Source organism: Manis javanica, chromosome 16 (assembly GCF_040802235.1).
Source record: "Manis javanica isolate MJ-LG chromosome 16, MJ_LKY, whole genome shotgun sequence".
Taxonomy (NCBI): domain Eukaryota; kingdom Metazoa; phylum Chordata; class Mammalia; order Pholidota; family Manidae; genus Manis; species Manis javanica.
In genome coordinates, this window is record NC_133171.1 from 41769762 (window position 1) to 42031330 (window position 261569).

At 37.3% G+C, this 261569-nt stretch overlaps 1 protein-coding gene across 5 annotated transcripts; it reads right to left on the reverse strand.

Moving 5' to 3' along the window:
• Nucleotides 1-11690: 11690 nt before the first annotated feature.
• On the reverse strand, nt 11691-174068 carry CD2AP (CD2 associated protein). Of its 5 annotated transcripts, none has more exons than XM_073224610.1 (18): nt 173556-174068; nt 138230-138390; nt 111257-111410; nt 97305-97405; nt 94221-94341; nt 56822-57009; nt 54927-54993; nt 54427-54521; nt 53265-53369; nt 45656-45692; nt 44556-44618; nt 32969-33134; nt 32475-32617; nt 24134-24246; nt 23325-23423; nt 22055-22236; nt 18605-18668; nt 11691-14384 (listed from the first exon to the last, which is right to left on the reverse strand). In XM_073224610.1, the coding sequence occupies exons 1-18, from the start codon at nt 173557-173559 to the stop codon at nt 14343-14345; spliced, it is 1905 nt and encodes a 634-aa protein (XP_073080711.1). In that variant the 5' UTR covers nt 173560-174068; the 3' UTR covers nt 11691-14342. The 5 variants fall into 5 exon arrangements, with proteins under 5 accessions (XP_073080711.1, XP_073080710.1, XP_073080713.1 ...); XM_073224609.1 differs by having other exon boundaries at nt 54915-54993; XM_073224612.1 differs by having other exon boundaries at nt 54915-54993; nt 173976-174043.
• Between the last annotated feature and the right edge of the window lie 87501 nt (nt 174069-261569).

Sequence of the window (261569 nt, forward strand, 5' to 3'; positions counted from 1 at the left end):
TGGACTTTAGCTCCATCTCATTTGACATTTGGTATTCTCATTTATATTACATATATATTTGAAAATAATTATTCATAACTTACATATTTGAAAATAATTATTCATAACTTACATATGTGGAAGAGTCATGAATAATTATTTTCTAATATAAAGAGAAAGAGGAAAATGAAAACAAGGAGCCATCTAACTCCCACACCTAAAAGGATATTTCTTTCCTGTCCAGTTTTTATATATGGGAAAAAAAGACCTTTCCTCTTTTGGTTTATATGTCACATTCCTTCTTGTGTTGCATGACTTTTCTGTAAATTCACTTTATGTCATTCTGGGATGTACCTTTTCGAACTGATGGTATTGAAGGTCTCTGAGTGGTAAACTCTCTTAATCTTCTAATGTCTAAACTACTATTTTACTCTCATAGTGAATGATTCAGTAATCGAGAAAATGGTCAAGGCATCAGTGTTTGTCTTTAAAGGACAATTTGTTTACAATTTGGTCCTTGGGCAGGAAGAGACTTCTGCTCCAAATAACTTTGGAAATGGGATTTAGGGGTTGAGATCCAGAAGGGGAACAGCAGCCGGAGAGCGAAGAGAGGGGTCAGGGGCAAGAGGCCACGCGGCTCAGACACACCGTCAGCATTTTGGAAGGAAGCATGGCCTTCTGATGAATCAACTGAGGAGAAACTGGGACTTACGGTCTATATTTAGGACAAGTACACAAAGACCACGGTGATACGTGTGGCAGTACACATTTAGCAGTAATGAAAGTAGGTAGGCACGAGTGTAACTGGTGTTTGAACTGTAGAATTTAATTAGCATTGGAGCACTTACTTGAGCCACTGATGTAAGATTGTTCCATAGAAGGTAAGCTCATTGACTTGCCATTAAAACTAGGTCCCTTTTGACCAATTCAGTATTTTCTTCTTCTTCTCATCTTCCTTTGCCCTCAGGGACAAGGAGAGAGGCATGAGAGTGTGTGGGTCTCTAACCATGCTCGCGGCTGCTGAAACGTACAGTCACTGCTGGCCTCTGGGCCTCAGTGTTCAGCCCCATGTTGTCCACACTGGAACATATGTCCCACACATGAGGTCCACAGAGGTCACACTGATTATTGTCTCAGTGGCCACAGAGTGTCCAGATCACACCCAGGTTCTGCACTTGCCAGGAGCACGGAAAGTGCTCTGCGTCCTTCCGTGTCCTTCCTCCTCTCTCTTCCTGCTCTGATTCCTTCAGAAATCACAGTCTTTCTCTCTCCTAAAGTCCAGTTCTTGCTACAGGAGGCCAGTTCTCTTTTTGGAACTAGCAGGGAACATGTCACCATTCAGCCATCACGCATCCCCTCACCAACACAGTCCCCCCAGTACACAGCGGCTGCCTGGTCATCAAGAGCACCACATGCCTGGAGGTGACAGGACCTCCTGTGGGTGACTCAGGGTGCAAAGAACACTGAAATCTGAGGTCCACAGCACCGGACCATCATAAAAGTTGTCCATGCCTGAGCTTCCACAGAAATGGCAGTGCCATTCTCTTCCAGCAACATAGCAATCTGAGATGCTTATGATTTGGAATTCTTGACAGACCCTTGGCAAGAGGCAGCCCTGTCAAAACCCAGAAACCAGACAGAGAATCAATTTCCTGCAAGACAATTGTGGGGGGAGGTATGACTCAGAACCTACTAACTGATTTAGAGAATTCCTTTATGGAAATGTGAAATTTTAAAGACCAGTTGTATTATGGAGTAAAACATATACGTGCTATAATGGGAACGTTACGCCTAGAAGGGACCTTCACAAATGGTATTTCTTAATACACATTATTTAAGGAATAGCAACTTGTAAGGCCTGCTTTGATATGGACAGAGTTTTTTATTGTTAGACATATTTAATTTATATTTTGCCATATAAAGTTTTCAAACTAACAAAGAATAATTCTCCATCATTCCATTCTTTAAAAACAAAGACATAATTTGAAAAATAGCTGTAGTAAGAAATAACGGCTTTGGCTTCTCAACAACCAGATATTCTCAAACTTAGCAGTTCAGGACTCAATTTGCATTTCTGCCAGAGGAATACAATGGACACTTATGACTATTTTTATTATTATTGATTTTTTTGCCTAGTGGAACTCTCACCCTACCCATGCTTGCCTGGAATTGGCTCACATCTTCCACCACGCATGCAGCTATTTTGAAAGATGTGCCTGGCTGGGGCTGATTGGGTTAAGGGTTGGCAGCGGACCCAGAAGCTGAGCTGACCAGGCTTCCCCACAGGAATTTTCAAGCTTTAATAGGAGGAAAGAACTGGGACTCACTCTCTCCTAGAGAAGCTGACAAAGGCAGCAGCCCATAACAGGAACTTCCTACTCTGGTGCATTAGAAATCCCAGAGGGGCTTTAAAAAAGAAAATTACCAATGTCTGGATCCTACTCCAGACCTACTGAATCAGGATTCCTGTCTGTAAGGCTCAGACACTATTTTCCCCAAAACTTTTTGTTTTGAATAATTTCATTGGTACCTAAGGGTTGAAAGGATAGCACAGTGAATGCCTATGCACTCCTTCACCTAGACTGCACTCACAGTTTAGTTGGGAAGAGAAGAAACGTAAATGTGAACAATACACAAGACCTTCCCTGGTAGGAGCTGAAGTAGTGAATTGGAAGCAGGGAAGGGTGGGTGGAGGCTGGTGGTCTGCAGCCACTTCACGGAGCATGCAGGGCTGCGCCCGCACGTACCCAGTTTATACTGATGAGCAAAGTTTTGGCAGCAGGAAAGACTGTGGCTCATTCATAGTTAGTTTGTTCAGTAAACTTACCAGACATCTACTAAAGACCAGGAATGTAAAAATATCGAAGTGTTCTTGAAGTTTATCTGAGCCCAACACCACAATGCACAAAGGAGAAAACCAACTCTGATATTATTACCTGGGCCTCTCACCTTTTTATAAAGCAAGCACCGGCCTGACCTAAATAGAGCAGAGCCTCTGAGCATGGCTCCAGCCTCCTCACCAGTAGCTCCCGGACTCATGCATCAAATGCAATTAATGCCTCACTGAGCGTTTGCATCGTGCTGGTTCATGTCTCCAAGCCTCTGTGGGTACCGTGCCCTATGCCCAGACAGCCTTGCAAGGTCTGTTTGCTGGCTGACTCCTTGTCCTCAGTCATGATTCAACCCAGCTGTCTCTTTCTCAAGGAAGTCTTTTCAAAGCTTGTGAAGTTGAAACCGAGGCCCCCTCCTTCCCCTGCATTATCTTGTCACTACCTTTGTAATGTTGGAATCCGAGTCTCCGCCTCTGAAGTCATCTTCAGCAGGGCGGTGACCTCCCTGTCTTGTTCATCTTGCTCCAGTTGACAAATGTATTCCCAGACCTTTCCCTTCCCACGTCCTCTTTTGCAGCCCCCTAGGCCCCTGCCCACCTCCACCCACAGCCTCACCTGGCTGACTCATTCTTGTCCTCGAGTCCCTCCTCCACTTGTCGACCTTCCATGACAAACTACCCCGGCCCATTTTTCCCCTTCTTTTCAGTATGGTACGTGGTACCCAACACTGACATCGCCTCATCATTCAGATTTCAGAATCCCCTTTAGGGCCTGTCCATCTATTAACTGCCCCAAGTCCTTCTTCCTAGCTAACCACCTCCTGAGAACTGTCCACACGGGCTGTGTGTGGCCCCTTTCTAGCCTCACAAATATATTTTTTTAAACGAGTTAAAATGTAGTTTTTTTCTCCTCTCTGGTTGCAGTAAGTTTTCATACTCATGTTTTCCAAGGTTTTACAATGAAAATAGTTTTTAAATTTTAAAAAAAAGTGCAAAATGAAACAAAAACCTTCAGTTAGGATTCAGTTCATTAAACAGAAGAAACTCTTTGTACTCCAGGTATTCAGGGTTTTAAGCACGGGAAGAGAGGCTGCCGAGGCCCGGGGTGCACCACTAGGACTGTCACCCAGAATCTCAGCCTGTGTCTCCCAAGCATGTGGAAGGCACAGGAAGCCCAGGCCAACCCCAACAGGCCATGGAGAGGAAAGGGCAGGAGGGACAGACCTCGGGGCCCGAGGGCCTCCGAGGACGGGGAAGCAGGGGAGGCCCAAGAAGCTGCTCTGGTGGGCGGCCACAGCTCCCAGGCACAAGTCCCCCAGCTCCCCGCCGGCGCTGCCACCTCCCTGTCCGCAGTCTGCACACACACCCCACCACCCCTGACTGAGCTGCAGCTGCCACGGAGGCGGTGCCACGGCAGTAAAGTTAAAAACAAATGTACACAATAAACCAACACAGCAAGAAGACAGTTTTATAAGTGGTATTATGAGTTCCTACTTAGCTAGAATGTTGCACTTGGAGCTCCTCCGGGGGTCTCCAGAAAGAGGGTGCCCAGCCAGTCAAGCTGTCTACTATGCATGAAACAGTATGTCAGCCGTTCTTTGTTTGGTTCTGTTTGCTTTTGTTCTTCCATCAGGGTATTATGAAGGTTACGAAGGACCTGTGTAGCACAGCACAGTCCCAACTCAGACACGAGCGTCTCGTGAGTAAGTTACTGTGCATACTGAGGATGGTATTTTGAAACACATCCCATGAACAGAGTACTTTCACTCATGAGGTGACTTGTTTCTCTGAGGCCTTTTCAATACGACTCTAGAAAGAAGGGAAGTGTGAACAGCTTAACTTGGGGAAAGGAGACTAAGATGCATGACTAGCTCAGCCTGACAGGAAGCAGAGAGCTCATGTCTGCAAAATAATTACCTCCCTCCCCACACCATAGATGTCCATATAGATGCCCTAATCCCTGGGCCCTGCGCATATGTTTGCTTGCAAGACAAACGACGTGATTATGTTAGGACCTTGCTGTGGGGCGACTAGCCTGGATTATCTGGGTGAGTTCAATGTAGTCATGAGGGTTCTTAACAGCAGAAGGAGGAGGCAGAGGAGGGGAAGCAATGTGGCTACACAAGAAGGTGGCAAGATGTGAGAAGGATTCAACCAGCCACTGCTGGCTTTGATGATAGAGAAAGAGTGCCATGAGCCAAGAAAAGTGGGCAGCCTCTAGAAATTGGTAAAGGCAAGGAAGCAAATTCTCCCCTATCATCTCCAGAGAGGAACTCAGCCCCACGGACCCCTTCATTAGCCCAGTGAGACCCATGTAGGCTTCCGATCTCTAGCAACTAAGGTATTGTTTCACTTGACTAACTCTGTGGCGCTGACAGCAGCGATAAGAAAAGAAGTACTGAGCTCTCCTGTGCTGGGACAGGAGGGGGTCCCAGAGAGGAAGGGCAAGAGCAGGGCCTGAGATGAAATGGGAGCCTCTTCTCCAATCGGGGCTCAACTGGGAGGTAAGGGACTCAGGGGCACAGCTGTGCCCCAGGAGACCAAGAACAAGGGGCTAATGCTCCATTTCCCCAGACAGAAAACGCCATGGAAATGTGGGCAGCGTTCAAATTTCCCAGAGAAGCTTCACGAAGGGCCAGGTACGTAACTGGAAGTTGAGCAAGGCAATGCTGAGTGAAAACAAAGGAAAGCATGATCCGACAGGAGTTAGGTAGCAATGTCTCTCCTCTTGGTTGGCATTACTTGACCCAGAAATCTGTGGCTGCCTTAGTTATAGAAGCTTTGAGAACCACTGAGAGCACCAGATGGGGTGAGGAGGCTCTGCATTCAGAGACATGTTACCGGAGGGTTGGTGGGAGCCACGTGCGTCATCGGTGTGATGCCATCAGGAACCAGTCAGGAGCTGCCGCGCCTCTTGACACAGGAGGCCCACAGCTGATGGGTGGAGACACTCCCCTGGGCAGTGAAGCCAAAGGGCAGCGCAGACCTGAGGTCCAGCCGCCTCCCGCCGCCAAGAGGATGCACCCAATCCCCACCAGCCCCCACAGACACCACACTAAGGACAAAGGCCCTTGAGTGGGAGAAACTGCCCAAGAACTTATACATATATGTATAAGTTCTTGGGCAGTTATATATATATTATATACATATAATTTACACCAGATGAGATAGAATGACAATGACAAATTTTAATTCATCAAAGTTTTTGAATGGCAAATGTCTTTTTTTCTGCCATCAGTGGGATCAAGGGCTTTAGATCAAGATGAAATCAATAAGCATAAAGCATTTCTGCATTACACATACATTGGTGTATACAATAGGCTAAAAAGAATATACATTACTTGATTTCATTATTCATTTCCTTCCCTCTTCCCATGGGATAGGTGATAACCTTGGTGGGATTAAGCAAAGAGTCCTTTTTACATGTGCATACTTTTCTGTGTCCCACATTGTCTTTCTTACTTGAACCTTTATCATTAAAAAGAATCAGAGATATTCATTAGTTCTGTCACTTGTTCGATATAACCATCTATGCCCTGGGCCTTTGCTAACCGATACCCATGGAAGGTTTGCCTCTCCCGAAGAACCCTGCAGAGGGCTGGCTGTTACACTGCTTGGTGGCAGGAGCTTTGCTAGGTTGTCCCTCTCTGTCCTCCTATACCATGTGTACCACCTCGGAGTCTTTCAGATGACCATGTCCTTTCAGAGGTAGCATTGTTCTCTGCTTCTGCGACCCTGCAGTTATGCCATGACCATGATGTAAACATTTTAAACCCCTTTTGGAAAGAAGGTTATTTTCTGCTTAGAATTTGAGCTGAAAAGGGATTTGCTTCTTCAGGCATGTTCATGACCCTGTGGACTCTGCACTGACCACCTGCTCTGGGCTGCGGGGTGAGACTCCAACTCTATGTGAATTATAGGCCCTCGGGGAGAAGACAAAAGTGGCAAACTGAGAAATGCTTTACCAGAATCTCTTTAAGCCCACAGCACAAGCTCACTTGTTACATAAGTGACCACGGGGGATTTGCTCTCTTTGGCCTGAATGATGGTAGGAACATATCATAAACAAAATGGAGAAACAGGAGCAGCTCCCGGAGAACCGAGGGCAGGCTATGGCAAATCCACCTGTGAGGAAGGGCCAAGCACCCACTGCAGCAGCCTGAGGTCAAAAGTGCCTTCATGGCATCAAGATCCAACAGGAATGACAAGAGCAAGATGGTTTTGTTGTTACTGTTGTGACACGGCTGTTCTCCCACAGGGAAGACAAGTATGAAGCAGTCAGGGTGCCGCTTCTCTTTCTTCTCTTACTTAGTACATGATAAGAGGGAAAAACTTTAAACTACAGCAATAAATCTTTAAGATCTCTTAGGGATAAGGAAAGTGACAAGATTTGAGTGATTTTCCAAGTTCACACACCTACAGGTCTTTAAGCCAGTTTTGAAGCCAGATCATTCAGATTCCAAGACCGCAACTCTTTCACCCTACCACGTGGAACTTAGTGGAGAAGTGGCCAGGATAGAAGACAATGGTTGTGTCCCAGTTCTGGGTGAATTCAACCGGATGGAACTTCGTATTTGCAACTTCTCTCGGTGTTCGTGGTTTACTCATACACACAGCCACGAAGAAGCTGAGCTTTATTTGACTGCCATCTAGTGGTCACTTAATTTATGGACGCTAAATAGGATTTTTGTTTTTCATGTTGGAAAAACCACAAAAATCAAGTTTGTAAAGATGTACTCTAAGAAACAAAGAATGCTCCCTAAACCTTACGTGCAACCATGCCACACAAGGAAATATAAATAGATTATGGGGTCACTGAAAATGGACTCGGTAAATTAGCCTAACTCCTTTATTGATGGAAAAACAGTGGCACTGAAATAATCTTAAGGATTACCAAGAACAAAAGAATTAAGACTAGAGTTTCCCAATTCAGGTTCCTTCTTTCCTATATGGGACATTATCTACATAGGGATAGCACATGACCAATAGCACAGGCTTCAAAGCTAGCCTGTGCATTTAGCTCCAGCCCTTGTTAACCAAGCAGCCTTGGCCAAGTTTCTTAACCTCTCTGAGCCTGTTTAACTCTGGGGAGAGGAAATCCCAGGACAAAATACCTCTAAATATGAAATCAGTCAAGGGGAGAAATAAAGTTTAAAACTCGTTTATTGCTTACAAACTGCAGTCCAGAGCCATCTCTTTACTACTGGGAAGAAGCAAGACCTACCCCTAACCTCTTAGGTTCAGATAAGCCCTCAGTTGCCCAGTAATTTACCCATTGATATGGACATGAACAACTCTCCACCCCCTGAGGAATGCCCATTGATATGCAGATGTACCAAAGCCAGGCAAGATATTCTGGAAATATTATAATTTTACCTACAGCCTGTTCCCTCATAGTGAATAACAGTACCTTTACATAGAATTGTTGAGACAGATGATAGATTACTTGCAACAGGGCTTGGTACAGGGTAAACACAATACAGCTTTTAGTTGACATAATGCCTATTTTTAGAGTAGAGGAACCTTAGGGTAATTAAACTGACCATTTAAAGTCCAGTATAACAAATGTGTTAAAAGGATTTTAAAAGTCTAACACAGAGCCCCTGGAAATGTCTATTTTCTAACAGTTGGCACCATAGGGTTAGCCCTGGGAAGCTAATGCAACCTGAATCTTCCAAAAGCTGAAGAAAAGGTAGGAGGAAAGACAAGGGGCAAAAAAGAGGGACCACATCCTCTTTGTCATTTAATAGATTTATTCATTAAACATTTACTGGTTATTTCCTATATGCTAGGGACCAGCAGTTCTCCAAGTGAGGTCCATGAGGTCAGAACTATTTTCATGATGATACCAAGATACTAGTTGCTTTTTTCACTGCTGCCATTTGCACTAAAGGCATAAATGCAACAGTGGGTAGAACTGTCTGTCGGTGTGATTCCACATATTAAGGCGGTGGTACTAAACTGTCATTATATTCTCCATCACCACACGAAAAGGCTGTGCTCAACCCTATCCTGTCAGGCCTCAATCAGCATGCTTCCTTTCCTTCTATTTCATAGTGTCTAGACCTCCTTTATAAGTGAGACTAGTCTGTAGTGATCATTTTTAGATACTGAAGGTATGCTGGACCTACAAAACAAATTGGATAATTTTCCACCTTTTTCTAAAGCTTTGAGTAAGTAGTTTAAAAAAAGCAAGTTTTAACAGCTACAACCCCCTCTGGCCTTGCTGCCTTTTTTAGGGGCATAACTTTAATTGCACTTCCTGTTACCTTATGGTGTGATTAGTTAAGCTGTTCATTTTCTTTCTGGGTCAGTATTTTCTTAATCCTGAAGTTCTGTAACTTAACAAAAATGTGTCTTGATCTTGTTAAATTTTCCTCCTTGGGACATAGGGATCTCTATTTACAGAATCCTGTTTCTAGACAATTTTAAATATGTGTTTGAATGTAACACATGCATCTGTAGCCTAATTACTCTTTGGAATAGGGTCAGGTACTTGCTGATTTAGCACAGGGAGAGGCAGGAGGGGCGGACTACAGGTTTAGTTCAGTACTTTACCTAACACACCCTCTTATCAAAGATGTTCTTTCTGAAGAGCTCATCTCCCTCCCTCCCACTTTGAGTCTTCAAATCACTAGACCATACAAGTAGTGTGGCTTTTCTTTTTCAGTTGCACAGCCCCTGCCATTCTGCTATGCTGGATTTGGGCCTAAAATGATTTCGGACGGATGTTTCAGAGAAATCTGCATCTGGCACAAGGTCTCGGGAGGCTTATGTCAGACTTGGGGGGGGGGGGGCTGTCCCTCATTTTGTTCTAAATCTCAAAGCATTTGGGAGGTATTTTTATTATGTTTCCTTATGTGAGAGGGATGCATTTAAGTCTCTTTTTTCAATCTATTAACTACTTTTCATTCTATTTATCGTTTTTAGTCCATTTCAAGGAAAAGGAATAAAAATGTCATTACATTGTAATTTCAGATTTCAAGTATTTGAATTCAGTTAATGTTCACTATATTTCTAATACACTATGCCATGAAACATTAACAAGTGTTTTCCTTTATTAAAGAATTAAGCTACTCGGTGCACTTACAAGTCTTATCTTTAATAAGTTTATTCACACAATTTTCTAGAAACTGACATGTAGCTAATAAAAAAAGCTTGTAACCTGGTAGGAAAGAATACCACCCAATAGTTGCAAAATGAAAACCAGAACACCTTCTGTGGTAAAAAAAAATTACTGGCTCTGTACAAAAAAATACTGATACCTATTTTTAAATTTATGTCCCTTGTATTTAACAAGCATGTTCACAATAAATAAAAGTGGTAAGTAAAAAAAAACAGCAATGTAGGATTGAGAAAAACTTTTAATATCTAGACCCAGCCTAGTTTCTTGAATCTTAATTGGCAATAAAATGAAACAGAACCATTTGAGTTAAACTGCCATCTGCCTTTATTTCACAGAATGGGACTATGCACAAATTTTATCTTCTTACAAAACCACCTGTACAGGGACTGGACTAGACAATCTCTAATGTCCCTTAAAACACTAAAATTCTATATTCCCAAACTTCATCATGTGCCAGTATGGCTTAATTTATACGCAGTGTTTATAATTTTTCAACCTAAATGACTTCTCACTTATTTTCCATACTACTTCATAATGGTGCCTTCCTTGTCATTCCAGTGGATTTCTAGAAAGCCCAGAGTCACATGTGTGGCATCTTTCAGCAAGAGTACCCGGGTTTTTGAGATCTTCCTGGCTCTACTTTCTATGCTTATTAGGACTTCCAGCTGTGAGTTCAGAAACCCACAAGGTTTATGAGGAAGTTTATGGGTAAAGAACCAAGCAACACATGAGTAGCTGGGGCTAAGGAATGACTGTAATAAGTTTTAAAATCCTTCCGGTCTGTTTCCATCTCTTTGCATTCTATTTAAAGTTTTGTTCTTTCAAATCAGCTTCCTCCAGATGATAGGAAAATATAACTGTGGTGAGATCCCATGCTGAGACTAGTTCTTTTTGTTTCAAAATCTTAAAACCTCAGTTTCAGAATCATTAACTCAATCTGGGCAAAGTACTCTCCCTTGGGCCAATCACCAAGTGGTCGGGGGAAAGACTCTGTAAAATGTTGCGGCTCCATTTGAATTTAATAGTTCAAATGAACAGATTATCACCCCAAAGAAAGAGATGCTGTATGCAAAAAGGGAAGGAGTACCACGCCTTTCTCTTCATCTTGTCCATCTAATTTACATCAGGTCCACCACTGCAAAATGCTTTCCAGAAGAGTAAAACAGCAGTTTCCATTTTTAAAAAAACTCTGCTCTATGCCACTCTGTAAGGTACTTTATATAAATCACTTCAAATTCTCCAATAATCCTGTGAGGTAGGAATTATTATCTCATAGTTACAAGTGAAAGAACAGACTCTCACAAATGTTCAGTAAATGTCACAAGGTCTAAAATTTTTAATGCTTTCATTTTACATTTACATCATTTCTTTTATTCAGGAAACTCTAAAGTTATATATATAAAATAATTTTCATTATACTCTGCAATAAGCATATACTGAAGCTGATGAAAAATAACCAATAAAGACTGACACAATTGGCAATACTATTCTTTATTATTAATTTTTCTTCTTGAGGAAGCATGCTTTTACAGCACTGTAAACAAGTCAGTGAATTATACTGTTTCGAATTGCTACATATATATATACACACACACATGTGTATATATATATGTATATGTATGCAGGGGTTTTTTTGGTATATTTTTTTGGAATGTTAGAATACCACAACACTAACTGCATTACATAATAGTTACTGAAGACAAGTCAGGCTAAAAACAAGGGTAAAATTTTATGGCTACAAATATTCATAGCAGCAACTTTTAAAAGATGATTTTATTAAATCAAGTCATTGCACTTGGTCATCTTATTGCTACAGCAAAACAAAGCCATTACATTTTTAACACTTCTCATTTCTGATTTTAACTGATTGTCTCACTTTGTTCATACATTTCAAGTTTAAATGCAAGCATAAAATGTTCTTCAACAAATGTAGAAAGCACTTGGGTTTTTTTCCTGTGATCACATTAAGAAGCTTAAAAAAGAATCCTCTGTTACACCAGGCCCATTCTTTCTTCCTGTCTTCAGACTTAAATTTTGTAAAGAGGTAAACAGCTTTATAGTAAGACCAAACTACTGAAAGCTTAGTGGTCACATGCACACACACAATCCTCCTAATGCTGAAATACAATCAGGAAAATTAGTAACATTATGTGTTTTCAAATAGCAAACCTGAAAAATACACTCACTAATAATTTGGCAATGACAGCTCGATTCCATGCTGTTCACCTCCAGCCTTTCGTTTGCACTTACAGAAGAAAATGATTTACCGCTCCAGGAACAAACAGCTATTATTACTACATACCATTTTGTAATATGAACATTATGAAGAGGAATTAAATTGTCGTATCAAGAGCAAATACAAGCAAATTGCTAGACTAATTATTTTTCCCTTTGAGGTTGAGTTTGGTTTTCTTTTCTTTACTATTTGGTCAAAGGAAAAAAAAACAAGAGACCAGTACTTCAATTATTTTTCTATTCTGAATAAGGAGTATACAAGCAAATAACTTTAAATCTATTTCAGTACTCATGACCATCTTGATTCTCTGCTCTAGTGAGAAAATGAGCAATGAAAATTTTAAGAATAGCCTGAATCTGCTGGAAATATTCCCCACCCCATTACAAAGTGTCTGTTTTGACGGAGAGAATTGCTTAATAGATTTTCCATTTAGAAAGCTGGAGGATGATTTCTGAAATACACTGTTTTATTTTTAAGGACGTCCATTAAAATATAGTCATTTCTAATTTATTTAATGAGAAGGTAATCATTTGACAAATCATTTAAAAACATTAGAACAGAATAAACAACTTTGTTCAGTAGTGACCTCAGCAGAAGCGCACCAGGACTTTAGAGATAAAATGTACACAATCAATGCACAATCACGTTTCTCCAAAAGCACTAATGTAGGTTGTGAATTTAACATTAAGTAATTACGTACTGGAATTTCTAAAATTTTCTACTCCAGTTCTCTTGTACTTGAAACATGATGAAATTCATTAACATAAGATTTCAGTATTATAACTCATTAAAACTTAGAAGAAAAAATAAAGGTTTGGTGGTTTAAAGTACAATAAAATGGAAGCATGAAAGACAGTACTCAAAATCTGAATGTCATTTGCTAAAGCTTAAAAATCTATTTTTTGCAATAAGAAAGTTCAAATTTTCTACTTTTAATATAAACCCACATTTTGAGACATATTAACATTTTAAAACATTCAACTGTTCCTAAGTGACTCTGAAGAAACTGTGAATTCATCTATTTTGTGAAAATATGTTTTGAATACGGTCAACTATACTTGGTTTTAAATATTTGTAGTATTAGTTTGTGATATACTAACACTTTATAAAGTTGGCAGCCCAAAACTGCTCTCCCAGTTAGTTGGGTCTATTAGGTAAATTACAAATTGTAAAACCTGAGTATACATACGATAACCTGTCAAAGTATGAAACCTCTCACATGGAAGTGTGAAAGCTTTGAGTTTTGTTTTCCTAAAATTATCATTATTAAAAATCAGAGGGAGGGACACGAATAATTAAGTCGCAAGATCATAAAATGAGTATTATTGGGGCCTATAAAAAAAGCAGAAAAGTACAGCAATAGGGCTGGTGTTTGCTTATTGTGTGTGCTATAGTTTCTAGGCACAAGGGTTATGTTGACATTTTCAGTTTTCTAAACCTAATCAATTTAAAATGCAGCTCGTATTTTCCCAAATAAACTTAGCAACCCAATACACGTTAACTAAATTCCTTTTATGAATCCTATAGTGCAAGCAATATAAAATATTCTAAAGGCTGAAGAAATTACTTGGATCACTTCATTAGTTATTACTATATGCCTGGGTGAATAATCTGGTTTAAAGCTAGGAAACTCCTATTTCATCCCCAAAGTATACAGCACTGCAAAGAGGCACCACAGTGTCATCCTGGATAAAAAGCTAATAGTAAAAAAATATATATACAAAGTTTATATCTCTTATGTATTATGGGAAAAGTAGTGAGTATAGTTACTATAAAGCTAATCTGTCCCTCTCAAATAGTACATTTTACAGATTATTTGTGAAGATATCACCATATTTATAGTATAGATCTCTTTAAAAATAATACATGTCTCAATAAAAAAAACTATTGTGAACTTTCCTTTTTATACAGATTCAGTAGTATTTTCAAGCAAACAAAAAAAAGAGAAAGTTTGCAATTCCAGCACATAAGGAATAAGGCCTCATTTTCTTCATATTGGCAAAATAAAATATATAAAGAACATTCACCCTCCACTTTTCTATAGGTATTATAATTCATACACTCATTTCTTTATCATGACATCAGCATTTGTTATTTTAAGTAACAAGTCAGTTGAAGTTCATAGTGTTGCTTGAGTCCCTCGAACGTTAAAAACACTGGTTCTATGATCTTCAAGAATACAGAACTACTTTTTTCAGCCTTTCTATTTCCACCTAAAATACAAAATATAAATTAAGAACAGATAAAATACCTTTAATTGAGCAGTTTCTCTATTTAATCCTATGTCATTAAAATGTGATACTTTCAAACCTCTAGATTTTTATTTTCATCTAAAATCTAATTTCCAAGGGTGTAATAAATATAGAAAAAGTTCACCAGAAGGAAACATCACAATGCAGGTTCCTAAATGGCAGGTAACAACAAAAAGAGTAACTACAGTTTCAGCCAGAAAAATGTTAAGCAATATTAGTATCTGAGAGAACTGTAAGAAAATCAGTTCTACAAGTGAACAAAAGAACACTTGACACAAAATTTAAAAAATGATAGCATACCTGTAATTAAAGGGAGCAGGGCAGTTAAAAAAAGTAGTACCAGTTTAATTCTGTTTTTCACTTACTACCTATGTGATACTGGTAAATCACTTAATCTTCCTTGGTCTCAATTTCCTTATCTGTAAACAGTATGTTCTAGATTAAATTATCTGTAAAGCCCAGGAATATATCTAAGACTGATTCAGTCAGTGTGTTGAAAATATTTCCACCTTTAGAAGGTATCCTTCGATTAACAGAAATTCACAATTTAAGAAACTTAAAATTAGAAAAATTCATTAAATTTTCAGAATACAGTTATTTGACAGATTGCAAATAACTAAGACTTAAAGAGATTAAATACCATGTCAATGGTTCCATGCTAGGAATTGTACATAATTTGTATTGGTAAGGTCTAAGGTGCTAAAGCCCAGTTTTCATATGCTCTTCCCCATTATACAGTATTCTGACCATCCCTGACCTTTCACTGTGTGTATAAGTATTTAGCCTTACCTTCTCCTGAAAGCACCACCCCTCTCCCCAGTGAATGCAAACAGTGTATGTTACGGCTAACCTCTGACAAATAGTTCATTATTAAATCATGAGCACTTCACGGTAGTCCAAAAGTTTAATTTCAATATGCTCACAATCTCCTAAGGAATTCCAATCATTCAAAAAGGGTTTGTTAATTCCAGGTTCTTTCCTGATGTTGTTCTTTGACTAATATGATTATTAACTAAACATTTTACTAGCAGCATTAGATTGGGACAAGTCTGTCTTCAGCCAAGATTGAGACAAAAACAACTTCAAACTTCAGGCTGACATGCTTATCAGCATCTTTATTCCAAACACACATTAACCAGCTATATCAACTTAAACCAACTAACCAGCTGTTACCACTAACTAGTCTTGGTGGTGGAAGAGGGAGTAGGGGATTAGAAAAATAACCTGCATCTAGTCAGAAATACTCCCTAAAGACTGCTATCTGTCCCATAAATTTAGGTATCAGGCAAATATTTATGTTGCCAGAGTTTCTCTTCAAGAATTTTCATGTTCATTTGTAGTTCTTTTTATTACTCCTCAGTATAATTTAAGACTAGATAATGTTAACTTCATAGTAGTTCAAAGAACTATTAACTTTTGGGAAAATTTAATTTCTCCTTTAAACATATGATCCTAAAACTCCAATGCCTTATTAAGTGTGCTTTTACAAATACAAAGGTCTAACTTTCCCCATTAGGAAAAAAAATTTGTAATACAAGTCAGTGAGAGGCTATATAACAGCTCATTTTGCTGGAAAAACTCAATCAAATGAAATTCTTCAAAAAAGAAACAATTCACTAGACCCTTGTCATGATTTTTATGACAAATTAAATCATATACACAAATTTAACACTCTTAGTGCCTCTTACTTACCTTATCACTTTATTTTCATATATGAATATACACATGTATGTGTGAAATATAAGAATGACAGTTAAGCATTTAAAACATTTTTCTGAATTTCTACCTTGCTACACACTGGGAATTTAAGACATTTTAAAACATGTATCCTCTAACATTTATTAATTTAACAAAAAATTATTAGCTATCTAGTATGTATACAGCACTGTGCTATGGGCTATGGACAAAGATGAAACAAATGTAGGTCACACCTTCAACAGTCTTACAGTCTAGAAGACAGGCAAATTAAGTACATAATGTAACAGTGATATGATAGGAAATTATTACTTATTCATCTCTAACAAAACTAAAGGACATGAATCTGGAAGACAAAATCACTTTCAATCAGAAGACTGGTATCAACTTAAGAAGCTGATTCTTTGAGCTGTGCCTTGAGAATCTGTAGAACTTGGGCACAACAAGATGAGACAAAAGAAAAATCCAGGAAAAGGCAGTAAGAGTAAAAATTCAGATGCATTAGTTGTAAGGGACAACTGAGGATTAGCAAGTGAAGAAAGAAAAATACACTAGGCCCAGGACATGTAAGACCTCACATTCTAAGGTGAGAGCTTTGAACTTTATTCAGCAAGTAACAGTTTGTGAAAATACTGAGCAAGAAAAGATTAATTTGAGATAAGAATAAGAGAAACTTAAACAGGCTAAATAGAAGGAGCATTAGAAAAGGAAAGAAATAATGGAAAAAAGCGATAAAGTTAGGAAGCAAAGCTAATAGGCCTGAAAATGAACAGCACTAGAAAAGAACAGAAGTAGCACACAGAGCTGCATGACTAGAATGGCACTGAAACCATCAACAGAAAAAAAATATCAATGAATGGGAAAGGAAGCCAAATAAACTTAATAGGAGACATGCTAAGTCTAAGTTCACAGTGGAACATCCAAGGAGACTAATAGCTAGAAACACAGGAGAGAAGCTGGGAAAAGGAGAATGACACTTAAATGGGAGATGCTCTAGAGCTAATCACAGATGCATGGGCACAGATTTAAAAAAAGAGTGTACACTCAGGAGGGCCAAGGTGAGTACTGAAGGTGGAAGAAAGGAGGAGGAGATAGAGAAGTTACAGACAGAAGAATACAGGATCACATAAGGCACAACAAACCTTTGAAAAGATAGCTATGCATTTAAAAATGTGAAATGCAGTGGAAACTGAAAAGACACTGGAGTTGCCATTAGTAAACCTAAAACGGAAAGGGCTAAAGACCGACTTAAAGCTAAAGAATTGGAGACCACAAATGCATACTCTTTTTTGGTTGTTTTTGCTTTGCAACAAATGAACCTTAAATGAAAGTGGAAACTACAGTAAATCAAGAGGGCAGCTGGACCTGAAAGGGTGCTTTTCTGTTTTCTCTTTTTTTTGAATAGAGGGCAAAGTTGAGTATTTTCATACAAAGAAGGGGAAGTGCAAATAAAGGGGATATAAGAGTAAGAATGGAGTTTTGATAACTTACCAAATACCTTCACATATATTATCTCAACAACTAAAGCTAAAGGAGGTTGAGTGACTTCCACAAGTTCAAACAGTATAACAATGCCTAAAAGCAAAGGTTCTGAGGTCTGGCTGCTTCTGTTCAAAATTTCAGCTCCACTGCTCATTTAATCATTCTAAACCCTAGTTTCCCAATCTTAAAACAAGCTATTGTGTGTCCAGTGAGATAATGTACAGAAAGTGCTTAGCCTAACTGACACAGTTAGAGCTGAAAGTCACAAGTGTGAGTCAGAAGAGGAGCTCAGTGTTTTTAACAGCAGGTCACATGTTCCCCTGTTCCACAACACTAACAGAAGAAATAAGTAATGATGCAGGGTAAAACTAGGGATGAGTATGAAATACTTAAAAACAGAATTGGAGAGACTCTGAGAAACACTTTTCGCTGACACATGGAAGAGAAGAATACCAATGAAGACCAAAGTCAAGGAGGATGCAAAAAAAGTTAAGGAAGATGAGAACAAAGTGAAATTGTTAGTCATCAACAGAGAGTGAAGATGATGACATTATAAAGTAAGCTCTCAGTGAGAAATCAAATTATATTATTAGTCAGCAAATATATAGCCATACCACAACGACCACCACCTTCTGCCCTGCCCCAGACAAAGCAAAAGTTTAACTGTGAAGAAAAGAGGATTGTAGCTCAAGAAAGCAGCAGTGCTGAGGGCAAAATATAGAGAACGAGACATTCTTAATAGGCAAGAACCATGTTTGTTTTATTCATCAGCGCATACCCTATGCCTCATGCCAACTGTCCATGAAGGTTAATGCTGCCAAGTGCATGAATGGAATATGACAGGAGTCAACTAAAGACTAATTAAATGGCCATCAAGCAGCAGGGAGTATCCAACTGAAGTAGGAGGGTATAATTTGTAATAGATCCAATCACCCATCTAGGTTGGAAAAAAACAGGAATAATTCATGTTTACTACAATCTCAATGCTGGGAGAAATGAATTACCTCTAGATTGCTTCTCATTGCCTTTTCTTCTTCCAAATCTTTTCGTAGTTTTTCCAGTTCTCTCCTAAAAACAATTTATTACTATAATGTTAAGTCTTTCAATTAATAATATACATGACTAATGTTAACAGGATCTTTGTTGCCCGACATACCAAGGAAACTTTTTAAAGGAAATAGCTATGTTGACTTAGAAAAATTTCAAATTATCTAGTTGGAGTGGGCCAATATAACACATTGAAATACATGTGTGTGTATATATATATACACACACATGTATTTCAATATATATTTTTATAATTAAAATATCAGAAATACCATAAAAACCTGAGATAAAGACATTTTTAAGTGAATACAGAGCAGCTCATGATAAAGAAATAACAACTGGCAAGGAATTCTCCATATTCAGTTATTTCCCAGGTTGGATATTTTAGAGTTCCAACAATTTGGTAAAATGAACGTCAAAACCCATCACAGCACAAGGGAAATTATAGTTTATGTAATAGGATAACTTGGAATTTACATTTCTATTTCTTTTTAAATTATTATATCAAAATTACCAAACCAATAAACAAAAACTTAATCAACTATCTCCCCTCTTCCTTAATTCATGTTTCTATTTTTCTGTGTTCAGTTATATCTTTAGTCACTTTTTCCTCCACAGTCAAAAGTATATATTCTATGTGGTGTCTTTTCACAAAATATTTAAGAACATTTCCATACTGTTAAAATTTTCTTATTTTAAATAACTGTTGCTTGGTATTTGAATATCCAGGGTTTTTGTTTAGTTGGTTTTTCGGGGGATGAAAGGAATGGAAACAACAGGAATTCTACTTAACATCACAACTACATCAGTATATTAAACTTGTAAATCAAAAAGGAAATTTTCAGCCTCTCGACATAGGAAAATTCTCTTGATTCAAGAGTATTGTAGAAATAATAGCATGAGAAACTTGCGAAAACTCTCAGGAAAAATGAATTATATGAGTAATGAAGTTTTAAGTTGTAGAGTTTAAAAATTAATTTCTCCTCTGGTTTTAATGATTATAAATCTATTTTCTATATTGGGAGTAAATTTTCTACTGTTTTTTACTGACTATAATTTTTAAAATAATATTACTGTAACTCAGATCTAGAGTTTATTTTGGTGAGTGGTATGTGTTTCTAAGTGAGTTAACTTCATACTTTTATAAGGCTGTCACTAAATTAAATAATGCTTTCTTTTTTCAAATTATTCTAAGATTATTAAGCACTTAATATACATCTAAATTAGGTTCTGCTTTCTAGAATATTTATCCTGATATATTTATCTATAATAGGTTACATTATTCTAATTATTTGTTTTTTAATCTGATAACTTAGCACAACATTTTTACTGTTCCTTTAAAAAACATTTACAAATATAAAATTTTTATGTAGCATTGTTCTTTTTACAAGAACAGGATCAAATGGTACATCTTGTTCTATAATTTTCCTACTGAAGAAATAGATTACTGGTATAGTTCTCTATAGATTTTTCCATGTCAATCTCCTTCAATTTTTTAATGACCTTTTCCATGCACTTTGGATTTTAATATTGAATGCAAGACTATTCCAAACCCAAAAACTTGAAGTCAGTGTAAGAAATAAAATACGATTACTAGTACCTATGAAAGCCAAAGCAACCCCTCCCCTCCTCCTTAATAATATTCTCCCCCTCTCCTTCACACAGGAAAAGTTTTATAATCTTTATTATTCCTTTACTTTTCTTTCTAGTTTTATCACATATACAAATATATCTTGAAACAATATCTTTCACATGCATTTCAAACTTTACATAAATGACACGCTATATGCATGTCTCTTTCCCTTTCTGAACATATTTTAGATTAATTCATGTTGACACATGCAGCTGCAATTAATTTATTTTTATTGTTGTACAGTGTCTAGTGTTTTGTTGTATCAATATACCAGTATATATTTATCCATTCTCCTGTGAGGCTCTTCTTTTTCAGATTAAAAAAACTGCCATTGATTTGATTTCACTTTCCTGGAGGAACCCAAGACTTTGAAAATACCTTTTGGAAAAGGCTTCTAAAATATATGACCTATATGTTTTAAAATATATATTAAATTATAAATACTTAATTCATCCTACAGCTAATTTAGGAGCACCTGCAGACAATTTATATATGTACTTATAAGGTCATTAAAAATAGCATACTTGGTATCAACAAAAGTGTATAATATCAAAATCAACAAACCAGGGGAGTTCCCTACATGGCACATGGATGGTAGTCAATACTTATTAGATGAACAAACTTTATTAATATTTAAACGTGTATATTACAGAATCTGTAAAAAAATATGCCACTCGTGACAGATAAGGATTCAAGACCTATCATGTATCAATTTACAAACATTATCTATGAGATATATACATATATTTTTTAATGTATGTGTATAATATATACATATAAGTAGCCATTCAAGATAAAACGTTTTTGTTTCTACCTAAGAGGTGTTTGTAAAATTACTCCATAAATGGCAAATTGTACTGTTAATCTCAATGTTGTTTTTAATAGATAATCCAATGCCAAAAGTCTCTGGCAGTGACGTTTTTTTACCAGATTCTGTATTTCAAAACCTAACTTTTAGAAGCTACAGGGGAAACTAAGATAGGGGAAGGGAACCTAAACTCTAAGCCTCAGTTCAGTTAAATTAGCCAATCTTTTACCTGTTTTACTTACTGGACTTTTGCAGAATTATGTTTAAGATGTTAGTTACTGTTTTAAAATTCAAAGAGTAATGACTATAAAAAAGATCTCTAAACCACTAGAAGACATGGGTTTGAGTTCTAGTTCTGCCATTATAAGAGCTGTGTGATCATAGGCACACAAGCTTTAACTCTCCAAACCTTTATTTCTCCATTTAAAAGAAGGGAGGGAAGGGCTAAAACTGGGTGATCTTTTACATCTATTTTAGCTCTAAAAAGTCCTTAACTTTTACTTAGCCTCACCATATACTATTATCAAAAACTTTCAAAGTTTAGAGAAGGGCCTTAGAGATTACCTATCCCAGCCCATTTGTTTTATAAGTATCCAACTCAATTCTAGAATAAATAGTGATCAAAGCTCTCTGAGAAGTAAATATACAGACATACCCTGGATCCAAAATACAGTATGATTTTTCCTAGTATTAAGACTAATTAACCCCTGTGTTTGACCAGAAGATTTCTAGCCTTTAATTGTTGGTACATATGTACCTTTTCTATTATCAGGCTACTAGAGCAAGTATTTTTATTTCAAGTTTTTTGACAAGAGGAGAGAAGCAATATTAATGAAAATATCTTTAAAAACATACTTCTCATAATACCAGAAACTTGGCAGATTACATCTTTACTTGATATGATTTGGAAGAATTCTTTACACATGTGTTAAATAATACTCAAAGAAGAAAACAAGGGCTACTTACCCATGATCCTTTTTCAGTGCTTCTACGATGCACAGCAATTCAGCAACCTGAGCTCTAAGTTCATCCAGGGAATTTTTTTTCCCATCATCTGTTTCTACCTTAGCTTTGATGTCTAATGGAGTTACCAAAGCAGCCACATTTGGTTTAGAAGCACTTGAAGGTGTTGAAAGGTATGAAGATGACTGAAAACATAATAAACAGAAAATTTTCTGATTTTATTTGTATTTATATTTAATAATACATTGAAGTTCAAAAGATTTTTTAAGGCAAGGAGATGAGTAATTAAAGGAGCATTTCAAGATAAATGGTAAATTTGGTAATTCAAAAACCATTGTGATGTTTTCACAACTTGAAAAACCACGAGACCACCATAGGATAGAGATGCAATCACTAAGACTTTGTGAGAAATGCTAAAGGTTTTATTTTTAAAAAATGGAGGAGGAGTTGGAGAAGGAAAGGCAAGACAAATAAGGAAAGACAAGATTTATCTTATAAATGGTTTGCCTAGTGGAGCATCTAAAATCAAGAATGTATCAGGCATTATTAAACAGTTATTTTTTGGAATATCCAAAAAGCTTCATTTAAAAAGTAATTTTAAAGAACTTAAGTCCATAGAAAAGGCATTAAAATGAATGCCTGACACCCTTTAACAATTTCACTAAAGTAACAGCAAGTAAAATTTCAACACACAACTGACAGCTGAGAAAATCAGATTAAATATCTAATACACTGGAATAGCAGCCAAATGCCCTGGAATGACTTTGAGGACAAAACAGAACTTAAAATACAGATGTGTGTCAGTTGTGGTAATACCATCTTAAATAAAAACAGCAAGAGTGTAGAGGAGTCTTAGCACCATGTAATAGATGGAAGAATCCATATATTCTGCCACTCATCCCAATATATATTTCATTGCTTATGAAGGTGCTATGCACCAAGCTTGCTATGCACTGGAGTAAACCAGTGATTGTTTCTGACCTAAAGAGGGTATGTTTAATGGGAAAATGAAAACAGGTGGATGTATCTACACCTTAAAAAATACAAAACATATAACATTTATATTGCTCATTTACAGTAACATTAATAGTACTCTTCTAAAACAAACTTACAGAAAACAGTGTGACTTAAGTTTAACAACTCAGTTTTTCAGCAGGGATTATTTGATTTCTTAGTGTAAGAAACACTTTTTGGACACTTTAAATTCCACAAGTTTGATGTTCACAAGGAACCCGACAACATAACACAAATCTTACATCGCATTGCACCTCACCTTTGCAGGGTAGGAATCCTTTTTATACTCTGATGGCTTTAAGTTGGCACTGTCGTCTTCTTTTGGTAACTTCAATATTTTTTCTGGGCTTTGAGTTGGCTAAATGATTTTTTTAAAAATCAAGAAATAGACACACCAAAAAAGTAAAAGGTAGTGAGTATTTGGATAATAAAATAAGTAACTTTTACTATTGGTTTCAATAGCTAACATTCAGATATTCACTACTGTTAACAGGACATTTCAAACTGGGTAACATCACTTGCATTCTTGAAAGCAAAAATTCTCTACCTCTTAGCAACAAAAGCTTTCTGTACTTATGTAATTTAAAATCACTATAGTGCTTAAGAGATAATATGTTAACATTAAAATACTACCAGTATCCTGGGCAATGTACAGAAGGCATAAAAGGAAGTCACACATTTAAGTACCTGGATTAGTGCTACAAAAAACACTGAAAAAAAAAAAAAAGTTCTCATTGCTTCCGAAAGTGAGTATGTACCACTCAATTCTAATTATTGTTGTTCGATGGGTACATTAAAGATACCCTTTCCCCTTCTGACCCTATGCTCTGCAGTTACGGTCTCAGGACAGCTTTTTATTTCTGATTCTATAACCTTTCATTCCTCACCCTACTGAAATGAATTGACTTAACCTGTTCTCTCATTAAATACAACGATTTGCCACTTGAGTATAACACCTATTTTCCTGGTTTTTAAACTTCAGTGAAGCTATAAATCCTCCCTCATTATCTTTAGAAGGACTCTGTATTTCCTAAATTATCTGTTTTACAACATTAAGTGTTAACTCACAGACTGTCCACCATTGAAGCGGCCAGGCAACCTTCTTCCTGGCATCTTCGGTCTATTTGCAGTGAGATGTAACAAGTTTTCTGAGGAAGCTATGTCATCAAAATTTACAAGATCTGTAGAATAAAATTAAACATATCTACTAAGAGACAACTGTACACTTTAAAAGGTAAAAGCTAATACTTCTGGAGTTTTAACAAATAATAAATTAAAAAAGAGTACCACTAAGACTCACAAGTTCACCTGTGCTTTTTATATGCATTTGGAAAACAATACTCACCCTAGAAATAAACATCCTCTTTACCTTAACATTTTATAGCACAAGACTTTATAAACAGTATAAAGTTCATGTCTCTAACAGAGACTTAGACTTCAACAAAAAGTTACTATTGAAAGATACAAATCTGTACCATAAGTTGTAGTAGTTGTCATCTTAAGTTGTTGCTTATAAAAAAAGTGTGATCTACTTCTCTCTTAATTATATCAGAAAAGTAACACACAATTTGTTTTGAAATTCAAGTAGTATACTAATATTCAAATTTTAAGGACTCAGCTATACTTGGGACCCTGCTGCTTTCCAAATGCATTTCTCAATGTAAAGTGGAAGTATAATTTAATGTGCCTTTATATGTATGCATGTATGTGAAGAGTATTTCATAGCTAGGATTCAAACTTTTTATAGTTCACCACATTTTTCCGAGACATTACCAGGTTTAGGAATTGTAAGATATATAACTAAGGAAATTTGGGTATCAGAGGAAAATACATCATTTTTATTTCCCTACCACCAAAGGCTTGCTGACCTTTAATCATATAACTTGGGCTTAAGGACAAATGATGGTAACGTGTTATCTCTGAAACAATGGTATATAATACCTTCCCATTTGCTAGACTATCCAGAAAATCTTGCTAAAGGAGTTATCTTTAATTTAGAAACCTAGATACCTGAAAGGGATGCATGCACCTAACGATAACCTCAGACACTTTCAGTATCAATATATAATCTCCCCTTAGCTCAGATTCCAAACTAGGACTATTAAATACAGTTAAGATACTCAAGATGGCAGCAGGTATCTTCAGCCTAGTCTTCCAGGTGTTGACTCATTCTTCACATTACCACTGCCCTGGATGCTTATGATACTTCCTGTCAAATACTTAGATGTCCCAACTCAGTGACCTGTCCCTTCTTAAAAGAAATCTAAAAATACTTATCATTACTGCTCTCAGAGCTTATTCATCCAGTTTCATATTCAAAGTAATTTGTTTAGAGAAATGTTTTTAGAAAGACGGAGGACAAAAAGGTAAGGCAGAGGAAGAGGTATCACTGTTTGGCAATGTGTGTTTTATAACAACTTTGTGTATTAGTTGGCCTCTGTTAATTTGTTTATCTCTTTACATGTGGGCTCTATCTTGGATCTAGTCAAAAGGCTAATGCACCACAAGAAGCAATCTAATGTGCTTAGTTTAATTTTTGTCTTGAGTTGTTTCATTATATTAATATAACAAATCATGCATTATATAATGTGTAAGACCTTGAAAGACCATTATTAAATACCTCAATCCACTTGTAAATTTCATAAACAAAACCATCAATATTTTAAAAGATGTTAAGAAATATGCTGTAGCTCAAAGGGTTAAAAATTGCTTTTTATGATAAGTAATGTATATTAATAAACTACACAAAAAGACTTGAAAAGTACAATCCAGTAATTTTGACCAGTGGAGATTATTTTCAAATGCATATTTAAGCAACTTCCAGAAAGAGAAAAAACAAACATAGGAAGGGATGAAGACGAATGAAACTGAAAGGGTAAATAAAAGGTAGATTTATGAAATTATGTACCATGCTCATGTAAAAATGCCTTTCATATGTCCAGTTTTGGGCCACAACACCAAGACAAATAATTTTACTATTCTGAAACTCTCTCAGGTCCTCCATTTAAGCCATTATATTAGTAAAATGAAATAGTGCACATTCTGGACTCATAATATATTTGAATACTTTTGAAATTATTTAATATTAATAACAATGGATTTACACTTTATCCATGGCATAAAAGGCATGACCATCACTTAACTCTTATAATCACATTGTCACTCTGCCAGCCATTTGCATTCCTACATACTGTCTAAGACATGAAATTTTTAGAAATCAAAATGAAATATCAAATTTGGAATAAACTGACTTTTATGGTTGTCAATGAAAAAAGAACTTTTATCTTACACTAATCAGGAAAGTTTTTTCCAACACAAATTTCATTTTATTTTAAAATGGAAAACCAAAAGGGTTAGAATAGACAGACAAACAAGTAAACTTTTAGTAAAATTACAAAGAAAAATCAATGTGCACTACCTATTTATATTGAAAATACTATTGTGATTTCTTTCACAAATTGTCATCTTACCAAAATGGAGAAAGGTAGGATAATTTCCTGACACGTAAGAAGGGAAACATGGCAAACAGGCTAGGAAACAAAATCTGGAAAGAAAAGTCAAGGATAGGAATGTCTAGAAAAAAAGACTAAACCAAAAAAATTATTTTACAAAGCAGGAAAAAAAGACACTTGCAAAATGAATAGAACCATTTCAATGTTTAACATATACCAACTGCAGTTTACCTAAACTTATATAAGATGTGTATTAGATTTTAGATTTGTTCTTTTCTTTCTAAAGGAAAAATTAATATCAATATAAACCTAACTAGAAAGAAGCCATTATTTATTTAAACACACTGAACACCAAGATAACTTCCAAGAGGATGTTTTACTACTAATTAGAGGTCAGGGTAATAAATCGATATATTAACAACTCATTAATATAGTTACACCTAAAATTAGAAACCTTTTTTTTTTGAGAGGGCATCTCTCATATTTATTGATCAAATGGTTGTTAACAATAAAATTCTGTATAGGGGACTCAATGCACAATCATTAATCAACCCCAAGCCTAATTCTCAACAGTCTCCAATCTTCTGAAGCATAACGAACAGGTTCTTACATGGTGAACAAATTTAAAATTAGAAACCTTTTAATCAAGTTTTAGTCTTCAGCACATCAAATATGTACAATAAAAGAGGTGATCTAAGTTCTATTGTATAGTAAGAAAAATACGACAAATATTTTTAAATATCTCCCTATAAAAATATAACACAACACTTAAAATCTTATACATGTATGTATAAATGAAAATTCAGTAACACCTTATATGATACTCTCTGTAATGACAATTATCAAGGAAAAATTTTACTTTCTGCTCTTGTTCTCCAAGTAAATTCAACATTGTTGAGTGTAGTGCTTGCTCTGCTTTGTTTTGTATCCTAGTTTAGATACAAATTTTTTTATCGTGTCTACTATTCAACAGATAGGTATTTCATCGGAAAAACCCCACCATAAATTCTTTCTGGAAGAAATACATGAATAAATATTGGGCAAGTAATCCAAAGGAAAACAGATGAATTATCAAATAGAACTGAAGCGAAAGAATGTTTCCCCATTTAACAATGAAGTGTTTTGAATCAAATGTTATATATATCTCTAAAATTTTTTGTCAGCCTGGAGAATTTATCACAGAAAAACAATCAAATAGGTAAGAATGTTTCATCAGGTGTGTTTTCTCAAATTAATAGCTATATTACTATTTAATTATATACAATCTAATTTTCTATCTTGTCCTTTAAAAAAACTAATTGTAAACCAATTCTACTTCCTGGAAAATTTACCATTTTGGAAATACTGAGACCATGTGGACTTTACAATTAACCAGTAGTAGCACTGAGTTTATCCTAAAACCAATTTTTAATTAAATATTTGAAAAGAAAAGAAAAAAAATTAAAACATGGTTCTAACAGCTCTGCAATTTGTAGTACTATCTTATATGTGAGAATATATAGAGAGACTCATTAAAAAAAGGAAAAAGAAAACCAAATTGGAATATCTAGGAATGTTTTTCTCATATGTACAAAAACCAGAGTCTGTATTTATACACAAAGATATATATTTATGTATGTCTTTATCATATCCAGGAAAATTATATATGAAAATAAGAGTAAAAAATTTATATCCTTTATAGATAATAGCATAAACAGGAGATGGGATTAACAATGGAGGATGGGGAGAAGAAGGGAAATAACATTTTATAACAACTTCCCATATCAGGTATTCTAATAGGTATCATCGATATACTGGGTCATTCAATTCTTAGTTAAGCAAGAAAATAGATTAAGAGAAGAAACTTGCCAATGATCAATCAGTAATTTAAAACTCACATTTTTTAAACAGCGAAGTCAGTATACTTTCACCTATTATATTTTACATATAAAACTCCTTAAAATGCCAAAGAGATTTTCACACTTTAAACTTTCTAAAACTTACGTTAAAGAGCTAGCTGCATATGCTATTTAAATTTTTTTATTTATGAGCTGAGGTTTGAGACAAGCAATTTGCTGTCAGCAGCTATGCCTTTTATCTTAAACTACCTGTGCCTAAAACTATATTTGTTCAGTAAATAATTGCTACTTAATATGAACTCAATTTTCAGAATTTACAGGCATACCTTGTTTTATGTTTTTTTATTGACTTCACAGATACTGTGTTTCTTAAAAATTGAAGATTTGTAGTAACTCTACATCAAGCAAGTCTATTGGTACCACTCTCCCAATAGTATTTGCTCACTTTGTGTCTTTGTGTCACATTTCGGTGATTCTTGCAATATTTCAAACTTTTTGATTATTATTATATTTGTTATGATGATTTGTGATCAGTGATCTTTGATGTTACTATTGTAATTATTTTGGGGTGCCACAAAATGCATCCATGTATAAAGGCATACTTAATTAATTAATGCTGTGGGTATTTTGATGGCTCCACCAACCCACCATCCCCCATCTCCCTCCCCCTCCTTGGGTGTCCCTATTCCCTGAGACACAACAATATGGAAATCAGGCCAATTAACAACCCTCTAAGCCTTCCAGTGAAAGGAAGAGTAACAAGTCTCCCACTTCCAATAAAAAGCTAGAAATGATTAAGCTTTACGTGGAAGGCACGTCAAAAGCTGAGATAGCAGAAAGCTAGGCCTATCACTTTAGTTAGCCAAGTTGCAAACACAAGGAAAAGTTCTTGAAGTAAATTAGAAGTGCTGCTCCAGTAAACGCACCAATGATAAGAAAGAAAAACAGCCTTCTTGCTGATATGAAGAAAGTTTTAGTGCTCTGGAAAGAGTATCAAGCCAGCCACAACATTCTCTTAGGCCAAAACCCAACCCAGCATAAGGTCCTCTCTTTACTTCTGTGAAGGCTGAAAGAGGTGAGGAAGCTGCAGAAGAAACTAGTAGAGGTTGGCTCTAGAGGTTTAAGGCAAGAAGCCAATTCTATGACAGGAAACTGCCAGGTGAAGCAGCAAGTGCTGATGTAGAAGCTGCAGCAGGTTATCCAGAATTATCTAGCTAAGATCGTTAACGAAAGGGGCCACACTAAACAACAGATTTTCAATGGAGATGAAACAACCTTCTATTGGAAAAAAGATGCCCCTAGGACTTTCATGACTAGAGAGAAGTCAATTTCTGGCTTCAAAGTTCCGAAGGACAGACTGACTCTCTTGTTACGACCAATGCAGCTGGTAACTTTTAGTTGAAGCCAATGATAGTTTACCATTCTGAAAATCCTTGGGCCCTTTAGATCCTGTGCTCTACAAATGGAATAAAGCCTGGATGACAGCACATCTGTTTATAACATGGTTCATAATTTACTGAATATTTTAAGCCTACTGTTGAGACCTATTGCTCAGTAAAAAAAGTCCTTTCAAAATATTACTGCTCACGGACAATGCACCCAGCCACCCACGAGATGTACAATGAGATGTTTTTTTCATGCCTGCTAACATCCATTCTGTAGCCAACGCATCAAAGAGTAATTTTTACTTTCAAGTCTTATTATCTAAGGAAACAAATTTCATAAGGCTTTAGCTGCTGCCATAGGAAGTGATTCTTCTGATGGATACAGGCAAAAGTAAACTAAAAACCTTCTGGAAAGGATTCACCATTCTCTATCCCAGTGAGAACATTTGTGATTCATGGCAAGTCAAAATATCATCACTCACAAGACTTTGGAAAAAGTTGATTCAATGGATGACTTTGAGCAGTAAACTTCACTGCTGTCTCATTTTAAGAAATTGGCACAACCACCCCAACCTTCAGCAGCCATGCCCTCATCAGTCGGCAGCCATCAACACCAAGGCAACACTCTCAACCAGTAAACTGTTACATTTTGCTGAAAGTGCCTATGATGGTTAGCACACAGTATGTGCCTACATATTTTCTGAACTTTACAGGGTGTAAGTATAATAAACCAAAGGCAGCCTGATAGTAGAAGGAATAAAGGACAGCAGGTTGGAAGTCAGCTGTTATTTTTTTGACCTTACCTAAGTCTCAGCATCTCTAAATTACTTCCCCATTCATTTGAAGAAAAAATTTACCAGAAATTAGAAATTTTCAAACTTCATTCCACAAAGCCTCTATTTTTTAAAGAAAGTAAATAAAGGTCAGGATATAAGACAAGATTTGAGAATGAAGCAAAGTAAAAAATAGAACTTTTCAACTGCCAACAGTCTGACATTATTGCAATGTGTTATTTCTACTAGTAATGTAACAAAGGAAACAAAGCTTGCTGGTCATTATATATGGAAAAAGTTCTGAAGAAAGAGAAAACTTCATTTACTTAAATTTTTTTTTAGGATTTCCACAACCTTGAGACAACTAAGTAAAGCAAATGTTGAAGAATGATACAGAAATGTTGAAGAAAGTAACAGAAAAAACAGAGGCTTTCAATATTATTCTTTTAGCTAAGAGACTCATTAAAATTTAAGACTTTTCTGACAAAGATCACAGAAAATCATAGAAATTCAAGAGCTAACACCAGTGAATTTTTGATTTCTAAATTTAAAAGTACACTTAGTCTTTTTTCTCCAACTATTACTTTGAAAACACATTTCTAGCTTTATTTTAAATAAAAAATTGTAAGAACTGATGGAATTATCACTAACCTCAGTAAAAAAACAGAGATTTTTTAAAAATATTAAAAAGATGTTTTTGTTTTTATTTTTTCAGTAAGAAAAGTTTTCACCAGATAATGGTGAAACATACTGAATACATTTTAGTGAATGATTCTATATACAATCAAAAACTCAATTCTAGAAATTATTAATGACTATGTGGCTTCATCTAGAGTATGTAGGATCCAAATATATTTAAGGATCTATAAAACATTCAAATTTAAAAACTAAAGGAGGTCATGCTGAGATCAGAGCTTTTGTATTGGCAAATGGAAAAGAGAGCTCTAAGAAAAAAAAAAAAAAAAATGACCTAAAATTTTTTGAAATGTAGGTAAGCAGCACATTTTACAATATAGTGACAAAAAGACCTTAGTATAACTGGCCTTCAGGTTTAAATGTAAACATGAAATCTTAACACTGAAACTAAAAAAATATGTTAAGACATTGCAAGTTTTTAAATATAATATTATAGAGCACTTTATACAAAGGGGCTTTAAAAAGTTATCTTCTGATTTATGTGATCTTGAAGATTTGATTTGTCTGTATCTTACTTTTAGATATGAAGAGGGAAAAATAGTATCAGCCTCTTAGTTACTATAATAAGATAAAATAAGAACAATATGAGGTGTTTTGAAAATGCATAAAATCCAAATACAAGTGTGAAGTACCATGCAATAATTTACTACAAGTAATGACTGTGCAATGCTTTTAATAGTGAAACCTTTATCAAGACTTGTTTCAAGTTTTACATTTTATAACTAAGAGATATAAAAGACCAGAATAGAAATAAAGATAATTAATGGACTGAAAAATCAGTCCTAAAACTTAAGGAATAATAGTTATTAGCTAAAGAAGCAAAACCTGCTGACTAGAAAGTTATAAAAAGCCTATTTTTCTGAACTGGACATAAAAGTACCTTGAGATTATGTGGAGAGATAAAAATAGTCTTCTTCAGTATAATCTAGTACTGGCATTGAAAGTCTGTATGTCACTTCTTTAATTTTTTTAAACTAAAAAGTTAGATGGTATGGTTATTCTGTTACAGGTAGACAGAATGATAAACGGATGATCTTTTAATTTCCATCACAGCCCACTAACCAGTAAGAAAGCTTATGTAGATCATAAATGTTTTGCCCACTTATCTTCTTTTGGTTTTATTTTGGCTTTACAGATTTTAAACAAATTTCACTTTCCACCTTATCTATCCACATTGTATATATAAATTGCTTATTTTAAATAGTTTCTGAAAACTATACTGGCAAGTTTTTTTAAAAGTACCACCTTTCCACATGTTAACTTACCTGTCTCTTTGGTGCTCCTAATTGTCAGTGAATCTAGGTCTACTGATTTTGGTCTAAGTGGTAACTGTTCAGAATCTAGCTTTGGTTTTGATAGTGATTCAGTTTCAAATTTTGATGAAATAGTAGAAACTTCCCCATTAATCCTAAAATGACAAAAATCAAACATATGCAAAAATCACTTATATGAAACATGACCATTTTTTAATACTGTGATTTATTAACACTAAAGATATTTCAGCATAATACTGATTTTTCTTTTTGTTCTATAAAATTATTTCCATAAGAATTAAGGAAACCTCTACCCAAAGACTAATCACAATAAAATCTGAAATATAAAAACAGCTTAATAACATTTAACAGAAAATTTATAGTCTATAGAAAAAATACGGGAAACAAATATTTTAAAAATTATTTTAAGATTTAGGGAGAAGTTGAGGCATTTATGTCAAACGCAAGTAAATCAATAAACTAACTTAAAATTAGGTAAAACTTACTTGGCTACAGGAGGTGGTGGAGGAACTGGCTTTTCAGGTCGCTTTGGGTACACTGTTCCGGGAGATCTCAATAAATTATTGGCTTTGGTGGGTGGAGTAGGCTTCTTGGGTGGGACTTGTGGAGCAGCTGGCTTAAAAGGTTTTTGTTCCAGCACTGATTTTTCATCTGATTATTTAAAAATATTTAATACATTATTAACAATCAGAACTATTTAGGTTCTCTGTTTCTTAAAGCTAATGTCAGGATGGAAAAGTGTGAAACAGGAAAAGGGGGACATTATTTGTGTATGTGTGCATTTTTTTATAGCAGTGTGACTACAATGAATGTATGGGGTAGTCTTTTTGATCATATCCAGTCCAGGTTCCATAGTACTTCTTGATTCTGTGGATTTTTACTTTCTACTCCCCATCTTGGTCTTCACTTAAATGCATTAGACCTTATTCTGTATATCTCTTAATGTCTTTTTCTATATTTGCTATCTTCTCATCCCCCCTAAGCTTCAATTCAGAAATTTCTCATTTAAAATTATGCATACATACATGTATGTGTATATATTCATAAACCATATACATATCATGTATATTTATATTTACACAAATTCATTTATGCTTACAGCGACTTATGCTTCATTTATATGGCTTCTTGTTTGCCCAAATTAATCACATCTTTCATTATTTTGAACTTATATTAAGCACAGATACTTTACATGTGTCTGCTATCTCCAGTATCTGTAGACCAGGTTCTATTTGCTATTGTTGGTTTCTAGTCATGTGTCAGATCTCCAAGTATGTCCAGTTATTTCTGAATGAGTACAGGACATAAGACATTCAGGTGGAAAGAAAGATAATTTAAAGCTCTAGATGGTACTATTTTCTTCGAGGAACAAAATTTACTTTTGCTTCAGGCAGCTAGGCTAAGGGGCAGTCTCAGATGACTCTCTTCTAATCAAGGATTGAGACAACCAGCAGTTGGGTTTCAGTGCTTTTGAGAGCTAGCTCTACTATGTATATATTTCACACAACCCAACCCTTCTAGTTGTTCTCAGCAGGAGATTTGGTCCTCATTTGTCATTGCCAGAAGAAACTTCTGCTTCCACTGTCTTGGCTTTTATGATATACTCTCAGATCATTCTCTGCTAATCTCTATTTCTACTCCCTATTATTTTTTTTTTCAAGAATCCAGTTCACCTAATAATTTCTTAAATATACATATTCTAGGACTAAGCTCTCTTTCCATTCTCACACTAAGCATCTTTTGGACAACCTTATCCATACTCATAAATTTAACAGCTAACTTTCAGGAAGGCACCTTCCAATTAAATGCTTAATATAAACTCTCAGCAAAGGCTCATCCCATATTTCATATATTCAAATCAAATTTCATGTCAAAAGCTGAAGTCAAGCATATTTTCCCCCAGAAACAGTTGTTATTTCACATTTCCTATCTTATTTCCCCATTCTCACAACCCTTGGGATCCAATTAGTCAATAAAATGTGTTGATGTAAAACCTAAACCACCTTCTTTATGGTAGAGCATAAATATATCTCAACATCTTTAGCAAATAATGTAGTTAATTCACTCAAATCCATCCTACCTTCTATGATTATACCAAGCCAGTAAGTGCACAGCATTCTTTTTACAAGACTTACTGACCTAGAAGGGAACATGTGCCAAGAGTTGGTCCGAGAAAAAAGGACTGACATTCCATGGTTGTAGAAATGTTCTCTTCTCTTGCCTATCAAAGGCACAAGAAATCATGTTGCCCTGATTGTCACTGTTAGCATTCTTGTGACCACACAGGGAACCAATCTAAATATAAAATAGACACTAAGGATGACAGAATGGAGAGAGATAATCCAGACCCATAAAGAAATTACTGAGTTGGGTGTCATACGACTACTACTGCTGGCGTTCCAATTATGTGAGGCTGTCTTCCTATTGTTTAAATCAGTTTGAGTAAGGATTTTTGTCCTTTGCCCTTAAATTATTTGTTTCCTTTTAACCGTACCACTACCACATCTATCCAAGTAACACTAAAACAAAGTTTCAGAAAAACATATTTCAAGCTGTTATATCGGTGTTTATAAGCACTCAAATTATGCAATATTGTATTGGGATCCTCTATGCATTATATAACTACTGTGCAATCAACTAGAGAACTAATGTCAAGTAAGATTCAGATACAAACACATACACACACACCCTAAACCTCTGTCCTCACAGAATTGAGTCAAGTGTAGGAAAAAAGACATTATACACAAAATAAATATCCTACCTAATATGTGACATACAATATGAAAAGTATATACCTTTAGATAGAGTAATAAAGACTAATGTTATTGAGGTGACATTAAGCTCAATATTTTAAGTTGGAACTTGATAAAAAGAGAAGGAATTAGCCATGATGTTTATGAAAGGAGTGCAAGAAAAAAATGGATTTCAGGGAAAGTGTACTAGGCCATGTAACTGGGAGGAAAAAAACCTGGTGTTCTATGAGGTCTTTCATGAACCACACAAGTAGTTCTCGACTGTCTTCAAATTAGAATCATGGGAAGAGCTTTAAAAATACTAGAGAGGAAAAAAGAGAACCAAGATGGCGGCATGAGTAGAACAGCGGAAATCTCCTCCCAAAACCATATATATTTTTGAAAATACAACAAATACAACTAATCCTAAAAGAGAGACCAGAAGACACAGGACAACAGCCAGACCACATCCACACCCAAGAAAACCCAGCGCCTTGAGAAGGGGGTCAGATACAGGCCGCAGCCTGGCAGGACCCAAGCGCCCCTCACCCCAGCTCCCGGTGGGAGGAGAGGAGTCAGAGCAGGGAGGGTGAGGGAGCCCAGGACTGCTGAACACCCAGCCCCAGCCATCTGCACCAGAGTGCAGACACACAGTGCGTGCATGGGGTGCTGGAAACTAGGGAAACAGGGCAGCAAGACCTGTGAGCGGGTCCCCGCAGCCGGCGCACCCAGGACAAAGAAAAGCAAGTGCTTTTTAAAAGTCTTAAAGGGACAGGGACCCCACAGCTGGACGGAAGCGCCCTGGATACTTAGCCCAGCAGCTGCAAATTCCGGGGAACTCTGGGTGCCCAAACCCCTGCAACGCAGCGTGGAGGCCCCTCACCGCGATAAACAGCCTCCCACCCATTCCCCCTCCTAAGCGGCTCCGCCATATTGGAGAAGCAGCCTGAGGCAGGTCACGCCCACAGCAACTGCAGAGCTAAATAAACTCCATAGCGGCCAGGCAAGATCAGAAGCCCCGTCTGCACACAGCTGCCCAGCATAAGCCGCTAGAGGTCGCTGTTCTCCCAGGAGAGGAAGGCCACAAACTGGCAAGAACGGACTTTCTCTTACCCAACACACGTGCCAGCTCCCCACAAATATATTTATCGCCATGAAAAGGCAGAAGAAATTGATACAGACCAAGATCACAGAGGCAAACCCTGAGAAGGAGATAGACCTAACCAGTCTTCCAGAAAAAGAATTAAAAATAAAGCTCATAACCATTCTGATGGAGCTGCAGAGAAATATGCAAGAGCTAAGGGATGAAGTCCAGAGGGAGACTACAGACGTCCGGAGGGAGATTACAGAAATGAAACAATCTCTGGAAGGATTTATAAACAGAATGGATAAGATGCAAGAGGCCATTGATGGAATAGAAACTGGAGAACAGGAACACATAGAAGCTGATGCAGAGAGAGATAAAAGGATCTCCAGGAATGAAACAATATTAAGAGAATTGTGTGACCAATCCAAAAGGAACAATATCTGCATTATAGGGGTACCAGAAGAAGAGAAAAAAAAAGAATAGAAAGAGTATTTAAAGAAATAATTGCTGAAAACTTCCCCAAACTGGGGGACGAAATAATCGATCAGACCATGGAAGTATACAGAATTCCCAACAGAAAGGACCCAAGGAGGACAACACCAAGACACATAATAATTAAAATGGCAAAGATCAAGGACAAGGACAGAGTTTTAAAGGCAGCTAGAGAGAGGAAAAAGGTCACCTACAAAGGAAAACCCATCAGGCTAGCATCAGACTTCTCAACAGAAACCTTACAGGCCAGAAGAGAATGGCATGATATATTTAATGCAATGAAACAGAAGGGCCTTGAACCAAGAATACTGTATCCAGCACGTCTATCATTTAAATATGAAGGAGGGATTAAACAATTCCCAGACAAGCAAAAACTGAGGGACTTTGCCTCCCACAAACCACCTCTACAGGGTATTTTAGAGGGACTGCTCTAGATGGGAGCACTCCTAAGACTAAATAGATGTCACCAGAGAAAATAAAATCACAGCAAAGAGAGCAGACCAACCAAATACTAACTAAATGCAAAAAATAAAATCAACTACCCACAAAAGCAGTTAAAGGAAGCACAAAAGAACACAGAATAAAACAACCAACATATAAAGAACAGAGGAGGAGGAATAAGAAGGGAGAAAAATAAAGAATGATCAGACAGTGTTTAAAATAGCTCAGTAAGTGAGTTAAGTTAGACACTAAGATACTAAAGAAGCTAACCTTGAACATTTGGCAACCACGAATCTAAAGCCTGCAATGGCAATAAGTACATATCTTTCAATAATCACCCTAAATGCAAATGGACTGAATGCACCAATCAAAAGACACAGAATAAGAGAATGGATAAAAAAGCAAGACCCATCTCTATGCTGCCTACAAGAAACTCACCTCAAACCCAAAGACTATAAGAACAAAGAAAGACTGAAGGGACAAAACAGCAGCAGAATCATAGAACCTAAGAATGGACAAGTTACCAAAGGGAAAGGGACTGGGGAGAAAGGGAGGGAAGGAAGGGATCAGGGTGGGGAAAAAGAAAGGGGACATTACTATTAGCATGTATAATGTGGGGGGGAGGGCACGGGGAGGGCTTTGCAACACAGAGAAGACAAGTAGTGATTGTACAGCATCTTACTACGCTGATGGACAGTACTGTAATGGGGTTTGTGGGGGGGATTTGGTGAAGGGGGGACCCTAGTAAACATAATATTCTTCATGTAATTGTAGATTAATGACAACAAAATTAATTAATTAAACTGGGAAAAGGAAAAAAAAATACTGGAGAGGATCCTAAGCATCTACATAATTTTTTAAAGACATCCAGGTAATTAGAATATATTGCCAGGATTGAGAACAACTGTATAAGTATACCTGCCTAGCTTAGTTTCTCACAACTCCTCCTGGTACCTATTGGCCATTTCCTAATTAAACTATGATCTCTCTCATTCTTTTCATATTCTCACTCTGTGGTCTGCGGAATCATCTTCACTTTTCCAGACAATACAGTTACTCATTTTCTAAGTCTCTGCATAATTACGACCCCCAATTATTACGCATATTAGCTATTCAACTAGCATTTGCCAAAGTATCACTTAAAAAATGAAAAAGAAAACATTAAAAAAAAATCTTCCTACTAACCAGAAGCAGCCAGATGCCTCATACAAACATATGGATTAATTTTATGTTATTGCATGTTTAACATGTTGTTACAAGTCTGTTTCATGTTAGTAAGCAGAATAAAGAATATTGCTTGCTACTTCTTAAGAGCTCAGGATTATTTTTAGGTTCAAACTGGAGTGACATATTACACATATCAAAATGTTCTTTGCAGAACATTAGGTATAAGTATTATTTCCTTTTAGGTAAGCACACTAAATATAAAACACAATAGAGTACTGCTACAGCTTTCAACTCAAGTGTCTATGTACTACAGACTATATTACAGATGAAAAGGCATTTGCGTTCAGTACTTCCAGTATTAAGTGACTCTAAATGGGTCTGAAACACACAGATCTTGATTTTAATCCCATGCTAATAGTTTACCAAGGTTCCAGAGAACATAACAATTTAAAGACGTAGTTTGAATACTAATCTTCAAATCACTCTGCAATATGAAGAATGCTTAAGAATACATGTCAACCATATAAATTGGAAAATCCACACCTTTTTATTACACTTCAATTTTCATAAAGTTTTTACTCTTCATCAATTTAACATTCCTTTCCTTGGCTCACAGAAAGAGAATGCTCCTAAGTAAAGGCATAAAGTATCAAGACTTCCATGTCAGGCAGTATGCTGAATTATGTACTAAGACCTACTATTCTGCCAACTTAGAATTCAATGTAAGGCAAAATATCTTTTCCACCATTAAGTCCTTCATAAAGGAAATTATATATACATATCAGAAAGTATAAATTGCAACAAATGGGAGTACAAAGAAAGCAATGGATGTGAATAAATCCAAGCAAACACTGACTGGGAGACTGCACCATACACACGGTGGTTGAAGCTGTGAGCCTTTACTGCCCAAAAATTTGAGAGTAAGACAACAAAGATTCAAGATCTGATAGTCCTTATTCATTTTTAGTTCAGCCAATGAGTGAATAAGTTAATGATGCTACTGAAGAGCTGCGACCACAAAACCTTCTGTAAGAGATAAAGTCTTACACAATGAGTAGCACCTCACACCTTTTTCAAGGAGATAAGATTCACAATTCAGTTTACTGGGAAACTGAAGTCCCAGAAACCAGCCAACTAGATCCTCAGTATCTGCAGTCTCATGCATCAATAGTGAATTCCTAGCACAGAATACATCTTCCCAGCAACAGTAACTTGCTGTTCCCTTTAATGCAAAGGTAAAATCTCGCCAAGATGCAAAGAAAAGAAAACTTTGTGAAGGAGTATCCACCAGCTTAACTGTCCCTTCCCATTCTAATTTGGAAACCAGATTGCCATTATTAATGTATTGGTGCGTTAGTTCCTGCTTGTAGGAGTTTATTATCTGGGTATGTTGTACTTATCAATCAACTGACAAATAAGAAGGTAGACCCTGACTTCTACAACTGTAGTTGTAGAAACTCTAAAGAAATACTCCTCAAACAGAAGTGAGCACAGATTCAGCTGTCTCCTCGTAGATGTGTGGAACCAGGCTTCAGCAGACTGCTATGCCCTTTCTATGGATGTGACTGGGGCTGTGAGGGAGGACACGTAAATAAGGTTACCACTTAAGGGATTTTTCAAGCCTAATAGAGCTTTTGTTACATTTTCTCCTACATATTTATATATGCCTCTCTGACTGGCACTCTGAAATAAATACCAGTTGCTCCTTTCCAATCATACATATTTAATACCAAGAATACAATAGGGCACCAAGAATGAAATGGGCTTCTGAAAGGTGTATTCAAGAAAGCCTTCCCAAAAAGCAAGAGAAAAACTTGTGCTCCAAAGTGCTGATACTACTTTCTTGAGGTACCTCTGAGAAAATTTGGGGCAGGAAAGTGCTAAGCATATTTGATAAAATCCACATGGTGGCTTGTGTCAGACAGGAGAAAAGATTTAAACTCCATTCTTAAGATTTGGAGAGGAGCCTATAAAATCACAGCGAGTCACTTAATGCCAAGGGTAGCAGGGTGGTCAGTTTCGTGTTTTCTAGTAGATCTTTTTTCCCCTCCCCCAACACAGCACAGCTACTCAAAGGGTATCTTCTGTGGAACAGAGATTGAAAGAGAAAAGTCATGAACTTATATATTGTATTTCCTGTTAAAAGGCTTAAGGCTCTTCAAACTGGCCTAGCCAGTTTGAAAAAGCTCTCTGTGTTGACTGTAAAACAAGAGTAGAACTCTGATTTATATTAGTTTTTATTTAAAAATAAATAATCTATGCTGATATTTAATATTCATATTGGCACTGGCTATACACATTCCAGTGCATGTGTCCAAAGGTAACCAGACAAAAAACTGACATTTTTCCTATTCCTTGCACCAGATCTATTAAAACCATGTCAGGTTAATGAGGACATTGTGGAAATTTTTTAAATTATTTCCTTCATTATACATCTGTCTTGTTTCACTTATTTAAAAATTCTTATAATTGCATACAGAATTTGAAACCAACACTTTACAATATAGTTTTAAAGTGTTTCCATTGAAGACTTTTGGTGTTATTGGTAAGACTTGAAAGTAACAAAAAACTTCCTTTTACATGTATTCACATATTTACCATTTCCAGCATTCTTCATTACTTTGTGTACATCTAACTGACAATATAGCATCATTTTCTCTCTGTCAAAATGAATGTCTTCTAACAATTTCTGTGTAGTACACACAAGTCTGTGGCAATGAGTTCTCTCAGATTGTGTCTGGAAGTTTTTATTTTGCTTCCACTTCTGTAAGGTATTTTTCGCTAGGTGGAGAACTCAGGGAAGCCTTTAGTTATTTTCTTCAGACTTTATGATTTTCTCTTTATCATTGCTTTTCACAGAATTTATTATAGTGTGCCCTAAGGTGGTTACCTTTATGTTTCTTCTGCATGGAGTTCACTGAGCTTCTTGGATCTATGGGCTTATAGTTTTCACCAAATCTGAAATTTTGTCAACCATTATTTCCTACAAGTATTTTTTCTGGCCCATCCTCCATCATTTCAGGGACTTCAATTACACATCAGTAAAACCATCTGATATTGTCATTCAGATCACTGATGCTCTCTGTATATTTTTTCCTATATATTTTAGATAGTTTCTATTGCTATGTCTTCCACTTCACTAGTATTTTCTTTGGTAGTTTACAATTTATAATCTGCTATAATTCCATCCAGCATCTTTCATTTTACCTATCATATTCCTCATGCACAGAAGTTCAATTTGGGTCTTTCTCGTATTTCCATTTCTCTCTGCATGTTTGTGTCTTCTGCTTTCTTAAACACATGGGATAGATTTATAATGGATGTTTGGACACTTATAACGTCCTTGCTGCTATTTCTAACATCTCATCATTTCTGGTTTTGTTTAAATTGGCTGGGTTTTCTGGTTATTTTCCTGCTTTTTTTTCCATGCCTTTGGTAAGTCTTTATCAGATAATGGACACTGTAAAGTTTTATAATCTTAGGTACTAGGCTTTTTATATCCTTTTAAATTACATTGAATTTTGTTCTGAAATTAGTTCAATCTGCTTCCAAGGGAGTGCAGAGAAGCCTTTAGTCTAAGGTGATAAATACCATTTTATGGACTCTATCCAATATCATATAAGGTCTTTTTCTACTGTGGTTTTGGGGAACATGAAATAAATCTGTTGACTTATAGAAATTGCTTCACCAAAATGCTTTCCAGCCATTATTTCTCCAGATATGGAAGTTTCCTTTCATGTGTGTGTATTTCAGTATTCAGCCAGTATCTCAGCGTAAGCCCTACAGGAACCTCCAGTGCTCTGCTCTGTGTGCTTTCTGCCTCATAAAGTATAGCTGCCTTGGCTTCTCTAAATTCCTCCTATTTCTTCAACTTTATAAAAACTGGGCTGTTTGTCTTTCTTCTTTCTGCTGCCTATAAACTGCTTCTAGACAATAAGCTGGTGTATTTTTAGGGCTTGCCTCACCAGCTTCATTGATAACTTCTCTCAATAACAACAGTCTTATGCCACCTGCTGCCCAATGTCTAAAACCATTGTTTCATTTACTTTGCACATATTCTAGTAGTCTTACTTAAGAGGGCAAATTCAGCCCCTGCTATTTCATCATGGCCAAGATTCTACGCAGGTAAATGAAACAAAAATACATCACCTTCTATTTTATTTATAAGATCTACTGACTAGTTCCAGGGACTATGCGAAGTCACTATCTGAATTTTTAACAAAACACCTACCTACTGGATGAAGGGGTCTATAAAAGGAGTATCATAATGTAGATAATGAAGCCAGCAACTACTTCTTACATTTGGCTCTACATATATTTCTAGATGAGTTCTTCATATAGGACAGATATTAAAATCAAGTACCAAAATAAACTGACTCGAATAAGACCTAAGAATAGCTATATCACAAAGGACTAATGTGAGATTAAGAAATACTTTTAAGTATAAACTGTATTTGCATCATAAATTCTCAAATGTAAAAAAATGAAATAAAATAATACAAAAATTTTCCATGCTAAGCAGAAATCATGAGAAAAAGAAAGCTATGAAGGTGTATGATATATTCAAGGAGGAGAGAGTGGTTACTACATTTAGGGAATGAAAAGGGTTGAAGATGCCACCAAAATGTTCCTGACACCAAATGTTGTCCAGGATGTGAAACAACAGTAACTTTCATTCATTTTTCATGGGAGTGAAAAATGGTACAGACACTTTGGAAGACAGTTTGGTGGCTTTTTATAAAACTAACCGTACTCATACCATATGAACCAGCAATCACATCCCTTGGTATTTACCCAGGTAAACTGAAAACTTTTGTCTACACAAAAACCTGCAAGAGGATGTTCACAGCAGCTTTATTCATAAAAGCCATAGTTTAGAAGCAACATATTTTTTTGAAGCAAGTTCTTCAGTAGGCAAATGGATAAACAGGTGGTATATCCAGAAAATGAAATATTAATCAGCACTAAAAAGAAATGAATTATTAACCATGAAAAGACAATGACAAACCTTAAGCGCATATTACAAAGTGAAAAAAGTCAATACACAAAAGCTAATTACTGTATGATTCTAAAAAATACAACCTTCTGAAAAAAGGCAAAACTACAGAAACAATAAAAAGGTCAGTGGTTTCCAAGGGTTGTGGGGAGCAGAGGGATGAAAGACAAAGCACAAAGGATTTTTAGGGCAATAAGACTATTCTGCGTGATAATTTTACAACTGTCAAATTACACATCTGTTCAAACTAATAAGATGTACACCAGAAGTGAACCCTAAATGTAGACCATGGGCTTTGGGTGATAATGATGCATCAATGGAGGTGCAATAATGGTAACCAGATACACCACTCTGGTGCAGGATGTTTATGTAGTGGAGGCTGCACATGTGTGGCAGCAAGGAATATAAGGGAAGTCAGTACTTCTGCTCAATTTTGCTGTGAATCTAAAAATTACTCTAATCAGAAAAATGAAACTGGCAACAATACAAAATATGAAGTGAGGAAAATCAGTTAAGAGAGTGCAGGAACACTTTAGGCAAGAGACAAGGACAGGCAGTAGAAACAATACTGCCAGTAGCAACAAAACCATTACATAACCTAATCCACTAGATAGAACTACTGCAGATCTTTCTGAAACAAGAGGAGGAGGTATTTTTCTCCAAACTAACAATAACAAAACAGAATAATATTTTCAACAAAATACATATAATACTTGGGAGTCACTTTCCAAGTTTAAATGACCAATATATGCAGAAAAATACACAATAAATCACTTCTATGTTTTAAGTAGGAACTCACAATTATATCAAAGAAATTTTTAATGTATTTCAACTGAGACACTATAAAAATAAAAATTAAACTTTTTAATGCTTCATTTTCCTATACATACTTTGAAATAACTATGATTAAATATTAGATTCTTACTGAAGTACGGTTTAAATTAATGAACATAAACTGGTATCAGTTTGAGTAAAATCATAATTTTCTATCAATTTGACAAACTATTTCCTCCCAGAAAACGCCAAGTACTGTGAAATAAATAATGAACACCTGTTAAAAATCAGTAAAAACAATTCAGTGTGGAGAGGTTTTTTTAATTTACAATGACAATGAAATGAAGAATTAAGTCTTCCCAAAATGGAAGAATTAGCCTTACCTTTTTCTTCAGGCTTCATAGGTAAATATTTCTTCTCTGAAGCTATTGGCTCAGGCTTTGGAGCTGAGGGGAAAAAAAAGTTAACACTTCAAAAAAAAAAAAATAGTTTTAGAGAACAAAGACAATTATACAGATAAAAAAGAAGACAGTTTAAATACAACGTAAGATGAAAATATGGTTTAGCAGAAAGAACAATGTACCAGAATTAGTAAACCCAATATCTGATTCTGTACCTGTCAATATTCTCATAAGTAAGTAATAGCTGTGCAGTCTCAGTTTCTTCTTTGTCTAGTTAAGGTATTACTGAGATTTGAAATGTTGGCTACTATGACTGTGGAACTAAACTTTTTATTTTATTAATTTTAATTATTTAAAAATCCCATACGGCTAGTAGCTAAAAGCCTCCAGCATTAAATTCTATAAAAATTACTTCTGACTTTTGCTCTCATTACCCTGGGAGTAGATCAGCAAATATAAACCACGGAGGAGGAAAGGAGTTGCATTATTGTAAGAAAAAAAAAAAAAGCAAATCCCTCAAGAAAAAAAAATATTGTACTGCACTTACAAAAATCAGAAATTGGGGCTGGAACTTAAACAAATAAACAAAGAGCTGGATTGTAAAATGTTAACTCTGGAAAACTCTTTTAGGTACACCGTAATATTCAACTGTTTAAAAAACTAAAAATAAACTGTTCTAGTTTGCTTAACCCTTAGCACACTCTCTGAAGGAAGAATACATAATTTGTATTTGCCTGAAACATTAACAAACAGATTTCATCTGAAAAGGCACAGTAACTAATTGGTCACATCAATATATTATGTTTTCTAAACAGATTTAAACATTAAGTACATTTTTTTAACTCACAATGACATATAGAGTATTTAAATTATTTAAGATTGTTATTTTATACAGTTTAAACATTAAAAAAATACTGCCTATATCAGTGCATGTGAACATTCAATTTTTATAAGTTTCTAAAAATCTGTACATACCACAATGTTTTCGCTAATAAAAATAAGGTTTATATAAGACCCAATTTCACCATTTTAGAATTCAAAAATATGAAAACAGCAAACTGAACAATGTGTTTCTTACATACCTGGACCCTTAGCAGGAGGTGGTGGTTTCTTTGGTTTCTATTAAAATAGTAATGGTGAAAATAGTTGAACACTTACTTACATATTAAATACTTATACTTAAAAGAAATTGTGATAATTAATAATCTAAATTTTATGAACATCTATCTTCATTCTCATCCCTGTCAAAAATTATAAAATGATTAAGATCCTAAAAATTTCCAAAAAGGTCACTGAGAAATTTATTCTGTCAGAAAAAATACCTTTCTGATCAAAACTGAAATATTGCAAAATTTATTGTGAGTTGTTTAAACCTAAAACATCTTAATGAGGAGCAAAAATGTTCTGTCTTGTCTCCCCTAGGTTCAAGGTCTCTATACATTATTTTACCCCTCTTTACCAGGTGGGTTTTGTAGGGAAGGAGGGGTAGCAAGGAAAAGGACAGAAAGAAACTTCGTTAAAAAAAAAAAAGTAGTTAATAAATTATCTAGCTTACATACTCGATTCTTCAGAACTCTCAAAGAGAAGATTAAAGGCAAAACTCTTTTTTTCCTCCATTTATTCAAATTTTCTTAGATTTATAAGCATTCATTCACTCATTTTGAAGACTTAATTTAATGCCCTAAAGAACATGAAACACACTTCTAAGTATGTGAATTTGGTTTTCCCAAATTAAAAACAATTGATATTCAGTGCTGTGTAAACACCTAATAAAAGCCAACAAAATAATGTGTTCATTAAGGAAAGTATAAAAATAAAGCATACTGAGGGTTGAATCAAATACTGAATGAAATCTAGCAAAGGAAGGGACTCTGAAGCGTAAGCTTCTGGAGAGCAACCTATAGTAATTTCCCTAACTAAATGAAAGACCGTAAAGGGACAGATTCCTGGCACTGGCTTAAATAAAATATGGCAGCCTGTCATGATAAGTCTGCTGTCTGTCTAACTCTCTTTCCCTGTTTTAAACACAAAATTGGAGAAGTAACAAGGAGGCAGTAATCCAAAATGGCTACATAGAAAGATACTGAGCTTACCTACTGTTACACACACACTACGTTTACATCTAAATATAGAATTCCTACTGAAGAACTGAGGGCGAACGAACAGCTTCGGCAGAGCAAATAACAGAGGGGCCACATAGAGAAGGGAAGGAGACAAACATAACAACAATGGGAATTCCACCACTGACTTGGCGACCTGCAGTAGGGAACAATTATCACTAGAGGGACCAAGTGCAGACTTGTGCACCCTGAGGCAGAGCAAAACACAGCAATTTAAAAGACAACTAAGCTATAAATGAAGGAAATTCACCTACTAGCCCTAGAGGATCCGCCAAGTGGTGGGGTAACTGCTGAAATTCTCTCCAGAGTCAGAGACACCAGCAAGCACCATTGTTATGTTCCCCTTCCACCTTGAGAGTGGAGACAAAAGCAGAGTCCAGGCACACAGCCAGCCTGCCAGAATTGCCCCAGTAGCCCTAGGCACCTCGCCAAAACAGTTCCAGCCACACTCCCATGGGGCACCCTGCTTGTGCCCAACCCAGCTCCAGCAATCCCAACAAGGTGGCCCCAGCACAGCATACTCTGAGACCCTACAAGTCCATGCCCACCCTATCTCCAGCCTTCTGGCCAGGGCAACTTGTAGCCACTCTTAATTCCAGCTGTGTTATCAGGGCAGCCCCAGCACAGAGGACCCCTGATTCCCAGAGCACATGCCTATTTTAGGTCCAGAGAGCCAGCCAAAGCAACAAGGCACATGCAGTCTATACAGGGGAGATTACTACACAAGGACACTCCATTAAGCACAGGAGAGGTAGTTGTTCTGCCTAATTTATAGAAAGCACAGAAAGTTAAACAAAATGAGGATATAGGAATACTTTACAAACAAAAGAACAAGATAAAGCCCCAGAAAAACACCTGACTGAAGCAGAGAAAAGTAATTTTACCTGATGAACAGTTCAAAGTAATGGTCACAAAGATGTTCACTGAACTTCAGGTAAGAATGGAGGAATACAGAAGTTCAACAGTTACAATAAATACCAGGAAGTACCAAACAAATTACAGAACTAAAAAAAAAATGCATTAACTGAACTGAAAAATACAATAAAGGGACTCAAAAGCAAATCAGATAATACAGAAGAACAGAGCAGTGATCTGGAAGATAGAGTGGTAAATCACCAATCAGAACAAGAAGAAGAATAAACAAGTTTAAAAAATGAGAATAGTTTAAGGATCTCTGAAGTCAACAATAAGCAACTAACATTCGCATTACAGGGATCCCAGGAGGGGAAAAGAGAAAGAAAGGGGCAGAAAATTAGAAGAAATAATGTCTGAAAAGTTCCCAAACCTGAAAAAGGAAACAAAAATCCAGGTCCAGGAGAGCCCCAAACAAGATGAAACCAAGGAGATCCACACCAAGACATATAATAATTGAAATGCCAAAGATCAAAGACAAAGAATCTTAAAAGCAGTGAGAAGAGAAAGTTATCTCCAAGGGAAATCCCATTAGACTATGAGCTGATTTTCTGCAGAAACTACAAGCAAACAGAGAGTGACAGGATGTATTTAAAATACTGAATCAGAAAAATTTACAACCAAGAACATTCTACCAGACAAGATTATCATTCAGAACTGAAGGAGAAATATAGTTTCCCAGACAAATAAAAGCTAAAGGAGTTCATCACCACTAAACAGATCTTACAAGAAATGTTAAAGGATCTTCTTTAAGTGGAAAAGAAAAGGTGTTAATATAAGAAAGAAAAAAAATCATACTGGTAAAGGTAAACATATAGTAAAAGCTGTAAACCAGCCACTTAAATAGTATGAACATTAAAAGGTAAAAACAGTAAAATGAGGTATACAATGAGTAGTTAAGGAATACACAAAATAAAAAGATGTAAAATGCAACATCAAAAACATAAAATATGGAGGTGGCAGAGTTTTGAATAAAAATGTACTGCTTATAGGATGTTCAAACTTAGGCACCAATCAGCCTAAAATAGGCTGTTTTATACCTATAGGTCAACATACATGAACCTCATAGTACCACAAACCAAAAGCTCACAAGGTAAAGTAACAAAGACATAAAACTAAAGAAAACAATTACACTTCAAGGGAATAGACCAAAAGAAGAAAGGAGCAGGGAAGAATTACAAAAATAAGAAAACTGACAAAATGAGAATACATACATACTTATTACATAAAACATAAATGGACTAAATGCTAAATCAAAAGACATGGGGTGGCTGAATGGATAAAAAAATATAAGACCCATATACATGCTGTCAATAAAGGACTCCCTTCAGATCTAAAGACACACACTGAAAGTGAAAGGGATGGAAAAATATTCTTCACATAAATGGAAGTGAAAAGAAAGCTGATGTAGCAATACTCATATCGGACAAAATGAACTTCAAAACAAAAACTGTAACAAAAGACAATGAAGACATTAAACAACGATATCAACATTCGTTAGATATCAACATTCATAGTTAGAGGATATCAACATTCATAAGTATTTATGCATTCAAAATAGGAGTACTTAAATATGTAAAGTAAATATCAACAGAAATAAAGGGAGAAAACAGCAATACAGTTAACAGTAGGGGACTTTAATACCCCCCATTTACATGAATGGATAGATCATCCAGACAGAGAATCAATTATGGAAACACTGGCCTTAAGTGACACAATAGACTAAATGAACTAAATATATACATTATGAATATTTCATCCAAACATGACAGAATACTTTCTTTTCATGGGTACATGAAACATTCTCCAGGACAGATCACAATTTTAAGCCACAAAACAAATTTCAATAAATTCAAGAAGGCTGAAATCATATCATGCATCTTCTCTCATCACACAGCATCAAACTAGAAATAAATTACAAGAAACTGAAAAAAAACGTGAACAAGTAAAAACTAAATGTTATTAAATAACAATGGGTCAACAAAGGAATCAAAGAAGGGATTAAAGAAATACCTTGAAAAAATGAATTCAAACAGCAACAGCCCTTCTAACAAGTTCAAAGCAAAGCAGACCTGCTTGCACAGATAATAAGAAACAACAAAGATCCAGAATTAAAAAATCTAACTTCATGCCTAAAGGAACTCCAAAAACAACAAAGAAATCCCGAAGTGAGTGTAAGAAAATAATAAAAATCAGAGAGAAATAAATAAAACAAAGATTTTAAAAAGAATAGGGGAAAAAAATCAATGAAACTAAAAGCTGTTACTTGAAAAGATAAACAAAATTGATAAACTTCTACCAGACTCATCAAGAGGAAGAGAGGGACCACATCAATAAAATAGGAAATAAAAGTCAGAAATAACATCACAGAAATACAAAACATCATAAGATTTTTTATGAACAATTATATGTCAACAAATTGGAAAACATAGAAAAAATGGGTAATTACTAGAAACATACAACCTTCTAAGACTGAATCACAAATAGAAAATCTGAATAGACTGATAATGAGCAACAAATATTAATAACATTAAAAACTCCCCTGCAAGGTAACTCCAGGACCAGGTGGCTTCATGGTGAATTCTACCAAACATTTGAAGAAGAGTTAATACTATCCTTCTCAAGTATTCCAAAATACTAAACAGGGAGGAATGCTTCAAACTCATTTTATAAGGCCAGCATTACCCTGATACCGATACCAAAACCAGACAAAGACACCACAAAAAAGAAAACTATAGGCCAATATTCCTGATGAAAATAGGTGCAAAAATCTTCAACAAAATATCAGCAAACCAAATTAACAAGAGAACAAAAGGATCATATACCATGATCAAGTGACATTTATTCCAGGGATTCAAGGATGGTTCAACATGCACAAATCAATCAATATGATTCACTACATTGTCAAAACAAGAAAAAATATCAACTCAATAGATGCAGAAAATGCATTTGAAGAAATTCAATGTTCACTTATGCTAAAATCTCTCAACAAAATGAGTATAGAAGGAGTGTACTTAAACATAATAAAGGCCACATAGGACAAACCCACAGCTAACATTGAAATAAACAGTGAAAAACTAAAAGTTTTTCCTCTAAGATCATGAACAAGATAAGGATGCTAACTCTCACCACTTTTATTCAACATAGTATTGGAACTCTTCACCAAGGCAATTAGGCAAGAAAAAGAAGTAACAGGCATCCAAATTAGAAAGAAAGAGGTAAAACTGTTACTATATGAAGATGGCATGATAGTAAAAAAGAAAACCCTAAAGACTTCACCAAAAAACTTGTAATAAATGAATTCAGTAAAGTCATAGGATACAAAATTAACATGTGGAAATCAGTTGTATTTGCATACACTAATAATGGGATATCAGAAAGAGAAATTAAGGAAACATTCCCATTTATAATTGCATCAAAAAGAACAAAATATGTAAAAATAAATTTAAGCAAAGAGGTGAAAGACCTGTACTCTGAAAACTATTGGAGATTGATGAAAGAAACTGAAAATACAAATAAAAGATATTCTATGCTCATGGACTAGATGGGCTAATATTATTAAAATGTTCATACTACTATCCAAAGCAATCTACATATTTCATGCAATCACATCAAAATTCCGATGACACTTTTCACAGTACTAGAATAATCCTAAAATTTCTATGGAACCACAGAAGACCCCAAAAGGCAAGGCAATCTTGAGAGAAGAACAAAGCTGGAGGTGTCGTGCTCCTTGATTTCAAACTATACTAAAAGCTAGAGTAATCAAAACAATATAGTATGGGCATGAAGAGAGACACAGATCAATACAACAGAATAGAGAGCACAGAAAAAAACATGCATATATAGTCAATTAATCCATGACAAGAGGCAGGAATATACAATGGGGAAAGACAGTCTCTGTGATAAAGAGACTGTCTTTACTGAGAAAAGTTTGGACAGCTACATACAAAGAATTAAACTGGACCACTCTCTTACACAATACACACAAATAAACTCACAACTGGATTAAAGACTTGAATATAAGACCTGAAACCACAAAACTCTAAAGAAAATACAGGAAGTAAGCTCTTGGACACTAATCTTAATATTTTTTCGGAACTCTCTGCTCAAGCAAGGGCAACAAAAACTACAATAAGTGCATGGGTTTACATCAAACTAAAAAGTTTTAGCATAATGGAAGAAACATCAACAAAACAAAAAGGCAAACTATGAAATGGGAATAGATATATGCAAATCATACATCCGAATGGGGGTTAATAGGTTAAATATATAAATACTTTATATATCTATAAATACATAAAGAACTTGCACAACTTATTAGAAAAACAAATAACTCAATTAAAACATGGCCAGAGGACCTGAGCAGATATTTCTCCAAAAGCATACAGATGGTCAATAGCACATGAAAAGATGCTCAATATAACAATTCATCAGGGAAATGCAAATCAAAGCCACAATGAAATATCACCTTACACCTGTCAGATGGCTATTATCTAAAAGACAAAAATTACAAGTGTGGGCAAGGCTTTGGAGAAAAGGGAACCTATATAGTGTACATAGAGGGAATATAAATTGGTTCAGCCACTATGGAAAACAGTAGGGAAGGTTCCTCAAAACAATTAAAAACAGAACCACAACATGATCTAGCAATCACACTTCTGGATATCAATCGGAAGAAAATGAAAACATCAATCTAAAGGGATATATGCACCTGTATGTTCACTACAGCATTATTTACAATAGCCAAGATATGGAAGCAACCTAAGTGGCCATTGATAGACGAATGGGTAAAGATGTACACACACACACACACACACACATTGATAGACGAATGGGTAAAGATGTACACACACACACACACACACGGTATTACTCAACTCCAAAAAAGAACTTGATATCTTATTATTTGTGACAACACAGGTGGACCTAAAGGGTATTATGCTAAGTAAAAAAAGTCATACAGAGAAAGACAAATACCATGCAATTTTACTTACATGTAGATCTAAAAAAAACAAACAAACAAACTAGAAACAGACTCATAGCTACAGAGAACAAACTGCTTATCAGAGTGGGGAGGGATTGGTGAGCAGATAAAATAGGTTAAGGGGAGTAAGAGGTGTAAACTTCCATGTACAAAATAAGTCAAGGGGACATAATGTACAGCTTAAGGAATACAGTATTGTTGTAAGAACTTTGTATTGTGACAGATAGTAACTAGACTTACTGTGAGGATCATTTTATAACGTATAAAAATATCAAGTCACTATTTATGTACGCCTGAGACTAACAGGGTATTGTATGTCAGTTATAAGTCAATAAAAATAAATATTCTAATTGATATTTCATCCCTCCATGGGAGTAAAAAGGAATCAAGTTGTAGAAAAGCAAAATATCACTGGTAAATAACTAGGCTTCACTTTGTTCTCTGTGAATATGTAGAAATTATGTAGTCAGTAGGGAAAGAAAACTAGGAATAAAGCACAGAACTAAAATATTGTTTTGTTTTATAATAACTCAAATAACTTCTACCTGAATACATAAAATGGAAGCCCTCTCGAAAAATTATTTGGTAACAATGCAAAAAACCTATTTTTAAAGAAATATTGGCAAAAGATTTTCTTTAAACTGTTATTATCAATGAAAAATAAAAGCTTACTGGAAAGTCCTTATCCAGTTCATTTATCTGAACAGCAAAATTATCTGGAAATACTCCTTCTTTACCATTAAGTTCACCCTTCCACCAACCAGCTTCTCCAGTATCCTAAAAAACAAAATGAAAAATAATTAAGGTAATAGGAGTTATCTTTCAATAAGGAAAAACTTTGCAACAAAACAGTAAAATACTGAATTCCATTATGTTTACAAGAAAAAAAGATCTGAACAGATGAGCTGCTCCTCAAAGAAAATGTTACATACCACATATTGTAGCAACATATATAAAATTAGGTTTAATTTTTAAAAATTATTTAAATAATCCTATAATTCAGTTTAAGGATAAAATTTTCTCAGAGAAAGAAAAAAGGAAGTGGGAGAGGAGGATGGAAACAGACAAACTACATCTTACTTAACACTCTTAATACTTTATATACTAAAAATTAGTAACATTATTCATTTGCTTTGGAAATTAATAGGATTTTCTACAATTCCTCCCAAATACTAAACCTTCTGTAAGAAATTAGGTATTATCAGTCCAAACAACAAGATTATTAAAAACTGCATACACTAAACCATGATAACAAAGTCAATTTAAAACAATGGGAGAAATTTCAGTAATTAATCTATATGGTTATATCAAAAACAAAATTAATTAATCTTTCTATTACAAGTTATAGGAGTCTGCCCACACCCCAATAATACTGGATTCCCTTTTTCTTCTGCTTTCATTCAAACCTATAAAACTACCTCATTTTTTTAAAAAGCTGCATTATTTTCCACAATATGAAGTTTCATAACCATTTACATACTGATGGACACTTTTCCCATTTTTTCTTCTTTTCCTTTTCATAATACAGGCAACAGAACTATATAGGATAAAAATGGAATGAGGAATAGGAAGTGAAAACAGAAACCTATGGTGGACTGGGGTTAGAGAAAAAAACACAACATGATAAATATATCAATTATAATAAAGACAGACAATAAGTTTGCTCAAAATAAAAAGAACTTTCTTAGCACTTACTATGTCTAGGTTCTTAGGATACAGAAACAAAACAAAGTGCCAACTCTTCGAGAGCTTATGTATTCTAGAGGAATTATAAGAATGCTGAAAAATATTTCTATAAATTAATGATTCACTGAAAAACTGAGAAATATCTTACCTTACTGATTAAGTGGATTATCTCTCCCTCTCTAAAAGTAAGTTCATCTTCATTAGTACCTTCATAGGCAAATAATGTTCTACAATATTCCTTAGCTAAAAGAAAGAATATAAATAATGTAACTTGTATAAATTAACTTTCAACAAATACTTATTAGCCTCTATTCTGTGTAAAGAAATGTACACTAGAAACTACCAAAAAAGTATTTAGTAATTTTGGCCAATACTACATGTTAAATTAAGTAACAGTTTCATTACTCATTAATTTAAACAGTTACTAAATGCCAACTGTAAGCTTCTAGGCACAGTTCTAACTGCAGGATACATCAGTAAACTAAGCATACTAAAATCCTTCACTTGAGCTGCTTTCATCTTCTTAGCTTTAATACTCTGATCAAATAGTAGAGTACAACAAATGTTTCCAACAAATGCAATAATATATTTGAACATGCTTCATTCCCAGTATGAAAATTTTATTCAAAACCCTACCTTTAATTTTACCTTCAGTGTCTGTTTTTGTTGTCTCCACACTCTGAATTTTGGATCCTACTGACTGCATGATTAAGGGCTAGAATAGAAAAGGATGGCATCAACTTTTCAAAGTTAGAAATAAGGTAATACTGTAAAACACATTTCCACTTTCAGTCATTCAGCTTTCCCTAATGGCACTTTTAGACAGGTTAAGAACATAAATGAAAACCACAATGAAGATAAAGTTCTCAAATGCTATGTAAACTATAGCTCCCAACTTCTAATTTTTTTTAAACTCCTTATCTTAGTGATAATACACATTCTCTGATACCCATAATACAGTACTGCGATGTAATTTTAGAACCTCTAAAACAGCATTTGAAAATTTACTGTTACCAATCCCTTAGCTATACACTTTTCATACATTGTAACTTAATCCTCAATCTGCATCAAGCAGGCACTATCACTCAGTCCTTTTATAGATTAGGAATCATGTAAGTAACCTGCCCACAATAAGTTATTTGGTTATGGAGACCAGGTTTGAACCCAGAATGCCTGACTTCAAAAAGTGGGCTTTTAAACACCAGCACATATGAACAAAAATAATCATTCCTAACGATGAAATAAAGAAGAAAAGTTTTCATACATCACTGCTGTTATTTGAATGAAAACAGGTAATGTAATACTACAACCCTTACAACTATAATAGAGAAGAAAATTTTCCATCCAGTGTAATCATAATCAAATAATAATGTTCAATATATCATAAGCTTTGGAGTTAGAAAGGGGCCCCAGATTGTCTAGTCTAATGTCTGTCATAATGCAGACATTGCTTCTCCAACATTCCTAGCTGTTATGTAGGACTATTCCAAAAACCATGAGAATTCCAATCATTACCTATAAAATAGAGACTCAATTCGGTCCCACAATTTTAGTACCACTTTCAGAGCCAGAAGAGAGTAGTGTAAGAAGTACAAGTTCTCCTTCCTGAACCTGAATCATTATTACATGAAAAAATAAGTAGCAAGCTGAGAAAGAAAAAAAATGTTGAAACTAAACCACTTTAGAACAAAACTTTAGAATGTATTTCATCAAGCAAAACAGTCTTATAAGTGAAATGTGTGGCTAAACTAAGCAAGGAAAAACTAAAACTCAAAACTGAAATACTCTGAACTTTTATGAATTAAATAAAGACACAACTGAGAACCACAAAGGGAAACAATGTCCTGAAAGGCAAAGTAAAAGCCTCCTGAAGGACTCAATCTGAATCTCCAAGGTGTTAACAGAAGGAACACCTTTGTTATAAAACAACAGCTTTGAAATAAATGTTCTAAAGACTGCAGCTATTTTCTCCCACCCCCCCTGCAAACACTTGAGGTTTCAAAAATCTCCTATGAGATTTTAATTTATGACATATTCACTTTAATTTGTTCTACAGTGTCAGTGAAATGCTAATGATAAAGTTCTCCATACATTTATAGAGAGGATTAGTTTTCACAATTGCTAACAATCCAGAGGAAAGTTAAGCAGTGCCTAATCAATTTAATATTCCATTGTAAATTCATTTTAAAATGGCCCATTTTAAGTCCACTAAAAATTAAAAGAAAAAAACATATATAATTTTAGCTTTAATAGAGGCAAAAACTTGCCTGTTCTATATTTACACTACAATAACTTAAAAAACTCTGTGAAACTTCCAGTAAGAAAGCTTCCACTGTGTTAAATTACCAATAAACATTCTAATTTTATAAGAATCAAACATAAACATCAATCACTGTAAACCTGAAAAGTTTCAGTCTTCACATTCATACCAATTATTAATGATCTCAAAATAGGAAATGTAACACAGTTGCAAACTGACTGATTTTTAAAAATCTTTAATGAATGAGTGCATTATTCTAATAGGTGAGGTTTATCATTGCTACCTTTTCTGTTTTTTTCTCTTCTGTTTCAGTACTGGATGTTCTTGTCCTAAGTTTCACAGAGCCTTCTTTAAAAATATCTCCAAATCCAATTCCTCTTATTTTCTTTGGCTGTGTAACTGATCCAGGTGTCATTTCATTCCCATTCCCCAGAGAGGGTAAAGATGAGATAGGCCCAGTCAAAACAGTTTCTGAAACAATAATTGTTTTTGAAGAATGACACCTAGGATCATTAAAATCTTGACATTCCCCTTCCATAGTGTTTACCTTCTATACCTCCTAATAAAAAATGGTAGAATTAAAATATTAAATGATGATGAAAATATCCAAAATAGTAAGATGCAGTTTTTACTGAATTTTTGGGGTGATGTTCAAACAGTAATAATTTTAGATATTTTTAAAACTGCTACTTCAGAAATCCAGGAAATCATATTATACAATGTCGTTAAGAAGCACATGTCAAAATTTACAGCTCTAGGACAAATACACCATAATGTAAAACTGAAACATTAAAGAGATAATCATTTTTTAAAGTTATATTATTCAATCTGATCAAAGTTAGGGTGATTTTTCAAATATAAAAACTGGTAATTTAGCATTCTTATTTTAAAAAGTCAACAGTTCATGGCATGTCATTTTAACCCAGGGATAAAGAAACTTAAGTCTAAATTTGAAAATTTAAAGTAAAAACTACTAAAAAAAGTGTTTAACATCATATATGGGTAACAAAATTGTTTCTATGCTCTTGCTCAATAACAAAGGTTCTTATTTATAGGCATCAATGAGTCCATGAACAACCCCATGGAAAACTGTATGGTATTTTTTTTTTCAGTTCATTTTTCTGGGTAATATTGTCACAGTTCTTATCAGATTCTCAAAAGGCCTCATAATCTAACAAAGTTCTATAGTAAATCATCTAAGAAAATTCCAGAAACATTTCAGAATGGGGATGGGGGTGTGGCATGGGCAAAAATATATGCTGTCAGTTCACTGAACTAAAGGAGTCTGTTGAAATTTAACAGATGAACAATAACACAGTAGTTATGATTTATTCAGGGCTTAATCTTTGCCAGGCCTTGTTAAGTAGGGTACATGAATTGTATCTCATTTATAAAACCACCTTAAAGTTAAACACAATTAATCCTCATTTTGAAAATAAGCAAACTGGGTGAGGAGATGATGAGAAATTTCCTAAGGCCATGTAAGTACTAAGTAACAAAGCCAATATATGAACTGAATTCTAGATGACCCCACAACCAAACATTCTAATATAATTAACTCAGACAACAAAAACCTCTAATCACACATTCAAAATATTTAAGAAATAGTTAAAGGAAACAACTTATATGAACTTTTTAAGTACAGTGATCTACTTTAACCACTTCAGTATCAGCCTAAGCCACATATATTTTTTAATTAACTTGAGAGAATGTTTCCATATAATAAAATGAACACATTTTAAATGGATATTCCTTTTTGATTAATCTATCATATAACCTCAACAATCAATAGAAAAGAACCCCCAAAAGAATACTTATACAACATCCCAGTCAATTCACAAGGAACCTCTGATCTTCACTGTGTCATTGTAAGAGCTGTCCTTTTTAGAGTTTAAATTCAATCACAAAGCAGTCTTTTGTGTCTGCTTCTTTTGCTAAGCAGAATATAGGTAAGATTCATCCATGCTTTTCTATGCATGCCAACTTATTCCTTCTTATTACTGACTGGTTTTCCATTGTACAGATACATTACTATTTACCATTAAGATTATTAACTAGTTTTTCAGAGATGAGCTTTACCCACTTTAGAAAGTTCCCTCTGTTGCTGTTATGGAGAGGTGTTGAATATGTGAAATTCTCTTTCTGCATCTACCACAATGACATGGTTTTTCTCCTTTAACCTGCTAACATGATAGATTATATTAACTTTTGAATGCATGGGATAGGCCCCCTTAGTCACAATGTGTTTACCTTTACATATTTTGCTTATTTGATGTGCTAACACTTTGTTTAGGGTTTGTTTTTATGTTCATGAGATAATGATTTGTAATTGCCTTTTTAATGACTTCCTTGGATTGTGATATCAAAGTCATACAGACCTAAGAAATCTTTAAGAATCTGTATAAGATTAAATGCTTCATAACTTCAGCAGTGAAACCACCTATGCAGGTAATTTTCTTTGCATGAAGATTTTTTATATTGATTTTTATTTGTAGACTATCAAGAGTTTCTATTTCTTCTGTGCTTGTTTTTGTTAAGTTGTAACCGCACATTTCATCTAAGCTGTCAAATTTATGAACATATTTCCTCATTACCACCTTTAATGTCTGATCTGCAGGGATATTTCTTTATGTCTTATCATCAGTAGTATCTTTTTTCTACGGTCATTCTGGTAAGAGCTTTTATTAATTTTTTATCTTTTTGAAAACTTCAACTGTTGAACTTGCTTCCTTCGAATTATTTTGGGTTTAATTTGCTATTCTTTTACTAGTTTAAGATAAAAACTTAGGTTACTGTTTTTTGTATTTTCTAGCATCAGCAATTTCTCTACAGTTGCTGTTTTACCTGCATTCCACAAATTTTGATATGCTGTTTCTATATTATTCACTTCAAAAACCATTCTAATTTCCCTCATGATTTTTTTCTTTGTTCCACAGGTTATTTACAAGTGTTGTTTAATTTCCAATTATCTGAGGATTTCTCAAATGTATTTCTGCTACTAAAATAATTTCATCATAGTCACAAAACCTATTCCCTGTGACTTCAAACCTTTTGAATCTGTTGAGACTTGTTTGATGCCCAAACATACTGTCTAGCTGGTAAGTATTCTATGTACCCTTCACAGGAATGTGTACTCTGCTGTTATTGGGTTAACTATTCTGTAAATGTCAATTACATCTACTTAGTTGATGTTATCCAAGCCTTCTATGTCCTTACTAATTTTTTTGTCCACTGGTTCTAAGGATGATTGAGAAAAGTGTGTTCAAATGTACCTGTGGATTTGTTTTCTTCTTTCAGTTCTAGCAGTTTTTGTATTATGTATGCTGAAGTTCTGGTATTTGGTTATACATATTTAGAATTGTTATATAATTTTATGAATTGACTAGATCATAAAATGGTCCTTTTTATCCCTGTTAATATTTCTCTCCCTAAAACATACTTTTAATATCAGCATATTGTTCTAGATTTCTTCTGCTTGGCACAGAGTTATCTTTTCTCTTTCTTTTTTTTTTTTTTTTACCTGTGTATCTCAAGTGAGTTTCTGGTAGCATATTATCCAATCAATAGGCCTTTCCAGATCATTTATTTTAACTTAATCCATGATGAACTAATGTTTAAATCCATCATTTTGCTATTTGTTTCCTATTTACCCGGTTGATCTTTGTTCCTTTTTTTCCCCCTCTTTTCATCTCTCTCTCTTCCCCTCCCTCTCCCCTTGTTCATTTTTTTGGCTTTAACAACAGACATTTATTTTCTCAGTCCTGGAGGCTGGAAACCCAAGATCAGAGTGTTAGCATAATTGAGTTTTGGAGCGATTTTTCATCCTGGTTTTTAAGTGGCTACCTTCTCACATAGCCTTTCCTCAGAGTGTGCACATGGAGAGAGTGGGCTCTGGTGTGTCTCTTTTTTTAAAAAATGACTTATAATTGACATACAGCATTACATTACTTTCAGGTGTACAACACAATGATCTGATATATGTGTGTGTGTGTGTGTGTGTGTGTGTGTGTGTGTGTGTGTGTGTGTGTGTGTGTGTATATATATATATATATATATATATATAGTGAAACAAACACTACAATAAATCCAGTTAACAACCATCACCAGTTACAAACTTATTTTTATGATGACAACTTTCAAGATCTGCTCCCTTAGCAACTTTCAAGTACACATTACAGGTTTACTAACTATAGTCACCATGCTATACATTATATCCCAGGACTTACTTAAAACTAGATTTGTACCTTTGACCACCAGCACCCATTCTGCTCACCACAACACCCCCTACCCCCATCTCTGGCAACAGCTAATCTGTTCCCTGTATTTTTTATTTCAAGTTTTTGTTTTGTTTTTTAGATTCCACATGTAAGTGAGATCATACTGTATTTGTCTTTCTCTGTCCAACATTTTTCACTTAAAGCCCTTGAGATCCATCCATGTTGACACAAATGGCAAGATTTCTTTCTTATGGCTGAATAATATTCCATTATGTATATATAAGAGACACACACATTTTCTTTATCCATTGATCCACTGATGGACACTTAGGTTGTTTCTATATACTGACTATTGTAAATGATGTTGCAATGAATGTTTTCATGGAATAAAGAGCCAGAATTAGAATTGCTAGATCATATGATAGTTTCATTTTTAATATTTTGAGGATGCTTCATACTGTTTTCCATTGTAGCTGAAATAATTTATAATCACACTAATAGCATATATGGGTTCCCTTTTCTCCACATCCTCGCCAATACTTGTAATTTTATGCCTTTGATTAACAGCCATCCTGACAGGTGTAAGATGGTATTTCATTGTGGTTTTAATCTGTATTTCCTGATGATTAGTGATACTAAGCTCCTTTTCATATATACTTTGGCCAACTGTACATCTTCTTTGGAAAATGTTTATTCAGATACTTTGCTAATTCTTTAACTGCACTGTTTTTTTTATTGACTTGTATATACGAGTTCTTTATGTATTTTGTATATTAAACCCTCATAATCCCAAATATTTTCTCCCATTCCATGAGTCGCCTTTTGTTGATGGGATCCTTTGCTGTACAGAAGCCTTTTAATTTGATGTGGTCCTACTGGGTATTTTTGCTTTAGGTGCCAAATTCAAAGATCATCTTCTAAACTTCTGTTTTGTAAGAATTGTCAAGGAGCTTACTCTTTACATCTTCTAGGAGACTTACAGTTTCGTCTTATGTTCCAGTCTTGAATCCATTTTGAGTTGACTTATGTTTATGGGTGTCACCTTTTTTTTTTTTTTAGCATTTGATTTTATTAACAGCTATACCTCACTGTTTTATTTTCCTAGGGGTTGCTCTAGATTTTATAATATGTATCTTTAACTCACTAAAATCTATATTCAGATAAAATATTATGACTTCATATATAACACTCTACAACATATATATACCCATTTTACCTGTGATATTATTTCAGGCTCTATTCCTTGATAATAAACTACTCTGACTCATAAGAGGAACAACTCAAATGATCCTATAGCTGCAACCTCTCAAATGAATGGGGTAGGGTACTCCTAACTTTCTGTTTTATTTTGAAAAGTTTAAAATCTTAGAGAAGTTGAAAGAACAGTTGTGCAATAAATACATTATACTCTTCACCTAAGGTTGCTATTAGCATTTTGTCACACTGATATTATCTCCATAAATACCAGTACATTGTAAAAACTGAACCAGCTGTGAAAAGTATATTACAGACATGATACTTCATCCCTAATTATGAGTTTTTACTTCATGACGTGATGATAATATTTTCTGAGGTTAGAATTGTCTTAAGTGGTATATCTCAGCAATTATATGTTATATGGAGATTACTTCTGATAAGAAAATACTAGTTATAGTTATTGTTTAAATGACTTAATTTCACACATCCTTTTATTGACAACTTCTCTAACACATGTTGTTTTATTTTCTTCTGTGCTCAGCAGAGGTTCTGTGACATTGTAGAAATTCTGTAAATACTTATTGACCAATTATGAATGGATATTGTGTATATCATTTGAAATGTGAAATATCTCAAACTTCTTTAAATATACTGTCAATTAGCATATGAGTTCAGTATAGACAGTTATGTTGACGTAAGAGTGAACCATATTTAAACACGGAATCATGTGAGAATTTTCTTTTTTAAATAAATGACCCACATTTTTTTGTAATAATGGAGCTGTTAGGATGTTGTTTATCCAGTGTGGCTCTATCCTTTCAAACATGAGAAATTCTCTTGCAGATAATTTTGCAAACTACTTTGGAAAAAAACCACTCTGGAGAACTGCTTAGTGTAAGAGGAAAAATACCAAAGTTTTTGGTTAAAACATAACTAGACTGCTCAAAGTTAATTTCTATGCTTGGGAGTGGGATGAGGGGCATGCTAATAAATGCTCTTTATGAACTTTACATCATTTGAGAGGACATTGGTACTCATTTAAGAAAAGCTACAGAAGAGACTAAAGATGGCAGTGTGAGAGGTGACACAGAGGCCTTCTCCAAAAACCACATAAAATACGAAAATACAGTTGATACAACTAATCCTGAAAGAGCAACAGAAAAGAAGGCTGTGCCAGACTGCATACACCTGGAGAAAAGAACAGACCTCGCGGAACAGGGTAACATACCAAAGCCGTGATCTGGCGGGACCCAAGCCCTTCCCCGACCCCAGCTCATGGGAGGGAGGAAAAGAAATGGAGTGTGGAGCGGGTAGAAGCCTAGGATGGCTGAACATCCAGCCCTGGAGATTGGCTTTGGGAGCATGAACCTATATTGCCTGGTGCTCTGGTGATTAATGGTGTTGGAAAGCTAGGACAGGTGGAATATCTGGAGAGACTGAGATTCCAGCCGCTTGTGGAAAACGGATTCACATCCAGCTGCTCTGGGACAAAAGAAAGGTGGGCAGTCTAAGAGACTTTCTAACAGCAAGAGGGCTGCTAAAGAAGCAACAACTGCACAAAGCTTACTGCTCAGGAGAAAGGACAAGTAGACAAAATTGTCCAGGCGCACACTGCCTAGAAGGTTGGGAACTTGCAGGAGCTTTAGTCACTGAATTCCCCTGGCTGGCTTTGTAGCGACGAGGCCCCCCACCATGATATGCAGCGCAGCCTGCTGCGCCTACTTCCTGGCCGGCTGACCGGCAGTCCCTGTCCTGGAGTCAGACCAGCGAGAGGGAGGCCCCGCCTATGGCTGTTACAAGTACAAAGCATAGAGGCTTGCCCCTGTGCATTCGGCCCACTGGTTCTGGCAGTGGAGTCAGGCACAGCAGCCAGGAAGCAGGAAACAGCACTTTCTCCCCACCAAGCCAGGCACCAGTGCCGCTCATCTGCGACATCCAACATTGCTCCAGGACCTGAGCAACTCCAGAGAGTAGAGCTTCTGTGCACTAAAGGGCACCACATACAAATATGAAATGTCAAAGGAACCTTGTTCAAACCAAAATTCCACAAACGCCAGAAAGGGAGACAAGTGAAACTGAACTCATGAATCTTCTGGAAAGAGATTTCAAAATAAAAGTCATAAACATGCTCATGGAGGTACAGAAAAATATTCAAGAACTCAGGTAAAATTCAGAACTGAGATTCAATCAGTAAGGAATACAGTGGAGATTTAAAAGCAAATTAGATGTAGTAGAGGAGACAGTAAATGGAATAGAAATTAGAGAACAGGAATACAAAGAAGCTGAGGCCCAGAGAGAAAAAAGGATCTCTAGTAAAGAAAAAATAGAGAGAACTGTGTGACCAATCCAAACAGAACAATATTTGCATTATAGGGATAACAGAAGAAGGAGAGAGAGAAAAAGGGATAGAAAGTGTCTTCCCAGTCTGGGGAAGGATATAGTCTCTCAGGCCATGGAGGTGCACAGATCTCCCAATACAGGGGACCCAAGGAAGACAACACCAAGATATATAATAATTAAAATGACAAAGACCAAGGATAAAGACAAACTATTTACTATAAGCAGCCAGAGAGAGAAAAAAGATCACATACAAAGGAAAACCCATCAGGCTATCATCAGATTTCACAACAAAAACCTTACAGGCCAGAAAGGAGTGGCATGATATATTTAATGCAATGAAGAAGAAGGGCCTTGACCAAGAACTACAAAGGAAAACCCATCAAGCTATCATCAGATTTCTCAACAGAAACCTTACAGACCAGAAAGGAGTGGCATGATATATTTAATGCAATGAAAGAGAAGGGCCTTGACGAAAACACTCTACCCAGTTAGATTACCATTTAAATTTGAAGGAAAGATTAAACAATTTTCAGGTAAGCAAAAGCTGGAGAAAATTTACCTCCTACAAACCATCTCTACAGTGTATTTTGGAGGGACTGCTATAGATGGAGGCGTTCCTAAGAATAAATAGCTGTCAACCGAGGAACTAAAGCCACAGTAAAGAAAGTAGAACAATTAATTACTAAGCAGATGCAAAATCAAGTCAACTGTCCCCAAAGTCAGTCAAGGGATAGACAAGTAGTACAGAATATGATATGTAATGTACAAAGAATTTAGGAGGAAGAAAAAGGAGGGAAAAAAAAAGAATCTTTAGATTGTGTTTCTAATAACATACTAAGTGAGTTAAATTAGACTGTTAGATAGTAAGGAAGTTACCCTTGAACCTTTGGTAACCATGAACCTAAAGCCTGAAATGGTAGTACATACATACCTAGCAATAACCACCCAAAATGTAAATCGTCTGAATGCAGCAATCAAAAGGCATAGAGTCACTGACTGGATAAAAAACAAGACCCATCTATATGCTGCCTACAAGATACTTACCTCAAACCCAAAGACATGCACAGACGAAAAGTGAAGGAATGGAAAAAAATATTTCATGCAACTAATAGAGAGGAAAAACCTTGAGTTGCAGTACTTGTATCAGATAAAATAGACTTCAAAACAAAGGAAATCACAAGAGACAAAGGACATTACATAGAAATAAAGGGGTCAATCCAACAAGAAGATATAACCATTATAAATATCTATGCACTCAACACAGGAACACCTACATATGTGAAACAAATACTAACTGAATTAAAAGGGGGAAAAATGCAATGCACTGATTCTAGGAGACTTCAACACTCCATTCACCCCAAATGACAGATCAAACTGACAGAAAAGAAGTAAAGAGACAGAGGCACTAAAGAACACATTAGAAAAGATGGACCTAAAAGACATCTACAGAACTCTACACACAAAAGCAGCAGAATATACATTCTTATCAAGTGCACATGGAACATTTTCAAGAATACATCACATACAAGGCCACAAAAAAGAGCTTCGGTAAATTAAAAAAGATTGAAATTATACCAACCGGTTTCTTAGACCACAAACGTTTGAAATTAGAAATAAGTTATACAAAGAAAATGAAAACTCCCACAAACACATGGAGACTTCACAACATGTTCCTAAATAACCAATGGATTAATGACCAAATAAAAGCAGAGATCAAGCAATATATGGAAACAAATGACATCAATAATTCAACAAACAAAATCTGTGGGACGCAGCAAAGGCCATGCTAAGAGGAAAGTATATTGCAATACAGGCCTTCCTCAGGAAAGAAGAACCATCCAATATAAACACTATAAACTCACAGTTTACAAAACTAGAAAAAGAAGAACAAATGAGATCCCAAATCAATAGAAGGAGGAACATAATAAAGATTAGAGCAGAACAAAACAATAGAATCAATGAAAGCAACAGCTGGTTCTACAAGAAAATAAACAAAATAGATAAAGCTCTAGCCAGACTTACCAAGAAAAAAAGAGAGTCTACACACATAAACAGAATCAGAAATGAAAAAGAAAAAATCACTACAGACACCACAGAAATACAAAGACTTATGAGAGAATCCTATCAAAAAGTATATGCCAACAAACTGGAAAATCTAGATGAAGAGGAGAGCTTTCTAGAAAAATACAACCTTCCACAACTGACCCAGAAAGAAACAGAAAATAAAAACAGACCAATTGCCAGCAACAAAATTTAATTGGTAATCAAAAACTAACTAAGAACAAAATTCCTGGAAAAGATGGATTGACTGCTGAATTTTTTCAAACATTTAGTGAAGACCTAACACCAATCTTCCTTCAAGTTTTTCAAGGAGTAGAAGAAGGAATATTTCCACACTCATTCTATGAGGCCAGCATCATTGTAATACCAAAACCAGGCAAAAACACCATAAAAAAATAAAATTACAGACCAATATCCCTGATGAACATAGATATAAAAATACTCTATGAAACACTAGGAAACCGAATTCAAAAATACATCAAAAAGATCATCCATCATGATCAAGTAGAACTTATTCCAGGGATACAGGAATGGTACAACATTCGAAAATCCATCATCATCAGCCACCACAGATCAACAAAATAAAGGAACTAAAACGACATGATCATCTCCATAGATGCTCAAAAAACATTTGACAAAATTCAAAATCCATTCATGATAAAAACTCTCAACAAAATTGGTATAGAGGGCAAGTATCTCAACTTCATAAAAGCCATATATGACAAACCCACACCCAACATTATACCTAACAGCAAGAAGATGAAAGCTTTTCCTTCAAGATCAGTAACAAGACAAAGATGCCCACTCTCCCCACGTCTATTCAACATAGTACTGGAGGTCCTAGCCACGGAAATCAGACAACACTGAGAAATAAAAGGCATCCAGATTGGTAAGGAAGAAGTCAAACTGTCCCTGTTTGCAGATGATATGATTTTGTACATAGAAAACCCTAAAGAATCCACTCCAAAACTACTAGATCTAATATCTGAATTCAGCAAAGTTGCAGGATACAAAATTAATATACAGAAATCTGTGGCATTCCTATACACTAACACTGAACTAGCAGAGAAAGAAATCAGTAAAACAATTCCATCCACAATTGCATCAAAAAGAATAAAATATCTAGGAATAAACCTAACCAAGGAAGTGAAAGACCTATACTCTGAAAACTACAAGACACTCATGAGAGAAATTAAAGAAGATAACAATAAATGTAAACACATCCCGTGCTCATGGATAGGAAGAATTAATATTGTGAAAATGGCCATCCTGCCTAAAGCAATCTATACGTTCAATGCAATTCCTATCAAAATACCAAAACCATTTTCTTCAAGAACTAGAGAAAATCATCCTAAAATTCATATGGAACCACATAGACCTTGAATACCCAAAGCAATCCTGAGAAGGAAGAATAAAGCAGGGGTGATTACACTGCCCAACTTCAAGCTCTATTACAAAGTCACAGCAATCAACACAATTTGGTACTGGCACAAGAACAGTCTCATAGACCAAAGGAACAGAATAGAGAGCCCTGATATAAACCCAACCGTATATGGTCAATTAATGTATGATAAAGGAGCTATGGATATACAATGGGGAAAGACAGCCTCTTCAACTGCTGGTGTTGGCAAAACTAGATAGCTACATGCAAGAGAATGAAGCTGGATTATTGTTTAACCCCATACACAAAAGTTAACTCAAAATGGATTAAAGACCTGAATGTAAGCCACAAAACCATAAAGCTTTTAGAAGACAACATAGGCAAACATCTACTGAATATCAGCATTAGCAACTTCTTTCTGAACACATCTCCTCGAGAAAGGGAAACAAAAGCAAAAATAAACACATGGGACTACATCAAACTAAAAAGTTTCTGTACAGCAAAGGACACCATCAACAGAACAAAAAGGTATCCTACAGTATGGGAGAATATATTTGTGAATGACACATCCAACAAGGGGTTAACAGTCAAAATATATAAAGAACTCACATGCCTCAACACCCAAAAAGCAAATAACCCGATTAACAAATGGGTAGAGGATATGAAGAGACAGTTCTCCAAAGAAGAAACTCAGATAGCCAAGAGGTGCATGAAAAGGTGCTCCACATTAGTAATCGTCAGGGAAATGCAAATTACAACCACAGTGAGATATCACCTCACACCAGTAAGGACTGCCAGCATCGAAAAGTCTAAGAACAACAAATGCTGGCGAGGATGCAGAGAAAGGGGAACCCTCCTACACTGCTGGTGGGATGTAAGCTAGTTAAGCCAGAGTGGAAAGCAATATGGAGGTTCCTCAAAAAACTAAAAATAGAATTACCATTTGATCTGGGAATCTCACTCCTTGGAATGTACCTGAAGAACACGACTTCTCAGATTCAAAAAGACATATGCACCCCTATGTTTATCGCAGCACTTTTTACAGTAGTCGACATATGGAAGCAACCAAAGTGTCCATCAGTAGATGAATGGATAAAGAAGAGGTGGTACATATACACAATGGAATACTATTCAGCCATAAGAAACAAATCCTACCATTTGCAACAACATGGATGGAGCTGGAGGACATTATGCTCAGTGAAATAAGCCAGGCCGAGAAAGACAAGTGCCAAATGATTTCCCTCATTTGTGCAGTGTAACAGCAACGCAAAACTGAATGAACAAAATAGCAGCAGACTCACAGACTCCAAGAAGGGACTAGTGGTTACCAAAGGGGAGGGGTGTGGGAGGCTGGGTCGGGAGGGAGGGAGGGAGATGGGGATTGAGGTGTGTCGTGTTTAGTACACATGGTGTAGGGCGTCACGAGGAAAACCGTGTAGCACAGAGAAGGCAGACAGTGAATCTGTGGCATCTTACTACACTGATGAACAGTGACTGACTGCAATGGAGTATGGGTGGGGAATTGATAATATGGGTAAATGTAGTAACCACATTTGTTTTTCATGTGAAACCTTCATAAGAGTGTATATCAATAATACCTTATATTAAAAAAAAAGGCTATGGAAAAACAAAAGAGGCATAATTTGAAAAAGAATCATATCTATGAATTAGAATTATATCTATGAACTACGATGGTAATGAAAATAAACTCATTGAAATTAATAGTTTAATGGAAAGACTAGGCAGGTGAAGAGAGAAACAGTGAACTGGAAAACAAAGTTCTGTCATTGTTCCACATACTGGATGAAGACAATTTTCCAAACCTGAAATAAAGGCCCTTCTGGCCTCATCCAGGAGTGAGTCCACCCCTCACAGGATGACTGGCAGACATCAGCTCTGACTTCAGACAGCAAAGGGATCCACGTCCTGTGCAGGGACGCAGAGGGAGTGAGCCCCATGGACTCCTCCTGGGAAGGGTGCTGGTTGCTAGTACACCTGAGTGGAAACTCCCAGTGGACAGGAGGTCACAGTTATGGTCAGGTGACCTCTGGTGATTCCCATGGTGCCCATGATATTGGTGTCATTGTAGCGCACGCACACATGGGGTACCAAGCAGAGCAAGGCTGTAGACCACGTGTTCACGGTCTTCCCGATCCCTGTACTTCAGACAATTGAGTTGAACTTCACGCACTGCCCCCTGAGTGAAGGGTGTGAACATGAACTTGCTTCCTGACCCACCCCCACTCTGTCCAGGTGGAGCTTCCAGCAGCGACCCAGTCAGAGACTCAACTCAAGATCACCAGTCCCATGGCTGGCCCGAGCCCTCATCCACAGGCAGGCTACACAGTCAGGCCTGTCTCTGTGTGACCACCACCCCTTCCTGAAGGACCCCTGAGAAGCGTATGGGCACACACATCGATGTCTGAAACCCAGGACACGACTGGGCCGAGCAGAAGACAGCATGGCTGTGGTGTGCCCTGACTTGTGTTCCCAGGATTCCATAAACAGTGGCCAGGAACATGTTCATGTGACACCCACAGTGACCAACAAGAGAAGGGAGGGAGCCTCGGACGAGGGAGATGCCAGGACCCTGGCAGACAACAGTGGAAATCCCTGAAGCAGAAGAAAATGTAAAATCAAGAGATAGGGCCTCAGCTGGAACGTGGTCCAGCACCTCTGCCCTGACTGGCCCTCATACACAGAGAGGGACCAGGTTGGCTGCTGGGCCAGGTAGGGAGAGCAGTGCTCTAGATCCTGGCTGGCCTCCCCTCCCCCACCCAACTGACCTGCCCTATTATTAGGTCACCTGTTGCCCTGGCTGGCCTCCCCTCCCCCACCTAACTGACCTGTCCTATTATTAGGTCACCTGTTGCCCTTAGCGACAGAACTCTGCAGGGTTCAGAAGACTCTCCTCTGACCACAGACACTGGCACTTGGAGGCAGAGCTGTGGACCCCCCACAGCCATGGAGGGCCTGCTGCCTGCCGCCGGACTCATGTGCCAGCTGATCCTGGAGTGCCTGTGGGGGGCTCTCCTGGTGATCGGCGAGAGCTGGGGATACCTATCCGGACTCCTTGCAGTCCTCCGGGGGACCCTGGCAGGCTGTGTGCAGATGCTCTGTCGACCTCCCTGGGAGAACCTGATAGGTTTTGTGAATGTGTTTCTCACAGTGAGAGCATGGAATTCACGACGCACCGAGGCTCAGGGCAGAAGCTGTTCTGCCCACCAAGAAGCACCTGGAAACTGTAGTGACACTACGAAATGAACGACTCCAGTCGATGACGCCGGCAGACCACCTGCAGGGAAGGCCAGTCTTCCCACCGTACAAAGCCTGAGCTTGGCAGCGGTGACCATGCACCTGAGGCTGTCCCTTCAGTTCGCTCTGGACCTTCTGGCAAAGGGATTGGGGAGCCAGCCTCCTACACTTCCCAAGGCCACTGATGAGAAACCAACCCTCAGGGCATCACAGAAGGATGGAGACAACCTGCCAAGGAAATGCTGGATGACTGGAAAGGCAACACTGCTTTTCCAGGAAGGGCAGAAGTCCTTGCCCAGAACATCGCAAGATGCAGGCAGAGGCTGGAGGAAAAGGAGAGGGAGAAGGAAGGACTGCTGCGGTCGGACACACGTTTGGAGCAGGACCTGAAAGAGGGAGTCAGCCTGCTACTGTCAGTGGCTGAGACCTTGCTCCACGCCGTCCCCCCACCTGCACCCCTGAGACATCTCCTGGATGGCAGGGGCCTGGAAGTCAAACAAAAGCGGGAAGTGGGAAACAGCAAACACCCCGTCCCCGGGTCAGAAGTGGCACTAAGGGCTGACGTGAACGATGCTCACTCCTCTGTGTCTCCTCACAGTCCTGAGGGAGCCAGATCCCTGAGGGAACGAAAGCAAGTGGGTGAACTGAGAAAACGAACAGTTGCCCTCCTTGCAGATCAGTTATCTCTGAGGGTTGAAATCCTACAGCTGAAAAGTCAACTACTTCAGATGAAGCCCCAGAATCTGCTTGAACGTTACCAAGAACAACGTACCATGCCACTTGAGAGCCAAATAGCTGAGGAAGAAAAGGGTTCTGCAGAAATGGGGAAGAAACTGACTAACTTGAGAAGAAACTGGAACTCCAAGTCTCAGATTCTCCAGCTGTGCAAGAAGACAGCCGAAGACAAGGGCAAAGAATCAGAGACAACCAGTCCCTTCGACCCAACGGAGCTCCCCTTGCATGAGAAAAGGGCTCAGAAAAGCTGGGAGGCAGCCGTGCGGACTGAGAGCGACCTCATGAAGCTAAGAGGAGAAGGCGACCACATCACACAAATGCTGGCTGACGCCCAGGCCCACCTGCAGCCTTTCCCAACTGGTCCTTCTGCTCGTGTTGCTCCATGTGCAGTCCACGGGGGCCACAAGCTGTCCGGGGATCCCCTGAATCCTCAGATCCCCCAGGAAGGAGGAGGGTGTCACCATGAGAGCCCAGGGAGTTGAGGTGACCTGCAGGTGTGACTCAGCTCATGGCAACAAATCTCCAGAACTTTATCTTCCAGAGCTCAAATTCTATACCCTTGAACAACTACTACTTATTACCCCTCCTTGCAGGCCTGGCAACCCTCATTGTACTCTTTGTTTCTATGAATTTGACTATTATAGATAACTTTTTTAAGTGGATTCATGTAGAATTCGTCTTCCTGTGGCTGACTTACTTCTTTTAACATAATGTCCTCAAGGTTCATTCATGGGTAGCATGTGTCTCTTTAGGTTTGAGTAATCTCCCATTGTGTGTATATACCACATCTGGTTTATCTATTTATCCATCCATGGACACATCATCTTTTCTTCCATCTCTTAGCTGTTATGAATAATGGCTAATATGAACATGGGTTGGAGCTCTCTTTTGTGAACATATTCTCAGCCTTCTAAACCACCTCTTTCCTACAGATGACCAAATCTAACAGATTCTCTTATTCAGGCTGATTGTAAGGATTCCTGGATCCTATCCAAAACCTGCCAAATCACTAGGTCTTGGGGAGGGATTCTAGGGTTTTACATACTTAAAAAATAAAAGGTGCATCAGATTATTTTGATATGGAAATCTGGGAACTTAGAGCTTTCTTGCACCCTCATAAACTTAGGTTATACTTAAAGCCACATCTTAATCACTCACTCTCTACTCTTCTGATTAAAGATCATCTGGGGCTTTTCCTGAGAGAGAAACTTGTATTCAGAGAATCATCTACAGATGCATTTTATAAGAACATACAGTCTCCCCATTTGTTTTTCTGCACTTTATTATTTAAATGGAAGAAATTTGTCGATAAGTATTTGTGGGTAAAACATACTGTAAATAAAGAATACTATAATTAAGATTCATCAGCATGGGCAGCTAACTATTTATAACCTGAAATGTTTGCTAGTCTCGTAATGCTCAAAGTTAGTTTAGCAACTTTTATAAATAGTCCTCAGAGTTTTTTTTCAGTGCTGTGTTCTTTATAAATATTAGAAATTAAGATATTAATGAATAAATCAAAAAAGTATAAAAAACCAAATTACTAATGCATGATATTTGCACTTTAGAAATCTCTTTACATTTGTTAACTCATCTTTTCAAGAATAATCCTATGTGTTTTATTCAGACAGAAAATTATTTGTGTTTCGTCTTCGCAAGCATGACTACATTTCTCCTTAAACATCCTTATACTGCACAGTTATTGTCATAGAGTACTCGTCTCTTGTGATGACCATGTACTTAATTTATCACGTCTTTCCATAACCACAATCTTCGGATTATTTTAGGTCTATTATGCTTTCTTGTAACAGCAATTTCACAGCGATGTTCAACTACGTCCAACACATACTTTTCATTATTTTCTTCCCCTTCAAAACATTTGTTTACATGTTTTGAACATTCCCAATGTTTTCAAGTATCTAGGTATTTTGTGCTATATGGGCCACAGTTTTAGGTAGCTGAATGTTTACACATTGTTAACAGGGGTCCTTAGCAATCATCTGATGTGGATTATAATTGCTAAAATACAATCCTCAAGAGGCACATTTAAATTTTCAGTGATATTTATATGGTAATTTAGTAGTAAACTGTAAATAGTAATGTATGTTTATTTGGGCACTTTGATACAGACCATGGGATTGCCAGCATTTTGGAACGAAAATTAACCCAATGAACACCGGAGCCAACGCTGAGTTTTTCTGATATTCCTACCTACGTGTTAACACCGTAGACATAAAAATAACATTGGTTATTCCCCCTTCAGGATATTTTCAGTCCAATCGGAAATTGCTCAAAAAGAAAGTTGAGTTCCCCCAATTTTAATGAAATATGCACAGCATATTTTTCATTAAAGATATGACGACAGAGGCAAGAGCTGAGACCCCTCCCTCCCTCCCTCCCTCCCTTCCTTCCTTCCTCTCTTTCGCTCTTCCAATTGACATATAGCTGACATACATTATATTGGTTTCAGGGCTGACACCATGACTTTAGCTCAGTAAAACCGATTTCAAAATTCTGACTCTAGAACTGTAAGAGTATAAATTTGTGTTGTTTTAACACCTCCATCCAAAAAAAGAGTTCTGCCATGAGGCTATGTGCAAACTGTCAACTCCCAAGGATCTCCTCTGATTTTAACCAGGAAGCTGCTCTCACCTGAGTTCTCCTCCTCCCCATCCTCATTATTAGCATCTTCAGGCTTGCCACCGCCTGCACCGCAGAGCAACAGCAAACATTTACTAAGCACTCATCTTACACCAGGTTCCCTGATAAGTATTTTATGTGCATTATCTAATTTCCTATTTAAATAACCCTATATGAAAGATACTATTATTACCCTTATTCTAGAGATGAAGAAAATGAGATTGAGTTTTTGCATAGAAGTTTCTGCCAGATAAAGAAATACATGTATTTTCTTATTTTATGGGTTGCCAAATTATGCTAAACAGGGTTTGAGATTGGGAGTAAGAGAAGGGGTAGGAAAATGGCTCTGATCTCTTAGTATATTTCTTTCTTATATCTGCTTCCCTTTTTTGAGGTTTGGGGCTGGAGAGCAGGCGCCTCATCCATTAGAAGCAACTGAAGACAAAACCCTAGTCCCTGGTCCATGGCTCTGGCAATGGCCCCTAGTACAGACCCCAGTTATAAAAAGAATGGCCATTTCGCAAACCTACTGCATACCACGTACACTATAAATGGAGTTTTTAATCTTCACAACTATCCTACATGATAGGTGTTACGGTTGACCTTTTAAAGACATGAAAACTCAATCTCAGCTAGGTTAAAGCACTTTAGTATGCACTACTTACTAAAGGCTGACTGGCTAGTTAGTAAGTAAGTAATCTCAGATTGAAACCGAAGTCTAATGTCACCTCCATGTTGTTTCGATTACATTAAGCCACTTTCTTATACTCAGGTCCCACACACAGAGGGACATCTTCAGGTCCATTCAGGTTCACACCCAGCTTTGACTCTAGCATCTGGTCTCATCTTGGTTGTATATGGGCTTCAGTGGATGTTGTAACTACTACAGATGACACTTCTGCTCTTCTAGGCACTGAATAAACAGAGTCCTGGCCTTGGAACCTACTTCACGGCTACCCCAACCTTGGGAAGGGTTGATTGGCTCTTTGGCTAAGGAAACCTCTATATTTCACTCTGAGATATTCATAGGTTCCAGAGATGAAGTCATTGCATCTTTGGGAGACATTATTCAGCTGCATCAGGTAATACACATCAACCCAACCTTGAACCTGTAGCCCAAGTCCCTCCCTTCAAAATCTGACTTAGGATTTCACATCGAGCCTTGCTGTACATTTTGTCCCACTGCCACAACCAGCAAATTCACCAGAGATTCAACAACAAACAGTTACAGAATGCCTACGACATGCCAGTCACTGTGTTAGGCTGCAGGGATTCCAGAGTTTACCTGGTATCACCAGAATCTGCTCTCTCATCATGAATGTGAAGCCAAGGGAAATAAGTCAACAGAGAAATAAAATAATTACAAGTTTTAGTAAGTTCAATGAAGTAGCAACATTTTGAAGGTCACGGTCGAGCAAGAGCCTCTGAGGAGGTATGCATAAAATTTAGTTCCAAAGGGAGAGAAAGCCTGATCATGGAAGGACTGGGGGAAAAAATATACCAGACAGAGGGAAGAAAAGGCTGGACTATGGCTTTTTAGAGAGCGTGGCCCATTTGGGGCACTGAAGGCCGAGAAAGGAAGAGGAGAAGGCCTCAAATGACTGAAAAGAAGGTCAGGGGCCACATCATGGGGATATTGTGGGCCATGATATGATTTTAAGAGTAGTCAGGGTCCACTAAAAGAAGACAGTCTAAGCTGAGAGCGGGAGGTGGTCAGTGACGTTAAAGACTGACTTGTCCTCCACACTCTGGTTACACATTTGTCCAATAAAAAGGGGGAGGGTGGAATGGAAGTCACACCTCAAAGCAGGTTCGCTTCCCAGGATGCAGGAAACTGACTGCTGGCTTTTGAGATTTTCTCCATGCTGGGGAATGGGATCCTGTCCTCGCTCCCATGTCTGCCCCTGCAGATTCTTAGCAACGGCCTCAGAGGTAACTTTTCTTTCTTTTAAGAAATCGTCATGCTCTTGGACTCACTCTTTCCAGATCTGGGAATCTATCCTAAAGAATAATAACCAATGCAGACAAGGTTTTACACAAAAGGATACTTACGGCATCATTACAATAGTGAAAAACTGCCAATGACCTAAATAACCACCAAGAGGGAAATATTTAAGTTATACTATGTATTGAAACGATGCAATGTTAGGTAATTATTAGAATAATATCTCTTGAGAAAAACATCCTTCCACATGTTTAATTACATAAATATATTTGTAACATATGAAATTAAGATAAACCAGAAAGAATATTAACACATGGATATACAGGCACACATATTCTCAATTTTATTTGAGGCATGTATAAAATGAATGTAAAAATAAAAATATTTACAGTGAGCTATCTTCTTGGTTGCTACACACTCAGTACATGGGACTAACTCGTGCTGCTTAAATATCACCCAGTCCCTATGAGGCACTAGGATAATACTTGTCGATTACAAAATAACTCAACAGGAATTCAAGAGAACTAACTCCAGGTCCGTGAATGACAGCATTAAGACAAGTGCAATGGATTATGAGCAGTCTTAAATTAAAACCTTTTTTCTTCATAAAGGGACTTTCGCTTCCTTCACCTTTTATCTTCTAAGCCTCTTTTAGACAATATAATGTGCTTATCTGTGCCAGTGTCAACATCCCTAATCAAGATGATGCCCAGAAAAACTACTAACTTATTAATCTTCATCATTAGGGAAACAAGGTGGTGGTGATAGAGGAGGTGATATATGTAAAAAAGCTCGAAGCTGTATTTAAAGGCATACAGAATAAGCTGCTGCCTATAGTAAGTGGAGTGGTCCTGGGAAATTTGCTCCCTCCCAAATCTTTCCTTTAGGATAGTCTGAAATGCCACATTAAAGGGTAATTTGATCAGCTTAAAGCATCATGAAAATGTAAATACCAAGGGAATAGACTAAGCCATTCTCACTTATGATTAGTTTACTAGGTCCTTTTTCAGTAAATCCAGGGATCTGTGCATGGTCCCTACTCAGCGGGAGAGTGGGTGCAATAGGGTGCCACACAGGGCATGAAAAGCTACGGGGCAGCCAACAGGTGAGAAATGTGGAACCATGGAGACCCCTGGCGAGTGTGGCATAATGGAAAGGGTACTGGAGCAGGAGCCTAAACACCTGGATTTAAGCCATACTTCAGGCACTAATAGTCATGAGAGTCTACTTGGAGAGGAGCTTCACACGGCCACCTGTACAGTTGCATTTAATGAAAGCAAACTACTGCCACCCTGGTCTCAAGTGATGGCCAGATGGACTGGATTCTGTGCTATATCCACTCCTGCAGATCCTAAGGAATGCTCCAGCATCCATAAACCTTGGCCATATAGCTTGTTTTCACTTCACCAAGTATCCTAGGGCCTCCCACTACAATCTCCTGTCCAGCACACACACATCCCCCACTGACAAGGGCACCAAAATGTGCCTCTTTTCCTTTCATCTCCACAGCCTTGTGAACTTCAGATAGGTTTTTCTGACAATGTTTTTTCTAAAACAAAGAAGTTGGGTTTCACTAGACTGTCTTTAAGATACCATCCAGATCTTGCCTTTAGAATTTCCTGAATGTAAAAAAGATGTGAAAAGATTAGGATTGCTTGTTTTTTATTACAGTGTCTTACCCAACATTGGAGGAGATAGTTCTGAGAACTTATCCCTTCCTTGTTATGGAAATTCAGTGAATGTTGTGGCTTGTTGTTACAAGAATGGAGACAACAGGAGAGAGACTAAGTCACGTAAAGTGTGTGTGTGTGTGTGTGTGTGTGTGTGTGTGTCTGTCTGTCTGGTAGGGAAAGGGGGATGAATAGCGGGGAGATGGGGAAGTAAAAATTAGGTAGGAAGACAGGCTGAGAAATGGAGTGGGCTGAAGCCATCAGCACTGAATTAGGAAGGCCTGAGGTTTGCTGTTTTCAAAATAGTCCTAATCATGTTATTTGAGTGTACGTCATTGGTCTGCTGCCTCTTCTTCAAACAATGTTGGTAGACGTCTGCTCAAACAAATTAATGCTTCTATCTCCACTGACTCACGTGGCAGGAATGACAAGCACACGTGTTAACCAGAAGAGAGAGGAGGGCACAGCAGCAGGAAAAGGGAAGGCAGAGACACTACAATTTATCAAACCTTTCCATCAGCACAGCATAACACCCAAATTCCCAGCTATGTGCATGATGGGTCCTGCCCCCCCTCATCACCTTCCATCCTTGCCTTCCCACTGCATTTCCTACAAGGCAACCATACCAAGATTTTTGGTGATGTAGTTATATTTCATGTTATTTCTTTCTTGCCTTTGTATATTCTGTTCTGTCTGCTAGTAAAGTCTTGACTCCCTTACCCATGTGGTGAAATCCTATTCTTTCTGCAACGTATAAATCAAAGCTTAAATCCCCCAACTGGACATAAGCCCTGATAGGGCAGAGCCCTTGCTCTCTTTTTCATGAGTAATACCCAATGGCTGGAGCAGCTAGCTATCTGGCACTTAGCAGGCTCTCAGCCAATACTGGATGGATGGATGGATGGATGGATGGATGGATGGATGGATGGATGGATGGATGGATGGATGGATGGATGGATGGAAGGATGGGTGGATGGGTGGATGGATGGATGGATGGATGGATGGATGGATGGACGGATGGATGAGTGGAAGGATGGATGGATGAGTGGAAGGATGGACTGACGGATGGATGGATGGATGGGTGGAAGGATGGACAGATGGATGGATGGATGTAGGGGTGGATGGATGAATGGTTGGTGGACAGATGGATGGATGGATGGAAGGGTGGATGAGTGGATAGATGGGTGGACAGACAGATGAATATGGATGGATGGAAGGATGGACAGATGGATGAATGGATCGATGGACAGATGGATGAATATGGATGGATGGTTGGATGGATGAATGGATGGATGGACGGATGGACAGTTTACACGTAAAGCTTTACCTTAATCCCCACACATCCCTTTGCATACAAGCATCTCCTTTCCTGATGTCCTTTCAGCACTTTGTATCTTTATTAGGCCTCCTTCCAAAGAGACTGAAATCTCCTAGAGGGAAGATATCATTTAATAGTAGAGGCAGAAAATAATGGGGTGGAGGGAAGAGAAGGAGGCATGCCACTGACAACCACAAATTTCCATCTACGATGGCTGAAGTCTGTTTAAAAAAGATCTTATTGAGAATTCTGTTTAAAAAAGATCTTACTGAGATCTTGAATATCCATTGGTTCAGAGTATGGGCTGAAGGAACTTGGATGTCTTCTCAGAAACCGAAGAAGAGAGGTTTTGGGATCCACGGAAGAGAGGAGGAAGGTGGCATGACTGGGAGTCTGTGCTGGGACAATGGAAAGTCCTATTACTGATAAGGCTGGATGACTGTGTATTTGAAGATATTTGCCTTTCTGCAATGTACCCTCCTTCTGTCTGTCTAAGCCTCCAGTTAGTCCTATTCTCATGCTTAGAGAGAAAGTATCAGCAGGCGGAAGGGATGGCACCCAGAATTTTGCCAGGTAATTCATATACCTGTGAATTCAGGAAAAACAGGAGTGTGGATCAGAACACAGTGTAAGCCTCCTGGGAACACAGCTCTGTTATGTTGGGCTTTGAATTCCCATCCGGCATGGAATGGGGTTCAAGACAATCAAGTCTAGATATTTCGGGCCAGGGATGGTCCAACTGATGGCTAAATCAGAATCTCTGAACAAATTTGTAGGAAAGAAAAGAAAAACAAAGTGGGGAGGAGAGATATGAGGGCAGAGGAAAGTGAAAAATGAAATAGTTGGGCCTTATTCTAACAGCTGAGCCTCTTTTTACAGTCAGATCTTCATTTAAAAATCTCACCTGCTAATTTGGTGTTTTCCACCAACTTGGAGAACAGAAACCTACCCAGGCTTCACAGTCTTTCTCATGGATGTTGCCTTTGTGAGAACCTTAGTGGCAGCCATTGTATTTTTCAGATGATCTCTTAGCCTGTTTTGCTTCCTTGGCAGTCCTGCAAGCTTGTTCTAGCTAAGCCTTTATGATCCCTCGTGGCCATTATATCAGCAAGAGGTGCACCAGTGATGACCCTCTGGAATTTGGCTGCACATGTGGGTTCTTCTCTTGTGAATTTCTTTGGACTTTTTTTGTCCTTTCTTCTGTAGAGGACAGTCCCATTTATGTACCAATGATTTCTCTTGGAAAAGAATACCAACTTGCATTCTGCGTTAAGAAATTGGAAAACTTTCCAGTGGGTCCTGGTGTAGAGCCTCCTGGATCCAGGATAGATCTTAGATGTGCTCAAATTGCAGAGCTCCACCTTCACAGCAGCAGCTCCCAGGGAAGATGAAAGGTGGCCAAGAGAAGAACTGAGTTTGATTACTTAGTGCAATGTGGAAATGAAATAGTGTATTTGTAAGATAAGAGCTGCTTCAAGTTTTTTTACTGCCAACCTGTCAGCTGAAGCTTTAGTAAAATTAATAATTTGGGAAAATTTGACTTGATGTCTCATTCATTTCCTCCCAGAAGCCCTTGCATTGCCAAAGCCCAGCTTTCTAACCACCCAAAAAAAACCTAAATGAAGGAACTTTCTGTGTGGGAGAAGGGAGGAAAGTTTTTTGCCCACAAACTTCGGGATTCTCTTCCTTTCCTCAGGGCCCACAAAGCTTCCCACTAGATTAGGAAGTCATTACAGAGATTCAAACCTGCCCCTTCACACCCTTTCCCTCTGTCAACCCACCTGCCCTCTCCCAAGCACTTGGAAGGAGTTAATGACTAACTGCATGTGCACCGAGAACCTACTCCCCTCTCTCTCTCCACATCTTTCCTTCTTCATGCTCATGGCGTTAAGACCTCAGTGTCTCCCATCTATTCTCAGGCTGCCAGAATAGTATCGTGACTGGACAATTTCCTCTTAATTTCTCTTCTCAATTTCCTTCTTACCATCAATTAATCTAAAAATGCTGCTTTCATTCTACTCTCACATGGGCCTTAATTGTCTGAAAAATTAAGAATACACCAGCTTGCCTCCTGGCCTTACTTGTCAACTCTCTGCTCCCTTGGGCAGATTTTAGACCCTCCTGTTCTCTAGATAGTATGCTTTTCACACTTGGCTGCAGTTAAAATTAATCATTTGTCTATTTGCACTCAAGATGGTGATCCCCCTAGGATACAACCATGCCTTAGTTCTCTGTAGCTCTGTGGCTCTGGCCCAATACTTACACTTTGTGTCTATTTGATGAATGAATGATGGGCATGAAATAAATATTCTTTAAGTAACTACAAAGCTATAGTATTCAAAGTTCCCCACAATTTAAACTGAGACATTTGGAGTATAGCAGAAAAACAAACATCTAGGAATAGACAAATGCAGGTTTCAATCTAATCCCTGACTGAGAAGTTCTGTTGTACAAGTTCCATATACTCCCTGAGCCTCAGGTACTTCAATCTGGTTGTTATGTGGATGGGATGTAAGCTGTCTGATTTCAAATCCTGGCTTGATCATTTGCCAGCTATGAGAGCTCATACAAGTTACTTTACCACTTTGCACTTCAGTGTCTTTAGCTGTAAATGAGAAAATAATGGCACCTATCTCACAAAGTTGTTTGTGAAGATTCAATAAGACGATACATATCAGATGCTTAGGACAGTGCCTGCTCCCCATTAAGTGCAAAAGAAATGTCAGCTTTTGTTCCTACAATACCAAGGGTGCCCCATACATTAAACCACTTCCCTTTGTTCATCCTATTCCCTCCTTGCTTTTTCTATCAAAATTATACACATTTTCCTAATTTTCCAAACCGGAAATTTTAGCTAGCTTACTTTTTATTTAACATTCAGTATTTATGAGAAACACTATAACAATTATCCTCAAACTTGGTTCACTGTAGGAATCACTCATGGTATTTGTAGAAAACATAGAGCCACAATCCCATCCCAGAATTTCTGAATCCTGAGATGTGCATTTTTAATATGTAGCAGGTGGTCCTTATGATAAACAAGTCTAAGAAGCACTGTCTTATAGCATAGTTCTCAAATAGCCAGCTGTAAGTCAGACCAATCTTCCTTGTATATCTCTCTCTTTACTGAGCTCCAAGATCTGGGTAAGTTCCTTAACTTCTCTAAGTCTTGGCTTAGAGGTTTATCCTCATCTGCAAAAAGGGGTTAATGGTTTTACCTGTTTAATAGGATTGTAGAGAGGATGAAATGAAATATTATGGGGGCTTTTTGAAGGGGGTTGCTATAAGCTTTAGGGCTTAGAGGCTGCTAAACCCCCTAGAGTACACAGGACAGCTCTTGGCAAGAAAGAATTACCCAGCTCAAAATGTCAGTCGTGCAGAGGTGGAGACGTTAAGTTCCCTAAGAGTGGGAACGAGGCATCACTGGTGTTGGTAGTCTTTACAGCAATGCTTCTCAACACTGCATCTCACAACCACTTGGGAAGTTGCCTAAATCACCTCCCAAAAGCTAACCTACTTGGTCTGGGTGGGGCTTGGGCATCAGTATTAGTTTAAAACTATTAAGGTGATGTAAATGTTCCATAACTTCACTGTGATGAAGATTGCACAATTCTGGAAGTTTATGACAAATCATTGAATTGTACACTTAAAATGGGTTAAATTTTATGGGTATGTAAATTAAACCTCAACAAAGTTGCTTTTAAAAAAAAGGGAAAAAAATAGCTCCCAGGTCTTCTTATAGTCACCTGTGAAGGAGAACTGCTATTCTTAAGCTGTTGAATAATGTTTTGTTCATAGTGGCTACTCTGCAGATATTAACTGTGTAAACTGAAATGAAACTGGATTGACTTAAATGCATGGAACAAATGGTCTCTATATTAAAGCCAAAATATAATTTAAGCTACTTTGAAGGTTTTAAGCCCCTCATAGAAATTTGTACCTATATTAAAAGAGGTAAAGTCCTTTGGCCCAAGAGCCTTGGCAGCTGGACACCCTGAGCTGGCTGAGTGATTGGCTTCCTGGGGATCACTACACCATGGAAACTGAAAGGGTGTGCCATGTGCATTCCCACCGAGCAGGGCACTGGGCTTCCTGCACCCAGAAAAATAGCAAGCATCTCTTTTCACAGCAAATCTTGGGGAAATGGGCTGGCTATAAAGCCATGAAATCAATCACATCACTTAAGGACTTGTCATGGAATGTCGCTCTCAATATCCTCCCTTACAGTTAAATTATATATTTTTCTGATTAAGACCAGTAGGATGAAGCTGACCTATGTTTTGTGGTTTGGTATATCCTTACAAGCCTATATAAAATTATGAGTTTAATTGAACTAGGACAAGAGAACCCATTTTGACTATGAGTGTGACCTTGTTATCTGAAGGAAAGAATGGTTGTCTACTTTACATTTATCACAAGAAAAATAATTTGTCCACCCACCCCTTGGGGCAGCAGAATAAGAAGTTGAGTCACTGCTGTATCTGTGGAGGGCAAAATACTGTTTCCCCTTGCTGGGGCCCCCTTTATAAACATACAGACAAATGAGTGTAGCCTCTCTTTTGTGGCTGAAAATATTGTCTGTGTTTCTGAGTGTCCCTCCTCTGAAGAATTTGAAGGACTTAGAACAAGAGAGAGCCTGGAGACACTTCTGGAGGCAGCCAGTAGTGATTCCCAGGGCCCAGAGGCCCAGAAAGTGCTCTTCTGGGTGCTCTTCAGAGAGCAAAGAGGAAGGAAAGGGTGGGAGGGATCAAGGGGGAGGAGAAAAGGAAAGGCCAGATTGGAAAAGTCCTCTGTTTGTCTGTGTGAAGTTGGCACCGTAGGGACTAAGAGGTGACTCTGGTGCAGACAGAAATAGTTGGCCCCTCTCTTTGGGTTGAAATTGTTCAACAGTAACATTTTGTTTCACTTTCTAGTATTAAGCTTCCCTGCACACCCAACCATACGTTTGCACCTGATTGAGATGTTCTCCAAGAGGTCTCTAGAAGGTTGGGGTAATTCTAGTCAAGATGTCTACAAGGGTGTGTTAAGGACCAGGTCTTCTAGGCATAGGAAGGAGGAAATGAAGAGAACTATCATTTTCTCTGGAGCCTGAATATTCAAGTGAAACCTCAGCTGACTCTTCCTAAGAGAATAACTCTTCCCACCCATAAGAGACCAGAACTCCTAAAGAACCATTTATCAAGGTTTCTTAAACATTTTACGTCATGCATCCCTCTAGTATCCCAGTGAAGCCCAGAGGGATGCATGGCTCAAAATGTTTTAACAATCCCTGTTGAGTCCATTTTAGTCTCCTCAAAATTCTGACCTCTCCACTTTGCACCTCATTCCTAGCATCTCTCCTTTCATATAGATGAAATCAGAAGTTGGACATCTCTCCCTCAGCCTTTCAGCACTAACTCTGATTTATCCCCAATCAATTAAGACTAATCATGATACTTATAATGTACCCCTAACCTTCCAGGTAAATCTGTTTTGTTGATAAACCCTATTCTTCTGAATTTACATCTTCCACTTCTCCCTTTCTAATATTTTTTGTAATTAGAGAAACATTCTTAAATATATGTTGTCCTCATCTGCTGCAAGCTTTACACTTACTCTATCTACTGCCTCACCCCCTTTCCTCCTATCACCTAGGGAGGCTGTCCAGAGTGAAAACAGAAAAGATCATGGGGCAGAATATAATCCTATGTAGCAACATTACACTATGGGCCAAGATCAAATAACTTAGACCAAAAAGGTACAAGGCAGGAAGAAACCTCTGAATGTGTGGTAGTCAGGGGAAGAGACACTTTCAGGAAGGGCATGGAATGTAATGTCAGATACTACTGTGAGGTTAAGTAAAATAAGAAATAGGATGTAATCCTAGATTTAGGAATAAGGAGATCGTTAATGACCTGGATAAGAGGAGTTAAGAGAGATGACTAATGCAGGAGTAGACAAACATAAGGAAATAGATAAGGAATAATATGTAACAATAATGCATCAAAGAATGATCAAAGATGTTAAAGGAATTATAGAGTAGGAGGTATTGCTGTTTTATAAACAGAGCTGTCAGGAAAGGCCTCACTGGAAATATGACTTATGAGCAGAATCCTGAAAGAATCCTGAGCCGTAAAGATCTCTCAGAGGGAAAGATATATAACAGTAAGTACAAAGGCTGTAAGCAGACCAATGTAAACAAAGGGGAGATTTAAGTAGGAAATAAAGTCATAGAGATCAGGAGAGGCACATGGGGGTGTCAGATCATGGAGGTCTGTGCAGCCAATTTAAAAATACTTTGGCTTTTACTCTATGTGGAGGGTGAGCACTTAAACATTCACTAGAGAGGTAATGGCAAATAACATGCTCCTGTAATTATACAGCAAAAGGTAACTTACACTGGGTGGCAGTAGTGGAGGTAGTGAAAGAAAATAGCTCCATACATTTATTTAGTAGGTGACAAAAATATGTTATCAAGTGAATCAAGTACACAGTATTAGGGTAAAAGATGAATCCAATTCTTTGTTCTAAATAAAAGAAGAATGGACTTGCCATTAACTCAGATGAGGAAGACTGGATAGAACAGATTTTGGTGCACAGAAAAAGAGCAGAGTATCAGCCTTAACCACCTTATGTTTAAAATGCCTCTTAGACAACTAAATAGAGATTTTTATAGGCTTATGTGAGGAGAAGATTTATACAAGGGAGGAAAATATTGGTAGCTGTAGTCACTAGCTTTACAGAGTGAGGGGGAAAACTGAACCAAGTTCTACTCAGCAAGTAAGTGTAATCTGAAAGATGACAATAGGACACTCTAAACAAGAAAGGTATTTGACAAAGTGAAATGAGTCTTTCATTATAAAAATGGAAACATAACATTTCCCTAGAGAAGCAAACTTTTCTTGAAATTTAATATTAGAAGATATTTTATATTGAGATATTATACAGAAACCACTAAGAGTAGATTATAAATTCATATAAAAATATAATTGTAGCTTTCTTTTAACTTTTCTTCTACCATTCTTCAATAAAAACTGAGGTAATAAGAATAAATTACCCATGAAGGCTCAGATAATACTGACCACCTATTATCTAGAGTCAGAATTATCTTCTTAGCAGCAATAGCTACAGAATTACCAGTCGAACCAAGAACATTATCCCATATATTTGTTTATTGATGAAAAGAAGAGCTCTACTAAATGAAAAAGAGTGTAAGGAGAAACTGTTAGCAATAATCAAATGTGGTGGATATGGCATTCCAATACTGTAAGCAAGAAATAACATTTTATGATGTACAATCAATTATAATTCTTGTAACAGCTACTAGAAACATACATTATTTTACTGACTAAAAAGACTATAAAACCATCAATTATAGACAGACTTCATAAGGACACAGGTATGTGGACAACAATTCTTTAAGTCACAATGCATTTAAGATCAAACTCTTTAAACCTTAAAGGAGTATATGCATTTATTAGTAAAGTTGTAAGTTCTTAACCACTCATATCTTGGCATTCACATCAGTATGCAAAATATTTCTGTCAAAAAATTAGAGTTAAAAAAGAAAAGGAATTATAGTGTATATCAACCACTGACTCCCAATATATATATAATCACAAAGCTCCATATTTAGAATGCACTGGTATTGTAAAGGGGTTAAGCAAGCAAGGAAGTACCTTTTTAACGGATATAATCTGCGAAGTTACTAAAATTCAATAAAGATGAATAGTGCAAGAAAATGCTCCAAGTATTTATAATTGTAAAGCTAATGAACTATATCCAAATTTAAATTTATTTTGCTAGTGGTCCCATATGGGACTTTAAATTTTATACGTTTTAAGGGTTCAGTTTATACAGTATCACAAATATTCATTTCACCATCTGCATTGAAAAAGATTGATTGCAACATCCCAACCACACCCTACCCTACTGCAACACCTAGTAATAAAAAATGCTCTGCTTAACGTGACTTTATCATGTCATTTCTCAAATATGGTTAACTCCTCATAAAAAGCAAGGAAATTAAAAAGGACAGAAAGGCACAGAGGAGTAAAAATGAGAGTGTGGTAGGAGAAAAGCCAAGTTCCTTTTCCCCTACCTGTGCAAGCATTGAACCATATGTCAAAAAAGAGTCTCTATCAGTCTCAGGTCCCTAAGTGGCTATGTCACTGTTGTAAGCCATGATTTTCAGGTTATTTTCACTGCAGCATATCCTGAATAACATACTATGTATGCTGTCTTTTGTTTACGAAAGAAGGAAGTACACAAATACATGTTTTTGTGTGTACCTGCATAAACAAACACTAGCAGGATAACAAGAAAGTACAAATACTTTGAGAAAACAAAGCAGAAGAGACTAGTTGAATGTGACAAGTATTCTAATGTATATTTTTTAATACTGACTTTTAAACCATGAGAACATACTATCTAGCTATATTTGTGTGTATATAAACTATAAATCACATGAAATAATATGTAGAAATGTACTTCTTATGATTACTATGTGTACTTTCATAGAATGCAAAGCTTTTGTTTGCTTCTCAAAGGTGTTTATGAACCAAGAAATAAGAAAGCAATACTCTCACCCTCTATATAATCAAGGTGGCTTGTCAGATTAGGAATGCAGTAGTCATCCATAAATACTGATGATCAAGGCCTTGATTTTGTTTTCATAACACAGAGCTCCATGCAAGTAAGGTAACAATGCAATTAACAAAGATTCATCTACTCTCTGGAAATAATCAGTACCATTCCCTTGTGTTCCAGGAAACAGATGACATAATCAACTGGTATGAAGACTAACTGTTCCATGTACCAATTATGAATTTTTATTCACACTATTCTTCCTCCAAAGTGCTGGCACTATAAAAAGGCACCTAAGTGACATAAAAGAAAAGAAAATACTCTGGAATAAAAATTAAGCAGATTACAGTTTATTCATTTCTTGGACCTCTATAGTAAACAGTGAAGAAACAAAGAAAAATAAGAAATAGTCTCTAGCTATACACAGCTGACAATCTATTGGAAAGGGAAGGCATATGAACATGTACAACAGGTCTACACCTATGTCATGACAAAAGTTTGCATGAATTCATCATATGAACTTCAACAAGGGTATCAAGACCCCTCACTGGGGAAAAGACAGTCTCTTCAACAAATGTTGCTGGGAAAATTGGATATTCACATGTTAACTTAAATTATATACAAAACTTACTCAAAATGGATTAATGACCTAAACATAAAACAAAACTATAAAATTCCTAGAAGAAAACACGGAAAAAGCTTCATAACCATTGGATTTAGCAATGATATCTTAGATATGACACTAAAAGCATAGGCAACAATACAAAAAACAGACAAACGAGGCTACCTACTTTAAACATAAAAATTTTTGTACATCAAAGGATATAATCAACAAAATAGTAGAAAATAAATGTGTATGCTATATCTGATCAGGGATTAATAACCAGAATACAAAAAGAATTCCTACAACCAAAAACAAAAGCTAAATAGCCTAATTAAAAAACAGACAAAAGACTTTAATAGACATTTCTCCAAAGATGATAAATAAAAAGTCAACAAGCACATGAAAAGATGCTCAAAATCACAAATCATTAAGAGATATGCAAATCAAAATCATAATGAGCTGCCATCTCTTACCCATCAGGATGACTAATATAAAGAAAAACAGGAAATAGGGTTGCTGAGGGTGAGAACAGAATTACCATATAATCCAGAAATTCCGGGTATATATCCAAATTGAAAGTGGCATCTTTTACATCTCCATATTCACATTTTAGCAGTATTATTCACAACTGCCAAGAGGTTTAAGAAACTAAAACGCCCATCAACAGATGAATATCTAAACAAAATGTAGTACATATATACAATGATATATCATTCAACCTGAAAAAAACAAAATTCTGTTACATACTACAACATGGGCAAATCTTGAGGGCATATATTAAGTGAAATAAATCAGTCACAAAAAAGATAAATATTGTATGATTTCATTTATATGAGGTATCTAAAGTAGTCAAATTCACAGAAAGAGAAAGTAGAATAATGGTTTCAGGAGCAAGGAAGGAGGAGTTGTTTAATGTGTATAGTTTTGATTTTGTGAAATAAACAAGTTCTGGAGATCTGTTACACAACAATGTGACTATACATAACACTACTGAACCCTGTATTTAAAAAATAGTTAAGATGATTCATTTTATGTAGTGTTTTATAACAATTAACAAATTTTCCCAGAAAAGTTTGCGTAGAGGAAAACAAGGGAAAGAACAATTATGGGGGAAACAACAGGATTTAGAACTAACACCATGCTAAGATAGTTGCAATCAGAGTTAAGACTATATTTCTAATGTTTCCTGGAATATTTCTGCGAAGATGAAAATTTGCAAAGCAAGTTTTAGAAAAAGTGGCAAACAATGTAGAATTGACCCTTGAACAATTTGAGGGGGATTAGGAGCACCAACCCCCTCACAGTTAAAAATCTATGTGTAACTTTTGACTCCCCACAAACAAATACTAATAGCCTACTGCTGACCGGAAGACTTACAGTTGACAATTAACCATATTTTGTATGTTATATGTAGTCTAATAATAATGTAAATGACAAAAAATAAAATGTTTTTTTTCAAATTGTTGCAAATCCCCAAAATATTTTCCAATATATTTATTGAAAAAAATCTGCATCTAAGTGGACCTGCATAGTTCAAACCGATATTGTTCAAGGGTGAACTGTATTGTTTAGAAATATCTTCCACCAACACTTTTGGTACTCAAATCATTTTACTCTCGACTCAACTATACTTAACTTGAGTTCACATCTGCCTTACCCATCAGCAGCCTGTAACTTAAGCTCCTGGACTGTAGAAAGGACTCTGTACCCTCAGAAAGCCAAAACAGCACTTAGCAATAAAACATTTAAGAAATATTTACTTGATTAACCAATCTCTACTTCTTCCTAAATTCACATTATTTTATTACTAAATCTCAGAGCAGAGTTAAAACAATTCATCAAATTAAATTTTATCTTTACTCTATTGCTCATTATTACTAAAATTGATTTCTTAATTTTCTAAAACCCTTACCTGAAAATTTTGTATATTTATAGTTAACTGGAAATTTTTCTTCAATATCTTACTCATTATTCCTAGATTTCATTTCTAGAACTGTTACATACTGTTTACTACCTAGAATAAATAAGAGTACAACTATGTAAGAGAAGTAACATTTTTTTCCTGTCACTTTCTAAAATCCAAGGTCTCTTCTACATCTTTTCAGAAATTTAATTTATGCCTTTTTTCCATACCCATCACAATCTACTGATAACACCAAAGATTATAATACTGTTTTTTAAGCACTAATAATTTCATGAATGAATATAAAAGCAAATATTTACAGGCAATATAATTGAACTTGCAAAGTATAGATAACTAAAACTAAGAAAAATTCAATTCCCTTAAAAGTAAGCAAACTGAAGTACTCACTTCATTCACCTCTATGGTTGATGGGCTTAAAAATTTAATCACTGCAGACTAGAATGTGCCCTATAGTACTAAATTGGAATTAGAGGTACCTGTAGGAATAAGCAGACAGGCAGACAGACATACAGAAAGACAGACAGATGGATGATACAAATATGAAAGGGAGGGAAGGAGGAGAGGGAAAAAGAGTGAGTGAGCCAGTGAGTGAGTATAAGCATTCCCATTTTATCCACTCAGAGGGCCTAGAAACAGTATCACCCCAGGAGCAATGAGCACACTTGCACTCAGATCTCAATGTCTAAACCAAGAAACCAGGACTGGAGTGGGGAATGTTCAAACAAGCCTGAAATATCTTGTACCACAAACTAAGAAAGTGTTCAAAAAATGATGGAGACACGTCAAGAGGACACAGCAATATAAACTAATCCATAATGACCAAAAAGTATATGTATGATCACCTGGGACCAGAGACAGAATGTCATGCCCCAAAGAGTACAAAAGGGCATGACATATACTTTGGGAGTGATGGAAATGTTCTATAGATCTATTGTGGCTGTGGATTTCAGGGATGTATATGTCTGTCAATTCATCATATGGTGTATTTTAAATTGGCAATTTATTGTATGTCAACTATACTGCCAATAAAGTTTATCTTTCAAAATGTCACAGAAACTAATTTGAAGGAGTTCTCACTGGCCAAATCTGGTGGCACCAAAATAAATAATAATGACAGTAACAGATTAATACCTAGTAAAAAAAAAAAAAAGAATCCACTCATAAGTCCACACTGATAAACAAACATTCTTTTTTAGGGAAGAATGTCAAGTAATAAACACAGATGGGATGATGGAATTAGAAAATCATCATTTTGCAATTATCACAGTAGTAACTGATTCTGGCAAAATTTATTCAGGCTCAAAACTGTTAGGGGAAAGTCTGATGATGAATAGGATACTTACACAGGTTCAAAGTTATCTCCCCATAAGACATTTATCATTATAAAGAAAAAACAGTAAACTTACAGTGGCAGCACAGTTTTAGTTTTAACCAAGTAAATTTAACATCACCAGTAATAAAACACACAGACATATGTTCCTCCTGCTACCAGGCAATGAAATATCATCACTTCATATTCCACCATAAAATATAAGCTGAAACTAATCATGAAGAATCAGAAGAAAAGCCCAAACTGGGATTCATTATACAAAGTAAGGTCAAAAGCAACAAAGCAAGGCTAAAGATCTTATGGACTGTGGATTATATAATACTGTCAATATTAAATAGCTTGACTTTGATAATTGTACTATAGTTATGTGAGACAAAGTAAATGATAAATTAGCAAATGGGGCAAAATATTAACAATCGCCAAATCTGCGTAAAGGGCTTTTGGGGGCTCTGTTCAATCTTTGCAATTTTTTCTCCAAATTAAAAAAAAATGTTCCAAAAAATATCATAGATATTTAAAGGAGAGAGCCATATGACAAATAGTGTGTAAAAGTACATAGGAATGAAATCAGAATCAGAAAAGCTTTGAAGTCCTGATTCTTCTAAGAAAATATTTATGTAGAATAATAAATAAGTCATGGTTTCTCAAAATTTTGGTTTTCTGCCATAAAATGAGGGTACTGTACTAGCAGTTTCTGGCTGAACATCTACATGTTTGCAAGCTTGCTCTATCACTTCATGCCCTATTCTACCACTTGATTACTTGGCTATTCTAAAGGCTCACCACTTAAAGAATTAGGAAAAAAACTGCTAATCTTCTCAAAAACTGCAAACTATAATTATGAATGAGGACAGTTTTAATGAACTTTCTTAATAAGGTCTAAAATGGTAGAACTAAAAACATCACATAGACTTTTGGAATACTCTCAACAATGATTTCTCAATACCTCTTATCAATTATGTTTAATACTACCATCTAGTAAATGTAAAAATATTTAGATACTTTTCTTCTAAAATTCATTCTCTTACATTAAGCACACTGAGGCTTACAGACCTACTACAATCTACTATGTTGCAAGCATTATGCTTAGGAACTATCTTGCCAAATCACATAACAACCCTTTTAGGTAAAAATTATTACTCCCATTTTGTAAACAAATAAACTACAGTAATGCAAAGATGACTAACACAAGTCCCTGCCATCATGGGAGCCCAAAATCATAGCATGATCTATCTAAAGACAGATTAAAAAGCATATAAGTGTACCAGTATAACACAACAGAAAGTCTTAGGTAAAGAAACAATCTGGGTAACCTTACAACTATCTTGTTGATTTGAATGATTTATACCTGCAATGGTCTAAACGTTTGTGTCACTCAGAATTCAAATGTTGAAATCCTAACTCCATAGGTGACAGGTATTAAGAGGTGGGGTTTTTGAAAGATAATTAGGTCATGAGGGCACAGCCCTCAGAAACAAAATTAGTGCCTTAGAAAAGAGGCTACAGAGAGAGCCCTGGCCTCTTCCACCATGTGAAAACACAGTGAGAAGTTACCAGCTACACACCAGAAAAAGGACTGTACCAGAATCAATCATGCTGGTGCTTTGATCTTGGACTTCCCAGCCTCCAGAACTATGAGAAATAAATTTACAAGCTATCCAGTCTGTGGCATTTTGTTACAGCAGCCCGAATGGACTAAAACAACAATCTTCAAACCTTGACATTATACTGGCTCTGAAAGAAACAGTGATACTGGCAGCCTTAAGGTTTTATGTTTACCACTCAATACCTATGAACCTATTAATCATTAAAAAGTTGCCAAATACTACTAGTTAATGCAAACACAAATCCCTAAACCTCACTACATGCACTGTTCCATAAAGAAAAATATCTACTTATTCCTGCATTACCATGTAAGAATTTTTCTTTTCAAAAAACCTCTTAGATCCACAGCAATTCTTAAAAGTAAAAAAATTCATCTACCTTTTGGAAAAATTTTCTCAAGCATGCTTTAGAATGGTGAGCAAATTTAATATGAATTTGTGGGCGAGTCTCTAGATGACAGAAGTCACAAAATAAATGACATTTTGGATGCACAGAGAAAAAATTCTATTATCTGAATATGGCACACAACAAAAGCATGATTTTTTTTCAATTCTAAAACTTCTGAAGTAGATAGGCCATTTGCAAACTTCAAATCAAAATGGTATATATGTATATATTAAGTTAGAATAAATCAAATAATAACTTAAGTAGTATCACTTTATAATCAGGATACTAAAGATATACCTCAGGTTGAAGCAGACATCAGAGAAGGAAAACTGCTGAATTATTTGCCTAGATATATAGTTTATCTGAAGTCCCTGTCACAAGCTGTTTTTTTTAAAGTAGATAAGCTGAAGTTCCTGGTTCAAAAGTAAGAACAGAATTTCAAAAAATACAAAATAAACACTGTATATAAGGTTTATTTAAATCTATTCAAATTTTTTAAATAGTCTACCTGAATCCTCCTGGGCTTCATGAGTTTCACCATCATCTGTTATCTCTAATTCTTTCACAAAATTTGAGGGAAACAGTCCCAACTTGTTGTTCAGGGTTCCACTCCACCAGCCTTCTTCTACCTGAAAGAGTTCACAACTCAAAAATAATAAAAATTTCTCTAAAGTAAAAAATCTTTTCCCATGGAAAAGTTAAGCTACAGAAGTGAATGAGCACAAAGTTACTGATGCAAACTAATTCCTTTAAATCTCTTAATTAAAAACAAAGAGTGAAAAATATTTTAAGTATATTAAATCTAAGTGGATTGGATTAATTATATGTGGGATTAGTCATAGATCAATAGCACTTTGCAACATTTACACTGAGAATGTATAATCAGTTGTAATCTATGAAGTAAATAATTTCATAAAAGTATCAGGTAACCAATAATAATGTATTAACAGCAAGTAGATAACCTCTCTCTGGAATGTCACTCTTTCAAACACTACTGAGCCTTGACTTATGACATGTTATTTAAGTATTTTGAAATTTTGATTTGGAAAATATTTGATGAATATAAGAACATAACTTCCTAAATGGCATATAAAATTACTAACCCTTTTACTTGAACAATGAGTCTTAACCCAAGTATGAAGAAGAGTAACATATTTTTAAAGTACAGATGCCACGCTTTATTAAACACTCCCTATCCAACAAAATACATCCTTAGGAATCAAGCTCTTTAAAAAATTTATACGTTTCACTAATAATGAGGTTATCCAATTTTTATGAAGTTATTTAATAATACTTAATAACTAAAAATGTACAGTTTCTGCTAAGGATACTAATGTCTTAATAGGTAAAAACTCACTTAACAGCAGTACATGCAATATCAAAACTTTTTCCTGTTTTAAATTATGTTTAAGAAAATTTTCAGCTCATAATAAAGCAAACTTTAGTAGTTATTCATCCAACAGGCACTATGTGCAAGCCACAGTGTCAACTGCTAAGGAAAGACTTAAATTTGCATATAAGAAATCTCTGTCCTTGAATGAAACAATCTAAAGAAGAAGATAAACAATAAGCAGATAGTTAACAATACAATGCAAGAGGTGCCATAACAAAAGTAAGAACAAAATGCTCCAGGAGCACATAGGAAGGGCTTAAAAAGCCTCACTTGAAAGGAAATGACAATGAGCTGGATATTAAAGGCTGAGTAAGAGTTTTCTGGGTACAAAGCATATGAAAAATATGGTAACATAAAAATAAAGGACTTATTCATAAAATATATATAGCTGGAATACAAGATGACTAGAATACAAGCTGTTTGAGGGAGAAATGAAAGATAGCAAGTGTGAATAGTTCAGAATTTCTAGAAGACATAAGGAGGCCCCCAAGGATTGGGAGTTCTTCAAACCCCATGTGAAAGGGATGCACAGAACAAACTGGAACAGGCACAACAAAGAGAGAGGCACATCAGAAAACTGTTATCTACATCTGGAACCCCAAGTTAGCAACAACTGGTTACTTAGGGTAAATAACTCTATAATAATTCTTATTAAGGAATCCTTAAGAGGCAGGGTAATATAGTGCTAAAGAACACTAATTCAAAAACAAACTGTGTGGATTGGGATTCTGGCTCCTCTCCTGCCAGGAATATGAATCTGGGCAAAGATGACTAAAACAAGATTTTCTAACCACACGTGCATCTACAATGTCGTTTCAACACTCCTCCCATCACGAAGTGGAAGTCTTTGTCCCCCCACCTTGTTCAATCTTGCTGGCTTATGACTTACCTGTAACCAGCAAAATGTGGTCAAAGTGACACCATCACTTCCAAGTTAGATTATAAAATGCTATCCACCATGTTCACTGAAATGCTTACACTTAGAGCTCTGCCCTGCCATGTCATAAAATCCAACTATCCTGAGGCCCTCATACAGTAAGAAAGCCAAGCCAAAAGGAGGAGCTACACAATGGCTCTCTCCCCACAGGCAGTCCTAATCTTCAGGCCTTCTAGGTACCTGATATGTCAGTGAAAGAGCCCTCCTGTAATACTACCAGAACCAAATTTTGAATCTTTCCAGCTGAGGCCCCCAGACATCACAGAACAAAGGGAAGCCATCCCTGCTGTGCCCTATCTGAATTCTTGACCTACACAACTCAGGAACCTTATAAAACAGATGCTCTCTGCCACAAAGTTTGGGATGGCTTTATATGCAGCAATAGTAATTGGAACAACCAAGCATGCTATCTTCTGTGAATCAATCTTCATATATAAAATGGGGACAAAAATTCCTATCTCCTTAGGTTGTTTATAATTTAAAGTAAATAACAAATGTGAAACCCTTAGCATACTGCTTCAAACATAATAATAGACTCAATAAATGTTAAATATTGCCACTTGGTGGAAATAAAAAAGAATTACCTTTGATATATAAATACATCAGAATTTTAACATAAACGTTAAGTGTTAACTTACATTGCATATTATGACATAAAGTCAACTCCTGTTATGATATATGATATCAAGACATATACTTTGAAAATGGCACCTTCAGCTGCCAATAAAACTTTAGTAGTCCTTTAATGGTAAAAGCTGAGATATAAGAAGTTATTTTTAAAATATTTTTAAATCTTATTCTAAGACACTAAAATGTGGGAAAAATGATTTTGGTTAATATAGGAATGTGGTAATTCAAACAAGGCAAAGCTTTTTTTTTAAAAGATTCTGCTTCTGTATACCTTTGCCAAGCAAAAGGTAGAATTCCTTCTGCATTACTGCTTTTTGCCCAAAGTGAATTCAGAATCAAAGAAAAGACTTATTTTTAGTATTAGTACATGGATTTCATAAATTTTTAACTTAAAAAAGTTTTTTCCTAAAGTCAACAGATAACAAATACAGCATACAAATATGAGGTATAGCAAAGATGAGTCAAGCTTTATTTCTATACAAGACTTAAAGCTTAATTTTAAAGTATCTTAAAATTTTTATAAGGAATAATGAAACTGACAAAAAAATTCTACATACTAATCTTCTTACAAAAGCAATTTTATAATACCCAGAGATATTCCACTTTATCTCCAACACATATGTTTTCCTTACCTCTTCATTAATATCAATAGTATCTCCAACTTTCAGCTCCAGTTCATCCTCATTTTGTGGAATGTACTCAAAGAGAACTTTACATTGACGCTTCATGGTCTCTAAGGGAAGTAACACAGTAACAAATAAGGTTAAGAACAAACCTTGTTTTACTAAAACAAACACAGTACTTTTATTTACATACTATGTTTATTATCACAGGATTTGTATGTATGATAAAAATTGAACATAGAAGCATTCTAGGTGGCTAACCACAGTCAGTTCTGGTTGACTTTCTACCATGCCTCCATATTATAAGCTACTCATCCTAAAATAAATTCAAAGCAACTACAAATAAGTTATAAGGCTCCCAGTAATAAAACCTATTTATACATCTGATCCCCCCAATAATACCAAAGTAAAATATCCACTGCCAATTTTGTGACTAGAAATACGGGCAATAAAAGACACGATGCAACAAATTTTATCACAGAGAGGTCCTCCAAGCCAGTGATTTTTCAGACTACTTCCTGATCAAAGTCTAGGAATGCTGAAAATGCACTAATTTAAGAGTATGTGTGTTAAAAAGACACATAATGCACAAATGTTTTATTTTAATGGTTTTACATTCTAACAGACAAAAACAAACACATAGGTGAAGACAGAAATACTCTGTGTTCAGTTTTTCAAATAAGCTTCACTTATTCAGATAAGTAATGAATGGTCTTTTATAACCACACATGATTTACAAAATCATCTAAGAATTGAGAATTCAGACTCACTCTCACCTTTAAAAGTGAATCATTAAAGCAGCTATGGGTAAACGACCAGGTATAGTTGATTAAAGAATTATACCTCTTGCTACTCAGACTATGTTCCTCAAACCAGCAGCAACAGTGTCGCCTAAGAGCGTCTTAGAAATGCAGAATTATCTCAGGCTCCACCCCAAACCTGCTTGTAATGGACTGATTGTGTCCTCCCAAAATTTATGTACTGAAACCCTAAGCATACTCCCAATATGACTGTATTTGGAGACTGGGCGTTTGGGGAGGTATCTAAGGTTAAGAGAGGTCATAAGAGTAGGGCCCTAATCTCACGCACACCTAATTTAATTGTGCATGCATACAAGTGTGTGAGTGCACATACACGGCCACGTGAGGACACAGGGAGAAGGCACACACTTGCAAGTCAGGAAAAAAGGCCTCACCAAAATCCAACCCTGACAGCAACTTGATTTTGGACTTCTAACCCCCAAAACTGTGAGAGAATACACTTCTGTTGTTTACCGAATCTGTGGTAATTTGTTAGGGCAGCCCTAGCAGGCTGAATCAGAATATGCACTTTAACAAGATCATGAGGTGATTCTCAATCTTGTGCTCCATGATCTAGTTATACTGATTCCTAATTTGTTGAAAGAGACGTGCTCTATTCCTACTGACGTAAGTATACTGTTTCTTTTGCCAAGGGTACTACTTTCATCCTCAAAGACCATCACTGTCTGTGTTCAACTCATTTTCAGTCATCGGTTTAGAAGAAACTTTCTCCCAAATAGTTTTCTGGATTAGGTACTTTTAGAGTAAAAGTAACTTCCATAGCATCCTATACTTAACGCTCGCTACTGACTTCTACAACCTACTTCTTCATTGACAGCTCATTTTTCCCTTTTCATTCTATCATAACAACTTACTGTCTTATATGTCCTTCCCCTACTCTGTAGGCTAAAGATACGTGAGCACTGGTTTGTTAATTGCTTTCTCCCCAGCACCTAGCATAGTGCTTGGCTTATACTAAACCCATTAGGTATTTCTGAACAAATTAATGAACAAATATCAATCAAGGCCTAACCAAACGGCGTCAAGGCCAAGAAATACCATGCCAAGAGAAACTACATTCCATCAATACTCAACCACAATCTTAAGATTTTTCTTAATAATTTAAATGCACACTTAAGGAACTACCACATCTTAGGAGACAGGATCACATTAAACAATGAGTAATAAATCACAAATACATTAAATAATAGAATATTTAGTGCAAACTACAAATATCCCAAAAATCAACAGAAAAGACAGATTTGAAATGAAGCATATCTGGGAGGCTTTGAAGAAGAAATGTTAAGAGTTATACAATGAAAGATGAACAAAATAGGAGAAGGCAGAAAAGATGTAGCAGATATTCTAGATAAAGGGAACATTCCCCAATGAAACAGGAGTGAGTAATACAAGGATTCTAAAGAGACTGTTTTCCATGTCAACAAAAGGAGAATCCTAACAGTTAATATAGATGGGTACAATTTCACTGTATCAAATCAGGCCATAACATCTCAAAACTCACTTTTTTATACAGTAAACAAAAACTGCCATGCTACAATAGAAGTATCACTGACTTGGAAGTAAAAAAACTTTGGTTTGGCTACACCTATTATTACCTAGGTATTTGACCTAAGTTCTCTGGTTTAGAATCAATTTCCAAAACTACAATATATAAGAACTAGACTAGATAACCAAGAGAGTTACTTAAGCTCTGATATTCTACAGATACATGAGATTTTTTATCAAAAAATAAATAAATCCAACCGAGCCCTCAAAACAAATGCAGCACATTACATGGAACCAACACCATGAAAGGGGTGCAAAACAGACATGACAACCAAATAGGCAGAAGACTCAAGAGTCTCCAAATAAGAAACAGTCACACTTCTGTAACAGTCCCCCCTTCCTAAAAAGCTTAATATCTGATTTTTAAGTATTTTACAATAAAAGGAACAGAAGAAAATAAACAATGACTGTACTTTTAGAACAACTCTAGAGTTTACAGGAATATCTTTCAAATATCACCTTGTCATAGAGGTCTCAGAGTACTTTTTTTTTAAATTTTTTATTAAGGTATTATTGATAAACACTCTTATCAAGGTTTCACATGAAAATGTGGTTACTACATTTACCCCTATTATCAAGTCCCCACCCATATCCCATTGCAGTCATGGTCTATCACTGTAGTAAGATGCCAGATTCACTATTTGCCTTTTCTGTGCTACACTGCTTAACCCAAGACCCCTCATACAAAGTGTATTAAACATAATACCCCTCAATCCCCATCTCCCTCCTTCCCCACCCGCACTCCCACACCCCTCCCCTTTGGTAACCCCTAGTCCCTTATGGGAGTCTCTGAGTCTGCTGCTCTTTTGTTCCTTCAGTTTTGCTTCCTTGTTATACTCCACAAATGAGGGAAGTCATTTGGCACTTGTCTTTCTCTGCCTGGCTTGGCTTATTTCACTGAGCATAATATCCTTTGGCTCCATCCATGTTGTTGCAAACGGTAGGATTTGTTTCTTCCTTATGGCTGAATAGAATTCCATTGTGTATATGTACCACCTTTTCTTTATCCATTCATCTACTGATGGGCAATAGGGTGCTTCCATATCTTGGCTACGGTAAATAGTGCTGCAATAAACATAAGCGTGCATATATCTTTTTGAATCAGAACTTGTATTCTTTGGGTAAATTCTTAGGAGTGGGATTCCCAGGTCAAATGGTATTTCTATTTTTAGTTTTTTGAGGAACCTCCATATTGCTTTCCACAATGGTTGAACTAGCTTACATTCCCACCAGCAGTGTAGGAGGGTTCCCCTTTCTCTGCATCCTCACCATCATTTGTGGTTCCTAGTTTTTTTGATGTTGGCCATCCTAACTGGTGTGAGGTGGTATCTCATTGTGGTTTTAATTTCCATTTCCCTGATAATATGGCCTGTTGGCCATCTGAATTTCTTCTTTGGAAAACTGTTCATATTGTCAGCCCATTTTTTAATTGGATTATTTGCTTTCTGGGTGTTGAGGCGTGTGAGTTCTTTATGTATTTTAGGTTACCCCTTGTGGTTATGTTATTTACAAATATATTCTCCCATACCCATACTGTAAAATGCTTTTTTGTTCTGCTGATGGTGTCATTTGCTATACAGAAGCTTTTTAGGTTGATGTAGTCCCATTTGTTCATTTTTAATTTTGTTTCCCTTGCCCAAGGAGATACATTCAGGAAAAAGTTGCTCATGTTTATATTCAAGAGATTATTGCCTATGTTTTCTTCTAAGAGTTTTATGATTTCATGACTTACATTCAGGTCTTTGATACATTTCGAGTTTACTTTTGTATATAGGGTTAGACAATAACCCAGTTTCATTCTCTTGCATGTAGCTGTCCAGTTTTGCAACACCAGTTGTTGAAGAGGCTGTCATTTCCCCATTGTATGTCCATGGCTCCTTTATGGTATATTAATTGACCATATATGGTTGGGTTTATATCTGGGCTCTCTAGTTTGTTCCATTGGCCTATGCGTGCATTGTGTCAGTACCAAATTGTCTTGATTACTGTGGCTTTGTAGGACAGCTTGACGTCATAATCCCTTCAGCTTTATTCTTCCTTCTCAGGATTGCTTTGGCTACTCGGGGTCTTTTATGGTTCCATACGAATTTTAGAACTATTTGCTCTAGATTGTTGAAGAAAGCTGTTGGTATTTTGATAGGGATTGCCTTGAATCTGTAGATCACTTTAGGGAGGATGGCCATTTTGACAATATTAATTCTTTCAATCCATGAGGACGGGATGTATTTCCACTTACTGGTATATTCTTTAATTTCTCTCATGAGTGTCTTTTAGCTTTCAGGGTATAGGTCTTTCACTTTCTTGGTTAGGTTTCTTCCTAGGTATTTTATTCTTTTTGATGCAATTGTGAATGGAACTGTTTTCCTGATTTCTCTTTCTGCTAGTTCATCATCAGTACACAGGAATGCAACAGATTTCTGTGTAGTGATTTTGTATCCTGCAAATTTGCTGAATTCAGTTATTAATTCTAGTAGTTTTGGGGTGGATTATTTAGGGTTTCTATGTACAGTATCATGTGATTGCAAACTGCGACAGGTTAACTTCTCCCTTACCAATCTGGATGCCTCATATTTCTTTGTGTTGTCTGACTGCCATGGCTAGGACCTCCAGAACTATGTTGAATAAAAATAGGGAGAGTGAGCTTCCTTGTCTTATTTCCAATTTTAAAGGAAAAGCTTTCAGCTTCTCACTTCTAAGTATGATGTTGGTTGTGGGTTTGTCATATGGCCTTTATAATGTTGAGGTACTTGCTGTCTATACCCATTTTGTTGAGAGTTTTTATCATGAATGGATGTTGAATTTTGACGAATGCTTTTCCATCATCCATGGAGATGCTCTGTGGTTTTTGTTCTTCTTTTTGTTGATGTGGTGGATGATGTGGATGGATTTTTGAATACTGTACCATCCTTGCATCCCTGGAATAAGTCCTAGTTGATCATGATGGATGATCTTTTTGATACATTTTTGAATTTGGTTTGCTAATATTTTGCATCTATGTTCATCAAGGATGTTGGTCCGTAATTTTCTTTTTTTGTGGTGTCTTTTCCTGGTTTTGGCCTTAGAGTGATGCTGGCCTTATAGAATGAGTTTGGAAGTTTTCCATCCTCTTCTAATTTTTGGAAAACTTTGAGGAGGATGGATATTAGGTCTTCAGTAAATGTTTCATAAAATCCAGCAGTGAAGCCATCTGGTCCAGGGGTTTTGTTCTTAGGTAGTTTTTGATTAATAATTCAATTTCCTTGCTTGTAATTGGTCTGTTCAGATTTTCTGATTCTTCCTGGGTCATTCTTGGAAGGTTGTATTTTTATAGAAAGTTGTCCATTTCTTCTACGTTATTCAGTTTGTAAGCATATAATTTTTCATAGTATTCTCGAATAATTCTTTGTATTTCTATGGTGTCTGTAGTGATTTTTCCTTTTTCATTTCTGATTCTGTTTATGTGTGTACACTCTTCTTTTTTCTTGATAAGTCTGGCTAGGGGTTTATCTATTTTATTTTCTCAACAAACCAGCTCCTGCTTTCACTGATTCTTTCTATTGTTTTATTCTTCTCGATTTTATTTATTTATGCTCTAATCTTATTATGTGCCTCCTTCTACTGACTTTGGGTCTTATTTGTTCTTCCTTTTTTAATTTCTTCAATTGTGAGTAAAGACTGTCCATATGGGATTGTTCTTTCCTGAGGTAGGCGTGTATTGCAATATACTTCCCTCTTAAGCATGGCCTTTGCTGCATCCCACAGATTTTTTGCGATGTTGAATTATTGCTGTCATTTGTCTCCATATATTGCTCGATCTCTGATTTTATTTGGTCACTGATCCATTGGTTATTCAGGAGCATGTTGTTAAGCCCCCACGTGATTGTGGGATTTTTCATTTTCTATGCATAATTTATTTCTAGTTTCATACCCTTGTGGTCTGAGAAGCTGGTTGGTACAATTTCAATCTTTTTGAATTCATTGAGGCTCTTTGTGGCCTAGTATGGGTTCTACTCTGGAAAATGTTCTACATGTGCTTGAGAAGAATGTGTATCCTACCACTAGTGCAAAGAGTTGTCCACAGATGTCTGTTAGGTCCATCTGTTCTAATGTGTTCTTCAGTACCTCTGCCTTCTTACTTCTTTTCTGTCTGGTTGATCTGTCCTTTGGAGTGAGTGGTGTGTTGAAGTCCCCTAGAATTAATGCATTGCAATCTATTTCCTGTTTTAATTCAGTTAGTATTTGTTTCACATATGTAGGTGCTCCTGTGTTGGGTGCATAGATATTCACAATGGTTATATCCTCTTGTTGGATTGACCCCTTTATCATAATGTAATGTCCTTTGTATCTTGTGACTTTCTTTGTTTTGAAGTCTACTTTGTCTGAAACAAGTACTGCAACTCTTGCTTCTTTATTCCTATTAGTTGCATGAAATATCTTTTTCCATCCCTTCACTTTTCATCTGTGTATGTCTTTGGGTTTGAAGTAAGTCTCTTGTAGGCAGCATACAGATGGGTCTGGTTTTTTTATCCACTCAGTGACTCTATGCCTTTTGATTGGTGCATACAGACTATTTACATTTAGGGTGATTATTGATAGGTATGTACTTACTGCCATAGCCGACTTTAGATTTGCAGTTACCAAAGGTTCAAGGGTAACTTCCTTACTAACAGTCTAATTTAACTCACTTAGTATGTTATTAGAAACACAATCTAAAGATTCTTTTTTTTCCTCCTTTTTCTTCCTCCTAAATTCTTTGTACATTACATATCATATTCTGTACTACTTGTCTATCCCTTGACTGACTTTGGGGGCAGTTGACTTGATTTTGCATCTGCTTAGTAATTAATTGTTCTACTTTCTTTACTGTGGCTTTATTTCCTCAGTTGACAGCTATTTAGTCTTAGGAACACTTCCATCTATAGCAGTCCCTTCAAAATACACTGTAGAGATGGTTTGGAGGAGGTAAATTTTCTCAAGCTTTTGCTTATCTGAAAATTGTTTAATCCCTCCTTCAAATTTAAATGATAATCTTGCTGGGTAGAGTGTTCTTGGTCAAGGCCTTTCTGCTTCATTGCATTAAATATATCATGCCACTCCTTTCTGGCCTGTAAGGTTTCTGTTGGGAAATCTCATCATAGCCTGATGGGTTTTCCTTTGTATGTGATCTTTTTTCTCTCTCTGGCTGCTTGTAATATCATATTCTGTCTTTATTTTTGGTCTTTGTCATTTTAATTATTATATGTCTTACTGTTGTCTTCCTTGGGTCCTTTGTGTTAGGAGATCTGTGCACCTCCATGGACTGAGAGACTATATCCTTCCCCAGACTGGGAAGACACTTTCTATCCCTTTTTCTCTCCTTCTTCTGTTATCCCTATAATGCGAATATTGTTCTGTTAGGATTGATCACACAGTTCTCTCAATATTCTTTCATTCCTAGACATCCTTTCATCTCTCTGGGCCTCAACTTCTTTGTATTCCTGTTCTCTAATTTCTATTCCATTTACTGTCTCCTCTGCTACATGTAATCTGCTTTTAAATCCTTCCACTGTAATCCTTATTGAGTCTCAGTTCTGAATTCTACCATGAGTTTTTGAATATTTTTCTGTACCTCCATGAGCATGTTTATGACTTTTATTTTGAAATCTCTTTCCAGAAGACTCAGTTTCACTTGTCTCCCTTTCTGGTGTTAGTGGGATTTTGGTTTGAACCAGGTTCCTTTGACATTTCATATTTGTATGTGGTGCCCTCTTGTGCACAGAAGCTCTACTCTCTGGAGTTGCTCAGGCCCTGGAGCAATGTCAGGTGTTGCAGATGAGCGGCGCTGGTGCCTGGCGGGAGGAGGGAAGAAAGAGCTGTTTCCTGCTTCCTGGCTGTTGTGCCTGACTCCACTGCCAGAACCAGTGGGCTGAATGCACAGGGGTAAGCCTCTATGCTTTGCACTTGTAGCTGCCATAGGAGGGAACTTCCTCTGGCTGGCCTGACTCCAGAACAGGGGCTGCTGGTCAGCTGGCCAGGAGGTAGGTGCAGCAGGCTGCGCTGCATATCACGGTAGGGGGCCTCGGAGCTACATAGACAGCCAGGTGGATTCAGAGCCTAAAGCTCCTGCAAGTTCCCAACCTGCTAGGCAGTATGTGCTTGGACATTTTTGTCCACTTGTCCTTTCCCCCGAGCAGTAAGCTCTGTGCAGTCGTTGCCTCTTTAGCGGCCCTCTTGCTGTTAGGAAGTCTCTCAGACTGCCCACCTTTCTTTTGTCCCAGAGCAGCTGGATGTAGATCCCTGTTTTCCACAAGTGGCTGGAATCTCAGTCTCTCCAGGTATTCCACCTGTCTTAGCTTTCCAATACCATTAATCACCAGAGCACCAGGCAATATAGGTTCATGCTTCCAAAGCCAATCTCCAGGGCTGGATGTTCAGCCGTCTCTCCACACTCCATTTCTTTTCCTCCCTCCCATGAGCTGGGGTGGGGGAAGGGCTTGGGTCCCGCCAGATCACGGCTTTGGTATGTTACCCTGTTCCACAAGGTCTGTTCTTTTCTCCAGGTGCATGCCATCTGAAGCAGCCTTCTTTCCTATTGCTCTTTCAGGATTAGTTGTATAAACTCTATTTTCATATTATATGTGGTTTTGGGAGAAGGCCTCTGTCTCTCACCTCTCACGCTGCCATCTTTAATCTCTTCTGTAGTTTGTTTTTTTAAATGAGTACCAATGACCTCTCATATGACTTAAAGCTCAAAGAGCATTTATTAGCAGAACCCCACCCCACTCCCAAGCATAGAAATTAACTTTGAGCAGTCTAGTTATATTTTAACCAAAAACTTTGGTTTTTTTCCTCTTGCACTAAGCATAGTTCCCCACAGAGTGGTTTTTTCCAAAGTAGTTTGCAAAATTATCTGCAAGAGAATTTCTCATGTTTGAAAGGAAAGAGCCACACTGCATAAAAAACATCCTAACACCTCCATTATTACAAAAAAGTATGGGTCATTTATTTAAAAAAGAAAAATTTTCACATGGTTCCATGTTTAAATATGGTTCACTCTTAAGTCAACATAGCTGTCCATACTGAACTCATCTGCTAATTGACAGTATATTTAAAGAAGTTTTGAGATTTTTCACATTTCAAATGGTATACACAATATCTATCCATACATAATTGGTCAATAAGTATTCACAGAATTTCTACATTTCAGAACCTCTGCTTAGCACAGAAGAAAATAAAGCAACATGTGTTACAGCAGAGTTGTCTATAAAAGGATGTGTGAAATTAAGTCATTTAAACAATAACTATAACTAGTATTCTTTTTTTAATTTTTTATTAATGTATGATTGATATACACTCTTATGAAGGTTTCACATGAAAAAACAATGTAATGACTACATTTACCCATATTATCAAGTCCCCAACCCATACCCCAATGCAGTCACTGTCCATTAGTGCAGCAAGTTGCCAAAGAATCACTATGTCCCTTCTCTGTGATACACTGTTCTTTCTGTGATCCCCCGCACCGTGTCTACTAAACATAATACTCCTCAGTCCCCTTCTCCCTCCCTCCCCACCTGCCTTCCCACACCCCTCCCCTTTGGTAACCACTAGTTCATTCTTGGAGTCTCTGAGTCTGCTACCATTTTGTTCCTTCAGTTTTGCTTCATTGTTATACTCCACAAATGAGGGAAATCATTTGGCACTTGTCTTTCTCCGCCTGGCTTATTTCACTGAGCATGTTCTCCAGCTCCATCCATGTTGTTGAAATGGTAGGATTTGTTTCTTTCTTATGACTGAATAGTATTTCATTGTATGTATGTACCACCTCTTCTTTAACCATTCATCTACAGATGGACACTTAGGTTGCTTCCATATTTTGGCTATCATAGAAAGTGCTGCGATGAACATAGGGGTGCATATGTCTTTTTGAATCTGAGAAGTTGTATTCTTTGGGTATATTCCAAGAAGTGGAATTCTGGGGTCAAATGGTATTTCTATTTTTAGTTTTTTGAGGAATCTCCTATTGCTTTCCACAATGGTTGAACTAGCTTACATTCCCACCAGCAGTGTTGGAGGGTTCCCCTTTCTCCACATCCTCGCCAACATTTGTTGTTCTTAGTCTTTTCAATGCTGGCCATCCTTACTGGTATGATGTGATATCTCATTGTGGTTTTAATTTGCATTTCCCTGATGATTAGTGATGTGGAGCATCTTTTCATGTGTCTGTTGGCCATCTGAATTTGTTCTTTGGAGAACCGTCTCTTCATATCCTCTGCCCATTTGTTAATCGGGTTATTTGCTTTTTGGGTGTTGAGGTGTGTAAGTTCTTTATTTATTTTGGATGTTAACCCCTTGTCAGATATGTCATTTGCAAATATATTCTCCCATACTATAGGATGCCTTTTTGTTTTGTTGATGATGTCCTTTGTATAACTAGTATTCTTATCACAAGTAATCTCCATATAACATATAATTACTGAGATATACCACTTAAGACAATTATAACCTCAGAAAATATTATCATCACGTCATGAAGTAAAACCTCATAATTAGAGATGAAGTATCATGTCTATAATATACTTTTCACAACTGGTTCAGTTTTTAAAACGTACTTGTATTTATGGAGATAAAATCAGTGTGACAAAATGCTAATAGCAACTTTAGGTGAAGAGTATAATGTATTCATTGCACAACTGTTCTTTCAACTTCTCTAAGATTTTAAACTTTTCAAAATGAAACAGGAAGTTAGGAATACCCTACCCCATTCATTTGAGAGGTTGCAGCTATAGGAGTCATTTGAGTTGTTCTTCTTATGAGTCAGAGTATTTTATTATCAAGGAATAGAGCCTGAAATAATATCCAATTTTTAAAAAATTTTTGCTGTGAAGATGTGAAATCAGTGATCATTTTTTATAGAATTCAAAATTTTCATTATTTTCTTCAGTGACTGAAAATCAGGAGACACACTATTTGCTACCGACTATGCTACTTGTTTTCTAGGAATGAAGAACTCTGCAGATTGACATTCTAGTCAAAAATTTTTTCAAGTAGCCACATCATTTTTATGGTACAACTACCAATGACCTATCAGTATCAATTTCCATGCATCTTTTAATTCAAAATAATTACTATCTAGATGAAAAATCACTTCTGCAACACAAGATCCCACTAATAAGGAATACAAAGTTACAAGCACTGACATCTCCCCTCACACATGACAAGAGTAGATTCACATCTGGCATCAAATTTTTCCAAATCTAAAAGCAAAGTACTAATATTTCACACTGCATGTTATATAAAGTTGTGATGCTCAAAGATGTCAATTCTTTACTATCTAAGTAAAATACTCTACATCATTGTGTCTGATTTTACAAGGGCAGCAATAATGTGACTTTGCCTTTTTTACTGTGAGAAGTACGTTTTCTCGTCTATAACTTTAGCAACTTAGAGTAATTAACTTTGTACTGGTAAATATTATTCTGTGCTCACTCTAGAAAACAAACTTCTTTGTTTTACCAAAGAAGTTAACATGCTTAACTTAAACACAACAGTAAAAGTTTCAAGGCTTTGTGACTAGGATTCACAAAAAGCCAACACTTTTTTGCTTTGGATTCTAGGGAAAAATAGCTAACAAGTACAATTTCCAGATATTTAGCATATTGTCTATTTAATTTCTACCTTTTAGTTCCTTAGAAAATTCAACAGATATACAGACTAACTTGTCTAAGCACACAGAGATTAAAATTTAACATTCAGACTGCAGTGTTTATCATTATCAATTTTTTAGAGTTTTGGATTGTTTTAAATATTAATAGTTTTGGTTAGTAGTATCTACTACTATATAATACAATAAACCACTTTTGAATAAATGGCCAATTTTATGAATTAAGGATATGATGCAAACTAACAGTAAAAAAAAATCAGGCTTAAAGGAACAAAACAAAAAAACATTAGCTTGCTTTTCCTGGAAAAGCAATATGAAAGCAACCTGCATCCTGTTTTAAATGTGAGCTAGCACCAACGACCAATTTAATCCTTGCAGCTATACACTTAAAACCAAATTACAGAAGATCATTAGGAAAAAACCCTGAAAGCCTCTTGGCACCAACTATGAGAATGGTTTTTCCTTCTTACAAGAAAAAGAATCACAACTAGTATTCTTGAGGAAGGAAGAACTTAGTTCTTTCCTATTAGGAGACAAAAGAGTAAAATGTTCATAACCTTGAAGCCCTCTGTCTCTCCTCTACTTAACAAGAAACTTGTTCCTGTATAGCTCAGTAAAGCTAAGGAAAGTGGTAAATGGATTTTAGGATAGGCAGGGGTTATAAATAACTCTTCCATGGGCTGAAAAATTCTTCTACACAGAATTCTATACAGAGGTTCACCTGCAGAATGTAGACATACTTTCTGTTATCTGTCCCCCCAGTCTCCAGGGTTTGAGTCCAGGGCAAGTAGAACTACCACCTTCAGGCAGTAGGCTGAAAGCAGTATGGATAATAATATCTGGATATTACTTGTACATTGCATTTACTGGGAACATGTAAAACCCTTTAAATTGGTCTGTCTCAGTGTTGTGAAATCTGTTGCATTTTTATGAAAACCTGTTTTCATCTTATGAAAATAATCAGAGTGGTATTACCAAGATTGAGTTTTCCCCAAAATTCAAAGACAGTTATAAGGACACTCTATAACAAGTAGTTCAAAGTTTATAAAATGTATATAAACAAAATTTATTGTAGACTACTTGGTCACACAAGGAACTTACAGATCACAATATTAAAGACACTGACCTGAGATAAATGGTGGCTAACTACTCATTTAATACTTATTAAATCAAACTGAACATAGATAGCATCAATATTCAATCTCTCAAGGGGTTCCAGGTCTTACTAGGCTAAAATGCTATCTGCTCCCATAAATGTAATACAGTACTTTTACTGTATTACTGTAATACAGAAACTTTTACTGTTTAATGTTTAATATTTTAATAACAGTCTTTCCCAAGACTATAAGTCTCTGAGAGCTGCAATACTGTCTTTTTTATTACTTTCTCACCAGAAGCAATATAAAACTCAAGAGTTTAAATGATCTAAAATTATAAGACAGACTCAAAACTAATTCCTAATTTCAAATGTGTTGCTCTCCCTCTGCTTAACTGTTCTCCTAACATATTTACAGAGTACCAAATACTTAAAAGGCGCATGCTGGGCCAATCACCTTGGAAAACTGAATGTGTAAGTTCAGCTCTCTAACCACTAAAAAAAATGTATTATCAAAATTCTTACATCTACAGTACTAAAGGATGAGCAGACATTTTAGTATCCCATTAAGTAAATGGCATTAAAATTAATTTAAGGTAAAGTGTTAACTAAAGTATAACAACAGGGCCTGTAAGACTAATAAGAAAACAAAGCCTCATATTTTAATTTATAATTCCTATAGAGAGTTGTCAGCAGCTTCTGCTGGATTATCATACAAAGACTGACTACACAGACCAGTAAGTACTAACATGAATAGAAGTATGAAGTTTCTGCATTTTTCTGCAAAAAGTTGAGCTAATTATTTAACATAATTTATGACATTTTAAAACACCCTTCTACTTTGATTTAATTAAACAGGAAACGAATTATTACATACTCTTTTTAATGTTTTTGGTTTGTGGATGTGGTTGAATTCCTCCAGCTGGGAGTCCATAGGTGCTTATTCGTTGTACAAGACTTGCTACATTCCCATGCCTTTCCCGTTTGATAGGCAAATTGTCATTCTTGGATTCTGTTTCTCTCTTAATTTCCTATAAAAGAGGAAATCAGTAAATAGGGAAATTAAGTTAAATTTTATTAAGTTCTCAAATGTAAAATACCAGAATACTGGTATAGTGGTTACCACACAAAACATATCAACAGTTTTCAACCTTTTCCTCTGCCCATGCTCACACTTATCTAAAGAATGCAACACACTTTGGTAACAATGACTCATATGAGTTTACATCTTATCAGAACTGGAGATGGAGGTTAAGAATGGGAGGCTGAAACATTACCTCCACCCCAACACACAAAGAAACCCTGAAATACATAAACAAACAATAAGACAAACAAAGATTCTAAGTCAGGGGTAGGCAAACCTTTTCTATAAAGGGCCATACAGTAAAATATTTTAGGATTTGCCAGCCACACAATCTCTGTTCCAATGAGCTTTGTCATTTTAGTGTAAAAGTGGTCATATAACTAAAGGAATGAACATAGCTAAGCTCCAACAAAATTTTATTTATGGATGCTAAAACTTCTATTTCATATAATTTTCAATATCAATAATTATTATTATTCTTTTGATTTCTTCCAACTATTCATAAAATTTTTGCAAGCATTCTCAGCTCATGGACATTACAGAAACAGATGGCATTCAGATTTGGTTCATGGGCTGCTTGATGAACCCCCTTCTAAGTCACGGATCTGAGAGAAGATAATGCAAACCTTCATGGAAAGAAGCATGAAATACTGGTAAATTAAAAGAAGACAAAAGGGCAATTATGCCATGCTCAATGATTGAAAATTCATTATCATAAAGATATCAATTCTCCCAAAAACTGATGTAATGATGCAATGTAATTCCAATAAATCTATCACAGATTTGGGAGAGCAATTTAATAAACTGGTGGTAAATCTATACAGAATAACAAAAGACCATGAACAGCCAGAATACTTCAGGGAAAATTAAATGAGGGACTAAGGAAAAATTATAAGCCACTATAAACTAGCATGGTACTGGCATAGCAACATGCATACTGATAAAAATAACAAAATAGTCCATAAACAGACAACTTGATTAATAATAGGTGAAAAAAAAAACTAGGAAAAAAATTTAATCTTAAAACACATGGTACTTGTAAAATTAATATTCCATATTTAGGGGGTAGGGAATAAAATTGGATTTCTACCTGACACATTTGACATTTAAAAATTAACAATTTCTGCTCATTAAAAGTAACCATGGGAAAAAAATCACTAACCAGAAGGTATTTTTAACATATAAAGTTAAAGAATATGTATCTTAGGTTTATGTCTGAAAGTTAACCACAATTGTTACTCTCTAACCGGTAGGATTTCATATGATTTTGACTTCTTTATACTCTTAAGAAGTGTTTAATGCTTACTATTTTGTTTTTTTAACAATGTGTATCATCCTGCACACCATTTTGCAATCAGAAAAGGTTTTTCATTTTGGGAGAACTGTTAAGTTGGTGAAGAATTGTGAAAAATCATTAAAGTACAAATCACAGAAGACAGGTAATATTTCACAATGTAGACTGTTTCTTGGTGATATACTTAAGGAAAAATATTTCAATTTGCTATTAATAATACATGACATATCAACACTTGAAAACCTCAGTTTTCAAACCGCACTTGATTATTTTTCAAACTAATATAAACATAATCTACGCAAAGACTGGTAGTCACAACCTCAACATGCCAAAAAGTATTCATTTTGGAATTTCCTGACTGACTCATAAGCTACCCACATTTTAAAAAGAAACAAAATTCACATCTCTGAGCATTATTGTTGCTTTCTAGTACAGGAGACCACAACTTCGCCTTGACATTCAAATCCCGTTCCTCTAGGAAAGTATCTTCAATTTGACTAAACATGATTCAGAGTACAAGTTCAGGAGACAGATGACCTGAGTACAAATATTGGTTCTAACCTGTTCAGTTGCCCTCAGAATATATAACTTTGGATATGTGTGTTATCTTTTAATAAAAATTAACCATGTGAATTACTAAGTATGGTATATTGAGACAATGTTTCTCATTTCTAAAAAAATTAATTTACAACATATCGTTCAAGAAACATTTTAAGGACCTTCAATATTCTCTGACACATAATCACATCCATGAACATTAGATGTAATAAATCTTCTGAGGACAAGGGAAGCAAACTGAAAATACACTGAATAGGATAAAATCCGGTTTACAGTCTTCTAAATACACAGTGCCAACAAAGATGTTATTACAAGAATCAAATACCTCAAAGCTCCAAGCAAAATTACCAGTTCCTGCTACAATCTACTACCACCAGACACAGACACACACACACACACACACCCTTCCTCCCTCAGACACACACACACACACCACACACACACACACACACACACACACACACACACACAGACACACACACACACACACACACACACACACACACTCCCTCCCTCCCTCCCTCCCTTCCTTCCTTCCTCCCTTCTTCCCCCTCCCTGGCCCCCGTCATTATTCTCACTCTGTCTCAGTTTCTGAACAATTGTACTTCCAAACTACTCTTTGGCTATTATCTTCCGCAGCAAACTTTATTAAATGCCTATGAAGTATTCATTTACAGAGTTACCATGTACTGACAGACAAATTGAGAGAAACTCTGAATCTCATTCTACAAATGAGGGAAGTCTCTGACACAAAAGTATACTTATCAATACAAAACTGGCCAAGAAAATACAATGGGGATAATCTCCATAGATGAGAATATATCCATTGGTTTTGTTTCATAGTAGGAAGTAGCAAATTAAAGGAAGGTAAAAAATATAAGCAAATGAGGAGGGGGGCACTAAAACGGTTAGAGAGATTACATTCTTCATCCATTAACATAAGTAATCAAAGATATTTAACTCTGATTGCACTATCCAAAAACAGATAACCTAAAAAATAATCAACAAAAATGACAGACAAACCACTCCTTCATGTTGTATTACTATGTAATAATTTAGCTATCTAGTCCTGGTCAGTGCATGATCATGATCTAAAAATGGAAAGCAACTATCACAGAATTAAAGGTCATAAAAGAAAATAAAAATCAGATTAGAGGACAAGAGCTTCCTTTTACTTCTCAAATGAGAAATAAGTTACCTAATCACCAAACTCTTAAATAATTAGAGTTCTGGTTATGTTAATTAAAATCTAAGGAATATACTTACTTCTTTTTAACTTAACATTCAGGATTTCCAACAGTGTTATACAAAACTAGCACCTGCAACTTTACAGAAGAATAAATCATAAGGTATGGAGAAGTGGTGTAAGTAAGTGGAATTAAAAGTTTGCTACCCATCCACTGTTTTAGCTTCTACTGAGTCAACATTAGAACCATGTGTGAAAAATTAGGTTTCTATCTTAACAAAATGGTTTTCCCCATCCCTAAAGGTTTTATTTTGTTTTTTGTAATGTAAGTGACAGTATATAAGAAATGATCCATAAGGAACTACCACAAATCATTAGATTTTCTTTTTTATTATGATTAAACTGGATATCACCAAAAAACCTTCAGTCCAAAGTAAAATGACCCACAGGTAAAAATCTCCTTAGTAATAAATCTATGTACCTTTTGAGTGCCAACATATCAAAATCATCAAAGAAAACGACAGACGTAATATAAAACTATTTTGAAAGTTTCTGAACTTACTCTCTCCACCCGGCTCCACCCCCAAATATGCTATTCTCCACATAAATGCTGTCTCTTCAATTTGGACAAAAGGCATCCCTATTTCAACTTCCCCTCCGCCATCTAGAAAAGAAAAAATAGGAAAGGGGGAAAGGGGGGGAGTTGTGTACATTCATCGTCAAGGGCATCATCCTACTCCTTTCCTATTTCCATCACAAGAATGTTAATAAGAGCCAAGTGAAGTAGAGTGGGAAATACACTAAATAAAGAACTCTTCTCTTACCCATATTCTTTCAGACATACCACTGATTCAAATGGACTGAAAATATCCCAGTAATTTGTAATGGTCACATTTTTCATACTAGTTTCGTTCACTTAAAAAAATGTCATTTGTGCTCTCAACCCTAGGATGAATGGGTTTTAGGGTAAGAACTGCAGGGAATGAAGGCTAGTGTATCTATGACTCAAGAGACAGTACACCTGCAGGGAGATCCTTCTCTCAAAGCTGCTGGACTCCTTGAAGCCACAGATGACAGGAGCAGGCAACTAGTCCTGGCCCAAATGAGACCTGGAAAATATTCCAGAAGCCCAGATTCTGGCACTGAAGCTTTCCCAGGTAAAATTATTTCTACAACTTGAAATACGTTGGCAGAAAAAAAGTAAATATTACCTCCTTAAGGGAAAAATTAGCATTTAACTTTCCAGGTAAGTGCCAGGTAAACAATAATTTATAGAATAATGTCTTGAATTTAAATTTATGGTGTGAAAAAGAGGATGTAAACGGGAAGGAGGTACAAGTAATGTTAAATAGCTTACATTTTTTCTGTAGAAACAGTCTGTAAGGTACCTACCAAATTCCTAAAAATGGAAGAAGGTTGGGGGAGGGTTGTAAGGAAAGAAAAGGATTTTTCACAATAGATACTTCTATACTGCTTGAAGTTTGTTTCAACATATATTACTAGTGATTTTTTTTAAATAAACAATTGGTGTGCCCACAAAAAACACTGCTCCAAGTCAAATTGTTCTAAGGCTTTTAAAGATCTTAGTGGTGTGGGCACACATTATGAAATCTAAATCCTTACCCATCTTTTCTAGCATTACCTGTATTTAACTATTTCCCTAACTCAGTGATTATATGAATATAGTCTATATGGGATTCAGAATATTAAAAATAACCCAAGTTATGGAACAAATTGCTCTTAACTAGTATGGAAAATAGCATTAATGTTTTACAGTATGTAACAAAATGTACAATGATGCATAATTATACTTTGACATTTCATGTTTTTACTGGAATTCTCAAAAGGCAAGGAAAACTGTCTTCCATTTAGTATTCTGATACTTAAAGTTGTTTTTTTCTCTAAGTGTTTACTATTAATGAAAGTAAATCAAACACCAAATGTTCTGATATAAAGCTATTTTCCTCAACCGACCTAATAAAACTACCAATACATACCCTAATACTCAAACACATCACCGAGGTTTATCTGAGTAAACTAACAGTTTTCATAAAGTAAGAGATTCAAAGAAATAAAGGTCACAAAATCACACTGTCCTTTCTTTCATTCAAACAGTAATTCTTAAGGGAAACAGTGAAATACCAACAGATTTTAAAATTAAATCAGCATTCTTGTAGAAAAAGAATGTGGCATATTTTTAAAAAGTCACTGAGACCCTTCCACAGTAGCTGTGTACATCATATTATTCCCCATATTCCTAATATTTCTTTAAAAGTATCTTTAAAAAATTTTTAAATACAACTGTAAATCTAATGTCTTACTAAACCACATAACCTATTCAATCTAGAAATGATATTTTCAAATGTAAGTTGTCAAACTGCTTAACTTTAAAAAAATTCAATTATTTAAATTTTATTCTAAATGAGAAAAAAAAATTTTAGAAATTTAAGTCAAAACAAAGAAAAAAAGTCCAAATGATTTTTATTCACTTGTCCACTTACTGAAAATACTTGTGTGAATAACTTGTTTCCTTGTTCATTATTATATCAAAAGTCTGAACTACAATGAGGTATCACCTCACACCAGTAAGGATAGCTGCCATCCAAAAGACAAACAACAACAAATGTTGGCAAAGCTGTGGAGAAAGGGGAACCCTCCTACACTGCTGGTGGGAATGTAAATTAGTTCAACCATTGTGGAAAGCAGTATGGAGGTTCATCAAAATGCTCAAAACAGACCTACCATTTGACCCAGGAATTCCACTCCTAGGAATTTACCCTAAGAACTCAACAATCAAGTTTGAGAGAGACAGATGCACCCCTATGTTTATCGCAGCACTATTTACAATAGCCAAGAATTGGAAGCAACCTAAATGTCCATCGGTAGATGGATGGATAAAGAAGATGTGGTACATATACACAATGGAATACTACTCAGCCATAAGAAGTGGAAAAATCCAACCATTTGCAGCAACATGGATGGAGCTGGAGAGTATTATGCTCAGTGAAATAAGCCAAGCGGAGAAAGAGAAATACCAAATGATTTCACTCATCTGAGGAGTATAAGAACAAAGAAAAAATTGAAGGAACAAAACAGCAGCGGAATTACAGAACCCAAAAATGGACTAACAGTTCCTATGTGCTGACCTCCAATGAGTTCTGCACAGTGGTATAGAGGGCATGTCAAAGTGTGGGCAAAGGGTCTGTTTGTTTCTATGCAGAAGATCAAGGCCTAGCTTGGATACCCAGAAAATGAACTAAGATATGATATGAGGAGGAGCTTCCGGCATCAGCACTCTCTGGAGGACTTGTGCCAGGGGACGATCATCAAAAAGCCTCCACAGGGATCCGGACGATGCTGCGGTTGTGGCTGCATCCACCCCACTGTTTCCTGGACTTGCCATTGGAATGAGGAGGGAGATGTCTAGGCTGGCATGTGCATACAGTGAGACAACAAATTTGACCGGATCTGTACTGTTGGAACTCAACCAGGAGTTGGGAGGGGTGCAAGTTGTAGCACTCCAAAATCTTATGACTATAGACTATCTACGGTTAAAAGAACATATGGGATGTGAACAGACCCCAGAAATGGGTTGCTTTAATTTGTCTGATTTCTCTCAGACTGTTCAAGTACAGTTGGACAATATCCATCATATCATAGACAAATTTTCACAAATGCCTAGGGTGCCTAAATGGTGTTCTTGGCTACACTGGAGATGGATGGTAATTACAGATTTGCTTTGTTTATGTCACCATATTCCTATTATGTTAATATGTGAGCGCAAGTTAGTTAGTAGTTTAAAACCTATACATGCTTAAGGTACTCTACAAGAAGATATGTCAAAGAAATAATCAATCCTCCCATGTTTTCTTCCATATGCTACCTCTATAGCTTTTCTTCTTTCTTCCTAATTACAACCCTTAAATAGAATTCGTGCCTCATATCAAATTTACCGAGTGTCATAATTCCTCCAGGTGGTAAAGATACCTCGAGACAAGTGCTGGGCATAGAAGCCACAGGGCATAAATCTGCAAAGAAGTAAAAAGCTAACCTTTTCAAACAATATGGCTTCTCTCTCACTTACCAACTTTACATTTCCCTGTATGGCCCCAGAAGATGGCTGGTTAGCCAGAGATGGGTAAGATTCCTCAAGGGAGGAACAACCTAAGACAGGCACAGTCGCAGGGGGGCCATCAGGTGAGAAAGTGGGGATCAACAGAGGTGAGGCTCAGAACCTCACCCCCCCTGCTTTGAGAGAAATCTTCTGCATCCGTGGATATTTTGCTGCCCTTGTCTAGCTTGGATTAATACTTAGTCCATAGGCACACACCTGATCATCTACATTTGCCCTCTTACAGCACTAAACTATGTTTTCTACCTTTATCTTGCATCTACCTACCACTTCAGCATTTTATTAAAAATAAAAATAATAATAATAATAAAGGGAGAAATGTGGGATCCACATATAAATCAAGTATAAAAATCAAATGAATATTCATATTTGACCTGATTGTTTATAGTTCATAATGCATGATCAAAACCAAAAGTTTCTGTGATGAATGCCCTTGTACTGTTCACCATGTAAGAATTTATTCACTATGTAAGAATTCGTTCACCATGTAAGAACTTGTTCGTGATGCTTCAGAAGATTGGAGACTGACGAGAATTAGGCTTGAGATGGATTAATGATTGTGCATTGAGCACTGACCCCCTATACAGAATTTTATTGTTGTTAACAACCATTTGATCAATAAATATGAGAGATGCCCTCTCAAAAAAAAAAAAAATCACTCCCCTTCTGTGCACACAAAACCTCTGTGTGAATAGACTTTACTGAAAAAAAAAAAAATCTGAAACACTTCATCAAGCTCTGAGAACTCCAAGACAGATCAAAATTTCACTTTAAATTTAAAAATATAAGGAACAGCAATTCACTTACCACAACCTGACACATTGTCTGTGAATATATCCACTTATTTTTTAAAGCACTAAAGTAAAAACACTGAAACAACAGATCATAAGATAACCTGTAGCACCTCCAGGATCAGTATAAAGCTCACAAGAAAGCTGTTTCGAAGCTTGCAGATTAGCATCCCCTAGTCACAAATACTGTCTAATACTCTTTGAGTACAACTAATAAAAATAGTTGTTAACCTCTTTTGATCTTATTTCACTGGTATTTCTCTGCTTTTTTTTGAGAAAAAGCTATTCCTATACCACTTCTAAAAGTAGAGTCTCCTATATTGTGAGTTTTTAGACTGTTACAGAGTTGCATTACAATCACGACTAAAACACATCACCATCTGGATCATAGAAGGATGAAATACATGATACTTTTCCTATTCTTCCCACTAATACAGTTAAAAACTCTGGACATTATATATAAAAAATAAATAAAAATATTCTAAAAAGTTGGAGAAAAGAAGGCAGACCAGTCAAGAGAGACCAGGTTCCTCAGAATCTGTTAGCAAGATCACGGGGATTCCTTTTCCCTCACATATTCTAGACTGAGTACTAAAGATGCCAACAACCTATTAATGCCAATGAGTATAGAGAGGAAAAAAAACTCCAAGAAAAGCCCGCTGTCCCTAGCCAAAGGACTAAGAAAAAGGTAGTCTAAAGAGACAGAAAGCTCTTAAGACAGTAACTACCCATGCCAGCAAAGGACAAGTAGGGAACCAAGACTTCCACCTTCACCAGCCTGTTAGGCACCCGAACTACCACCACTACCCCATATCGCCAGCCAAGTTGGTGTCAGAGAAAGCCAAGTAGAGAGCTTCCCACCCGGAAGGAATGAGCTCCCTCTCCCCCTACTGTCAGTGGAAGCCGCAAGGCAGAATTAATGAGGCACACCTGTCCTCCATCAAGGAATCAAAAGAAGCCTAGTGGACTCTGAACCCCCATCCTACCCAGAAGCAACAAAGAGCTCCTCCCCTTCCAAGTGTTAATAGATACCAAATGGGGAACTGGTCTTGGACATAACTCATTTTACTTTTTTTTTTTTAGCACTTTTCTATTTACTTACTTTATCTAAAATAAAGTTTAGATTTAGATCCAAGGTCCTCAACCAATACTCTGATTTTTTAAAATATTTTTACCACAAAAACATCTACCAGGGCTTGGACACAAATCCTCATCTTTTAATAAAGTCCTCATAGATGTCTGTTTTTCTTCTTTCTCAGTAACTGGAGTTAACCTTTCAAAGGCATTGTTTTTTAGCCCCCTCATCATTAAACAACTACCTTTTCCCTCGAAAGGACTCAAAAAGAAAGATCATTTCCACCAAATCATTTTTCTAACTGTAAGACTTTAGTTCCATACGAAAGACCTATCAAAATGAGTTTTACTCTAAAGAGCTAGAGTTTACACAAATACAAACACACTTAAAGCTTTTTTTATTGTCCACCTTCTCATCCAGTCAGCCCACTTTTAAACAGATTTCATCTGTTCAACAACCACTACTTAACCAACCAAGATTAGATTTGGTTTAGGGAAATAGGCTTATCAGGCTAACTGCCTGTCCCATATTTTTTCACTATTACTTTCCTTCCTTAAAAACTACTAATTTTTTTTAAAGGGCAATTAGAAAAGTTCTACCTTATTTACTTATTTTATTATTAGCATTTGATAAAACAGTATATGGCATATTGCATGCAGACACTGAAAAAAAGCAAATCTATTTGTTGACTAAATGTACTAGGTTAGGTAATTTTCTTCTCTGATTTCCCCTTTCTAAATGGATGGGCAATTCCTGAGCAAGAAAATAACAGGATGAAATAATAAAATCCACCATATCTACATGCAAGGCATATATACACACAAAATCTAATTCTTACCAACAACCCCAGTAGGTGGGATTCTCCTCTTTCACACAGGAAAAAAAATATGCTCTAGAGTGAAGCATCTTTACCAAGAATACACAGTAGGTACATGTGTGGGCATGGATGGGGAATAAGAAGTCAAACAGAGGTCCACAAATCCTGACTCCAAAGGCCATGTTCCTTTCACAATGCCAGGCTACGTTCTTCTTGAAGTAGCTCTAGTACAGCAGTTGGCCACCACAACCATAACATTTGAGCCTACCTTCTAATTTCAGGGTCCTTCTCAAAGGCAATTCATTCCTTATCTTCTCTGCACCCTTCTGTGTTTTACTGAACAAATAACATCAGAGATGCTATGACAGAACCCCAATTTAAAGTATCAATGTCATTTTCCATTCCACACCATTTTTTCTTTCAAATGACTCATGACTATCAAAAATTATCTTTGTCTTGTTTTTTCACATTTGTGTTTTCCCCCACTATTAGAATATAAGCTAATAAAGAGGAGGGAATTTATCTGTTACTCACCATTATATCTGTAGCATCTATAAAGAGTCCTAGCACAAAAAAACCTCAGTAAACATTTGAATAAATGAATGAAAGGCAAACAGGAAAGAATTAAAACAATTGAGAGGCACTGTACATGGGAGGATATGCCACAGCATTACTAATGATAGTTCAACAGAGGGTACATGGATAATTTAGTTTCTTTCTGGGATACTGGAGAGACCCATTATCTAAATAAAACTGAAAACCCTGATATAACTTCAACAGGAAGAGAGACGTAGTTCATGAAACTACATGCTTCAAAGAGCCTACTGAGAAGTATCCTTAATTGGTGCTAAAGTTGCTGTTAATCTTATTTGCAATGAAGAAATCAAGCTTTTATTTTACTTTTAACACAATACTCTAGCTGGACTACAATAAATTCTGCATCAAAGGATAGACTCTTTTACTGTGTTATGCCACCAGTGAGAATTTGATGTTGCTATTCCACTGTAAGCTTTCCTATTCTGACTGACAGACTGAGCCTTCTAATTTTCTTAACTTCTCTAGTAAAACCTTGTTTTCTAGTGATAGAGGCAGAAGAACATGAAACTGTGATTCCATTTTATAAAATTAATACAGATGTGTGGGTAAAATTGTAGTAAAACTCCAGATATTCCAGAATATCTCGCCTGGTTTTGGTACATCTGCGTATCAACAGGCGTTCAGAGGTGGAGAGAAGCATGACTTTAATGCATCTGCATCTTTCCTCAGGGGTGGAGAAGTTCGTCTCCATATCAGTGGGTAATTACCTGGGCAACAGAGGGCTTATCACCTCTCTGTACTTGAGAGGTGAGGGGGAGGGCCGGTGTTGTTGCTGCTGGAGCAGGAGAGAGAGATGGACCGGATAGCAGTTTTGTAAGACCCTTTCACCCCAAAGAGCGTTTTGCAGTCAATTTCTTTGGTCAAACTGAATCCATAGCAGACTTGCCCGGGCTGAAACCCATTGGCAAGACAAGATATGACAAGAACATTGCAAGCCTTGCTTCATTTTCTATATATCTTATTTTCACATTTTTTGCGTATTTCCATTCCATCTTCAGTCTCTGAAATACCCTTATGTCAAAAGCCTTTTTCTAGTGGCTCTCAGGCTTAGTTTTGCAAAAAAAAAAAACAGTTTGTGTCCATAAAATTGCAATTTGAGGAAGCAGTTTGATTTTTAATTTTCCAGGGTCAATTCAAATGGTTATGAAAGCATTTTTAATTTTGTTAATTCTAACAACTTTCAACTATGCTGATGCTACTGGAGAATTTCAATGGCTAAGATTCATATCACTTTGTTCTTAGATTCTCAGAAGCACAAATGTTACAAAATTATCACATTTCTCCAATAACCAGCACATACCACATATACAATTCTCCTGTTAAAAATAAAGCCTGACATCTGCTTATCATAGAGCTATCTATACTAAGACCTTGTCCGAATATGACTTCAGGCAAGAGTAACATATTCTCTCCCTACCTTACTTACAAAGGTATCAGAATAAAGTGAGGAACTGTGTGAACATGTATAGCTCTGGGGGGAAGGGTGTTCGCAGCCCGGGGCACATCCCTGTGAAACCAGTGAAACCAAAATAAGTTAAGGGAAAGGGTAGGTTGGGAAAAATCCTTTTTATTGCTCACAGCTTGCTCAGATTCGCTGGCCACACTCCACATCATCCGTCTCCTCCTGCTGTGCCTCCCACTCTGCAGCCACAGAGCGCTCTCCACTTCCCACCCACCCCTTCCAGAAGAAACTCTGTGGAGGGGTCCTTGGTAACTGACAGACACCAGACCAATTATGTACCAGAACAGAATGGAGGAGAGAATGGACTTTTGCTCTCCATCCCTTGCTGGTAAACACCTATTGATATGTAAATGTTAAGGCCAGGTGGGAGATTCTGGCAATTCTGCCATTTTACCCCACTACATGCAAAGTATTAACACAAATGAAAGATATTATTAGCCTAATAGCTCTCCCTTAATTTCCATTCTCACTGCACCACTCATCACTATTATTATACTTTATAACCTCAACTCTCTCCTCTTTAAAAACCTTCCTTCTCATTCATTTCAGGATCTGTAAATGATATTTCAAATGCACTGCACCACTGGCTTTAATCAATACTCTTGGTCTTAAATCCCATTACACTTCTTATATGAAAAACTTTCATTCAGCCAAAGTAGCCCATCCAATTTTTTGTGCCACAAAACACCTAGTGCCTTTGCCAGACATAGACTACACTGAGTGTACACCTAACCTCCCTCCCATCTTTAAGGTTCAAGTGTTACCTTTACATCTTTTCTGAAAAATATGTTTTTCAAGATCCTTTAGTAGCTATCATCTTTACCATGTATTTGACATTCAACCACATAAGGCACTGCAATTTATCCTTTTATTTTAATTTTATTCCACCCCCCCATAAAATGAGTTGTTGGAAAGACTCTTCACACCACACACTAAAACAATGACTAAGCATTTTTAATAGAACATTTATTTTGTTTCATCTTAATTACCAACCAGCAACTACAATGGCAGAGTACCAAATACCAGCAAGCTAAGACAATGATATTCAATCCCAAAGTTTATATCAACAAATAAATAAGACACTTGGCTCTATTTTCATCCAAAACTGAAGTTGAGAATGTAGAAAGACATAATAAACTAGCAGGTTCCTTCTCAGTTTTAGTTTAATTATTAAACATTACAAATTAGTAACAAGAATATAAAACTTTTTTGAGAAAATAAAAGTAATACCTAAATCATATACATACCAGAAAAAAGCAAGATTAATGAAAGACTTCAGTGAAAATCAAAATTTTTAAACTAATGATAACACAGAGTATCTTTAAACCTTCTTTAATCCCAAAGTTATATTTAAAGTCATATTTAAACAAGTCATAGGAAGCACTTATGGATTTTAAAAAAACATAAGCAGAAGGAAGAAAAAGGACCATTCACAATACAGTAAGAATTACTACAAATCAATGAGAAAATCAGCAAGAAAATGGAAAAATAGAGAGAAATACCTGAACAAGGAACAGTTAAAGAAATTTAAATGGCCAATAAATATGAAAAGAGGCCTAAATCCACTAGTAATCACAAAAGTGAAACATTGAAACATGGTGGATACTGTTGTAGATCTGTAAGAATAGCCAAGAAAGACAAAAGAAAGGAAGAAAGAGAAAATCTGATGGTATCAAATGTTAATGGAAGGCAGAAGTAAGGTATGAATATTATGGTAGAAGTTTAAACTTAAACATGTGCAATTATTTAGCAGGAAATTTGACAATCTCTAGTACAGCTGTCTATGTGCACACCCTACTATGCATCAAATTCTCAGCTACATACCTACCCTACCAAAGGATGTTCACTGCAGCTAAAAGTTGGAAAACAGAACTAAATATTCATAAAATGTGGCAGAGACATACAATGGAATAATTTTAAATGGTTAAAAAAAATAGTGCTATTCTTATATTTCTACTCTAACACTATCTGTGCTTTCCTAAATATCTGACATTCTGGAACAAATTACATTAAAATACCACTGATCATGTGAAAACTTCTAAATCAAACATTAAAAATACCAGTCATTATGCAGAAAGTAGGGTTTGGGGCAGACCACAATAACCTATGAAACTTTGGAATCTAACCACTAAAATGAATATTTAATAAATAAATAATGACTGGAACCTCAGAAGATAGATAACTTAAGACTGCCCAAGCAGTAATAACAGATGGATTCTTCAGGGGCTATTAAAAACACATAAAAACAACAAAGTGAAAATGCTGCTTTTGTGGATGCTGAAGAAAATGCAGATAGAAATGGAGAGTAAGCACCAGGAGAGCCCTACACTGTCTTTAAGAAAAAGTTCCCTTACGTGGAAAATAAAGGAACACAACTTCCCACTGTCCTGACATCATTTCTCTATTTACCCATCATTGAACAGCTAACTACATAGTATTACAAAACACACTGTAGCAGAAGGGACTGTTATGTATCCACATTGAAATCCCATGTTACGTATAAAAAGCAACCTGGGGAGGGGGCGGAGCCAGAATGGCGGCATGAGTAGAGCAGTGGAAATCTCCTCCCCAAAACACATAGAGCTATGAAAATATAACAAAGAAAACTCTTCCTAAAATAGAGACCAGAGGACACAGGACAACATCCAGACCACATCTACACCTGCAAGAACCCAGGGCATTGCGAAGGGGGTAAGATACAAGCCCCGGCCCGGCGGGACCCGAGCGCCCCTCCCCCTGGCTCGGCTCCTGGCGGGTGGAAAGAAACCGGAGCGGTTTTTTATTTTAGCGAGTGCTTTTTGGAAGCCTTAAAGGGACAGGGACCCTGGTGCTAGGGAGGCAGGGCGGCGGGACTGGTGAGCGGATGCCTGGGACCGGCACCTGAGGACAGAGGAAATCGCGCGATTTTCCCCCTTTTTTTTTTCTTTTTGGTGAGTGCTTTTTGGAAGCCTTAAAGGGACAGGGACCCCATTGCTAGGGAGGCAGGGTGGCGGGACCAGTGAGCAGGTGCCTGGGACTGGCGCCTGAGGACAAACATTATGGTGCATTTTTCCCTACTGGACCGGTAGGCGGGTGCCTGAGACTGGCGCCTGAGGACGGAGGAAATCACGTGTTTATCCCCTTTTTTTTCCTCTTTTTGGCGAGTACTTTTTGGAAGCCTAAAAGGGACAGGGACCCCGGTGCTAGGGAGGCAGAGCAGCAGGACCGGTGAGCGGGTGCCTGGGACCGGCGCCTGAGGACAAAGAATATCGTGAGATTTTCCCTGCGGGACTGGTGGGCGGGTGCCTGAGACAAGCGCCTGAGGACGGAGGAAATCGCGCATTTTTACCCTTTTTTTTTTTTTTCTTTTTTTGGCAAGTGCTTTTTGGAAGCCTTAAAGGGACAGGGACCCCGATGCTAGGGAGGCAGGGTGGCGGGACCGGGGAGCAGGTGCCTGGGACGGGCGCCTGAGGACAAAGAATATCCCATGTTTTTCCCTGCGGGACCGGACGGCGGGTGCCTGAGACTGGAGCCTGAGGACGGAGGAAATCGCGGGTTTTTCACTTTTTTTTCTCTTTTTGGCGAGTGCTTTTTGGAAGTCTTAAAGGGACAGGGACCCTGGTGCTAAAGAGGCAGAGCAGCAGGACCAGTGAGCAGGTGCCTGGGACCGGCGCCTGAAGACAAGGAATATCGCACGTTTTTCCCTGCGGGACCGGTGGTCAGATGCTTTTTGGAAGCCTTGAAGGGATAGGGACCCCGGTGCTAGGGAGGCAGGGTAGCAGGACCAGTGAGCGGGTGCCTGGGACTGGCGCCTGAGGAAAAACAAAAAAAAAAACACGTGTTTTTTCCTCTTTTTTTTTTTCTGTTCCCTCTCTCATTGTTGCTGTTGTTGTTTTGGTTTGGAGAGTGCTTTTTGGAAGTCTTAAAGGGGCAGGACAGGACACTTAAACCAGAGACAGGGAATCTGGGGATCTCTGGGCACTCTAACCCCCTGGGCAACAGGAAGCACAGAGGACCCTTACGGAGAAAAATAGCCTCCCGGCCACTCACCCGCCAACGGGGCTCCACCACTTTGGAGGAGCAGTCCAAGCCAGGACACCCCCACAGCAACAGCAGAGATAAACTCCACAGCAAAAGGGCAGGTAGCAGAAGCCCTGTCTGCGCACAGCTGACAAGCACAAGCCACTAGAGGTCGCTATTCTCCCAGGAGAGGAAAGCCACAAACCAACAAGAAGGGAAGCTCTTCCAGCGGTCACTCCTACCAGCTCTGCAAACTATCTCTATCACCATGAAAAGGCAAAACTACAGGCAGACAAAGATCACAGAGACAACACCTGAGAAGGAGACAGACCTAACCAGTCCTCCTGAAAAAGAATTCAAAATAAAAATCATGAACATGCTGACAGAGATGCAGAGAAAAATGCAAGAGCAATGGGATGAGATGCAGAGAAAAATGCAAGAGCAATGGGATGAACTCCGGATGGAGATCACAGATGTGAGGAAGGAGATCACAGAAGTGAAACAATCCCTGGAAGGATTTATAAGCAGAATGGATAAGATACAAGAGTCCATTGAAGGAAAAAAAGCCAGAGAGCAGGAACGTATAGAAGCTGACATAGAGAGAGATAAAAGGATCTCCAGGAATGAAACAACACTAAGAGAACTATGTGACCAAACCAAAAGGAATAATATTCGTATTATAGCGGTACCAGAAGAAGGAGGAAAAGGGATAGAAAGTCTCTTTGAAGAAATAACTGCTGAAAACTTCGCCAAACTGGGGGAGGAAATACTCGAACAGACCATGGAATTACACAGAACCCCCAACACAAAGGATCCAAAGAGGACAACACCAAGACACATAGTAATTAAAATGGCAAGGATCAAGGACAAGGAAAGAGTTTTAAAGGCAGCTAGAGAGAAAAAGGTCACCTATAAAGGAAAACCCATCAGGCTAACATCAGACTTCTCGACAGAAACCCTACAGGCCAGAAGAGAATGGCATGATATACTTAATGCAATGAAACAGAAGGGCCTTGAACCAAGGATACTGTATCCAGCACGACTATCATTTAAATATGATGGCGGGATTAAACAATTCCCAGACAAGCAAAAGCTGAGGGATTTTGCTTCCCACAAACCACCTCTACAGGGCATCCTACAGGGACTGCTCTAGATGGGAGCACTCCTAAAAAGAGCACAGAACAAAACACACAACATATGAAGAAGGGAGGAGGAGGAATAAGAAGGGAGAGAAGAAAAGAATCTCCAGACAGTGCATATAACAGCTCAATAAGCGAGCTAAGTTAGGCAGTAAGATACTAAAGAACCTAACCTTGAACCTTTGGTAACCACAAATCTAAAGCCTGCAATGGCAATAAGTACATATCTCTCAATAGTCACCCTAAATGTAAATGGACTTAATGCACCAATCAAAAGACACAGAGTAATAGAATGGATAAAAAAGCAAGACCCATCTATATGCTGCTTACAAGAAACTCACCTTAAACCCAAAGACAAGCACAGACTGAAAGTCAAGGGATGGAAAAACATATTTCAGGCAAACAACAGTGAGAAGAAAGCAGGGGTTGCAGTACTACTATCAGACAAAATAGACTTCAAAACAAAGAAAGTAACAAGAGATAACGAAGGATACTACATAATAATAAAGTGCTCAGTCCAACAAGAGGATATAACCATTCTAAATATATATGCACCCAAAACAGGAGCACCAGAATATGTGAAGCAAATACTAACAGAACTAAAGAGGGAAATAGAGTGCAGTGCATTCATTGTAGGAGACTTCAACACACCACTCACCCCAAAGGATAGATCCACCAGGCAGATAATAAGTAAGGACACACAGGCACTAAACAACACACAAGAACAGATGGACCTAATAGACATCTATAGAACTCTACATCCAAAAGCAACAGGATATACTTTCTTCTCAAGTGCACATGGAACATTCTCCAGAATAGACCACATAGTTGCTCACGAAAAGAGCCTCAGTAAATAGCAAAATATTGAAATTCTACCAACCAATTTTTCAGACCACTAAGGTATAAAAGTAGAAATAAATTCTACAAAGAAAACAAAAAGGCTCACAAACACATGGAGGCTTAACAACATGCTACTAAATAATCAATGAACAAATCAAAATAGAGATCAAGGAGTATATAGAAACAAATGACAACAACAACACTAAGCCCCAACTTCTGTGGGACGCAGCAAAAGCAGTCTTAAGAGGAAAGTATATAGCAATCCAGGCACACTTGAAGAAGGAAGAACAATCCCAAATGAATAGTCTAACATCACAATTATCGAAACTGGAAAAAGAAGAACAAATGAGGCCTAAAGTCAGCAGAAGGAGGGACATAATAAAGATCAGAGAAGAAATAAACAAAATTGAGAAGAATAAAACAATAGCAAAAATCAACAAAACCAAGAGCTAGTTCTTTGAGAAAATAAAAAAATAGGTAAGCCTCTAGCCAACTTATTAAGAGAAAAAGAGAATCACCACAAATCAACATAATCAGAAATGAGAATGGAAAAATCATGACAGACTCCACAGAAATACAAAGAATTATTAAAGACTACTATGAAAACCTATATGCCAACAACCTGGAAAACCTAGAAGAAATGGACAACTTCCTAGAAAAATACAACCTCCCAAGACTGACCAAGGAAGAAACACAAAAGTTAAACAAACCAATTACGAGCAAAGATATTGAAACGGTAATCAAAAAACTACCCAAGAACAAAACCCCGGGGCCGGACGGATTTACCTCGGAATTTTATCAGACACACAGAGAAGACATAATACCCATTCTCCTTAAAGTGTTCCAAAAAATAGAAGAAGAGGGAATACTCCCAAACTCATTCTATGAAGCCAACATCACCCTAATACCAAAACCAGGCAAAGACCCCACCAAAAAAGAAAATTACAGACCAATATCCCTGATGAATGTAGATGCAAAAATACTCAATAAAATATTAGCAAACAGAATTCAACAGTATATCAAAAGGATCATACACCATGACCAAGTGGGATTCATCCCAGGGATGCAAGGATGGTACAACATTCGAAAATCCATTAACATCATCCACCACATCAACAAAAAGAAAGACAAAAACCACATGACCATCTCCATAGATGCTGAAAAAGCATTTGACAAAATTCAACATCTATTCACGATAAAAACTCTCAGCAAAATGGGTATAGAGGGCAAGTACCTCAACATAATAAAGGCCATATATGATAAACCCACAGCCAGCATTATACTGAACAGCGAGAAGCTGAAAGCATTTCCTCTGAGATCGGGAACCAGACAGGGATGCCCACTCTCCCCACTGTTATTTAACATAGTACTGGAGGTCCTAGCCACGGCAATCAGACAAAACAAAGAAATACAAGGAATCCAGATTGGTAAAGAAGAAGTTAAACTGTCACTATTTGCAGATGATATGATACTGTACATAAAAAACCCTAAAGACTCCACTCCCAAACTACTAGAACTGATATGGGAATACAGCAAAGTTGCAGGATACAAAATTAACACACAGAAATCTGTAGCTTTCCTATACACTAACAATGAATCAATAGAAAGAGAAATCAGGAAAACAATTCCATTCACCATTGCATCAAAAAGAATAAAATACCTAGGAATAAACCTAACCAAAGAAGTGAAAGACTTATGCTCTCAAAACTACAAGTCACTCTTAAGAGAAATTAAAGGGGACACTAATAAATGGAAACTCATCCCATGCTCATGGCTAGGAAGAATTAATATCGTCAAAATGGCCATCCTGCCCAAAGCAATATACAGATTTGATACAATCCCTCTCAAATTACCAGCAACATTCTCCAATGAATTGGAAAAAATAATTCAAAAATTCATATGGAAACACCAAAGACCCCGAATAGCCAAAGCAATCCTGAAAAAGAAGAATAAAGTAGGGGGGATCTCACTCCCCAACTTTAAGCTCTACTACAAAGGCATAGTAATCAAGACAATTTGGTACTGGCACAAGAACAGAGCCACAGACCAGTAGAACAGATTAGAGACTCCAGACATTAACCCAAACAAATATGGTCAATTGATATTTGATAAAGGAGCCATGGACATACAATGGCAAAATGACAGTCTCTTCAACAGATGGTGTTGGCAAAACTGGACAGCTACGTGGAGGAGAATGAAACTGGACCATTGTCTAACCCCATATACAAAGGTAAACTCAAAATGGATCAAAGATCTGAATGTAAGTCATGAAACCATTAAACTCTTGGAAAAAAACATAGGCAAAAACCTCTTAGACATAAACATGAGTGACCTCTTATTGAACATATCTCCCTGGGCAAGGAAAACTACAGCAAAAATGAGCAAGTGGGACTACATTAAGCTGAAAAGCTTCTGTACAGCGAAAGACACCATCAATAGAACAAAAAGGAACCCTACAGTATGGGAGAATATATTTGAAAGTGACAGATCCGATAAAGGCTTGACGTCCAGAATATATAAAGAGCTCACATGCCTCAACAAACAAAAAACAAATAACCCAATTAAAAAATGGGCAGAGGAACTGAACAGACAGTTCTCTAAAAAAGAAATACAGATGGCCAAGAGACACATGAAAAGATGCTCCACATCGCTAATTTTCAGAGAAATGCAAATTAAAACTACAATGAGGTATCACCTCACACCAGTAAGGATAGCTGCCATCCAAAAGACAAACAACAACAAATGTTGGCAAGGCTGTGGAGAAAGGGGAACCCTCCTACACTGCTGGTGGGAATGTAAATTAGTTCAACCATTGTGGAAAGCAGTATGGAGGTTCATCAAAATGCTCAAAACAGACCTACCATTTGACCCAGGAATTCCACTCCTAGGAATTTACCCTAAGAACGCAGCAATCTAGTTTGAGAAAGATAGATGCACCCGTATGTTTATCGCAGCACTATTTACAATAGCCAAGAATTGGAAGCAACCTAAATGTCCATCGGTAGATGAATGGATAAAGAAGATGTGGTACATATACACAATGGAATACTACTCAGCCATAAGAAGTGGAAAAATCCAACCATTTGCAGCAACATGAATGGAGCTGGAGAGTATTATGCTCAATGAAATAAGCCAAGCGGAGAAAGAGAAATACCAAATGATTTCACTCATCTGAGGAGTATAAGAACAAAGGAAAAACTGAAGGAACAAAACAGCAGCGGAATAACAGAACCCAAAAATGGACTAACAGGTACCAAAGGGAAATGAACTGGGGAGGATGGGTGGGCAGGGAGGGATAAGGGGGGGAAGAAGAAGGGGGGTAATTAAGATTAGCATGCATGGGGGGGAGGGAGAAAGGGGAGGGTGGGCTGCACAACACAGAGAGGACAAGTAGGGATTCTACAACATTTTGCAAAGCTGATGGACAGTAACCGTAATGTGGTTGTTAGGGGGGACCTGATATAGGGGAGAGCATAGTAACCATAGTGCTCTTCATATAAGTGTAGATTAAAGATTAAAAAAAAAAAAAGAAAGAAAGAAAGAAAAGGGGGATTACTCCTTGATAAGATAAAACTATTAGTAAATCAAAGATCAACGCATGCTTTAAATATCCTTAATGTTGATCACTTAAAGGGTGTCAGATGATCAGCTATGGAGGTACTCTTTTCTGATAATATTCCTTTCTCTTAATAAAAAAACAAAAAAGCAGTCCCTGTGTGCTGACCTCCAATGAGTTCTGCACAGTGGTATAGAGGGCATGTCAAAGTGTGGGCAAAGGGTCTGTTTGTTTCTATGCAGAAGATCAAGGCCTAGCTTGGATACCCAGAAAATGAACTAAGATACCATATGAGGAGGAGCTTCCGGCATCAGCACTCTCTGGAGGACTCGTGCCGCGGGATGATCATCAAAAAGCCTCCACAGGGATCCGGGCAATGCTGCGGTTCTGGCTGCGTCCACCTCACCGTTTCCTGCACTTGCCATTGGAATGAGGAGGGAGATGTCTAGGCTGGCATGTGCATATACTGAGACAACGAATTTGACCGGATCTGTACTGTTGGAACTCAACCAGGAGTTGGGAGGGGTGCAAGGTGTAGCACTCCAAAATCTTATGACTATAGACTATCTACGGTTAAAAGAACACATGGGATGTGAACAGATCCCAGAAATGGGCTGCTTTAATTTGTCTGATTTCTCTCAGACTGTTCAAGTACAGTTGGACAATATCCACCATATCATAGACAAATTTTCACAAATGCCTAGGGTGCCTAAATGGTTTTCTTGGCTTCACTGGAGATGGATGGTAATTATAGATTCGCTTTGGTTATGTCACCGTATTCCTATTATATTAATATGTGTGTGCAAATTAGTTAGTAGTTTAAAACCTATACATACTTAAGGTACTCTACAAGAAGATATGTCAAAGAAATAATCAATCCTCCCATGTTTCCTTCCATATGCTACCTCTATAGCTTTTCTTCTTCCTTCCTAATTACAACCCTTAAATAGAATTCGTGCCTCATATCGAAGTTACCGAGTATCATAATTCCTCCAGGTGGTAAAGATACCTCGAGACAAGTGCTGGGCATAGAAGCCACAGGGCATAAATCTGCAAAGAAGTAAAAAGCTAACCTTTTCAAACAATATGGCTTCTCTCTCACTTACCAACTTAACATTTCCCTGTAAGGCCCCGGAAGATGACTGGTTAGCCAGAGACGGGTAAGATTCTGCAAGGGAGGAACAACCTAAGACAGGCACAGTCACAGGGGGGTCATCAGGTGAGAATTTGGGGATCAACAGAGGTGAGGCTCAGAACCTCACCCCCCCTGCTTTGAGAGAAATCTTCTGCATCCGTGGATGTTTTGCTGCCCTTGTCTAGCCTGGATTAATACTTAGTCCATAGGCACACACCTGATCATCTGATCATCTACATTTGCCCTCTTACAGCACTAAACTATGTTTTCTACCTTTATCTTGCATCTACCTACCACTTCAGCATTTTATTAAAAATAAAAATAATAATAATAATAAAGGGAGAAATGTGGGATCCACATATAAATCAAGTATAAAAATCAAACGAATATTCATATTTGACCTGATTGTTTATAGTTCATAATGCGTGATCAAAACCGAAAGTTTCTGTGATGAATGCCCTTGTACTGTTCACCATGTAAGAATTTATTCACTATGTAAGAATTCATTGACCATGTAAGAACTTGTTCGTTATGCTTCAGAAGATTGGAGACTGACGAGAATTAGGCTTGAGATGGATTAATGATTGTACATTGAGCATTGACCCCCCTATACTGAATTTTATTGTTGTTAACAACCATTTGATCAATAAATATGAGATGCCCTCTCAAAAAAAAAAAAAAAAGCAATCTGAAATAATTATGTAAATATATAAATCACACAAAGCACTTTTTGCACAAGTAAATATGTATGTATGTGTTTACCTATTAGAAAGGTATATATAACCTCAGAATACAGTAGTTGTACAAAGGAAAATGAGAACAGAGTAACAAGGAACTCAATTTTATCTGTAATGTCCTATTAAAGCAACACTCAAGTAAAAATGATAAATGACAACATTCTGTACATTAAATTTATGGAACCTTGTTTTGCATTTTTTGTAAAATATTTTTTAAGTCACATAAAGATGAACTAACACTGCAAGGGACACTGAAATGTATATGTTTGTGTGTCACAAAACCAATTTACAGTGTCTATAGTTTGCCACAATAGGCTGCAAAAATGACTTACCTGTGTACCTGTTTTCAAGCCCAATTTGAATATCACTGCTCTTTAACATAGCTATCTCAAACAATTAACAGAGAAGTCTCTCAAACAATTAACAGAGAAGTAAGTTTTTAATAGGACACCTAGTTCTACCATCTACTTCAGAGTCTCAAATTTACAAAATGACTTAAGTACCTTAACATCCAGTTTTAAAAGGCTTATTTTAAGTGGACAATGAATTATAAATTAAAACTTTCCCTTGAATTTTCACATAATACAACAGAAGTGATAAAGCTAACTATCTTACTGTGGATTATCCACTGATGTTGATTACCTGTGGTTAATTTTCTTAATAAAAATTTTACTTTGGAACAATTTTACGTTTACAGAGGATTTGCAAAGAGTTCCCATATACTCTTCACAAAGTTTCCCCTAATGTTGATATATTGCATAACCATGTTACACTTGTCAAAAGTAAGCAATGAACACTAGGACATTACTGTTAACTAAACTACTGACTTCATACAGATTTCATCAGTTTTTTCACTAGCACCCTTTTTTTGTTCCATAATCCAATCTGAGACACCACAGTGCATTTGGTCATCAGGTCTCCTTAGGTTCCTCTGGTCAACATCAGTTTCTCAATTTTTCCTTGTTTTTCATGACCTTGAAATTTTTGAAGAGTACTGGTCAGATACTTTGTACAATATTCTTCAATTTGAGTTTGTCTGATGTTTTCCTCACACTTAGACTGGGATTATGGGTTTGGGAGAAGAATAAATACCACAGAGGCGAAGGGGATACATGACACCAACACAATTTTTCACTGATGATGTTATAAGCACATACCCAGTATCTGCCAGGTTTCTCCATTGTAATGTTACTATTTTCCCTTCAATCTGTTCTTTACTTTAGCCCACTCCTGGGGGACACTTCTGGTGAGGCAGGACAGGGAATGGAGGAAAGGAAAATATCTACAAATTTTACCTGGAATAATTCTCTAAGACTTATACCTTCTCTTATTTATTTGCTAAACCATTTATTTATGTCAGCATGGACCCATATATAGTTAAATTCTACTTTGGGTAATAATCCAATACTAAGTTATTTCGTTGCTCAAATGTACCAGCTCGACATTAAGAATTCTTTCAGGTTGTCTCCCATGTTGCTTTGACATGGTACCATCATTTTGTTTTTTTAAGCACTCCCTTACTTCCTGGCACTACTATATGCTCCAATCTCATCTAGTATTTCCCTTGCCCCAGCCCTAGAATCAGCCATTTCTCCAAGGAAACCTGCTTCCTTTTACTGGAGAATGATATTTAGAAGCCAAGATCTGGGCACTGAACATATTCATTGTTACTGGCATGCCACTACTTCTTAGGCCCTCTCAGCAGAAAGAGCTTGAGAAATATAAGCTCTTATAAGCAAATGCCCAAGTATAAGCACACACATGTATAAGTACAACTATAAGCTCATACATATATAATTTCTGTATGTTGTCTGTGCATATTTTAAACCCAACATGAGTTCTTAATGATGTCTTCAACTTTAATCCAATACCTTATAGTTAATTTTTAGTCCCAACTTCCCTCTAATACCTAGCATACTCACACTGCACCCTCTGTTGGCAAGCAGTCCATTAAACTCAACTTTTATTATTAGTTGTATTGAAACAGGAAAGTAAAGTATATTTCAAAATGGAACCCTATGATCAGGTCATCTCCACTACCAGTACTATATACAGCAGTACACAATTAAGAGAACTACATAAATATTTCTTACTTAACTTTTCAACGTTTTTTAACCATTGCTCTCTTAGTTTCTCTGAAAAGACCCCTTCCTTTAAATTTAAAAAAAAGATGAGAGGTCAATGTCACAGCTTACTATATACAGACCACTAATATGCCACCTTAAAGATAAGAAAACCAATAAATTTTGTGGTTTACCCTACGTCATACTGACAACAAAGGACAAAGCTGGAACTTGACTGTGTTTAAATCCAGTTTTTCTAGTCCACTTTCCATGGTATCTACATTAGACTTCATTTTAGGTTATAAAAAGAAGTAAATTCATAAAACAAAAAAAGCTTTTTAAGTGACCAGCACACATAAGTTCAATTCATTACTTTCCTCAATTGTTTCAAGAAATAAAATGTAGTTAGGTAAAGAGTAGTTAGTTCACCTTCTGTGAAATCAATTAACAGAGTAAGTATGTGTTCAGTTAGAGGTAAAACCACAACTAAAACAAACACAAACTTATTCAGGAAATGAAAACCCACTAAACATCCACATTGTGCAGATATTTTTAACAACTACTGTGTAAACTGGACAAACAAATGAGACACACACTCTACCCTTCCAGAACCCATACTAGTAAGGCCAGGGATGTGGATTGGGGTAAAAAATATGGAAAACAAGATATAAGTGAAGTGTAAATATACAGACATTCTTTATTTTTTTTCTTCTACTGAGAACATTATTAGTCTGTAAGGATTTAAGAATCTTGATTGTTTTCTAGCAGAGGTGGCATACTTAATAAAAGAACAATGTTCACTGATAGTTAAAGAGTAAACTGCTACTCAGATAACTGCTGCAATACTGAAACTTAAAAATAGGCATCTTAAGACATTCTCAAAGGGGCTGGAAAAGCAACAAGACACAATAAGATGTGAGTAAAGAGGCAACTATCCCAGATTTCAGTTCAGATGTCTTATTACCAAGCCAGGATTGGGTAAAAATTTGACCTCTCATCTACATGTCACCATATTTAAAATGTGTGGGGCTATCACCAGCCCTCCTTTACCTCAGACTTTTGTAAACTCAAATGAGAATTTGCACAGCAAAACTGCTTTGTAAATTACAAACTGCACTACTGAAATGCAAACTATTTTTTTTTAAATAATAGGTAGATTCATACATACACATACATACAAATACAGATACACACACACAGTGTCATTACTTACCAGGACACCAAGCAACAATGATGACTATTATCTACTTGAACCTCAAGTTTCTTAAATTCAGCAGAGTAAAAATTTACCTAAAACACTTTAGTTTTTAAAATATATACATTTCTTAAAGTTCAAGATTAAATTCTATGAAGCAACAGCTAGAAATGTAGGTAAGAAAACTTACCTTTACAAAATTGTCAGGAAACATTCCTCTTCTCCCATTTAGTTCTCCTTCTAGCCATCCTTCTTCCTGTAGTTTTTTCACATTCCTGATGATTTCCCCAACTCGAATAGTTAATTCATCATCATGCACAGCATCATAGTCATACTCCACAATATAGTCAACTAAAAAAAAAAAAGAAAAAAAATGTCTACAATTTAATTCATGAAATACTATTAACCACAATAATATCTTAAAACTAAGGAACTTGTTTAGCAATAATAATTCATATTACAGAAATATCAAGTCTTACCTCAGTGATTTAAAATATTTGGCTATATTAGCATATTTCATTACCTAAGTACACAGTACAGTACACATTTTAAGTAGAAGCCTCAATACAATGTATGATTCAAGTTAGCAGTTATTCTTATAGTTAGATGTATACCCTTCAATGACAAACTCTAAGGTGACTCCAATCTCTTGAGATTCATGTCCTTGTGTAATACCCTCTTCCTTGAACATGGACATAACTTATGACTAACTTCTAACCAACAGAATATGACAAAGATAATGGAATTTATGTGACCACATGGCATGGTAATGTTCATCTTGCCAGGTAACTCTCCTACTGGCTGGCTTTGAAGATGTAAGCTGCTATGCTGTGAGCTGGCCTATAGAGAAGGCCACATGGAAGCAACTAAGGGAGGTCTCTGGCTGACAGTCAGCAAAAAACCAAGGTGCTCTGTCCAACAGCCCCCAGGGAACCAGATGCCAACAACCATGGGAGTGGGGAAGCAAGTCCTTCCCCAGGTGAGAACCCAGACCTGGCCACCATCTTGATTGCTGCCGTGCAGAGGACCCAATCAACCAAGCCCAGATGGCTGAATCACAAAAACTCTGAGATAATAAACGTGTAATATTGTACCCTGCTAAATTTGTGGCAATACCATCAGAGAACAAAAAGAAATGAACAGACTCTGAAATGAAGATTAATAAGGATCTATTCCACCTGCTTAAAGTATTGGAGTTTAGATTATAGGACACTATATGTGCATGCCATTAAATAACGTATTTCCTATTCAAGATGGCAGACAAGCCATACCTCCATTTCTTTTCTTCCTCCTATAAGAATGATAAAAGAGCACACACACACATAGCTACAACCAAAAATTTGAAAAGGCAGTATGGGCAGACATTATTGGTTGTCAAACCAACAACCATTCTCATACTAACTCCCCTTCCTTCTTCTTACTGAATGATGATTTTGTTCAATCATTTTGAAACCCTGTACTTTTACAAGTGAGGTATCTCTCAGACCCAGGGATTTAAATCTTGAGAAGTCTCAACTACTAATGTGTAATCTAGTCATCTTGTTGATTTGGGGAACCTTGTTTAAACACAAACTCTGGTTAAGTCCCAGGACACCTAATGCTTGCTGGTCAAAGAGGCAAAAGTCTAAAGATAGTTTATTTATAGTAATTGTATTCACACACACACACACACAGTCTCTCTCTCTCTCTGTTTCCAAATACACAAGTGACGGATGGATTCTGACCATTAAACCGTAATCAGGGATTCTAGGAAGGTTTTATTCACTCTTGAAAACAGTAGACAAGGAAGGAATGTCCTCCTACAGACTCTGGATACTCTTCAATGAGAATGGCCCAGAAATGCTACAACTACTTGAGACAAGAAAAACAGCAGATTAGGATGAAAGAGACAACAGATGAAAATAACGTGGATTTTTGCTAGATTCATCAACCTACTAAATTAACCAACTCTTGAACTACAATACCTTTAGATTTCTTATTATAGCAGTATTTTTTTTCTTAACTTTTAAGTAAATTTCTCTTTTGCAGCTGAAAACATTCTAACCTGAAAAGGGAGCCAGTGCGAAATTTTTTACATTTGTGAAAACAGATTATTGATAAAGCCAGGAAGAAGAAACCCAGGTTGAGAAGGAAACTGTAACTAAGATACCAAACTATTTTGCAGTTCCAGAAAAGCTAGAAATTTAGAAAAGGAGGGCTCATGGGAAATGCAGAGCTGAAAATAGGGGAATTAATCTCTGTATATAAGTGTTGACATTCATTATCAAACAAAATAACTCTAAGACACTAACACTAAGTTGGCAGACATTTTTCTCCTAAGGCCAAAACTAAACGGTTAAACACATAAACACATACAAATAGTTTGGGGAAACTAGTATAGCTACTATGGATCAGTGCTGCTTTCTTATAGAAATGACTACTGATTTCCATAATTCCCAGGTCTCCAGAGCAATGGATGGCTCTTCACTTACTAATTCTAAAATAAAACGATCAGTCCTACCCACATAAGCAGAGTTCCCAAATGACTTATTTATTTATTATTTATTCATAAGTACAAGCAGATAATCGTCAATCATGGAAGACCATGATAAACTGAAAAATTACTCCTGGATGAAACATACACCCACATTCCCCCAAAACTTTCCAAAACAATTTAGTCCTAAAGTCATTAGGTGTGGAAGAGCACAGTGGGAGGGAGAGGAGTCTGGTGTGAGAAGTCAAAGGCCAAGAAGAGTAAATAAGGTGTCCAAAGCTTAGGTAGGGGTGGGAGCGATGCAGTCAGAGCCAGAGTAGGGTGAGGAGAGCATCCACACCTGGGGGCTTCCCCAGCACAGCACATAAGACCTCTGGGTAAGGTCAGGAGGCATCTGTGAAGAGGCAACCTGATACAGTGTGTCACAGCCCAAGCACAGTGGAGAGAGCATCCAAGGTGAGGGGCAGCTTGGTAAGGGCTATCAAAGCCAAATGCTGTTGAGGAATAGAGGCAGATCTACATGCAACAGTGTGGGAGGGTGGCAACAACCTAGAATGAGGACTAAAGAGACTAAGCAGGAGAAGAGGGTGTCTGTGCAAGGGTGGGGAAACGAGAGCAGAGATGGATGATTGGCTACATCCAGAGGGACTGCTCAAATAAGTAAATCCATTAAGGATAATGGGAGCCAAGATTCTCTATGCCAGAGAGAATAGAAAGGGAAAAAGCTAGATTCAATCCTGTAATACTAAATGCGAATGAGAAGTACCACCACGAACTTACAGTTTTCAGTACATAGAGACGCACAAAACACAAACTCACACATACAGCTCTGTCTACTGAACTGAAAGGGCCTGAAAAAAGTGAGAACCCAAGGGCAGTGAGCAAATCTTACGCTGAGATCTTATAAACACTACTTTCTATTAAAACGTACCAAAAATCCTTAGAAAGAATGGCAATTCCAGGGCTAAGGCAGGAAAAGTAGATTATAAACCTGAAGCATAGTGCTGTGCTGGGAAGCTGGGAAGTTTTCAAGGAAAGATGAGATTATGCAAAAGGACAGAGAACTGATTATCAAAAAGGCTCCTACTGACCACATTAGGACAATTTGAGCATCAAAATAAATAATGACAGTAACAATATATCCCATTAAACACAGTTAAGAAATCAGGAATCCACACATGTATTAAGATTAATTTGTTACATTATATGGCAGGATTGAGATTAAATAGAAGATCCTGATTTGTAGAAAATACACAGTAAAATATTCAGGAGAAAGGCATCAGTCAGGAAAAATTTCTTTGTACTGTACTTCTAACATGTCTAGAACTTGTTTCAAAATCAAAAATCTTTAAAGCATGTACAAATCTGTGACCTCAAGACATGTAAAAAAAGTTCATAGAATGGAATATTGTGAAAAAAGAAATGAGAAAATAAAAAAGATATGGATACTTTTACTTTTTTTTTTGGAGAGGTGGAAACTGATCAAAGGAAGTTCCCCCAAAAAAGGTAAAGCAGAGATATAACAAAAATACGAAAGCAAAGATGAGACACAGATGATCAATCCAGATAATCCTACAGGACCAATTAATAGTTCTACAGAAGAAAAAAAAAGGGACAATACAGAATTGACAATGAACTAATACAATACTCCAAAGATAAATGAAACAAACCTTCAAACAGAAAGAGGCCTGTGAGAGGCCAGTACAATGAACAAATAAAAAAGTAAGTACTTACATCTCCATGAAATTTCACAACAAAGATAAATACATCCTAAAAAGCTCTCTGAGAGGGAAAGAGAGTTCATCTATCAAAAAATGAGAATCACTATTAGAAGACTTCTCACTGGCAATACAGATTCTAGAGGAAGAAAAATAGAAAAGCAAAGCCCCGTTAAGTGTTAAAGGAAAATGAATTCCACACACAGCCAAATCAACAGCCAAGTACAAGGGTCTAACATTTTCACAGGCAAGGACAAAGAAAATTCACTCTTACATATGAAATTACATGTCATCCAGCAATAAACAGATAACAGATGAACGGATAAATGGAGGACAGACGTGAGATTACATACAATAGGTAAAGTAAACCTTTACCAATTATATCAAAGAGTTAAAAAATGAAAAGTATTAAAACATATTATTGAGAAACACAAAAAACAAAAAAAAATAAAACAAAAAGACTATATAGTTCCAAGTGGTTTCCCTCTTGAGAATGAGTAGTAGAGAACAGGAGGGCAAGAAAACATTTTCATTATAAGTCCTTTAATACTTTTATATTTTTATACCACATGCAGGTATTACTAATTTAATAAGATTTTATTTTTTAAGAATCACTAAATATTAAAGTGGCTCATCCAATATGGCAAAAATGTTTATAACACATGGTACTATGTGTTCTAATTAAGAAGTTCACTGAGTCAAAGATAATCTATTTAAGCTTGCCTATAAAAAACACCATATGGTAAATTCTTGCTCTTTTCAACTTAATCATATCTAGCCTTATAATATTAACTAAGAAAAGTTATAAAATATAGGTACAGTGACAATATATTTTTGTAAAAAAGGGAAGAAATGAAAATTTACATAGAAATATATAGTTACATTCCAAAATGTTAACATACACCTGAAGGGATTTCATTTGCTGTTTATTATCTCCTTCTGTTTCATCTTCAATAAAGAATTAAGCTTACCCAAAAGAGATGTTCTGGACTTTGCCTCATCTCCAGGGAGGTGCTCTCTAGGAAGAGTATTGTTTATTTGGGGACCTCTGGGTTCCTTATCACCTTCATTTACCTGTGTTCAACACTAAACACTCCAGCAATGTAATTACGTCAGGTGGGGCTTTGAGTCATGCAGTTATCTGTTCTACCTCTGGAAGGGCTGGAGACTAAAGGTCTGTCATACTGGCAGTCAACTATATCTTCTCAATAATACTGTACACCAAAGCTCAGGTGACCTTTCCTGGCTGGTAATACTCTGCATATTGTCACACATCATTGCCAGAAGGAGTTAAACGCTGCCCGTGACTCCAGGAGAACACGTAGAACCCTCCTGGGCTCTGCCCTATGCTTCTTTTCTCTTGACTGATTTTTTAAACTGTACTTTTTTGCTATCATAAACCACAGCTAATAACAACTTTCAATAAGTTCTGCTAAGTCCTTCTAGCTAATTATCAAATGCAAAGGCAGTTTTGAGAACCCACAAACTCTGCAGTTGGTTTAAGAAGTTAGGGCAGTCTTGTAACCAGGAAAATATACCTTAGCACTTTTCTACAAAATACATACACTAATTGGGTAAAAATAAATTACTAAGAAAAAAAACTGGTACCGGATAGTATGTAACAACTATATTTCCTGAAAAGTTAAAACTGTTTAAATGAAATCTTATTTGACTCAAGAGTTTGTTATGCAATGAGCAATGAGTGCCATCATTCCAAGATTCAGCACCCTCCATATTTTGAAAAGTAGACAAAATTCCTCCATGATTTAAAACAACTGTATTTGGCTAAATTAAGAAAAGTGTTTTCATTAAGAGTTTGTGTTAAGTGACAAAATATTGACTAAATAAAAGGTTTGGACACAAAAAAGAACAATGCGTATATCCTGAAAAATACTGTGGTCCTGTCAAAAACACATGGGCACTATAGTCTTTCACTAATGGCTCTTCCACAGGATCCATTCTTCTACCAATCCAATCATTTACAGTTTAACTCTTTGGTTGTAGATTATTCATCTTTAATTTCAATTGTGATTACCCTTGACAGCAAAAGTGAAATTTAAACTATTTTAGCTACTTACCAGTTTATTTTCAAAGTGTGAAGAAAGCAACCAAAATGGGTAAGACATCATAGTTTAGTATTATGTGATCTGTAGGGATGACAAATATTTTTGCCTGTGTCATCAAAGGACTTAATAATTGAACACTACATAATCTGGACAAACCCTCCCAGGAAAGACAACAAGAAAAGCTGTATGAAATATAAAAAATCATATTCTTAAAAACTATTACTATGTTTTTAGTTTTTAATCTCATCAGGTAAAACCCAAGTAAGGACTGACACACAGAGATAAGTACAATACTGGGGCTACCTTTGCCCTGGGAGGTATCTGCCTGTTCTAAAGTCACGACTGACAAGCTCAACTGCACTTTCAGCAGCTTTGTCATTCTATGGTGTAACAGTGGAGTCCAGAGACTATCAAGGGTGGTACCTCTGAGAAAATATATACACAGTACTATCCTATTAGGATAGGACCCTAAATAAATGCACCCATGCACTATAACCCAGTTTAATGTCATCTGGGTGATTTAGGAAACCTCACACCTTGACTGTGGATTCAAATGGTTTATGTGGTTCAAAATAAAAGATAAGTCATCAAAATGTTTTCTGGGAGAAGATATCCTACACCTAAAATTGTGTCAAGAAGTATTTTTTAATTTACAACATCCAGAGACAAGCAAAGATAACCAGGAATGCAAAACTATGAACACCAAAACCAAGTAACTAGAGGAAACAAAAAACAACAGAAACATTCCAACAGATTACAGATACAGTACTCATCAGATACAGACTTTAAAACAATAAGGCTTGAAAAATTGACAAAGAACTGCATATTGTAGATAGTGAGAAAGCAAACTTGAAAAAGAACCACACAGATATATTCTAGAGCTGAAGAAGACAATAACCAAAAATAGGAACTCGATGGATGACTTTAAAAGTATATTTGATATAGCTATGGACAACTAGCTGTATCTAATATAGGTAAATTAGAAATACCTATATTTCTAATTTAGGCAGGTAAATAGAAAATAACCAAACTGAAATCAAGAGAGACAAAAATATGTAAAATATAGGAGAATGTAAGACATAGAAGATATACTAAGACAGTCTAACATATTCAACTGGAGTCCCAGGAGAACATAAGTATCTGAAAAGTTAATAGCTTTGAATTCACCAAACTGACAAAAAAACATCAATTCATAAAGTCAAGAAATCTAAACAATTCCAAGCAGAATAAAAAAAAAAGAACTCTTCAAACTCAATATTGTAAAACTGAAACAAGAAAGAAAATCAAAGACAAAGAGGAAAAAAATATCTTAGAAAAAAAATGTTAACAAAAAGGCAACACTTAGATGCACAGCTGACTTCTAAGCAACAATGGAAACCAGAGGCAGCAGATTAGTATCTTCAATGTGTGGAAAGAGTAACTGAAAATCATAAGTCTGTACCAAAGAAAGCATCCTTTAAAATAAAAGAAAAAATTGACACTTTGGATAAGCAAAAACTTGAGTTTGTCACACTAAACAGAACTTTGAAGGATATTCTCTGCTCAAAGCAAAAGAAAGGAAAAGATCCTATATGAAAAATGTCAGATACAAAGGAAATTAAAGGAAGTGATAAATATCTAGGTATACAGACACTGAATATACTAATACAAAAATTAGCTCAAAATGGATTAATAACTTGAACACTAACAGTAACACTTGAAACCATAAAACTCCTAGAAGAAAACAAAGGTGTTAAGCTCCCTGACATCAATCTTGGTTTTTTGGATTTGACACCAAAAGTCAAAGCATCCAAATAAACATGTGCAACTATGTCAAACTGAAAAACTTCTGTACATCACCAAAATGAAAGGGCACACTAGCAAATGGGAGAAAATATTTGCAAATCATGTATCTAATAAGAGGTTAATATCCAAAATACAAAAGCTCACACAACTTAACAGCAAAAAAAAAAAAATGCAATTAAAAAATGGGCAAAGGACCTAAGACATTTTCCCAAAGAAGACATACAAAGGACCAACAGGCACATGAAAAGATGTCCAACATCATTCATCAACAAGGAAATGCAAACCAAAACCACAAGGAGGTATCACTTCACGTCTGTCAGAATATCTACACCAAAAAGAAATAACATGTTGAATGAACATGTGGGGAAAGGGGGATGCTTGTGCACTACTGGTACACGAATGTAAATTGGAGCAACCACTACAGAAAACAATATGGAAGTTCCTTAGAAAATTAAAAATAGAACTACTGTATGACCCAGCAATTCTACTACTAGGTATTTATCTGAAGAAAACAAAAAAACTCATTTGAAAAGATATATGCACCCCTATCCTCATAGAAGCATAATTTACAATAGCCAAGATATGGTACACGTTACTAATCTGGGAAAATTCTCCACCATTGTTCAAATATTTCTTCCTCTCTGTTTCCTCCTTTCTTTTTTGGCATTGCAATTATGCATATGTTGTATTTTAAAGAACAGTTCCACAGTCTTTGGGTGTAAGTTCTCAACCCCCCCTCCACATAAATTATTTCTTCTATTTACATTTCAGTTTAGGAAGTTTCTGTTGACCTACCCTCAAGCTGACCGATTATATCCTTGGCAGTGGTTAGTCTGCTGATGAACACATGAATGGCATCTTTTATTTCTTCACTTTTTGGTTTATTTTTCCAGTTTTTATTTATATTTTAAAAAGCCACGGGATTTAAGTTTTGGCTTGGATTTCAGAGTACAGTCATATCTTTAAAGAGGAAGGCTTAAGGCAGGTAATTCTCCCAATATTTCTGGGAGACATGAAGGGAAAGGTTAAGAATTGTACCTTAGCTTTATTTAAGGAAATATTATTTTTCCTAGGATGTATCTAAGGACTGCAGCATTGTGAAAATGATGTTATAAAAGGAAAGAATGGAGCAGATTACTATATATGTGAGTAGCAAAATCAAAAACAGAATTGAAGTCATAATTTTTACCACTCCCATAATTATGTAATAGATGATAAAGTTCACTTATTTCTGTGAAAATTCAGAAGTGACAGAATAAATCAATGACTAGACAAAGGTTACAATATATTGTGGCCATGATACAGCACAGGACTATGTTTATATATATTTTTATTTACAGTTGCCAGAAAAAAAATTGGCCTTTTAATTATATTATGCCAATGGTGTTTGTTTCATAATTTTTATGTATTTCAAAAAAGTATATAAGACTATGCCTATCCAAAAGAGATAATAAGTACAGACACTCAGGAAAAGAGTTTGGCAGTTTCAAATAACGTTAAACATACACTTGCCATATGACCCAGCAATCCCACTCCTAGCTATAGGAGTTCTGGAGCCTTTAACTTCTGGAAAAGTTAAACTTAAGTTTCACATAAAAACCTATACACAATTGTTTAAAGCAGCTCTATTCTTAACTGCTGCAAACTAGAAAAAACCCAAATGCCCTTCAAAAAAAAATGGATTAAAAAATGTGGTATGTACTCAGCAATAAAAGGGAATGAACTATTGATACACAACAATAATTTTAATTTCAACAAATATTAAGAGCATTATGTTAAGATTTAGGCCAATTTTCAAAAGGTTACATATTATATAATCCCATTTATGTGACATTCTCAAAAAGATTAGTCTATAAAGATGGAGGACACATAGGTGGTTACCACTGGTTAGGGGTGGAGGGAAGATCCAACTACAAAGGGATGTCATGAGAAAATTTTTTAAGATAATGGAACTGTCCTGTATCCTGATTGTATGCTGATTATAAGAATCTATACATGTTTATTAAAATTAACAGGATTATGTATCCCCAAAAGAATCTATTTTCCTATATGTCAATTTGACAAAAATAAATAACTGTGTATAGATGCAAACTGGATTTTGGAATGCTATTAACAGCAAAAAATTCTAATACTTCTGACATCAACAGGAGTATGGCTAAACATATTATTTCCATACAATACAGTGTAGTCATAGAAAAATGTTCATGGTAAATGAAATGTAAATTATAAAGTGGCATGTATAATGTAATCTAACTTTTCCTAAAAGAGAAAAAGGAAAAAAAAAAAAGGAGGAAGGTGCTTTGATAATTTTTAATAGAGAAAGAAATTCATAAACCAAAAATGTCCGTTACTTCTGAGTGGTTAGATAACAAATTTTTTTTTCTTTAACTTTCTAAATGTTCAGATACCTAATTTTTAACAAGTGTACTGTTGCTATCGTCAGAATAGGGCTGTTGTATTAAAAGAGACAAGAACAAAATGACACATGCTCACAATAATACCATCGAAAGAAAAAAGGTTTCACGGACATGATTTCCCTTTTGTATAAAATACACACACACACACACAGTATCTTCTTCATATATCACAAAAAAAATTTACAATGATATATACACCACAATGATAGGAAAATATCTCTGGGTGGGTTTGACCTCCTTATTCTTTTTGCATTTTCTTATTTTTCTATGAAAAATATAAATTACACAGTTTCAACAGCAAAATTTTAATCATAAAAATACTAACATAAAATATCTTAAGCACCCTGTATGTCAAACAATAAGTGATTGGTTCAATTAAATATGGTAAAACCATACAAAGGAATAAGACTTAATTATGAAAGATATAGGTTAGGAAAATACATGCAATGAAATTTAAAGTGAATGAGGCAAGAGACAAAACTGTATGTAAAATATGAACCAAATCTGTAAAATATATATTTAAGACCTCAAAAACGTCAAAATAACCTCACTCTGTAGGATTTTATGGGTCTTTTTTCTCCTTTATTCTCTTTGTATTTTTTTAACTCCTACGATGAATACTTTTATAATCAGAAAGATGTTACTAATGTTGGTATCTTGTAGTGTGCTGTATCTACAGAACGTGAATGTGGCAAAAGCCCAGTTACACAACTACTCCTTATTATAATGTCCCACTTCTCCAGTGAGTTTCATTCCAAGATGAGAGAGGAGGACATCTAATGTTATGTCCCACAATATACATCAAAACTTTTCACCTAATTGTAGCATTCATCAGAGCTATCTGGAAAATATTTCAACACTGAAGCAAACATAAAAAAGCCATAAATCCCAACTGCTCTACTATGATAGAATCTCCCATTTCAGTTACCAAGACCAAACTCAATACAAAAAGGTTAACCCCAATCTTCCAACATCACTTTACTGCCTTAGAAGCCATAAATTCCATAAAGTAAGTCACATGGAACAAGAAATCCTGACTACAAATTCACTGTTGTCTAAGTTCCTAACTATTCACTGAATTTAATAGTGCTATTTGCTGTTAGCCATCTACTTAATTACAATGTCTGTATTTGGATATAACAATTATTAAGTACTTCAATGTCCTTTATAATAACTCTTAAACATAATAGGTATTTATAAGATAAATACTACATATATGAAATACATATAATGTTCTTCAAAATATAATAGTAGTGAGTTATAAAGGGTATGACAGAACATATGTTCCAACAGTTAAGTGTCAGCTCAGTACAATGAACTCCTCCTTAAATTATGTTTAAATTACTCTTTAAATTATTTTTGTCATCTTGCAGAATACTGAGTTGACTTTCACATATTTTATCCACTTAAACAAAATCTCTACTCAAAAGCCCAACTTTCATTACAACATTGTCCATGTGTTTTCCAGCAAAATTAACTTATTCTTTAAAAATCAGATTTTTATAAGAGCTATTTTTACACTTTAAAGTAGCATTTTATTTTAAACTTTTCCCAGGTAATCAAAGTACATTCAAAAACATAAGTCCTTTATATTAGAGCTAAATGAGCCAGATCTTCCTGAACTCAGAAAACTTCAAAGTAAATGCATCCTAGGTATTTCGGGATATTTTTACCAATACTAAGTATAGCACCCACAGCTAACATCATACTTAACAGCGAGAAACTAAAAGCTTTTTCTTTAAGATCAGGAACAAGACAAGGATGGCCACTCTCCCCAATTTTACTCAACATAGTTCTGGAGGTCCTCGCCACAGGGATCAGACAACAAGAAATAAAAGGCATCCAGATTGGTAAAGAAGAAGTTAAACTGTCACAGTTTGCAGACGACAATATTGTACATAAAAAACCCTAAAGAATCCACTCCAAAACTACTAGATCTAATAGTGAATTCAGCAAAGTTGTGATACAAAATTAATACACAGAAATCAGTTGCATTCCTATACACTAATGATGAACTAGAAGAAAGAGAAATCAGGAAAACAATTCAATTCACAATTGCATCAAAAAGAATAAAATACCTAGGAATAAACCTAACCAAGGAAGTGAAAGACCTATACCCTGAAAATTACAAGACACCCCTAAGAGAAATTAAAGAGGATACTAATAAATGGAAATTCATCCCATGCTCTTGGGTAGCAAGAATTAATACTGTTAAAATGGCCATCCTGCCTAAAGCAATCCACAGATTCAGTGCAATTCCTATCAAAATACCAACAGCATTCTTAAATGAACTAGAGAAAATAGTTCTAAAATTCATATGGAACCACAAAAGACCCCCAATAGCCAAAGCAACCCTGAGAAGGAATAAAGCAGGGGAGATCTCACTTCCCAACTTAAAGGTCTAATACAAAGTCACAGTAATCAAGACAATTTGGTACTGGCACAACAACACACACATAGGCCAATGGAACAAACTAGACAGCCCAGATATAAACCCAACCATATATGGTCAATTAATATACTATAAAGGAGCCATGGACATACAATGGGGAAATGACAGCCTCTTCAACAACTGGTGTTGGTAAAACTTGACAGCTACATGCAAGAGAATGAAACTGGATTATTGTCTATCCCCATACACAAAAGTAAACTCGAAATGCATCAAAGACCTGAATGTAAGTCATGAAACCATAAAACTCTTAGAAGACAACATAGGCAAAAATCTCCTGAATATAAACATGAGCAACTTTTTACTGAACACATCTCCTCGAGCAAGGGAAACAAAAGCAAAAATGAACACATGGGACTACATCAAACTGAAAAGCTTTTGTACAGAAAAGGACACCATCAACAGAATAAAAAGGATGCTACAGTATGGAAGAATATATTTGTAAACATCATATTTGACAAGGGGTTAACATCCAAAATATATAAAGAATTCACACGTCTCAACACCCAAAAAGCAAATAACCATAATAAAAATGGGAGGAGGATATGAACAGACAATTCAGATGGCCAACAGGCACATGAAAAGATGCTCCACATCACTAATTATCAGGGAAATGAAAATAAAAACCACAATGAGATATCACCTCACACCACTTAGGATGGTCAGTATCGAAAAGACAAAGGACAACAAATGCTGGCGAAGATGTGGAAAAAGAGGAACCCTCCTACACTGCTGGTCGGAATGTAAGCTAGTTTAATCATTGTGGAAAGCAATATGGAGGTCCCTCAAAAAATTAAAAATAGAAATACCATTCGACCTGGGAATTCCACTCCTAGGAATTTACCCAAAGAAAGCAAGATCTCAGATTCAAAGACATATGCACCCCTATGTATATTGCAAAAGATACGGAAGCAACGTAAGTCTCCATCAGTAGATGAACGGATAAAGAAGAGGTGGTACATATACACAATGGAATACTATTCAGCCATAAGAAAGAAACAAATCCTACCATTTGCAACAACATATATGGAGCTGGAGGTTATGCTCAGTGAAATAAGTCAGACGGAGAAAGACAAGCACCAAATGATTTCCCTCATTTGTGTAGTATAACAACAAAGCAAAACTGAAGGAACTAAACAGCAGCAGACTCACAGACTCCAAGAAGGGACTAGGGGTTACCAAAGGGGAGGTGTGCGGGAGGGCAGGCGGGTGGGGAGGGAGAAGGGGACTGAGGGGTATAATGATTGGCCCACATGGTGTAGGGGGGATCATGGGGAAGACAGTGTAACACAGAGAAGGCAAACAGTAACTCTGTGGCATCTTACTATATACTGTTGGGCAGTGACTGTATTGAGGGTATGACGGGGGACACGATAACATGCGTGAATGTAGTAACCACATTGTTTTTTCATGTGAAACCTTCATAAGGGTATATATCAATACCTTAATAAAAATAATAATAATAAATAAATAAAAATAAGAAAAAAAAAGAAAAGCAATCCAAGTAACAAAGACTGAAATTATGTTTATTTAATTGAACAATTCCACTAAGTGACCTGGAATAGCAGTAGAACCTGTATGGTTAGTTCATCCAGCAATCCACTTCCAAAGCATTTTAGAAGCTTGAATTCTTCAGAGAGGCCTATCAGGATGAGGAATGAAAGATAAACTGGATCCACCAGAGATTACAGAATACACAAAGGAATCTGTCAATTCAACCGCCTAAATGACCTGCTGCAGAGTTGGGCCTTCTCTATGGCCCAGAGGCATGTGAGAACTTAATGAAACTGGGCTGGTTCCTGGATACGCTGTAAAGATCCAAGTCTAAAAATCTCAGTGAAATGGATAAATTTCCATTAAAAAATTACTCAAGAGATTTTTTTTTTAAATCAACAGATCAATAATCTGGGAATAAAATCAGAGAGTGGTCTCAAAAGGGACTCAAAAGCACTTCCCAAAAATAGACCTTGTTTTAAAGGTTAATTCTTTCAAAACTACCCCACAACACAAAACAATTATACAAAAAGCTTCACTATTTTTAAGTAATCATTATTTTGAAATAATGTGAACAATATTAGGACCAAAGTTTATGCCCAGAAACATACTCCCTCAATTAGACATGGCTCTAAGTAAAATGTCAGTAAAAGGAATTCAAAAGCATAATTAACTCAACTAAGCAGGGTCTATCATGGCATAAATTTAATCTTAGAAATCTAATTTATCATATGAATAGATGAAATAAGAAAAACCACATGATCCATAGATTCTAAAGTAGCATTCAATAAAATTTAGCCTTTGTGTGTGTGTCTGTGTGAATTGAATCCATCTGGTACTAGTAAACACTCCTAGCATGAGATCTTAACTTCAAGCTTTGACCCAGAAAAAACAATCTTTGGGGCAAAATTAGCATTTAGTCCAAAGCAAATTGCCATGCAAATGTGATTAATGCCTCCTCCCAAAATAGTAAATCCTAAAAACAACAAACACAAAATCCATCTAAAGAGCAAACAAGTTGGAAATTCAATTGTTTCTCATTCAGATTTTTATTCCCAGTAACTTTGAAAAATCTCTAGAATTAGTTCTAAGTACATTTCATACCTAATTTTTTAAAACTCCATGTAAATATTTGTCATGAAGTTTTATAGAACTCAGCGAAAAAACTCCTACAAGAACCTACTGGACAGATAAGTAAAAAACCAGTGTGTAACAGTTAAGAGATGTTAAAACTCTTTTAAGAGAATATAGTTACCCAAATACATGGACAATTTCTAATACCAAACCACAATTTTTAGGTGATAAATATTTAAATTTCTTTATTTTTAAACATGTTAAGATATCATTTCCATTCATATTACTTGCTCTGTTTAGCTCAACTTTCTCCCCCTTTCCCAAAATCTTTTAAGAAATAATGAAGAAGACATGCTTTGAAGTAAGACCAATGCAAGGTTGATCCTGCCTTCTCCACATCCTGTCTCTGGCCCTCCATTGAATCACAATCTTTCTAACTTCAATTCCTGAATCTGAAGAATGGGAATGGTGTTTTACCCCAGAATGCTCTTATGGAGATTAAACGCTAAATAAAAAAATAGCATTGTAGGTAAGCATTCCCGAACTGCTAATATAATCAGCCAAGTACCAACTAAAAACAATTTTTAAGCTTACAAAAATATTGGAAGTTGCTATAAAAGACAACTTCACTTGCTTTCTAAACAGACTTTAAAGTGTTTAAAACAGTCATAGACTTTAAAGTGTTTAAAACAGTCAAGTTGTACAGACAACTGCAAGACCCTATCAGAATTAGAATCATGAAAGTATTTGAAGTAATCATTTGAACTTGTTTCTAAGCATCCACCAAAAATAAATGCATGCATACAAAAACAATAATCTAAATTTGTATAATCAAAAAAGTATTAGATTTAAATTACCAGTAAATATTATCTGGCCAGTGTTAAGAGCAGGGCACCATGCTTTAATCACCTTTGTATTCCCAAGCCCCAACACAGTGCCTGACATATAGTTATGTATTCAAAGGTTATTTGTGATACTGAAATTTAGCATATTGCCTAAATTTTTAAATTCTTATTTCAACACACGTATAATCATACTGAATGCTCATTTAGCAAATACGTGAGTGGCTGCTACTGGAAGGCACTGGTTCTAGGTACCTGGATAGATTTAAGGGGAAAAAAGCTCTCTACACTCCTCCAATTTATATTCTAATAGGGTAAGACAAACAATAAACATAGGAAATATGGAAATTACAAAGCCAGTTACAATGTAGACCTAATAGTTTTTGTATTTTTTTAAGTAGGGCTGGGATGCCTACCATCTGTAACCCAAATGACACCTCTCAGGAGAAGAGTTAGAAATTCACTCCACATTTTACAGTGGTTAAAAGTATAAGGCGCTGGAATAGGGTTGCCTAGATTTAGTAATACTATTTACTGTACTTATGTGCTTATTTCCTGATGTGTAAAATGAGAAAAATAACAGTATCCAAAAATACAGACTTTCTATGAGAATTAAATGAAATGCCTGTAAAGAGCTTAAAACTATGCCTTAACAGAAGTATCTAATAAATATTCACTAAATCTTAACATCTAACACAATATACTGCAATCTCCCCACTAATAATTAAGGAACTGGACTGCAAGGATCTTGCACACCTTTTTATTTGGGTGGTTCTGTTTGTATTAATGTATATGAAAACCTCAAGAAATATTTGTCTAATTTAAAACAAAGTATTAACTGAGAAGATATAATTATTATTCTGGGAAAAAACAGTGTGGGATATGACTAACTAAAAAGAACTAGAAATGTTAGAATGTGAAAAAGAAATCACGTACTATTTAACAGTCCTTTAGAACTTTTTTGGTATCACAGACCTCACTGAAAATACAGAATAATATAGACCCTTTATCCAGAAAAATGACATCACAAAGTCCATCCAAATTTTACATGTTTAAAACTGACAGAACTTTTTATATTCCCAATAATTATTTGTGTTTTCCTTTTGTGCTCTTGGTCAATAACTTTATTTGTGAAATACCATTCTTAAATTTTATCTATTAAATTGAGCATTATAAAATGAAAAAACAGCTCTCAGTGCTAAGGCCAAATTATATTATCAAGTAACAATCAAAATGTTATTCAGAAGCTTTAATTCTCTAATATACCAGTAAGCTAAGTGCCAAAAAAACACATTTTGCTTAGAAAACAGAGAAAAAAACTTCAGGCCAATTACATGCAATCCACCAAACTGAGCATTTTTTTCCATGTAAAATATACTTAATTTAATTACAATAAATTATCACTAAATGTTTAATACAGAATTAATCAGATAAAAAATGTTTTATTTATCATTAATAAAACCTAAAATAGTACAATTCCTTACCTAATAGTTTACAGTTGCACAATACTTCTAAAATATTTTCATATATACTCTCAGATTCACAACAGACCTGCAAGATTTACAATCTCACACTGCACTCTCCAGCTGGTAACCACTGTAAATCACACATGAGTACTGAGCAACTGAGCTGCAGGTAGTCCAAAATGAGATATAAACTACACATCAGTTTTCAAAGACAGAAAAAAATGTAAACAACCTCATATAACTTTTTATATTAAACAGATGTTGAAATAATGTATTTTTTAATCCACATATCCAAATATTAAAATTAATTTCACCTGTACCTTTTTATCTAACATGGCTACTAGAAAATTTCAAGTTATATATGTAATTTATCAATTTAGTATGTCACAAAGAACATACGTATACTTGCTTCACAATACCCCCATAAAGATGGTATATTTCACAGTTCAATACTGTCAAAATTATTTTAAACAAATTTTTAAGGAAATTAAGCCTTTATTACTAAATTTGTACAATATGATAAATTGGAGACTCATACACAGAAATGTCTTTCCACCTGCAAAACACGTAATTTTCCCTTTAACTAGAAACATGTAACATCAATGTTAATACACACGGAATAGGCAACCATATGCTTACTATCCCAGATAACTGATTCTCTACTACAGGGACTTAAGGGTCATACAGAAAGGGTTAAAGTGTTTATTTCTAAAAAGAAAGTTGGACCTCCTTCACCAACTTCAAACAGTAGCTCCATTAGGCAACATTTTGTTAGCCTGGCTAAGGAAGAAAAATTTTTATTATTAGAGTGGCACCCTCTACCCAGTTACTCCAAACTAAATTACTGAATCATAGACTTAGTACTTACATACTAGGCTCCCAATTTTCTTCTGGTTATTAAGAGTGTTAAACAATTTTTTAAAACAATAGAATACTGTGGTCTTTGGCATCAAAGAACTTACCAAGTAAGGTCATTTACATACGAAATGAAAATAACAAAGGAGTTGGTTTTTTTAGGCTTTAAACTATGAGCTTCTAAGTTCAACTGGTTTGTCTACAATATAAAGAATGTAACAAATTTAGGAAATTCCATGAAAAAGGGGTTAACCTCAGACTTAAAAGGTAGCCTCTACATTTCCACTTGATGTTCATTCCGAAAATTCTGAACTCTAAACAGATTTATTTTTACCATAAAGGTAATTTTTTTAAGTCCTTCATAAGCTGTTTGATAACAGTGGCCTAATTATAATAAAAAATGTAGTCTTCGGCTAGGAGCCAAGATGGCGGCGTGAGTAGAGCAGTGGAAATATCCTCCCAAAAAAACATAGAGCTATGAAAATATAACAAACAAAACTCTTCCTAAAATAGAGACCAGAGGACACAGGACAACATCCAGACCACATCCACACATGCAAGAACCCAGTGCCTTGTGAAGGGGGTAAGATACAAGCCCCGGCCCGGCGGGACCCGAGTGCCCCTCCCCCCGGCGGGTGGAAAGCAACCGGAGCGGTTCTTTTTTTTTTTTTTTTTTTTTTGGCAAGTGCTTTTTGGAAGCCTTAAAGGGACAGGGACCCCGTTGCAAAGGAGGCAGGGCGGCGAGACCGGTGAGCGGTGCCTGGTACCGGCGGCTGAGGACAAAGATTGCGTGTTTTTCCCTACGGGACCGGTGGGCGGGTGCCTGAGACCGACGTCTGAGGACAGAGGAAATCGCGCGTTTTTCCCCTTTTTTTTTCTCTTTTTGGCGAGTGCTTTTTGGAAGCCTTTAAGGGACAAGGACCCCATTGCTACAGAGGCAGGGCAGCGGGACCAGTGAGGGAGTGCCTGGGACCAGCGCCTGAGTACAAAGATTACCGTGTGTTTTTCCCTATGGGACCGGTGGGCGGGTGCCTGAGACCAGCGCCTGAGGACAGAGGAAATCGTGCACTTTTCCCCTTTTTTTTCTCTTTTTGGCAAGTGCCTTTTGGAAGCTTTAAAGGGACAGGGACATCGGTGCTAGGGAGGCAGGGTAGTGGGACTGGTGAGCGGGTGCCTGGGACCAGCGTCTAAGGACAAAGACTATCCCGTGTTTTTCCCTGCGGGACTGGAGGGCGGATGCCTGAGACGAGCGCCTGAGGAAGGGGGAAATCGGGCATTTTTTCCCCTTTTTTTAAATCTTTTTGGGAAGTGCGTTTTGGAAGCCTTAAAGGGACAGGGACCCTGGTGCTAGGGAGGCAGAGAAGCAGGACCGGTGAGCGGGTGCCTGGGACCGGTGCCTGAGGACAAAGAATATCCCACGTTTTTCCCTGCGGGACCAGTGAGCAGGTGCCTGGGATCGGCGCCTGAAGACAAAGAATATCCCACGTTTTTCCCTGCGGGACTTGGGGGCGGGTGCTTTTTGGAAGCCTTGAAGGGACAGAGACCCCGGTGCTAGGGAGGTACGGCAGCAGGACCAGTGAGCAGGTGCCTGGGACCAGCGTCTGAGGGAAAAAAAAAAAAAAATCACGTGTTTCTTCCTTTTTTTTTTCTGTTCCCTCTCTCATTGTTGCTGTTGTTGTTTTCATTTGGAGAGTGCTTTTTGGAAGTCTTAAAGGGGCAGGACAGGACACAGACCAGAGGCAGGGAATCTGGGGATCTCTGGGCACTCTAACCCCCTGGACAACAGGGAGCACAGAGGACCCTTACGGAGAAAAATAGCCTCCCGGCCGCTCCCCCTCAAAACGGGCTCCACCACTTTGGAGGAGCAGCCCCAGCCAGGCCACGCCCACAGCAACAGCGGAGATAAACTCCACAGCAAACGGGCAGGTAGTAGAAGCCCTGTCTGCGCACAGCTGACACGCACAAGACACTAGAGGTCCCTATTCTCCCAGGAGAGGAAGGCCACAAACCAACAAGAAGGGAAGCTCCTCCAGCGGTCACTCGTACCAGCTCTGCAAACTATCTCTATCACCATGAAAAGGCAAAACTACAGGCAGACAAAGATCACAGAGACAACACCTGAGAAGGAGACAGACCTAACCAGTCCTCCTGAAAAAGAATTCAAAATAAAAATCATGAACATGCTGACAGAGATGCAGAGAAAAATGCAAGAGCAATGGGATGAGATGCAGAGAAAAATGCAAGAGCAATGGGATGAACTCCGGAGGGAGATCACAGATGTCAGGAAGGAGACCACAGAAGTGAAACAATCCCTGGAAGGATTTATAAGCAGAATGGATAAGATACAAGAGTCCATTGAAGGAAAAAAAGCCAGAGAGCAGGAACGTATAGAAGCTGACACAGAGAGAGATAAAAGGATCTCCAGGAATGAAACAACACTAAGAGAACTATGTGACCAAACCAAAAGGAATAATATTCGTATTATAGCGGTACCAGAAGAAGGAGGAAAAGGGATAGAAAGTCTCTTTGAAGAAATAACTGCTGAAAACTTCGCCAAACAGGGGGAGGAAATACTCGAACAGACCATGGAATTACACAGAACCCCCAACACAAAGGATCCAAAGAGGACAACACCAAGACACATAGTAATTAAAATGGCAAGGATCAAGGACAAGGAAAGAGTTTTAAAGGCAGCTAGAGAGAAAAAGGTCACCTATAAAGGAAAACCCATCAGGCTAACATCAGACTTCTCGACAGAAACCCTACAGGCCAGAAGAGAATGGCATGATATACTTAATGCAATGAAACAGAAGGGCCTTGAACCAAGGATACTGTATCCAGCACGACTATCATTTAAATATGATGGCGGGATTAAACAATTCCCAGACAAGCAAAAGCTAAGGGACTTTGCTTCCCACAAACCACCTCTACAGGGCATCCTACAGGGACTGCTCTAGATGGGAGCACTCCTAAAAAGAGCACAGAACAAAACACACAACATATGAAGAAGGGAGGAGGAGGAATAAGAAGGGAGAGAAGAAAAGAATCTCCAGACAGTGTATATAACAGCTCAATAAGCGAGCTAAGTTAGGCAGTAAGATACTAAAGAGGCTAACCTTGAACCTTTGGTAACCACAAATCTAAAGCCTGCAATGGCAATAAGTACATATCTCTCAATAGTCACCCTAAATGTAAATGGACTTAATGCACCAATCAAAAGACATAGAGTAATAGAATGGATAAAAAAGCAAGACCCATCTATATGCTGCTTACAAGAAACTCACCTTAAACCCAAAGACAAGCACAGACTGAAAGTCAAGGGATGGAAAAACATATTTCAGGCAAACAACAGTGAGAAGAAGGCAGGGGTTGCAGTACTACTATCAGACAAAATAGACTTCAAAACAAAGAAAGTAACAAGAGATAATGAAGGATACTACATAATGATAGGGGGCTCAGTCCAACAAGAGGATATAACCATTCTAAATATATATGCACCCAATATAGGAGCACCAGAATATGTGAAGCAAATACTAACAGAACTAAAGAGGGAAATAGACTGCAGGGCATTCATTTTAGGAGACTTCAACACACCACTCACCCCAAAGGATAGATCCACTGGGCAGAAAATAAGTAAGGACACACAGGCACTGAACAACACAGTAGAACAGATGGACCTAATAGACATCTATATAACTCTACATCCAAAAGCAACAGGATATACATTCTTCTCAAGTGCACATGGAACATTCTCCAGAATAGACCACACACTAGCTCACAAAAAGAGCCTCAGTAAACTCCAAAATATTGAAATTCTACCAACCAATTTTTCAGACCACAAAGGTATAAAAGTAGAAATAAATTCTACAAAGAAAACAAAAAGGCTCACAAACACATGGAGGCTTAACAACATGCTACTAAATAATCAATGGATCAATGAACAAATCAAAATAGAGATCAAGGAATATATAGAAACAAATGACAACAACAACACTAAGCCCCAACTTCTGTGGGACGCAGCGAAAGCAGTCTTAAGAGGAAAGTATATAGCAATCCAGGCACACTTGAAGAAGGAAGAACAATCCCAAATGAATAGTCTAATATCACAATTATCAAAACTGGAAAAAAAAGAACAAATGAGGCCTAAAGTTAGCAGAAGGAGGGACATAATAAAGATCAGAGAAGAAATAAACAAAATTGAGAAGAATAAAACAATAGCAAAAATCAACGAAACCAAGAGCTGGTTCTTTGAGAGAATAAACAAAATAGATAAGCCTCTAGCCCATCTTATTAAGAGAAAAAGAGAATCAACACAAATCAACATAATCAGAAATGAGAATGGAAAAATCATGACAGACTCCACAGAAATACAAAGAATTATTAAAGACTACTATGAAAACCTATATGCCAACAAGCTGGAAAACCTAGAAGAAATGGACAACTTCCTAGAAAAATACAAACTCCCAAGACTGACCAAGAAATAAACACAAAAGTTAAACAAACCAATTATGAGCGAAGAAATTGAAACGGTAATCAAAAAACTACCTAAGAACAAAACCCCAGGGCCGGACGGATTTACCTCGGAATTTTATCAGACACACAGAGAAGACATAATACCCATTCTCCTTAAAGTGTTCCAAAAAATAGAAGAAGAGGGAATACTCCCAAACTCATTCTATGAAGCCAATATCACCCTAATACCAAAACCAGGCAAAGACCCCACCAAAAAAGAAAGTTACAGACCAATATCCCTGATGAATGTAGATGCAAAAATACTCAATAAAATATTAGCAAACAGAATTCAACAGTATACCAAAAGGATCATACACCATGACCAAGTAGGATTCATCCCAGGGATGCAAGGATGGTACAACATTCGAAAATCCATTAACATCATCCACCACATCAACAAAAAGAAAGACAAAAACCACATGACCATCTCCATAGATGCTGAAAAAGCATTTGACAAAATTCAACATCCATTCATGATAAAAACTCTCAGCAAAATGGGTATAGAGGGCAAGTACCTCAACATAATAAAGGCCATATATGATAAACCCACAGCCAGCATTATACTGAACAGCGAGAAGCTGAAAGCATTTCCTCTGAGATCGGGAACCAGACAGGGATGCCCACTCTCCCCACTGTTATTTAACATAGTACTGGAGGTCCTAGCCACGGCAATCAGACAAAACAAAGAAATACAAGGAATCCAGATTGGTAAAGAAGAAGTTAAACTGTCACTATTTGCAGATGATATGATACTGTACATAAAAAACCCTAAAGACTCCACTCCAAAACTACTAGAACTGATATCAGAATACAGCAAAGTTGCAGGATACAAAATTAACACACAGAAATCTGTAGCTTTCCTATACACTAACAATGAATCAATAGAAAGAGAAATCAGGAAAACAATTCCATTCACCATTGCATCAAAAAGAATAAAATACTTAGGAATAAACCTAACCAAAGAAGTGAAAGACTTATGCTCTCAAAACTACAAGTCACTCATAAGAGAAATTAAAGGGGACACTAATAAATGGAAACTAATCCCGTGCTCATGGCTAGGAAGAATTAATATCGTCAAAATGGCCATCCTGCCCAAAGCAATATACAGATTTGATGCAATCCCTCTCAAATTACCAGCAACATTCTTCAATGAATTGGAAAAAATAATTCAAAAATTCATATGGAAACACCAAAGACCCCAAATAGCCAAAGCAATCCTGAAAAAGAAGAATAAAGTAGGGGGGATCTCACTCCCCAACTTCAAACTCTACTACAAAGCCATAGTAATCAAGACAATTTGGTACTGGCACAAGAACAGAGCCACAGACCAGTAGAACAGACTAGAGACTCCAGACATTAACCCAAACAAATATAGTCAATTAATAATTGATAAAGGAGCCAAGGACATACAATGGCAAAATGACAGTCTCTTCAACAGATGGTGTTGGCAAAACTGGACAGCTACATGTAGGAGAATGAAACTGGACCATTGTCTAACCCCATATACAAAGGTAAACTCAAAATGGTTCAAAGACCTGAATGTAAGTCATGAAACCATTAAACTCTTGGAAAATAACATAGGCAAAAACCTGTTAGACATAAACATGAGTGACCTCTTCTTGAACCTATCTCCCTGGGCAAGGAAAACTACAGCAAAAATGAGCAAGTGGGACTACATTAAGCTGAAAAGCTTCTGTACAGTGAAAGACACCATCAATAGAACAAAAAGGAACCCTACAGTATGGGAGAATATATTTGAAAATGACAGACCCGATAAAGGCTTGAGTCCAGAATATATAAAGAGCTCACACGCCTCAACAAACAAAAAACAAATAACCCAATTAAAAAATGGGCAGAGGAACTGAACAGACAGTTCTCTAAAAAAGAAATACAGATGGCCAAGAGACACATGAAAAGATGCTCCACATCGCTAATTTTCAGAGAAATGCAAATTAAAACTACAATGAGGTATCACCTCACACCAGTAAGGATAGCTGCCATCCAAAAGACAAACAACAACAAATGTTGGCGAGGCTGTGGAGAAAGGGGAACCCTCCTACACTGCTGGTGGGAATGTAAATTAGTTCAACCATTGTGGAAAGCAGTTTGGAGGTTCATCAAAATGCTCAAAACAGACCTACCATTTGACCCAGGAATTCCACTCCTAGGAATTTACCCTAAGAACGCAGCAATCAAGTTTGAGAGAGACAGTTGCACCCCTATGTTTATCGCAGCACTATTTACAATAGCAAAGAATTGGAAGCAACCTAAATGTCCATCGGTAGATGAATGGATAAAGAAGATATGGTACATATACACAATGGAATACTACTCAGCCATAAGAAGTGGAAAAATCCAACCATTTGCAGCAACATGGATGGAGCTGGAGAGTATTATGCTCAGTGAAATAAGCCAAGCGGAGAAAGAGAAATACCAAATGATTTCACTCATCTGAGGAGTATAGGAACAAAGGAAAAACTGAAGGAACAAAACAGCAGCGGAATTACAGAACCCAAAAATGGACTAACAGGTACCAAAGGGAAAGGAACTGGGGAGGATGGGTGGGCAGGGAGGGATAAGGGAGGGGAAGAAGAAAGGGGGTATTAAGATTAGCATGCATGGGGGGGAGGGAGAAAGGGGAGGGTGGGCTGCACAACACAGAGAGGACAAGTAGTGACTCTACAACATTTTGCTAAGCTGATGGACAGTAACCGTAATGTGGTTGTTAGGGGGGACCTGATATAGGGGAGAGCATAGTAAACATAGTATTCTTCATGTAAGTGTAGATTAAAAATTAAAAAAAAAAAAAAAAAGAAAGAAAGAAAGAAAAGGGGGATTACTCCTTGATAGGATAAAACTATTGGCAAATCAAAGATCAACGCATGCTTTAAATATCCTTAATATTGATCACTTAAAGGGTGTCAGATGATCAGCTATGGAGGCACTCTTTTCTGATAATATTCCTTTCTCTTAATAAAAAAAACAAAAAAGCAGTCCCTGTGTGCTGACCTCCAATGAGTTCTGCACAGTGGTATAGAGGGCATGTCAAAGTGTGGGCAAAGGGTCTGTTTGTTTCTATGCAGAAGATCAAGGCCTAGCTTGGATACCCAGAAAATGAACTAAGATACGATATGAGGAGGAGCTTCCGGCATCAGCACTCTCTGGAGGACTTGTGCCGGGGGAAGATCATCAAAAAGCCTCCACAGGGATCTGGATGATGCTGCGGTTGTGGCTGCATCCAGCCCACCGTCTCCTGGACTTGCCATTGGAATGAGTAGGGAGATGTCTAGGCTGGCATGTGCATACAGTGAGACAACGAATTTGACTGGATCTGTACTGTTGGAACTCAACCAGGAGTTGGGAGGGGTGCAAGTTGTAGCACCCCAAAATCTCATGACTATAGACTATCTATGGTTAAAAGAACATATGGGATGTGAACAGATCCCAGAAATGGGCTGCTTTAATTTGTCTGATGGTTCAAGTACAGTTGGAAAATATCCATCATATCATAGATAAATTTTCACAAATGCCTAGGGTGCCTAAATGGTTTTCTTGGCTTCACTGGAGATGGCTGGTAATTATAGATTTGCTTTGTTTATGTCACCGTATTCCTATTATGTTAATATGTGTGTGCAAATTAGTTAGTAGTTTAAAACCTATACATACTTAAGGTACTATACAAGAAGATATGTCAAAGAAATAATCAATCCTCCCAAGTTTCCTTCATATGCTACATCTATAGCTTTTCTTCTTCCTTCCTAATTACAAACCTTAAATAGAATTCGTGCCTCATATCGAATTTACCGAGTATCATAATTCCTCCAGGTGGTAAAGATACCTCGAGACAAGTGCTGGGCATAGAAGCCACAGGGCGTAAATCTGCAAAGAAGTAAAAAGCTAACCTTTGCAAACAATATGGCTTCTCTCTCACTTACCAACTTTACATTTCCCTGTATGGCCCCGGAAGATGACTGGTTAGCCAGAGACGGGTAAGATTCCTCAAGGGAGGAACAACCTAAGACAGGCACAGTCGCAGGGGGGCCATCAGGTGAGAATTTGGGGATCAACAGAGGTGAGGCTCAGAACCTCACCCCCCCTGCTTTGAGAGAAATCTTCTGCATCCGTGGATGTCTTGCTGCCCTTGTCTAGCCTGGATTAATACTTAGTCCATAGGCACACACCTGATCATCTGATCATCTACATTTGCCTTCTTACAGCACTAAACTATGTTTTCTACCTTTATCTTGCATCTACCTACCACTTCAGCATTTTATTAAAAATAAAAATAATAATAATAATAGGAGAAATGTGGGATCAACATATAAATCAAGTACAAAAATCAAATGAATATTCATATTTGACCTGATGGTTTATAGGTCATATTGCATGATCAAAACCGAAAGTTTCTGTGATGAATGCCCTTGTACTGTTCACCATGTAAGAATTTATTCACTCTGTAAGAATTCGTTCACCATGTAAGAACTTGTTCGTTAAGCTTCAGAAGATTGGAGACTGACGAGAATTAGGCTTGAGATGGATTAATGATTGTACATTGAGCATTGACCCCCCTATACTGAATTTTATTGTTGTTAACAACCATTTGATCAATAAATATGAGAGATGCCCTCTCAAAAAAAAAAAAAAAAAAAAAAAAAGCATATAATCAGAACAACCAAAAAAAAAAAAAAAAAAAAAAGAATTCGTTCACCATGTAAGAACTTGTTCATTATGCTTCAGAAGATTGGAGACTGACGAGAATTAGGCTTGAGATGGATTAATGATTGTACATTGAGCATTGACCCCCCTATACTGAATTTTATTGTTGTTAACAACCATTTGATCAATAAATATGAGAGATGCCCTCTCAAAAAAGAAAAAAAAAAAGATGATATGTCAAAGAAATAATCAATCCTCCCATGTTTTCTTCCATATGCTACCTCTATAGCTTTTCTTCTTCCTTCCTAACTACAACCCTTAAATAGAATTCATGCCTCATATCGAAGTTACCGAGTATCATAATTCCTCCAGGTGGTAAAGATACCTCGAGACAAGTGCTGGGCATAGAAGCCACAGGGCATAAATCTGCAAAGAAGTAAAAAGCTAACCTTTTCAAACAGTATGGCTTCTCTCTCACTTACCAACTTTACATTTCCCTGTATGGCCCCGGAAAATGACTGGTTAGCCAGAGACGGGTAAGATTCCTCAAGGGAGGAACAACCTAAGACAGGCACAGTCGCAGGGGGGTCATCAGGTGAGAAATTGGGGATCAACAGAGGTGAGGCTCAGAACCTCATCCCCCCTGCTTTGAGAGAAATCTTCTGCATCCGTGGATGGTTTATTGCCCTTGTCTAGCTTGGATTAACACATAGTCTACAGGCACACACCTGATCATCTACAATTGCTCTCCTACAACACTAAACTATGTTTTCTACCTTTATCTTGCATCTACCTACCACTTCAGCATTTTATTAAAAATAAAAATAATAATAATAATAAAGGGAGAAATGTGGGATCAACATATAAATCAAGTATAAAAATCAAATGAATATTCATATTTGACCTGATTGTTTATAGTTCATAATGCGTGATCAAAACCGAAAGTTTCTGTGATGAATGCCCTTGTACTGTTCACCATGTAAGAATTTATTCACTATGTAAGAATTCGTTCACCATGTAAGAACTTGTTCGTTATGCTTCAGAAGATTGGAGACTGACAAGAGTTAGGCTTGAGATGGATTAATGATTGTACATTGAGCATTGACCCCCCTATACAGAATTTTATTGTTGTTAACAACCATTTGATCAATAAATATGAGAGATGCCCTCTCAAAAAAAAAAAAAAATGTAGTCTTCACCTAACAGCATGCACACATGCACATGTAGGTACATACACGCAAGGCAAAACGCTCATCAGAATGCAACCTGCTACAGCAGAGCAGGAATTTTACTTAAAGTCTAATACAAAACTTTGATATTAGTAGAACACATTGCAAAATAAATTAAAAGTTAGCTTCTCACATAAATAATGGGAAAAATCATGAGAAGAGTATACAACAGAAAAACCAACTTTAATATGTTCCCTTAAAACATTACACCCTGGCCTAGACTATATGGTCTCAATTTTGCAAATATATTAATTTCTACACTTATAATCCAAAACAAAAAATTTGGCACTGATTATTACAATAATCATGATAAATACATACTCTAGCACTACATGCTTATAAAGTCAGTTTCATTGTTAGGTAAATTTCTGGCCCTCTGGGGCACTAATAGATACTACAGTTAAAAAGTTTTAATATCTTAAAGATATCATTTCAAATGAAGACATGCTTCACTCTGAAGACCCAGTGTGAAGAAGAGAGAAAAAAGTGTGCTAGCTACTGCCAAGTATTTACTATGTCACTGGACAAACTAACAAAAAACTAACAAAAAATCATACTTGCCTTCCAATGCAGGAATCTATATTCTGGTCTTCCTTGTGTTTCTCCTATTATATTTTAACATTTCTAATACTGGAATACATCTTCTTAATGTACTACATTCCCTTTCTTGTTTGGAATTTCTAGTAATTCATATGTGAAGTTCTGTTCTTATCATGTTAAGTCTTTTTCCTCTCACCACAAAGTAAGCCATTCCAACATAAACTCCACACTCACCAACAACTGGAGTCGAGGAAAGGCAGGAGCAAATCAAAATCTCCAGGGAGCAGTGGGATACTTTTTTTTTATCTAGGTGATTTTAGTAATGTGCCCAACGTATAAAACTACTATAAATTACTTAAGGAATCAAAACATATTTGTCATAATTGTGTTATGACAATTAATCATGGCATTAATCACATTCCTCACATTAAGGCAAATACTTCTTGATCAATCTCTCATTTAAAACTCCTTTCCTTGATGATGTGACCTTGTGATAGAACCTTTCTCTTAATTGGTGGTAACTATTTGTCACTGTTACCACACTTGAAACATTTTTCTACTAGAAACTCCTAGTGGTTAGATGCCACACAGTCACTCTTTTGGAATTACCTGGATATTAAGTCATCAAAAAGAACCTAAGCCTTAGAGGCACTAAGACACTAGAATTAAGGATCCTATGCTCATCATCTCTATTTTGTAAATTAGTTGACAAACACAATAGAATCATGAAGGGAAGTTTAATAAAGTATACAAAATTTGAAAGATTAGGAAAATGAAAGTCTACTGGAGGAATTGCAAAGGACTGTTATCAGTAGGTTCTAGGTAAAAAGAGCCCATAACACTCATACCTGACACTAGGTTGATATTTTCAGCTAGATATCAATTCAGAAAGTTTGGGGAATGAGGGAGGAGTAATGCGAGGGAGGACTGAAAAGGACAGGTACAATCTACAAAAATAAAAAAAGAAGGTCTAATAAATAGCCTAACTTCCCTCTAGAGAAACCAACGGGCCAACAATATAGTACTTTCAAGTTTCTTATTCCTTCCTTGCCCGCTTATTACATTGGCAGTTAAGACAACTCAACATTGTAAAGGACTGTGTGTTTGTTTCTGAAACAGAAGGGTTATGCTGAACTTTGAAATCTGTTTTGCAATGGGTCTAAAAGAAGAGGAACTCAGGTGAAAAAGGGCAGCAAAGAAAAAGCAACAAGCAGAACACATCAAATCCCGGGACCAACTAAACAGACGGAGTGCAAGATACCAGGCAGTATCTTCTAGCATTTAGAGAATCTCATCTCACCTGAGGTATCCTGGACCACTCATATCACACTTGTAGATCCCCCAGCTACTAACTAATAATGGAGCCCACTAATGTAGTCCCAAGGCAAAAACATGTAAGATCTATACCTTAGGGCTCAGCATCTTAACATTATTATTACTTGGCTCACTCTAAACAATTTCAATTAACAAGCTCCTTTTTATTCCCAGGAACAAATACCTACCTTGCATCTCTCATAAAAAAATCTAGATCCTGTCTAGATAGTTTTGTTTCTGTGTGGCTAGGTCCTCAAAGCCTACTACCAAATGCCATTCCCTCCCTACCCTCAAGATGCCAGTCTGAACCTCTACTAGTACCTGCTACCAACCATCCCATCCCACACCAAGTTGGCCTGCTCTACCTACACAATACCTTTTGCTACACGTATCACTCATGCTGACAGGCTGACAACAGGCAGATATGGACCTCTACCAGATTTCCAAGAACCAGTGTTCTGGCCTCTGACCTATCTAGAAAGACCTAAATCCTGCTTGAGATTAATCTGCCTAGTAGCTGGATATCGAATACCACAACGAAGCAAGTCACAGTTCCATTTTAACGATTACCCAATTTACCTAAACTGCAATCACATCATACTAGCTTTTATTCACCCCTTCTACTCTAAACACAAACTGAAAATTTTCAGACCTTTCACAACTTGCTTCACCAGTTTTTCTGGGATGCAGATCTGCAGCTGTTCCATTCTCACTCAAATCAAGAATCATGACACTTTTCTTTGCCTATCTTCAAACCCTTGACACCACACCACTTCCTTATATAAAGTAGCGAACATCTGCCATACTTAAAATACATTTAACAAAGGAGAATATTCCAGAGAGAGGAGGGGAGGAAAACACCCACAGACTTGTATTACGAATAAATAATCACTTGGAGATATTTCTGATTGGCGATATGGGATGAACCTGAAGTACTTCATGTTTTATAACTTTATCTTAAACCTTAAAATTTAGATCATCGTACTAAGTTAACATGACATCACTTGAATTTGCAAACCATTCATTGAGAGAGATATAAGCAAATTTTAAGCTAGTTTCTACAGGAAAATATTACAAATACGAATTTTCACCCCTAATGTGACTTTATGGTAAACTATAACTATGCAAAGTTTAAAACACTTAGAAAAATCTGATCATGAGTACTTAATAATTTAGAAATACAAGTGATTATTCGATGTTAGTAATCCAACTTCAAAACAAAAATTTCCTACTATTCCTTTCATTCTCTAGATTAGTTTAATTGAAGTAAATCATAAAACTGAAAGATGAACCATTATAGCAATTTCCATTTACAAGTATTTATCTGCAGGAACAAAGATCATCTCCAAACAGTGCAACCAAGTAAAAGAAATAAATCACTCTATTATAAAAATGCATATAAACCAACTGCATGCTCTGTACATTAAAACTACCTCACAGTTTAAACATGTTGACCTGTTACATATAAAAGCTTATAAAAAATAATTTAAACTAAAAAAGTTCATAACCTAATCTAAAATTAACAAATGTAATCATTAAAATCCACTTAAGTTTTCAAAAATAAAAATTCACCTATAGTAAAACCTTGTGCCATTTGCTTTCTTATTCTGCTCCAAAATGTAGATCTGTACTTTCAGAATAAGGAAAATAAGTATTGTCTTTCTATCTCTCTAAAGCTCTCCACAAATTCTTTCACATAGGATGCCTCAAATTTCTTTATAAGCATTCCTTCACATTTAACAAATGTATAAACTAAAAACGGTGCTTTATTTTAACATAAAATTCAAATAAGCTAGTCTCTAATAGTGCTCATCCCACATACTGAAAAAAGTATCTTCCTACATAATTTTTAAGGACACATTACATAAAATTCAATTTCTGCATTGGAACAAAATTATCCCGTTTCACTGCCCTTTTGAATACAACATGCTGCTTCTACAAAGGTCAAAAATCAAGAATTTTTTTCAAGTAAATGCAAGAATTGGAGAAAACATTTGAAAATGATAATTACAGTAAGCAACAGTGGCACTGCTCAAAGCACTTTACAAGCATTAGCTCATTCAGTCCTCCTGACTACCTCTGAGGTTGGTATTTTTACTCCATTTCTATATTAAGAAACTGAAGGACAAAGAGATAAAGAAACGTGCTCAGTCACAACAGATAGTAGGTGAGAATATCCAGGATTCCACTGTAAGCTGCTCCAGTGTAGAGCTGTACCACCTAAATGTAGCAACCATCACTTAATATGTATCCAAGTTATTTCACAACAATTTAAAGATTTTGTTTCATTTTGTGGCAAACAAGATAAAACATCATAAGTATTTTAAGCTATCATCATAAACCCTAAGAAATAAGACTTCAGACAACAAAACCAAGCAAATGAGATCTGAATTAAAGAGGAAACTCCCTTTAAATGATTTTGATAATTTTAATGTGAATTATTACATGACAATAAATGTAAGTATACATTCGTATGGAAATATCTGACAAATACCTTTCAAAAACTACTACAAATGCCCCCAACTCTCAAAACCCTTCTGGGTTGGTAAATTTAAAGTACGCAAATATCAAACTTTACCAAGATAATCTGATAACTCACCTACCCAGAACTCGGCAAGTTAAGTCACTAAGTCCAATGTCCCAAGTATTGAAACTCATTCACTTTTCTTGAGAGGATCTCACACACACACTAAGGAAGGGTTACTGATTTTTCCCTCATGCAGAATTACAAATTTGAGTATCATGCCCACACCTAACAAAAATTAGAGAAGGAAGGGTGAAGGGGGACATGGATCATGGTGATAAGTACATCCAAAAAGTAAGGCAGAAAAATATTTATTTAAATGACTTAAAAATGCAAGGAATCTAATGAACAGAAATATTTGACCATATTTGTTGACATTTCTTCCTTTTTGTGTTTATATTCATTTCATTTTTTTGAAAGTCCCAAGTGACTCTGATCCTCATTTTCCTAAATGACTTTAATACACTGTAAAAGATGCTTTTCCTGAAGTGTGAAATTAATGGCTTAGTTGTGTAATAAATGGAAATGAAAGGCTGTTACATATCCTTAAAAAAAAAATGCAAGGAATCTGATCAACAATCCAACAAGGAATCACAGTAACTGACAGTTACAAATGAATACCCTCAGTCATCAAGAGGTTTAATTATATTCTGCATCCTACTTGAGACACAAAAAGAATTGCATATTTAACTTTAGCATTACTTTCACCCAAAGTAGTTAAAGTGTTTTATTTTTTGATTCTCAAAGGAATAAACTCTCAATTACCCAGTAAACTCAACTAATAAATTTGAAAGGAATTCATTTCAAAGTTCTAAACAGCGAAGGTTTTACAGTTTCAAAGCTTAAGAGCACTTTGTGTACAAAAGTTACCTGAAAGCAAGCGGGAGATGAGGAACATAAAGTAGAAAGTCTGTGAGAACACAAGCTAAGCGAGTGTCTGTAAATACTAGGCTTAAAATATTTCCCACAAAACAATGTGTGGGCAGTAGGTGCCACATCAGCAATGCTCTATTTATACTCTATTTGCCCTGAGTCTAAACCATTCGTTAATTTCCGTTAATAGTTTGTTAATACGAAGCAGTACCAACTCTTCCCAACTATAAGAAGAGACAACGTCCCGATTTACTGTATGAAAACCAAAACTGGGATTACACTTACAGAACATGCTTACTCCCTGCAGTGCCACCAATTTTTGCTTTATGGAAGCACACTCTTCTCGAAAAAAGCAACTCTCTTTTAAACTCCTTTTAGTTTTTAAAGGATTGCGGGAGGTGGTGCTTAGCACGCAATGAAAGTTGTTATCAAAAGAATTGTTACAATACTCGACAAAATTCCCTTTCAAACCAGGCTGCAAAACATTCTACTTTCTGTAGCTCCAAACAAAACTGTAAAGCTCACAGTAAATAACATATAAGGCCTTGTACTCTCCTCTAGCAAGGAAGTCTAACTCCAAACAGGAAACTGTTTCTCAAAGGGTCCAACAATGAAATCCTATGAAACCCCAACCCAGTCCTCAGGAAGAGATTTAATATTGAAGTGCCAACACACTTGCCTAGGTAGAAACTGAGTCAACACTCAAAACTTCCCTGTCCTTCAGGCATCCCGTGCAAGTTTCAGCAGGGGAAAAAAACTGCCCTTACAAACAAACCAAACACGAAACACTTCCTTTAAAAGGTCAATCTACACAAAGCCTCCCAGAAGATAAAGTTAAAAGTGCTACTTCGTCAAGTTTTTCCCTCCTCCTCCCCCATCGGATGGGGGAGGAGGAAGGAAGAGGCTGGGAAGGGAGGGGAGAGGAGCTAAGTGTGCCGGGCAGTGGGCGCGCAGAGGTGACCCCGCGGCCCCGCCGCCCATTCCCTCACCTTTCCCTCGGGCAGGAAAGGGGCTGGGGAGCCGAGCGCCGCAGGAAGCACCCTCAAGCCCTCCGACCGATTTCTCCGCGAGAGCAAGGTGGCAGGCAGGACGAGGAGAGGCGGCGGCGGGGTGCGGAGCTGCCGCGCAGGGACCGCCCCCCGTCCTCTCCCCGCGGAGCCTGAGGGGAGCCGCCTCCCGGCACCGAGAGGGTCAGGCCCGGCGGCGGGAAGCGCCCTCGGGTCTCTTACCCATGCTGGGGGCTCCCGCAGGGAGAAGCCGGCGCCCGCTGCTCCTCCTCCTGCTGCTTGCGCGGCCGCTCTGGCGGCTGGAGGCGGGCCCAGGGCTCCGCTCTGCCCCTCCTGAGCTCAGGCGGGGCGGAGAGGCGCCCCCATCCGCCCGCGGCGCTCCCCGGCCAGGGCCGTCAGCGCAGCCCGTGAGGCAGAGGCGGCGGGGCGGCGGCTCCCAGCGCCTGGACGCCACCAAAGCTGCGGTGGGAGGGCCTCCCTCGCCCGCTCCGACGGCGGTTTCCCAGCTCGGGTCGGTCCCGCGACGCGGAGCGGGGCGCGGGGGGCGGGAGGGAAACTGCTGGTTCCTCCCGGCCGCTGGCTCCAACCCGGAGCGCCGGCCTAGCCCGGGCCCCCGCCTCTCGCTGCTCCGTCAGCGCCCACCGTTCTGGATCCCAGCGCCGCACACTGAGGCGGACACCCGCTAGGGACCGGGAAGGTGCCGGGAGCAGGACCCCGGAGCCGGGAAATCTCGCGAGAACACCTCGCGCTCCCTGCTCCACCCCCTCGCGTTCTCGCTCACCACCCCACCGCCCGGAGGCCGCCAGGTGTGGCGACGTCACGTCTTCCCCCGCGCCCAGGTGCAGCAAGCTGATGGAGAAAATCCGGAATAGCTGCGGCTAGTCCTCAGCCCCGGAGTTCAGAACATCTGGTACGGGCGTTTTGTATGGTTTGTGGTCGGTCTCAAATGCGTAGTTTTGCTGATAGGCAAAGTGTGCCTGGGTTGCTCCACTTTCCTTGTCGGCGATGGGGTGTTGTTTTCTGCAGAGCAGTGGGTAGGCTCTGAGGGACCTAAAACGAGGCGGCGAGAGAGCAACCCCACTTTCAACCTTAGGAGGCCCAGCTGCTACCGGGACCCTGCAGTTCTTTATTTTGCAGTTCCTTACAAATCAGAAGCATTGCTTCGTCAGAAAATAGACAGACACACAAAATTCTATTTTACTAGAAATAACTTATTAGTCTCTTAGCTGAAGGCATTTTCTAAATCCCTTTTCTCTTTTGAAAATAGTTTGTTACCTGATCAGAAAGGAGAAATAGCCATGATTTGAAATATTGCCAGACATATTTTCAAGTCTAACTATGAAGAATAGCATAGAATTATTGTGACCAAGCATGAACCTTTCTTAAGAGTTAGAAACAAAGGTAATTAGTTACGCCAGCTTTTTACTTCTCCTGTTTTAAGTAAATCCAATTCTCGGACATAGGAAGGTGAGAGCAACATCACCAACTACTGTGTCTGGTGCTTTTTAAAGAAATTATGTCTTTTAATTCTCACAATTAAAATTCTCAACACTAAAACTGCCTTGCCCTTTGGTACCAGGTAAGCAGGGTTTCTGAAACGCAGCATAGCCATTTAGTTTCTGATTTATTTCATTTATTTCATTTAGCATAATGCCCTCTAGGCACATACATGTTGTCCCATGGTCAGATTTCATTCTTTTTTCATACAATGAGTAATATTCCATTGTATGTGTGTGTGTGTCACATTATCTTTCATCTATTGTTGAGCACTTATATTGCTTCGGGGTGCATATATCTTTTTGAATTAGTGTTTTTGTTTTCTTTAGATAAATACCCAGAAGTGGAATTGCTGTTCTATTTTTTATTTTATTTAGGAGCCTCCACATTGTTTTCCATAGTGTCTCTAACATTTTGCATTCCTACCAGTGGTTTTTTCTTCACATCACCAACACCTGTTATTTTTTGTCTTTTTGATAATAGCTGTTCTGACAAGTGTGTTGTACTATTGTGATTTTGACTTGCATTTCCTGATGATGAATGATGTTGAGCATCTTTTCATGTGTTCTTGGCCATCTGTATGTCTTTAGGAAAGTGTCTATTCAGGACCTCTGCCCTTTGTTCAACTGAATTTTTTTTTGATTGAATTGTGTGAATTCTTTATATATTTGGCCTATTAACCCCTTATCACTTACGTCATTTTAAGTATTTTGTCCCATTCAGTAGGTTGCCATATGTTTTTCTTGATGGTTTCCTTCACTGTGCAAGAGCTATTTAGTTGGATGGAGTCTCATTTATTTATTTTAGCTTTTGTTGAACTTCCCTGAGTAGACAGATCCCAGAAAATATTGCTAATACTGATGTCTAAGAGCTTACTGCCTATATTTTCTCCAAGGAGCTTTATGGTTTCAGGTCTTACATTTAAATCGTTAATCCATTTTGAGTTTATTTTTGTGTGTTGTATAAGAAAGTGGTGAAATTTCATTCATTTGCATGTAGTTCCCCATTTTTCCCCACTCTTTTTCTTTCGTCCTTTGTCAAAGAAAAACTAACCATATAAGTGTGGATTTATTTTTGTACTCTCTATTCTGTTCCACATCTCTGTGTGCCTGGTTTTGTGTCCATACCATACTGATTTGATTATTGTAGCTTGGTAGTGTAGTTTAATACCTAGGAGCATGATACCTTCAGTTTTGTTCCTTCCCAAGATTGCTGTGGCTTTTCAGGGTCTTTGTGGTTCCATACATATTTTAGGATTATTTGTTCTAGTTCTGTGAAAAGTGATATTTTGATAGGGATTGCACTGAATCTATTAATTACTTCGGGTAGTAGTATGAACATTTTAACAATATTAATTATTCTAATCCATGAGTCCTGGTATATCTTCCCATTTATTTGTGTTATCTTCAGTTTCTTTCATCAGTGTCTTACAGTTTTCACCTCCTTGATTAAATTTATTCCTAGGTATTTTTTTATGCAATTATAAATGGTATTGTTCTCTCAATTTCTCTTTTTCACCAGTTAATTAGTAATGTATAGAAATACAACAGATTTATGTACATGAATTTTGTGCCCTACAACTTTATTGAATTCACTTCTTAGTTTTAATAGTTGTTGGTGGAGTCATTAGGGTCTCTCTATATAGTTATGTTGTTTCCAAATAATGAGTTTTACTTTTTCTTTTCCACTTTGGATGCCTTTGTTTCTTCTTCTTGTCCGATTGCTGTGGCTAGAACCTCCAATACTATGTTAAATAAAAGTCATGAGAGTAGATGTCCTTGTCCTATTCCTGATCCTAGAAAAAAAGCTTCCAACTTTCTACCATTTAGAGTGATGTTAAATGTGGGCTTGTCAATATGCCCTTTATTAAGTTGAAGTCTGTTCCCTCTTTACCCACTTTGTTGAAAGTTTTTATCATAAATGGATGTTGAATTTTGTCAAATTATTTTTCTGCAACTATTGAGATATGTTTTTTACCTTTTTGTTAATTGATGTATCACAGTGATCATCTTTCAGATATTGAACCATCCTTGCATCCCTGAAATGATTCCCACTTGATCATGGTGTATGATCCTGTTGATGTATTGTTCAGTTGAGTTTGCTAACATTTTTTTAGGATTTTTGCATTTATATTCATTAGGAATATTGGCCTGTAATTTTCTTTTTTTGTGGTGTCATTGTCTGGTTTTGGTATCAGGGTAATGCTGGCCTTGTAAAATGAGTTTGGAAGCATTCTTTCTTCTTCAGTTTATTGGAATACTTTGAGAAGAATAGGTATTAACTCTTTTTTAAATGTTTGGTAGAATTCACCTGTGAAGCTCTCGGGTATTGGACTTTTGTTGAAATCTTTTTTGATTACTGATTCAATCTCATTACTATTAATTGGTCTGTTCAGATCTTATATTTCTTCTTAATTCATTCTTGGAAGATTGTATGTTTCTAGGAACATATCAATTTTTTTTTAGGTTGTCCTAATTGTTGGCATATCAGTGTTCATAGTAATCTCATATGATCCTTTGTATTTCTGTGCTATTCATTGTAATTCTTTATAATTTCTGATTTTGTTTGGGACCTCTGTCTTTTTTTTTCAATGAGTCTGACTAAAGGCTTATCAATTTTATTTATCTTTGCAAAGAACCAGCTCTTAGTTTCATTGATCTTTTCTATTGTTTTTTTAGTCTCTATTCATTTATTTCCATTCTGATCATTATTATTTCCTTCCTTTTACTAAGTTTGGGCTTTCTTCTTCTTTTTCTAATTCTTTTAGGTGTAACGTTAGATTGTTTATTGAGATTTTTTTCTTGAGGTAAGCCCTGTATTGCTATATAAACTTCCCTCATGAAACTGCTTTTGCTGAGTCCCATAGATTTTGGAAAGTTTTGTTTACATTTTCATTTGTCTCAAGGTATTTTTTGGTGTCCTCTTTGATTTCTTCATTGACCTTGTTTGTTTATTAGCATGTTGTTTTAATCTCCACATGCTCATGTTTTTTTATACTTTTCTTCTTTAATTGATTTCTAGTTTCATGCTGTTGTGGTCAGAAAAGATGCTTGATATGATTTCCGTCTTCTTAAATTTATTGAGACTTGTTTTGTGGTATAACATGTGATCTACCCAGGAGGATGTTCTATGTACACTTGAAAAGAATGTGTTTTGCTGTTTTGGGATGGAATGCTGCATATGTCTATTAAGTCTTTTTAGTTTAATGTGTTGTCTAAAGCCAGTGTTTCCTTATTGATTTTCTGTGTGCATGATCTATTCATTGATGTGAATAAGGTCTTAAAGTCTCCTACAATTATTGTATTTCAGTCAGTTTCCTTCTCTTTGTCTGTTAATATTTGCTTTATGAATTTAGGTGCCCCTCTGTTGGGTGCATAGATATTTACAAGTGTTATATTCTCTTGTTGAATTGTTTTCTTTATCATTGTGTAATGCCTTTCTCTGTCTCTTTTTACAGTCTTTGCTTTAAAGTCTATTTTGTGTGATACTTGCATTGCTACCCTAGGTTTCTTTTCATTCCATTTCCGTAGAAATATCTTTTCCTGTCCCTTCAGTTTCAGCCTGTGTATGTCTTTAGATCTGAAATGAGTTTCTTGTGGGCAGCATATATGTGGGTCTTGCTTTTTTTAAACATTCAGTCACCCTATGTCTTTTGATCAGTGTATCAATCTGTTTGCATTTAAAGTAATTATTGATTGATATTTCCATTTTGTTGATTGTTTTCTCGCTGTCTTCATAGTTCTTCTCTGTTCCATTCTTCTTTTGTTCTCTTCCCTAGTGACTTGATGATTTTTCATTGAGTTTTGTTTGTATTCCTGTCCTTCTATTTTTCCTTATCACTATAGGTATTTGGTTTTTGGTTACCATGAGGTTTATATATAACATCCTATGTACATAGCATTCTACTGTAAGTTGATGGTCATTTAAATTCAAGCTGATTCTAAAAACATTACATTTTACTCCCATCCCCACACCTTTCATGTTTTGACATATTTTATATCTAGTTATTTTGTGTATCCATTGGCTTACTATTGTACATCTAGATTGTTTAACGATTCTGTCTTTTATCATTCATACTAGCTATGTTGGTGGTTGATCTACTATCTTTATTATAAGTTGATCTTTACCAAGTGAGTTTTTTCTTTTATAATTTTCTTATTTCTAGTTATAGCCTTTTCTTTTTAATTTGAAGAATTCCCTTTAACATTTCTTATAAGACCAGTTTGGTATTGAACTTCTTTAACTTTTGCCTCTCTGAGAAACTCCTTATCTCTCCTTAAATTCTGAATGCTAACCTTGCCAGGTAGATTATTTTTGGTTGTAAGTTTTTCCTTTCATCACTTTAAATATTTTTTGCCAGTCCCTCCCAGCCTATAAAGTTTCTGTTGAAAAATCAGCTGGTAGTCTTATGGGGATTCCCTTGTATATAATAGTTGTTTTTATCTTGCTGCTTTAAAGATTTTTCTATTTATCTGTAACTGTTGACACTTTGATTATAGGATGTCTTAGTGTGGGTCTCTTTGGGTTCATCTTATTTGGGACGCTCTGTGATTTCTGGACTTGAATGTCTTTCCTTTGCCAGGTTAGGGAAGTTCTCAGCCATTATTTCTTCAAGTAGGTTTCTTTATCCCTTTCTCTCTCCTCCTTCTGGGACCCTTATAATGCAAATGTTAGTACACTTGAAGTTGTCCCAGAGGTCTTTTCAATTAGTCTCATTTTTTAATTATTTTTTTCTCTTTACTGTTCCAGTTGTGATTTCCATTACCCTGTCTTCCAAACCACTTGTCTATACTGCCTGCGTCATCTAATCTGGTGTTGATTCCCTCTAGTGTATTTTTCATTTCAGCTATTATATTCCTCAGCTCTGATTGGTTCTTTTTTATATCTTTCATCTGTTTGTTGAAATTCTCACTGTGTTCATCCATTGTTTTCCCAAATTGGTGAGCATCTTTATGACTATTACTTTAAACTCTTTATTTAGCAGATTATTTATCTCCATTTTGTTTAGTTCTTTTTCTGAGGTTTTATCTTTTTCTTCCCTTTGCAATATTTTTCTGTCTCCTCATTTTGTTTGACTTTCTGTGTTTGTTTGTGTATATTAGGTAGCTCAGCTATGTCTCCCAGTCTTGTAGGAGTGTCTTTATGCAGAAGGTGTCCTGTGTGGTCCATTAGTGTAAACCTCCCCTGGTCATCCAAGCCCAGTATCCCAGGGGTGTCCCCTGGATGGACCGTGTGTACCTTCCTGTTGTGGCTGGGTCACAGTTTGTATGGAATGACAGCTGTGAAGGGCTGTCCCCTCACACAGCTGTCTGTTAGGCCCAGCTGCACCTGCTACAGGCATGCTAGTCGGCAAGGTTGGCCCCTCCAGCCTACCTGAGATGCCCAGCCATGACAGCAGTAGGCATGAAGGTGAGCAGGATTGGCTCCTAGCATTCCTGGCTTTGACATCTACTGGAGTGCATAGTGGATGGTCAGGACTGCAGTGTGGCTGGCTGTAAAGTCCCACTGCAACTGTTAAAAGTGCTGTAGTATGCCAGGCTGGGTCTTCTGGGCAAGGGTGCTTGGAAGGACCACCAGTGCCAGACCAGGCCTTCCACAAGCTTTGGCAGGACAGGGGCACTTGGAAGTAGCTCCAGTGCCATCAAGTCTGCCCACAAGGTGTATTGGTATGGGGAACCACTTGGAAGGAGCAACAGGCCAGTGCAGGCAGTTGGAAAGGACAAGTCTGCAGGGGACCACTGAGGCTGGGTAAGCACTGCAAACATAGTAGATGGTGCATATCAGAAATGGTGCCTGCCAACACTGGGCCAGGTAGGTAGAAAAAAAGTGAAGAGAAAATGGTGCCCTCAGTGCTACCACCTTTTGAGAATGTTCCTACTGATCCCAGCCCCTTCAGCACATACCCTAAATTAGTCAGTGGATCTCCTTCACATGTAACCCAGGCACTTTTCAAACTGTTACCTCTATGCTGGGACTCAGATGGAGTGAAATTGTCCTTGCAACTTTTAAGACTGATGTCTCAGTTTCCTACTGCCCTCTGGCTCTCTAGAATGTGAGCCCCACTGGTTTTCAAAGACCGATGTTATGGACATTTATCTTCCTGGTGCCAGTCCTCTAGGATGTAGAGTCTAATATGAGGCTCATACACCTTGTTCCTCAGGGAGGGCCTCTATGGTTATGCTCTGTTTCCCACTTGTGGGTGTCAGAATGGGGATGTGGATTCTGAGTAAACTGTGTCTCCAACCCTCCTACCTGTCTCAGTGTGGCTTTTTGTTTATATCCTTTGTTGTGTATAATCTGTTAGTCTTCAGTTCATTCTCAGAGAGAGTTGTTTATATGTAGCTGTTGATTTGGGTGTGTCCATAGTAGGAGGTGAACTCAGGATCTTCCTATTCCACCATATTGATCCTATCATCCAATAAATATTTACTGAATATTATGTTCATTGTCCCCTACCAAGCAAGCCAAAAACAAGAAAAAAAACTGAAGTACAGCCCTTACTCTCAGAGATTTTGCATTCTACCTAGGAAGTGAGACGTGAACACATAGTTTATTAATAGTACAAGGTAGTAAAAGTCAAATGCCTAAGGATTTAAAGGAAAATAAATTACTATGGGAGAGGCAAACTTCAGGGAAAAGGTATAATTTGAACTAAAGCTTGGAGGAAGGCAATAATTTCAGCCTGGAGGAGTCACGGAAATAAGGTGTGAAGGTGGCTATGAAAATAGAATATTCCAGAGCCATGATGAAACCTACATAGCTCTGACAGCCATTAGGAAATAAACCCTCTTAGATTTGGAAGATTGAGGCTGGTAGGAGGCAAAAAAGGACTCATGAAAGAAGACATGGAATACTATAATATATTGGAAGAGAACTCAATTATTAAGTCTCTAGGATTCCAGATGTTTCAAGAAGAAAAACCAATAAAAAGAACTGAAGAGAAGTTAAGGAAAATAGACAGAAGGAGGGAAAAAGATCACTAGATTTGACAATAAGGTTACCTTTGAAAGTACAATTTCAGAATATATGTAACAAGAAAGTTAAGTCATTTAAAGATTTCAGTGACTGAGTGATAAGGAAGTAGAGGCCACAGATAGATAAGATGACCGTATTTTCTTAACCAGGTGATCTGACCCCAAGATAAAACATTTACAATCATTTCTATCTTTAAAATCCCAGGATCTGTATTATTTTCATAATAAACCATGTATTTTAGAAGTTTGAAAATTAAAATAAACAAAATCACTTTGCCAGTTCAGAGGGCAATATCCCACTGAGGTAATGTTGAGATACTGGATCATAAAAATTGGAAGGATCAGGTAATAGGACTCATGGGGAAGGTTGACAGAACTGAAGTAAAACTAAGAAGCAATCACAATCCCAGAGTTAATGCTGTCTTCCAGTGGAAAAGCCAAAGGAAATCCCAATACAAAAATGAAATCTAGACACTTATTTTTAAGCTTACAAAGTGGCATGTAAATCTATGTTCCAAACTTTCAAGTACTAAGCAAATGTTAGGTATTCATTACTCCATGGAGCTCATTTCATCTTGTAAGTCTTACCTCCCCAATGAGACTTTCAAAATATGGCACTATATATACTTACACATTTTTAAAAAGTTAACATTTTACTCAGCTCCAAATACTGCTTTCCTCAGCAATAACTAATAGGTGGTAGAAGTGAGAAGATAATCTCATACTTACTCTATATTTAGATTTAACCTCAAATTCCTTTCAGTCAAAAACAAACAATCTTTTCTTTTTGCCTTTATTTCCTCTATTGCCTCTGTAACAAATTAGGGTTTTTTCTGTGCTCACCCTTCTTTGCCTTCCCAGACAAATGGACTAATAGCATTTTCTTTTATCCACTGACTACTGACCATGTTGATCTGGTATCAGAGAATATTACAATCTCTGTGAGAATGACAATTTCACACCAACCTAATTCATGCTAAACTGCCAATATTTCTTCTTAATGTTTTCTTAGGAATTTATCAGAAGATACCTATATTGAAAAAGTCATCTACCTTCCTTCTTCCTGGTAAAAACTATTGTAACAAGAAAGAGTATGCTGAAGAAGATTAAATATTACCTTTATTGTGTTATTTTTAAAACACTCATTTAGCTCAGACTTTTTAGGCAACTAATTCTTTTTGTTTCTCAATTCTTAGTTCCACAGTACTAGATTTCCTCACCAGTTTTCTTACTATTATCTTGTTTTGGCTAGTTCACTATATACTTAAGCACAAATTACATCAATGTATAACTTGAATTTTAAAAATCATTCTTTAGAAAACAGTCTCAGGAAATAATAACCTCAAACACAAGTCCTATAACTGAGATCATTGAAGCTGGAAAATCTCCCTGCTCAAACTGGTAACCCATCAGCTTATAACAAAATCCTGCTACTCTGCCAGCAACTTGGGGCTGAAACATATGACCACTTTAAGCACTTTTCATTATTGCACTTTAGGAAAAAAACTTAATTAAACACACGATGAGTCCATGCAAATGACTCACCACTTTGCCACTGCAGAAACATTTTAATAATGTTATCTGCAGTTTATTTAGCATTGGTGTCATTATAAAACTCGTGTATGATAGGTAAGTCATAGAGCCTTGTTCCCTCAAAGACAGTCTTTTTCAAGAAGCACTGCTTTTTAGAAAGTTAAAGCTAGTCTCATTTAAAGGGTCATATATTTTAAGTAATTCCAAATGACAAATACATTTGTATTTTTCAAATATCAGCAATGCAATGATGCACACAATGTTATATAAAGAATTTCCAATCATGAGTACACATTCATTACACTCAGCAAACATTTACTGGTCACCCATTATAGATCAGCATCTGCTCTGTTATAAACATAGAGATAGAAAATGTAGGCCCTGCCCTCAAGAGAGGAAGTGTTGTGGAGCTTTGGGAGTACATTGGAGTTGCCCAATAAAAAAGTAAGGAAGGATATTCAGACAGCCAGGCCTATGGGTACATGTACAATCAAAACCCTGGGATGCTTTTCGGGGGCCCAGGATTCAAGGTTAAACATAGAAGAACCCATGTGTCATTGGTATGATCTGAGGTCTTATCCTAGAAGTTACAGGTCATTAATGAAGGGTTTTCATTGTAACAATTTAATGATTTGCTCTTTCAGCCAGTTACAATCACAGGAAAAAAATAACATTTTTCAAATAGATATGAAACATTTGGCTCTATAAGCATTAATTAAGTACCTTCTGCCCTTGGCCAATTAGTAAATTTGTTTTTTACTAATATTAAATAAAACATTTAAACTAATGTAATATACAAGGAGCTATATATCCTGGGCACTGTGAGAAAAGCAATGCAGCAAACAAAAACTCTGCCTTTAAAGAATGTTATTTCTAGCTAAGAAGTCTTAGAAATGCTCAACTGTTTTGAACTTATTCTTATTTAAAACAAGTCCATCTATTGCAGAGAATATGCATTTAGAATCATCATGGCACAAACCACTAAACTGGCCACATTCTCATTTTAGTAATGAATGTGCAGTATTCTTATTTAGATCACTTTGCAAGTTTTAAGCAGTAAGTATAAATGAACTGTTGCTCAATAATCAGAAGGTGATATTTCTATATATTACAAATTGCTACAGAGTAGCTTTTACAAATGAAAATATTAGTAATCTGTGTTTTCTTTACTTGTGAGTTTGTGTAAATGACAAATAGGGATTTTTTTCTTTTTTTAAATAATAACCCAAAGGAACTCTCAACAGAGGATTCCATCTTTAATCATTACCCTTGAGCATTTCTGCATCTAGCCTAATGTGACACTAAAAGGCACTCACCAAATTGTTCTATTTGTGTGCTTCTGCTAACATAGCCATAAAGTGTTTCTGAAACAAGAAGTGGAAACTTCATTTCAAATCCCTGTAACTTCCTTAATTTCACAGACGACAGTGCAGGTTATGTCCCATCTGACATTACCTCTTTTAAACTGCCTGTTCTGTCATTATTTTGATGCCCAGAATTGAATACCTGCCAACACAAAAGTAGCTCATAAACCAAAACGTTCCTCTCTGCAATTCCTGAGTGTTCACATTCCATTCTGCTTGTTTCCACTCCGCATCTCACCACTCCCACAACTGCACCACATTCTATATGTGGCTCATAAGCACATCTCCTCAATCCCCTTGTCAGCCCACACTCCACCGCCCACCTTTGCCTTTTTGTGCATCTACTTAATTATCTAAGGACAAATTCAAGTGAACCATAGTACACTTCGACCTCCTTACTTCTGAGATATAAACTAATATGTCCAGTTTATAACCAGAAAACCTGAGTCTTTCTAAATGATATCCTGCACACTCTGCCTGCTTTCTTCTTTATAGAATTAATTCTTTAACATGGATTATGTCCCTTTTTTCCTCTCCACACTCATATCTCTGATTCAGACCCTCATAATTTTGTACTTGGGCTACTTTTTCGTCACCATTAGTTTCCTAGGCTATATCCTTTTTTTATTCTTCCTTCCCTGCCCTTTTCCTCTATCTTACACCAATATCTCTTAACTTTTTGTCCTTTGATTGTCGACCCAGTTTGCCCAGTAAGGTAATCCCTGCATATATGTAGTAACCTCTCTGATCTCTTGACTCTCCCTCAATACAGAATATCTTTTCATTGAGTAATCTCAGACCTTACTGAGACTATTTTATGGTAACAAAGTTTTTTACAAATTAATAACACAATCTCAATGTAATCCTTAAAATAAATCAGCAAAGTAGGCAAGATCATTTCTTGTTTCACTCACAATATCAGTGACAATAGCACCGTTAATAACAGCTAGCACCATCTGACCATTTTAAGTCTCAAGCACTGACCTATACACTTAATACACCTCATCTGATGTGGTCCTTCTTACAATGCTGAGTGGTAGTATCCCCATTTTAAAGAACAGGAAACTGAGACCAGTAATTACCTTGCCTAAGAGCATATAATTATTAAGATGCAGAGCCCAAGCTTGAACACAGGGTTGATTCGCTAGCTAATATTCCATCCTATCTCAAGTCATTTTGCTCCTTGAGCCATGATTTCTTCTTTTGTTTAAAGAGAGAGAGGAAGAGAGAAATGGGTAGGAGGAGGGTTTAAAGGAATCCTCCTTCAGTGGTTTGTTATAAATATCAACCAGGAAAGGGCCTGGCACAGAGCAAGTACTTGATGCCAATTTCTTTTCTCACCTCTAAGCATTCATTGAGGTCTTCCTCTGTGCCAGATAGTCTACAAGGTGCTTGTGTAAATTAGTATAGACATGCTCCCTACCCTCATGGAGCTTATGGTCTAAGGGAGGAAGTTGCAGTTCCCAAGTACACAGATGAGTCATCTATATTACTTCTACATGCCACCTCCTACATGACTCCTTTCTTAAAAGTGTTCTCTCCTCCCTCATAAACACTGTGTTTTTACCTTTCCTAGGACATTTGGTCTATTTTCTTTTGTAATATAGCTATTATCATAAAACTTAAGTTCCCTGTTAAGATGTCCTTGAAGACTGGGTCTGTGTCCTACCTATCTTTGTATTCTTGCCAGCTATTAACACATAGGAGGCTCTGAATAATTATGTACTAAATTTAGCAATAGACACTAAAATTATTTCTCTTTGTCCTCAAGATTTCAAATTATTACAACAGCATACAGATCAGGTTTATAATCTTATGAATGCTGTCTTACAAATGAATTATTTGCCACTGTGGTAAACTCTTCCTGGAGATGATTAGCTAAAATGTGATTACCTAAGATAATATGCTTGATTAAGTGGTTCCTTATCTTTTTTAGTGAAAGGGTCCCTATTGAATAATTAAGTAATAATTTTAAGTTAATTTTTACATACCTGAATTTTTTTAGAAATAAAAATCTGAGAAGTATATTCAGAATGAATATATTCTGTTTATTGCAAGGTGACAATTGTTTCTAAGAGTTATGGGGTGGGAAGGAGCAGTGAAATAAATGCTGATAGTTTGAGAGAGATGCCGGAAGCGTCTTATCTATCCTATAGTCTGCATCCAAGCAGGCAGGTACACACATATTTGTGTTTAGACACACATGAATGTTCTCTTTCCTCTGTGGAGCCACCACCTTATTCTTCAAACCTTACCTCTCACTCCTGAAAAGTATACAGTGAATTAAGAAATCCAGACTACTCCAACACTACCAGATTGTGCTCAAAATATATTAAAGAGTCATTACTGGGTGGTTAGGAAATTAGTCACTACCTGTGTGCAGTTTTAAAGAAAGAAGACCCCGGGATTTAGATGCACTCAGTGTTTCAGAATCTGATTAAACAATTAAGTGAAACATTTACAAAACAAAGATGTGATCGCCACACTGCAGAGTTCTGTTAAAAGACAGTGAGTTTTCTGAGACTCAGGAAAGTGAGGCTATGCCAAGAGAAATGGCCTTAGAAAAATTCCTGTTTTTAATGTAAGTTCACATACAATCTCTCTTCCCCAGATGAAGTGTTAGTGAATAGTATTTGAATATTACTTAAACCAGAATGAAAGGGAAAGGACTTCATGGCAGACACTTTGTAGACACAGGAATTGAAAGCACATGGGGACAGTTTTATTTGTGAGGGGAGAGCCCTGAAAAAGAGGAACTCTCTAATTTAAACAAATTTATTGAAGAAAAGAAATGTCAGACAAGAGGCCTGAGAGGAAATCTTATTTACTCATTCATTCATTAACTTGTGTTGGGAAGAGAATGTTTCAACCATGACTCAAGATGAGTGTTATTAATGAAGTGATAAATTACAATCAAATTTATGCAGGATAAATAAAAATTTGACTTATTCTTAACCCCATGTACTAATCACATCCACATTTTTGTGCTTTCCTTCTGATTATATAAAAAAATACGTTTTGTACATTTCCAACAATACAGAAACATGTAAAGTATAAAGTGAAAGTCCCAAAGAATCCTATGTGTCATAACAACCACTAGTAACAGTTTGGTTTATACTGAGCAGAATTTTTATTTGTGCTCTTACATAAATGGCTAATCATGATACTATATCTATTGCTCTGCAACTATACCTTTTCCAGCCATCAATAGACATTTTCCATGCCAGTGAATTTATTTCTATGTCAAGTCGTTGCTTCAGATGGTACATTCATTGTTTTATTAAACCATGACCAATCCTATGTCAGTGACCTTTGAATTATTTCCAGGTTGTTTCATTTTTTGGAATCATAAACACTGCCTTAGTGAACATTTATACATATATTTTTGAATGCTTGGGTGAAATTTTTCATGGAAGTGGTATTGTTAGATCAAAAGACAACCAAAAGTGTTGTACCAGTTACTCTTTTCAACAGTGCATACTGTCACCAAAACTGAGGATCAGCAATCCTTTGAATTTATTGCAAATGGTAGAAGAAATACTACTCCTTGTTTCAGTTTATATTGAGGCTAAGAATCTTTGCAGATTGACTATTTTTATTTCTTGGACTAAAAATTGCCAGCCTTCCAGGCCATATCCTTGGTTTATTTTCCTACTTATGTTATTTATCATTTTTCTCGTTGATTTCTAAAAATGTTATTTTAGGGATATTATTCATTTTTCCAAGTATCCATTTGCTCTAGATCAGTTTCCCCTTTTCCCTTTGGTGTGTGTGAGGTAGGAGGGAATATGAAGTGCTGCCCTCTGCAGATTGCTTTCTCAGTCAGTTGGCTTCCAGTTGAGTTTAGACAGGGAGGCACTGTAGAAGATTGGAAGGTGTTGGAAAGCAGAATAGTGGCCCCTCAGAGATGCCAAGGTCCTAATCCCTGAAACCTGTGAACATGGTATGTCACACAGCAAAGGAAATCGGGTGGCAGATGGAATCATTTGTAAATCAACTAAGCTTAAAATAAGTAGTGCATCCTAGGTTACACAGGTGGGTCCAGTATGATCATGAGGGTAATTCTTTAAAAGTGGACGAGGGAACCAGAAAGAGGGTAGTATGAGAAGGACCAGATCAGTCATTGCTGGCTTTGAAGGTGAAAGAAGGGGCGGTGACCCACGGCAGATAGCCTCCAGAGGCTGGAAAAGCCCAGGGGACAGATTCTCCTCTAATGCCTCCAGAAAGAAACTTAGTCCAGCTGACATCATGTTTTTAGTCCATTGAGGCCTGCTTCAGACTTCTGAATAATAAACTTTTAACTTGTAAAACAATAAACTTTTATTGTTTTAAACCACATAATTTATGGTGATTTGTTGTAGCAGCAGAAGGAAACTAATACAGAGGGCCAGAGGAAAGGAATAATCCATCCTTGCTCCCTGTTCCAAGTAACATTTCCAGCATCCACTAACTCCCTCTGGCCTGTTTCCACCAGAGAGGCCTACGTGGTTTTGGTTTCAGCTGGTTGTCCTTGGCCCCTGGACTCTGCAAACACATCTTCCCTTTTCCTCTCCAGTTCAGGGGTTAAGAGGTACCTAAATTGGTAGCTACCAAGGTGCTTACAGCCTCTTTTTGGCTTTTCACCTCTTCCATCACCAGTGAAAACAATTCCTGTGTTAGATTCTCTCAGTCTCAGATATTTAGAGTTATGTTTTTCCCATCTGACAGAGTCTGTCCAAACTGTTGCAAGTGTGCTTTCCCAGCTTGATGTTTGTTTTTAACTTTGATGGTGTTTTTATGCCATTCAGAAGGTTTAAACTTGTATGTAAACTTACCAATCTTTTTGTTATGACTTTTGAGTTTCATGTTACAGTTGAAAGGTATTTCACCTCCAAATTATAAAAATTAATAACCTATTTTATCTAGCTTTAAATTTCATATTGAGAAATAATAATCACAAAAGTTTATGTGTCATAAGTACAGACTGCTGAATTTTTCCAAACTGTAAATCCCCTAGTCATATTATAATTTCACTTCTTACATTTAAAGTAACATATTTGGATTTGATTCAGGGTGAATGGGTTAAGACAGGAATCCAGGGTCATTTTTCATTCACTGACTAGCTAGTCATAATGTTTCATAACAGTAATCCCATATTTCTCCTACAGATCTGGAATCCCACCTTAGTCATATACTGAATTCTGTGTATACTTGATCAATTTCTAGACTCTGACCTATCTACTCATATGTTCATATTTCACTGTTTCTTACTGAATGTTTGAATGTAAAATTGTGCTAAACACCGTGTACCCTAATTATTCATCCTCAGAATATAAACTGTTTTAAAATTACAAAAGAACTTTGCCCCCACAGGAAAGAGTGAGTCAATATCAAAAGTAAGCTCTAGTCCAGTAATATAGTTAATGAATTGTCTTGTGGAACCTTGTGCAGATATTCATCTTTCTGCTGCCAGCTTAGCAGGACATGGCATATGTAAATATTCAGTAAATATTTACTCTTCTTATAAAGTGGTTCTTGCGCCTGGGAGAGCATTGAAAGTATGCTAAATATACATTCTGACTAAATTCCAACTGATTGAATTAAAAAATCAGTCTTCATCAGAAGTCATGTTCAGAGCTGGATATGACTATCCTAGCTTGAAAATCTGGCCTACAAGAATAAAACTGAACTTTTTATTAAAAATTATTATTCCAATTTCATTTGCAATTTTAAAAGTTCAGTTTTTAAGTTTAGCTTTTTCAGGAACAATGTTTACATAGCACTCTTGCCTGCTCAGGTGCTCCTGTGGTCATTGTTAAGCATATTTTGCAGGGCTGAAACAGTAGTGGTGGGCAAGATACTTTTAGACTGGCCTTGCCCAGATAGGACACTGCTGTAATTTTGCCACCAAATTTTCAAGCTTCCCTCCTTCTCCACTGGTAATAAACTAGAGGAATGTTTCCAGAGATTCACAAGTATATGGAATTATGAGCATTTTTAAAAATCTTATTTTGTTGTTGTACTAGAAAATTGGTGGTTGCTTCTCTCTTTTTTCTCTTCATTTCATCTCTTCAGTCTTTACTGTGTCTGAATGAAGATAATTTAATAGGGATAACATTGTATGTGATTTTGGAGTTCTTCCTCTCATGAAATATTGAAATGGTAGAATTGATATCTGTCTTTAATTTCTCATAACACAATGACAAGCATTACCAAGTAAGAATATTTTCTTGAAAGATCAATTGTTCATTTGATAAGAAATAACTAAAATTAAGTATGCTTTGTAAACATTTTTTTCTTTAATGCCATGTATGGCAGCATTCCAAACACTTCCACAAAAATTGCAATTACAGAAAACATAATCTTTATTTTTTTCTTCCTTGTATGTTATTTAAAGCTCTATAAACATTTATGGCACAGCAAGAGTACAGTGTTCTTCCCAAAGTCTTTCTCAATATTTACTTTTACACTCAATCAGCTTCTAGGCTTATGATTCCTATCTCTATTCTCAGAGCCAGCAATTTTGCATTTTTCTGATCTTTCTTCAGTAGTTATAGCTCCCTCTACTCTTTGCTTCTGCCTCTCTCTTCCACTTTTAAGGATTCTCGTAATTATACTTGCCCACCTGAATAATGTAGGATAATCTCCCTATTTTAAAATCAGTTAATTAACAACATTAATTCCATCTTAATTCCCTTTGGCCATGTAATGTAGCATATCCACAAGTTCCAAGGGCTAAAATGTGGGCATGTTGGAGAGCCATTAATCTGTCTACTGCAGCATGTATATTTCTATACATTTTACAAACCAAGATTTAGTTGCAGAGAACATAATCTACTCCAACTAGTTTAAGCAGCAATGGCCTCAGAACTGTTGGCCGAATAACTGACTAGACTTCAGGTAAGCTTCCAAGGGTTATTTCCAAAAAACACAGTTCAGAACTAGGGCCCCAGAGAGCTTATAATACTGATAAAATCAAGTATTTATCTATGGAATCTGGAAGTTGTGGATAGGGCTGTTGTCTGTGAAAGGCACATAATCTCCACTATAATCAGAAAGCTGCCTCTGCTATATTGGTAATCTGGTACTACACTGATGAATCCTGTCACCTCTGCCATTACCCATACCAGCAAAATGGGTGCCTCTTGCCCTGTCTCTCTCCTCACTTAGCTCAATTTCAGAATCAAGTGTCTTACAAATATATCTGATTAGAAGAACCCAAGTAACATCAGGAACTCTGGGCATGATGGAGTCTGGGAGATGTTATTTTTAGCTTTTTAGCCTCTGCAATATAGGAAGTCATAATTGGAGGAGGTTGAGAATGGATATTAAACAAATTAACCAAGATATCTACTAGAAACATAGTATGGAATGAAATTCAAGAAACCAGTACAATGGATACAGCTTGGAAGGGGAATTGAATAATTGGATGGGATGAAAGGTATGCTTTATTTTCATTATCTGTCCTTTATAACTATTGAAATTGGTATTGTGCTCATTATTGATTATTCACAACTAAACAATTTTATAAATGTATAGGACAAAACAAAATAAAATAAAAATAAAACTATTTCCATCCATTCTTATACAGCTGGTCTACAGACTAGAGTAACCACATCAGCAAATACTTGCTGAAATAAATGTGTTTTCTGTTTGGTCTAGTTACTAAAGAGCACAGTTAGGTAAAGCAGTAATTAATTATTAGAACTTAATTTTGTAGTACTTTTATTTTTTACAGTATGGGTAAAAATAATTTTCCTGTTACTTGGATTTTTTTTTACTTTGCATTTTTCTCACATTGGTTACTTTCCCATTTCTTCGTGTGACTAGTTAACTAATATATACACAAAAGACTGGCTTTTAATTATCCATTACTTGGGTAAGGCTAACCATTTGGACTGAACTCCACAGCCAGGAACCACAATTCCTCTGTTAGCACCTGCAAAGATTACAGACATGTCAAAGGGAACCGTTTTTACAGATAGTCTTGCAAAAATAAAACCTATTAAATGAAAATATTTTGGGGAGTAAATTAAATACAATGCTAAGCTTGAGAGATTAGAGGAAGGATGTATTTAAAGAAATGGGGACAGAACTGGGGAATCCAGAGGAATTGGTAGTTTGACTGGGGAAGATAATGAGTTGATGTGTTCAGTGTTTGTGTGGGTAGTTGGAAATGGTCTTTCAAATAGCCCAGGCTGAGCAGTCAGTTGAAATGAGGAACTGAAATTTAAGAGAAGGCAAGTCTGCTGGACATATGCATTCAGTAATCATCAAACTCATAAAGCCTTTATTATAAAGGTCTATGAAATCTGCTTTACTGAAGGATAAAACCGTGTTTCCAGTATTCAGAGTGATGTGTGTCTCACTCTGAGTAATATAAAATGAAACCTATTAGGAGGAATTGAGTAGAAATGGTAACCTGAGGCTTTCTCTCTGAGATATGTGGTATACAGCTCTAACTACAGTTGGCTTATTGATCCCTCTGGGCACATGTCACTGAATTGGCCTGTGAATTGCCAGAAGCTAAAGAAGTGAAAACAGTATAGTCAGCCCCTACATGCCCACAGTGCAGATCTGGGAGAATATGACTTTATATTCTCCCACGCCAGCTTTACTGAGGTATAAGTGGTATAGAAAAATTGCACATCTTAAGTGTATGCAATTCGATGAGTTTGACTTATGTATATGCTCTTGTTACCATCACAATCCAGGTAGTAAACATATCCATCACTTCCAGAAGTTTCCTTATGCACCTGCCTAATGCTTTTCCTTGTGGTAACATTAGTTCTATTCTCTCAACAAATTTTTAAGCACACAATGCCTCATTTTTAACTATATGTACTGTGTTGCACAGCACATCTCTGAAACTTACTCATATTACTACATAGTCAATGATAGTCACAGGCCTTTGGAATTGAGCCACTGATTGATTTAAGCAACTGGAAATACTTAACAGTCCTTTATGCCCTACACACACACACACACACACACACACACACACATACACACACACTAGCTATAGAAGAATTGCCTTTAAAAGTGAATTGCTGACTAGAAGTAGAAAGACAACTCTTGGCTGCTCTTAATACTACGTATGTAACTATAGGAATGTGCATATACCCCCCAGATTCCCTGGAGAATTCAGTGGGTGAGGAGGAAGAAACTGCGTCAAGCAGAGATCTGACCCATGACCAGAAATCTGACTGCACCAAAGGACAAAGTTGCAGACACTTTCAGATACAATCACAGTTGCCTAACAGGAGGGAACTGCGGGGAAGCAGAAGGCCACTTGCCTGGGGCTGCAGAGCCAAGGCTGGCAGCTGACTCAGGCCTTTTTTGAGTTGGGCAGAAGGAATGCTGCTGTGGAACTATGCATAGAGCTGGCTGGTGACCTTCCTGTTCCTGTAATGCTCAGTATAAAAGTGTTGCTTTGGCTTTGTTAATAATTCTTGAGACCACGGTGCTGGAAAATATGGCTCTTGGAACCAGGTATCAAGCAGAATAATCCTGTTGCCAAGATGTTCACCTCTGTAATGTGATTTCCCATTGCGGAGGGACCCAAAGTTACTACCTGGTCCTCCTCCTCAAGTTATTTGAACACAGAGGTGTTCTGCCTTGTTCTGTGAGCCCCTATGTGCTTCCTTATGGGGAGGTGGGGGGATTGGTGAGGGTGCGGGGGGAGGTGGATGGAATGTATCCAGTGGTCGGCAGAGTAGGGGTAGGGGGAAGAAAAGCCAGAAAGTCCATGAGAGCAATGACTCAATGTATTATTCTAAACAGTGGCATCTCCTTTATTTTCCCAAATGAAATTGTATACACAACCCTGACATAGAAAAGCAGAGCTTTTGTGTTTGGGGCTAGATTGTTGTAATTTAGGTCCCTTGTGCTGGACTCCAAAAGCTGACCCTCTTAAATTTTGAACACTGTAAAAATTGAGATTCATTCCTTTAAAATACCAAATGTTCTCCTTTACAATGTAGAAACCTGTGCCACAATGACTATGTTAAACCAGAATCTATTCATGATTTAATACCCCTTAGTATAAATTAGTTTAAATCAGATTTCTCTTTTTCCTTACTAGCTAAAATAAATGCACTAGAGAATGTTAATTTCAATGAAATAGAGGGGAAATAAAGTATGTGGCATTGTGAGGTAGGGTAGACATAATGGAGTGCCTCTGGAGGGGGTTCGGCACTGCTTTCGATTACAGTTGACCAACGTAGGATACTGTGACCATGAGGAGGGACCTCTTGCCAGTGTATATGGCAGTTAGGCCACTTGTTGCTTGTGTGACCTTGGGCAAGTTACTTGACCTCTCTGTGCTTCAGGTTTCTTACTTCTAGCATGGCCAAAATAATAGTATGCATCTTACAGTATTGTTTTGAGGATCAAATGAATTGGTATTTTTTAAGCCTTGGGACCACTATCTGACAGCATAAGTACTCTGCAATTGTGCAAAGTAACTTTTTGACCCAAGATCCATAGCACCAAAAGGTATATTCGCCTTAAAGATCACACACACTAAATCAGTTATATAAAAGTTACCATTTCCTGGAAACTGATCCAATGCTCTTGGCTAGGAAGAATTAATATAGTCAAAATGGCCATCCTGCCCAAAGCAATAGACAGATTCAATGCAATCCCTATCAAATTACCAACAGCATTCTTCAACGAACTGGAACAAATAGTTCAAAAATTCATATGGAAACACCAAAGACCCCAAATAGCCAAAGCAATCCTGAGAAAGAAGAATAAAGTGGGGGGGAATCTCATTTCCCAACTTCAAGCTCTACTACAAAGCCATAGTAAACAAGACAATTTGGTACTGGCACAAGAACAGAGCCACAGACCAGTGGAACAGATTAGAGACTCCAGAGACATTAACCCAAACATATATGGTCAATTAATATTCTATAAAGGAGCCATGGACATACAATGGGGAAATGAGAGTCTCTTCAACAGATGGTGCTGGCAAAATTGGACAGCTACATGTAAGAGAATGAAACTGGATTACTGTCTAACTCCATACACAAAAGTAAATTCAAAATGGATCAAAGACCTGAATGTAAGTCATGAAACCAAAAAACTCTTAGAAAAAAACATAAGCAAAAACCTCTTGGACATAAACATTAGCGACTTCTTCATGAACATATCTCAATAGCCAAGAAATGGAAGCAACCTAAGTGTCCATCAGTAGATGAATGGATAAAGAAGATGTGGTACATATACAGAATGGAATATTATTCAGCCATTAGAAGAAAACAAATCCTACCATTTGCAACAACATGGATGGAGCTAGAGGGTATTATGCTCAGTGAAATAAGTCAAGCGGAGAAAGACAAATACCAAATGATTTCACTCATCTGTGGAGTATAAGAACAAAGGAAAAACTGAAGGAACAAAACAGCAGCAAAATCACAGAACCCAAGAATGGACTAACAATTACCAAAGGGAAAGAGACTGGGGAGAATGGGAGGGTAGGGAGGGATAAGGGCAGGGAAGAAGAAAGGGGGTATTATGATTAGCATGTATAATGTGGGGGGTGTGGGAAAGGGGAGGGCTGTGCAACACAGAGAAGACATGTAGTGATTCTACAACATCTTACTACACTGATGGACAGTGACTGTAATGGGGTTTGTACGGGGGACTTGGGGTAGGGGAGAGCCTAGTAAACATAATGTTCTTCATGTAATTGTAGATTAATGATAACAAAAAATATATAAAATAAAAATAATAAAATAAAGTTACCATTTCCCTGACATGAGCATATAGTTTCACTTTATTCTGAAGTAATGTGATGACAGTTGGTCTTTATCCTCAATACAATGCTAAAGAAATCATAATCATTGGCATCAAAGAGTATATTACTGTAAAGAATATAATAATGTATGATAATTTTTGAAGAAAAGTGTGAAAAATTTTGCAAGTGCAATATGAAAGTTAAAGAGTTTGTCACCAAACAGTATCCTAGCAAACAGAATTATCAAGTGTGTCTATTTGCCAATAGTAAGTGAAAGTTTAATTCAAATGTTCTAGAAGAGAAAATGGTTGAATAGATAAGAAACTTCACAGTACTATGCAGGTGACTGAGAGATTTACCCAAGATTTAAAGACACTATGTAAACCTACAACTTCTGATTATTCTGCTTATTTTAACTACTCCAGCCCTGTAATTCTGTGACAGTAATATGGATGTACAGTTTCACTGCTGAAACGCATTTCATCCACTCAAAAAGCATTTAGTCCAACCAGCTAACTGGTACTTCAAGCTATCCTTGCCAAGTACAATTCAGTCCATGCTTCAAACCTACCTTTAGTTGGGAATCAGCTATTTCTTGAGGCAAAGAAACCTTTCTTTCAGGTATCTGTGTGTGAGGGTTCTTTATATTACTGTGTTTCACTCTGCCCTCAGAGGGTCTGACAGAATAAGTCTAATCCATCTTTCTCATTGGCCTATTTAAAAGTGTGAAGATAAATGTCTTATTCCTGAGTCTTCATTTTTGCAATCTTAGCATCTCCAGTTCTTTCAACTCTTGCCAGCTGATAGGTTTTAAGAACCTTCCTCCTCCAGCTTAATAGTCTCCATTCCAGATTTTTCAACAAATTTTTAAAATTCATCCGATGCTCTGACCAGTACAGAAGTGAGAGATCTACTGCCTGTCACTCTAGACTCTAGTATAAACGAAGCAATGAACTCTTTAGGTGAGAGGTTTTTCCTGGAGTTTCAGGTCTGATTCATTTGCCCCTGTTAAGAGTTAAATTCAACTTTTAGCGATCTTTTTCTTTTGCATTATTGTTTATTGACATTCAGTCTACTCACTCTCTGGTAGTTTCATGTCATCTGGAAATTTGACAAGCAGGACTTCATTAATGTAGAGTCAGGGACAAAGAGCTTTGCCCCACACTATCTCCTTCCTGCTGACACTGTCACCATTGGTACAATTAATCATCTTCTAAATATTGGAAACATTTGCAGCTAGACTGGACTTACAAGTAGGTGAGGCAGATGGGTAGTTTCAAAGATGGCATCAAGTTTCTCCAACTTATCAAAATGCATTTCCAGTTCAGTCTCCATACTTTGGATTCTAAAAGTATCTGAGATTTCTCTTCCTATTAAAATGAGCTAAGTGACACTAAATCCTTCACTCTTATCTGGGTCTGAATTTATCAGCAAATTCCCTGACAGCTGATTTTTCACAGGGAGTAGAGTAGAGATAGCAGGAAGGCCCTGAGTATCTGAGAAGTAAGAGGATTTGAAAGAAGACAGGAGATACCCTAGCAAATTCTACTTACTTTAGCCTATCCATTATTTTTGGACCTCAAACTCTTTTCACAGTTTTATATGATTACCTGAACTTTCCTAAGAATGTAAAAATACTCTCATTTTTTTCTTTGATATAGCATAGAACTTTCTAATAGGTAGCAAGTCTCACCTGAGTGATAAGCCAAGTAACAGAGTAATGACTAGTCAGTCTGAGTCTCATTAATCATAGCACTGTAGACTTCCTAGAAATAAAAATTAGATACTACATAAGAGGTTTTAAATTAAAAATATTTTATTTTAAGTCAATGTAGCATTTAATATAGTATCAGGAAACTCTTTGTACATATTCCTTAATAATGGTCATCATATACAAACATACCCAGTCTTTTCTTCCAAGAGATGCTCTTAGATTAGTTTAGTTATGTAAGGAAGATTTACTTATCAACAAATACATTTTAAAAGGCACATCATGTTTACTTTGGGAAAAATTTAACTGCTTTAGCATGAAAAATTGCTATATGCTCTCATAAATTGGTGTTTTGAATTTTTGTGTTTTCTACTTCTGAGAATCAACTGCCCTGTTTCCATTTGTGTTTTGTTTACAAATAGGACGTAATAGAGATTGTAAACACCTCCCTACAAATGACTCATTGTGTGAGTAGTCACATGCAGTAATTAAAAAGGTGTGGTGGCTATAATCTTTATGACAGTTGTGTATTTAGCTTTGACATTTTTTTAATAAATCAATGCATTTGTATATACTATTTAAGAATTTGACTTGATGACTATATCTGATGGATCCAGAGAAGATCAATGTGCAATAAATTTGGAGAATTAATATCCTATTTATGGTCCTCTCTGATAACCTGTACTGTGTCATAGTATTTCTTTTCTTTCTCATTTATTAACTACCAATCTATTATAGTATAAATATAATAGGAATAACAGAATGATGTAAAGGTGTATATTGACCCAAAATGTCACAGTGGGTAGCAGGTCTCAGCTAAGTGATAAACCAAGTGAGAGTAACAAGATAATTGTAGTCCTATTAGCACAATCCTGCCAACTTTTTAAGAAATAGGAGCAAACTGCCTTTAACATCCTGATCTTTTGTATTACTGGTTGTGAAACATTTCATAGTTTTGCATAGGATTGGGAGGTTCAAAGAGTAGTAAAACCCTCTAAATACCTTGAAACAACTATGTTGAAGAGAAAAATAGTACCTTTGTCTACTCTCATTCCAGTAAATTTAGTGCTTCCCAAGTCATTAAAGGTAATAACATTGTGCACCACCGAGAAGATAGAGTAAACTTATTCTGAATGGTGTGGTCTTGAATAAAGTCTTAATTAAAAGACATCTCAAGAAAGAGTAATCCTAGGCAGCTAGTGAGTTGAAGACTTAAATGTTCGCTAGGTCATAGTTTCTCCAACTGTACTGTACACGTAAATCATGTACAGATACTATTGAAATGCGGATTCTGATCAGCAGCTGGGGAGAGAGCAGCTGAGACTCTGGGTTTCTAACAAGTTTCCAGGTGGAGCTGATGCTGATGGTCCAGCCACAAGGGACTCCAAGACCCTCTCCAGAGCTGACAGGAGAAAGCCAAATAACAATGTTAACCTTGTTCAATGAGCTAAAGTATAAGAGTAAATTAAAAAGCCCCAAACACAGGCCACCTGTTATATTAGTATATCTATTTCCTTGTTTACTTCCGCCTCTGGACTATGTCTACCTGACAAGCATGAATTGTCTTTATCAATAACAAGAAAGACTCATGCTTACCCCAAAGTCATCTGTCTCTTAACTAAAAACACACCATCCCTTGAAAATTATTGAGTTTTTGTGAAGCTGTGAAAGCTGTGGTTATGTATAAACAAATGCCCATGAAGAAAGATGTGCATACAAACAGCAGGTGATGAGGAAAAGCTATGAGAATCAAGGATGTTTGGTACATAGAAAAAGTTCTCCATAGTAATTCCTATTTGCCTTTGGATTCAGACTGGGATACTCAGATGAAGAAGTATTCATGTATTTTCTGTACCTGAAAATGAAAGAGCCATATATTTGCATGAAAAATAGTATGAATAACTGAATTCAATGTACTGTAAACTGCCTCTTATAGTTGGAATAGGAATGGGGATTAGGGTGGGTAATGGCAAACCATTACTGAACACCTGCTATATAAAAACTGCTTTATATGGATCATATCATTTAATTTCCATTGAACCTTGAGAAATAAGTACAGTATCAAAGTACCCATTTTACAGTTGAAGAATCTGAGACTCAGGTTATAGAATTTGCCTAAATTTATGTATTGGCAGAGCCAGACTTTCAAATCTATTCTTTGACATAAAAGCTTGTCATATCAGTCCAATACATTCAAAACGATAGATAGATTTCTGTTTTGATGTTGGATTGAGTTTTGTGAAATACCTAAAAACAATAACCACTATGGAGTGGGGTGTGGCTAGGAATGGTCACATGAAGGAGAAAAGCTTTTCCAATTAATTTTTAAAAATAAAAAAGGTGTAAGTATGGAAAATCTCATAAAGCATATAAAGTTACCAAATGAAAAATAAAATCTCTTCTGCCTCTTCAAGGAACGCATTTGGAATCTCGAGGAATGGAGATTCAGAATCTCTAGGAATGGCGCCCTAGCACCAGTATGTTGTAGGGGTGCCTCCTGATGGTTTTGAGGCAGAAGAAGGTGAGAACTCTGACCTCAGTCACCCCTAAAAGCCAATCCACCACACTGAGGCTCTATCCCACAATTTAATGGGTTTGAAGATTTGTTTCCTTTTTTCAAAATCACCTTGAATCTACAAGCATTTGTTGAAAAAAAAAATGCAAATGGCATCATTTTCCACCACCTAGTGGATTTGAAATTCCAGAACAAAGTTGGTGAACAGATTGGGTTTATATCCACCTGTCTATGCTCCCAACAAAAGCATCACGTGTCTGTGAGTCACAAGACCTGGCTGGCTGCTTCTGGCATGTGCACTGACTGCATCTCAAATCCTTAGCAGGGAGGGAGGCTACAAACGAAGAGCTGTGTTGTTTTTGTTTTTGTCTTTTGTTGTTGTAAAATCTGTTTTTCGCTGATCCTGAATGGAAATTTCATTTGAAACCCTATTTCCTAGAAGCTATGGAAAGGTTTACATTCACTTCCAAATTTCTAGTGGTTTCTTCTCGGGTGCCAAAATGCCCTTGATACTGTTCAAGCCTCATTTTAACTTCTTAGAGTTCAGTATGGAAATGACAATTGTGCTTTCAACAGAAAACCATTGCCCTTAGGGAAAAACTGGAAATACACAGTACTTTGTCAAAGTCTCCTTGATAGCCTACAACTGAAGATAACTTGTTTACCATGTAATTTAATATGGAAATTATTCAATGACTACAGTTCTTCAAACAGCAAAGCTCAAAAAGTGCTTTCTCCTTCCAGAGTTGCAGTTAGTAAAACTTAGCTAGGGGATTAAATTCACCTTGCTGTTATGTGAACACAAAGATGAAGGAAAAAACTTACAGCTGATCACCTGCCAAGTGGAACACTTCGATGTCCCTGTTAGTTACACTTAAAAAACGGGACACATTTTATTTTAAGTGTAAAAAAATGAATCAGTCTTGTCTTTTGTCTTCAAATGTCTGTGCAAAAGTGGCCCTAGACACAGGAAATTCCGGAAAGAATGCTAAGCTGAGGCAGTGAAGCATAGATGCTATCGAATGAAACATAAATGCCATTTTCATTTTTCAGTCTTTGATTAAGTAGTTAGCATATTTTAAGGAATTTTGTTTCTGGCATGAAAAAAGACCGAAAGTATATTAAAGTACAGAATCAACCTGTACATCACTGCCTACTCTTGGCTAATTTCAAAGGTTAGTGTTTGTATATTTATAATTTTAAATAAAAAATGCAGAAACTCTTGACAACAGTTTCTAGAAAAGTATGGAATGGTCAAGTACTTTGACACTAACAAATTGATACTTATCCCATTTCAAGTTTCCGACTGTATCTAGGGTATGGCCATCCATTGAGATGTAATGCCAATTGTACTTTAAGCTAATCAGCTTCGATCTGAAGCAATTCAAAGTTTGAAATCACTAAAACAAGAACAACAACTAAAATGAGCGAACCATGAGAAGGGTATCATCTATCAAAACAAAAACAGCAGCAAGACTTTGACTATATCTAATTTATTTAAAAAAACAAAAACAAATTTCTTAGATTTTTCTGGCACAGAACCATACAGATCTTTCAGCTTCTCTTTTGCTTAACTATCCAGTAGTGTTACCCCACAGCAAATTTGGAAAATTTCAGTAGTTTTCCTATCCATGTCAACTATAAAAACCCAGATTGGTTTTATTGATAGGAGCCACAGCATAAAGAAGTGTGACAAGAAATGATGTAGCCATGAGGAAGAGGACAAGGTAGCAATTTAAATAAACTAACTCTCATTGCTCTTCCCGCTTCCAGGGAGAAAAAGGATACCTTCTATGGGTTCCTTGGGTAGTGATACCCCAAAATGTCAAAACTTTTGTGATATCTATCCAACTCTCTCTGTTAGGTTCAAGTAAAAACATCTTGTGTACGGCCCACCATGCACAGCACAGCTTATCATGTCCTCTCATATATATTGATTTGAAATTTTGAAGATTTGATATTAAGCTGACCTGAAAGGTAATTTTTAAAAATTATTCAATAACTTGAAGTGCACAAATACATCACATAGTTGTGTCAGAAATCATTCATTTAGGTGAAGGGAGAAAAAAATCAAACAAAAACAAAAAAGAAAAAAGTCAAAGTCATTCAGATATTTATTCAACAAATATTTATTTATCATGTACTTTATGCTAGGCACAGTTCCAAGTTCTGAGGAGATTTTCCTACTCTCATTGTAATTAAAGCATGTTTTTAAAAAATAAAATTTAAACTTGATTGATAATGCCTATTCATAATTTAGCTTGCCAAGATTTAAAAGAAAGAATTCATTCACAAAAGCATAAGCTAAAAGGTATAAAATGAGAATATCTAATTGTGACCCTTTCCACTTTCTGGATCAAAAATATTAATGTAAAGAGATAGAGTGGTTGAAGTGGTTTAAAGTGGCCAAATGTGGTAAAATTCCCACTTCCCCAAATGGTTAATATGGTTTTTCTATATAAGGGATACACAGAACATATGTCTTAACCACTTTAAAAATATAGAAAATGTAATTGTGCTTTATACTGCCTCATGGTAGAAAGTATAAATACAGGAGTTTAGGTACTCAAAACTGGGCAGAGATGCAGGTGGGCTACTCCCAGCTGGATGTTTGAAGCAGCACAGGAATCTTGAGACCCAGAAGCAGGAGGGCAAGGGAAGAAGCAGAGGGGAGTAATGTTGGTAGGGCAGGGTCCCTACTAAAGGCACCAAAGATGAGGCTTGACGAAAGGACGTAAGAGTTGACTTACACAAAAAGCTAGTTTTCAGATACTCTTTCTCCTTCTCTAATACTTCCAATGTTCTCTTTAGCCTTTCTGGACTGATGAGTTTAGAGTGAATATTTTCCTCATCCTGTTCATGAAACCCTTTACTCGTACTCTTCTTAGTGTTCCTACCAAATATATGGACCCTGTATCTGTAACGTGGCTGTGTTAAGGAAAGAATATTGTTTTGAGCTATTTAATCTAGTACATCAGACAAGTCACTAAATTTGAAGAGGCCTCAGCCTGTGTATGTAAAATGGAGGGGTGGGTAACACATCAAATATAAGAGACTGGGTAACAGAAAACTTGGCCTTAGCTTGCTTAAACAACTGAGATTTATTGGCTCCCATAACTGGAAGTCCAGAGACTGAGCAGACTTGAGGTTAGTTTAAGTGATTCCAGCTCCTGTTTAACAATTCTCCTGGCTATACTTTTCTCTGAGTATTTGGCTCGTCCTCAGGGTAGCAGCTCTCCTGATGATAAGATGCAGAATTTACAAGCTTCATATCCCTACCTCACAGCATTGAGAAGGAAGAGGGTCCCTTTGGTGCTCTTTTAAACAAGGAACAGTCTTTTCCTAGATGTTTCCAAAAAACTTCCCTCCTTGTTGGCTCAAATTGGGTCTCATTCCAATGCCCAATCCCTTTGTATTAGCTTGCAAGGGCTGCTGTAACAAAATAACCACAGACTGGGTAGCTTAAACAACAAAAATTTATTTTGTCATGATTCTGGAGGCTTGAGATCCAACAGCTAGGGGTTGGCAGGCTTGGTTTCTCCTGAGGCCTCTGTCCTTGGCTTAGAGATCTTCTCCCTGTATCATCATATCGTCTTCCTTTGGACATGTGTATGTCCAAATTTTCTCTCACAAGGATACCAGTTATATTGGATTAGTGCCCACCCTAATGACCTGATCTTAACTTAATTACATCTTTGAGGGCCCTGTCTCCGAATGGAAGCACATTGTAAGGCATTAGAGAGTTAAGACTTTAACATATGAATTTGGGGAAGACACGATTCAGCCCATAATACTTGCCAATAATAGCAATGACCTGGGTGGAAGATTAGCTTAGGCTAAGATTCTGAACCAGAGAGACCATCTCCAAGGCTACGTTAAGTCCATTGCCAAAATACACTTGGCAGCACAGGGAAGGTGGAAGACGAGGTGGAAATTAGGCCAACAGAGGGAACCAGCAACCAGCAATATTCATTATAGGAGGGTTGGGTTAAGTAATTGCTAAGATCTCTTCTAGCTCTATAACAGAATGATTCAAAATCCCAAGTGTTTTTCATCATAATGTATTACAAGTTAATGTATACAAGGAATAGATGGAGCTTTGATGGCAGTAGACCAGAAATGGGGATGAAAAAGTTATATTGCTGGAGAACCTGGCAGGGCAGGATGACATTATCTCAGAAGTGTGGCTCTATTATAACTGTTGATAGTGGCAGTGGAGAACAAGACCATGAACTCCAGTCAACTGTGGGTGAAGGAAAGGAGTCAACCAGCTGTATGTGAGGAGAGAAAAAGATGGCCCAGCATGTCCTACATTTCATCATACTGAATCTGATAAGAGTTCTATAAATGTCAAAGCGTGCTGATAAAGACAGTTGACAGAAAAGCTCTGTAGCTTTGACTGGATCTTTAATTGCATTAGTTTAAGCCAGGAGAAGTTGATGTTTCATAGGCGAAAAATGATTAAGTATTGTCAATTTCACATCAATTTCATGGTTCAAACTAATGAAGACCTTCCCCAATAGACCTTAAAGACATGTGCTCTAAATCAAAGCAGCAAATGTAAAGGATTTATGAAAGAAAAGGTGTCCCAGAACATAAAATCACTTTCAGCCTGATGGTCCCCATACATTCTATTTATGATACAATATAAAATGATGATAATGACAATCTTGACTGATACGAAGCTTAATAATATTCCATACAGTCTGTTTTCCATATCTGGGGAATATATAATAAATCTAAAAGTATTCAAACAAACAAAAATTGTGGCAATTTTTAGTCCATGGTTATCTTTGACATCTTCCTTTATTTATATTAAGTAACTGAATCCCCAACTATAGATGGTAGAATACAAGTTTCTGAGTTTTATGTAAATAGTAGAAAATTGATTTCACTCCCTAACCCTACCATCCACATCCCTATCTTCTAATGTTATTGGCACTGACAAGACTTACTTTATGGGTTGTTTTGTTTGGAACTCAAGTTAGTGTTTGTTTTTAAATATCCTAAGGTATATACATTAAAGGTCCCAGATATGCTTTAATGGAAATGAAAAGTTGGCCCTAAACTAGGTGAATCCCACAAACTTATTATAATATTGGTTTTGGTTTAGACTTTAGTCTCATTATCTCCCCCCACAAATGTAGGCTGAGATTTAAACATTTTCTTTTTTAATCACAACTATTGTTCTTTATTCCACTGAAGTTGTTTAACTTCTATAGAAATTTTATGCTGAAGAAGTTTCTTATTGTTTAATATCTTTCCTTTTAAAATTATATTTGATATATTTAGGATTTACATTGATAAGGAAAAATTGGAAGGCCCCCAGGAATATTTTCTGTACATTTCTAATAAGAAAAACATCATTTATGGCAAGGGTGAAGCTATTCAGAGGAACATCAATAGGTTTCTGAATTTAGACTGTTTTGTTGATTTTACATGTGCTTCCTCAAAGAAAAATATAATTTTTTCTGCACAGAATCTAAGAAAGTTAAATTTCTTAGATTTTGCAATAGAACAAGAATGTTGCTGAAGATCTTGGGTAATGTTGCTGGTGGAACAATACAGTGTTAAATTAAAACGTAGGGAAATTATTTCTATTTGAGAAATTAAAGGAATGCCATTGTTATCTTTTCATTTTCCTTAATGTGATCTCTAAAAATATATTTCTATTATTCAGTTACTAAGTTTGTTGCAGTGTAATTACTTGTGTGACTATGATTGGCAGAGGCAAAGTGCAAAGTCATCTTTTTTTCCTTCATATGGACACAAGTACAGACCTGCATGACAGGTCATTGTGGGAGGTGTTTATTTTGCAATTAATAAGAGCTAGAAGAATGTTCTGAAGTTATTGCTTAATGCTCATCCTACCGTCCTCCCCCCATGCAGATTATTAAAATCAAAGTTGTAAAGTGATTTAAGTGAAGTAAAACTATGGGCTTAACTAAGTTAGTTGAAACTTAGAGATAAGTGTAAGCATTTGCATTTAGGCTTCACGTATGAAACGGACATGTGACTTGGAGGTAGGTTGCTCTAAAAAATCTGAGGATTTTACTTAATCATAAGCTTAAAATTAGTCAAAGTATAATATGTCTATCTTGTACTGCAAAAATACAAGTACAGTTTCAAGATCATGCCAAGTCATACTCCCACTGTCTGAACTGGTCAGTTCACACTTGGGGTATCTTACTGGTCAAAATTTTAAGAGTGATATGGATAAAATAGAGTGGGTGAGCAGACCAGCAAACCAGGTTGTGTGAGGAACACTGTATGGAATCTGGATGTGCTGAGGTGTGCAGGAAGGGAACCTCAGATGGAAAGAACAACAGGTGTACAGGAAAATGATACACACGTCTAGGAAACACCAAATAGCTTGGTGTGGCTCTAGTATAGAGTATGAGAATAAGTGGGAGAGATGGACCGGCCTCAATGAGGGACAGTCAGAAATGCTAGGCCAATGGATTCTGTGATGTTCTATAAGCAATGCAGAGACACAACTAATTTTTTTTTAACGTAAGGCAATGACAATGACCCAAAATGGTTATTTGGATAAACAAGTTAAGGCAGGGCAGAAAAGAAGGTGGGAGGTGGTTAGGAGGCTTTTTGCATTTCCAAGTGCAAGCTAACGAGAACCGAGTTACAGTATTGTCTAGCCTCCTCCTATTCCTTTTTGAGGACACCCAGCTACATACCACCCAACTGCTGACCTATGAAATGGAGTTATTGAACTACCCTTCTTCGCCTTTTCCAGTCTTCTTTGCCTTCATCTCTTCCCACTGGTCTTGGCTCCCTGACTTCTACACCCATGCATTTCATCTTACTTTTCTAGTATCTGGACACTGTATTTTCTCCTGTGCACTCCGCCCTGATTGGCTTTTCCATCCATCATCTCATGACGCCCCTGGCCTTAACCCCGTAGAGCACACTCCTGCATGTATCGGTCAGGATGCAAGGCTGCCAACGGAAACTACTCTAGCGCGTTCAGGCAGAAAAAAACTTTTAATTTAATTAAGGCTGTTTGGTACTTCATGGAGTCCCCAAGAGGGCTGGAGAGTCAGGCCCAGAGGCTCTGCAGCCAGAATCCATGCCCATATCATACTGTGAGGGCTGCTCGTGGGGAGAGCACTAGGGCTGTGAGCACAGGCACCCCTGCGTGCCAGTGACTCTGGGCGCTCCACACGGAAGCTTCACAGAGAAAGTTCTGGAAGAGTGATGCCTTTGCTGTCATTCTTGTGAAATGGTAGATTGTAAGGACTCCTGCTTACGATGTTCACTTATGGAGTGAAATCTTTATGATTCTGTCTGACTGGGGAGGTCTAAGTGCCTGCAGAAGTGGATGCACCACGGAGCTAAACAAACTTGAGCTTCAGGACCCCTCACTATCTCAGATCCCTTCCAAGACCTTGGTAGAGTCCTGGAAATGTCATAGGTTCTACAAAATTTGAAAAGAACAATAGTGTAACTGCAACTCTGCCTTTCCTGGCACACTTATTAAATTTACAAACGTTATCCACCTTGAGTTGTGAAGCTTAAAGAAACTTTTCTAAACTATCAAAAAATAATTGACCAACCTTGCTAAAGGAAAGAATAAAGTATCTTTCTATTCTTTTTTATAAAAGATACTGTAAAACCATTGTCCTGTGAAGAGGTAAAGGGTGTGCAGCTAAAATAATAATATTAAAGAGGTGCATTCGGCAACTAATTAATTTAAAAATTACATTATTTTTCTGGATTTGTAATGGTTGTGGTACTGGTTAACTTTTTAAAATTTCAATTTGTTTTGCTTTTTTTCTCATTCTTAGTTTAACCTACTTTTAAATTCATAATTTTCTTGCTTTTCATTTTTAAAAAAAATACAGTTTAATGTATTTGAACAGCACACTTACAGGAACAGCACAGAAAACATTACAAACATGTATTTGCATGTAGGACAGCTCAGAAAAGTGTGGTGAATAGATGGAATCTGCTGTATGATAAAAATGCTACAAACACCATTTAGTGCTATCACTAAGAAATTTACTTGTTTTAAAAAAATCCAACTGCTGACATTGTCCAGAAAAATTTAACGGGCTTATTTGTAATTCTTATAAAGTTGAACTGATGAAACTTGTTCACTGAAACATTTTGACTTACATTAATGCTTTATGTCCCTGCATTTATATTAAAAATTCACACACAAATGAAAATGAAAAAACTGCCAATATCTGAAATTTCTGTCCCCTATTTTTCCACTTACAATCACATACTTAGGTAGTTTTTGGCCCCATGGGGGGTGGGGGGAAATCTAACACTCACAACTACCAATAACAGGAAGAAGAGAAATTTTTTTTTTTAAGAATGAAGTGTTTCCCATAGTGGATTCTTAAGTTCTCCACGTATGCAGTGACCAGCTGTATGTCCTTTGGCATAATGTTGCATGTTATATATGGCATGGGTAAGACACAGGTTGGTGTCTTCAAAAGGGGGTTGGAGGAGTGAAGGAGTGGGGAGGGCAGGGGGCCTAAACATGATGTAGTCCCTGCCATTACACTTGAGCTTGTGTCTGGCATGTGGGAAGAGCACCTCTCTTGAGGAAATATATTGGATAGGTTTTGGAAAAGAAATGAGAGGCAGGAACACACAGCAGAGATACAGCATAGACACGGTAAGAAATTGGATTGTGCATGAGAAGAGATAAAGATAACTCTGAGAATTAGTATAGATAATCATCAGGATGATGCTAATAACCAGGATAGAGCTCGCAGAGCTGATACAGGTTCAGGAAGGAAGAGGGAAGACAGAGAGTTTGGTTTTGAACATTCTAAAACTCAGTTATGTAAGCCTCCGTAAGGACTAAAGTAAGCGTATCTACTGGTACTAATTCACCATCTCAGAGTGCGGATGAAAGGCAATAAAAATCACACTTACAAAATGCAATTGAGCAGCCAAGGGAGGAAAATGAGGTAGCAGATTGATTTAGAAAAACGCAATTGTAACTGACAGGCAAGTGTAACTAAAGAGCATACTAAGCAAAATATTACTCATCCTCTGATTTTAACCAAATATTAACTTTTTTTACTCTAAAATATAGCAAAACTAGGAAGGATTACCAAAACAAAACTTGGTTGGTTTACAGAAACAGTTATAATAATAGCAGCTATTTATAGAGGGTTTTCTATGCTCCAAATATTACACTAAATGATTTATATATATTACTTTCATTATTCCTTACTGGATTGTTATCCAGTATGACAGAGTCATTATTATTGTTTTACATATGAATAAACTGAGTCTTGGCATACATTACCTGCCAGTTTCAAACAGTAGTCTGGACTCTGAAACCCATGCTTGAGCATATAACCAGCATTATATTGCTTTTCAGCAGTCAGCTATCCTGCCTTTATTATTTTGCTAAAACACTCCTACATGGAGAGAGCATCACACAAATACATATTCTCTGTTCCGCCACAACCATGGCAAGTCTAATTTATCTTTGATAGCATCACACCCTTACTGAGAAACCAGGGCCCATTCAGAACTGCACAGAAGGATGTGACCAGGAAGACTGGATTCGTTGAATGACTGCCTTTTGGCAGCTCTGCTGTTTGGGGTATAGGACTTGCTTAAGGGAGAAAGCATGACTTAAAGTTTGTTTGAAAAACAGGAAGACAGAAAGTATGTGTACATCAGGGATTATGGTCTTTCTTTTCCTTCCATGATTCAGGCGGGATATTTAAACAGGTGAGCTCCAGGGAAAATGGGACCAGGCAGCTATGGGCATCCTTACCCAGGGCTTGTCTGAAGACATAGATGCACAGAGGTCATGAAACTGACCTGTATTCCTAGTCCACGTGAGGTAGATAAGCAATAGAGAGGAGAAGCTGTAGATTAACTGTTTTTCTCTTTCCATCTGTGCAAGCAACTGGCTACCTCTACCTGAAGTAATCACACCACAATTTTTAGCCCCTAAAATTTCTTTCATTTTATTTATTACAATTATTTGTCTTACTTATTTGCTTATTATTTGTTTCCCGTAGAGCGTGTGTTTTTAACAAGAATAAAAATCACCCCCAACAGAGTAAAAATTGGTTCTTAGAGGGAAAAAATAATTTTAATCTATGTATAAAGTACAGATATAGACACAGTGCCTAAACAGATATGCTGTGTATTAAAATTTCATGGTGGGTGGTTGGGAAAAAAATGTCTAAAGAGTTTCCTTGGAGGGGCAATAATGAAAAAAGGTAGAGAAAGATTATTCTAGGGGGTAAGCTTCAGAGAGAGGACCTGGAATAGCCTTGTAGGTTGCAGCCCCAGTGTCTAGAAATGTCTTGCACAGAGAAAGGGCAAAGTAAATATTTTGTGGAATCAACTCTTTCTTTGCCTTATTAACAACAAATCACATTCCACATAATGTCGTCATTATTTTAAAGGGGGAAGGAGAATTGGGAAAGGGAATTACGTAGAGGAAATTTTTTTTTTTAATGGAGGCTAGGCAGGAGGGGCAAGAGTACTTATATTAAGTAATCAAAATCAGTTCAGCTCACTTCAATTCAGAAGTGAAGTTAGTTTCTTCATTTTTCAGAAAGCTACTCTGTCACAGTTAGCTAGTATTGACTTTTAGATACCTCCATAACAAATTTCTAACTTAGAAATGGGTGCACAGCATTTAAATCAGAACTTACCATCCTCATGCTTTGTCCAATGTCCCTGCTAAGTATTGTTAAATCTTCAACATGAGCCCATACTTGAATTTGATGAGCTCAAAGCCCTGACTGCCAAGAAGTGCTTGTGAAAAGGTATAAAATGTGGAGAAGAGAGAGGTCCAACAGTTTCCAGCCACTACCTAGTATCCATTCCCAGCCAGACAGGCCCCATGCCCTGTATCCTAACAGACTATATTGGGGTTCTTTTAAGGTTAGGGTTGAGACAGCTGAAGATAATAGGGACAGTGGGCATTTCTTGTGGTCTCTATTTCCCCAGCCCAAGACTTCTTCCTACAACTTCTTCTCATGAAGTAAAAGTCAACCTCAAGGGTTCTGCAGAAACAGACGAAATGCCACAGACATGATCTGGGGCTAACTGGTTTCTCCTCAACCCTACGCTTTAAGTGCCCATAGTCATACAGGAACACTTTCAATGTGAGGATCTTCAAGGATATTCCATTCTTTAGTGTTGTTTCTATATACCCCAGTCTCCTGTTTATACATCTCAAATGGTATGAATCCCCACATGTTGGCTTAAGGAGACAGAAACACTCTTAACAACATATTATACCTAGATGGGATTTCTGCATATTGATTAGAAAAGTTTCTAGTAAAGCAATTACAAGAGTAAGGGAATAGAAAGTAAATGTCTTTAGAAAAGGTAAAATTTGTTTATTCTGAAAGAGGTAGCTGCAGAATGATTTAACACATGTCTACAGATGAGGTATGAGAATATGTCCCCATATTTCCCCTTCCATTTTTAAATGATCTAACTGTTCACAGAAATGATTATACAAGAGTAAACGGGTTTTGGAGCAAAGGAAATGTGTGCTCCATTGGCCAAAAGAAGATTCTGACTGCGAGAAGTTCACAGAGTTCAGAACACAGAAGGACTGTTAGCTTTTGAGAAGGGTTCCTGCTTCCTCTGAGATTTTGGAAAAGGAAAAAATGATGGATGCAGGGAAATAGGAAGGTGGAAGTGAGCCAGTTTCAATGCCTGGTGTCTCGATCTATCTCAAAAGGAATGTTCTTACTATTTTCTGAATGCAGGTGCATGCACCTGAGGAGCTGCTATTCCATCTTGTTGTCTACCGTGCATTTGTGAAATCAGTGAGCCCCTGTAAGAGTGATGGTCAGAGTGGCAAGCTGCCTCTGGTCAGTGCAGATCTTAGCCATCCCCGCATTACACAAGCCGTTCCCCAACAAGGTAACAGAGGGTAGCAGAGGTCATCAATGTAAGTGAGGGCAGTAAGGAAGAACTGAGGACTTTGAGCTGGGAAAGAATATGAAACAGCCCCTGTGGGAAGGATATCTGGGAATTCATGTGCACTGAAAAAGCATTACTGTTTTTCAGTATTCTTAAGATAGGGACACTTACACAGAGATTTTTTTTTCATCTAGAGACTTCAAACAACAGAATATTTTTTTTAAAGAAAGTGAAATTATGAAAGTACAGTAGAGGCTCTTAACAGACCTCCATTTAACCAAGTCTCCAGATTAGCCAATCCTCTCCATTCCCTCTGTAACATTCTGGCAGGTGCCCATAGCATGCTGTCATGAAAATTGCTCATGGCTAGATTACTACTTTCTTGTTCTCTTCTACTCCCATCAGTTGAGTGGTTTGTGCTGAGAGTACTTGATATTGTAGCTAAATATTTTTAAACAATCATATATTAAAATTGGTAATATATATTTTCTTTTTAAAATTATATATTAAAATTGACTTTTTGGTGTACAATTCTGTGAATTTTGACATATTGTATGTATGACATATTGCATAGATTAGCATAACCACCACCATCATATTGTATAGATTAGTATAACCACAACCAGAATACAGATTCCCTTACCCCCAAAAAGCCCCTCATGCTTTCCTTTTATAGTCACACCCTCTCCACATACCTACATTAGCAATCACTGATCTTTAACCCTATAATTTTGTGCTTTTGAGAATGATAGAATTTATATAGTACATAGCTTTTGAGACTGACTTCTTTCATTCAGCATGAAGCTTTTGAAATTCATCCAAATTGCTGCATGTTTCAGTAGCTTATTCCTTTATGTCACCATGTGGTATTTTATTAAATGGATGTACCACAGCTTTTTTAGCCATTCACCCATGGAAGGATATCTGGGTTGTTTCCACTTTGTGGCAAATATGAATAGAGCTACTAAATACATTCATGTTCAGATTTTTGTGTAAAGATAATCTTTCTCTAGGGTCAATACAGCACACGTAGATTGCTGGGTCATATTGTAAGGTTTGTTTAACTTTACCAGTAACTGCTAAATTGCTTTCCAGAATGGCTGTCCCATTTTGTATTCCCCTCAGCAATGAATGAGAGTTCCAAATGTACTGTATTCATACCAGCACTTGGTACTGTCTGTATTTTTAAGCCATTATAATAGGTTTAAGGTGATAGTCCATCATGGTTTTAATTTTCATTTCACCACTGGCTAGTGGTATTGAATATCTTTTTATGTGTTCATTTGCCATCTATGTATCTTTTTTGGTTACGTATCAACCAATATTTCTTCAAATATTTTTAACAGCACATGCTTACTTCTTCCCTTCTCAGACTCCAGTGAGTCAATTATTTTATTTATAACAAAATAAACCTTTTGTTGTAATCACAAGGCTCAGTTCACTTTTTTCCCCAATTTTTTTTGTTGTTCAAATTAGATAATTTCTATTGGTCTATCTTCTATCTTGATTCTTGCCCTATTATCTCTATTCTGCTATTGAGCCCGGACAAGTGAATTAGTTTATTTCAGTTATTGTATCTTTCAGTTCTCAAATTCCTATTCAGTTGTTCTTTATATATTCTCTCTCCTTGAAGAGACTTCCTAATTTTCTCTTTGATTCAAGTGTGATTGTGATGGCCTTTTGGAGAATTTTATACTTGCTGCTTTAAAGTCTTTATTAGGTAACCCTAATATCTGTGTCATCTCAGCTTTAGTAGCTGTTAAGTATCTTTTCCTATTCAAATTGGGATTTCCTGGTTCTTTGATACCAAACAATTTTGGATTGTATCCTGGACCTTTTGAATATTATATTATGAGACTCTTGGTCGGTTTTGGTTAAATCCTATGGACAATGTTGTGGGGGGGGGGGGTTTTGTTTGCTTTAGTAGGTATTCAATCTGATTAAGTTCTGCTCACAATTTCCAACCCATCTTCAGTGGGCTGTGGTTCTAATGCTAGTTCAATTTTCTTGCTTTTGCAAAGCTGTTTGGATCTGTCCCCTGTGTGCACCATCCAGTGGCCAATCTGAGATGTGGGCAAGCAGTTTCTCTGTTAAGTTTAGTGCTGAGTTGGGTCATACCATGTATGCACAGCTTTGGAGTCAGCTCAGGATTCATAAATATCTTTATGGGGTCTCTTTCCTGAGCTCTTCTTTCTCCTAGACCTCCTGGTACTTTCCAGTTTCCTGGACTCACTTTTTTTGGTTCTCAGGCCTGAAAAGTGGGGTTCTGTTTAGACCACTCTGCTGCAAACGTTTGCAGTTGTGCCCACCTGTGGGGCTAAGCCTTGAGAAGACCAGAGGGGGGAAAAATGCACTAAAATCAATGCTGCTTCAGTAAGTGATACTTGAATAGTTGTGCCTTTCCCTTCAATAGGCCTGCCATTATTTACTTTTCAGAGAAATAGCTGCTCTATGCATTCTTTCCAGATTTTATAGCTACATTCAATGGGAGAACCACGGAGAAGTATGCTTACTCTTGTATGGAACCCAAACCTTTACAGACTTGAATTAAACATTATGTAAACCAATTTAATATGAGTATAGAAACAAAAGTAGCTAAAGGTTTTTGTGTAAATTGAATGTTTTAGAGAGTCTCCATAGAGATGTAAAAGAAGACTGCAAATCTCAACAGTAAAAGATTAGGGGGGAGTTACTGAGATCTAAGCTGGATTCTGCACATGTTTCATAATTATATATTAGTTCCTACTCTACTTTATACAAATCGTATTCAGGAAATCACAGATGATACACCTTGGGTAAGTTTCTGCTAGAAAGAAGACTCCGAATGCCAATTAGCAGACCCATTTGCAATGAAAAGGTCTTGACTCTCTGTTGTAAGTCTAGCAAATGAATTTTTGTTTTAGGTATTTGAATATAAAATAAGATAGTTCCTGAGTATGTGTACTTTTTAAAATGATTCCACACAAACTGATTGTTTTTTGGTTCTCTTCTAGGTGGTTGAGGGCTCTTACATGTTTTGAAAAGTAATTTGAAGGTGTTGGATCAAAAGAGAAACAGAGTTTGGAGTTTACTTCAGTAGTCAAAGTAAGAGCCTGACCTTGGATGGTAGCAAAGGGAATGGAAAGAATAGATAAACAAGACATTAAAAAGGAAGAACCAGAAAGACTTGTGAGCCTATAGGGGAGGATGTGATGGAGAAATTGTTAAGATGACCCTGAGCTTTAGGGCCTGAATGATTGAATAGTGCCAGTAACAAAAACGGGAAAGCCAGATGTGGAAGCATTTATGGGAGCAAAGAAGTACTTACAGAAAGGCAGAAACAATAAAAGGACTTAAGCTTTATACCTGTTGAGCTTGATGAGATGATTATATGTCTAAACGAAAATATCACACATGAAACAGGGATTCTGTTTCAGTATCTCTCACCTGTGGTAAAGTCTGACATCTGCTGAGACTAAAGGAATAGAAAGTGGCTTTTTCCCGTGTAGCTTCAGGCTGGAAAGGCAACAGACACATTTTTAGCCTAATTAAATAGAAATGCCAGGAAGGGGTAATTTTCATAGGGAAACTTTTGAGTATTTTTTAGATGTTGTGTTCTGAGATCAGATCACCTCAAAGGCTCTTCTTTTCAATTCTTGATGAGAAGCATCCCTCACTCCAAAACTTCCATGTATACTCAACCCACCCAACTGCAGTTGGAGACATGGGGAAGAATGACTGATAATTCACAGAGGAATAAGAAAGAGGACGCAGGACTGTTGAGTCCTAGAAAGACTAGGTAGGAGTAGAGGAAACACTGGGTAGGTAGAAGGGAGGGTGTTTCCTCTACTGAAAATCTTACCTTCCCAGACTTCCTTGTAGTGAAAGATGGCCATGTGACTTCATTTGGCCAGTGAGATGAAGATAAGCAGAAATGGTCTGCTTCCTGCTTCTTTCTACCTGGAAGGCATATACTGCTTGCAACCAGTGCAATGGAAAGCAGAATATAAACACCAAATTAAAAGTGGAGGAAAAAAAGCAGAATAAAAGATGCCTTCCTTTTAGGATCTTGGATCACTTATCTCGTAAATTCTTATTTTTTTAGGTAAATAAATACCTATTGAATAAACAACTCTATTTGGTTTTTGTATATATTTGAACACATCCCCAAACATATATAGGAGCTAAAAGGTTAAAATGAACTATGAGACTATGTTGGAGGGGGAAGAAATAGCATTTAACATTGGACTTGGAATCTTTTAGTAAATCTGGACTGTAACTCTGAATTTTCAGAAACCCAAAGAAAAACATTTAATTTCTGGGTCTGGGTTCCTGTTTTATTTTATAAGAAATGAGCTGTTCCACGGATTATTTTATATATATATATATATATATATATATATATATATATATATATATATATATATATATATATAAAGCCATCTTTAATTTCTCAGGGTAGAAGTTCCAGACATCAGAAATAAAAGCTCTTCTGCAAGGAAGAAATCTCATTAGAAGAAAATATGTCAAATAAGTCTTTAAAGATATATCCCATTTCTGTGGCTGTAAGATCTTAAAATATTACAGAAAGTAAAAATCAGCATTCCTGCAGCTCAAATGATCATAAGCTCCATGAGCCCAGTTCCCTATGTGACAGATAACAGAACTTAAACCTAGACAAGTTTTGCTTCTCTTTCCATGATGCAGTTAGATGAGGTTCGGAGTAATTCATACTCAGTTCTCAAAGTGAGTTTATTCGGAGTGCAGGGAATCTCTCACTAGTTTTGCTTTTGGGCACACTCTGGAGACATGTTATTGCTGAAAACGAGCTACAGGTAGTGAAGTCTTCCAACAGTGAGAACTTTGTATATAATACAAGGGGGGCAGACTTACATGAGACACAAATCCTCCTTGTAATAAGCTCCAGTGTAGTTTGTTAGCAATGAAAAGAAGGATTATCACAGGCTGCCACTCTATATGTGAAAAAAAAAAGACCATGTGCTAAATTAATTACATATGGCTATCAAATGCAAGGAAATGATATATTATTGACAGAGGATTATAATGAATTCCAAAAAAAATAAGCGTCAGTGGAGAATAGTAAATTCCCCTTGAGTGGAGTGTTTGGTTTTATTTTACTTTGGGTAATGGGTTGCCTTGATTAGTATGTGTTAAGAAGCAAACTGAAGAAAACCCCTTTTCTCTTTCTTCAAATGCCTCCTACAACTGAGATAGTAATACCACACAGGGTTAGTAGCCAATAAAAATGGTTGCCAAGTATATATTTAAGTCAACAGGCAATTAACTTGATGGAGGATGCAATGTCAATGATAAATTATGCAAATACTTTACTTCTAATATGATTTTTACTACTTATGTTATTTTACTCACCCATATCAACATTATAATGCATTTAATTCCTTGAGCACAAGTTATGCTAGAGACAGTCCAGAAATAAAATGGTAGAGGAATGACATCACTAGGGCAGAATGTCAGCAGAAATGCAGATTAGGGTTTTGCACATGACATGGAGTATTAGCTATCAGAGCCAGCTGTCAGTATTTCAGTTCCTTACAAAGAAACATATTTTACATTTTACAATACAGTTGTACAGGTTGAAGAAAACTCTAAATTAGAATGTAGCTGCATGTTTTGTATGCTAGAATGGGTGGACTACAGAAGCATGGCCTTTCTTTAAAGCTTCCTGGTGGTTTAGACTTCTTAGCAAATATAGCTAATTCTCCACTGAGAAAGGTCTATTTCCAGGAAGGCAAGTGCAAGGGCTGATGCAGTGAAACACCTGCTTTGCTCAAGATAATTTCCAGAGGTCAAGATAAGTTGGGTGGGTATGAACATGTTTACACTGCATTCCATTCCAGCGAGATGACTCAGAATTCAGAGTTAGTGCTTCAGCCACCCACAACTGTTTCCCAGACAATTCTAAATATTTTAATCTTGATGCCATGATTAGTTGACCATCTGATACAACACCTGGAAGCTCTATGGCTTCCTAACTGCCCCCAGCTATAAAGCTGGTGGAGGAGAGAGAAAGAAGGGGTCAAGAATCTTGCTGGCTGTTTAACAGGACAGAGAATAACACAGAATTAAAGGAGAAAGATGAAGACCGGAAGCAGGGATGCAGTTTGTTTTCTCAATATGTTGATAAAATATTAGCCAAGATCAAAAGCAAGAGATATTGAAGTTGAACTCCACTGTAGGAAGCTTCAAGCCAAACTCAACTAACAAAATATAAAATTTTGGCCTCATCACTAAGCATACAAATAAGTACTGTATCTAATAAATATGTGTTGGCTTATTGTTGTCTTTTAATTTTGTTTTCATACCTTTCATCAGTTTATTAATTAATTTAGGGCCTAGGATCTCTAAGGGAAGCTTATTGTTATTTAAAAATAATGGAATACCTAACTGTACAATCGTTTGGGCAATGTCTTAGGGAAAGTAAGGAAAGAAAGCCAAAGTTATCCAGTTTTAGAAAATCAAAAGAAATTACTTTTTAATCGCTGCCTTCCTTTTTTTCTCTTGCTTTAGTTCTGGGAAGGGGCAGTCAAAGGTGATCTATTTGTTAATGACTGGGATTCGAAATGCTGGTTAATGATTATCCATGGGAAGGAGGGTTCGCCCAGCTTATTCAGACCCAAAGCACTTCTGGACAAGAAGCACAAGCCAAACTCAAGGAGCCTGATAATTGGGGGAAATTCCTCCTCTTTAATTGGATATAAAGCATAATAATACTTAATATAGGAAAGACATTTAAAAAGTGAATTGCCTCTAGGTCCCTGGCCCTTTATTTTTTTCCTTTGCAGAAAACATTGTTTTTAAACTTTACGGTGGAGAGAAAACCAATCTGGGGCCTACACAGCCAATTGGTTAAACTAGAACAGTGTGGTTCTGAAATGTTAACTCCTGACTTTCCACTTATTATTTTTGTTATCTCCCTCCTAGTAAGTCATTATAATACTAATATTTTATAAGGTGACTTCAGGCTTAAAAACAAACTCCAGTATTTCCTTTATAGTAAAGCTTAAAGGGAGAACTTTTTCTAAACCCTTTTTATTTCCTTCTTCTTTAGGATTTTTTAAATCAACCTAAATTTCTAAAGCTCTTTTTCCCCAAAGTTCTAAATGTGCTTGATAGGTTTTCCACAAAACCTAGGAATGATTTGAAGTTTGAAAATGAAATAGCTTGAAGTTCATTGCCAACTAGACCTCAGAGCAAGACTTTGTCTTACATCTTTAAAAAAGTTTTTTTTCCTATTTTCTTACATTTTTCTGAACAGTATTTTGCATTTTGCTGTAGTAAAGACATTTAGGTGTTTGAAAATGGTTTTGTTGGTAGCCAGAAATGGTTGCACTTGGGATACAAATTAGGATACAATTTGGGTTGTACGTTTTGGTGTGTAATGGGATGAAACATTCTATTTATGTTTTAATTGATCTCAAGCTATTGTCAACTCCTTTTTCAACTGAGAATGCATGTCACCTAATTTGTGGCTTCTTCATATCCCTTATGCAGGATAACCTCATCTTTTAAATATTACAGTTTCCCCTCCAAAGTCAGGAAAGAGATACTAAGGTATCTCTTTAGAGTAGAACTTCTCATTTGTATACTAGTCAGACCTACTATTTGGTCCCTACAGATTTCAGAATTACCACTTTCTCCATGCCATTGTATCAGCTCTTATAATGGCATGGGCAACTGACCAGAAATCCACAATGTAAATAAGAGTTTAGGAGGACTATTAAAGATAATAAACTATTATTCCCCTTTGCCTTTAGCAAAAGTATTCATATTCATTCATAATAATGAGGCTTTATTTATTTTTAAATTAATTTATTTACCAAAAGAATGAAGTTGGACTCTTATCTTATACCATATACAAAAATTGACTCAACATGGATCAAATACCTAATCATAAGACCTAAAACTATTAAACCCTTTAAAGAAAATATACAGGGAAAGCTTTCTGGCTTGGATTTGACAATGATTTCTTGAATACGACACCAAGAGCACAAGCAACAAAATAAAAACAGGTAAGTTGGACTTTATAAAAATTAATAACTTTGGATCAAAGGGCATTATTAAGAGAGTGAAAAGGCAATCCATGGAAAGGGAAAAAATATTTATAAATCATATCTGATAAGGGGTTAATATCCAGACTATATAAAGGACTCACTCCTACGACTCAACAACAAAAACAAATCACCTGATTAAAAAATGGGCAAAGGACTTGAGTTGACATTTCTCCAGACAAGATATACAAATGTCCAATAAGCATAAGAAAAAAATCACCAATCACGAGGGAAATCAAACCCACAATGAGATATCACCTCACATCCACTAGTATCAACACTGTAATAACAGCAACAAAAGGAAGATAACAAATGTTGACAAGGACATGGGAAAATTGGAGCCTTGAGCATAGCTGGTAGAAATGTAAAGTGGTGCAATCACTGTGGCAAACGGTATGCTGGTTCCTCAAAAAATTACACATAGAATTTGCATATGATCCAGGAACTCCTAGGTGTATACCCCAAAGAATCAATAACAGGAACTTGAACAGATGCTTGTACACCAGTGTTCATAACTGCATTATTTACAATAGCCAAAGTGTGAAAACGAATATCCAGCAGTGGGTGAATGGATAAACGTGGTATGTATGTACAATGAAGTATTTTCAGTTTTAAAAAGGGATGAAATTCTGATACATGCTATGAGGATGAAGTTTGAAGATATGCTACGTGAAATAAGCCAGATACAAAATGACACATATTGTATGAATCCACTTTAGGAAGTACCTAAAATAGTTCAATTATAGAGAAGAAAGTGGAGTAGTGGGTACGAGGGGCTGGGGAGTGGAGGAGAGAGAGGAGGATGGGTGGGGAGTTACTGTGCAATGGGTACAGAGTTTCAGTTTGGGAGAGTGAAAAGGTTCTGGAGATGGATAGTGGTGCTAGTTACACAACCATGTAAATGAATTTAATGCCATTGAATTGTACACTTAAAAATGTACAATTGAAGTGGTAAATTTTTTTATACATGTGTTTCACCACAATATTTAAAAACTGTTTATTTATATACTCCTAATTTGGATTTCCCTAAAAAGCAGAACTATGAAACAAGGATTTGAGACCGAGTAGTTTATTTGGGATTGCAAGAAATATCACTGGTTAGTGGGGAAGAGAGGCAAAGAGAAAAGACAGCCAAGATGGTCTGTGTACAGGTACCTCTATGTACAGCAGACGTTTAACCCAGCTGGGATCTCTGGGATCCAACATAACACTAATCTCAGATCTAATGCCCTGATGGGGTGAAGGGAACGTTTATTGCTCCGCCAGGTCCCATCAGTCATTTTTAAAGGGCTATTCCCTAGATGTCTGTTAATTCCCTTGAGCTGGGTGCAGCAGAATGGACGCCAGTGGCCTGAGAAAGCCCTTGGGCAAAGGGACCCTAATGCTGGCAGCTGGACGTAGTATAAGGATGAGGCACTGACTGCACCTGCCTCAAAACATTTCATTCAGACTTCTTTTTATCTAATTCAAACTGGGTGACAGTTTAAGTGGGAAGAGACTTCTCAATTAGGCAGATCTTGAATAATATACTGTAGGATTTAACAGATGTGAAACATATATTAGGCACCACATCTCTCCCTTCCTGTGACTGACTGTCTTTGAACTGTCTACCCCTGTAGCATCCTCAGCTTTGGGCCAAGTGTTCACTTCCCAAACTGCTCTTTATACTCTAGTAAGAGAAGCCTTCCTTTCTGAAGAAGGAAAACTTGGACAAAAAAAATCTGTTTTCTTTTGAATGTAATTCAATCTCATTTAGTTATTTTTGTATCCCCAAACTTCTGTATGCATCCACAGCTTTTCCCGTAAGTACTGAATAAAAGGAGGTGGGGTGGAGTGGGAGGCAAAGATGGTGGAGAAATCTCTCGGAGGACAAGAACTGAGCAGTCTCATGAATAAAGCTAAGCCATGGCTGTAGAGAAGTGAGAATGATCAAAGTCTAATTCACGTACATTTCAGTGAATACCAGGCAGAACTCTCATTGTAAGATTCTTGGAGAACTGTTTGAAACTTTGCAACTTTCTCTTTGGTGTGCTAACCCTTTCTTGTTTCCTGTTATAATTAATAGTAAAACCAAAACAAGACAAACAGGAATTCCTTAGAAAACCTTTTAAAAGTTTTGTGGTTTCAAGCAGTCATGGGGGTCACAAATATTTTTGGTGCACGAGACCCTGGGAGGACTAAACCCTCACAGAAACAACATTGAGACTGGAAGGGGCTGCCCACCCCGTTAAGATGATGAGAAGAAAAAAAGTGTACTGTGTGTTCAACTATTGTGTCATTACAACTATCCTGCTGCTCTCCTTTCTCATCTCCGAGGGGGACTGTCTTGGGTGGATCGCCACCTCGTGGTCAGTAAGGGAAACTGCCAAATGCAAGACCCTCCCTCCCTCGGGGCGTGGTGAGCTGGTTATACACCGCTTTCAGATGTTCACTCCTCACAGCTCAGCAAATGCCACCAAAGATGATTTCTTACACACATACACACACACCACTCAACCCTTTCACAAACTGTTGCTAATTGTTTGTTTCTGCTCTTCTCCAAGGCAATTGTGTTATTTCCGTTCTACTTTTTCTTAATTTGTGAACACCTCCCCTCAAGGTAATGAAAGCAGTGTGTTTTAGGAGTAATTAGGCACATTGAAACCAATATTATAAACTTTAAAACTTTCACGATGCCCCAGAATTGCCCTTCTTTTCGAATCCCCCCATAAGACTTAAAGAGGATTTCTCCTCACCTCCCAATTAAATAGGCTTTTTTCTCAATCCCCAGTTTTTAAGGCAACATTTTAAAATCACATAAAATATTACTTAATACATATGTATTTGCTGATGTTTGTCAAAATAAATCTGTTAGGGTAAACCAAGAACTAATAAGCAGAATTTCCTGTAGGACAGGGTTGAGGGCAGTAATAAAAGAGACTTCTCTGAATATAGTTGTATTTTTTTTTTTAGAAAGCAGCTTTATTGAAATATAATTTACATAACATAAAATTCACTCATTTGAAGTGTACAATTCAATGATTTTTAGTAAATTTGTAAAGTTATGCAACTATCACCACAATGTAATCTTAGAACATTACCATTACCCCCAGAGCCATTTTTGCTGTCATTGAAAGTTACTCCCCATTCCCAGTCCCAACCCCAAAGCCTCACAAAGTCCATCAAAGCCCAGCTGTTTTACCTCTGACCTTCACCAGGGTGACCTTACTGCCCAATGCCAGGGGGTAGCATACACTTGAAACCCAAGTAAATGGCACCATGTGGAGTTGGGCTGCACCCCAGCACTGCTTTCATGATCTAGAGATTACAGTAATAGTAGCAGAATATCATGATACATGTAGAACACAGACTCATTACAACAAAAGTTTTCTAGTCCTCAAAGCTATATTCATGTTAAAAAGCACTGTTTGTACCAGTAGCTGAAGACTCTTGATCTCTATCATCTTGTAAAAAAAAATTATAATAATATGATTATTTGCAGTTTCTAAAATAGACTCTAAGTTTTTAGAGTTTTTATAGTACTCAGCAAAGTTGAGTGGAAGGTACCGACATTTCCCATTTACCCCTTGCCTCCCCCCACATGCATAGCCTCTCCTATTATCAACATCACACCTTACTTGTAGTTTCTCCTTGGCATCTGATTCTGACAAGAGATAAGTTATTGGCTTATTTCATTTATTTATTTATTTGACAAACACCTGCTAAGTATTTACTATATGTCAGGCACTATTTTAGATGATAAGAATAAACAGTGAACAGAAACAGGCATGGCCCCTACTCACAGAGCCTATGTCTGGAGAAGTCAAACATTAATCAAATAACCACACATGCAAATATAATTTTGGCAAGTGGTAGGAGACAGGAGCTCCTAGTCTGTAAAAAGATAAACTCAAAGAGGTTCTGCTTGAGCTTTTGACTCAGAGGGACAGATTCAATATCATCTACTTTTGTTTTCCCTGCATCATGTCCCAAGGCTTTTTCGCACAAAACTTTTTTCTGTTTCAGTCAATTCTGACTCTCCTTCCCAGAAACGCAGACAAAATATACGAGACAATTAGTCACCATGTCCCCAGTCACATCATTTGCTACAATCTGAATACAACGCTGAAATGAGAACTTATAGAATGTTGAACTACAGACAGCCTTCTTCTGAGAAATCTTGAGGAAATGTTGTAATTTTAGAACAGGCTGAAATTCTTCTCATCAATGAATGGAAAAGTGAAATTCAGTAAATATTAATTTATATATCATAATTGAAAGAACTGTATCATCTTGACTGAATATGCAGTCAAATGCTCTACCACTGAGCTCATCTTGACTGAATATGTAACAACACAAACATATGAATACCTTAAGGTCTATCAGATACTAACAATACAATACCAGCAGGAAAAATGTCAGGACAAGAATTTTAGACTTGATGTATTTACTGATGAAAGCGTTCCTCTAAATTTCTAGGAAAGCTAAAATAACTCATGCGGTGTTAAAAAGATGTAATCAAAGAGATTTTTCAAAAAGTCTTCATCAAGTAGATGAAACAAGCTCCATGGTCAACTTGACTAGAAAGGGCTACAAGGTAAGGTGCCTCGGGACAGATTAGGGAGAACCAGATCCAAATATGTCCGAGTCTCCTTCTCAGAAAGGAAAAACGGATGATCTAGAGAAGTTTCAATGAAAAACTTTCCATAAAACAAGTCTGTTTCCATCTCTGAAGTTCCTCCCAGAGACAGAGGTAGTCACATAAAAATCTGATCAAAGCTGACTTCTCATGTGTGATGGGATGTAGCTCTAATCCAGAAGCTCCTGGAGCAGAATCTCATTAGGAATCAGGTCTCAGCAACAGAATCACTGGTGTGATGGGAGTGGGGGGTGGAATGAAGACCGAAAGGTTAAGCTCCACAGAGCAAGCTGCCAAGGAGCCTCTCTGAAAGTCTTCCCTCTCTCAAGCTCTGAACCCCTCTGCCTGCATGCTTAAGGATGTTGCTCTCCTTACCCTTCCTTTCCACATCATCCTCTCTCTCCCTTACCACTAGATTCCAGGGTGGGCTGTGAAACCAGACTACCTAGGCTCCAATCTCAGCCCTCCCACTGACTTACCCATGTGACTTCGGGCAAGTACAAAACTAAAAGCAAGACCAAAAACAAACAGACAAGGTCTTCATCAGATAAAAAGTTAACCAATAAAACTTACGTATCTCAGAGCAGACTTTTAGTCTGCAGAAGACCTCTACTAATCTATATTTATACATTTCTGCTCTCTAGTTAAATGAATAAACCAAACTGACCAAAAATTTTAGCTCTATAATAGAAGAGATAAAGGGAAAGAATGGATTTGGGGCAGGCAAACACAGCATCTAACACAACAGTTGTATGAATAAGGATCAAGAAGCTATAAGAAAAAAGTCCATATAAAATGTTAGAAATATAAAAATATGATGCCATAGATGAAGTATTCCTTGGTCAGGCTTATCAGTAGACATGACAGAGTTGAAGAAAGAATCACTGAATTTGAAGATAGCTCAATCGAAGTGATTCAAACTGAAATATAAACAGAAAAAAGAAAAAGAAGAGCTGAAAAGAGATCCTCAGCCTGAACTCTTACTAGCTTGTGCATACCTGAAAGATCTCATAAACCTCTTGTCGCGAAAGAAACAGGAATGCTTTGGAAGCTTTCAACCATTCTAACCATGATGGTTCAGAATATCAGTAGGCACTGCCTGCTTTTTAACAAACTCTAAAGGTGACTCTGATGAACCCTGAGATACACTGGCATATGAGGTCCAAAGGCCTCAGAAGACGATGGGAAGGTGGGTTCACCTGTGAGACAAAGCACGGAGAGAGAGTTTTCCCCAGGATTTGGGACTTCTTACTAAGCTTTCTAAGTGAGTTTGATGTGCCTCTTCTCTGGACCAAATGGGGGAAATTTTGCCTCTGGCGTGACAGTGGCTATGCGTGTAGACCGTAGAGCCAAATTCTAACTACTTATATTAATTACCTGTGCAACCTATGGGAAAGCAGTTAGCCTTTCTGTGTCTCAGTTTTACGCATCTGGAAAATGGGGCTGATAATAGAGCCCACTTCGTGGGGTTGTGAGGATTAGATGAGATGATAAATACAAAGTGCTTAAAATATAATGGACACTCAATATTCAACAAAGAAAAATAGAGACTCATTTTAGTTGGAACACCCCTGTACAAAGGAAATTGAATGTGATGGATTTAATTTAATCATCTTGGGTCCATGTCTATCTGGATTCCTGTTAAAATTCAAAGAGTTCAAAACTTTGAGAGGTTTTAAACAGGATATATGATTCCATTTTGGGTACCCTGTTATCTACCACTAATCCACATGTCTTTTTTTATCAAGATGTCTAATCTCAGGGATTCATTGTATCCTCAGAACTGGAGTGCCCACAGAAAGTTAGCTCTTTAGAACATGAGTCTGTAGCAATGTATGATTAAGAAAATTCCGAAATGTCTTAAGATAACAATTTTTGGGTGGTTCTACATCCCTCAGAATCTCTTATCTGACTTAAGCTCCTTAGTAAATCAAAATATTTGTTCTAATGTTGACAACAAGCCTGGAAGATTTCAACAGATGGGATCTTAAATAGCTATGAGATACTTCAGATTATGTGAAACAAAACAAAATAAGACAGAACTACAATTTTCCCAGGGCTTTATAAAATTATTAAAGGAACCATTATGTATTAGATTTCTGCCTAACCCTGTTTACAGAAATACTTCTAAGACCCATATGTATGACCACTGACACATCATACATATATGACTCAAGTGTTTTGCCCAAAGCTCTTGATTTCAGACTGTTATTGGGGGTATAAGTGCTCTTTTTGGTTGTGGCTCTTTGCAGCCATCATTTTTGCTGATACATCACAGCTGCCATTTTCTTCATCTGCTCCTCCTTGATTAAGTTGCACCTGTGATTTGAGATGATGAAAGCAGAGAATTGTGCTGACTCTGCACTCCCCCATCCCCTCCCTGGTAACAGCTTCGTGACAAACAACAGGGATCTCCATCCTAGATGGATTTTTATGATACTGTACCTTCTGTCTGTAGTGCTCAAAGCAATCTTTAAAAATATTCAGCAACATACATTAGCTTCCACATATTTTATTATAATATTTCCTCTTCTTCACACCCAATGTGACCAAGAAATATTTGCAAATTCTTTTGATCAAGTAATTGATAATTTATGTGAAGCATTCTTAAGTGCTTAGGGCCTAGCTTTGTCCTCCATAGACCCTGTATGATCTAGAGTGAATCTGGTGCTTAGCAATGGGCACTGAGCAGATGACATTAATCACCAAGCCAAGTATTTGAATAGCCTTTAAAGACTGGTATTTCTTAGGGTTCTTCAGCCCTCTTCTCTTCCCCAAGACATTCATTCTAATAGCATCAGTTTCTGCCTACATGCTGATGACTATCAGTTCTATAATTTCAACCCCAAGCTCTGTCCTGAGATCCAGATCCATGTAAACAGCTGGCTATTGGGCATCTCACGTTGAATGTCCCTTGGCTGCCCTATGGAATTCATCATCATTTCCCTCCCCTCCTAAAGTGCTGCTGCTTTACAAGGTGATTCTCATCTCAGTGAATGACACATTATTCATCCAGTTTCTCCTAGGAAATAGCAAACTCGGCTTCTTTCCTTCATGACCCTCCAGGATGCACACGTATACATTTCTTGTCTGTCTTCCTCATTTTATCCAGAACCCATCCAATCCTCTCTGTGTCTGCTGCCACTGTCTTCTTCTCTGCGGCTACTCTGAAGCCTCCTAGACTTTTTGGCCTCTGGTCTTGTTGCTTTCCAACTTTCCAACTGCAATGGGAGAGATCTTTCTGAAACACAATTTAGATCATATCACTACCCTGCCTGAACTCTTCCCGGGTTTTTTACTGCCCTCTAAATACACACTAACTCAGCAACTTACAGTTCTCACTGCCTTCAATACCATCCACCCTTCTCCCCACTTTGACCTGGCTCACTCCTCTTTAAGTTTTGGGTTTGTTGATCATTTCCTTTGGGAAACCTTCCATGAATTCCTCAGACCAAGTCAGTTACTACTCTCTCCCCATCGTGCCTGCGCTTGCCCGTCATACCACTGACATTATTTTATATTGACTTGTCTGTCTTCTTCATTATACTCTGAATTCTTTGATAAGGGAACTGTGTCTAGTTCAGCATTCTAATACCAATGCCTAGTAGGTATTCTGCAAATATTAATTGAATGAATTAATGTGCTGATCCACCTCAAGGAAAACTGTCAGCATGCACGGCAGTAGTGTATGTGCATGTGCCCTACAGCAACAGAATAAAACAAAATGGGAAACTTTTACACTTAAGATTCTGTGATCCTGAATAACAGAATGAATTGTGAGCCATTAGTGACAAGTTATGATTTTTCCTAAATTCAGAAGGAATTGGGATGAAACATATAAAAATGCAAGATGATTAATTCATTTGTCAACAAACAAGGCCCTGCTTGGTGCCAGGCCTCAAGAGGAGCTTCGGAAATACGGAGATAATTTTGACCTAGTGACCATTGTCTTTTAGTTCAAAGTTTGAGTGGGTCATAGACCCACAGAATGCTAAAGCTGGAGGAGACACAACAGGAATTCAGTTCAGCCTCCGCATTTTACAGAGATTTAGATGATTTCTGCAGTGTTTTCCAAATTACTCAATTATCATATAAAAAAATAACTTTTTCCTGTTTATACACCCTTACTTTCCCCCCACCTTCAATTAATCTACCTCCTTAAAAAGGGAGGGAATACTATGAAATTGCAGCCAACATAATTCACCTTGGAATGGAAAAAAATGTATGATTTGCCAAAGTTGCCTAGAAGGGGAAATTTGAAATCTTGGCATCATAAATCTTTAATAAAAAAAAAAAAACTGCATGAAAGAGTTAAAAGCAATCATTAATTAACGTCATCAGCTATGTTAGCAGGCTATGGAAAGAATTTGATTACATAATCGTTTGCCTCCAGCATTTCATTGACCAGAAAGTGGTTTTAAAAGAGAGATTGGTATTATTAAATTAAGATAGAACTAGTTTGCAGTGGACATTTCAGGAGTTTCAGTAAAGTGACCATTTGTGCACATTTCAAATGTGTTGATGTCAGGCAAAGATAGGCGGCCTGGTTTGCTCCATGTGAGACAGGAGGAAGTGGCCCATCCAAGACTGTTTTTCTTGGACAAAACTTGCTTTGTTCACAGGATGTGTGCCCCACCATAGGAGACAAGAAGGAGGCAGCCTAGAATTAACAGGTTGAAAATATCTACAACTTCAAGTCAGAAAGCCAGAAATGCCCATTTATGGAGGACAATGGATGCCTTAAATATCTGTTTCACTCATATGTCACCTGTTTCCTGGATCTATGATCAACTATAGGTGGGGTTTCTCATGCTGTTTTTATATTTGAGTTTCTGACCTTAAGGGATCTCGGATGGGCAAAAAGTTTTACCATAGAGGTTAAATAGATTGACCACTGATGATTGTTGCTACATTATACTATTTTGCTATTAAATATACATACATACATTATTATATATACATATCACTATTACATATACTTACACATACAATATTACATATATATTACTATTGTATATAAGATATATACATACATGTATATATAAAATGATAACTACTAGGAGCAATTTTATTAATATATGAAACTATTCCTCAAACTTTGAGCATGATTTTCCCTGTCTTTTTGGCTTTATAGTCCATGGGAGTGTGGGTGTAGGGCTGGGAGCTTTTCCTTGTTTTGGTTAGTTAGTACAGTGGCAATAATATTCTTCCTTCAAATAGAAAAGCCAAAGCTTGCATCTCATCTCAGAGATTCAAACAGCTTTTAATTTATAAGTTGATCTGGACTGGAATGCAATAGAATTTAAATTAGGCATACTCACCACAGAAAGAACAAAGCCCCCTGCATTTTCTAATTATGAAAGCACTGAGGCATGGATGATAAATGATGGGGAAAAAAATCTCTAGGCAGGAATCGTGATGCATTTTCTCATTGCCCAGAGCACTTATTCCCTTTAATATACATTTTGAAACTTGTGCCTACCTTCCTACTGCTACTCTGCATGCAGGCTGAATGAATCTGATCATCTGCCCTCTACTATTCTCTCCTTGTTTTGAGTGTGGGGGACTTATTTCCCTTTCTCAACTGTCAGCTTCTAGAGATGAGGGATTAACTACGCATTGGCAAGATATAATAACTTATTATTATGTGTTCATTTGAGGTTGTTTATTGTTATATTTTATGCTATTGTAGAAATATATATGATTTTCAATTTATGTACACATACAATGTCTTCAGATTTGGGACATCGCCCTAGTTTTACCGTTGAGGGGACAGAGGCTCATGGTGGTATTATAACTTGCCCAAGTTCTCCTTGCTGGTCTGTAGCAGAGCCAGGTTTTATCTGGTCTGACTCCAGAGCCTGGGTTCTTTCCTCCCTCACACCCTCTGTAAACCAGATCCCTCCTCCCCAGTCCTTGCCACCCCAGCGTTTAACAGGGTTCTCAACCTATGCTGGTCACTCAACAATACTTGTGGAACTGAGGTGAATCTGATGTTGATAGATTCACCATATTGAGTGAACAGACCTTTAAAGAAAGTGGAAAGCAAAGCAGAGAGACGTAAAAGGAGGTTAACGTGGGACCTGAATGCCTCCCACTGCTTCCCTCTCCACTCTGCAGCCCGAAGGGGAGAGACTTCAGAATGACTGCAGGTTAACTCTGCATAAGTGGGACAAAAATTCAAGGCAAGGATTACCAACTCACTTGAGAGATGGCTAGGAATGAATTTGGTTCCAACTGAGCAGAAATTCAATTTTGGCATCCGCTCAGCTCAAAAATAAGGTCATTTGTTTAAAACTGTGTCCCCTGGAAAGGCTGAGTGTCACAGGTGATTATCTTCAAACTTTCCTGGCATCTTGAGGGACCCAGCATTAGTTTTAGAGTGCTTTCCCAAGAGCATTTGCACAAACATCAATTATCCTTGTTCCCAGCTTGGTTTACGTATTCACGGAGCTTACTCCAGGGCACCGTACCATCAGGTTTTCCCAGGTCATTTAAAAATCTCATTTCTCTATAGCAACAGTTTTCTGTTTGTATTTCTCTGGCACATTCTTCTTGAGGCAGACAAGCCATCATTCTCATCCTTCTTAAGGAGGCAGCCAGTTTTTACACTTAGGATTCTGAAAGGTCACGTTTGAGATGGGGCTACTTTCATCCACAGATTCCCCAGGGTGTAATCTAATTACCAACAAGGTATAATGCCCACAGTCTTACAGAGAACTCTGGAGTGAATGCTGTATTGACCAGAGATGTAAATAATAGATCATTAACTCATGAGCCAGCGTTTATGAAACACCAAAGAGTGTTAGTTCTGCCACAGGATGGTAACAAAAAGGTGAAGATCCTTAAATAATTCTCTCCTTGGCTGGGTGGGGCCAATTTCCACCTGTTTGTAGTGAAGCCATGAGGGTTGCCAGGGTCTGCTCTGCTCACCGTCCAGTGAAGACAAACAGGTCCTATCTACCCTTCCAGGGCGAGGCAGCAACCAGTTAGTTCCCTAGGGGACTGGAGTTGAGGGGATGCTGGTTGTGAAGCATGGGGGAGAAGGGAAAAAAGGTATGAACCCCAATTGTGGGAGTTGTTGGATAGGAGGCTTGAACACCATCTCTGCTGGGAGCCAACACAACCATGTTTAGTCCATTCTCCAGCGAGTTTCCACTGAGGAGCTGGAGGAAAGTTCCCCCTAGTGAGAGTTAAACAGCCCTTCTTCTGGACACTACCCAGTACAAAGGCCTTGTCTGTTCTCTCCTTGGCTCCCCTGGAGTATTTGGTTGGTTTAGTATCCCAACCTGGTGACCTTTCTGGATCCTGGCAATCTCCAGTATAGGAAATGCACAGTGCCTTTGACCTGTCCTAGACTAAATCCTGTTTAACTCTTTTGTCACCTGGGAGCTTTTGGTTGAAAACATTGGCTTCAAGTCTCAATGACTTGGGTCATCTTAATGACACAAAATGATGCTAAGCCCTAAGGAGAAAAATAAGGCTGGGAAGAGGGATAAGGAATTTGTGTGAGCAGTGGGGCTGCAACTTTAGAAAGATTAGCCAGGAAACGACCCCTGAGAAGGCAACATTTGTGTCAAAACCAGAAAGAAGTAAGTAGTGAGCCACAAAAGTCATGTTGGAGAAGGGTATTCTGGACAAATGAAAACACAAGTGCAAAGATCCTGAAGCTGGAGTATGACTGGAATGTTCCAAGGAACATAAAGGGTGTTCCTGAAATGAACCAGGAACCAGGAAACCAGGGTGGCTGAGTTGAGTGAGGCAGGGGGGACAGTAGTAGGAACTAAGGTCAGAGAGAGAACTGGGGATGGGGGTGGGCAGGATGGAGGCAAGACAGACTGATAGGATTTTTAGGCCATTGAAAGGACTTTGGCATTTATTCTAAGGGAGATGAGAGTCAATGGCATCTGTTATATAGGAATTTTTCATTTCATAAGCTTTTTGGTGAGCAGCTATGAAGGATACCATGGCACAACTAACTGTCTAGGAAATGACATTAGTGTCCATTGAAGTAGAAGGTACATTTCTGTACATGGGTCATTGAGACCATGGTATTGATCTGCTGTGTGTTCAGATCTTGCCTGTCCCTCTGCCTCTACTATATCCCGGTGTTACTCTGTCACTTGGCTCAGACTCTTGCCCCAATGGTGTCCATTCAGCGAGGCCATCTCTGACCACTCTACCTGAAATGGTACCTTCCATTGGTCCCTTGTCCCCTATCCTGTTTTTTTTTTCTTCAGAGTGCTTAGCAATGCCATCATTATGGTATAGTTGGGAATCAGTAGGGACGGGGGGGGGGTGTCTTCTATTTTAATAATAATCCTCCAGGTGCTAAGTTGAGAGCATATTGAAAGGATGTAAGAGAAGAAGCAGGGAGACTATTGATACAATGTTGTTCCTCCTTGGTTACAATATAACACTGGACAGTTCATTTAGAAGAGCTTGTATATATGTTAATAACACTTATTCATTTAATGGTGCACACCAGAAGTTTGTTAGGCTATAACCATTCTCTATTCTTTTTTTTTCCCCTCCATTCTCTATTCTTAAGCAATCCTGAGAAATGCAATGTGATATATGATAATTGTCCCCTGAGATTTTTATCTAAATTATGCAGAATAATGAGATAAAGACATCTAGAAAACACTCCCCTAAACAGAGAAAGAGCATTGTACCAAGAACAGACACATTGATTAAAGTCATCTTTGAGGTTCATGAAATAAAGCTGCATTTTCTACAGTAAATATATACTTATTAGATACATATAGACATTGTGACAAGGATTAGAGAGGACAGAAATTTTAGTCAGTCCCTCAGTATCATTTGTTTACTCTGCCTCTGCAGCATCCAATACCTTCAAGCCCAGGGACTTGTCTTGCTTTTATTGAATAGGAATAAAAAGGAAGACCTGCCTTATCAGACGCAAAGGAGCAGAAGTTGTAAAGCTTTGCACCAGAAAGGGTCTTGTATCTATTAAACCCATCTCCGACAAGGTCTGTGCTGTTGTGAGGTTAGTGTTAAGGCCAGACAGGATCTGGTGAACAAAGGCTTTTCAATTTTGCTCAGTCACTGAATGTTTCCCATTTATAGACCATTTATTTTATCTCTCTGACCCTCAATTTCCTCAGCTTAAATAAGGGAAAGTAATGATACTTTAAGCAAAAAGATTAGTTGCAGAATAATGTGTCTAGCATGATCCCATTTCCTTATTTGTTTTGATAATATGAAGAACAAACTCTATTTGTATTATGTGCATCATGTACTATATAGCTCTATGTGGAAGATAGATACATATACACACATACATAGGTATGTGCATGTCTAGATCAACATAGAGCTATAGATATACTTACATGGATAAACACAAAGAAAGCTTTTAACATAAGCTACTCTACAGAGACAGGCAGAATGCTTGGATCTTTGTCCCTTGGGCTTCTTCTCTTTTTGTTCCTGGCTCTAAGCTGGCTAGGTCAAGAATTACTCTCCTATTTCCCTGGAAGGTTTGAGGGTGTGAATCTGCACTCCAGCTCTGTCAGGTGCTAGCAGTTCATGGCACTAGACTCTTGTAAACAAGCTGGCACCCTCGCTCATCCTTTTAGTGCCCAAGCTCAAGGCTATTTTCTCCAATCCACAAGCACATCCCAACACTTGCCCCATAAAAGGGAAAGTCACAGAGAGGTGAGATCTCTCTTCCGGAGCATAACTCCGTGGTGTGTCTGGTTGCACCCAGCCCAAGCTGGGCCATCCACAGAAGAGAATAAGGGGCCCCTGAATGGCTTCCCTGTGCCCTGAGTCCTAGCCTGCACCAAATGACACCTGCAGGTCCTCACGAGCCCTTGGCTTGGTTGGCGTTCAAAGTGATGATGTGAAAGTGAGAATGGGGAGTGTTGATTGGGGGTGGAAAAGGAGGAGAAGAGGAGTGATTATTAATGTTTATTACATTTTAATAGCAAACTTTAAGTGTGCTTTTACTTGTTGAAGTTAGCATATATTTATAATCAAAAGTCTATCATTCATCAGTAAAAGTAGACACTAAAGATATTAAGTATATTTTCCAAATGCAAGCATGACCTTCATTCGAAGGCCCAGGCTGACTTGCTCTCCTGTGGCTTTTCACATCATTTGGAACACTTAGTCCAGCATTTTGCCTTGCTTATGCTGGGCCCACTGATGGCCTATATGATTAGGGCCATTTCTCAAGACTCATTGTTAGCAGCTTTGCAAAACATAAAGAGGGACATTTGGATATTCATGCAGATTTTTTAAAAACACTGGGCATTTAAAGACACGCTTAAAAAATGAGGTAATCTTAGAAAGAAATTAAAGTTTTAGAGTACTTTAGCCAAGAGTAAATTTGAACAAATTAAAAAGGTAATTGGATTGAAACTGAGTTAATAAAACCAATTTTCAGAGGTAGGGGAGTCACAGGGAAAGGAAAGTAATTTAACTGTGGAGCACCCTGGATAATGTCTGACCCTCTGACCATCAGCTTCTTATTCTCCTTAATTCTCTTTAGAAATACATCCTTTACAAACCAGTTTTTTTGTTTTTAGTGTGTTTTTTTGGTATCATTAATCTACAATTACATGAAGAACATTATGTTTACTAGGCTCCCCCCTTCACCAAGTCCCCCCGACAAACCCCATTATAGTCACTGTCCATCAGCATAGCAAGATGCTATAGAATCACTACTTGTCTTCTCTGTGTTGCACAGCCCTCCCTGTGCCCCCCCCCAACTACAAACCAGTTTTGACCTTGCAACTCTACATTCATTAAAGGGGCAAGAAAAAAACATACCTTCCTAATAAATTTCATGGATGAATCCAGGAACGAAGGACACATGTGGCCTTGGTATTCTGGACATCCAGGTCAAGCAAGCCTTGTTACTTATTCTTAATGGTTTCTTGAGATATTAGGATAATATTTTAGAAATGGGTCAACTCACTTCTTAATAAGAGGCCATCAAGTTGCTGCATTTCACTCTTCTCATAGAACAATATGTATTGGCCATGTGGGACATTGCTGATTTCCTGGATGGCTTTGGAATAAACTGAATTCTATTCTTCCCTCAAATTTATTAAGTACTGTAAGTTTCAAAGAGGGGAAACTTCTTGGTACTTGACATGAAAAAATTAAAAGCTTGCCTGAATATTACAAACAGGAGATTCGTGAAGCTGAAGGAAAGAAGGAAGAGGGGAAGGGAATGAGGGAAGGGAAAGAAGGAGGATGAGAAGGAGGGAGGGAAGGGGGCATAGGAAGGAAATAAGAAAGGGCGAGAGGAAAGAGAGAGGGAAGGAAGAAAACCTCACTGGGCCTGCACCCCTTTAGAAAGAAAAGTTAGTGTGATCTTCCCACATTCATTTTCCCACATTCAGATTCCTACTTTATTACTTCTCTCTCAAACTGAAAAGCATGGCAATGACCTCACTTTTAAATCATAATACCATACCAGTGCTTTAAAAGTGAGATTGTTACTGTGTTTTCAGTTTGTAATGTTGCTGTCAAAGGCAGTCAGCTCTTTTAATTCTCCATCACCTCGGTGGCCTTTGAGATTTTGTATACAGAACCACACTGAGGCCGTTGAATCCACAGTTGAAGGAGTCACTCCAGAAGCATTTTGCATAGTTTCCATTGCTTGAGTAAAGTTACCCACTAATTAATGTCATTTTCCATGTAGTAAGTCTTCTCAAGAAGAGATCTTAGAAAGACCTGGCTTGAAAAATGTGTGTGTGTGTGTGTGTGTGTGTTTTAATTCATATGTCAGGCAAACAATCAGCCTGGATGGTGTAAACAAGTACATACTTTCAGTGGTAGAAGTACAGAAATTTCAGAAATTTAGAACAATCTACCTTAAATTGTTACTAAGACTTCTTAAAAACATCCAGTCTATTATTTATCTCCTAGTCCTTCCTCCCATTATTTGAGAAAAATTTTGGTAATAGTAACTTCTTCCATATTCCTATCTCTTTTTGCAATTTTTTTACAGGTTGCTGCTCTACAGGTGATCTACTTATATTGACTCTTGTAGTTCCCAAATATCACAAGGCTTATGTTTATGCATTTAAATCTTCCGGGACTCCACCAAAAAATTGCTTTCATCACATTGAATATTCATCCTTTCCATTGGTTTCTAGGAGGCTTTCCACAGTGTTCTTGGAGCCAGTGTATTTTCCTGGAATTTTATCCTGGAATGATTTAGGACTCGAGAATAATTGTAGTAAAGAAAAAAGAAAGAGAGCTATCTGTCTATGGTATGATTAAAAATGTTAAAAATTAGATAGACTGGCTTTAAGAGGCAATTTCTGTCCACTGTTTTGTATTTTTTTAATTTCAGAAAATATAATATTTGAATTTTTGTCCTTAGTTTGTAAGTATAAGGAAAGTGCAAATCTGCTTTGAGACCATGATTGGCTTTTCCAAAACACATCTCTTAGTTGCCATTCCCAGCAGAACTGGTTGTTGGGGTGATCATTTTTTAGGGCTACCCCTATAAATATTATATATGATATCTTAAAGCTTTCAGACTGGTGGGTTTGCTAGTCAGTATGCTAACTCCTTTCTTCAGTGTGTCACTTAAAACAATATTTCTCCTAAAACTTACTCTCCCTTTCATAAGGATGAATTAAATCAATTAGAGGTGGACACACGTGTCCCTTTCCAAACTTTAAGATTCAGAGATTGTTCACTGAATGAAAAATAAGCCAAGTAGAATTTTCATAACCTATTCAAAGATCAACCTATATAGTTTGGTCTCTCTAAATAGGAAAAAGTTACTGAAAAAAAAAAAAATCCTGGCTGTATTTTATGCTGGAAGGCAAAAGGGAGACCCGTGAGGCTTGGAGTGTTCCAGATGGAAACTGTAAAATCCACCTGCCAAGTGGATGGGGTCTTCGAGTGACTATGATCAGATGCCACAAGGGGAACAAATCTCAGCAGGACCAAGGCTGTTGATATCGGCTGCCACTTGAATGGATACCCAGAATGACTGGGTCTTAATAATAGGGCCTTGTTTAGATATTGTTGCCACATATAATTTTTGTTACTAATTTGCATAAGTATTTGCAGTCCCTCCTCAGTATCCACAGATTCTATATTTGTGAATTTGCTTCTTCTCTAAAATTTATTTGTAACCCCCAAATCCATATTCTCGGTACTTTTGGGGACATGCATGGAGGGTGAACACCAAGTTGCCTGACACACACATTCCCAGCTGGGGCTGAACCCTGCAACACCCTGCCTTCTTGTTCCTGCTCTTTTACTGTAAACAAGGGTTCTTTTCGTGGGCTTTTTAGTGCCACATATTTCACATTATTTTGTGCTTTTTATTATTTTGCTGTTTAAAATAGCCCACTAGCTAGTGTTCCTAAAGGCAAGAAGGCTGTAAGGTGCATTACCGAGAAAGTGTGTGTGTTGGATAAGCTTCATTCAGGCATGGCTGTTGGCTGTGAGTTCCATGTTTCAGCCATTGTGTGGAAGGCTGTGTCCTGGTATTAGCTTGAATCTGTTCCTAGGGGCAAACTGTCTGAAGTAGTAACTGTATCTGTAGATAATGCAAAACTTGGTTGCTAGGCCTAATCTTGTTGGCAAAGAAAAATATGATATTTACATGACCAGTGAACTCTTAATGGCATCTAGAAACATAAGACAAGAGAAGCCATTTGGTTCTTTCCAAAGTGGCACACTGTCAGGAAATCCCCAGAGGACAGATAACCTAATATATTCCTTGTTTCTGAACTGGAGGGAGCCAGCTGTCTGTCTGTTAGTTCTTTAGCTTCTGTCATGTAAAGGAAAACTAAAAAATGGATGAAATGGAGGCACAGGAGAAGAGGCTATGTCCTAACCCAGCAAACATCCTGCCAGCTAAGCGAGGGAGAGACTAAGGTCTAGCTCATTGCCGTGGCTTTCGAGAATCTGGATCCTTCCTCCCCCAAATTTCACAGGGTTGAGTGATGAACAAACAAATTTTGGGAATTGAGTCAGTTGAGGGAAAACAAAAGGTTAAAGGTTTCTCTTTGGGACATAAGGAGAAAAGAGGACCAGGGCAAAATGATTCAGGATCATAAGCATTCAGTAAGAATGAGTGAAGAAAAGACCAAATATTTATTTCTATTCTTGAGCTTTGAGCTTTGGTTGACAGACTTAGTATAGTTTAGTAATACTTGATGGAGTTAGCTATTTTTATACGTAGCTCTGTTTTTGTTTTATTTATGCCAAAATTTCCAACTCCAGCAAACCATGTCCACAGCAAAAGATTCCTGTTCCTCCAGCTTAACCAAAGGAAGAGTGTTTTCCTGGTCAACGGACCTTCTGTATAACCAGCATAGGTCAAGAGGAAATAACCTTTCTGGAAGTAAGTTAACAATCTAAAAATACAGTAATGGTGGCAAGTTATACTCCTACTTGCAGACATCTTTGCTCTTTTCCTGTTATTGAGGCAACTTCTTTTTCTTAAATTCAGGTGGATAGCAGTGTGGGAAGCTGGAATCTAGAATAACCATAGGGACTGTGATTTCCAGCTGTGAGGAAGAACAAGCCCAAGTGGCCATCTTTTGAGCATCATGATATCCACAAGGACAGGGGCTACAGAGATCACGGAGGCAGGGCCTGGCGAGTGTGCAGAATGACAGCTGGACACTTCCTGCCAAGACATTCTAGGGAGAGTAGGCTTCACCACTTACTAGCAGTTATATAGAATTTGCCACAAAGGAGACACACATTCTCACTGAGCAAAATTCCTAGAAAATCCACTCTTCTCTTAATTTTTAAAATCTTGTAGTAGCTCTTCCAGGGCATACCAATCCATTGTAATATTTTCACTCTCTGAACCATTTGTGTATTTACCCTCTATACAAACCATTTGGCTATTAGTGTATACTAGTCAAGGTTCTCTAGAGAAACAGGATCAATAGGATACATCTAGGAAGAGATTCATTATAAGGAATTGGCTCATATAATTACAGAGGCTGAGAAGTTCCACAGTCTGTCATCTGTTAGCTGGAGACGCAGGGAAGCCAGTGGTGTAATTTAGTTTGAGTTTGAAAGCCTGAAATCTGGGGGAACCAAGTTGAGAAGATTGATGTCCCAGCTTAAGCAGTCAGGCAGGAAAAGCTGAATTCCTCTTTCCTCTGTCTTTTTGTTCAATTCAGGCCCTCAACACTTTGGGTGATGGGGTCACATACACGTGGGGAGGACAAACCAGTTTCCTGAGTCCACTGATTCAGATACCAATTTGATCTGAGAACACTCTCACGGACACATCTTCTCTTGTTCCTGATCAAGCTTGAAGTTAATTTCATTGGACAAGGAGCCACCTCTTTGTCTCATTGATATTCATCATTGCTTTTCGTTTTCTATTTCATTGATTTGTTTTATCTTTATTATTTCCTTTCTTTCCACAGGTTTTGATATGTTGTTATTCTTGTTGTTTTTTGACTCATATAAAAATGTATTCTAATTTCCATTGCGATCTATTCTTTCAGCCATGTTATTTAGGAGTGTGTTTAATTTCTAAATATTTGAGGAAATTTGCAGATATCTTTCTGTTATTAATTTCCTACCTAATTTCATTGTTATCAGAGAAAATACTTTGGATGACTTAAATCCTTTTAAATTTGTGGAGATTTGTTTTATGGCCCACAGTATGGTCTATCTTGGTGAACATTCCGTGTTCATCTGAAAAGAATGTATATTTTGTGTGACTGAATGGAAAGTCATTTAGTCAATTTTGTTGATGGTGTTATTCAAATCTCCTATACCCGTACTGATTTTCTTTTCATATGTTCTATCAATTACTGGTAGAAGGATGTTAAAATCTACAGCTACAATTGTGAATTTGTCTATTTCCCTTGTTGGTCTTTCCATTTTTGCTTCATGTTTGATCAGGCACATGTATATTTTGAGTTGTTATGTCTTGATGAACTGTTCATTTTCATGAAATGGCCTTGTTTATCCTTAGTAATAGTCTGTGCTTTGAAAAATATTTTTCTTGATTTTAATACAGAGACTCTAGCTTTCTTATGATGAACATGTGCATGTAATATCTTTCTCTTTTTCTCTAACCTATTTATGTCTGTATTTAAAGCAGATTTCCTGTAGACAACATATAGCTATTATATTGATTAAAGAAAAACTACTGTGGCTTTCTCTACCTTAAATTGAATGTTTAGATCATTTCTTAATGTAATTATGGATATGGTTGAGTTTATAGTTCTCTTTTCCTATATTTTTTTGGATTAATTGAAATTTTTTTTAGCAATCCATTTTATTTCCACTTTTGGCTTTAGTAAATCTACTTGTTAGCTACTGCTTTAGAATTTACAACAAACATTTAAAAATTATTACAATGTGCCTTCAAAATAATATACCACTCCATGTGGAGTGTAAGAATTTTATAACAGTATGCTTCCATGTCCTTGTGCTATTTTGTCATACAGTTTGCCTCTGCATGTGATAAATTATATAAAATTTGTAATACAGATTATTACATAATTGACCTTTACATGTTATAAATGATACGCTGTACTTATAAAATTTATAATATATGTTACCATGTTATATAAAATATAATATATAATAAATATATCTACATAAGTCATAAACTATACATCATCATTATGCATTTATAACATACATTGTTATTTACAATTGTTCAATTTACCTCTATACCTATTATAAACTGTATATTATTTTGTTTTAAGCAGTCTCTTCTTGAGATTAAAAAATGAGAAAAAAAATCTTTACATTTACTCATGTATTTATCATTTCTAATAGTCCTTGTTTCATTGTTTCATTCCCAGTTTTCATCTGCAGTCTTATTATACGGTCTGAAACATTTCCATTAACATTTATCATATTGCTGGTCTGTTTGTGATGAATTCTTTCAGCTTTTGTATGTGTGAAAAAGTATTTTTCCTTTTTTTGTGAAAGATATTTTTGGTGGATATAGAATTCTCTATTCACAATTTTTTTTCTTTGTTCACATTAGAGCTATTGCTTGATTTTATTCTGATTTGCATTGTGTCTGATGGGAAGTCTGTTTTCATTCTTATAGTTGTTCCTGTGTATGACATGTGCTCTTTTTCCTCTGGCTGTCTTAAAGATTTCATTCTTTATTACTGGTTTCCAAAAATTTGATTTGGGTGTGCTTTGGCATACTTTTCCTTACATTTCTTCTCCTTTGGGTTCATAGGGACTTGGATCTGTATGTTCATTGTTTTCATCAAAATTGGGTAATTTTCAACCATTGGTTCTTCAGATGTTTTATTTTTAACCACTTTTTTAGGACTCCACTTACATGTATAGTATAGGCCAGGTGTATGATGTTGATCAGAGGAATAACATAATAAACATATTAGCACTTAGTAGGTGACAGTCTCTGTTACAAGCATTTTGTGTGTATTAACTAATTTAATCTTCACAATACCACATGCAAATTTTGTCCACTTTAGATATGATCTCTCATACGGGCTACAGAATGGTTAAGCAACTTACCCTAGGACACAAAAACTAGTAAGCCATGCAGCTAATCTTTGAATTCATGTAATTGTATATCAGAGCCTGTGTTTTTAGCCAGTATTCTATGTTAATGAATAATTTGTACATATTAATACTTATGTATATATTTTAATGAGTGTTGTATATTCATTTATCTACTTAAATGAACATTAAAATAAAATACATATAATGAACTAGCATAAAACCTGCAATTTCATGGTATTATAGTTTAGAAAGAGGCTTAAGAAAAAAATGAGTGAAAGAAAAACGTAGGGTTGGTAATAACATCAATCACACGCAGATGTAACAGATGCAGTAGGCATCCTACCCCATTACTCACTACTCACTTTCTGCAGACTGATGCTTTATTTTTGCAAGCACATGCAAGTCTCTGCCTGAAGGTGGGACAACTCTAAGGTGTGGTCTATACTCTTTCCCAGAGGTCTCTAGTAAGGAGGAGATCCAGTTGTCCAAATTATTGAACTATTTTGTGTTTGCTTCCCTATCTTATTTTGTCATTTCTCTCTAGAGATCCCAGCAATCACCTCCCATATAAACTGCTTGTACCCATATCTTCTTTCAGGGTCTACTTCTTCGAGAAACCAACCTAAGACAATTGAGGCAAAAATTGTAATAGTGATATGCAAATGTCTGAAGTTTGAGAAACAATGCAATCAGCAAAGATGACTTGCAACATTTAATTAACTTTGATAACAGAAAGACAAATGACCTGGTATTCATATATGTATACTAGATTTTCTCTGCTGACATAGATTAACTGATGACATACAATGAGGTTAGGTTGACTTGACTCAGAGATAATTTTTTGACTGAATACCACTTATGTGCACTGTAATCTCTGCAATCTTCATATTATCAATAAATTTCTTTACACTTTGACCTGATCAGTCTACGTCTCCTTTCCCTTCTATTTCATATTTTTGAAACCTTATTCTTGTATCTTATAACCCTCCCAGATAATGGTTGCTTCTTTGTCCTTTACCCCTAAACTTTTGAAATCAGAAAAGTGGTTCTTATTTTTATTATTTTTCAGTACTATTTCCAGATTATTGTTGCACTAATTTCTACCTTTGTGCTCAATAATCTTTCTTCCCTCAAAATCCAGAATGTCAGATTATCACCTGATTTCCAGCTTTGTCACTTTCATCTCCCAACTTCTAAACACCTTCTTCACATCACATTCCTGAAGAGTTTGAATTCCATGAATCACAGCCTCATTCTTGAAAACTCTCTCCACTCTTGGAATCTATGAAGCTTAATTTTCCTGTTTCTCACCCCCCATGGCTCCTATGTCCCCACCCCCTGGGAGACAGGCATTTCTCAAGGTTGTCACCTCAGCCCTTTGCTCTGCTCCCTCTCCCTTCTCACGCTGGTGGTCTTCCTGTTTTTAAGTAAGTACAGCTTTTTCAGATCTGTGATTAAGGAAGATAATGAGGGAGTGTTTGTAGGACATAACAACATTAATGGCATCCCTGTGGTCCCTCTGAACTTATTCCCTATACTGCCTAGAGAATAATTCTTATGAAGCATAGCCTTAATCAAGTTTAATGACCTTCTTTAGTTTTTCATTACCTACATAATATATAACAAATCTTCTGACCTTACGATAGAAGATTACACATGCTATTTAACCATGAAAGCTTACTCTTAAATATTGTAGGGAAGAGATTGTTTATTCATTCAATCCAACAAATATTTTGTTGAGGGCTTCCTATTCTCTAAGTTCTGAAATTATAGTAATAAGCATAGCAAATTAGATGCCCTGCCATCACAGAGCTTACATGCTGGCAGAGGGTAGAATAGACACACAGTAAACAATAAAAATAATAAGCAAATTAGTGGGTTAAAAGGCAATAAATGAAATGCAAAATAAGGTAAAAAATAGAGTAGACTCAGGGTAATTGGAAGGGTAGGGAAATATGTGGTGGGGGTAGGCTGCAAAGATTTGGAGGGAATTGCAAAGTGAATCATGTGAATGGCTGATGTTGCTAACAGGAGACAGCCAGTGCAAAGGTCCTAATGCAGATTTATTCCTTGTGTGTCGGAGAGCAAATTAAACCTGGTGTGTTTACCTTCTTCATGACCAATAAATAGCCCTTTATACCTCCATCAACCCTTGAGAGCATCAATGTATTATTGTCATTCATAAGAATGAACAAATTTAGAATATTTCATATAAAAGAGCAGGGAAATATATAATGCATTAAAAAGACTTTTGCCAAAATGGTTAAAATAATAAAGTTTGGATTATTTTACCATTAACTATGTATATTTCCTGAGTCTCAAAAAGGCAGGGTTTCTGTGATATAATGGCAGTACACAATAACATTAACTCATCTAGTGGTAATAAGAGCAAAGTGAATTGCATCAAAACCATATTAATATTTAAAATATTGCTCAATATGAAGTCCTGTTGGGTGGCACTGGACATGGTGACCACCCTTCTTGAAACCAGCTTTCTCTATGAAGTAGGAATGTCATACATCAAGTGATGGTTGTCTAAAAATGGATCTAAATCCCTAATAAATGATGAAGATATACTTACATACTAATTGGATACTGAGAGGTAGGAACCTTCTGAACAAAAGTAAACCTTACCGAGGTTGATGTCTTTCTCTGATCCGTGGCCTACCAGTACAGGCATCTGGAGATAAGAAAGTAGGGAAAGATAATAATCCACATTTCAAAAACCACACTCTCCAATGGTACTCTTATAATGAACTCCATTAATGGTAGACTATGACCCAGGTTTTTAACATCTGTTCTCTGCTCTCATATTGAATGTCAAGGCAATGTCTCTTGAAAGAACTGGAAGAGGAATGCAAGGGAAACAAAGCCTGAAGTACACAGCGCCTGGTGTGCGGTGGCCTTCAGATAGAACCCCTACCATGGCCTAAAAGACTCACAAAGTCTGCCTGCCTATCACACCTTCCCCCATCCTCCCCTCCATCCTCCTTGTTTTTGTCCTTGTCCTTGAAATGCCAGCCATGCCTTATTTCTTGTGTCTCCCCTCAGAATTCTCTCCACCCAGATATTCTTATGCCTCACATTTCATGCAACCTCCTTTCCTGATTTCCTCATATAAAATAGCATCCCCAAGTAATCTTGCTCCTTACCCAACTTTACTTTTCATCTTAACACCTGACATCATATTACATGTTTATTTAATACTTTTATTGTCCCCGTCTCTCACTGGAACACAAGACCTACACGGGCAGGCACATCACCTACTTTACTGCTTGTATCCTTCACGCAGAGAACAGAAACTGGCATATAATGGGCTCCCAGTCAATATTTGTTGACTGAATGCATTCCACCCTTTCTCAATTGTACATTTTTTCACCAGATCTGGAGTTCCGGTTTCATACCTATTCATGTGTGTCTTCTACTTGTTTTCATTGTGATTTAAATGATGCTCTTCTCCAGGGGCAACAGCTTTACCTTCCATTCTTGTTTTAGTCTTTGAACTTCTTTTCGATAATTAGTAAATATCTCTGTCTGGTCAGTTTTAATTATTTCCACCCAAGGAATTTGTTGGTCATGTCTTCAAGGACTTTTTAGAAGTTTGGCTAGATGGGTGTGCCAACTAATTCACTATGAAATCTCAACCAATTCATTATGCAAGGTTCAACTAATTTATAATGCAAATTTTGCAATCATGGACCACTGAACATGGGCTCCCTGAATTATTTGTTATTTATGCTGTACTGGGAAAAAAAGTGGTTGCTGGTTACCATAATGTAATTGCTGGTTATTAGACTATAGACTCTAAATCCATGAAGGTAGAGATCTTGTCTGTCTTGCTTACCTCTGAATCTTCAGGACCTAGACAATTAAGTGTCTAGTATATAGTTGGGGTTTGATAAATGTTATGAATGAATCACCAAATGAAAGGAATATGGCCATTGGTGAGGGGCAGGAGGACACTCTGGACAGTAATACTGGTAGTATTTCCCATGCATGTGCCTTTCTTTCACATTTCTATTATCAGCAGAGTAATTCAGAACCCTATCATAGAATTCTTAGACTCACTGATACAGTGTATCTTATATTTAGGTAACAATATCAACTGTCAACTGTCAACTAATTCTAAGGACAAAAAAGGATGAATTCCTCAAGTGTTGCTTCTAAAATTCTTTTCCCACAAAATCCGCTAGAGCAATAAAACACTTTTCACTGTGTGATCAATATGTATGTCATGATCACTGTAGTAAGTTGAATGGTGGACCTCAAAAGATAAGCCTGTGTCCTAATCCCTAGTACCTGTGATTACAAACTTCTCTGGCAAAAGTTATGATGAAGTTAAGGATGTTGATAAGGGAGTTTATCTTGCATTATCCAAGTGCACCCTAAATGCAGTAACATGCACTCATAAAAGAGAAACACAGAGGGGAAGACACAGAGATAGAAGAGGAGGAGGCAAGCAGTGAATGGCTGCCAGTCAAGGAGCGCCAACAGCTACTCCGAGTTGGAAAAGGCAGAGAATTTCTCCCCTAGAGCCACTCTAGGGAGTGTGGCCCTTCTGATACTTTGATTTCAGACTTCTTGTCTGCAGAACTGTGAGAAAATAAATTTGAATTGTTTTAAGCCACTTCACTTGTGGCGATTTGTTACAGCAGCTGCAGGAAACTAATATACTTACTTTGAAGAGTTTTTTATGTTTTTTTAAAATAATTGAGTGGCCACTGATTTTCCTAAAAGCTTTTTCTCATCCTTTGGCATGCTAATCAGTCTCTTTTGTCAGCCTAATCCTGTCATTATTGTTGTTTTTCTGTTCTTCCATTGTAAAATAAAGTGGTAGTGCCCTGCCAGACCCTCTGCATCAGTGGCTTTTGCCTGTGATATGAGCAGTTTCCTAGTAGTGAGGTGGGGTGATTCCATGAGGACTAATTTTATATAATCATGCAAATGATCCACTCTTTAGTAAATAATACCAAATTATGACCAATTTTGCTTCCCTACCCAACTCAGAAATTAAGACACAGAATAGAGGACTCATCTGAATTAATTGTAAGGAAAATGAATTCAGAGAGATCAATGTGGGCTCCAGAGAAATGTCTATAAGGAATACTTGGTCTGTGTCCTAGGAGATACACCAGGATTGGAACAAGGGAAAGGGCACCGAGGAAGGGCATTCTAGGTGGTTTAGGATCTGAGCCACTTTCCTTGCCAACTTGGTAGCTGCCATAAAACGTCTTGTTCAATCAAGTTGTGTGTTAAGGTTAGGAGGTAAACTTGGGCTTTGTTTATGAAGATAGAGATGAAAGCAGAAGCAGCAGGTCTGGGTGGAGCTTCCATCCCATATTTTTCACTCTGTTTCCCCATGTCTTTCTGAGCTCCTGGAGAGTGGCAGATGGACGCCACTTAATTACCTTACCAGACAGGCAGCAAGAAGGACACAGACACAGTCTGGCTCTGCAGCCAGGCCCAGTGGCGTGTTCCGTTCCCTCCACCTCCTGATCTCAGCTGTGCCCCACTGCTCTGAGCAGGCACCAGAATCCTGGCCCAACATAGCAAATGTATAGTGCAGCCCTCTGACTTATCTTGTAGATACACTCCTGGTATAGCCTGTCAATTAAAATGATCTAAATCGGAGCTGATTTCCCCACGTTTGGACACAACATTGGTTGCGGAAGTCTAAAAATCTGACACAAGACCAGGTCAAGTAAATTTTGTAGATTTGTGACTCTTAACTTTCTAGATTCTGGTTTCTATCTCTAAAATCGTTACCTCCTTTTTAAGATTAGGTGCAGCTCTGTTTAGCAAACTTAATATTCCTATAATAACTTGAATAGTATCTGTCTTCTCACATAGACTATAGGCTCCATGAGGACAGAGACTGTCCTGTTCTCCGTTGAATGCTCTGATTGTAATGGCATATGCTGCACACAGCAGGGACGCTGCAAACATTTGTGTCATTGACTAAATGAAACATGTATGACCTCATATTCACAAGGAGGATAAAGTCAGAATGGTTCAGAGTCACTGCTGGTGGGTGAAAACATACATTTTTGGCCTCCTTGACACAGAAATACAGGATTGGTCTTGACTTAGAAGTCAGGAACAAGCCCATACTCTTATTTCACACCATTCTTTGTGTCACAGGCCATGTCATCACAACATCTTTGAAACTGCACTGTAGGTCCCCATGGATCCCTGAGTGTTTTGTGAGTGTTTTTTTTTCTATAAGAAAGAAGTGTTTCTTTTCTTTCTTTTCTCATTTACCTTTACAAGTTTTCCAATGCCACAGTCAGGTGCCATGCTTTGGGTTTCTCTGTCAAAAATATATATCTGAAGTCCCCTTCAGAATGGGTGAAGAACCCATTCTTTGCAATGAAAAGGAGCCCTGAGTTCTATTAGCTAAGTCTTGGACATCCTGAGCAAAAAGCATTCATCTAGCCAGGTCATTTGTCCCTCTGGAAAAGTTCTGAGCTGTGCCTCTAGACACCAAGTTTTAGAATAATAGCATTATCTCAGAGGCAATCTAATGATGAGGCAATGGGACAAAGTGCTGGGCTGTTCTTCCCACCTATTTGTTTTGAGTTGGTCTGGTTCTTTCCCTGATCCTCTGTTTGCCTGGTCTATGAAATGGGTGTGTGAGCACCATACCTTTCCACAGGATTACAACTGACGTCAGCAGGCTTCATTAGCTGCTGTTTGCCTAACCAAAGAGAACACAAGAGAGGTGGAAAGTGTCTTTTAATTATCTGTGTGCCTACATGCCAGGTGCCACTCATCCAGCTTTCAAACTGAGATTAGCATCAAAGAGGCCAGCCAAGGAAAGAAACATGGAATGGGAAGAAAGACAGAAAAGCAGCCTGAGGGAGGCTGAAGACTAAGTAGAGCTTGGGCTTGGGTCCTCAGCTCTAGGGTGGCCTCATTGAGACATCGTGGGCTTAGAGGTTAGGCACACTCAGATATAAATCTCAGATGAGGGTCTTTCTGCAAATTGCTTGAATATCTAAGCCCTATTTCCAAGATTAAAACAAAGATAACCATACAAATATTTTAGGGTCATTTTAAGAATTAGAGATATGTATGGAAACCATATGCTCAATAGCTAGTGGCAGTATTGTTTCTGTAAGAGAGAAGGTGAGCTTGATAACTCCTGTTATATATTCAGGTGGCAAAAAGTAGCCAAATGTTCTGTGATATGCTAAGAGAAACTGTTGTCTACTAGTTAGACTAATAAATACATTTCAAAGATGAAATTTTGCTTCAAAAAGTGGTCTGCTGCCTCCCTCACCCATCGATTTTGTTTTGTTTACTTTTGCTTTTTTTCTGAAAGGTCTTTTAAACTCACCCTTGGCTTAACTGAGGTTACTGGAAATGAATTAAAAATGAAATATAAACATGTCACCTTGAAAGGTTTGCCCCTACCTCTCAGGCACACTGCTGATATTGTCTCATGCTTACCCTGACACTGACATGGACGCAAGCTTGCAGAAAAGATGTCCTAGAGCCCGACCATCTACACAAATATTTGTATTCGCCCTTCTTGAGAGCTCCTTGCCCCAGCCTCCACGCAGTTTCTGTTTTGTGGAGACCCTAAAATGTTTCAGAAGAACACACAACATTTCCCAGAGCAGGAAATGATGCAGCTTTTGGAATCTGTGGTGAGATTCCAATAGCTGAGGGAGAGCCTTGAGGGAGCTAGTATAGAAATGAAGCCAGGTAAAAATATGACTTTTACAAAGGCCTGGAATGGAGAACCCAAATACACAGGGGGAGAGTCAAAAAAGCAAAGGAGGAAGAGGCAGTGTTTGCCGTTGGTTTGGGCAAGATATCATACCATGCATTAGTGAGCGACCTTGGGCATGTAACCTACCCTGTCTTACTTTCCACAGCTTTAAAACAGGATAATGATCACCTACCAGAAATGTTTATTATCATGGTTAAGATAATATTGGTGAAGTACCTTGAGGATTACCCAGTAGTTAACAGGTACTCAAAAAATATCAATTGCCACCTCCTTTCCACAAACCCTCTTTCTTAAAGGCTGGTGTGGTGGAGTTGGCCCACACTGGAGCTAGGACCAACTGCGTGACTTTCTTCCCTACTTTATGTTCAGGGACATCATATTGGTAGCTTGGTATTTGCTATGGAGGGAGTATTTACACCATGGAAATTGGCAAATGCTGCCACTCAGGGCTATATCCTCTACCTCCCTCCCTAGAAAGCTTGTTGTTATTTATTTACCAGCACACCGGTGGGTAGTGATCAGCTAATTCAATATCTTTGAGCCTCAGTTTCCTCACCTATAAATGAGGAAGAATAAATACATCTTTAGCATCTCACTGGGATTTTGTCAAATAAAATGGAAAACTGAAAATGACTGAGAGTAGTAATGATGAATATTAATTTTGGCTACAGAAGGTGCTAATGGCATTTCTTCCAGGGTAGAGCTCTCAAGTCCAAGTCTTTCTGAGTACCCTGAGGAGGCAGAAAACCATAAAGGTGAACCTCTCAAGTAGAATAAGGTTACCATACTCATTTTCTAACCAAATTCAATCAAGAGACATATTCCCTAGGCCCCATACTAGATGCCAAGGATCTAACAGTGGTGAAGATAGTTCTCTGCCTTCAGGGGGTTTACAGTCCAAGGGAGATAGGCTATTAAACCAGAATAACAGTCCTGAGTAGTGTGTGTCATGTGAGGATGAGCCCAGGACACTCTAGAACTGTGCTGTCCAATGCAGTAGGCACTAGCCACATGTGACTGTTGAGTCCTTGAAATGTAATTAGTGCAAATTCAGATGTGCTGTAAATGTAAAACACACACCAGATTTTGAAAACTTAACCTAAAAAAATACTAAACTAGCTATCTCATGTGATTTTATTATATTAATTACATGCCAAGTTATCAATATATTGGATATATTAAACTGAATGAAACATACTATTACAATTAATTTTACCATTTTCTTTTTAAATATAATGACTAGAAATTACCTTGTGGCTACATTATGTTTTTATTGGCCGTTTGTGTATTTTCAGAGAAATGTCTATTCAACTTCTTTGCCCATTTTTAAATTGGGACATTTGTCTTTTTGCTGTCAAGTTGTAAGTGTTCTTTATTATCTGGGTGCTAGACTCTTACCAGATACGTGATTTGAAAATATTTTCTCTGTGCCTTTGCACTTTCTCAATAGTCTTCTTTTCAAGATTATTTTGTCTATTCTTTTTCAAGATTGCTTTGGCTACTCTGGGTCCTTTGTATCTCCATGAATTTTAGGATCAGCTTGTCATTTCAGCAAAAATGATAGTTGGAGTTTTTATATGGATTGCATTGAATCTGCAGATCAATTTGGGGAATACTGGCCATCTTAACAATATTAAGTCTCTGATCAATGAAGATTTATTTGGGTCACCTTTCATTTCTTTCTGCAATTTTTTATAGTCTTAAGTATACATAAAAACTTGGTTAATTTTTTTCCTAAGTATTTTAGTTTATTTTATTGATACTATTGTCATGATTTTATGAGGATTTGCTTTCCTTGAATCTCTGTTCAGGTATCTGCCTCTGCTGTTATGACACAGACTCTTAGTCTCTTAATTGCTGGTTGATCTGTTGTTTTAGATAATGCCCTGGGTGTTAACTCGCTCCCTACTCTGATCCAATTAAATCTGTGGCCTTTGCTGAGGTAGTTTTTGAGTCAAGTCTTTGACCTTTGTTTTGACCCCTGGGAGTCTCTCCTTACCTGTGTTTTTCCCTAGTTCTTTTTAGCAAACAGCTGACCTCTGGTTTAACTTGTTGCTCCAAAGGAACTACCAGCCTTCTTTGAATTGCTTAACCCCCAAATATCCACTGTCTTTGAGAGTAACCTTAGGCTTGAACTTCCCCACATTCTGTTTCTTTTTTTCTTAAATAAGCTATAATTGATATTCACTCTTCTGAACGTTTCACATGAAAAACACTGTGGTTACTACATTCACCCATATTATCAAGTCACCCCATAACCCCACTGAAGCCACTGTCCATCAGTGTAGTAAGATGCCACTGAGTCACTACTTCTCTTCTCTGTGCTACACTCTCTTCCCCGTGACCCCCTCCACATTATGTGTATCAATCATAATACCCATCAATCCCCTTCTCCCTCCCTACCTCACCTCCTTCCCACCCCTTTTCCTTAGGTAACCACTAGACCCTTCTTGGAGTCTGTGAGTCTGCTACTGTTCTGTTCCGTCAATTTTGCTTTGTTGTTATACTCCACAAATGAGGGAAATCATTTGGCACTTGTCTTTCTCTGCCTGGCTTATTTCACTGAGCTTAATACCCTCTAGCTCCAACCATGTTGTTGTAAATGATAGGATTTGTTTCTTTCTTATGGCTGAATAGTATTCCATTGTATATATGTACCACATCTTCTTTATCCAGTCATCTACTGATGGACACAGGTTGCTTCCGTATCTTGGCTATTGTAAACAGGGCTGCAATAAACATAGGGGTGCATATGTCTTTTTGAATCTGAGATCTTGCTTTCTTTGGGTAAATTCCTAGGAGTTGAATTCCTGAGACAAATGGTTTTTCTATTTTTAGTTTTTTTAGGAACCTAAAACTAATTTACATTCCCCCCAGCAGCCCCACATTCTGCTTCAAATAAAGTCAGTTTCTCTGGGAGCAGTTTAGGAACTTACTGTTCTTATGGACTACCTTTCCAGCTGGGCAAAAGCTCTGAGCTCCTGGTCTGGAGTTGGAAACAGTGGCACTCTTCTCGTGGTGTGGTACCCCTGTTTAAGAAGTAGGGCATGGCCACTCTACCCACTTCTGTTCAGCATAGTACTGGAGGTCCTAGCCATGGCAATCAGACAACACAAAGAAATAAAAGGCATCCAGATTGGCAAGGAAGAAGTTAAACTGACCCTGTTTGCAGATGACATGATATTGTACATAAAAAACCCTAAAGAATCCACTCCAAAACTACTAGATCTAATATCTGAATTCAGCAAAGTTGCAGGATACAAAATTAATACACCGAAATCTGTGGCATTCCTATACACTAACAATGAACTAGCAGAGAGAGAAATCAGGAAAACAATTCCATTCAAAATTGCATCAAAAAGAATAAAATATCTAGGAATAAACCTAACCAAGGAAGTGAAAGACCTATACTCTAAAAACTACAAGACACTCATGAGAGAAATTAAAGAAGATACCAACAAATGGAAACATATTCCGGGCTCATGGATAGGAAGAATTAATATTGTCAAAATGGCCATCCTGCCTAAAGCAATCTATAGATTCAATGCAATTCCTATCAAAATACCATCAGCATTCTTCAATGAGTTAGAGAAAATTATCCTAAAATTCATATGGAACCACATAGACCTCGAATAGCCAAAGCAATCCTGAGAAGGAAGAATAAAGCAGGGGGAATTACGCTCCCCAACTTCAAGCTCTACTACAACACCATAGTAATCAACACAATTTGGTACTGGCACAAGAACAGAACCATAGACCAAAGGAAAAGACTAGAGAGCCCTGATATAAATCCAGCCATATATGTCAAGTAATATATGATAAAGGAGCCATGGACATACAATGGGGAAATGACAGCCTCTTCAACAAATAGTGTTGGCAAAACTGGACAGCTACATGCAAGAAAACAAAAGTAGATTATTGTTTAACCCCATACACAAAAGTAAACTCGAAATGGATTAAAGACCTGAATATAAGTCATGAAACCATAAAACTCTTAGAAGAAAACAGGCAAAAATCTCCTGAATTATAAGCATGAGCAGCTTCTTTCTGAACAAATCTCCTCAAGCAAGGGAAACAAAAGCAAAAATGAACACATAGGGCTACATCAAACTAAAAAGTTTCTGTATGGCAAAGGACACCATCAACAGAACGAAAAGGTATCCTACAGTATGGGAGAATATATTTGTAAATGACACATCCGAGAAAGGGTTAACATCCAAAATATATAAAGAACTCACATGCCTCAACACCCAAAAAGCAAATAACCCGATTAACAAATGGGTAGAGGATATGAAGAGACAGTTCTCCAAAGATGAAATTCAGATGGCCAATAGGCACATGAAAAGATGCTCCACATTAGTAATCGTCAGGGAAATGCAAATTAAAACCACAGTGAGATATCACCTCACACCAGTAAGGATTGCCAGCATCGCAAAGTCAAAGAACAACAAATGCTGGTGAGGATGCAGAGAAAGGGGAACCCTCCTACACTGCTGGTGGGATGTAAGCTAGTTCAACCATTGTGGAAAGCAATATGGAGGTTCCTCAAAAAACTAAAAATAGAAATACCATTTGACCTGGGAATCTCACTCCTTGGAATGTACCCAAAGAATACAACTTCTCAGATTCAAAGGACATATGCACCCCTATGTTTATCGCAGCACTTTTTACAGTAGTTGACATATGGAAGCAACCTAAGTGTCCATCAGTAGATGAATGGATAAAGAAGAGGTGGTACATATACACAATGGAATACTATTCAGCCATAAGAAAGAAACAAATCCTACCATTTGCAACAACATGGATGGAGCTGGAGGACATTATGCTCAGTGAAATAAGCCAGGCTGAGAAAGACAAGTGTCAAATGATTTCCCTCATTTGTGCAGTATAACAGCGAAGCAAAACTGAATGAACAAAATAGCAGCAGACTCACAGACTCCAAGAAGGGACTAGTGGTTACCAAAGGGGAGGGGTGTGGGAGGGTGGGTCGGGAGGGAGGGAGATGGGGATTGAGGCGTATTGTGTTTAGTACACATGGTGTAGGGCGTCACGAGGAAAACCGTGTAGCACAGAGAAGGCAGACAGTGAATCTGTGGCATCTTACTACACTGATGAACAGTGACTGACTGCACTGGAGTATGGGTGGGGAATTGATAATATGGGTAAATGTAGTAACCACATTGTTTTTGATGTGAAACCTTCATTAGAGTGTATATCAATAATACCTTATATTAAAAAAAGGCTATGGAAAAAGAAAAGAGGCATATTTGAAAAAGAACTAATTATATCTATGAATTAGATCTTTACCAATACTACGATGGTAATGAAAACAAACTCATTGAAATTAATAGTTTAATGGATAGATTAGGCAGGTGAAGAGAGAAACAGTGAACTGGAAAACAAAGTTCTGTCATTGTTCCAAATACTGGATGAAGACAATTTTCCAAACCTGAAATAAAGGCCCTTCTGGCCTCATCCAGGAGCAAGTCCACCCCTCACAGGATGACTGGCAGACATCAGCTCTGACTTCAGACAGCAAAGGGATCCACGTCCTGTGCAGGGACGCAGAGGGAGTGAGCCCCATGGACTCCTCCTGGGAAGGGTGCTGGTTGCTAGTACACCTGAGTGGAAACTCCCAGTGGACAGGAGGTCACAGTTATGGTCAGGTGATTCCCATGGTGCCCATGATATTGGTGTCATTGTACAGCACGCACACATGGGGTACCAAGCAGAGCAAGGCTGTATACCACGTGTTCATGGTCTCTCCGATCCCCGTACTTCAGACAATTGAGTCGAACTTCACGCACTGCCCCCTGAGTGAAGGGTGTGAACATGAACTTGCTTCCTGACCCACCCCCACTCTGTCCAGGTGGAGCTTCCAGCAGCGATCCAGTCAGAGGCTCAACTCAAGATCACCACCCCCATGGCTGGCCCGAGCCCTCATCCACAGGCAGGCTACACAGTCAGGCCTGTCTCTGTGTGACCACCACCCCTTCCTGAAGGACCCCTGAGAAGCGTATGGGCACACACATAGATGTCTGAAACCCAGGACACGACTGGGCCGAGCAGAAGACAGCATGGCTGTGGTGTGCCCTGACTTGTGTTCCCAGGATTCCATAAACAGTGGCCGGGAACATGTTCATGTGACACCCACAGTGACCAACAAGAGAAGGGAGGGAGCCTCGGATGAGGGAGATGCCAGGACCCTGGCAGACAACAGTGGAAATCCCTGAAGCAGAAGAAAATGTAAAATCAAGAGATAGGGCCTCAGATGGAACGTGGTCCAGCACCTCTGCCCTGACTGGCCCTCATACACAGAGAGGGACCAGGTTGGCTGCTGGGCCAGGTAGGGAGAGCAGTGCTCTAGATCCTGGCCGGCCTCCCCTCCCCCACTCAACTGACCTGCCCTATTATTAGGTCACCTGTTGTCCTGGCTGGCCTCCCCTCCCCCACCTAACTGACCTGCCCTATTATTAGGTCACCTGTTGTCCTTAGCGACAGAACTCTGCAGGGTTCAGAAGAGTCCTCTCTGACCACAGACACTGGCACTTGGAGGCAGAGCTCTGGAGTCCCCACAGCCATGGAGGGCCTGCTGCCTGCCGCCGGACTCATGTGCCAGCTGATCCTGGAGTGCCTGTGGGGGGCTCTCCTGGTGATAGGCGAGAGCTGGGGATACCTATCTGGACTCCTTGCAGTCCTCCGGGGGACCCTGGCAGGCTGTGTGCAGATGCTCTGTCGACTTCCCTGGGAGAACCTAGTAGGTTTTGTGAATGTGTTTCTCACAGTGAGAGCATGGAATTCACGACGCACCGAGGCTCAGGGCAGAAGCTGTTCTGCCCGCCAAGAAGCACCTGGAAACTGTAGTGACACTACGGAACGAACGACTCCAGCCGTTGACACCGGCAAGCCACCTGCGGGGAAGGCCAGTCCTCCCATCGTACAAAGCCTGAGCTTGGCAGCAGTGACCATGCACCTGAGGCTGTCCCTTCAGTTCGCTCTGGACCTTCTGGCAAAGGGATCGGGAAGCCAGCCTCCTACACTTCCCAAGGCCACTGATGAGAAACCAACCCTCAGGGCATCACAGAAGGATGGAGACAACCTGCCAAGGAAATGCTGGATGACTGGAAAGGCAACACTGCATTTCCAGGAAGGGCAGAAGTCCTTGCCCAGAACATCGCAAGATGCAGGCAGAGGCTGGAGGAAAAGGAGAGGGAGAAGGAAGGACTGCTGCGGTCGGACACACGTTTGGAGCAGGACCTGAAAGAGGGAGTCAGCCTGCTACTGTCAGTGGCTGAGACCTTGCTCCACGCCGTCCCCCCACCCGCACCCCTGAGACATCTCCTGGATGGCGGGGGCCCGGAAGTCAAACAGAAGCGGGAAGTGGGAAACGGCGAACACCCCGTCCCCGGGTCAGAAGTGGCACTGAGGGCTGACGTGAACGATGCTGACTCCCCTGTGTCTCCTCACAGTCCTGAGGGAGCCAGATCCCTGAGGGAACGAAAGCAAGTGGGTGAACTGAGAAAACGAACAGCCGCCCTCCTTGCAGATCAGTTATCTCTGAGGGTTGAAACCCTACAGCTGAAAAGTCAACTACAGTTGAAGCCCCAGAATCTGCTTGAACGACACCAAGAACGTACCATGCCACTTGAGAGCCAAATCGCTGAGGAAGAAAAGGGGTCTGCAGAAATGGGGAAGAAACTGACTAACTTGGGAAGAAACTGGAACTCCAAGTCTCAGATTCTCCAGCTACGCAACAAGATCACCAAAGACACCAGCAAAGAATCAGAGACAACCAGTCCCTTTGACCCAACGGAGCTCCTCTTGCATGAGAAAAGGGCTCAGAAAAGCTGGGAGGCAGCCATGCGGACTGAGAGCGACCTCATGAAGCTAAGAGGAGAAGGCAACCACATCACACAAATGCTCGCTGACGCCCAGGCCCACCTACAGCCTTTCCCAACTGGTCCTTCTGCTCGTATTGCTCCGTGTGCAGTCCACGGAGGCCACAAGCTGTCTGGGGATCCCCTGAATCCTCAGGCCCCCCAGGAAGGAGGAGGGTGTCACCATGAGAGCCCAGGGAGCTGGGGTGATCTGCAGGTGTGACTCAGCTCACGGCAGCCGGGTCTTGACCATCCACGGCCATGGCACAGCTCTGCAGCTGTTTCTGTCTTTAATTTTGATTTCTCTCTTTTAGGTTTACCTACTGTTCTTTAACTGATAGGACAATTCCCTTATCCAAGTGTGCACAGCATCATGCAGCGCCCTTTCCATTATGCCACACTCGCCAGGGGTCTCCGTGGTTCCACGGTTCTCACCTGTTGCCTGCCCCTTAGCTTTTCATGCCCTGTGTGGCACCCTATTGCACCCACTCTCATGCTGAGCAGGGCCCATGCTCAGATCCTGGAATTACTGAAAAAGGATCCAATAAACTAATTATAACTGAGAATGGCTTAGTCTATTTCCTTGGGTATTTCACTTAATTAAAAAAAAGAAAGAAAGAAAGAAATACACCTTTTCTGTCATTTCATTTAGTATTTATGAGAAACATTATTAACAATTATCCTCAAACTTGGCTAATCGTAGGAATCACTCGTGGTATTTGTAGAAAACATAGAGCCACGATCCCATCCCAGAATTTCTGAATCCTGAGATGTGCATTTTTAATATGTAGCAGGTGGTCCTTATGATAAACAAGTCTAAGAAGCACTGTCTTATAGCATAGTTCTCAAATAGCCAGCTGTAAGTCAGACCAATCTTCCTTGTATATCTCTCTCTTTACTGAGCTCCAAGATCTGGGTAAGTTCCTTAACTTCTCTAAGTCTTGGCTTAGAGGTTTATCCTCATCTGCAAAAAGGGGTTAATGGTTTTACCTGTTTAATAGGATTGTAGAGAGGATGAAATGAAATATTATGGGGGCTTTTTGAAGGGGGTTGCTATAAGCTTTAGGGCTTAGAGGCTGCTAAACCCCCTAGAGTACACAGGACAGCTCCTGGCAAGAAAGAATTACCCAGCTCAAAATGTCAGTCGTGCAGAGGTGGAGACTTTAAGTTCCCTAAGAGTGGGAACGAGGCATCACTGGTGTTGGTAGTCTTTACAGCAATGCTTCTCAACACTGCATCTCACAACCAGTTGGGAAGTTGCCTAAATCACCTCCCAAAAGCTAACCTACTTGGTCTGGGTGGGGCTTGGGCATCAGTATTAGTTTAAAACTCCTGAGGTGATATAAATGTTCCATAACTTCATTGTGATGATGTTTGCACAATTCTGCAAGTTTATGACAAATCATTGAATTGTACACTTAAAATGGGTTAAATTTTATGGGTATGTAAATTAAACCTCAACAAAGCTGCTTTTAAAAAAAAGGGAAAAGAATAGCTCCCAGGTCTTCTTATAGTCACCTGTGAGGGAGAACTGCTATTCTTAAGCAGTTATGTAATGTTTTGTTCATAGTGGCTACTCTGCAGATATTAACTGTGTAAACTGAAATGTAACTGGATTGACTTAAATGCATGGAACAAATGGTCTCTATATTAAAACCAGAATATAATTTAAGCTCTTTTGAAGGTTTTAAGCCCCTCATAGAAATTTGTACCTATATTAAAAGGGGTAAAGTCCTTTGGCCCAAGAGCCTTGGCAGCTGGACACCCTGAGCTGGCTGAGTGATTGGCTTCCTGGGGATCACTACACCATGGAAACTGAAAGGGTGTGCCATGTGCATTCCCACCGAGCAGGGCACTGGGCTTCCTGACCCAGAAAAATAGCAAGCATCTCTTTTCACAGCAAATCTTGGGGAAATGGGCTGGCTATAAAGCCATGAAATCAATCACATCGCTTAAGGATTTGTCACGGAATGTGGCTCTCAATATCCTCCCTGATCAGTTAAATTATATATTTTTCTGATTAAGACCAGTAGGATGAAGCTGACCTATGTTTTGTGGTTTGGTATATTCTTACAAGCCTATATAAAATTATGAGTTTAATTGAACTAGGAAAAGAAAACCCTTTTTGGCTATGAGTGTGGCCTTGTTATCTGAAGAAAAGAATGGTTGTCTACTTTACATTTATCACAAGAAAAATAAATTATCCACCCCCCCTTGGGGCAGCAGAATAAGAAGTTAAGTCACTGCTGTATTTGTGGAGGGCAAAATGCAGCTTCCCTTTGCTGGGGCCCCCTTTATAAACATACAGACAAATGAGTGTAGCCTCTCTGTGGCTGAAAATATTGTCTGTGGCTCTGAGTGTCCCTCCTCTGAAGAATCTGAAGGACTTAGAACAAGGGAGGGCCTGGAGACACTTCTGGAGGCAGCCAGTAGTGATTCCCAGGGCCCAGAGGCCCAGAAAGTGCTCCTCTGGGTGCTCTTCAGAGAGCAAAGAGGAAGGAAAGGGTGGGAGGGATCAAGGGGGAGGAGAAAAGGAAAGGCCAGATTGGAAAAGTCCTCTGTTTGTCTGTGTGAAGTTGGCACTGTAGGGACTAAGAGGTGACTCTGGTGCAAACAGAAATACTTGGCCGCTCTCTTTGGGTTGAAATTCTTTGTTCAACAGTAACATTTTGCTTCACTTTCTAGTATTAAGCTTCCCTGCCCACCCATCCATACATGTGCACCTGATTGAGATGTTCTCCAGGAGGTCTCTAGAAGGCTGGGGTAATTCTAGTCAAGATGTCTACAAGGGTGTGTTAAGAGCAGGTCTTCTAGGCATAGGAAGGAGGAAATGAAGAGAAGAGGTGAAGGTAAGGTTAGAAGAAGGAAAAGAAAGTTCATGCCAACCTCTTCCTGGTGAGATAAGATTTATACCACGAAATGAGATTACAGCCAAGACAAGAAGTCACTGAGTTGCACCTACATGGGTTGGGGAAGTTCCAAGGGACAGATCAATAGGGACAAGAATAGTCACGGAGCGTGAAGGGGAAATCATGTGTAAATACCGATTTGAGTAGCTCCTCTAATTTTTTCATTCTCACAACAACTTGAAAGTTAGATACTATTTTCTCCTTGTTACTCAGGAAATGGTAGCACAGTGAGATTTAAGACTGTGCCCAAGTTCATGCAGGTAATAAGAAGTTGAGTCTAGGTTTGAACCCAAGTTTATGTATATCCAACACACTTGTGCCTTCCACTCTCTCTTGAATTTG

What these genes read in the sequence shown, in the direction of transcription:
- CD2AP (XM_073224609.1), bottom strand. An exon ending in CTATTGATATTAATGAAGAG is followed by an intron (nt 94,342 to 97,304) that starts GTAAGGAAAACA and finishes GAACTCTTTCAG; the next exon opens with GTAGAAGAAGGCTGGTGGAG. An exon ending in TAATCCACTTAATCAGTAAG is followed by an intron (nt 53,370 to 54,426) that starts GTAAGATATTTC and finishes TTTGTTTTTTAG; the next exon opens with GATACTGGAGAAGCTGGTTG.